General features: G+C 44.3%; 2 protein-coding genes and 1 non-coding gene across 15 annotated transcripts; 2 read left to right on the forward strand and 1 right to left on the reverse strand.

Annotated features, from left to right (window-relative positions):
- The first annotated feature begins 2,414 nt into the window (after nucleotides 1-2,414).
- On the forward strand, nucleotides 2,415-180,628 carry MAPK8IP3 (mitogen-activated protein kinase 8 interacting protein 3). 12 transcript variants are annotated; one of them, XM_077449191.1, is made up of 32 exons: nucleotides 2,415-3,806; nucleotides 48,045-48,165; nucleotides 49,693-49,763; nucleotides 51,052-51,143; nucleotides 55,465-55,488; nucleotides 59,988-60,132; nucleotides 67,005-67,239; nucleotides 71,605-71,707; nucleotides 71,804-71,922; nucleotides 80,963-80,980; nucleotides 84,316-84,373; nucleotides 85,876-86,028; nucleotides 87,752-87,806; nucleotides 98,565-98,713; nucleotides 101,892-101,948; nucleotides 106,519-106,689; nucleotides 113,554-113,713; nucleotides 117,154-117,249; nucleotides 117,359-117,517; nucleotides 120,440-120,605; nucleotides 122,717-122,785; nucleotides 123,763-123,946; nucleotides 125,919-126,038; nucleotides 127,003-127,083; nucleotides 139,382-139,449; nucleotides 139,542-139,690; nucleotides 140,805-140,976; nucleotides 141,904-142,017; nucleotides 152,941-152,979; nucleotides 161,784-161,966; nucleotides 163,956-164,102; nucleotides 175,140-180,628. In XM_077449191.1, the coding sequence occupies exons 1-32, from the start codon at nucleotides 3,498-3,500 to the stop codon at nucleotides 175,262-175,264; spliced, it is 3,912 nt and encodes a 1,303-aa protein (XP_077305317.1). In that variant the 5' UTR covers nucleotides 2,415-3,497; the 3' UTR covers nucleotides 175,265-180,628. The 12 variants fall into 12 exon arrangements, with proteins under 12 accessions (XP_077305317.1, XP_077305314.1, XP_077305309.1 ...); XM_077449188.1 differs by lacking the exon at nucleotides 80,963-80,980 and adding an exon at nucleotides 75,309-75,320 and having other exon boundaries at nucleotides 2,416-3,806; nucleotides 113,587-113,713; nucleotides 122,717-122,902; XM_077449183.1 differs by having other exon boundaries at nucleotides 2,416-3,806; nucleotides 122,717-122,902.
- Nucleotides 180,629-183,084: 2,456 nt separating this feature from the next.
- Nucleotides 183,085-195,478, reverse strand: NME3 (NME/NM23 nucleoside diphosphate kinase 3). 2 transcript variants are annotated; one of them, XM_077449196.1, is made up of 5 exons: nucleotides 195,393-195,478; nucleotides 191,766-191,896; nucleotides 190,945-191,046; nucleotides 188,695-188,807; nucleotides 183,085-186,713 (listed from the first exon to the last, which is right to left on the reverse strand). In XM_077449196.1, exons 2-5 carry the CDS (start codon nucleotides 191,778-191,780, stop codon nucleotides 186,596-186,598), a joined length of 348 nt encoding a protein of 115 aa, XP_077305322.1. In that variant the 5' UTR covers nucleotides 191,781-191,896; nucleotides 195,393-195,478; the 3' UTR covers nucleotides 183,085-186,595. The 2 variants fall into 2 exon arrangements, with proteins under 2 accessions (XP_077305322.1, XP_077305321.1); XM_077449195.1 differs by lacking the exon at nucleotides 195,393-195,478 and adding an exon at nucleotides 194,789-195,009.
- A 5,337-nt stretch (nucleotides 195,479-200,815) lies between these two features.
- On the forward strand, nucleotides 200,816-200,887 carry TRNAR-UCU (transfer RNA arginine (anticodon UCU)). Its single transcript has one exon. It is a non-coding gene; the product is annotated as a tRNA-Arg (tRNA).
- The last annotated feature ends 20,731 nt before the right edge of the window (nucleotides 200,888-221,618 follow it).

Below are 221,618 nucleotides of genomic sequence, written 5' to 3' on the forward strand. Positions count from 1 at the left end.
CTGTGCCGCCTATCCATGCCCACCTGTGCCGCCCATCCGTGCCGCCCATCCGTGCCGCCCATCCGTGCCAGCTATCAGTGCCAATTTGTGCCACCTATCAGTGTCCGTCCGTGTCGCCCATCCGTGTCGCCCATCCGTGTCGCCCATCAGTGCCGCCTATCAGTGCCACTTCATTGGTGCCACATTGGTGCCCATCAGTGCCGCCTTATCAGTGCCCATCAGTGTAGCCCCATCAGTGCCCATCAGTGAAGGAGAAAATGTACTTATTTACAAAGTTTTGAAACTGAAACAAAAAAAAACATTTTTTTTTTCAAAATTTTCGGTATTTTTTTATTTGTAGCGCAAAAAATAAAAACCGTAGAGGTGATCAAATACCACCAAAAGAAAGCTCTATTTGTGGGAAAAAAATGATAAAAATTTCATTTGGGTACAGTGTAGCATGACCGCGCAATTGTCATTCAAAGTGCGACAGCGCTGAAAGCTCAAAATTGGTCTGGGCAGGAAGGTGTTTAAGTGCCCTGTATTGAAGTGGTTAATCGAATAAAATAATGCTGCACTAGGATTTGCCTGGGGATTCTCTTACATTTTTGCCTTCCTTTTTTCCATAGGGTTTGGGTCCCCAAGCCCGCGCCTGAAGCAGCCTCACTTCCTTTGCAGCATTTGTTTCAGAGACTCGTGCCCCCTACACACAATCGAAAATTCCGTCAGAAAAAACTTGGATGTTTTTTACGACGGAATTCCACTCAAGCTTGCTTTGCATATACAAGGTCACACAAAAGTTCTCTGAACTTTCGACCATCAAGAACGCAGTGACATACAAGATACAACACTACGACGAACCGAGAAAATTAAGTTCAATGCTTACGAGCATGCGTCGAATTGTTTCCGAGCATGCGTATGAATTTTGTGCGTCGGAATTTGTACAGATGATCAGAAATTTCCGAACTGAACTTTTTCCAACCCAAAAATAGAGAACCTGCTCTCAATCTTTTGCTGGCCAGCAAAAGTCCGATGGAGCATACACACAGTCGCATTTTTCGAACCAAAAGCTCTAATCGGTCTTTTGCTGGCCGAATTTCCGATTGTGTGTACGGGGCATCAGAGTTGACAGGGACGCAACCCCTAGAACTCTATGTTCAACTTGTTTATTTCAGAGCTTTGACCGATCGATTTTTTACAAAAAACTTTTTTTTTTATTTTTTTATTAAATTTTTACCTCTTCAATATATTTTTATTGTTGCTATTGATGAACCAGCATACTTATGCATGTCCTCCCACTATTTTTCAAAATTAGGTGTTTCAGCACTGAGCGTTACACCAGTGCTTTATGTGTGTGTGTTTTTTCAAATGTCTATATGCAAAAAAGAAAACGGACAATCATTCATCTGATAATCTCATCGTGTGTACCAGGCATTACATGCCTTTTTTTTTTAAGTTGTGCAAGAAACTAGTGATAGACGAGAAAAGTAAAAAATGCTAAACAGACATAAGCGGATCGGAAATAAATGGAATTAATTTATTTACATCTGTCTGTGTCCAGAAAAATAGAGAAGGGCGCAAACCTTTTCCATTTTTAGTTTTTACTTTCGTATTTTTTTAGTTGTACAAGAAACTAGTGATAGATGAGAAAAGTAAAAAAAATGCTAAACAGACATAAGCGGATCGGAAGTAAATGGATGTAATTTATTTACATCTGCCTGTGTCCAGAAAAATAGAAAAAGACGCAAACCTTTCCCATTTTTAGTTTTTACTTTCGTTTTTTTTTAGTTGTACAAGAAACTAGTGATAGGAGAAAAGTAAAAAATTGCTAAACAGACATAAGCGGATCGGAAATAAATGGATGTCATTTATTTACATCTGTGACCACAAAAATAGAAAAGGACGCAAACCTTTTCCATTTTTTTTCTGTGGCCAGAAACTGATATATGTCCGTTTACATTATCCCGCCAATAGACATAAATGGCGGTTCAGCCTAGATCCATCAGATGGGTTCAGATCGTGTGAAAGGGCCTTACGGAGAATGGAGTTACAGAAACCTATTTCAAAGCCAACGTCCTATGAGCAAACAGTGATCTGGAAACTGCCAGGGATGTACGGTCATCAAGGAGGGATGAGTCTTCTGTTTAACACTTTGAATATTATTTTAAATTTTGGCCACTTAATTATTATTATTATTTTTTTACAAGATGCAGTTTCATGCATTCTTCATTAGTGGCACTTGCATAGCTAATGATGCATGTGATGGTATCTGAGGCTGCACAGGGAGGATCTGGTTAGGTACCAGCAGCCAGCCTCCCCCCTCCCTCCTGTCCCTGGCCTCCAATAGTAAACAGGCAATGGCTTTGCAGTGCGAGAGATGCTGGGAGTGAATCAGCTGTATTCTTTACCCATAATGCAGACAAGCCTGACGTCAGATCAGCAGCCTTGTCAGAGGAAGGAGGGGAGAGCCTGCCTCCTATCCCTACACACAGCAGAGCTGGGAGGTGCCTCTGTTTGCTGGGACCACCATCACCTCTATAATGAGATGGAGGGGTCCCTGTGACACCTAGGCAGCAACATCATCATCATCATCAGCAGGATCAGCCCTGGGACCGCTGCAGGTGTGTTCTATCCATTTTTTTACAGGCAGACATTTGCATCCAGGGTGGGGGAGGGAGAGGAATCAGGTGCACGGATCCTATACCAGAAAAGGAAGATGCATCTATTTCAGGGCTCTGCCTTGGCGACCATCCATACCATGGACGTAACCTCTGTATAAACAATTACCTTAATTACCAGCAGGGATGGACTGTTAGGATCTGCCGTCAATCAAGTACTTGTACGTAGGCAAGGATGCCCTAACCCCCTGCTGATTCATAAATTCTTGCATGTTCTTGGTGGGTAAATGATTGCACTGACTGTATTTGCAGGAAATTGGTGTTCTCGCACGTCATCTTGGCTTGTTGTTGCTGCTGCCGGGCCCATCGAAAAGACAGCTATGATTGTAAAGGGTGCTGAAGAAGAGGAACGATAAGAGATTTGCACAGATTTGGGGGCAGCGAAGTCAGATGGAGAGCGGTGCTGCAATACCTTGGCGCAGATATAAACCCTTATAGCAATAGCAGGCCACGTCAAGGTTGCTTGTATATACTGTACATGGAGACCCGCATGTAGCATTTGATGTAGACATTCGCCTAAAGTATCACCTTAAGTGAAGATAAGTGGACTGTCCTTTCAAGAATTTAACCTTTTATTTATTTTTTATCTTATATATTGCACTAATAACAAGAAGAAAAAAAAAGAACAAGGACACCCCAATTCATTGATAGACAGTCAACTCTGTACTGATTCCATATTGTCTTAAAAAAAACAAATCAATGCACCTGATTCTTTTTTAAGGAAAGGCTAGAAATATCTAAAAAGGGATTTATTTCCCTAGAAATCAAAGGGATAGATCTAAAAGGTGGTACACTTCTTTTATTGGGTGCTATACTTGGAGTACCAGACCAGCTGCCAAGATGATGGAGATACAGATAGATGATGGGGTGGTGTACCAAGATGACTACTGTTCGGGGTCGGTTATGTCAGAACGGGTGTCGGGGCTGGCCAATAGCATCTACAGGGAGTTCGAGCGTCTGATCCAGTGTTATGACGAAGAGGTGGTCAAAGAACTGATGCCCCTGGTGGTCAACGTGTTGGAGAACCTGGATGCTGTCTTGACTGAGAACCAAGAACATGAGGTGGAATCAGAGCTTCTGAAGGAGGATAACGAGCAGTTATTGACGCAGTATGAACGGGAGAAGGCCCTCAGGAAGCAGGCGGAAGAGGTGGGTGCAGATCTTCTAAATGGCCAATGTTGTATCATGACTGCTGAGTCACTGGTCTACACAGCTTACACTCTACTGTGCTTGTCAGAGCTCTCTTCCCTTTGTTGTAAGTTTCGTGATTCATACTATGACTCATCTTTTGACACTCAGAATAACTTTGTTAATGGATAAGTAACTTTTTGAGTTCTTGGTTGTGTCAGATTTCAGGATTTTGGGAAAATCCTGTACAATGATGTTGAATCGTAGCTATATATATGATTGTATAACTCAATATAGAGCAACCATTCTCAACCAGGGTTCAATGGAACCCTAGAGTTCCTCCTGAGGAGCCTTTCTCAACCTTTCTACCCCAAAGGAACCAATTAAATTATTTTCGGGTCTTGGGAACCCCTTCTAAAACTAAATTTGGGTTCAATGGGAAAATTGTCCCTTGGTGACTAGTGGTCAGAATGCCACCCTTATAGACAGCTATTGGTTTCATGTAGTTGGCTCTGCCAAGGAAAGTTGGCCCTAGAGCTATGCAGGCACCATCAAATGGGAGGTTTTACAGCTACAATACAAGGAACCCCTATCAACCTCAGGATGAACCTTAGGGTTCCATGAAATCCTGGGTAAGATTGGCTTCTCCCAAGGTTGCTAAGGGTTCCTTGAGCTGTAGGCCTCACACTTGAGGATCCCTGCATATTTCTGGGGCCAACACCAGCTGGCACAGCGAAGCATGACACCAATGAACTACTAGGGCTTGAATGGTCACCTTTCATGACATACAAAGATTCTGATTGTATAATCATTCTGGTTGCCATAGAGAACATTCTATAAAACTCAGCCCTTCTGATCTATTATAATCCTCATTCAGTTAACTTATAGCTTCATCAAATTTTATGATTGACCTGGTATGTTGTGTGTGAAACCCACACACGTAAAGATTTCTGTAGAAGTCTAAACATATCGCGGTGTACAATGAACTCATAACACTATTGTACTCATTTGGTTTTACTTATTGACCTCTGATGTTCAGATTTACATAAATTCAACTTACATAGGAAATTATAGTCTGAGTGCATCGTTTACGGCATTTAGGTCAAAGTGTGCGAAATCTGTGAGCACACAAATTATATAAGTCAATTGGAGATATGCAATCGTATTCTGTAAAAAAAAAACGATTCCATGACTTGGAATCTTTGAATTTTGTTTGATACAGCCATAATGCAATGTGTGTGTGTAGTTGTAGAACTTTATAAATAGATCCCTGTAATACTCAGCATACACATTACAATCTGGCTGTAAAATATCTGTAAAATCTCATTTGATTTACCAAAACTGTAATATAAAGACCTATCTAGACTAGCCAATCAATGTATATCCAATCAGCCAGGCTCTTTCATTGGTAGATTAAGACTCTGTTTACATTTGTGTGATGCAGGTGCTGCTAATTCGTGATGAGACCCCAACACAACTAGCTAACATGCGAGAGAAATCACGCATCAAAGTACGTGTGTTTGGTCCATTTAAAAAAAATTCTCACTTCTGTGCGATTTTGCCTATAGGGAAGCCCGCAAAAACATGCGCATGTGCACTGTCACACCTGCATAGGTGTGCACACAGCCTTAACCTGGCCATAGATGGTTTGAATCTCGGCTGGTTGAGCTGGGACTGGCCAAGATTTGATCCATCTATGGGCAAGTAGATTGTGCCTGAATCAATCCATCGATCAGCTTGGATACAGCCAGCATGTTGGATTTTCTAGCATACAATTATTGCTAGCGGCTTTAACCCCCAGCAATAATCATCGTGTTCTCCCGGCAGGGGTGGCTCCCTGCCACACTCCACCCCTGCCGGGAGAACACAATAGCTCAGTGGGAGGGATTGTAGGAAAGAAACAGACAGTGTTGATGAGGGAATCAAGTTATTTTCTTTCCTGCAACCCGTGGTTGCAGGAAGAAAAATCGCATAATCTATGACCAGCTTTAAGGGGATTGTACAAACGAATTGTAACTTGTGTGTTGAGGCTCCTTTCACATAGACGCTCCAATCGGGTCTGCCTGCAAAACGAAGTTTTGACCCAATCAGAACCTCCATTCTTCTCTATGGAGCGACACCCGTCAGCATCAGATCCAATCCTGTCTGGTAAAAAAAACAATTGATGGGGGATACATTCCCCATCTGTCTCGTAGATCAGATGACAGATGGATAGAAATGGACAGGCGGTCCATTTCTATCCGACCACCCCATAGAGAACAGTGGTCTGTGTCCGTGCCCACTCTGCATCAGTGGAGTGGACACGGACCTGTCATCCGCCTGCTCAGCGGAGAGATCCTCTGCTGAGCGGGGGGGGGGGGGGGAGGAATCTCCTGCCGGCATCCAACCAATGAAAAAGGGGCCTTACAGGGACAAGGTTTGTACAATCACAATTTGTGTGTGTATGGGGAAATGTTTTGCTCTTCAGATAATCCTTTTAAATGATTATCACTCTTTCTTTATTCTCTCTGGAGGATTAGGCATACAAATGAAATATAGACATATGCATGTATTATTATTTTATGTGCGTACCTATGACTGAAAAATGGAACTAGCATTAAAGGAAACTTGTAGGCAGCTATTGCTGGGCTCCTGAAAATGCTAGCTGCCTGGCTGTCTCTACAAGTTAAAGACTGCAATACTTTTGGTCAATGACAGACCCAGCATGCAGATAAGATGATCAGACTTCACTTGCTGCATTGCTGGTTCCAGGTCTGTGTCTCAGAATGTACTAAAGCCACAGACAGCCAGGTATCTAGCATTTTCAGAAGAAGGTTAGCAGTGAGGTTTTGTTTATTTCCTTTAGGACAGGTTTTTGCTTTAAAGATATTGATGGCCTCCAGCTTTATAGCTGTCTTAGAACCACAGGTTCCAATATGATCTGCTGGTGACCCTACACAGTATAATTTGGGCATAGATTTCCATTAAATGACAGATCACTAGCAGTTGGGTGGGTTGGGGGTGTTAAAACCCAGCGGTTGAGCTGCAATTTTACTGCCTCCTTCTTCCCCTTTTCAGATGCAGCATATGACGTGGACCTGAGGCTGTGTTTTGTGGTTGCAGTAGGAATTATACCCCCCCGCTGCTTTGGGTTGATCCGGTATCCAGATATCCAGTGAATAGGGCAACTGAGCAAGCAGTGCAGTGTGCTAGTGCAAGGTTCAGGTGGTAATGCAGGAGCTGATGAGGCGATACAACACCTCTTCACTGCCTGTCAAACACCTCTTAAGAGCGATCTGAGCGTGGATCCCTTTTCAGGGTAGGGGCAAGTGTGAACAAGCCCATATGGATTTGCAGATTTTTGAAATCCAACTTGATGCAAACTTGATATTTCGGTTTTGTGTGGATGCCGGCAGAGCTATTTTCAATATGCATTTCACCTTTAAGATCATACTACATGTTACACCAATATTTAGAGTGTAACATGAAACACGGTTCCACTTCCTAACCACCCCTCCCCCCCCCCCCCCCCGACTTACCTGAATCATGTGATATCACTGTACTTTCAAGCTGGCCATAGATGGATCAAAATTCGGCTGGTTCAGCAGGGAGGATTCCTCCATCCAGGGCCGGGACAAGGGGTGGGCAGGAGGGACCGCTGCTCTGGGCACTGTGGTATCATGTGAGGTGGGGGGGGCACAACTGGGAGATTGGGGGGGATTCATGTTAGAACTGGGATTTTGGGGGGTGGCAGGGGGTAAGTATTGCTCTAGGGGGGGTGTTACGAGTGGTGATCTAGGGGGATTTGTGTTTGGGAGGGGGGATGGTGGGAGGACGATTTGTGCTAGGAGGGGGAATATGGGGGAAATTTGTACTTATTTAAAGCATGTGGGGGGGATGTGTACTAGGAGGGAAAATTTTAGGGGCAGAGGATTTGTGCTGGGAGTTTTTTCAGGGTGGGGGGGTCATTTTGAGCTAGAGGGGATTTGGGGTATGGGGGGGCAAAGATTTATGCTGAGGAGGGATTTCAGCAGGGGGAGAATTTGTACTGGGAGGAGGGGAAATTTATGCTTAAGGGATAAGCATGCAGATTAGTAGTCAGTGTTTTTGTGTGTGTGTGTGGGGGTGGGGGGATTTTTCTGACACCACGCTCATACAGTACATATTGGGGGGGGGGGGGGTTGCCATGTTTTCCCTGGGCTCTACATGATCCTGACACTGCCTCCATCCACTTTGCTTGTGTGGATAGAGGTATCCGTTGTTTGTTTTTCGATCAGCCTGCTGGCGAATCAAAAAGAAAAAGAGTTGTCTATGACTAGCCTTGGTCCATTATTTATTTCCTCCTGCCTTTCACACTAAGGCGCTTTTCAGGCACTTTCACGGTAAAAAAACACCTGAAAAGTCACGAAAACCTATTTCCATTAAGGCCCCTTTCACACTGGAGTGGTTGGTCCGTTGGCGGTAAAGCGCCACAATTTTTAGCAGAGCTTTACCGTCTTATTTGCGCAGGTATTCGGCTGCTAGCGGGGCACTTTTAACCCCAGCTAATGCCCAAAAAAGGGTTAAAACCTCCTCCTTCACCGCTCCAAAGATGCTGCTAGCAGGACTTTTTTTTACCATCCTGCCAGCGCACCGCTCCAGTGTGAAAGCCCTTGGCCTTTCACACTGGAGTGAATGGAGTGGCTCTTTCAGGGAGCTTTGCATGCGCTATTTTTAGCCCTGTAGTGCCTGCAAACCGTCCCAGTGTGAAAGAGGTCTTAAATCAATGAATGCTTTCACACTGGGGCAGTGCGCTAGGCAGGGCGGTGAAAAAACGCCCCTCTCCATTGAAATGAATGGAAAGCTCTTCAAAAGCGCCTGAAAAGCTCTTCAAAAGCAGTTTAGAGGCACCTCAGTGTGAAAGGGACCTTAAGGCCCCTTTCTCACTGGAGCGCTTTGCAGGCGCTACAGCACTAGAAATAGCGCTTGCAAAGTGCCCTGAAACAGCTGTATACCGCTCCTCCACCGCTCCTGCCCATTGAAATCAATGGCTGCAGAGGCGGTTTGCAGCGGTTTTCAACTCGTTCTTGGCCACTAGTGGGGGGTAAAACTGCCCCCGCTTGCGTCCAAATAGCGCCCAAATCCGACAGTAAAGCGTTGGTAAAAATAGCGGCGCTTTACCGCCAACTCACCTCCCGCCCCAGTGTGAAAGGGGCCTTAGGGCCCATTCACAGAGGCATAAAAAAATGCTGCATTTAGAGACTTTTTTTTTCATGAAAGAAAGGTTCTTACTGGCTGAGCTACAAGATCTTGCGTAAATTATATGCCTAAAGTAATCTCGTTTATGTGCATTTAAACACCTATAAGCGTGTTTATACACATATGTGCGTAAAATCTGCAGCTGAGTTCTACATTTTCTGTGCACCACTAAACGCAGTCCATTTTTTTTCATATGTAGATGCAACTGTTTGCCCGGGCCTGTTGATTACTATAGTGCTGCTTTTAGGCTGGTGTGATGTGGGAAACCCTGCGATTCCCGCATCGCACCTGACTCCTGTATCCCAGGCGGTTCACACTGACATCTGCGTGTCAATGTAAAGTTAAACAGGAAGTAAACCCTGATGGGTTTACTTCCTCTTTCATTCCCTGCAAAGGCAAAGCATAATGGACTACTATGCATCGCATAGTAGTCCATTATGTGTCACTTACCTGACACAGGAGCCAGCGCAGTCACCGCTGTCCCCTGTAGTCCAGCGCATCCATCTTCTCGGGGGGTCTCGCTGCTCCGCCGCTGTCGTTCAGCGAACGACACGCGCGGCATCTTCGTGGTTGACGATGCCGCTCTCAGTGCGCCTGCGCGCCGCTGTCTACGGCGTCTGTCTTCCGGCAAATATCTCCTAAATCGTGTAGGTTTAGGAGATATTTCTTGGACCTACAGGTAAGCCTTAATCTAGGCTTACCTTTAGGTCAAAGTGTGTTGTAAGGGCTTTCAACCACTTTAATGACATCCCCAAATCGGTTCGCAGATTGCAGTGCGACCTGTAAAATGGTACAGGAATCGGATTGCATGGGTATGAACACACGATCCGATTCCAGTATGGACCAAAAAGAGGGTCCTGCACCATTTTGGTGCAAATCTGATGCGTTTTCAGCCATACATTTTGTAAGGCTGAATTTACATCGCACAGACACCGCATGTTATCTGCACAGCAATGCGGTGGGAATCACATGAGATGTCTGGCATCGCACTAGTGTGAACCTAGCTTTAGATGCATACAAAACAATCTGCTGTACGCATCTAAACGCATTGTTTTTTTCTTCCCATGTGAATGAGCCTGCAGTAGATGCAGCTGTGTGTATGGGCTCATGGATTACTATAGTGCTGTTTTTAGATGTGTACAAAACTATCTTCTATGCGCATCTAAACAAAACACTTTGTGTGCCCGTGTGAATGAGCCCCTTATAACTGAAGGTATGTACATCCATACAGACCTGGGGCTAGGGTAAAAAGTCTGCAGCAGCCCCTGCATTGTAACCCAGGACACACTGATCAGGGTTGCAATGCTCTGCAGGCCTCATAAATGTAATAAATGCAAGTTTTTTTATTTTATTAATGTGGGTACATTTATTACATTTGTGCTAATGGATCTTTTTACTTACACTTTTGGGGATTGTGAAGGTGCAGTCCCTGTCTCTGCTACCCCACCATGTCCAGTAAGTAATTGAGTGTCATGCTGCACCTCCTGGGTCTTCTAAGGCTTCAAACGAGTGACTACATGGAAAATGCTGTGGCCCGAGAGTGACACCATTGTTGTGCCTCTGCAGTGACCAGGGCTTTTTTCAGGTGGAACGCGGGGCTTTCACACTGGAGTATGAGGAGCGACTCTTTCAGGGCACTTTGAAGGCGCTATTTTTAGAGCTGAAGCACCTGCAAAGTGCCCCAGTGTGAAAGGGGTCTAAAGTCAGTCTGTATATACAGTAAAGCATGCTTGTTATACTTATTGTGGAACCTAACCACACCTCCCAACAGTTTGAGATGGGAATGAGAGACACCTACTAGAAAATGTATGTAGGCATAGGACATGCCCCCCTGGCACGCCCCTTAAAGGGGACATAGCAAAGAAGGGACACAAAGAGAGCTGGAAAGGTGCTGCTCACCCCAAAAGTACAAAAAAAAAAAAAAAGAAGGAAAGATTTCCCCAAAGTGGGGTTTTTAGGCAGCAAAGTAGAATAATTGATGCAATGTTAAATGAAAAAATTAATTATTTATTTATAGTATCAAAAAACATGACATGATCGTTAAAACAACATGAGCTCCAGTAGGAAATAAAAACGAAACCGAAAGTACACTCGCAGACAAAGAATTTTTCATAGCAACATCAGTTATAAAAATGTTGACAATTTAGAAAAATGATGCTGACGCGTTTCAACCCAGAATGCAGGGGTCTTCTTCAGAGGCTTAGTCTGCCAATCGTGTATATTTCACCGGAAGAGTACTTCCTACATGGAGATCCTTTAAAAACCTTTTCTCTCCTCGGGTAGCTCCAAGACACTCCACATCCGCACAGACCAGACCGGGATAGTAATCAGGCAATATGACTTACAAGAAGTCACACTCAAGATAACCCCCCTGAAAGACGGATCGAGCGGCGATCGAGTGGGGGGCAAATCACACCTTGGATATTATTAAGGACATGGACATGGACAACACAAAAAAAAAAAAGTTAAATCAATCCACAAGTGCTTTTTTTAACCACTATTATTCCTTTATATTGGCTTTTAAAATTTACAAATGCAGCAATTTAGAAATCAGATGAAAGGTTTAGCACTGTGTATTTTATATACAACTATATAGATCAGACCAAAATGAGGGACAAATTAGGAGGAAAGGGGGACAGAGGGACATTGCTCCAAATCAGGGACAATCCCTGGAAATCAGGGACAGTTGGGAGCTATGCCTAAGGGGTTAATCCTGTGCATTGTGTAAAAAAGATGTTTAATCCTGTCTTCTCTGATCCTCCCCTTCTTCCATGTCCCCTATTCATTTCCTGATAGTACAGAGTCGTGGACTCACTCTGCACATGCTCAGTTTGGTGTTTATTGCTAGAGAGTTTTTTTATTTATTTGGGAGGCTGCATGTGATCAGCACAGGGCCAATTAGCACTGTCCAGACAGAGGGCCAGGGGTCCCGCAGCCTCATAGGACAGTCAAAGAAAAAAAATCTTTAACCAAACTCTGATAGCAGTCACAAGACTGTTATATACTGCTGGTGAGAAAAGGTATTTAGCAGCTTATATTTACTAAAATAATTGCATTTCCATGTTCTATGGGAGACCAGATATAGTAAATGCAGGGTCCTGAGTTTAGTAAAACTTTAAAGAGGAACTGTAGTCTGCTCACATAATTTGTAATAAAAGCATCTTTGGTATTCCGAAGCTTCCCTCCAACCACTTTGCATATTATTTTATATATACTGTGATTCTCTTCTTGGCAAATATGCTGCAGAAATCTCCCTCCACTGAGTCTGGCTGCAACCATTTTAACTGTGGGCAGCTAAAGCTGCTGCCTGTTCACTTCCTGGATTTACACAGACACACAGAGGCACCCCTCCAGCTCTGCAGCTCTCATTGGCCCTCTTATGACTTATCATCCTCCCTTCCTGGCAAAATCTCACAAGAGTGAGAGAGAGATCTGTGCATGATGTCATAGGCCTAGGCTTTTTACCAGACAAGAAACAAGTGGGCTGTATAAGGTTTTTACTTGCAAAAAATATATAAAAAATGTTTTACTATCCAAAGTTAAAACAATAAGGGAAGAAGATTTAATAGATGGAAAGTTGAAAAAAATCACTGAAGTTCTGCTTTAATGATTTCAAAGTCCGAAGTAGGGGAAGGCACCCTTGGCACACAAATCGATTATTTTAACTGGAAAAATAAATATTAGAGCTCCAGCCAAAAGGAAGGGTTAGAGCCACTGGCAGGTTTTTATTGTCATCCATGCCTTCGTCTATTGGGGAGATTTCTTCTCACTTCCTATTAGGACAGGAAATGATGGGAAGACTCTGCAGTGGGAACACATGAAAAGAAAAAAAAGATATGTATCCCATTACACCGCATACAGAATTTTAAAGAGGAGTTTGAAAAAATGTGATCATGCTGATAGGATTGAAAAATACACATGAAAATAATAGGGCCAAAAAAGTACTTGTTCCAGGAGACGATGCTCCATAGATAGTGGGATGATGTGGTCATAGTTCAGGATGGTAGTATAAGCCTGGTCACATAGGAGAGCATGGATGGATGGATGGATGGATGGATGGATGGATGGAACGATCAGAGAATTCTGCGGCTCAGGCACGTCAGATCTAGGAAGGATCCTCGGAAGCATATGAAAAACACACGGTAGCAGAAGTGCAGGAACTATTAAAACATAGTATTATTTATTGAAACAATGTATCCAAACTTACCTTAACCACTTTCTGACTAGGCGTTTTCTGGCACTTCTTATTTATATCAGCAGTTTTTCGAGAAAATACTTAGAACCCCCTAAACATTATGCATTTTTTTAGCAGAGACCCTAGGGAATAAAATGGCGATTGTTGCAATTTTTTTATGTCACACGGCATTTGCGCAGAGGTTTTGTAAATGCAGTTTTTTGGGAAAAAATACATTTTAATGAATTTAAACGAAACAAATTTAATTTCGCAATTTTTTGTGAAAGATGATTTTACGCTAAGTGAATAGATACCTAACATGTCACACTTTAAAACTGCGCATGCTCGTGCAATGGCAACAAACGACGGTACATAAAAATCTCCATAGGCGACACTTTAATGCCTTTACAGGTTACCTGTTTAGAGTTACAGAGGAGGTCTAGTACTAAAATCCTTGCTCGGACACTAAAGTTCAGAGCAAGGATTTTAGTACTAGACCTCCTCTGTATGTGATGCGAACACCGCTTATACATGACTTATGTATGCATTCGCTTCTGTGTGTGAGCATGGAGGGATGGGGGTGCTTTCATTTTTTTTATTTTTTTATTTTACTTTTTATTTTTACACAGTCCCTTTTAATTTTTTTTATCACTTTTATTCCTATTACAAGGAATGTAATCATCCCTTGTAATACAAATAAGGATGACAGGTCCACTTTATGATTTGCCCCAAATCACTTCTATACCTTTAAAAGCAAAAAATCAACAAAAATAATAACATTTTTCAATCTTTTGCTTTATCCACTTAATTACCAAGCCTCTTTCTGAGATTTGGTGTTTACAAGTTGAAAACATTTTTTTTGCTAGAAAATTACTTAGAACCTCCATACATGATATATATATATATAATTTTTCTAACACCCTAGAGAATAAAATGCCGGTTGTTGCAATACTTTCTGTCACACCGTATTTGCGCAGCGCTCTTACAAGTGCACTTTAAAAAAAAAAATACACTTTTTTGAATTAAAAAATAAGACAACAGTAAAGTTAGCCAGATTTTTTTATATTGTGAAAGATGATGTTACATCGAGTAAATTGATACCCATGTCACACTTCAAAATTGCGCCCGCTCGTGGAATGGTGACAAACTTTTACCCTTAAAAATCTCCATAGGCGATGTTTAAAACATTCTAATCTACAGGTTGCATGTTTTGAGTTACAGAGGAGATCTGGGGCTAGAATTATTGCTCTCGCTCTACTGATCCTGGTGATACCTCACATGTGTGGTTTGAACACCGTTTGCGTTTGCGTCTGCACACGAGTTCGGCGGGACGGGGCGTGTTTAAAAAAAAAAAAAATTCTTATTAATTTTACCTTTTATTTTAGATTTTTACACTGTTTTAAAAAAAAAAAAAAAAAGTGTCACTTTTATTCCTATTACAAGGAATGTAAACATCCCTTGTAATAGAAAAAAAGCATGACAGGACCTCTTAAATATGAGATCTGGGGTCAAAAAGACTCTCATATTTACAATAAAAATAAATAAATACAAGTTTTGTCATTTGAAAAAAAAATGTCACTTTAAGGCAGAAGTGACGTTTTGACGTCACTTCCGCCCTGCAATAACATGAGATGGGTGGGGGCCATCTTCTCCTCACTCCTCTCCATACCAAGCCAGCCAGCTACTGACGGCCCCGGTAAGTGGCGGAGGGCACCGGAGCGCAGCGGGAGGGGGGCCCCTCCCCCGCCACCAAAAGAAAAAGTGATCTAGCAGTGAATATGCAGCAGCGACCACTTTTATCTGAAAGCTGACCGCCCGCTGAAGAAGAGGATACCAGGGTTATGGTAACTAGCTGCCATAACAATGATATTCCTCTTCAAAGTAGCGGCGTAAAATGACGGCGGGCGGTCCATAAGTGGTTAAAAATAATAATCATTTCAGCTTGGACTGGAAGGAACGTCATGATGTCGCTACGGTCCTCCAAGGCCATTCATATCTACTCTTTGATTGCCTATGGGAGTAGCCAGCCTCCCCGTCAAATAATTTGTAGGACCAAACGGAAACAGTAAGGAGCATCCCCTCCCTCCGCTTCAGAAAGCATTCTAGTTGCTCACGAGCCGCTCAAAATCCTTTAATGAGAAAAACAGCCGCCAGCTGCAAGAAACGGTACCAGGGTTATGCATAGCTCCCAATTGTCCCTGATTTCGAGGGACTGTCCCTGATTTCGAGGGATTGTCCCTTATTCCTCCTCATTTGTCCCTCATTTTGGTCTGATCTATATAGATGTATATAAAATGCACTTTTTATCTATCAGTGTTTGCCTAAACCTTTCACCTGATTTCTAAATTAGGGTGACCAGACATCCCTGGTTTCCGGGGACAGTCTCCAGATTAAGGACGCTGTCAAAGACAGTCAGTGCAGAATTAAAAAAACAAAATCTGAATTACACCCCCCTCCCCCCCCCCCCCCCCCCCCGCTCTGACACTCCTACTAGCTTAGGGGGTGGGGGTGTATTTTTTTCATTATCTGTGCCCCTTTCTGATGATTATGTGCTGGTCGGAGCAGAGAGAATATTTCTTCAGTTTCGGGTGCATGCCCGTTCCACTAATGCACGCATGTTCTTCTGCCTTGGCTCAAGTCCTGGCCAGCCACCTGCCCATCTCCTTGCCTTCCCTGGTGGAGTGATCTTCCTCCGGTCCCCACCCAGTAGTAGCCGGGCCCAGAGAGTAAGACTTGACAGGCTGTGAGGTGACGGGCAGAGAGTCGCTAATTGCCGCCAATACTAGTAAAAAAAATATGTCCACGGATTTCATTTAAAAAATCTGGTCACCTTATTCGAAATTGCTGCATTTGTAAATTGCAAACGCCAATATAAAATAAAAATAAAATAGTAGTGGTAAAAAAAAAAAAAACACTTGTGGGTTTAACCAATCTTATTTTTTTGTACAATTCTCCTTTGAGGGGGCGTGGCAAGGGGTATGTCCTATGCCCGCATACTTTTGCTGATAGGTGTCCCTCATTCCCATCTCAAACATTTGGGAGGTATGGTTATGGTCACTAGACATAAGTTTGTAACTTCAAGCTTTCACTCTCTCAATAAACATTTACTATTTTAATTCTTCTGCTGCTACCAATAGTGAATAGATAGGAGATTATATTATATTTACTCACTTAAAACCTTTTTTTAAGATGTTTTCTCAGTTACTTCCTGGCCTAGGTAAATTATATTGTAGATCCCAGGAGTCTTCAGGAGGGCAGGAGGGGCTTTCTCTTGCTTTCTAAACTAAGCACACCCTCCTGCCTGTGTTCTATCAGATCAGCGAATTGAAGTGACGTTCGGTCAGCTACGCATGCGCTCCACAGGTTCATTAATCTGATTAGAACAGGGGCATAGGACATCCTACTACACCCAGTTACGGCTTGCATTTCTGAGTAAATTTAGCAATAAAGTGAGTGTATATAAATAAATATATTTTATATTGACATCTGTGATGCAGTTTCATTTTGAAGGTCTAAAGTTTTAGCGCAAAGTAATGTGGGGTGTACCAACATGACCTCCACCACCTTCCTACTGCTGGCGTCTAGCTTCTTTCAAAAAGTAACATCAAAACAGCATCACAGATGCCAATATACTATATTTATTTATATAGGCTCCGTTTATTGCTAAAATTACTCTGAAATTCAAGGCGTAGCTGGGTGTAGTAAGATGTCCTCTGCTGCCTTCTGACTGCAGGTGTTCTGTCAGATTAGCAAACCTGGTAGCGGTGGAACGCATGCGCAGCTGACGGAACGTCACTTCCGTTCACTGACCTGATGGGTTTGCTAATCTGATACAAATTAAAGTATCTGCATGCCTGAGCTAAGGGCAGATGGATTCCAGGAAGTAAGTGCTACTGTATATGCATCCGTCCTTACTCAAGATGGCCATGGCCAGAAAAGCTGACAACAGGCCTCAACCCACTGTCTGCTTAAAACGGGTCTGAGTTTTGGCTGTGATTCTCCTTTAAGTAACTGCTGAATTTTATGGGCCTTCCTAAAGTTTCCATTGGTGACTTTCCTCAAAAACTCACTGACCCACCAACCTACAGCAGACTTCCTTCTCTATCCAAAATAAAAAGGGTTTGGCTATACATTTAACTGTCATCAGCCAACAGCTGCACCAACTTACTTTTCCTTCACTATTCCGCCAATCTGCTAAGCCTACCTAGTATTTGTAGCTTTGGAGACTAAAGACTACAGTGACTAATGCTGATAGAATGGCATCAGGGCAACTCTCTGCACTATTACACATTGTGAATGCAGGGTGGCGTGGTGGGGCCCGCTCGGGAAGAGGGTTCATGATGCCCTGCACTTGCAATGTGCTCTCAGGAAAACTGAGGACATCTTGTGGTTAAAAAATATTACTGCGGGGACAACTCCAGATTGAAGGTGAGTATTAGAGCCAGAGCTGATTTTGTTTTCACCTACTTCAGAAAACAAAAAATTACAATAGAGTTGGGATTGAAAGTTACTGGTAGTCATTAGGAGTCATGTGTGTCTGTACACACACCCAATGGCATCTTTGAAATGCTGAGAAATTGAAACATCCACTCAGAATATCTTACTGGCTTAGAAAACTCGGACTTAATAAGCAGAAATAATCAACAGCATTTATTTGTTGAAGAGAGAGACGTTTTTTTCCGTTAATGATGTTAAGGATCTGTGGCAGTTTGGATGCAGAAAGAGCTTAGCCATTTGTTTTCTGTCTCCTGTTCCTGGCATTGCCACCTTTTCGCACCAGGGTTGGCTACTTATCGGCTAGAGGCAGATAAGGTCGACAGCAGCAAAGAATTTCCATGTGATCAAAAATCTGGCAACCCGAAAGCTTCTTCATTATGGAACTTTATTTGAGCACTTACAACAATTGCAACATCAATAAAATGCTAATGTGTTTCAGCCGAAGGCTTCGGCCGAAACGCGTTAGTATTTTAATGATGTTGCAATTGCTGTCAGTGCTCAAATAAAGTATCATAATGAAGACGTTTTTGGGTTGCCGGCTTTTTGATCTCATGGATTTGCATTGGACGTTATAGTCTGAGCACCGACACTCCACTCATATATCTTCTAACACGGCGGTAGAGCTTGGGTGAGTTTTCTTTGTATTTCCAGGCTTAGGTTCGCAGTACCAGGGCCTTGGGAAGATAATAGTAGTCTTAACGTTTCAACAACTTTATTTTCCTACAACAGAATAAAAAATAGGATTTTCCTTTCCAGGAAACTGTGAACTGAAATCAATAAAATGTCCTTCTGTGGGCATGTGACATTGATGAAATAGCAATATACATAATGTAAGACAATTGCTTTACACTGTTATATTGCCTAGATATATCTGCAATGGTAAATGAGGCTGTCTAGTCATATAGTGTCTTGTCAATGCTTTATTAAAGTGTATGTTAAAGCCCAAAAATATATATTTTTTAGTGTTGGATAGAGTAAAAAATGGTTAAAACTCATGTTTTTTTTTTTTTTTTTTTAAGCTGTCTGTGTACAGGGGGGTGATTTCATTAACTTTCTGTCCTAAAGATACAGCAAGAAGTAAGGAAAAATCTTTCCAAAGCAAGAGGATACGGTATATACGCTTAGTTGTCACCAAAACAAGTGCCCCTGAAAGAAAAAGGTCTCTTGTTCTTGTGGCATGCAGCAAGTGAAGTCAGCATCAACATACTTTTTTTTTTTTATAATCTCTTTTTATTAAAGATATTTTAATACAATAGAGTAAAAAACAGTACAAAGAATGGAAGTAGAAGATGCGTGTCTATCATTCCAATCACCATTTCTCTTATGCCCCGTACACACGAGTGGATTTTCCGGCGGAAAAAACTTGGATGGTTTTTCCGACGGAATTCCGCTCAAGCTTGGCTTGTATACACACGGTCACACAAAAGTTCTTTGAACTTTTGACCGTCAAGGACGCGGTGACGTACAACGCTGCGACGAGCTTCAATGCTTCCGAGCATGCGTTGAATTGTTTCCGAGCATTTGTAGGAATTTTGCGTGTCAGAATTTGTACAGACGATCGGAATTTCTGATCGGAACTTTTTCCGACAGAAAAAGAGAGAACCTGCTCTCAATCTTTTGCTGGCAGCAAAAGTCCGATGGAGCATACACGCGGTCAGAATTTCGGACCAAAAGCTCACATCCAACGTTTGCTGGCAGAATTTATGATCGTGTGTATGGGGCTTAACACTCTACAACTGTCTGTAACATGTAAAGACATGCAGATTCATTACAAAAGAAACAAAACAAAAATCTACCCCTCACATTTTTGTAAATATTTTATTATATCTTCTCATGTGACAACACTGAGCAAATTACACTTTAAAGTAGTGAGTGTACAGCTTGTGTAACAGTGTAAATTTGCTGTCCCCTCAAAAGAACTCAACACACAGTCGTAATGTCTAAACCGCCGGCAACAAAAGTGAGTACACCCCTAAGTGAAAATGTCCAAATTGGTCCCAATTAGCAATTTTTCCTTCCCGGTGTCATGTGACTTGTTAGTTTTACAAGGTTTCAGGTGTGAATGGGGAGCAGGTGTGTTAAATTTGGTGTTATCGCTCTCACTCCCTTATATTGGTCACTGGAAGCTCAACATGGCACCTCATGGCAAAGAATTCTCTGAGGATCTGAAAAAAAAGAATTGTTGCTCTACATAAAGATGGCCTAGGCCAGGGGTAGGGAACCTTGGCTCTCCAGCTGTTTTGAAACTACAAGTCCCATGAGACATTGCAAGACCCTAACAATCACATTCATGACTCCTAGAGGCAGAGGCATGATGGGATTTGTAGTTTCAAAACAGCTGGAGAGCCGAGGTTCCCTACCCCTGGCCTAGGCTATAAGAAGATTGCCAAGACCCTGAAAATGAGCGGCAGCACGGTGGCCAAGACCATACAGCGGTTTAATTCAGAACAGGCCGCACCATGGTCTACCAAAAAATTGAGTGCATGTGTGCAGCGTCATATGCAGAGGTTGTTTTTGGGAAATAGACGAAATAGTGCTGCCAGCATTGCTGCAGAGGTTTTTGTGAGATACTGTATTACAGACTTCAGAGTGGTAATTCTAAACACAGCAATACAGAAGAAGAAAAAAAAACAAAGACAAAAAAAAGAAATACAGTAGATATCCCACAGAAAAGGGAGTCAACAACAGAAGTCAAGGGGTCAAGAAGTCAAGGGGTGAAAGTCACTGTAAGGATAAGTAATACCATTGAATTAATATGAGATACATATTAATGACCTAAGGCCCATACACAGTCAGGTATAAGTGACAAAGGGCCGCATCCCTGTGTACAAAGCCTTAGTTTTCTGTGGAGGAACTCAAGTGTCCTGCACAAAGCCCTGACTTCAACCCTACTGAACACCTTTTTGATGAACTGAAACACTGATTGAGAGCAGGGTCTTTTTGTTCTTTATGAGTACTTGATCTCACAAATGCTCTTTTGATTGAACGGGTAATAATTCCCACAGACACAATCACAATCTTGTGGAAAGCCTTTATGAAAGAGTATAGACTACTGTAACCATAATGATGGAGTCAACCCCATGCTATGGTCTGTGTCCCAGTTAGGTAGATTTACTCTTTCAATGTGTTCTGGCCCTGATCACTGTTACTTGATGGATTGCCTTTCACCCAGCATGGGTTCTTCCGTCAAGATACAGCTTCCTCCACTCTGAAACTTGGAACCAGGTATTATAGCTGAGAATTGCACCCAAGAACTAGACAACACTAGCTGGGACCGACTTTATTGTAAATTCACAAAAATGTAAAATATTCAAAATCAGGTAGGAGCTTCATAACATTACTCTAAACAATGCAAACTGTAAACAGTAATATCATCAGTACATCAAAAAGTACATCTAATAAACAGTTTACATAAACAGTAATCTAATTAAACAGTAAGCTAATTACCAACTAGTCACCTAGACAAGCCTAGGTGATTCAGGTCAATGTCCACCCATACAATTTGCCACCAGTTGCCCAGAAAGAAGACCCAGGGCTGTCCAAATCTGATTAACCAGCTTTCACTTGTGTAATCTGTCCACTAGACAAGTCATCATAAGACAAAACTCATACAAAGTTCCAGCAGTCTGAAAAAGTGGAATTAATCTATCTTCATAGATTTCTTTAGGGATATTGTCTTTATTGCCTTTATTCAGAGAATGAATCCAAGCCTCATTCTCTGTGTTCATCGCATTGTTGTCCATCATTAGAGAATGATCTGGTCTCTCCATGGGATCAGAGGCCAAACTGAGCTCTTTTCCATGCTCTGACTGGGAGAAGCAGAAAAAATCCCCAGTCTCCTACATGGGCCATAATAGGTGGGTAGAGGTCTAGCCCCTAGTCCCCGCCAAAAGCCCCTGTCCTGGATGAGTTTGTCATAGTCACCATGATCGATGTGAGGGAAAATCCAACATTTTTAGTTGCCACCAGAACGGCAATAGAGAGGACACCTTATAATGAGGAAAAGTGTTCTGGTGATAACTGTCTAAGAGGGAAGTTTCCTCACTTTGGAGAAATTTCCTTCCACTTCCTGTTCTGCCTACAGGACAGGGAGTGAGTGAAAGTCTCCAAAATTGGACAAAGTTGGTAAAATCTCTAAAAGAGGTTTTAAATATTTCCTATTCTATCTAAAATAAGGGGGGGGGGGGGGGGGGAGGGGCTGGCTTTAGATATACTCCAGATTTGCATATAACAAAAAGTATAGCTATAGATAGAGACACTACCACCTTGTCAATTCAAGGGCATGGTAACAGTGCAAAAAAAAAAAAATATATATATACATTTTTATATTTGATAATTATTTATATTATTCAAACATTTTGATGAGAAAAATGATTGAGGTATGAAATAATGAGCCTGGTTAAAGCAGCCTTCTGCTCTAGGTACCCGGGAGACTATTCCTATTCTTTTGCTCTTAGCCTGGGTTTTGTGTGTCAGAAATTGTATTGACTTTTCCCACAGGATTCTGCATTTAAATATTCATCGGCTGGGTAATAATAAGTAAATACGTGGCAGTGCTTGTATTTGGATTAATCCCCATCCCTGTCATTGTGGATTACTGAAGCATAGGCAGATCTAACTATATTGGGCAATTGCCAAATCCTAGGCAGGTGATGGGGGGATTTAGCTTTCTGATGATCCTTGTATGTGACCAGGGTAAAGCCTGTGTCAGGCCATGGGGTAGTCTGTGTCCTCTTACTATTTGCTTTACTGATCATCGTCACCAGAATTGATACAGAGTAAAAAAAAATGAGTTGACACCAGAACAAATAATAGAGTAGTGGTCAATTTATGAGCCAAAGGGGGCCTCAAACGTGCCCCCCGACATCACTAAAGGGGTGCACATAATGTTTGGTATATGTAATGTTTGCAGGGACTGTCAGAAACGGCAGACCTAAGAGAGGAAATGAGGGTCAGAGAGTGTGGACATGCTTCATTTTCATTTTTGGCTGGGGATATGCTGCATAAAATATTACGAGGCTAGTAGAGATCAATGCTATTATCATAATTAGTATTCCCACTACAGAATACTGCACATCATATACAGTACCAAGGGATTTTTAAATACTTATATGAGAGCTGTTTTACCTCCCAAATTATTTGTATTTCTGTCCATCCAGTCGTGATATTTACACAGCTCTACCACATAGCTTAGTCCTGTCTTCCAGGGCAGGAAGAACTGATGTTATTCTGTTGCAGTTATGTTATGCCCTGTACACACAGTCGGACTTCCCGATGGAAAATGTGCAATTGGATCGTGTTGTCGGAAAATTCGATCATGTGTGGGCTAGATCAGACTTTTTCTATCTGAATTTCTGACACACAAACTTTGAGAGCTGGATCTAAAGTTTTCCGACAACAAAATCCATTCCTTTAAATTCTGATTGTGTGTAGACAATCCGACTGACAAAGTGCCACGCATGCTCAAAATAAATTACAAGACGAAAGCTATTGGGTATTGGCCTCTTTATAGTTCCGTGGTTTACGTCACCGCGTTCTGAACGATCGGATTTTCCAACAACTTTGTGTTTGTATACAAGACAAGTTTGGAGCAAAATCCGTCGGAAAAAATCTTTGTGTACAGGGCATAACACTTACAGGTCTTATCCCTCCCCCCGTCTGTGACTGGACAGTGAAAGGAGAAGCAGCAGACTGATGAGCTTTCTCATCACTCTGCTCTCTCTTCCTGTCAGAATATCCCTTGTTAGCACATGATCACTGCATCACAACTTATTGGCTCTTAGTGCCACTTCTCTTGCATTTACAAGAATACATTTAATTAATGTATTTATCGCCTAAAAACAGGGGGAAAATCCTGTGCGCATGTTATATGTTGATATTGTATCTGGCTGCCTCGGAGGGGCAGGGTGGGGGGGCAGCATACTCGTTGCGTACTCGGCGTTCGCAGTCACACACAGTCCTGGACCGGCTCTTAGGATAGACGTCACATATCCTGGCATATCCTGACATTGGACCAGTGTTCTGTCTATCATAAGAGCTGACCAAGGATGCGGGACTGCGAGTGCCGAGTACACAGGAGGTCCCTTTGTGTAATCTGGCACAGATCAGGCGGAAATAATGGACAATGGTGAGGCTGCATATGGGCACAGATCTGGCTGCAATGATGGGCAATGGCAAGGCTGCATATGGGCACACATCAGGCTGCAATGATGGGCAATAGAGAGGCTGCATATGGGCACAGATCAGGCTGCAATGATGGGCAATGGTGAGGCTGCATAGGGGCACAGATCAGGCTGCATTGATTGGCAACGGTGGGGCTGCATATGGGCACAGATCAGGCTGCATTGATGGGCACTGGTGGGGCTGCATTGATGGGCACTGGTGAGGCTGCAGATGGGCACACATCCGGCTGCAATGATGGGCAATAGAGAAGCTGCATATGGGCACAGATCAGGCTGCAATGATGGGCAATGGTGAGGCTGCATATGGGCACAGATCAGGCTGCGTTGATGGGCAATGGTGGGGCTTCATATGTGCAATGGTGAGGCTGAAATGATGGGTACTGGTGAGGCTGCAGATGGGTACTTATAAGGCTGCATTGATGGTCTTCAAAGTCATTTATATAAAATGTACGTTTTTTCCTGAAACTTCCCTCATAAAATTAAGGTGCGTGTTATATGCCGATAATTACAGTATTTGTGAATATAGAGTTGTATTTTGTGTCTTTAATATTTGCCTGGAGTTCAGTTTGAATATTCACATTATTTTTCCATTTTTTACCCCTTTTATTTTCTGTCATTAAGCTTAGGTCAACCCTGTTTCTGGTTAAGAGTGCTGACAGGTGTCATTTGGCAGTAAAAAGTCCAGAAAATGTTAACTGATGGATGTGAAGGGTTTAAGTGCTGTTTGAGTGATTTTCACCAAAAGTCGATTTGTCTGAGGAAAATTAGCTCTGTGGTTTCATTAAAAGAAAGCTGGACTGAGCAGACTGTATAGGCTGCCATTTCTCTGAATGACAGTTGTGGTCATTGTTTGTCTATATTTTCAATCTTCTTCATATTTTTAGCTCGCCAGTCCTTAGATGTGCTGGCTGCTTTAGTTCTTTCAGCCTTTTATTCTTTATTTTTATCTGGTGATCCTGCCAGTAACACACTTCCAGTCCTAAGACAGGATTGTGTTTTATGACTACTGAACAACTCCTCCTTTTCTCTTTCTCCATTACATGGGTGGCATTCTGTAGTCCACCAAGATAGCTGAGAACAAGGTTAAAATACACTTACTGTATTTATCGGCGTATAACACGCACTTTTTCCCCCTTAAAATCGGGGGAAAGTCGTGGGTGCGTGTTATACGCCGATCCCCACTGTCTGTGAGGCAAAAAGACCGAGCGCCGCTGAAAAATACCGAGCGGCGCCGAAAAAGACCGAGCTGTCTGCTCGGCTCCGCTCGTAGTCCCGCCTCCCTGCTGTTTCTGGAGCGAGCGCTGCCGAAAAAGACAGAGCCGACTCTACTGTGTATTCGGCTTGGCTCGGCTCGCAGTCCCGCCCAGTATGGGTGGGACTGCAAGCCGAGCCGAGCCGAGTTTAGGATGGAACATGTTAGTAACATGGTCCCACTCCTGTAGCCACTCCCCTATCCACTGCATCTAGTGACAGCAAGCAGATGATCTTGTCCCTGAACTCGCTGTCACTATATATAAAAAAATGCATCCACGCCTGCGTCATTCATTCATGTAAAAGGGAGAACTACAACCACATACAGCATTTGCAGCTGTCGGCTTGTAGTTCTCAGTGAACTACCGGGGCACTGTTGAGCACTCTAGGTAGTTCATTGTCTCTTCCTGTCAATGTGTAACTGCCTGCCCGTACGAGGTACATATTTAGGGGACAATTTAAAACATAGCCCAGAGTTCGGCTATAATTGCAAACATACCTTGCTTTTTAATGTGAGTGCTAAAACATGGGGGTGGGGTTTGAGCGTGCTGTAATCACATGATCAATCTCAGAGTTCTAATAAGGTCTTATTCACTATTCTGACTCCGATTGTTGTGAAGCGATCTATCCCTTGTGAGACCTCTATGCCTGGTCTGTATAAGCAGATATAATCACTGAGGACAATCCTCATCAGATAGCTTGAACTCACCAATACCAATTTCCATCCACAAGATGCTTTTATTCTGAACATCAGATTACAGCAGATGACAGGATACAAACAGATGAACAGGTTGTGGTATTGTGCGGTCAAAAGATGATATTGTCTGTAGCTTACAATGTAGAATACATGTGCTCTGCTACATGAGGCCTGTTACTCCATTGATGACACAGGAATTACAAAACACAGGAAGAAGGGTGGAGCATTACATACAAAGGAAGTATGTCATAATATAATGGAAATAAACTTGAGAACACAAATACATTACCACAAAGGGTCACTAGATAGCAGCATGTGAACTAAACTTAAACATCCATAGAAAAATGGTTAGGAAATATATATATATATATAAATTCTATGCCCCGTTGGGGCAGCACATTCACACAGGTGTAACGATTTGTATCCCATCCAAGCATGGCGTTCGCAGGTCACCTTTTTTGACGCATATTAGACCTAATCAGGTGCTTTAAAAACGACCCCACCGCTGTAATTCAGGCACCCGGCGCCCAAAAAGGGGCCGGGCGCTTGAATAGGGGGTGGCAGCGGCGGCCATGGATAGATTCGTGCAATGCATGAATCTATTCATTGGTCATATCTGGGTGGCTGGAGAGAGGGGGCAGCGCCTGTGCGCCTTATGGATGCACCGCCACTGATGTGGACATTGGCTCAGTGCGTCCCTCCTAAATGCAAGTTACAGAGAAGGTGTACATTGACATGGGGACCTGAGAGTTACAGTGCCTTGAAAAAGTATTTATACCCCTTTACACTTTCCACATTTTGTCATGTTACAACCAAAAATATAAATATACATAACCCTGCTTTAAACTTCTTCACAACTTTATCCCTGGCCTGTCTGATATGTTCCTTGGCCTTTATGATGCTGTTTGTTCACTAATGTTCTCTAACAAACCTCTGAGGGCTTTACAGAACAGCTGTAATTATACTGAGATTAAATTACACTAATTAGGTGACTTCTGAGGTCAATTGGTCCCACTGGATTTTAGTTAGGGGTATCAGAGTAAAGGGGGCTGAATACAAATATATGCCAAACTTTTCAGATATTTATTTGTAAAACATTTTGAAAACCATTTAGCATTTTCCTTATGTGCCACTTTGTGTTGGTCTATCACATAAAATCCCAATAAAATACATTTAAGTTTTTAATTGTAACATGACAAAATGTGGAAAATTTCAAGGGGTGTGAATACTTTTTCAAGGCACTGTATGCTGGCGATACACTATATGGAAAATTGTTCAAATTAATTTTCAAATAATGAACATGCAGCCATGAGAGCAAACGATAGTGTCATCATGTAATGACCAAATTTTGATTGATAAATCATTCAATGAACATAAAGGAATCCGTTTTTGTTACATATTCGCAGTGCAAACAGTTCTATTTTTAATGGGTGAAAACTACATTAAGCTTTCAATTTATCGTTCGTTCAGCAGAATTTTCCAACCTGTTCCTTAGATTTTTTGGCTTTTTTGAACAGTTAAAAATGATTTTCTATTTGTGCCCATTGACTGGACAAAAAAAAAATGAATGGTCCACATTACAGATTTTTGAACCATTTTTCGGCTAGTGTATGGCCAGCATTAAAGTGCTTGTAAAGGTTTGGTTTTTATTTTCTAAATAGGTTCCTTTAAGCTAGTGCATTGTTGGTTCACTTACCTTTTCCTTCGATTTCCCTTCTAAATGTTTTTTTTCTTTGTTTTCTTTGTCTGTTTTTCTCACTTCCTGTTCCTCCTCAGTAAGCTCTTCAGTAAGCTGGTCTGGCTGACTAAACACCGCTCGGATGATGGTGTGAAGTTTACTGAGCAGAAACAGGAATTGAGAAATTCAGACAAAGAAAAAAAACATTTAGAAGGGAAATCGAAGGAAAAGGTAAGTAAACCAACAATACACTAGCTTAAAGGAACCTATTTAGAAAATAAAAAACAAAGTTTTACAACCCCTTTAACTGGAGAGCAGTTGCAGTGCAAGTGTACACGGTGTACTCTAAGAGTAGAGGCCCACCTTAAAGGGGTTGTAAAGGCAGAAGGTGTTTTATCTTAATGCATTTCTATGCATTAAGATAAAAAGCCTTCTGTGTGCAGTTGCCCACCTCCGTCTCCTTAACACTTACCTGAGGTCCCTCTCTGTCCAGAGATGTCCATGAGTGTCTCAGCCATTCCAGATTATCCTTCCTGATAGGCTGAGACACAGCAGTGGTGCCATTGGCTGCCGCTGCTGTCAATCAAAGTCAGCTAGCCAAACAGAGAAAGGGGCAGTCTCGGGTGCCCCCATAGCAAGCTGCTTGCACTAAACAGAAGGGAGTGGACAGGAGCACAGAAGAGGGACCAGAGAAGAGGAGGATATGGGCTGTTGTTCAAGGCACAAAGCAAAGGTACCCCATGTGTATATCAGTGACCCTGTACAAAGTGCCTAGCAAGGTCAGATAAACCCACCCTGGGGGAAGGCTTCTCATGTGACACTTGCTTGGTGCCCAATGAGGAGGGAAATAAGAGGAGGGAAACATGGAGGAAGTGATGACCACCCTGTCACCCTACATTTCTTATTCACATTGCATATGTTCCTGGAATAAGCTCTTAGGCTGCTGGGTGCTGTAGTGATCACCAGCTGGATACTGAAACCCATACGATATGTCGATATTCACCAGCACACCAAGGATCATCAATTTCGTCCAATGGTTTTTTTATTCCAGAAAGATTGCATCACAAAGCAGTGTAGTGCAATGTCTCAGAGCCACACAGGGCCCCTTAATCAGGCATGCGATGATCACAAAGCAGTGTAGTGCAACTTTTCAGAGCCATGCAGGAACCCTTCGTCGGGCATGTGATGATCACAAAGCAGTGTAGTGCAATGTTTTATAGCCACACAGGATCCCTTCGTCAGGAATGTGATTATCACAAAGCAGTGTAGTGCAATGTTTCGGAGCCACACAGGAACCCTTCGTCAGGCATACAATGATCACAAAGCAGTGTAGTGCAATGTTTTCGGAGCCACACAGGAACCCTTCGTCGGGCATGTGATGATCACAAAGCAGTGTAGTGCAATGTTTTGGAGCCACACAGGATCCCTTCGTCAGGAATGTATTGATCACAAATCAGTGTAGTGCAATGTTTCGGAGCCACACAGGACCCCTCTGTCGGGCATGTAATGATCACAAAGCAGTGTAGTGCAATGTTTTGGAGCCACACAGGAACCCTGCGTCAGGCATGTGATGGTCACAAGCAGTGTAGTGCAATGTTTCAGAGCCACGCAGGAACCCTTCGTTGGGCATGTGATGATCACAAAGCAGTGTAGTGCAATGTTTTGGAACCACACAGTATCCCTTCGTCAGGAATGTGATGATCACAAAGCAGTGTAGTGCAATGTTTCAGAGCCACACAGGACCCCTTTGTCAGGCATGTGATGATCAGAAAGCAGTGTAGTGCAACGTTTCGGAGCCAAGCAGGAACCCTTTGTCAGGCAAAAACTTTCCACTACACTGCTTTGTCATGTGATCTTTCTTGAATACAAAAACACTTGGTTGAAATTGCTGATCCTTGGGGTACTGGCAAATATCTACACACCCTGTGACCCTGACCCCTACCCACAGCTTCAAAACAGTAAGGCTCAGTTCACATATGCGTGACTTGGATGTGTTTTTAACTGCATAACATAAAAAACTGACTGTCTTTCAATGGAGCCTGTTCACACATGTCCGGGGCGGTCGCAGTGCTTTTCTGAAAAGGGTCTTGTGTGATTTTGGGTCAAGTTTAGGTGCAAATTCAAGTACAAATTCGCACCTAAATTGCACCTGAGCCGCAGCCGAACAAGTGTGAACCTAGGCTAACCCTAAACAGCATTCCTGGGGGTGCCTGTAATTATCTCTGTGGAGAAGCAGCAAAACAATCACAGTGAATTTCTGGGCCATTCTGTCATCAAACAGTACAAAAAAAGAGAAAGTCAGATTTTTTGATTTTTTTTGACTGTAATATAAAATCATACGTAGCTACAGAATGAAAATGAAAAGGTAATTTTTTTAAATATTATTGAATAACGAAATGGAATATATACATCATATATATTGTGTATTTAAAAAAAAAAAACATATTGTATAATAAGACATAATGAGCTATTTGTTTCTATAATTATCCTTCTTTTGGGTTTCCTTCCTGCCTGCTGTGTGGATGGTCTCTGTGTCAGCAGGTCTGGTTATTGTACATTGTATAGATTTGTTTTGAAGCAGCAGTCAGCGGTGCGCCACCTGCTGCAGAGCATTCTGGGAGTGAAAGGGTTGCAGAGAGCAGTAATATGATACGATGGGAATAATGCATGAAGGTCGATGCATCAGTCCCTGGAGACACTCTGGGCTGGGTCTGTCCATTAATCCACTTTAGAGCAGATTTCCAGTGTATCAGGCCTCAAGCCATTGTGTTGGACAAAGTAATATCCGGATACGGTTTTGTTCATATGGATGTTTCTCAGTTAGGTTTAATTGCCAAATATTGAGGTTAGAGTGGAATGAATTATATGTAAACACAATCACTAAAATCCTCATATAAGAAGCTTTAACATGCTAAAGTCATTCAAAAGTCATTGTTCATTCGTAAAATAGCAGCTTTCATTGAAATAATACCTGGTGATCCTGCCATGAAGGTCCTTGCTCATGCACTTTTTTGTGACAGCGATCGTTTTACTGTTTTCCAATTGTGCTCTCACGTGTCTCATACCTGGAGACCACAAGTGGCTTCTCTAACACAGAAAACACAGCTATGTTTCATTATTTATATCATACAGAAACCCGCCCTATGAAATGACATGCAAACATACCAACCTGCAAAAACTCATTTCAGGGAGGTCACGCTCCGTGCCGACAACCCCCCCCCCCCCTTCATAATAAAATACTATACTAAAATAATACTAAAGATAATAATATAATGTCATAATAATATAATACTTTAAAACAGCGGTCATAAACCCTGTCCTCAGGGCCCACTAACAGGCCAGGTTTTATGTATTACCTTGGGAAGATGCAGACTAGAAAACTGCAATCACTGAGCAGCAAATTATATCACCTGTGATGTATTTCAGTTATCTTGCAAACCTGGCCTGTTAGTGGGCCCTGAGGACAGGGTTGATGACCACTGGTTTAAAACGTAATGTTGGATCACACTCGCCAACAATGCACCTTCACTGTGCTCATTTTCAGCCTCATCAGTGCCAACAATGTAGCCTCACTGTGCCAACAATACAGCCTCACTGTGCCCATCTGTATCCTCATCAGTGCCTATCTGCAGCCTCACTGTGCCCATCTGTATCCTTATCAGTGCCCATCTGCAGCCTTACTGTGCCCATCTGCAGCCTCACTGTGCCCATCTATATCCTCATCAGTGACCATCTGCAGCCTCACTGTGACCATCTACAGCCTCACTGTGCCCATCTGTATCCTCATCAGTGCCCATCTGCAGCCTCACTGTGCCCATCTGTATCCTCATCAGTGCCCATCTACAGCCTCACTTTGCCAACAATGCAGCCTCACTGTGCCCATCTGCAGCCTCACTGTGCCCATCTGTATCCTCATCAGTGCCCAGCTGCAGCCTCACTGTGCCCATCTGTATCCTCATCAGTGCCCATCTACGGCCTCACTGTGCCAACAATGCAGCCTCACTGTGCCCATCTGTATCCTCATCAGTGCCCATCTGCAGCCTCACTGTGCCCATCTGTATCCTCATGAGTGCCCATCTACAGCCTTACTGTGCCCATCTGTATCCTCATCAGTGTCCATCTGCAGCCTTACTGTGCCCATCTGAAGCCTCACTGTGCCCATTATATCCTCATCAGTGCCCATCTGCAGTCTCACTGTGCCCATCTGTATCCTCATCAGTGCCCATCTGTATCCTCATCAGTGCCCATCTGTAGCCTCATCAGTGCCCATCTGCAGCCTCACTTTGCCAACAATGCTGCCTCACTGCGCCCATCTGTATCCTCATCAGTGCCCATCTGCAGCCTCACTGTGCCCATCTGCAGCCTCACTGTGCCAACCATGCAGCCTCACAGTGTCCATCTGTATCCTCATTAGTGCCCATCTGCAGCCTCACCAGTACCTTGATTTTACGCTTCGGGTTTGTCCCACTGCATCATGCAGCTGCAGTCTTAACTGTTCGGTGGCCGTCCACTGTAACAAAGCCCCGCCTCCTCATCCATGATAGACGGTGAACTGAACACTGATACAATGCTGGGAAATTGAATCAGTGTTCCGTCTATCATGGATGAGGAGGCGGGGCTTAGTTACAGTGGACGGCCATTTGTGATTACTCCAGGCTGAGCCACAATGCATGATCAGCCGGGAGATCTTGCTGTACTCACAGGTGTCCGTGAGCCCGTCGTCAAATGCCGGAGTATCTTTAATGCTTAATCCCTTCCTGCCCACCCTGGCATTACTTTAAAGCCCCGTACACATGGGCCGAATGTCTTGAGACATTGGCTGGTTCAAAAAAAAAACTTTCAACATTCAGCCCATGTGTATGCCACTCTGTCTGACAGAAGCCGGCTGTTTGGCCAGCTTCTGTCAGACGAGCATGCTGGAAAAGCAGCCTTTTGACTCCCAATTAGCGCTCTCAGCCAATGGTGAGGCCAAAGGACCGTCCCCCTCTCAGAACACAACAGTTCAGCAGATGAGATTGCTATACTAAATTTGTATAATTGGTATAGGCGCTCTGACCAGAGCTGATGGGTTTGAATGAAAAAAAAACTCATAGTGTGTGCCAGGCTTTAATGGTTTGGATGGCCCAGGGGGGCAGGAAGGATCTGCGATCATGTGACTACTGTGACAATGGTCACATAATCAATACTTGATCCCACTGGCTACTGATCTCTAGTCTGAACCGAGAGATGTCTTTGACAGCGTGGTCTTTGTGCGGGGAGCGCACAGGTATGCATATGTGCATTAAAGCCCACCCTTCTGCTACCACACATATGTGTTGGGTGCATATGTGTTGGGTGGTTGTAAAGGACCCCCAAGGAGCTGCTGTGTTGATCAGGTCTTCTGTCCTACACCAATAATGACCCACGTAGAACTGACCCAAGACTCACTGACGCACTTCATGGGTTTCAATAGGTTTTATTAATACATAAAATCCTGCAAGAAGAAGTTTGGTTAGAGTAATAACAATGGTATAATAGCCCAACATATAGCAATGTAAATTAAAGGGAAAACACAATATACTGTTATACGGCTGACTAAAGAAGACAAAGTCCCTGATTACCTTACTGGCCAGTAGTGCTGAAACCAAGTCCTGTTGGCATTAAGGCCAAAAGCCCTTGGTAGGTGCTCTATATTAAACTATTTCTGTAATCCTAAATGGGGGAGGGGGTTGCCAAAGAAAATGGGTCTAAGGTAATCCCTGAGAAGGGGCAACACTATTCCACAGGGAGCAGAGAAATTTAGTGGCCAAGAGGCCTGTCACTACTGTAATTGGTCCCTTGGTCCCATGCAATCCCACGATGGCCAGTGAAAGGACCCACCCCCTCCCAGGACCTCCCTCTCAAGCGTTACTAAACCCACAACAGTAAAATAAGTCTGTATATGCAGTAAAGCATGCTTGTTATACTCACTGTGGAACCTAGGGGGTTAATCTGTTAGATCCTCCCCTTCTATCACTGTCCCCAATCCATCTCCTGATAAGACAAAGCCTTTGGGGTCACTCTGCACATGCTCAGTTTGGTGTGTATTGCTAGAGATTTTTTTTTTCTTTGGAGGGTGCATTTGATCGGCACAGGGCCAATCAGCACTGTCCAGATAGAGGGTCAGGGGTCCTGCAGCCTCATGAAAACTCTGGTGTAGAATTAAAACTTCTCCTACAAGCTTTAACCAGACATTTACATGTTCTGTGTACTGTGAGAGGCCAGATATAGTGAATGCAGGCTCCTGGGTTTAGTTAACAGCAACCGCAAGCAGTCCTCTCATTGATTCAGACATGCCACAGATTTTCCAAGGTATCATACTACTGTGCGATTTCGTGTGTTGTGACACACTTCAACCAATGTGTCTTGCCTTAGTGCATTGAGGTGCTGTTAAAAATTATTATCACAACAATGCATGTAACACTAGTGGTGAATTGCCCCTGATGCCGCGTACACACGATCGGAATTCCGGCCAGAAAAAGACAGATGAGAGCTTTTCATCGGAAAATGCGACCGTGTGTATGCTCCATCGGAATTTAGCTGTCCGAATTTCCACCAGCCAAAAATTGATAGCATATTCTCAATTTTCTTGACGGAAAAACTTTCTATCGGTAATTCCGATCGTGTGTATGCAATTCTGACACGCCAAAAATCACGCATGCTCAGATTCAACTACGAGACAGAAGCTATTGGCTACTGGCTATTGAACTTCCTTTTTCTAGTCACGTCGTACGTGTTGCACGTCACCGCGTTATAAATGATCGGAATTTGATGTGACCGTGTGTAGGCAAGACAGCTTGAGCTGAATTCTGTCGGAATTCCGTCGGGAAAACCATCAGAGCTTTTTCTGACGAGAATTCCGATCGTGTGTACGCGGCATTAGAGGTTATGTCTAATTTAATAGTAGTGGTAATTATTTTGGCTGTTTATTTTTCTTTAGTAATAGAGTGTTGTACTTTTTTTTTTTTTTTTGCTGATTTAAATCTTATTGCAGCACAATCCAACTGCTTACAATGTTATTTGGTAGAGAAATATAGTTAAACACGTACATTGTTATTGTTCCTCCCTTGCTTCTTTACTTAAAGCAGAGGTCCACCCTAAAGTGGACCTTCCGCTCATTGGAACCCTCCCCCCCTCCGGCGCCACAATTGGCACCTTTCAGGGGTCGGGGGGTGCAGGTACCTGTACAGTACAGGTATCTGCACCCACTTCCAGCGTAGATTCTGCAGAAGGTACGCCCCTTTCCGCAGAATCTACGCCCCTTTCCGAAGGTCCCCCGCTGCCTGCTGGGAAACACACAGATCCCAGAGACAGAGGGGACCATCCTTATTGCGCAGCGCGACTCGCATATGCGCAGTAGGGAACCGGGAAATTAATCCACTTCCTGATTCCCATACTCAAGATGGCGACGGCAGCACCCGAGAGACGATCGAGAGATCGGCTTCGGGTGCCGACATCGCGGGCGCGCTGGGTGGGTAAGTGTCATTATTTTAAAAGTAGGCAGCTGCAGTATTTGTAGCTGCTGGCTTTTAAAAAAAAAAAACGGCGGACTCCCACTTTAAAGCATGACGCTAAACATTTTTATTCTTTGTTTTGGATAGAGTGGGTAAGAGTTAAAATATCTTTCAGAGCCGGTTCACACAGGGGCAGCACAACTTGCAGCGCGAATGCCTCAGGCGACCTGCACACGACTTCAGCAGCGGCTTGCAAAATGACTTCTATATCGAAGTCAATGCAAGTTGCCTGAAGACATCCCAAAAGTAGTACAGGAACGTTCTTCTTGAGTCGCTCCTATTAGAACAGTTCCATAGTACAGAACAGAACATGACTAAGTCACCTGACAAGTCGCCCCTGTGTGAATCGGCTCCCAGGGTTTTAGACACCAGTCTGTGACCCCTTGTGAGATTTTCCTTATAATGTGATGATCATGTAATGTTTGAATTGGTCTAAAGTGCCACTCTCTTCTTCTGCATACCAAGTCTGTGAAGGTAACTTGTGATGAGAGGTGTGGCTGTTACTCATCTCTGCCAACACAGGGCACTGCAGAGTGGGCAAAAAGCAGTATTTCCACTGAAATCACAAAACGTAGGGGCTCAGAACTATAGGGTTATAAAAAAACATTCATTTTTTAATTTGTCTTTTAAAAAACACAGGCAGAACTTGTAGCTTTAAGCGGGATGTGCTGCAAGAATTGCTTCTGAACAATAATGCCGCATACACACGATCAGATTTTCCGACAACAAATGTTTCAATGGGAGCTTGTTGTCGGAAATTCCGGCCGTGTGTAGGCTCCATCGGACATTTTTTGTCGAAATTTCCGACAACAAAAATTTGAGAGCTGGTTCTCAAATTTTCCGACAACAAAATCCATTGTCGGAAATTCAGATCATGTGTACACAACTCCGACGCACAAAATTCCACGCATGCTTGGAATCAAGCAAAAGAGCCGGACTGGCTATTAAACTTCATTTTTCTCGGCTCGTCGTACGTGTTGTACGTCACCACGTTCCAGATGAATGAAATTTCCGACAACATTTGTGCGACTGTGTGTATGCAAGACAAGTTTGAGCCAACATTCATCGGAAATAAAGCCCACGATTTTGTTGTCGGAATGTCCGATCGTGTGTACGCGGCATAAAAGTGCATCTGGATAAAGCGTAGAAAAAATATTGCTCCCTGTAAACGATTTGACAATTTGATGGAAACTGGTTTCCTTATTGCTAGTGATGCTTGAATCAGTCACATCATGTACGACCTGACTAAATCAATAATGAAGTGTAAAAAAAATCATTAAAAATGACCTTTCTGGAGGTAAAAAGGTTATTCTATCTAGCAATTAGTAGCAGGCTGTGGGACTCACTGTAAAGCCTCATACACACGATCGGATTTTCTGAAGGGAAATGTGTGATGACAGGCTGTTAGCGGAAAATCCAACTGTGGGTATGCTCCATTGGACAATTGTTGTCATATTTTCCGTGGACAAATGTTGGATAGCAGGTTTTAAAATTTTCCTTGGACAAATGTGTGTTGTCGGATTTTCTGAGTGTGTGTACACAAGTCCGTCGGACAAAAGTCCAAAATACAAGCACTCATGCTCGGAAGCAAGGATGAGCCAGAAGCGGTCGGTCTTGTAAACTAGCGTTCGTAATGGAGAATTAACATTTGTGATGTGGCAAATTATGAAATCTCGAAATGCAGCGCACAATTCTCTTCTTCTTTAATGGGATAATAATGAAGCTGCTTTGCTGGTGATACCGATGGAGTTATTGCAAATTAATTTTCAAATACTTTTTTCTCTTGTGCTATCAAGAATAATATTATTATGCTTTTTTTTTTTTTTTTTGGGGGGGGCAAGTTACCACAACACCATTATCCCGTAGTTTTTAAGATCAAACATACAACTATATTGGTGCCCCTTGTCAATTTTACATTGTATTTTTTAAAATGTACCTGCCTACTCCTAAACTGTCATTTGAAGTAAAACACATAGCCAAGTATTATTCTCCACAACTTTTTATTGTGTATTAAAAAAAGAAAACAAATACAATTAGACATGTTATCTGCCAATAGAACTTAACTAAAAAGTGCATTCTATGCATCCAAAAATATAGAAAATATAACAAATCAAATCATTATTCAACCAAAAAAATTATGTCAAAGCAATAACTCTCAGGCCAATAATAAATAACACGTTATCTCATCCGATTCCGCAACATGTCTTGTTGACGAACGGCCGTTCAGAAATTAACTGAAAAGCGCAAACTGAAAATCGCAAAATTAAAAGTGCAAACTGGAAAGTGCGAAATGAAAAGTGTGAAAGGAAAAGTGAGAATCAACACTCACCAAACTTCTGCTGTCACAAAATTAGAAGAAGCAGCCCAAAGGGTGGCGCTAAAGTGCTGAAAAACAACGTAGCACGTGACTACGTTCGTGTTTGTTGGCCGACAATTCCTTGCCGTTTGTATGCAAGACAAGTTTGGGCCAACGCACTTCAGACAAAAGTCCATGGTTTTGTTAGCCAACAATCTGATCGCGTGTACAAGGTTTATAGTCTTTATTTTTTTTTTATTTCATGTAGCGAGAGTCCACCCAAAACTGATATTCCAGCTACACTACTAATTTTCCCTTTATTTAGAGGGTGTTTTTTTCTGGATGGGTGGGGAGGTTGTATTTAAAGCGGGAGTCCACCGGGACTCCGCGTTTTTTTTTTTTTTTAAAAGCCAGCAGCTACAAATACTGCAGCTGCTGACTTTTAAAATAGTGACACTTACCTGTCCAGCGCGCCCGCGATGTCGGCACCCGAAGCCGATCTCTAGGTCGCCCGTCGGGTCCTGCCGCCGCCATCTTGGGTATGGGAATCAGGAAATGGAGCCTTTCGGCTTCATTTCCCAGTTCCCTACTGCACATGCACGAATCGCGCTGCGCAATAAGGACGCTCCCCGCTGCCTCTGGGATCTGTGTGTTTCCCAGCAGGCAGCGGGGCACTTGCGGGAAGGGGCGGGCACTTGCGGAAAGGGGCGTACGTTACGCCCCTTTCCGCAGAGAGCTATCCCGGAAGTGGGTGCAGTTACCTGGATTATCCAGGTAACTGCACCCCCCTCCCCCCTGAAAGGTGCCGATTGTGGCACCGGAGGGGGGGAGGGTTCCGATGAGCGGAAGGTCCACTTTAGGGTGGACCTCCGCTTTAAGGTAGTTACATTTATTTTATGTTTGATTGTTTTGTGTAATTTCAAATTATTTGATTTTTTTTTTTACATTTACTTCTGTTATCCTGTCTTTCTTCCTGGGAAAAAAAACCCATAAAATAATAAATTTAATTAATTATGAGGCTAACAAAGGGGTGGGGGGAGTTACTACAAGTACTGGTACTGGCTAGTAAAGAGGACCTCTCTTAATTTGCCTTCTCTCCTAAAGTGGTTCTAAAGCCTAAAGATTTTTTACCTTGATGCATTTCACCCCCCCCCCCCATTTACTTACCTGAGCCCTCATTCAATCCAGCCCTGTGCAGGTTTGCAGCTCTTCTCTCCTCTCACTTCTGGGTCTTGCTGACTTTGGTGGGGCATCGAGATCCATTGGCTCTCAGTGTTATCAATCAAAGCCAGTGATGAGGGTGCGGGGGGATGGGCAGAGTCTTGCTGTCTGTATCAATGGACGCAGCAGCGGGGCTCGGGAGCAAGCATGCATGAGTGGACAGAGAGCAGGAGCGCCGGCGGGAGACCCGAGAAGAGAAGGTTCGCGGCCATTCTATGCAATTCCATTGCACAGAGCAGTCAAGTATAGACATGTTTGTTATTATTATTTTTTGTATTACTAACTTTAAGATCACTTTTAAGTCTAATGCACTTTGCTAAAATGGTGACATGTTGCCAAAATCTTCCTATGTTTACCAACATTTTTTTTTTTAATTCCTATGTTTGCCAAGAGCTAAAAACTCCCTATTTTGCTCTATTCTACACGGCAGTTGGGTGAGGACCATTACCATAATATCATAGGGAAATTTTTTGTTGATCTGTGCATATGGCAGACGTTTCAGTAAGAGAGATATAGGACATAGATAATCATGTGAAAAAAGTATGTATACCCCATAGAAATGGCTATATATATACTTTGTGATCTAAATGAACAAAAATGCAGATTTGTCATATTGAAAAAGTTAATACACCCCTACATTTACCACCGCATCAAATTGACAAAAGCAGGGATATACAGACAACCACTATAGTCATCTCAGAATATACAAGTTTACATATAAAATAATAAAAATATCAAATTGCAAGCAAGTAAAAATGGGAATGTCACCAAAAATTAAATAAAGTCCAACTTACCAATGCTGATAAATATATTATTTTATTATAAAATGGGAAATGGGTTTTAAGCATTTAAAATGTGCCTTTCTGGAAAGCTCAATTTAAGTGGAAGTGTAATGTCAACCTGTCCCCACCCATTAGACACTACTGATACTCAGTAAAGCAAGTAAGGTCAAACATGCCTTATGGGGCCCCATTACTCCATGTTTCCATTTATCACCCTCCAGTCCACTTCTATTCAGTCCCCAGCCCTCAGCATTGCCAGAAATTCAATTTGTAGTTTGGCCATTACAGAATTTTAGTAAGCAGCTTTCGTACATGGGGAGCAATGAGAAGCGATGTACGGGGGTCAGTTTGATGATAAGGGGAAACAAGTACAACAGCAGACCCTCCATCATCCTATAATGAACAGCTGCATTTCATGTTGCAGTAGCTTCAGGCTACATATCGAAAATGAGTGATGGTCCTGGAGTGACTCACTAACTGCAAAGCCTAAGGAGGGCTTTTAACAGGCCTCAATTACAGGAGCCCTATGGAATGGCAATTCTTTTATAAAGAGCACCTGTCAGCAACATAATGGTTGCGCTAAAATTTGGGTTAAAAAAAGTAATTGTACTGTTGTTTTCCTTGTTTGTCTAGCCCAGTAGTTGACCAGCTATATAGTAGAGTAGGTAGCAAATGAATACACACACTTCTTCACTATACTCCACTTTCTGTCCATAGTAACATAAACAGAACTTCAACAATTTTGTAAGACCTTGTAAGACCTCCGGCAAATAAAACAGATTACTTATATGATTAAATGAACTCTGTAAGCTCTGCCCAAAAAAATGTGGGTAGAGTACAAAAGACTAGTCACCAATATGTGGTCTCATTGCAGCTGTTTTTCCCCCTTTACCCATTTACCATGTTTAGTTCTGCAAGGTATCTCTGTGCGGAAGTGGATTTTGAAACTTGTATAGGAATGTAAAACCCATCTGAAGCATTGATACATGTTCTAAAGATGACAAAATCTCAATTTGGGACTCCCAGTGCCCCACATAGACCTCAGGACTATTGCATTTTATTCTTGTGCATGTACAGGCGTATCCAAATGAGCCCCTTTCCTTCCTGGCAGGTCAATAGCAGAGACTCCTTCTGCACACAAATGGTGACATTCTCGCAGATTCAGTGTAATGGCATCATTGTTTAACAATCATCATTATACCAGCCATGTATCTAAGACCACAGGCAGTGTGTAATTGACATAACCGTCTTTGCATCGATAGATCAAATCCCACCCTGTCAGCTTCAGGGATCTGACTCATCACTTGCTGGCATTAGAAAAGGCTAGTAATGAAAAAACAAATTACAGGAAGTATGAATAAAATAATGTTCCCTTATGCTTTAATTCTTCCTACGTCTTTTTGTTCAGCGACCGTCCTGGATCAAAGTCATTACACAATAATTGAATTTTGCCCAAAGCCAAACAAGATCCCTTCCTGACTCTCACTAGTGATGGGAAATAGCTGAGCCAGCAGATGGTAATAGACAAAAAAGCGGAGAAGATAATAGTGGCACCCAGTGACGGAGCAGTGAAAGTGCAGTCATTTATCTGTTCTGGATAAACAGCCTGGAGGAAGCACTTGTGATACTTATTCCCGCTGTAAATTATTAATTGCCAGCAGTTCATATTACCTCACTGTGCTTATCCATCATGTTGAGAAATCTGGGCTCTACTGCTGTCTTATACACGTTGTCTGCTAGATATGGATATTGATATCTAGACCTTCAACTCCCAGAGGCTTTGTCCACAAAGATGGATTAGTACCTAGACTGAAATTTAAAGGAAAATGCCTTATGCCCCATACACACGGTCGGAAATTCTGACAGAAAAAGTCTGATCGGATTATCTGACTTTTTCTGTCGGAATTTCCGACGGAAAAAGTTTGAGAGCTGAATCTAAAAATTTTCCGACAACAAAATCCGATTGGATTTTTTGCTATCGCGTGTAGAGAATTCTGGTGCCACGCATGCTCGAAAAAATTTTGGAGATGAAAGCTATTGGCTACTGGCCTCTACGTAGTCCCGTCATACTTGTTTTACATCACCTCGTTCCGAACGATTGGATTTTCCGTCAACATTGTGCGACTATGTGTATGCGAGACAAGTTTCGGCCAAAATCCGTCAGAAAAAATCCAACGGATTTTGGGGTCGGAATGTCCGACCGTGTGTATGGGGCATTATACTAGTTCAACTTCAGACACACCTAGTGTTTTCCTCTTTCCCTGTTACTGGGCCTTGATTTTTTCTTTCTGTCATCATAAACTCAACATGGTCATTTTTAATGGTACCCAAAGACCTAGAATGACTGTAGATTGATCTGGCCAGTTGGCCTCTGCTGGGGGAGCAAAGAAATGAGCATGGTAGAAAGCCTTTCCTTATCACTGTTGTTCCTCTCTTATAAGGCAGTGTCTTTCTGGAGTTTCCCCCCTCTCTTCTTGGTTCATACAGACACAAATGTGCACCATCTGTAACAGCATATTTAATTAGCTTGCCTGCATTTATTAAAGAAGTTAGGATGTGCAAGAAAAATGGTCAACCAACCCAAACCTGATATTTGTTGCACAGGAGAAGCTACTGACATATTCTTCTAGCTCTCATTGACTTTATTGGTGAGATTCTTATACTCAAATTCCTCAGTCTGCTGTCACTGTTGTTAAGAGTCTCAGTCCCCCTGTTAAATTATTAATTTGTTTTATATTATGAAAAATGCAACAGGAGGAGCAAGAAAAAAAAGGCAAAATGGGCCTGCACACCCGGGACTCCCAGTCAAATAGGAACTAAATTGGGAATTATGGCAGGCACGTGCCGCAGGTGAAGTAATCAGGATGTGTAAGAGCCCAGGGGCAACCCTTGGGCTCTTTCTATAACTAATGCATCCTTTATCAAATCTTTTAATATGATGGAACCCTTCAAAAACTCCCAGGCCTTAGGGAACCCCTGATAATAATTACTATATCTACAACTAATGGTACATTAGCATGGTGATCAGTGGGAAGATTGCTCGGTACTTTGGTGGTCAGTGGGAAGAATGCCCTCCTTACGGATATCTAAAAACATTATTGGCATCAGTGGCTACTAATCTGAGAGGCAGAAATTGCTTATTACTCAGGAAATCACTAGCAACCCCTAGAGGAACCCTAGGATTCCACAGATTCCTGGTTGAGAAAGGCTGAACTACAGCATCGCTTTGGATGGACTGACCTGTCTTGGGTTATGCAGGCATTTTTTAATCACAGGGTCTGAAAAGAATTGGTGTTAAAGTCACTCACTTGCGCTACTGTGCTACTGGAGGAGATGGTTGGGTAATTTTTAAGGCATTGGTATCATGAGATTAACTTCATTAACTTGAATGGGAAAAATCACTCAAAATCCTTAGAACTTAAAAACTGTTAAGCGATCAGTATCTTACCTATGGATGTGATTAGTCGTCGTTACCCCCCCCCCCCCCCCCCCACCATTAAAACGTCCCCACCTTTATAAAAAAATCTTGTTACCTGGAGTTGTGCTTTCATTTCTTTTTAGAAAAGAAATTGGACTTAAAAAGGATATATTCATTCTGTATGTCACTGGTAAGATCCACATGTTCTGAATACGTTTCTAGACAGTGACGTGATTTGTGAGTAATTTTGGGCTTTATAAATCAACATTCTGTAGGTGCATGAGCAAGAATAGATTATTGTAGATCATTAATGTGGACCTTGCACTAATGTAATTGGCCATCTCAGGCCTCTGACCCCAACTCAAATTGCCCCATGTTAGTGTAGCACTGACCCCCGAAGAAGCTGCTGGTTTGATTTGGGCTTACTGTTACCTCACCTGCTTGCTTCTCCGTCTTGGGGATCCCGTGATAAATGGCCCAAAGAATATTGAAAATGACACTGAATCATCTTTTGGGTTATTTATTTAGAAAAAAAACAAAGTCTCTTAATGGAGGGTAGAGGGTTAGGGGTGAGTTTAGGCACTTAAATTGCAAGGTGAAAGTATTAAGAGAATCCAGAGAATAAAACTGTTCCACAACTGGATTCAACTACCCCCGGATAGACCTCTCTCACTAGGCCTAGCAGCTGGTGGGATGCTCGGTAAAGTCTCTGCCACAGACTTGTGATATACACTTGAGCGTTACTGAGGGATGTGGATAAATTTAAAGAACTGACATACGGTACCAGTTTCAGCCGATCCGGCGATACCATATGAGTGTTTATCCAGGTTGTGTCCTTCAACTAAGTCTCCAGGCTCCTTCAGAGAAACCAGCCTTGCGCACGGTCTTCTCCTGAAAGAGTCCTCCCCTGGGGTTCTTCAGTTGCTGGGCCTCTCCCTTCTGATGAGACGGCACCGGACCATCCCTGGATCAGTAGGCCCCGAAGTTCACTCGGGCCTATCCCTTCAGTTGTGTCGCCTTGGGCCAGCCGGCCCAGAGACACAGGATGCATAGTTCCGCACCCCAGGCCAGGAGGGCCATGGGGCTGGGTCAGGAGGACCACCAGAACCAAACGGACATAAAGTAATCCCTCACCAATGTGGCGTCGGTACCTTAAATACCATCCCCCAGAATGCACAGCAAGAAAACACTCCCACTGGGCTGGTTCCGAGAGATAAGTGGCATTCAATGCATCCAGCTAGACTGTGTTTCTACTCTTGACGGCGGTGACAGTGACACCTGCGGTCAAGGAGAACCCAGTGTAACCCAGCTGGACTGATACTGAAACCAGAAATTTTGAGAAATAATCCCGAAGCCCAACTGTGGCTTCAGGCAACTTAACTTTACAAAAAAAATAGCGCCTGCTCGCCAGGAGCCAGCGCTACATTAGCATGCAAAATAAACTTAAAATACAAGACTTGTATACACCTTCCACCTGGATTCTGCCCATTGTGCCTAGGTGAGAGTGAAATTACAATCCTAGTGAGATGCTTGGAATTCACAAGAAGATGCCCCTGCAATGTGTGTGGGAGTAAATGTCTACCTTAAAGTGAAACTGTGAGGGCCCTAAAAGTTTCTCAGCTAAGAATATTGTTAACGTGCCAGCAACTTCCTGTGCCTTCAAGATCTTACATTGAACTGCAGATGAATTTCCCAGTCCTTGTGGTACTCCAGGCTGTAAAAAGGGTGTCTACTTTTGCCCAATAACAGGCTAAGCCCCTCCATTCAGCAGTCCATTGCCATGGTCGCTACTTCGTATCTACATTCTGGTTTTGGATTGGTAAATGACAGGGGGCAAAGAATTGCGTTAGAAGAGGGTAGGGCTTAATGCTGATTTTGATAGAAGTGGTGGTGTGTACCACTGAGACCATTGTTCCTGGTTCTCCACAAGGGCAGAAAAATAAGTTTGAGGATTATGCATGTAAATGCAGACTTTTACTGAAAAACATGTACATAGCACCCTATCACCAACCTAAAAAAATGCAGGTAAAATCATAGAGCAATAAAGTTACACCCAAGATGGTGGTACCCAGCAGTAGTTTCAGGAAGGCTTTTACAAGTAAATACCATTTACAAAATATGTTAAATACATATATAATCTTATGGGAAGATTTTTTGTTGAAATTGTTGGTCTGGTGACATGGCCTCTTTAAAGTCTATTTAATACAAGTCTGAAGTGCATCCAGCCCAGCTGTCACCAATGTACTTTATTTTCCATGTATGTTCCTCTACACAAAACATGTGGGGAATTGCTGAGGTATTGGTTAGTCCTAGAACCATTATGAAATTATATACTTTTCTGTATGTTTTTGTTTAATAAATGTAAATTGCACGTTATCCTTTGCCTGTGGACTGGGCATTTTATACTATTTGATAGGTATCTGTAAGTGAGGTAAACATTTTCCTTCATTGTGAGGGTCAGATTCAGCTGTGCATCTGAAGTCCCCCTCATTCATTTGCATTGCGTTTATATTATTAACACTGTATTGTATTCACATAGATTTTTATTGCCTTATTAGATGGAGGGAAACGGTGTTTCTGAGACTATACAGACTCTGTTTCTGATGAGCAGTAAATAATTATGGTCCTGGCAAAGCAATGAAAGTGCTGTGGAAGGTTTTATGGCTTTGAAATCTATCATTGCGTTGCTGTGAATACATTTCATGCTACTTACCTTGCTATCATGAGTGGTCTGGTATTGAAGAGATGCAGCTGGCTGTAACTTGAGTTACGATAATTGAGTACATTTTTAGCAGCTTTTTATTGGAGTGAATGAAAGTCTCTCCCACACCCTCCAATAATCAGTAATATTTAAAACGGTCTAAGCTGTGGAAATCTAAGGCCTATTTGACCATATGCTTCCACCCATTCTATTTTTGTTGGAGAAGATCGTAAATACCCTGGCTCTTTTGGGTGCCACGCCTTTTCATTAAAACAGAGACTATAGATAGGCCTAATGTCATTTAGCAGAGCCCAGTTCTGACCATATTTTATATTATTAAACTTCTTCAAATCTCTTCATAAACTCTCCTTCACTTCATATCCAGCTAAATTCTTGTTCATAAATTTAGGAGTAGGGATGAGCTCCTGCGTGTTCGCACACTCCACGTGCAGAGCCCGCCAGGAAGTCGGCACGGTGCTGCGCTAATCACAGGCAATGAGGCACTTTCCCGATGTGCAGCTGCAGAGATCTGGAAATGTCTCATTGCCTGTAATAAGCGCAGCGCTGTGCGTACTTCCTGGCGGGCTCTGCACGTGGAGTGTGCGAACACGCCGGAGCTCCTCCCTATTTAGGAGTAACAGTGAGGCATATGCAATATTGCATAAGAAAGTTGCTGCTTTTGTGTCCATTTTGTGTTTGATGATAAGTTTCCAAGTCACATACTATCTGTTTGGGGTTTATGGATTGTACTTTGGTTGATCTATTGTGGTAGTGGTAGCCTTGTATGTCCTTTTCCTTCTATTCTGCAAGTAGGCTACGTCTTCAGTGAAGAAGTCAAGGTTGGTTTTCATAGTTAAACCTGAGAGTTGAATATGCAATGAAACAAAAAAACACGCTGGGCAATAAATCTAAATTATAATCTGAATAACTAGATTTAATAATGACATTTTAAATGATAGGGTGATAGGGTTGGAGGTGTAACAAGTGCCTGGAAGTGAGTCAGTCTGTGTGCAGCTCATACCCGTGGTTTGTCGGACACCAGGGTGAAAAGAGTAGGTAGAAGGGAGTGCAGGCACCTTTAGGTGAACTCTGCTGAGCAGAGTATTTCCACTTGAATAGATAATATTACATACAGTATTTATTTGAAAATAATAAAGCAGCTCTTTTTGTGGAAATTCACTTACTGTTAACAGGATACCAGTTTCTCTAATAAGTAGGTGAACATAGAGAAGGTTAAAGAATGTTACCGTATTACTCTCTTTACTCCTCAATAGCTACTAAGTACCAATCATGTACAAGATCTTAAGAAGATAACATAAAATGCCAATAGTCCTTTGTAAAACGTATCCTGAAATAACCCACTTATGTTGAAGATGCAGCGTGGTCAAGGGCACAATTCTTTACATACTTTGGTCATGCAGTAACCTAAGCAATTTCTGGATAAAAGTAGGAGAGTTAATTAAAAATCTGACCAACATTGATCTTGGAAGTAGCATGGCGGCATGTCTCCTCCACCTTTTGAACCCTTCCGCCCTACCCTTGTCCCATCCCCACACTGACCCTATTCCTTTTTCTATTTGTTCCTTCTTTTCTCATAAGACTTATTTACGTTTCTCACTAGAGCTATTTTTGAATAATTTGTTGAACACCAAAGGTGTGTACTATAGACTGACATTTATATTGCTGTTCTGTATATAAGGACTTTCTTGTGACTTTATTGTACATCTCCTTTGAGACCCACAGACAGTCAACCAATGCCTTATTCTACAAACTATTATTATTCAGGATTTATATAGCGCCAACAGTTTGCGCAGCGCTTTACAATATGAGGGTAGACAGTACACTTACAATACAAATCAATACAGGAGGGATCAGAGGACCCTGCTTGTTAGAGCTTACAATCTAGAAGATGGTTCAGGCCATGAAGGAGCGACACAGTATGAACAGATAAATGTTCTGTTTGTTCTGTTGGGGATCCTGTGACTAATGAGTTGACACCAGTGGTAGTATCACTAGTGTGACATAACCCTAAGGCCTGAAGAGGGCTACTAACCTGAGATGTTTGCTATGTGTAGCCAAAGGTAGGTCAGCAAACTATTTCTGTTTCAAGTTTGGAATCATTTCTATAATCTAGATCAGAGTCTCAAACCGGGGGCCCAGCCTTTGCCTGTGGGAGTCATGCTTGTAATGGTCAGCCTTGCAATGCCTTGTAGTTTTGCAGGAGCTGGAGGGCCGCAAGTTTGAGAGCCTTGATTTAGATGGAGCAATGAGCAAAGAGGGAGATAGCATTGTTCTGGTAATAGCAGGTAAGGCACAATGCTGTGTGGTATACGCTATGTCCAATAGGCAGGTCAGGTAAATATTTTTACTTCAAGTTTGCTTTAAAGAAAATCTGTCATGAAAGATTCTGAAAATGTTGGTTGCCTGGTTTTCAGGCTAATCCACTTGCTTTATGACTGACAACAAATGTGCAGATAAGGCCTTCAGACTTCTCTCTGACTTTCCTGACCCACATAGTTATTTTTAAAAGTAAAGCTATTGAAATAACTTCTTTGTACTTATATAAAATGTCTTTATATACAACTTATAAAATATCTGTGTGTCTTTTTACAGAAATTTATTGAATTTGAAGATGCTCTTGAACAAGAGAAGAAAGACCTCCAATATCAGGTGGAAAGCTTGGAATTTCAGTCCCGGCAACAGGAGCTAAAGACCAAAAATTATGCTGACCAAAGTAGGTGACATTAAAAATTATTGGAGATTCCTTCCTAAAGATCCTAACTGCTTTTTCACAATGTTTACCTGACATTGGTTAAAACTGAAAAACTATATGTAAATCAAATATGAAAATATGTCTTAGAAACACACTATGAATATTTCTATCAGTACATAGGGTTGCAATGTACCCAGTATCTGGTTACTATGATCGTAATCCTTTTTAAAAAAAAAAAGGGAAATGTAATGGTTTGGATTCCATGAAATATATATATATATATTATTATTATTATTATTTTTTTAGGTTATTTTAGGAAGGTTATTATTATTATTATTATTAGTTTTTAGGAAGGTTATTGGGAGTTATTGGGAGACATGGGGGCAGAGGGGACAGCTAGTAGAGGGAAGGAGGAGACAACAGGCAGAAGTGACTGCAGGCATGGTACAGGAGACAGTCAGGGACTAAAGGCATGGTACAGGAGAAAGTCAGAGACTGCAGGCATGGTACAGGAGACATTCAGGGACCGCAGGCATGGTACAGGAGACAGTCAGAGACTGCAAGCATGGTACAGGAGACAGTCAGGGTCCAAAGGCATGGTATAGGAGACAGCCAGAGACTGCAGGCATGGTACAGTAGACAGTCAGGGACTGAAGGCCTGGTACAGGAGACAGTCAGAGACTGCAGGCATGGTACAGGAGGCAGTCAGAGACTGCAGGCATGGTACAGAAGACAGTCAGGGACTAAAGGCATGGTATAGGAAACAGTCAGGGAGAGAGCCCCGCTGCTCAGTACAGCAGGATACTGCCCATGCAGTGTCTTCATACAGAGCCCCCCTGTTCTCTGCCTCAGCATCCAGCCAGGGAGAGCCTGGATCCAGTGTGTGGTGGGAAGTCAGAGCTGGAGGAGGGAGGTGTGCAGCAAGGAAACAACGCTTGTGGGCTGTTAGGATGGGCGGGCCTGCACCTAGTGATGCCAATGGGAGGAGGAGGCAGGGAAGGCACTGTCCGGAGGGGAGGAGGAGGCAGGGAAGGCACTGTCCGGAGGGGGGAAGGAGGCAGGGAAGGTGCTGTCCGGAGGTAAGGAGGAGGTGGGGAAGGCACTGTCCGAAGGGGAGGAGGAGGCAGGGAAGGCACTGTCTGGAGGGGAGAAGGAGGCGGGAAGGCACTGTCTGGAGGGGAGGAGGAGGCTGTACGCTCCCAAGCGCCGTCACTTCCGGTATTGGTTTCCGGTATCGGAGCATTTTCGCAAGTACCGAAAGTACTCGCGAAAGTGGCTAGTATCAGAGCTGATACCGATACCAGTATCGGTATCGGTGCATCCCTAATTTTTTTTTTTTTTGTCAAATTCTTATTTTGTTAGTGTAATTAAGTATTTCATATACGTTTTTTAACCTGCATACCTGTAACTACAAAAAAAGAAAAATTGATAAAAACCACAATTTTTATTTATTTTATACTTAATTTTTTCCATTTGTGGTAATATGAAATGTAATGTGTTCTAAATAATAGCATAATGGTATTGATGAAAGTTTTAACTTTGTTCCAGTTTCCAGATTAGAAGAAAGGGAGTCAGAGATGAAAAAGGAATACAATGCCTTACACCAACGGCACACTGAGGTATGCAAAGTAAAAAAATGTTTTTTTAATGATAGAGAACTTTGAAGCAGTACCAAATTAAGAAACTGGTATACCGAGGGTAAAACTTTTATTTGTGGGTTCCTTTCCCTCCACAACTTTATTTTTCATATCTATGAAAAAAAAAAAAAAGCAGAAACCTTAATAACTTGAGCATGCACAGTTTACAGATTGGGTGGTCAGGAGTATGTAACATACAGTACAGTATACAAAGTAGAGCGGTCTTCAGTATGTAAAGAACAGTGCAGCATACCAAGTGAGGCAGTCCAGAGGCTGTAATGTATACCACAGTGTGTATACTTGGGTGGTCAGGCATATGTAATGTAGAACACAGTGTACAAAGTGGAGAAGTAATCTATATCAATAGTACAATGTACAAAGCAAAGAACTCAGAAGTATGGAACATGCAGTACAGGCAGCATACAGAGTCATACGGTCAGGGGAAAGTGACATACAGTACAGTGCAGAGTGGAGCAGTCCAGTGTTTGCAACATACAGTACAGTATACAGAGTGGTGGTACTTAGGAGTGTGTAGCATACAATATGTATGTGATGGACAGTACATTGTATATAGTGATAAGTTCAGTAATATACAGCACAGCACACAGAGTGATACAATCTGGAGCATGTAACATACAGTTAGGGTTGCCACTTTTTCTTCAAGCCAAACCCGAACCCTTTATTGACGCACTATAGAATTGTAACAGACCTGGGATACCTTTGAGTGCTCCAACTAGAATATTAATGCATGCATAGTGCCTCTTCACTCTCCTGTCAGGCTCTGTTCCAAGCCACATTCCTGTCTGAATAATGTCGGACAGTCTGGGTTTTGAAGCATGTGTCCAGGTTTACCCACAAATGTCTCAACATCCCCTACATCTCCTTTCCCTCCTGCCCTAGGCATTGGCCAACAGATGTCCTGCCTGGACCTTTCCGATGTACAACCTTTGGGGGAACAGAGGCCACAAAACTCTGTAGAAAAGTTGCTGTTATGGATGTGTAGCTATCCACAGGCCCTATGTATTGTACTACTTTGTACCCATACGTAATTGAGGAGTACATTCCCAATATTGTTGGAGTGGGGGCATTACAAGCAAACATGTTAAAAAGAATATCAATGCATTTTTTTCTATGGTGGCATTTGATAATATATATTTTAAGCATATAAAGTTTGAGTTTCTTTAGGCTTCTTCAGTCTTTGTTCCCTTGGTATCAGGTTTAGTAATATTTTTTGTTTGATTTAATCTGTCATTTTGTTTTCCCCTCACAGATGATCCAGACGTATATGGAACACATCGAACGTTCAAAACTGCAGCAAGTAGCTGGAAACAGTCAGTCAGAGGGTGGCGTCACAGGCAGAAGGTTGGTGTTGTTAAACTATCAATATTCAATGAATAATTCAGCTATGGGTGGATTCTTATAGCTTTAGGTATCTGCTGATTTTTGTTTTATATCACTTAGGGAGTGGGACTCCAACAGTAAGGTTTTTTGGATGGAGTTCTTAGCTGTGACTCCACTTACAATGTACTCTCGCTCTCCCACTTGCTGGGAAGCCTTTCAGTTCTTGCTGTGTTCTCTATAAAATAAACAAATTGAAATATTGAATGTCCTTCTGCCTCCTATGGTACAGTAGTGGGTTCCTTAGTGGCCCATTGTCATGCCCAAGTGTTATCACATGGGGTCAGGATGTGCCTCTTGAACCTTGAGCTGGTTTCACCTTGCAGAAAGTTGAAACTTGTAAGGCAATTTCAGAGTGCCTTGGCAGCAAATGATGGTGATCATAGTCAGATGTTCAGCTGGACCTCTAGATCAGGGAAGAGACAATGGGGTGGATTTACTAATGGCAAATTGACTGTGCACTTTGCAAGTACAAGTGCAGTTGCAGTCATTTTCCCCAGAGCTTAGTCAATTAGGTAAAGCTATGCTAATTTTCATCATCCAATTATGCCCAACCAAAAATTGGGTATTCTTTACAAAGTGAAGCTTTACCATGTTATTTATTTAAATGTTATTTATTTAATGTTGCATTTTAATGGCTTGGATGGTTTCTTACAGTATAGTTTTAATTTAGTTTTATTTGGTACTAATTGCTGTTATCAGTAATTTTATTGTGTTATTATGTCTTGTTCCATTCATTATTGCGATTTTGTGTTGTCTCTGTTGACTGTAACTGTATTTAATAATTTCCCTTTGGGATTAATAAAGTATTCTGAATCTGAAGGGGATTTACTAAGCTTTGGGGAAAATTAGAGGCGAATACCAGTGCTGTGTCTTGGCCTAGACCGCAAGGCCCAGGTCTAGGAGGGCACTTTTTTGGGTGGGGCGACAGAAAAGCCGCCTCCTCGCACGAAAGAAATCCCCCTTCTCCCGAGTGCAGCTCCCAACTCCTGCACACAGGCTGAATCTCGGAGGCCCAGTGCTACACAAGTTCTGGCACTGAGCTCCAGTAACTGGCCTGACAGGGACGCACAAGCATGGGCACCTGGGACATCTGCCACCTGGGGTCCCACACTTGGCGATCTGATCCCTTTTCTGTGGCAGCAACACCTCTCTCCCCACTGGCAGCTGCACACAGATCACTGAGGATTCTCGTCCTCAGCTCAAAAGTTCACCTGTACATAGCAGGAGGAGGAGCCACGGAGGAGGGACATGATTGCACTGCAAGAGCCGCGCTGTTGTTCTGAGGTCTGTGCATTGTTTAGAGTGGAGGGGGACACAGTAACTGGGAAGAAAGGGGGGGCAGGTAACACAGATGCACAGGAGGAGTGAGGGGAGGGAGGTAGAGCATATGTGCTGGGGGTGCTTTGGGAGGGAGGACATGTTGTGCTAGTGTGGGTATAGGACCCCCTTCCTCCACTAGCACAAGTCCTCTTCTCTCTCAAAGCCCCCCCAGCACATATCCCGTCACCCCCCATCCCCCAAATAAAAAAAATCTGCGTCCTTCTCTGTCCTCCCCCTACGGCGTCCCTCTGTTGTCCTTCCATGACGTCCCTCTGTCCTCATCCCACGGCATCCCTCTGTCTTCATTCCACACCGTCCCTCTGTCCTCATCCCATGGCGTCCCTCTGTCCTCCTCCCACGACATTCCTCTGTCCTCATCCCACGGTGTCCCTCTGTCCTCCTCCCATGGCATCTCTCTGTCCTCATCCCACGACGTCCCTCTGTCCTCATCCCACGACGTCCCTCTGTCCTCATCCCACGACGTCCCTCTGTCCTCATCCCATGATGTCCCTCTGTCCTCCTCCCATGGGGTCCCTCTGTCCTCCTCCCATGGGGTCCCTCTGTCCTCATCCCATGGGGTCCCTCTTTCCTCATCCCATGGCGTCCCTCTGTCCTCATCCCACGGGGTCCCTCTTTCCTCATCCCATTGCGGTCTCCCTGTCCTCCTCCCATTGCGTCCCTCTGTCCTCATCCCACGTCATCCCTCTGTCCTCACCCCACTGCGTCCTTCTGTCCTACTCCCACAGCGTTCCTCCGTCCTCCTCCCACGGCATCCCGCTGTCCTCATCCCACGGCACCCGTCTGTCCTCATCCCACGGCACCCGTCTGTCCTCATCCCACGGCATCCCTCTGTCCTCATCCAACGGCATTCCTCTGTCCTCATCCCACGGTGTCCCTCTGTTCTCATCTTGTGGCGTCCCTCTGTCCTCTTCCCACGTCGTCCCTCTGTCCTCCTCCCACAGGGTCCCTCTGTCCTCATCACATGGCATCCCTCTGTCCTCCTCCCATGGCCTCCCTCTGTCCTCATCACATGGCATCCCTCTATACTCCTTACATGGCATCCCTCTGTCTTCATCCTGCGGCTTCCCTCTGTCCTCATCCCACGAACATGACAGGGTGGGTCTTAAACTGGAAGGGTTGTAGCCTTGACAAGAAGGGGTGGGTCAAATTATAATTAGAGGGTTCAAGAGTCAGGCCTAGGGCAGCACAAAACTTAAATACACAATTGTACACAGCCTTTAGTAAATCCACCCCAGCAAATCCTTATCTCTGACTCTGCAGTGGGCGTTAGAGATCTCTACAGAGAAACCGCTGCTTCCACACAAAGACAAATAATTTTTCTTTACTGTGCACTAGAAGATCACAGTTTTCTGCTCAGGCTATGGCTGCTTTCTGAAAAAAATAAGATTTGATAGCCCTTTTGTTTTAATGCACCTGGATTACATTTTGATGATTTCATCTGAAAGTTTAATTGTGCTTTAAGGAAGAGGGTTTTATTCCTTCATATGCAGATATGGGTTTGAGATATATTTGCTTTACGCCTGTTATTATCATATATGCCATTTTATTGCTTCTTGATTAAACATTTATACTTACAATATTAGTTTTTATGCTAGTATAACATAGAGATCACAATCCCAATCCAATTTTGCAGTGTAACGTTTTCCCATACCTTATGGTAGAAGCTGCAGGGAACTGGATAATTTTAGTCAATTTAGCATTTATGTGATTGTTGTCTGTTACAAGAGCTGAAGTGTTTATCTCACATTAATTTAAATGAAGAAGTAAAAGCAAAACAACACGTTATACAGCTCAAGCAACCATTAAAAGAAGCGTGCAATGCTCCATAAGATCCAGTTAAAACTTCAAACTTTGCATTCTATAACCTTTTGGGAACACAGAAGTTAAATAATCCCTAAGCCTAGGTTCACATACATGCGGAGCGATTTTGATGTCTTTTTTCAGTGCAATTTTCAAAGGGAGTTGTTAAGTGGTTCTGGTGCGATTCAGATGCAGTGGAGAGGAGGGGAGGTGTAGGAGGAGAGCAACCTTTTCAAAATCACACTGCGAGTGAACCTCATGTATGTGAATGGCCACAATAGAAAACAATGTTACTTGACATTAAAACAATCAGAAATCTCATTTAGGTGAACCGAGGCTTAAATTTTTTTGAAAACTCGCTATATGTATTCTATAAGACATTACAGATGTGTGTAAGTGTATGTGAATATGTATATGTATATATTGTGTCTGTATGCACTATTGGCTGTGATTGGCACTGTGATAATGTTGTCAGTGATACACATGCATGCTGCTAGCACTAGTTTCTGTAGCATGGTATACCTCTATCTACATAAATTAAGAATTATGTAACATTTTATTGCCATTTGTTTATAAACATAACATATGTCCATATTTGGTGAGGAAAAGGGATTTTTTTTTAGATTGATATTGATATTTGCTATTTTGATTTTAGAAGGGTTGTCTTTGCTCCCTTATGTCCTGTTGACCGAGGGTTCAAAGAGACAGGAAATAATGAAAAAGTAACTTTATTAAAGACGGAGACAGCAACAATTACATTATTTTTAGTTTAGTGATATAAAATTAAACCACTGCTGTTTTTTCAGCAATTTTATGTCGAATGTGGACAATTGGGAGGTATGGAAGAGGGGCACAGCCATTGATTTAGAACCCACAATCTGTGTCTGGAATCCTAGAAATTACACATTTGGTGCTCCAGAACCATGGCACAGTGACTGCTGGCAAAGGTGGAGATACCCTGCCAAACTAGCACAAGGACCAGCCATGACTGTGGCTCATATTGCTGTTGTGAATGCTTGTTGTATTTTATTTTTGGCACACTTTTATGCATGAACGGGCATCTAACTGCTGTTTTTCTGTCTTGCTTTTTGTGCTGTGGCCGCTGTGTTTTGGGTGTCTTGTCTGTGAATTGTCCCTTCAGTCACCGCCATACATGGAGGAAGAGGTAATTGTCGCTGCCACTGTATCAATGTAAAGAAAGGTTCATTTATCAAGACCTGATAGCCACTTGGGCTGGCCATACATTATACAGTTTTCCTTTAAATTTACCAAAACCATATAATGTGATGTCAAACCTAAACCCTTTCAATTTTTATACAATCAGGCAGGCCCTTGCACTACATAGTTGAATTAAATCTACAGGAAATTGAATAATACAATTGTATAATGTATGGCCAGCTTTAGTCCTGCCTTAAAGAAACTCTGTTGCCAGACCTACCATTTCAATAAAAATGTTCCCATAAGATTATATTATTTAGCTGTAAAAACCTTGATCATGTTGACATCAAAAATACCTAAAATCTTTTGTAAACCTTGTAAAATACTTAAAAAAGTGACACTTCTTAGTACTCACCTTCTCTCCTGTCTGACAGCTACATAATCATTTATGGAATAGAGAAACAATGGAAGCTAGCATTAAAAATGGTTTTGCATTTGTACCTGAAATGTTTTAAGCTGGTGACAAGGTTTTTTTAAAGAGTTACTCAATCGTAAAGAGTTACAATTACTCAATAGTCTTGGCCTTATGTAGTCTTGTATAATATGGTAACGTCCCTTTACTGCTTTTAAATTCCATTCTTCGAGCTAACTTAAGAGGAGTTTCCTAGAGCAAAATAAAATGGTCCATTGCCCTGTAACTCCTTTTATGCTGAGTATGCACAGCTGAACTGGACTTCGGCAGGAACTGGACTACTTTCAGCCTGCGTGTACAGCTCCTCCTCCTCCTCTGGGAAACCAGCACCCGATGTGCGAGTGCCGATCAGTGTGTTCCGGTGGGAGCACCCCCGTCAGAACACAATAGCTCATCACAAACATCAGATGTGTTAGTACGGTGGTCTGTAAGTTTTTCTTTTTGTTCAGCCTACTGGGTTGAACGAAAAAGAAACTTATAATGTGTACCCAGCTTTGGACAGTTATAACCAAATCCAGAGTCCCATTGGAAGATTGCTTCTCCACTCTTGTTCTGGTTCATTTTCTATCCTGGTGATCATTATCACAGAGGGGACCTCCGTAGTTCCCTAAGTGAGTTTGAAAAAAAGCACTGGAAGGCCTACCAAAAATACAAAAAAGTTTTTACTAGCGATAAACTTTTAAGATTATATTCCACTTTGAGTTCTGAACTGTGCAGAACATTGCCTCCCCATTTGACCACTTCAGTGGTGTGGACAGAAACCATTTGGGTGGGTCCGAGACTTGTGTTCTATTCCGGGTTGACCTGCTGCTTCTGGCTGCTTAGGATAGGTGAGTCAACAGTGGTGGGTCAGTGCCTTTCAAAAATGAATAAAGTAAGTAAAGCCATACTTGTAACCTCCAAATGCCTCGAACAACCCGGAGAGGGTATTTCATTGTAATTTGAAATTCTGCTTTAGAGGGCAACTCTAGCCAGACAAATAAAAGTCATCCTGTGCTCCAGCTGTGAATTAATTCAGGCACTATTAAATGTGTTTAATATACTGTTAGTATTGTAATTTCAATTCATTTAAAGTGTATGTATAGCCTTAGTTGAAGAGTATTGTGCAATTACACTAGAATATTTTTGTGAGAGACCTTGTTTATGGCCTGAGAAAATGTTAAATGGATGAAGCCGTTCACCCCTACTGTAGTCAAATCATTCCCTATGAAAAGTTAGGTATGGGAATAGAAAATGTCGTCTTTAATTCCACAAAATTTGAGATCCTATGGTCTAACTCTAATCTCATCATAGCCTCAGAATTGTCTACACTATTCCAAAAGTCACCAGTATTATAAAATAATGTATGTCTGCCTCTTTGTATTAATATATATATATATATATATATATATATATATATATATATATATATATAAATGCATGTACCTAACAAAGACTCACAAGACACTGTCAGTATTTGTCTCTTTATTTTATGCTGTATATCTGTATCCAGTTGACTTTGCCTCCAGGACAGAAAATTATATAAAAAAAGGCTCTTTAACAAAACCCCAGATAGCAGTAAAAAGCATACATGAGTTATATTTTTCCCCCACGCTAGCTAAAAAACATTTTGTGTCCAGAGACATGTAATTGGCCAGTGTGAATGTTGTGTGTCTAGCTTATGCTTGCTGTTGAATGGCATCCCCCTGTCGTCCTTTGTGCCCGCAGTTGTGTTGTCAGTCTGCCGAATGATCAGAATGGCTGTATACTTAAATTACATTGGGATGTTACTGCCTTTATTTATAGGCCATTGTATGCTTTCTTGAGCTTTAACCAAAAAATAATAATTTTGTTCTATTCTCTTCCAAACAATTGAAAATTCTTTTAAAATGTTAAAATAGAGCACACTACTTCCCCCTCCACCCACTGATGATATATAAAAAAAAGTCTGAAAGGCAGAGTAGGAAGCTGGGGAAACAAAGCAATGTTTTATATAAAAAACGATTTCAAAAGTTGGTGTCCTGTATTAGACCCCATATACACTATTCTATTTTCTGCAGATTTTTGTCTTCAGATTTACCAAAACCATATAATATGAGGTCAAACCTTAAGAGTTTCAATTTGTATGCAATCAGGCAGGCCCTTGCATTACATGGTTTTGGTAAATCTGCAGAAAATCGAATCTGTGTATGGGGGTCTTAGGATCAGTTCACGGTACTGTGATGCAATTTTAGGTGCGATTATTTATGCCGTGTACACACGGCCGGACTTTTCAACAGCTATGGTCTGATGGAATGAATGTCAGACAGTTCGACTGTGTGTGGGCTTCATCGGACCTTTGGTGTCGAAAAATCAGACGGACTTTAGATTTAGAACATGTTTCAAATCTTTCCGAGGGACTCGAGTCCGGTCGAAAAGTCAGTTTGTCTGTATGCTAGCCCGACGGACGAAAACCGATGCTAGGGCAGCTATTGGCTACTGGCTTCCTTATTCTAGTCCGGTCGTACATCATCACGGTCGATTGTGTGTAGACATGTCTGATTTGACGGAAGTCCGTCGAAAGTCCGTTGAAAAGTCTGACGGAATTCAGTCCGTCAAAAAGTCTGGTAATGTGTACATGGCATTAGGGTGACTTTGATTAAACTTTGGATGTGGCTAGAATAATCAATGGAGCCAAATCACATTGAAAATGCACCAAAGTAGCATAGGAACCTTTTCTAAAATTGCACCGCACATAGTTATATTGATGTATAAACAGGCACCATTGAAAATAATGTAATTTCCCTTGTCATATGATTCTGTGAGACTCAAGTCACATCAGTGAACCCACACTAACAAAGTTATTGAGTACAGACCCCATTGAAAATTGTAAAGATTGTAAAATAGTTGGGTTTATTCAGAAAACCACACAAGAAAAGTGCTGTATGTAAAGTCCAAACACCCATTTAGATTAGTTAAGTAATCAGACCAGTTAAAAATATCTTACCGTTTTCTACGTAAAAATGAGAACTTTTGAAAAGTATGATCAGCTGTGGTTTAGCAGAATATATTTTTTTTTTTTTGGAGTTTGTTTTTGAACTGAAAGTTCCATTGCAGTTAATGGAAATCCAAACAAGGCTCCAAAAAGTGTGTATTAGAAACTGCACTTGGAGCAGTCATTTGTCCCTTTCTCCCAGAAGCCTTTTGGGAATCTGAACTGCCAAAAATAAAACTGAATTTCAGATTACTCTTGGGACATCCGAATTTATGAAAATTCAGTCCAAATCTAACATCGTCCAAATTTCAGGATCAACCCTATTTCTAGGTCTTCCTACATTATACAGGACATTGTTGAAAGATTCTATTATTGATGAGCTGCATTCTTATAAGTCAAGTCCAGACAACAAAATCAAAATACTTTGGCCGCGTACACACGCGGGGACTGTTCGCTCAACTTTGTCCGTCAAACAGTTTCAGCGGACAGTCCGCTCAAAATTAGCATGGACGGACTTGCCCACACACGACGAACGAACAGTCCGCTGAAACCGTGCGCGATGACGTGAACGGCACGTATAACGGGACGAAAAATACGACGTCCTATACACTGCAATGCAAACTTCGGCGTGTAAATCCTTTCTGAGCATGCGCGGAACTTAGTTTGACGAACAAGCCTACACACGAGGGGACTGTTCGCTGAAACAGAGTTTCAGCGGACAGTTTTTCGGAATTTCCGAAAAACTTTGTTCAGCAGACTGTCCGCTGAAACTGTCCGCTGAAAGCCCACACACGAGCGGACTGTCCGCCGAAACACTGTTCAGTGGACAAAGTTGAGCGAACAGTCCCCGCGTGTGTACGCGGCCTTTGTCTCTCTGAGTGTAGACTGGTACACTAAAGTATGATGTTGAGCAAGAAATATGCTGGATCTGATTTACAAAAAATAAAATGAAAGAAACATCAGAAGACAGTGCTCTTTTTCCTTTGCTTCAATTTTCCTAAAACACTTTTAGTGTGTGGTTATTGATGCTTCAATTCTTTTATTATCACCAAAATACTAATTTGTTTTCTTTTTTTCCCAGCCGAAAGGAGCGCCCAACTTCGCTAAATGTCTTTCCACTGGCGGATGGAATGGTACGTGGACACATGGGTGGCAAGATCACCCCAAGCTCGGACCACTGGCACCTGAGTGACCTCAGCCAGCTAAAGTCCAGCTTCAGCTACAAGGTTGGCTCAGACAGTCATGGGGACCCAGTTCCCGTCATGTGTCTCCATCACTGAACCCATCTCACTCATCATGTTTATAATTCTAGCCAAACACATTTTGCCTTCATTCAGCCTTAATGTTTTTTTAATGTCAGCCTTATGTTTTTTAATAGTCTCAAGCAATCAGTAGGGTATGAATCAAAAAGACCTTTCTAGGTATCATTGAGGTGGCTTTAGTAATTTTTTCCCCTGACTGAATGCTGAACAAGAACCACCAAATTAGAAAAAAAAAGCCTAGTGTATGTGAGGTGCTCTTCATACCTGGAACTACTGGGTGGTTTACATATCTCTGTAGAGTGAATGGAGTGGTGGGGTAGTGAAAAGAAGGTGATGATAAAGAGTGGGAGCAAATAAATGAACCTGTTGGTTGGAAACATGTGGACATAGCACAGGTTTCAATAAATTACCTTAAAGGCTGTACCATCGAATTAGGGCCATTGGTGGTGACAACGCTATAGAAAGGGACTTTACTCTAAAGGCCAACTTTGGGAAGCAGCACTTGAACCATGATCATTACCTGTATCCTCATTTCATTGTTTACACTTTTCATCCTTTATACTATGTGGCTTTATTACTTACTAACAATGGATTCTATGCCTACATAGTGTAGATAATAAGGGAGCTACCCTCAATGTTATAATAGCTATTCCATGGGCACAGCTATTTTGCGTGATGAACCATTGTTTGTAATTATTGTAAAATGGCACTTTCTTTAGTGTAGAGCCAAAATAGTAATGAGGAAAAGCATCTAAGACTGGTGCTGCTTTGAAGCTTCTGGTCCTTGTATCTTGGCTGCTTATCTATAATATTGCTACAGTGCTAAAGTCTAGAGAGCCTTATAATGTACATTCAGCTCCACTGAGCATACACTTTTAGGGACTGAGTCGGCGGATTCTTGTTTCCTTTACATGGAATTTGCATTTCTCTAAAAGTCTATGAAAATGAAAAGAAAACACCTGAACTGGGTCAAATGTAGGTCAGAATGCAGGTCAAATGCACCTGTCAATAAATTCTAAATAATCTCAGAAGGGTCTAAAACCGATGTCAATTTAAATGCCATCAATACAAGCCCAAAGCCCATCAACACAAGGTAAGAGAAAGGAGTAAATGGCTTGGAATCATAGCTCAGATTATTAGATTTTCTCATCAAAAGCAAGGCTCAGCTACATCTTTACACAACACTCTTATGATTATTGGAGCCATTAAGCTAAGTTAGGAGTTAACCTAGCAACAGGAATTACTTTAGGTTAAGGGTGAACAGTGGCGGCTGGTGAAGTTTTAAGATGGGGGGGCGCTAGACCACGCCCACCCTTTTGACCCATCCCACTTCTCATAAGCCCCACCCATTATAGAATCCACCAACTCCGTCCCCTGTAGTACATCATATACAAGGCTCTACATTATACACAGGGCTCTATACTTCATATACCAGGCTCTACATTATACACAGGGCTCTGTACATCATATACCAGGCTCTACATTATACACAGGGCTCTGTACATCATATACCAGGCTCTACATTATACACCAGGTTCTAATGACACATCAATATGTCTGACAGCCCAGCCACACTCCTCGTTCACCAGAGAAAAAAAAACGGGAAACACAAAAAAGGTGCTCGGGAAACAGCAATAGGCAGAGGTCACCGCAGACAATGAAGTACAAGAAAGCCTTATAAAATAAAACAAATACAGTCATCACATTTAGTGACTGCAATATCTTACATGTTTGCCTTTGGTGGTGGGATCAGAGGGATGGTGATGATCAGAGACAGAAGGATGGAGGTGGGGTGGGGAGTTGGATCAGTGGTGGGTGGGATGGGATCAGGGACAGAGGGATGGATCAGGGACAGAGAGATGGTGGGTGGGATGGATCAGGGACAGACAGATGGTAGGTGGGATGGATCAGGGACAGAAGGACGGTGGGATGGATCAGGGACAGAGAGATGGTGGGTGGGATGGACCAGGGACAGAGAGATGATAGGTGGGATGGATCAGGGACAGAAGGACGGTGGGATGGATCAGGGACAGAGAGATGGTGGGTGGGATGGACCAGGGACAGAGAGATGGTGGGTGGGATGGACCAGGGACAGAGAGATGGTAGGTGGGATGGATCAGGGACAGAAGGATGGTGGGTGGGTGGGATGGATCAGGGATCAGGGACAGAGAGATGGTAGGTGGGATTGATCAGGGACAGAAGGATGGTGGGTGGGTGGGATGGATCAGGGATCAGGGACAGAGAGCTGGTGGGTGGGATGGATCAGGGATCAGGGACAGAGAGCTGGTGGGTGGGATGGATCAGGGATCAGGGACAGAGATGGTGGTTGGGATGAATCAGGGACAGAGGAATGGGTGGGTGGGGGGAGGCTTCATATGGGCTGTGTGTTTCACAAGAGCCTCCACTGCCTGAAACCATGGATCAAGTAAAAACCTGAGCTACATCACAACTGATTTGATGTAAATTTTATAATAACTTTAAATGTGTACTCGCTGAAAATACATTTTAGTTTCCTAAAAGCAATTATAAGTAAAATGTGACAAAATAATTCGTTTTTTAAAACGTACGTTTTTACATATAAATTTAGAGTTTTGGCATTGCTCATTTAAACAAGAACATTGTTCAATGCTAATGCCAGTAAATATTAGAAATGACAAGATTCTAAAATAAGAGTTTTACATGCAGCTTTGTATCTGCCAGAACAAACAGGAAACATTAGCTTGGATGACAAATAAAAAGTTAGGTTATTCCATTGCAGAGTAAATGTCCATTTAACCCTTCTAGAGTATAACTAGAATGAGATTTTTTCTAAAACTGCCCTCCTTATGCATATAGAGCAGGAAGGGGAGTACTACCAGACGTCACCGGATCCTGTGTATGTTATCAAATCTGGCTGAACACTCCTGACTAGAGAGTAATTGGTAAAGTTTTAGAATGCCCACAGGAAAATCATCAATTCATAGTCAATTATGATACAAAGGATGACCTCATTGGGCACAAGATGTCAGTTGGTAAATGTAAGTGAGAAAGAGAGAGAGAGAATTTAAGGACATCTGTCACTGAGATGGGGGAGGGTGCCTGGGAAGGACTGCCCCGGTTTTGCTATGTTCCTCTCCTCTGAACCTTAGCCAGCGGCAGACTGTGTCTCTCCTCCTGACACTGACACTGTCAGTTCCAGACTATTGCCGACAATCAAGAGTCTGTCATACCCTTTGAATGCAGAAGCCACCTGGAGACAGGAAGCGGGAGCAACAGCCGGGGGGAGCTAAGATGACTAGCCTCTCTGTACGGAGATTGTTTCCTACTGCTGTGCGCACCTATATAACGTGTCATCTATTGCTAGGATGCTGGCGGTCCTAGCAACCAATGATTGCAAAGAAGATTGAGGGGGCAGAAGCGCAGCATGCAGGAATGCTCTGCTGACCAGAATCCTCACTGAGTGCAGTGTGTTAGAGCACACATTGCACCCACTGATGATACTCACACTGTACACCATAGATACTCATGCTGTACACCATAACAACCACAGTATAACATAATGCAATGTGCAACATGGCCAGAATATAATATCACACAGTATTCACATATAATATAGTGCTCCAATATGAAACAACAGAATATGAGATGGTGCTCACATTGCAACATAGAGCTCCAATACAAAACATTTCCATTAATAATCCATGGTGGTCCAGTGGATAAACCCTGCTCAATCCATAGAAGTAATCCCTGATGGTCTAGTGGAGGAAAAATATTAATACAAAATAAATAGGACTACTTATTGGTTTCTGGGCTTCTTTCTTAGTGACAGTATACACTGGGCAAATGCTCACTGTGGCAACACAGCAGCCATGCAGGCATCTGGGGATTTCTAATGACAGCCTAATGACTCTAATGACTGCTACTATCCTGTCTCTGACAGTAGGCTGCCAAACCGAGACACAGCAACATCAGTGGAGATAAACAGTCAGAAGCACTGACGATCAGCACTTGACAAAACACACAGCCCGTGAAGCCTCCCCCTCCATCCATCCTGTAGCTCTGCCCCCCTCCTGTGGATTTCCAGCAATGCATCTACGCTACGGTCTACCTTGTTTCATAGTGCACTCACTGCACTGGCACCGCAGTTCTCTCCTCTGCTCCTCCGCTCGGCGCACTGATCTGACGAAGACCGGAAGTGACTAACTAGTCTGTCACTCAAGCCCATAGCAGGCGCCGGGCGGATGCAGATCGGCATTTGTACTTGCGCCACAAGGCGGGTTAAAACCCCGCAAATGAAGCGCCGCGTCTGCAATCTTGTGATTGCGTTGACGTGGCACTTCGCATATTGCACTGTGTCCAGCGCTGCACTGTGTCCGGCGCTCGTACACAGTGCACTTAAGGACTTTTTTTCATTTTTTTTTTTTTAAAGGGCCATTTCAAAAAAAAAAAATTTTTTTTTTTCAATTTTTTTTTTTTTTTTTGTGACTGCCTGGAGGGGGGGGCGGCGCCCGGGCGCCCCCTATGGACGGGCCGCCACTGAGGGTGAAATGGTTAACTTATTAGGCTTGCTGCCAAGGTTTAGGTGGCTTGTGTACAGCAAGCATACTTAAATCTACTAGATAAACGGAAGCTTCCAGGGGATTAGGTTAAGGGATAACTGTAAGGGTTAGATTAAATCTTAAGGATTAGTTTTAAAAGTTGGGTTAAGATAGGCAGGGGTTAGGTTACCAGTTACATTTTTTAAAGGAATAGGCTAAAGCAGGGATAGGTAATCTTAAAGAGGTGGAAATCTACCTGAACAACATGGGAGAAGTCAAAGATCACTGGGCACAGTGTTGCCTCCTCACACCTGATTTAAACCTATAATTGCCTTACTACAGTGTTGCAATCGTGTGCATTGCACGCCAATCATGGGTTAAAATACGTATAGCCTCCTCACCACCTGTCAAACACACTTGGATCGCTTTTCAGAGAAGCAGCAGTGCCTGCTGCACTTGTAAATGAGCCCTTACTTGCATTCAGCAGCAGTGCACTCTTAGGCTTTCTTCACATCAGTGATGTAAGTAAAAAGTTAAAATAAAATAAATGAAGTTACTTAACACAGTTACTTTAGAGGGTAACTAGTAATCTAACTGATTACTCTTCCCCTCATGGTAACGCCGTTCCCATTACTTGGGCGGCGTTACCGCAATTGCTTCTACCGCCCAGGACCAGGTAGATGGGACTAACGAGGGAAGTGAATGTCGCCGCCTCCATCAACGAGATTGATACCTCGCGAGCCCATTGCCTGGTATGGATTTGAAGGGGAACCCCTACGCCAAAAAAACGCCGTGGGGGTCCCCCAAAAATCCATAGCAGACCCTTATCCGAGCACGCAGCCCAGCTGGTTAGGAAAGGGGGTGGGGACGAGCAAGCGCCCCCCCCCCCCTCCTGAGCCATACCAGGCCGCGTGCCCTCAACGTGGGGGGGTACTTTGAGGAAAGGAGGGGCCCTGCGGCCCCCCACCCCAAAGCACCTTGTCCCCATGTTGATGACAACCCTGGCCGTTGGTTGTCGGGGTCTGCGGGTGGGGGCTTATCGGAATCTGGGAGCCCCTTTAATAAGGGGGCTCCCAGATTCCGGCCCCTTACCCTATGTGAATGAGTATGGGGTACATTGTACCCCTACCCATTCACCTGGGGAAAAAGTGTTAATAAAAAAACAACACAGGTTTTTAAAGTAATTTATTAATCAGCCCTGGGGGTCTTCTTCCGACTTCGGGGGTCTTCTTTCGACTTCTCTGCTCTGTTCGACCTTTAATATTCTATAGAATATAAAAAAAAGTCAGTTACTTTGCTGAGTAACTAATTACTTTTCCCATGTAGTAACTGAGTTACTAACGCAATTACTTTTTGGGAGAAGTAAGTTGTAACTTAACTAATTACTTTTTTAAAGTAAGATGGCCAACACTGTTTCACATGCATGTAAACTGCAGTGCATCAGTGTGAAAGCGGCCCTATAATATTATGCCCAGTGTGTTACTTCACAGTGACCTGAAGATCTCTTCTTTCCTGCTGCTGGCACCGATGAGGCTTCAATGGGCCTTTAGTGGAGCTTCGATGGGGCTTCGGTGGAGCTTCGATGGAGCTTCAGTGGAGCTTCGGTGAGGCTTCGTAGGGCTCCGATGAGGCTTCAGTGGGGCTTCAAGCGAGCTTTGCCATAGACTTCTATGGAGGCTTTGAAGACACTTTGAAGCACCACTGAAGCTACATGGGGTATAGTTTTTGAAGCAAAGTCGAAACAAAGTAAAAGCAGGTTTAAACAGGACTGTAAGCTATCCATTTTATTTAGTGACAGGAGCTTTGACTAGAGTTCAGAGAGCTTTAACAAAGCCCGTCCCAAGCCTTGTTGAAGCCTTGTTCAAACTGAAGCAAGTATAAATGAGCCCTAAAACACTGCAAGTATAGAAAAATACCAGATGATCCTGTAAAAAATCCAGTAAGCTCCTAACTTCCTGTTTGAGCTGACAAATCTACCTCTGCAGCATTGAAACCCCAGGCAGTGTTATCAGCATTAAATGTTAACGGTTAAGTATTAGGTTAAAGGTAAGTGTTTGGGATAGCTATACTGTAGGTCCAGGGCTTTTTAGCACTGACATTTTGGTGTACTCTCAAAGGAAGATTGATGTTTTCCCCCTGAAAGCAGTTTGGTGGCCGTGAGTACAAATTGTCCCCACTTTTCCCATTACCACCATTTAAGAATTCCTAGTTCATTGTAACATTCTCTCTGAAGAAGACACAAATGGGGCTCAAACAAACCAAATGTGTGTGACAGTCATCCAGCACATTATTTGTATTACTTCTTTATCCATTTAACAGGATGAGATGTCAGAATCTGGCCAGTCCTCAGTGGCAGCAACACCAAGCACCACGGGTACAAAATCCAATACCCCAACTTCATCCGTCCCATCGGCAGCCGTGACCCCGCTACATGAGAGTCTCCAGCCCCTTCAGGACTACGGCATGGCTGGAAAAAGCAAGAGGTCTCGAGAGAAACGACACAGCCATAATATGGAGGTGCAGGTGACCCAGGAGATGAGAAATGTCAGCATAGGTAATTTCAAATTGTGGTTTTTCCTGGATGAAGTGAAATAATTTTTCAGCCCCCTGATTCATTTTTGTTTGCTGATCCTCTTATATCATTGAAAGTAAATCAGATGGATCTGATTTAAAAAAAAAAACATACACCTAATGATTGATAGCTGGAGACCATGTTGTCTATGCTGCCTAGGTTAAAAGTAGGGTTGCACCGATACTACTAGTATTTGCACAAGTATCGGTACTCGTGAAAATGCACGGATACCTGAAACCAATACTTTCAGGCTCGGTTCTTTGAGCTGTCAGTGAGTCTCCCCAGTGTTAAGGAAGTCCGGTAATTGGAGCCGTAAAAAAAAAAAAAAAAAAAGCAGCCGACAATGTTTATTACCAACATTGCTCAGCCCTGAAACACTAAAATAAAAAGAAACATTGTTTCTTTTTGTATATTTCTGTTTCTTCATCTGCAGATCAAAGGAATGAACAAATGTTCCTCTGTTTAACCCCTAATAACCCTTAATTGACTCTAATCAGCCTTAATTAACTCTCTATTCTGCTCCATTTAATTATTATTTCCTGTTTTTTTTTCTTTTGTTCATGTCTATTTTATAAACGATAAACAATTAAAACTTTTTTTTGTTTGCTTTGTTAGTGAATATTTTTACACATATATATTAACATATACTTACACATTTCACATTGAAAAAGCACTAAATAACTTTTCAATGCTTTGTACCATTGCTGACAGCTGAAGTTAAAACAAAACAGTTGCGGTAGGTATCGGTAATTGGTATCGGCGAGTACTAAAAAAAAAGTATCGATACTTGTACTCGTTGTAAAAAAAATGGTAACGGTGCATCCCTAGTTAAAAGCTCTTTTTTTTTTTTATTGCAGCATAGGATACTTTTTGTACTTGAATTAATGTTCAGCACAATTTGGAAATGCCGAATTGTATCCTATTGGTTTATTTAACGTGTAAGTGATAATGAATCTAATCATCTGAATTCCTTTATTAATTTGATACTTGATTAATTTTCCAAACAATCGCTGCCAAAAGGAATCATTGATCTTTAGTTGGCAACCCATTCAATTGATATGCCACACAATGGGATTTTGGCATTTCATTCTTGGGTTTACACTTTAATTAACTCTGTAAAGGTTACAGTGAATGAGCTTGTGTAAAATTATTCTTGTTAAATTGCAAGAAATAGTTGTATGTTTTTAATTTAATGTGTAGATGCTATATGTGGCCATGCTATATCTGTTTAAAGGAAACCCATGCAGAGGCAAATGTGCAAGCTAATGTTCCTGGCTTCTCTTGAAAATACTAAATATCTGGCTCTCGTGCTGATTTAATGGCTCCGCTCAAGCATTTCCCGATATACAAAACCATATCAAGTATGCATATCAGGAGTTTTGGCTTCTCTGGTTGTATGCTTGTTTGGTTGAGTGACAAAGGCAGTATCAAGAATTGAAAATACATTTTAACCACTTGGGTACCGCGCTATTGCAAAATGACGGCAATAGCGCGGACCCACATTTTCGGGACTACGTCTATTGACGTAGTCCCGGTTACGAGCGGCCTGCGCGCCCCCTGAGGGGCGCGCGCGGCGCGCTCTGTGATCGGCGAGTCCGTGAGACTCGCCTGATCACCGATCCGTGTAAGGGGTCGATCCCGACCCCTTATCACGTGATCAGCTGTCAGCCAATGACAGCTGATCATGTGATAAAACGGAGCCGGTAATCGGCTAGTATTCCTCCTCGCGCTGACAGCGCGAGGAGAAAAAAAAAAAGCCGATCGCCGGCGGCCGTGTTCGGGACATCAGTCCCGATCACGGCCAGCAATTTAAACGGACACCTGCCCCCTGCCAGTGCCCACCTGCCACCCGCAGTGCCATCCTGAAATAAAGTAAGTGCCCCCCTGTCAGTGCCACCCAGCAGTGCCCATAGTGCCCACAGTGCCACCCAGCAGTGCCCACAGTGCCACCCAGCAGTGCCCACAGTGCCACCCACAGTGCCACCCAGCAGTGCCACCCACAGTGCCACCCAAAATCTGCCTCAAAGGTGCTGCACCCCAGTGCCGCCCATCAGTGCCCAGCAGTGCCGCCCATCAGTGCCCAGCAGTGCCGCCCATCAGTGCCCAGCAGTGCCACCTATCAGAGCCACCTATCAGTGCCACCTATCAGTGCCCATCAGTCCCATCTATCTGTGGTACCTATCAGTGCCCATCCGTGCCACCCATCCGTGCCACTTATCCGTGCCACCCATCCGTGCCATCTTATCTGTGCCCATCTTTGCCCATCAGTGCCGCCTTATCTGTGCCCATCGGTGCCGCCTTATCTGTGCCTATTAGTGCCGCCTTAACTATGCCTATCAGTGCCCACCAGTGCAGCCTATCAGTGCCCACCAATGCAGCCCATCAGTGCCCACCAATGCAGCCCATCAGTGCCCACCAATGCAGCCTATCAGTGCCGCCTAATCAGCGCACTTCAATGAAGGAGAAAAATGACCCGTTTGCAAAATTTTATAACAAACTATTAAAACATGATTTTTTTTTTTTTTTTTTTTTTTGCATCTTTTTTTGTTTGTTTAGCAAAAAATAAAACTCCGAGCTGTAACTAAATACCACCAAAAGAAAGCTCTATTTGTGGGAAAAAAATGATAAAAATTTCATTTGGGTACAGTGTTGTATGCCCGCGCAATTGTCATTCAAAGTGCATCAGCGCTGAAAGCTGAAAATTGGTCTGGGACTGAGGGGGGTTTAAGTGCCCAGTAAGCAAGTGGTTAACTAACCCTGACTAACCCTGCCAGAATAAGCATCTGGATTCCGTCGGCTGAAAATGCCCTGCATTTTCGTGACAAAGCAGAAGTATATTTATAGGCAGGCATGAAGACAGGCAGTTGTGACTTGAGTTTCAGTTTAAGTGATTTTGACACTACTGTCAAATGATTGGGATTTCCTCCACCACTGACATTAATTGCTGAGTATATTTCAGTAGATGATTAGCACCAGTGTCATTATCATCACTGCGTGGTAAAAGATTAACATATATCATTTATTATACAAGATAATGCACTAGACTATAGATTGTTTAATGTTGAGTTGAGTTGAGTCCTTATTATTCACATACAGAAGAACTTTAAACATATGATATAATAAGACATTAATCAAAATGACTTCATAAAATGTTTGCACTGGCACTTTTTCCAGGTGGCCATTCACTAATATATAAAGCTCATGAGTCTAATATATTAAGCCCATAATTTCCTTTTCTCCTGTTGACCTCTTTTTCTAAAACACCCAATAAGAGGGGTGGCAGTCTAATCATTATTAACTCCTAAGCATTGGGTTATTGATTTAGTAAACTGATGAGGACAGAATTATGGGAGCTGTTAGCAACTAATATTTTAAGTGTTATCTTCTTGTTGGCTTTATTGACCTGATAATAGTAAGTAGGATGGTATGGTAGACTCTTCAGATTTTAATGGTTGTGTACTTGTTCTAGATCAATGATTTAAGCCCCATACACACTATTAGATTTTATGCAGGTTTTTGTCTTCAGATTTACCAAAACCATGTAGTTCAAGGGCCTGCCTGATTGCATACAAGTTGAAACTCTTAAGCCCCATACACGCCTTCAGATTTTCTGCTGATTTTTGTCTTCAGATTTACCAAAACTATATAATATGAGGTCAAACCTTAGGAGTTTAAATTTGTATGCAATCAGGCAGGCCCTTGCACTACATGATTTTGGTAAATCTGAAGACAAAAATCAACAGAAAATGTGATAGCGTGTATGGGGAAAATGTTCGATGGGAGCTTGTCAGAAATTCCAACTGTGTGTAGGCTCCATCGGACATTTTCTGTTGGAATTGCCGACAACCAAAATTTGAGATCTGGATCTCAAATTTTCCATCAACAAAATCCGTTGTTGTAAATTCCATACACAATTCCGACGCACAAAATTCCACGCATGTTTAGAATCAAGCAGAAGAGCCGCTCTGGCTATTGAACTTCATTTTTCTCGGCTTGTCGAACGTTTTGTACGTCAGCACGTTCTTAAAGTTCGGAATTTCCAACAACATTTGCGTGACCGCGTGTATACAAGACAAGTTTGAGCCAACATCCGTCGGAAAAAAAACATGTATTTTGTTGTCGGAATGTGCGATCGTGTGTATGCGACATTAAGGTTTGACCTCATATTATATGGTTTTGGTAAATCTGAAGACAAAAATCTGCAGAAAATTTAATAGTGTGTATGGGGCTTAAAAGCCCGTACACACGATACGAAAATCAGGTGTTCGGCTCATTCCTACTGGTAGGAGAGTTTCTAGTTTTTGTATATTTCTAGACTCATATGATATTATGGTTCTCCACTCACAGGCATGGGAAGCAGTGATGAGTGGTCTGATGTCCAAGATATTATCGATTCCACCCCAGAACTGGACATGTGTCAGGATCCAAGACTAGAACGTACAGGAAGCAGGTGAGATCTGGAGATATGATCATTTCATTTGCAACCATTAACCAGACCATTCATGTCCCTCACCCTCTAACATGCTCTTCATTATGTATTGTCCAGTCCAACTCAAGGCATTGTAAACAAAGCTTTTGGGATCAATACTGACTCTTTGTACCATGAGTTATCCACGGCAGGGTCAGAAGTTATCGGTGATGTTGATGAAGGAGCAGATCTACTTGGTGAGTAGGTTTTATTACATTTAAACAACTGGTTAGAAATATGTTATGGGTACTGTATGTGCTTAGTATTTTTTTCTTCTGGTCTTTTAATAGTAGTGCCTTGTCCAGTAGACAGACCCTTTCATTTGACATTCTGCATGGAGGATCATTGATCTTTTTATTTAATTTGCTCTTTAATGGTTGCCTGCTTTGCCTTCTCATCTCTTTATTTGCAATCATGAAAACCCTTCATAATTCACCAGCTGAAACTTGTGCTGTTAGTTTTAATATTCACTACATATAATAGGGAGAATCATGAGAAGGAGTTTGTAACATACTAGTGGACAAATGTGTACACAATTTCAGGCACTTATTACAGCAGAATATATTTAAATAGAAGTTAAATACCTAATTACCAACATTGAAGACTTAATGTTCTGTAATGTCCAAAAACAATACTGTAGCTGTCATGTTTAAAGAGAACCACTCAGGAATGGGCAGTCGTGAGAATCTGGATCTTTACACCTTTGTTGTACCTTTTCCTGCCTTATGTCCCTGACCCAACTACTCCCACCACCATCACCAGTATTATACTCACCGGTCCTCAATCCAGGTAATAGAGACTCTTCTGACATAACCCACACAAGCTCTGTGCATCCTCCATTCATAGATGGTTTTGATAAACAGTTGAGCAACTTTAACAGTGATATGTCGCCAGATCAGGAACAGGCTAGTATAACACTGGCATGTTATACTCAGGAGCTACAAATCTTGTAGCTGCCAACTTTTACTAAAATTACACTTACCTGTCCATGGGTTACAGTTGGGATTACCACCTTATCTCTTTAAAACCGAACACATATTATTTTACACAGGTTCTGTGGCTGATTAAAGTTGTAATTAATCTCACTTGATGCCTTACCTGAATTAAATTAGCCTCAGAGCCTGTGTAATGGATATGTGTTTGGTTTAAAAGGGATGAAGTGGCAACCCTAGTTACAGCTCCATCCTCACCTGGGCTAGTTCTTCAGTAGCTTTCGGGATCCTGGTGCATGGGCGACCACGCCATACTCTGTAAATGGTCCTGTAGTCTTCTTGGACCTGTGATGTGTCCCAGAAGGCTGTAGGCAGGGAAGGAAGGGGGAGAACATCTGCTTGAATCGCCTAGGTGATCCAAGCAGAAGTGGGAGCAGGTACAGGTAAAAACTTGGTACCCAGGGGCGTAACTATAGGGGGTGCAGCAGTCGCGACCGCAACCGGGCCCTGTGATGCAGGGGGCCCATGCAGCCCCCTCTACATATGGCCGGCAGAAGCATAGGCAGCTAGGGGTACCAGTGCACCATGCACACGGGTGGCTGGAGGTGGAGGGTGACTAGCAGAGCTCCATGCTCGACTATCGCACTGGCTGCTCTTTAGTTGTGCATTCCCCCCATGACCTGTGTCCTCAGCTGGCTCCTCAGAGTACCCCTCTCCTGCTCCATGCATTGCCGCTCAGTCCGATGTCTGTTCTCCCCAGCCAGAGTCCCGCCCCCCCCCCCCCCGAGTCCGGCCCACACTGCACTGCATACTTCTCCCGGGTAAACAAACTTTAAGCACACAGATGCAGTGCAGCCCTATGAGAGCCCCCCGGAGGACACTGCAGGCTTGTCTGCCAGCCCCCCTCCTCCCCCGTCATACACAGATGATGAAAGGTCTTTCTGGGAGATATGCTGATCGCCCTTCCAGCACACTGGATGGAGCCCAGGACAACATGGATGAGTGCGCGGCCTACAGCTTGGTCATGGTAAGTGAGAGGACCCCATTCCCCCACACACCATTACATACCCCCTCCATCTCCCCCTGGGGACAGGGACCCCTTCTCACATGGGGACAGGAACCCTCACCTTCCCTGGGGACAGGGACCCCTTCTCACCTGGGGGCAGTAACTTCATCTGCCCTGGAGAAAAGGACCTCATCTCTTCTGGGGACGGGGACCCCATCCTGCCTAGGGACAGTCCCCCAATGGGGCACCTAAAAAAAAAAATAATAAAAAAAATATATACCAGTGGTGGAACTACAGGGCTCACAAAGGTCATACCTGTGACCACGCCCTGGAGTTCCACCGCTGGAATCGGAGGGAAGGGCCCTGGCTGGGGTTCAGGGGGGCCCTTCATGGTTTCTTGCATCAGGGCCCTGAAGGTTCTAGTTACGCCACTGTTGGTACCCCTCCCCCACCCACAAAAAAATTATATGCCAGATATGGCAGAACTGCGGGGGGAGGGGGAGGACTTAAAGCAGAGATTGTTGTAGAGATTCACATTCTGAGCCCTTGTACACACGGTCTGACATTCTGATGGACAATGTTCAATCGGACCATGTTGTCAGATAATCCAACAATGTGTGGGCTCCATCGGACTGTTTCCGTCGGAGTATCCGACGGACCAAGTTTTCCAGCTGGGCTATAAAATTTTCTGACAACATGATCCGATCGTCTTTGTCCGATCATGTGTAGAGAATTCCGATCGGACAAAGTGCCACGCATGCTCAGATCAAATTCCTAGACCAAAGCTATTGGCTACTAGCCTGAACGTAGTCCCGTCCTAACGAAATAACGTCATCACGTTAACTACGATCAGATTTTCTGACAACTTTGTGCGACTGTGTGTATGCAACAGTTTCAGACAAAATCCGTCGGACAAAATCCGACGGATTTGGTTGTCGGAATGTCCAACCGTGTGTACAAGGGCTTACAAATGCCAGGAATGGCAGTTCCCATATTTAAAACAAAGCACACTTATCCTTTTTGTCCCTTTCTAAAACTAAATTATCCCACCCTCAGATGCATACCTAACTCAGTCCAGTAGTTTCCACCTCCATTGTTTGTTTAGCCAAACATCTTCTGTGCATTGGCCACCTCTACGCAGTAGCTTCCCCTTAATGTTTTTGGGGCTCTCTACTGATCATCTGTGGCCTCAAGAGATAATTCTTATAGAAGTTTAAAGGTTAGTATGCATCTGGGTATGGTGGGCTAGTTTAGGAAAGGGAAAGGGGCGAAAAAGGATAAGTACATTTTAGGATTGCTAAGCATTCCTCACTTACCTTTTCACATGAACTTTTTTGGCAATTATGCATTGAAAAAAAAAGCTAAACAAATAAATGTATAAAGTGTAAAATGAATGAAATTGTGATTGCTTTGAGGTACCTGAAGCCCAAGCCTACTGATTTAATGTTCACTGGTCATAGTGATAACCTACATTTTCTATCTCTAATAGTTGTATTTCATCAGGTAGGAGTACCATAAACTTGCATGTCCTAGCTAGTATTGGTGTGACTTTTGTTGGTTAAAAGCATTGACTGACCCTATTTTTCCCTCTGTTCCCTTCTCTCCCTATACCCCCTCATGTCACATCGCTGGACGGTCTACATAGGAGAGTTCTCAGGTGTGTATCCCGCCTCTGACATCTGACCTCCTTTTCATTTTCTTGCCCTTTTTCCCAGAATCCTGCCTTACTCCTGAATGAATGGCAAGCTACCTTTCCTGGCTGGTCTGTCGCCTTTAAATAATCAGCCTGCAGGGCATACTAAATATTTGGTGCAAAAAACTCATTTAATGTTCCATCAGGCTTTATCCACTCTTTATTAGTCACATTTACACACCGTATTATTGTCAAACACGTCTAGGGTTGCTGCCTTGTCCCTCACACTGGTACGACACGACAGTCATACCACTTTGGATCTGACTTTGCCCTGTGACTTGAAGTCCGACATGCGTCTGACTTTAATGAACAGGGATCTGACTTTGATCCCGACAATACACTGTGTCTGGTATGAATCTTTAGGGGGAAATCCATGCCAAAGTTTAAACAAAATAAATGCATGGGTTCCCCCTCCAAGAGCATACCAAGCCCTTCGGTCTGGTATGGATTTTGAGGAGAACCACCACAGCAAAAAACGGCATTGAGGTCCTCCAAGATCCATACCAGACCCTTATCCGAGCACAAAGCCCGGCAGGTCAGGAAAGGGGGTGGGGACGAGTGAGCGCCCCCCCCCCCCGAACCGTACCAGGCCGCATGCCCTCAACATGGGGGGTGGGTGCTTTGGGGTGGGGGGCCCCCCATCCCAAAGCACCTTGTCCCCATGTTGATGAGGACAAGGGTCTCTTCCCGACAACCCTGAAACTGGAGAGGGGAGAAGAACCGACAGAGGCAGAAGACGTCAGCGGAGAACACAGAAGAGCCGGAGAGGGGAGAAGAAGTTGTTAGAGACGACAGAGCTGCCTTAATAAATTACTTTAAAAACCTGTGTAATGTGTTTTATTTTTGACACCTTTTTCAAGGTGAATGGGTAGGGGTACAATGTACCCCATACTCATTCAAATAGCATGGGGGGCCGGGATCTGGGGGCCCCCTTTTAAATAGGGCTTCCAGATCCCTATAAGCTACCTGCCCGCAGACCCCGGCAACCAATGGCCAGGGTTGATGGGAAGAGGCCCTTGTCCTCATCAACACGGGGACAAGGTGTTTTGGGGGGTCCACCCCCCATGTTGAGGGCATGTGGCCTGGTACGGGTTGAGGGGGGCGCTTGCTCATCCCCACCCCCTTTCCTGACCTGCCGGGTTGTGTGCTCGGATAAGGGTCTGGTATGGAATTGGGGGGACTCCCATGTCGTTATTTTGGTGTGGGGGTTCCCCTTAAAATCCATACCAGACCGAAGGGCCTGGTATGCTCTTGGAGGGGAAACCCATGTCGTGATTTTTTTTTTTATTTGGCGTGGAGTTCCCTTTCAAGATCATCAGAGCACAAGTCGCATGCCAAAGTCAGATCAGTCAAGACGGCGATCCGACTTCAGTGATATTCAATGGGCTAAGTAGGATCAAAGTCGGACCAAAGTAGTACAGGGAGCATTTTCAAAGTCGGACCGACTTGTGTCAGACCAGTTAAGACCATACACCATAGGGAAACATTGATTTTCACACGTCATGTGCCAGGAGCTCCCAATGTTGGAGCGTTTGTCGTACCGGTGTGAACGCGGCCTTAAGTACGAACTCATGTTAATTACACAGGTTCTGTGCCTGATGGTAATTAAACTCACTTGGTGCATTATCTGCATTAAATTAGCTGTGATTAAGGAACCATTGGTAATGGAGAGTGGTTATTGTTATCCGCTATACTCCTTAGGGTTATGCTCACCTCAGCCATTCATAAAATGCAGGCTACAATGTGGAGCCTGATGCCCCGTACACACGACCAGACTTTTCAACATCAAAAGTCTGACGGAATGATTCCGGCAGACTATTCGAACGTGTGTGGGCTGCAGCGGACTTTTGATTTGCAAAAGTCTGACAGACTTTAGAAATGGAACATGTTTCAAATTTTTCCGACAGAACTCTGCCTACTGAAAAATCCGCTCGTGTGTGTGCTAGTCTGACGGACTAAAACCAACGCTAGGGCAGCTATTGGCTACTGGCTATGAACTTCCTTATTCTAGTCCAGTCATACGTCATCACGTTCGAATCCGTCGGACTTTGGTGTGATTGTGTGTGGCCAAGTCCGTTCATTCGGAAAGTCCGTCAGAACTCTGTCAGAACTCCGTCGAAAGTCTGTCAGACTTAGTCCCTCGAAAAGTCTGGTCGTGTGTACGCGGCATTAGATGCCCCACGTAGATATTTCTGCCAAAGACAGCAAAGAGAGCTCTGTAATTGTGACTCACAGGTCATTTGACCAGGCCCTCCGACTTTGTTTTTTTTCCCCATTAATTTTTATTACGCTCCTCTGGCTTCAGATTCCTGAAGTCAACAAAGCACATTTATAATGCACACTGCTGTGCTTAATACATGTGCATTTTTTTTCTATAGCAGATGTAAGGCTGCTTTTTAAATTGGCCCCCTAAGACCCAGAAAGGTATACCATTTTTTTGGGCTCTATTGATACTAAACTTCTGTTGGCGCAACACCGCGATGGACTGCCTTACTGCCCAAAAGGAATGCACAGAATGCATAAAAGGGTGGGCCCTGCCTTCCTGATAGATTTTCTTTTACTTTGTGTGGTAAGGTACACTTCAATTGGTAGTCAGGTCTTCTAGGATTTAACATAAAATACTTGACATATTATTTAAAGTATTTAAACTAAACTAGTCAGAAACTTTACGAATCTGCATAAATAAATTCCTGACATGTCACAATATACATTAAAAAGGGATGAATAATAATAATTACAATAAAAAAATTATATATATATATATATATATATATATATATATATATAAATACTACATTACCAAAAGTATTGGGACACCTGCCTTTCCACGCACATGAACTTTGATGGCATCCCAGTCTTAGTTCATAGGTTTCAATATTGAGTTGGCCCACCCTTTGCAGCTATAACAGTTTCAACGCTTGGGAAGGCTGTCCACAAGGTTTAGGAGTGTGTCTATGGGAATGTTTGACCATTCTTCCAGAAGCACGTTTGTGAGGTCAGGCACTGATGTGGACAAAAAGGCCTGGCTCACAGTCTCTGCTCTAACTCATCCCAAAGGTGTTCTGTCAGGTTGAGGTCAGGACTCTCTGCAGACCAGTCAAGTTCCTCCACTCCAAACTCACTCATGCATGTCTTTATGGACCTTGCTTTGTGCACTAGGGAGCAGTCATGTTAGAACAGGATGGGGCCATCCCACAACTGTTCCCACAAAGTTGGGAGCATGAAATTGTCCAAAATGTCTTGGTATGCTGATGCCTTAAGAGTTTCCTTCACTGGAACTAAGGTGTCAAACCCAACTCCTAAAACAACCCCACACCATAATCCCCCTCCACCAAATAATTTGGAGGGGTGGCCCAATACTTTTAGTAATATAGTGTGGATGAGCGAGTTTGGGGTGGAAGAACTTGACTGGCCTGCCCTCAACCTGATAGAACACCTTTGGGATAAATTAAAGCGGAGACTGAGAGCCAGGCCTTGTCCACATCCATGCCTGACCTCACAAATGCGCTTCTGGAAGAATGGTCAAACATTCCCATAGACACACTCCTAAACCTTGTGGACAGTCTTCCTAGAAGAGGTAAAGCTTTTATAGCTGCAAAGGGTTGGTCAACTCAATATTGAACCCTATAGACCGTCAGATTATTGGTCAAATTTTTGTCAGTTTTTTTGTTGGATGCCAGTCTCAAATGGAAAGTGAAGAGGGTACTCACAATCAGAAATTTTTCTGACGGCAGAATTCAACGTCAGAAGTGACTTAATGTGTTTAATTTTGTATGTGTTCTTTTATTTCTGAGCATGCCTAGTTTTGCTCTTCAGATTTTTCTTTTTGTCAGAAAACCGTACTAATGAAAAGAAAATTGGACGTTGTGGTCACATCAGACAAAAAATTTCAAGCCTGCACATCCTGTTTTTGTCTGCCAAAAATTTGTAATCGGCTGTCAAAAGCAGCATAATAACAATCAAAATAAAATCGGCAGATCGTTCATTGGATGAAATTCATCTTCAGATTTTCATTAAGTTGATGTGCGTGTGAAGGCAGGTGTCCCAATGCTTTTGGTAATATAGTATATATATATATATATATATATATATATATATATATATATATATATATATTAATGACATAATAAAATTATAAAAATAACTGTGTCATGAAGTGATGGTAAGATGAAGTAGCACTGCGTTTTTAAAAAAAACAGTAATCATAAAATGTTCACATATTATAAGTGAATCTAGTAACTAATTTAATACTTCAGCAATATACAGCATAATTTTATAGATTTTCAGCTTCAATGACAACTCTAATGCCCATACACACGTCCAGACTTTCCAGCAGAATAAATCCGACGGAATCATTCCGTCGGATATTCCGATCGTGTGTGGGATAATCCGATAGTTTTTCTTTTAAAAATTCTGACGGACCTAGAAATTGAACGTTTCTAATCTGTTCGACGGACTCAATTTCTATCGGGAAAACCGTTCGTCTGTATGCTGGTCCGACAGACCAAATACAACGCAAGGGCCGCTATTGGCTACTGACTATTGAACTTCCTTTTCTAGTCCCGTCGTACATCATCATGTTCAAAACGAACAGACTTTCGAGCGGACTTTAGTCCATTCATGTGTGGGCAAGTCCGTTCATTTGGAAATCCGTCGGGAAGACCGCCGGACTTTTTCTGCCGGAAAGTCCGATCGTGTGTACGCGGCATTACCCTTGCTATCTATATAAACTGGACATATACAGCCTTACAACCTCACAAATTCAACTCCGCTTCAATGAGAATATTGTACAATTATTCAGGTTTATATCAATGAACCTACTTCCATTTAATGTTAACAACATGCATGAACTGTCTGTGTAAAGCGCCTAAAAAGAAACTGTTTTTGGTTCCCTTAGTAACCATTTAAAAGAGTATTTGAACCCAAAATCAGAATGTAATATATTGCAGCTTATCAGTCCCTGGATGTGGTTGTTGCATTTCTTTTCTGTTTTTCAGACTTTTTTCTTTTATTTTTACCTGGTGATCCTGCCAATAACATACTTCCTATCCTAGGGTGACAACACTCCCTCACCGCACTATGTCTGTGAAGGAGCAGTGTTGGCACCCTAGACCGCTCTTCCTGATTTGGACACCTCCCCCTCTCCTCAGCTCCAGAACATAGAGGGGAGCTGTTTTGTAGTTCTCAGGAGATAGCTGGCAGAGCTAACAACATTGTTTAATAAATCAGTCAAGTAGACAGAAAGTTACAAGGAGATTGGATTTCTGCCAGGGGTGTTTTCATTTTTCCTGAACTTGCAGTAAATATACTTAGCCTGAAAAAAAAAAGGAAAAGAAAACTTATACGGCCAACACATGTAAGACTGGTAAGCTGCAATATATATCATTTATATTCTTATTATAATGTGACCCTTGGAGGAGGTGCCATAGGTTCAGTGTACACTTTCTTCCTAAAGGTCCAGAGGGCATAGGTCACTTAAGAGTCTTAGTGCATGGCAATATTTGCTATATTGGCTGATCTCCAATCACTTCTTAACTGCTGCTGTTTTTTTTTCTACCTTTCCTCCCGCTGTCCCCTTTTCTCTCCCCATGTGGCTGCGCTCCTAGTGAGGGATGATTTCTTTGGTAAGGCTGAGGCCTACGTTCCTGTCAGCCTAGGCCTCATGTACTTTTCTTGCAGCTTCTGTAATTGTTTATTGTGCAAGGAATAAAATGACTAAGTTGGCATTCTATGATTTATTATGTGTGCAGGGCTGTCTTTAATATTGATTGGACCCTGGGCAAACATTTTCTTTGGCCCTCCTGAATCCACTTATCAACTATTTTCTGACAGTGTGGGCTCAAGGGGCAGCTGCTTTGGGCCACACAGCAATGAGTGGGCCTGGGACAGCTGCCCCTTTTGCCCTGCTTTAAAGATGGCCCTGTGTCTGTGTATCTGAATGTGTGTGTGTGTGTGTGTGTGTGTCTGTATGTGTGTAGGGGAGGGTATCATAGTTTTACATTTTGTAACATGTATCACTTGGATTTCAGGAATGCTTACTACAATCATTTCAAATATTCATATGTACATTAAAAAATAAAAATTGAACATGCAAAAATTGCCATATCTTACACAAGGGGTCTCCAGACTTTTTAAACAAAAGGCCAGTTTACTGACTTTTAGATTTCAGGGGTGCCGGACTGTAGCCAGGAGGAGTAGAAAATGCCCCAGCCTCAGTGGGAATAAACCATCCCCCAGGCTTGGTGGTGAGTGGGGAAAAAATAATTACTTAGTTCCTGTAGTTGTAGTCCATACGATAAGGAAAAGGGTCCCATCACTTGTATTAGTGGAAGGAATAGTGCCCCATTGTTGGTGGCAGTGGGAGAAATTTTGTTCAATTTTTGGTGTTAGTCAAGGAATTATGCCCCAATGTTGGTGTCAGCAGGAGGAATTATGCCCCGTTGTTGGTGTCAGCGGGAGGAATTATTATTATTTAAGGTACTTATATAGCGCTGTCAGTTACATATACATTGTACATTTACATTGGTCCCTACCCTCAAGGAGATTACAATCTAAGGTCCCTAACTCACATTTACATACTAGGGCCAATTTAGACAGAAGCCAATTAACGTACCAGCATGTCTTTGGATACAGGCACAGGGAAAACATGAAAACTTCAGGCAGGTAGTGTCGTGGTTGGGATTCAAACCAGCGACCCTTTTTACTGTGCTACCCACTACACCACTGTGCTGCCCTACAATTATGTCTCATTGTTGGTGTCAGCTGGAGAAATTATGTCAGATTGTTGGTGTCAGCGGGAGGATTTATGCCATGTCATTGGTGTCATTGGTGTGTGAGGAATAGTGACCTGCTCAGGCTTGGTGGTCAATGGGAATAAAAACACTACATAGCGCATGTGGTCAGTAGGAGGAGGAATAGTGCATCATCATTGGTATTAGTAGGAGGAATAGTGCCTCATTGTTGATATCAGATGGAGAAATAGTACCTCAATTTTGGGTCAGTGGGAGAAATAGTGCACTGTCCATTATTGGTGGTCAATGGGAATATAAAAATTACATAGCACCTGTGGTCAGTAGAAGGAGATTTAGGACCCCATCATTGGTAGTAGTGGGAGGAATAGCCCCCATTGTTGATGTCAGTGGGAAGAATTTTGCCAAATTGTTGGTGGCAGTGGGAGGAGTTATGGCCCATTGTTGGTTTCAGTGGAAAGAATTTGGCCTGATTGTTGGTGTCAGTGTAAGAAATGGTGCCCTGCAGATCAGGTAAAGGAAAGAAATGGGCTGCATCTGGCTACAAAAGAGCAGAAATGAATGATTTGCATGCCCACCTACCACTAAACAAAGACTGAGCTTCTTGTATTTGGCTTTTGTGGAGGAAGTGGGGTCGTGTAAATAGTTATAATAAGGCAATTATCCTTATAGCTCTTGAAATCTTTGTGATACGTTTATTTGTCACTTTTGTCTGTTTTTTATTTTATTTTGGCCAGTGTTTGGAAACTTTATTACCTTTGTTGGCATTTTATTGCTGTTTGTATCCCTATTTGGGAGATTGCCCCCTCACTGTTTTGTTGGTGACACTCCAATTCTGTTAAATGGATAGGGATAGGAAACTCTTCTTCAAGTGTATCTAAAGCCAAATTGTTATTTTGTTTTTAATCAAATAAGAAATGTTTAGAACCCCTTCTATTTTTTATTTTTTGTCCCTCCCTCTGCAACGTGGCTACCCAGAATATGACTCAAAATGTAAAGACTCAAAAGGAGCGCCAATCCAAATGGAGAAAGAGACCAGTCTTATGCCTGTTATTTTATGTGATAATTCATTTTAATTCAAAACACATTTTATGTTTTTATATAGTAGGAATGTGTCTTGAAACACTTCTATCATCATGTTTTTTTTTTTAAAGCCATGGCGAAGGCGAAGTTCTGTCCCCCTCCTCCTTCCCCATTCATGCGTAGTAGGGAAACTAGCTGTGAAGCCGCAAGACTTCACTGTTGGTTTCCCTTACCCAAGATGGTGGCAGCAGCAGCACCTGAGAGCCGATTGAAAAATCGTCTCAGGTGAAGACACCGCTGGATCCCTGGACAGGTGTCCTAATATTTTATGTCAGCAGCTACATTATTTTTAGCTGCTGAATTAAAATTTTTCCTGAAGGAGCCTGGAGCTTAGTTTTTAATTTATGTGTGTTTTTAAAGTGGAGCTCCAGTCAAAATTAAAAGTCAGCAATTACAAATACTGTAGCTGCTGACTTTTAATATTAGGAAACTTACCTGTCCATGGATCTGGCAATGTCGGCACCCCCGAGACGAGTCCATCAGGTTCGGGTGCAGGCGCCGGCATTGTAAGTAAGGGAAACCAGAAGTGAGAGCGAGTACCTGTCAAAACCGGGTATCCACCCCCCCCCCCAAAAGTACCAAAAGTGGCAGTGGAGGGTACAAACAAGCGGAACTTCCCCTTTTAGGGGGAGCTCCACTTTAATACCAGTTGGCCTTATATGCATGTATGTGTGTATGTATGTGAATACACAAATACACATCCTTTTTATATATATTTTGTAGCCTGATGAAGAGGAATGTTTGTTGGTTCCTGAAATGTCTTTGCAGTTCTACATGATCATATTATGAATCATTAAAGTGATTGGTTTGGCACTCTTTTTGTGCTTTTACTTTTAAACCGGACAAGGGCTGTACACTTCCCCGCTCCATTAAAAGATAGAAAAAGTTTTTGGCTTTAGATGCACTTTAACGGGGACACAGAAATATAAAATATAGTAGTTAAGGGAAATCTCTATAATAGAAACACAGATAGTAGTAAAAACCAGACAGAGCTTCTTAGCCTTCCTCATTCTGACCAAAATTATAAAAAGGTGTGCTTGGAGGAATGAAAAGTCATTTTATGAGAATGCAAGTTTAATAATCACTGCTTGAGTGTTTAGAGCACTAACTGTGGATTGATTTTTCAGGGATGGGAAAAGAAGTGGGCAACTTACTTCTAGAAAACTCCCAGCTTCTTGAAACCAAGTAAGATATTATCTTTGTTTCTGTATTTTAAAGTGCAATTTAGGGCTATTGCTAGATTTGATATGTCCTACAAGGCTCCTAACAAGTAGACTGTTGAGCAACACTGCAGACTCTGCTCTTCCTCCCTGGGATGGGGTTTACTAGGTGCCGGTGTTGTGTCCAATACTGTCCCCCGTCGGATAGTGTCCACCCTGTACTGCGCTTGCCCAGTACGGAGGACAAGGAGATGCAGAAGGTCTCCGAAGATGAACGGCACCTGTGCACTATCCAAGTGAATATAGAGTTAGAATAAAAAATTGCAGAGCAAAGTGAGGCCATGCCCGAAGCGTGGCGAGCTAATCAAGCCCGCAAGGGGCCCTGTTACTAAGTGTTACCATATGTCCACTTGCATGGTGGGGCTTGAACCTGGACTCAGGGCAGAAGGTACTAGCAAGTGCACAGGCGCCGTTCATCTTAGGAGACTTTCGGAGTCTCCTTGTCCTCCGTACTTTTCATTCAGCTAGTGGAGGGCATTGTATTCTGACAGTGGCACCCACTACTGCCAGAATACACTGATCAGCAGCTACAGTTCATTGGCTGCAGTCACCAATCAAGAAAAAAATCAAGGTATGGTAACTCTTCTTCATGATTCTGCTGCTAGCAAGGTGTTGCCAGTGGTGGAATTACTCATATGTCATGACCCTAAAAACTATTAGCTTGTTTGGAAACAGTTTAATGCTCTTCACACCTTTCCACTGCCAACCCAATTAATAATTTAAAAAAAACAAAGCCACATGTCCCTTGTCAGCACCAATTCCACTAATGGAGAACAGTGATCCAGTGCTGCAGTCTAAGCCCACCACCAGTCTCTTTGCCGCCCCTCATCTTGATATCACCACACCGCAGTTGGAGTCATCAGTATATGTGTGAACCCTGTCGAGGGACAACCAATGAGAAAATGTCCACGTCACATGGCAGTGATGTAGACACCCAAAGAAGGACTCTCCCACTCTATGGTGAGAACTTGAGACCCGATGAGTCACATGACCACAGATAAAGGCAAGTATTTGGAACACTTACTGTAAATTAGGATTTAATTGATTCACTTACCAGCTACAGAGGGTGGCGGTGTTGTTTATGGTGGAAGGTGGAACTTGCTTGGCCAGACTTTAATTTATACAGATATAAACGAAAGATAAATTGCACACCTCATCAAAATATTTCCCCATGCATTGGATACTTCACCTGGGCAGAAATAAGAAGAATATGTCTTCTACATCCACAAGTAACCTGCTCCAGTGGCTTTAGAAAGAACTGATATTGGTCCAAAATGTCACTGTATAAAAGTATGAGTTGTATTTTATTCAGCTGCTGACGTTTATGCATTAGAAGAGCTATATTATATACGTCTTTTTATTTGGAAGTGTCACAGTTACTTTCAAGTCACTTGTGGAAATGATCACTTAGCTCTTATGTTCATACGGCATGTTTTATCTGTGTTTAAATATTTTTTATTTTTTTAGGAATGCATTAAATGTGGTTAAAAATGACTTGATCGCAAAGGTGGATCAGCTATCAGGAGAACAGGAGGTTCTTAAAGGGGAGCTGGAGGCTTCTAAGCAGGCCAAGGCTAAAATGGAGGCACGCATTAAAGAGCTGGAGGAGGAACTTAAGAGGTATGTATGGAAATAAAACCTTGCTCTTTGATTGCAGGTTAAAACCAACACCAGCCAAAATGTTTTTTTTTATAATTCTTTATTCAAGTCAGATACTTCTTGCTTTCCATAGGGCAAGTGTCTCTAAATTGTATATACAAAGGGCCAGTTTACTGTTCATTGGGAGTAGAAAATGTCCTGGCATCAGTGGGACTAAACAATGCCTCATCTTTGGTGTCAGTGAGAAGAACTGTGCCCCATTGTTGGTGTCAGTGATAGCAATTGTGCCCCATCATTGGTGTTATTGAGAGGAATTATGCCCCATCATTGGTGTCATTGGGCTTCATTGTTGGTGTTACTGGGAGAAACTGTGCCTCATCATTGGTTTCATTGGGAGGAATTGTGCCCCATCATTGGTGTCATTGAGAGGAATTGTGCCCCTTCATTGGTGTCAATGGGGGAATTATGCCTTATTGTTGGTATCAGTGGATATACAGTAATAGTGCTCCAAGGGCCAGATAAAAGCAAGCAAAAGGGGCACATCCGGCCACAGTTTGAGGACCATGGCCATAGAGGATGTCAAAACAGTAAACAGCTTCAAATCACGTCCACCTTATGTGGTCCTAACATGTAAAGCGGAGAAAGAAACTAGCCTCTACTCAGTCTATACTGTTTCAAGATATTTCTAATTTTACATGACCCAGAAGGTCACTGCCCTCAATGACTTATCTATTGCGAGGGCCTTCTGGAAGTGAGGGGGTGCTGGCAGAGAGAGTCAAGAATGAGAGGGGAGCAGACAAAATGTTTTATTTATTTTTGGATAGAGTGGGGATGGGTTAGAGAAGCCTTTTTCAATCAGGGTGCCTATAGGTGTCTTCAGGGGTGACTTGGCAAAATACCTAGATATTGCCCAAAAACTGTATGCAAGTCAGTGGGTGGATCAAGCCTTCCTATTGGTTACACAAAGCCACAGGTTAGGTGTCCTAACAACCAATGGTGTCATCGGCTGATAAGGAGGATTTTGGGCACCTGCAGAGCATCCTTGTTAGACCCTCTCCTCCAGCACCATGGTCATATTATCTGAGTGAGGGAGAGAAGCCAAGGTAGAAGAGAAACATTGGAATACTAATCAGTATCAGTGTGCAAAGGTGTACTTGCTTTGGAAAAATAAATCACCTTTAATGTTGAGTGTCCTACGCATGTGGATGTTGCTACATTATGTAAAATTATTTTACATTTAGAAAGGGGTGCCTCAAGATGGTGTGGTATTTTAAAGGGTGCCTTGACTGAAAAAAGTTTGAGAAACACTGGGTTAGTGCTTTTTACGATAGTGTCTTATTGACTAGTTGACTGTTTGTCAAGACAAGAAGTAATAGGAGATCTTTTGAACAGGGACACACACACAGACAAAATCTAATTTTTATTACAGTGAGATGGGTTTAGAACATTTGACAATGTTGTTATTGCTTTCACTACTTGTAGTCTTGGTGCACCTTATATTATTTGTATGGACATCACAGGGACATGAAGTGAAAATCTCGGCACCAGTTTTAGTCACAACCAGAAATATCAACTTTACATAAACTTGAACATCTCCCTACTCCCAAAATGAAAAATGATGGCTGGATTGTACATGGCACAAGAAAAGTCAAGGAAACATTCCTATTTTTTTTGCCTTTTCATTTCTATTGTTCTGCTTTAATTAAAAGTAAAAGTAAAATAATATTTTTGCTTTACAATTAAGGGTGAGGTCGGAAGCCATTGTGGCCATGCAAGAACCCAAAGAGGAGGTGGATGAGGTAAGTGATTCTGCCGGGTGGTGAATAGTCATCAATTGTGAGAATGCAACTGCTTTTGTTCTGTATTGATGTAAAGTACATGTTTGCTAACAGTATCAGTTTTCCTATGGTTCGTATACACAGGCTTCAAACACAGATCAAATAAATTCACTATGCTTTCAGGTGTTTTGAGTGGATTTAATTTGCTCCTTCGTTATTGTTGACAAGCTTCTGAGTTATTTTGATTTGCCTTAAAGCCTCACGATCAGACTTTCCGTCTAGAAATGTTGGATGTCAGGCTGTTGGCGGAAAGTCCGACCGTGTGTATGCTCCATCGGACAATTGTTGTCGGACTTTGCACCAACAAATGTTGGCTAGCATGTCTTCAAATTTTCCACCAACAAATGTGTGTTGTCAGATTTTTCGATCGTGTGTACACAAGTCCGTCGGACAAAAATCCAAAGTACAAACATGCATGCATAGAAGGAGAAGCGAGAAATAACATCCGTGATGTAGCGAATAATGAAATCTCCAAATGCAGCGCACAATTCTCTTCTTTAATGGGATAATAGTGAAGCTGCTTTGCTGGTGATACTGATGGAGTTATTGCAAACTTTTGCAAGGCTTTTTTTTTCTAGTGATATCAAGAATAATATTATTATATTTTTTTGTTTTTTTTTATTTGGGCAAGTTACCACAACTCCATTATCATGTAGTTTTTAAGATCAAAGATACAACTATGTTGGTGTCCCTTGTCAATTTTACATTGTACTTTTTAAAATGTAACTGCCTACTCCCAAACTGTCATTTGAAGTAAAACACAGATCCAAGTATCATTCTACACAATTTTGTTATTGTGTATTAAACTAATTTAAAAAAAATAAAATTAGACATGCTATCTGCCAATAGAACTTAACCAAGAAGTGTATTCTATGCATCCAAAAATGTAGAAAATATACCAAATCAAATCATTATTCAACCAAAAAAAAAATGTCAAAGCAATAACTCCAAGGACAATAATAAATAACATGTTATGTCCTCCGATTCCGCAACATGTCTGGTTGACGAACGGCCATTCAGAAACAAACTGAAAAGAGCTAATCAACACTCACCAAACTTCTACTAACACAAAATTAGCAGAAGGAGCCCAAATGGTGGCGCTAAAGATCTGAAAAACCACGTAATAGGTCTAGTGCATCACTACATTCGTAATTGTTGGCCAACATTTGTGTGACTGTGTATATGCAAAACAAGTTTGAGTCAACACCCTTCAGACAAAAGTACACGGTTTTGTTGGCGGAAAGTCCGACCGTGTGTACGAGGCATTAGCCTCGTACACAAGATCGGATTTTCAGCAGGGAATTGAGTGATGACAGACTGTTTGCCTAAAATCCGATCGTGTGTACGAGGCTTTAGAATGCTCAAGGAGTTTATTCGATAGGTTGCAAGCTGCTTTTGCATTCACATTATTGGGAAGAAGCTCAGAAGCAAACAAAAGCCTCTGTATAGGGGACCTTAGGGGTATGGCATTATTCAAAATCAATACATTTAGAAATAATATTTGCTTTTTATAAATTTTTTATCGATCACAAAGATTCAAAATGTTTCACAGTTTTCAATGATTCAGTAAAACTGTAATTTTGCTTACCACACAGAAGAACAAAATGTCCCGTGAATCATTCATGTTGTTGTTCCTCTTTGGCCTTGAAACCATGGTCACACGTGCCATATATATTTCCATGTAATTACCACATTACTGCGTGTTTAATTTATCAAAGAAAAGTTTTAAATACTATTATTAATGAACGACTTCCAGATATTGCTGAGATCAGTTTTAAATTGTGTAGCTTTTTTTGGTCTGACACTGCTTCTATCATGTTACAAAGCCATTGCTTGACCTTAAAGTGATTTCATGATAAGAGTAGTATAGGGGCTGCTATCGTTAACCTTCTACTGAATGTGCCTTGCTGCATCTTGCTTCAATATTTTGAGTTATTGATCTGAAAAATGCATGCAATATGGTCATACAAATGGCAGCCTCCCACAGAGGTGTAGCTTGAAGCTTGCAGGCCCCGATGCAAAAGTTGACCTGGGCCCCCCCACTACTTCCAACGTGCGTACAGTTACATCCTCTTCACGCCAAGATACTCAAAGTGGCTTAGGAGTTTTGAGTTCCCAGAGTTTCTCTTTACATCAGAGGACAGGGATTACTGCTGGAGAATCAGAGGACAGGGACCTCTGGCAGGTCACTTGGCAGAGCTCCTTTCCCATCCCAGCACTGTATACAGCTCCCTCCCCCACACACTACATAGGGCTGAAATCACATTCCTTTACACACAGTCTGTCAGTCTTCACAGGGTGTATCTGGTTTTTATGTTGCCCTTCTGACCTGTGAAATCCCCTGGTCAGAATGGCAGTGTAGTTGCCGTAGGTAGATACACCCTGTACATATCATGGCTAACTGGCTGTATTGTAAAGGAATGTGATTTCAGCCCTACGGAGGAGGAACAGTATAGAGTGCAGTAATGGGAAAGGAACTCAGCACCCGGGCATAGCATGCAGGGTGGAGGGGTTGGTCAAGGGGCTTTGGGGGGGGGCTTAGATCTGGGAGGGCAAAGCCATGTCACACAAAATCTGGAACCTGCAGCCCTTCAGGGGCCCCCCGAGGAGTTGTTAAGGGATTGGTTTTAGCAATTTCTGAAGGTTTCTCTGTCAGTGTTGGCAGGTGTTGGGGGAAGGTCACCTCCCGGAGGTGTGTGTCTTTCCCCCAGTTGTGGGAAGTGGGGTAAGTAGACATCCCCAGGTGGGGGGTACAGGGAATCCCAGCTGGTGACTAGGAGACACTGAGCAGTGTCATACCTCACCAGTGACATCAGTCCCATCGTGGCTACAGGACGGCACTCTCCTCCTCTTGCCTCGCTGAGCTTGGTTACCATTCCATGTTGCCAGCACACAGCACAGACACTTCACCCTCCTGGTCTGTTCTCATCTTGTGCTCCTCTCCATTGAGGAAATGGCTCACAGCTTCTCCCCAGCCAATGGGAACAGAGGAGCGTGGACTGTGGAAGGCAAAGTAGAAAGCCAGTACTGGAGCATGGCTGTGGGGCCATAGTGCAGATCGGAGCTGGATTTTGTAGAGGATATGATAATATGACAGGGAGGTTGCAGGGGTTGCGATTGTGACCCCTGCAACCCCTTATGCTACGTCCATGGTCCCCCGATGTCTCATAACAAAGTCTCTTTAAATTGTTTTATTTGTAACTGTATGCCAGGGAGTATGTTGGTTTCACTGTCATACATTAAAGTGTTACTAAATCCAGGACCCTGCATTCACTATATCTAGTCTTCCACAGTACACAGAACATGGAAATGTAATTATTTTAGTAAATATAAACTACTAAATGCCTTTTCTCATCAGCAGTATATAAAAGTATTGTCGCTTCTATCAGAGTCTGGGTTAAAGCTTGTAGGAGAGGTTTTCATCCTCCTCTGACTGTCCTATGAAGTTGCAATACCCCTGACTAGGGATGAGCCGAACACCCCCCGGTTCGGTTCGCACCAGAACTTGCCTACGACCCCCGCGTTCGGTACGAACGTTAGAACCCCATTGAAGTCTATGGGACTCGAACGTTCGAATTGGAAAGTGCTAATTTTAACGGCTAATATGCAAGATACTGTCCTAAAAAGGGTTTGGCGACCTGCCTCCTGCCTCAGGGGACATAGGTCACTGCAAAAAAAAGTTTTAAAAACTACCGTTTTGGCGGGAGCACTGATTTTAATGACGATTAAAGTGAAAAAGAAAAAGTGAAATATTCCTTTAAATATGGTGCCTGGGGGGTGTCTGTAGTATGCCTGTGAAGTGCCACGTGTTTCCCGTGTTTAGAACAGTCCCTGCACAAAATGACATTAAACGGAAATAACACCATTTAAAACTGCTTGCGGTTTTAATGTTATATCTGGTTCCTGCAATATGGTTGAAAATCATTCAGAAAAATGGCATGGGTAGCCCTCCCTGCCCATTACCAGCCCCTTTGGGTTTCGTACGCATATTAAGGGGAACCCCGTACCCATATTAAAAAAAAGGAAATGCGTGTGGCCCCCAGGCCCTATATACTCAGAACAGCAGTATACAGGCGGTGCAAACAAGACAGGGACTGTGTAGGTTTGTTGTGTTAAGTTGAATCTGTTTGTAATTTTCAACTGGTACATTTTTAAAGTGTAGCTCCAGTCAAAAAAACTATTTTTAAGCTTTTTGGAAAACATAGGGAAGGGTTATCACCCCTGTATAATTTGTTTTGTCGTCCATCTTTTTTCATCTCACTTGCTGTTGTCTCCTTCCGTTTGCAAGTAGGAGATGTTTGTAAATTGGATGTTTGAAAGTAGGGGCCTGCCCTATATGCTCTGCAGAAATGGCGGAACAAGGTGTTGGTTTTGCAACAACATTGTAAGCCCTCAAAGTGACTCTTGGTGGGCGCTGGAGCGCCCTGCTGTGAACGATTATATCAAGAATTGTAATTACATGCCATTGTTGAACAGTAGTAGAAAAATTGACCTTTGGTGGTTGTGGTGCTGGTGCCACAACACTATAAGTCCTCACTGTTACTCTGGGTGGGCACAGGAAGGGGCCCTCCTGTGAAATATTATATCAAGAATTGTAATTACATGTCCCTGTTAAACAGGGGCAGAAAAATTGGGCCTTAGGCACTGGTGCCATCACACTGCAACCTCTGCCATATACTCTAGTTTTATTGCAGGAATTAGCCCTGCTGCAAAGCATTGCATCAAAAATTGTACTTAAACGCCCCTGTTAAACAGGGGCAGAAAAATTGGGCCTTAGGCACTGGTGCCATCACACTGCAACCTCTGCCATATACTCTAGTTTTATTGCAGGAATTAGCCCTGCTGCAAAGCATTGCATCAAAAATTGTACTTAAACGCCCCTGTTAAACAGGGGCAGAAAAATTGGGCCTTAGGCACTGGTGCCATCACACTGCAACCTCTGCCATACACTCTAGTTTTATTGCAGGAATTAGCCCTGCTGCAAAGCATTGCATCAAAAATTGTACTTAAACGCCCCTGTTAAACAGGGGCAGAAAAATTGGGCTGCTGGCATCACCCAGAACCAAAAATGTTCTTCCAACATATCAGCGGAGGAGGAAAAGGATAGACAATCAACATAACAGGACAGTCACTCAGCATCAGCATAGGCAGTCTTGAAGGGATGTGGTATTTCAAAAAAAATTATTCGGTTACATCAGCTTCAGGTGCTTGGTAGCTGTGGGTGATCCAAGACTGATTCATCTTGATGAAGGTCAGTCGATCAACTGATTCGGTGGACAGGCGCACCCTGTGATCGGTAACGAAGCCACCAGCAGCACTGAAGGTGCGTTCCGAAAGAACGCTGGATGCAGGACAGGCCAGTAGCTCAATTGCATACTGTGCAAGCTCTGGCCAGTGATCCATCCTCAAGACCCAGTAAGCCAGAGGATTTTCAGTGGGAAAGGTGTCCAAGTCTGACCTTGCCCCTAGGTATTCCTGCACCATGTAAATTAGACGCTGGCGATGGGTGCTGGAACCAATCATACCTTGGGGCTGCGGACTAAAAAATTGTCTGAAAGCATCAGTCAGACGGCCACCTTCTCCACCGCTCCTTCTGACTGTTGCCTCAGCAACACGTTGTCCAGGACCAGGAGTTTGTGACCTCCCAGTCTCTGGGAACGCGTTGCACAGAGCTTTCTGCAAGGCCTCCCGGAGATGTCTCATCCTCTGCTCCCTCTGCGATGGCAAGATAAGGTCGGCAACCTTACCCTTGTACCGTGGATCAAGGAGAGTGGCCAGCCAGTAATGGTCCCTCTCCTTGATCCGAAGAATACGAGGATCCTTCCGCAGGCTTTGCAGGATCAGGGAGGCCATGCAGCGTAGGTTAGCTGAGGCATTCGGTCCGGAGTCCTCTGGGTCACTAAGGACAACATGATCCGCAGCTACCTCCTCCCAGCCACGTACAAGTCCACGTGTTTCTTGGGACTGTAAATCATCCCTATAAGACTGCTGCTGCTGATGCTGATGCTGAGTGCCAGCCTCCACCTCCATGCTGACACAATCATCCTCCTCCTCCTCTTCCTCCTCCTCACCCTCTTCCTGTGTGATGGGTGGCACAACAGGAACACTGTCTGGATAAAGGGGGCCTTGAGAGGCAAGGAAGTCCTCCTCTTCCTGCCTCTGTTCTGCCTCAAGTGCCCTGTCCATTATTCCACGCAGCGTATGCTCCAAGAGGTGGACAAGAGGTACAGTGTCACTGATGCATGCACTGTCACTGCTCACCATCCTTGTGGCCTCCTCAAACGGTGACAGGACAGTGCATGCATCCCTGATCATGCCCCACTGGCGTGGTGAGAAAAAACCAAGCTCCCCTGACCCTGTCCTGGTGCCGTAGTCGCACAGGTACTCATTGATGGCCCTCTGCTGCGTGTGCAGCCGCTGCAGCATGGCCAATGTTGAGTTCCATCTGGTGGGCATGTCACATATAAGGCAGTTCTTGGGCAGGTTCAACTCCTTTTGGAGCTCAGCCAGCCGAGCACAGGCATTAAATGATCGGCGGAAATGCACACAGACTCTCCTGGCCTGTTTCAGGACATCCTGTAAGCCGGGGTACCTGCCCAAGAACCGCTGCACCACCAGGTTAAGGACGTGAGCTACACAGGGCACATGGGTCAGTTGTCCCTGTCGGAGGGCGGAGAGGAGGTTGGTGCCATTGTCGCAAACCACCATTCCTGGCTTAAGCTGGCGTGGCGTCAACCACCTCTCGGCCTACCCCTGCAGAGCTGACAAAACATCCGCCCCAGTGTGGCTCCTGTCCCCCAAAAAAACCAGCGCAAGCACGGCATGGCATCGTTTTGCCTGCGTACTTGCGTAGCCCCTGCAACGCCTACGGAGCACCGCTGGTTCTGAGGACAGAGCACTAAAAGAGGCCATGGAGGAAGAAGAAGAGGAGGGGGTGGAGGAGAGAGGTGTGTCACAACCAATAGTAGCATTTTGGAGGCGTGGTGGCGGAACAACCTCCAACACTACTGCACCTTGTCCTGCATCCTTCCCAGCAGCCAGAAGGGTGACCCAATGGGCCGTGAAAGACAGGTAACGTCCCTGTCCATGCCTGCTGGACCATGAGTCAGCGGTAATATGCACCTTACCGCTGACCGCCCTGTCCAGCGAGGCAAGGACATTGCCTTCCACATGCCGGTAGAGAGCCGGAATCGCCTTCCGTGAGAAAAAGTGGCGTTTGGGGACCTGCCACTGAGGAACCGCACATTGTACAAACTCACGGAAGGGGGCCGAGTCTACCAACTGAAAAGGCAGCAGTTGAAGTGCTAGCAATTTAGCCAAGCTAGCATTCAACCGCTGGGCATGTGGATGGCTGGGAGTAAACTTCTTCCGCCGGTCCAGCAGCTGGGGCAGGGACATTTGCCTGCTATAATCGTATGTGGATGTACCACTAGCAGAGTTCCCGGAAGCACTTGGCTGTGACACACCTAATTCTACACCTTCATTCCTTTTAGAGCAGGTTTCAGAGAGGACTGAAGGTCTAGTGGGGTTAGAGATGCCAGCTGATGAGGAGCAAGGAGAGGTCCGCTTTGTTCTTTGGTGTGGGTCTTTCAGGTACGCTTGCCAACGAGCTGCATGGCAGGTCAACATATGTCTGGTCAAGCATGTGGTGCCCAAGCGGCTGATGTTTTGGCCACGTGAGATACGCTTGAGACATATGTTGCAAATAGCAGCGGTGCGATCTGATGCACTCGTCTCAAAAAAGGCCCACACCAAAGAACTTTTAGAATAACGCGCAGAGGAAGCGCTCTGCGCAGGCGGAGCTCTGCGGTGTGTGATTCCGTCGGTGTGCTGCCCCTAAGCTGGCCCCCGGAGGGCATCCTGCCTCGTTGGACATGTGCCTCCTCCTCCTCCTCCTCCTCCTCCCTCCTTCCAGGCACCCACGTGGAGTCAGTGCCCTCATCATCCCCTCCCTCTTCATCGCTGTAGCAAACCTGGCAGTATGCTGCAGCTTGTGGAACATGACTGCCAGATTGCTGTGCTTCTTGAGCATCCTCTCTCTCTGCGCTCACGCTACTGCCTTCCTCTAGCTGAGTGTCATCATCAGAGCCCACCAAACACTGGGCATCCTCCTGGAGCATGTACCCAACACTGTGCTCAAAGAGTTCAGGAGACTCCTCAGGAGGACGTGGTGGGTCTAGGGAAGGAGTCACTGATGATGACATTGAGAGGAGGGACGACGATGTGTTGGCAGCTGCTTTTCTACTACCCTGAGACTGGGTGAGAGAGGATGAGGAGGATGAAGAGGGCTTGGTCATCCACTCTACCAAGTCGTTGGCATGTTGCGGTTCAACATGTCCAGCTGCAGAAAAGAAGGACAAGCATGTCCCATGGCCACGTGCTGATGACAATGCACCGCGTCCACGACCAGCACTGTTGTCTCTAGACACAGAGCCTGCTTGCCCTCTTTTATCGGCTCGCGCCTGTCTGCCTCTCCTTGCTGGCCTTCCAGACATGGTAATGGCCTGAAGGGAGTTGGGTAAAACAGTGGTTGGGTAGTTTATATTGTGCTGGAGGCACACAACACCCACTAACTCCTGCAGATGCCTTTTTTATAGAACAGCAGAGTTAAAGGGGTATATACAGATGTATACTGTGCTGTGCTGGAGGCACACACAACTTCCAATAACTCCCGCAGATGACAATCGGGCCCAAATAGAGAACAGCTATGTAGGTGGATAATAGCGGTATGTACTGGGTACAGAGCACGCACACAGCACGCACTATCTCCTGAGTGACACTACTGACTGCAAGCTCTATTGTTAAAGATGGACCACTAGCTATATAGGTGAGGTGAATATCACGGTGTATACTGCGGTCAGGGCACGCAGACAATAACCAGAAAACAGCAGAGTTAAAGGGGTATATACAGATGTATACTGTGCTGTGCTGGAGGCACACACAACTTCCAATAACTCCCGCAGATGACAATCGGGCCCAAATAGAGAACAGCTATGTAGGTGGATAATAGCGGTATGTACTGGGTACAGAGCACGCACACAGCACGCACTATCTCCTGAGTGACACTACTGACTGCAAGCTCTATTGTTAAAGATGGACCACTAGCTATATAGGTGAGGTGAATATCACGGTGTATACTGCGGTCAGGGCACGCAGACAATAACCAGAAAACAGCAGAGTTAAAGGGGTATATACAGATGTATACTGTGCTGTGCTGGAGGCACACACAACTTCCAATAACTCCCGCAGATGACAATCGGGCCCAAATAGAGAACAGCTATGTAGGTGGATAATAGCGGTATGTACTGGGTACAGAGCACGCACACAGCACACACTATCTCCTGAGTGACACTACTGACTGCAAGCTCTATTGTTAAAGATGGACCACTAGCTATATAGGTGAGGGGAATATCACGGTGTATACTGCGGTCAGGGCACGCAGACAATAACCAGAAAACAGCAGAGATAAAGGGGTATATACAGATGTATACTGTGCTGTGCTGGAAGCACAGCACAACTTCCAATAACTCCTGCAGATGGCAAGTGGGCTCAAATAGAGAACAGCTATGTAGGTGTATATAGTGGTATGTACTGGGTACAGAGCACGCAGACAGCACGCACTAACACTACTGACTGCAAGCTCTATTATTAAAGCTAGATCACTAGCTATATAGGTGAGGTGAATATAGTGGTGTATACTGCGGTCAGGGCACAGACAGTAACCACTACACAAGAGCAAAATAGTAAATCAGCCAAAAACGATTGGTGTGTAACTGTGTTGAAGGTACACAGAACACCCACTGCTTCAGATGCTAACAAACACTACACGAGGCCGCCTGAAAGGCGGCTTTATATAGTGTGGGGCGTGCACTACACAGGCTGAGCTATGATTGGCCACAGGCAGGATGCCTGTGTCCAACCATTGCTCTCCTCGCTGCTGGCGCTGCGATTGGCCAAGCATGCGGGGTCACAGTGCATGCTTGGCCAATCGTGAGACAGCAATGCATTGCGCCATCGCAGTGCATTGTGGACCACACGAATTTTGCCGCGAACGGCCCAAACGTTCGGAATTCGGCGAACGCACGAACGACCGATGTTCGAGTCGAACATGCGTTCGACTCGAACACGAAGCTCATCCCTACCCCTGACCCTCTGTCTGGACAGTTCTGATTGGCCCTGGGCTGATCACATGCACCCTCCCAAGAAATAAAAACACAAAAATGTACAGAGTGACTCCAAAAGCTCTGTACTATCAGGATATGGATTGGGGACTGTGGAAGAAGGGGAGGATCAGAGATGATAGGATCAAACAGACTTTTTACACAGTGTGGAGGATTAACCCCTTAGGTTCCACAGGGAGTATAACAAGAATGCTTTACTGCATATAGAAACTGATTTTAATGTTGTGCGTTTAGTAACACTTAACACTCTAACACAGTAAGAACATTGTCCTAAATGTGTTTGTAGCATTTCTGCAAAAATTGTGTTTTAGGAAATTTAGGGTCCCCTTTAGCTGCACATCCTTGGACCAGGAGTTAATAGTGCTGATATTACCTGCAGTGCCACTTGTTTATGCCTCCTCAGTCTAGATTTGCTTTCTGAGTATTATATAAATTACCTTTGGTAATGCAATGCCCACTTTGTCTTTTATTTCTTTTTTATTATTTCATAAATCCTCTTTAAATTGAGTTGACTTTTTCATATCTTTTTTTTTTTCAGAGCTCCTCACCGCTGCAGGATAACATCCCCATCGCTCAGCGCAGGCGCTTTACCCGTGTGGAGATGGCGCGTGTCTTGATGGAAAGGAACCAGTACAAGGAGCGTCTGATGGAACTGCAGGAGGCAGTCAGGTGGACAGAGATGATCAGGTGATGACCGTGCTGATATTTCTTTTCTTTCCAATCATATCAAGTTTGAACTTTTATGTAATATAATTTATTTATTTTCCAATTATTTTATTTATTCAAGGAACACGGTCAAAGACAGACACCTGGGCAATCACATTGTGTTATCTTACGTCACATTACATGTAAATGTTGTATACGAGAGCCTTTTATTAAATGCAAAGACAAAATGACATTTTCCTGTCTGAGACGCCTCTTTCATTTTGTGTGATGGGTGTTCAAATTTTAGCATCACAAAAAAACATAATCTCTTCAAAGCAACATACAGTTTTTTCAGTATTTTTTCTTGCTATAGGTGTAAAAGAAAAAACTTAGGCCCCTTTCACACTGGGGCGGTGCGGGCGTCGGCGGTATTGCCTCGCTGTCCCATTGATTTCAATGGGTAGGAGCGGTTTAGGAGCGGTGGATACACCGCTCCTTCACCGCTGCAAAGATGCGGCTAGCAGGACTTTTTTCACTGTCCTGCCAGCGCACCGCTCCAGTGTGAAAGCCCTCCGGCTTTCACACTGGAGTGAAAGGGGCCGGTTTTTTTCAGGTGCTACACAGGCGCTATTTTTAGCGCTGTAACGCCTGAAAACCGCCCCAGTGTGAAAGGGGCCTAAAGCATCAAGAATATTATCAATGTGTATTACTATTTTTTTTTTTTTTAGATATGTTGCTGTGTGTTGTTCATAATTGTATGTGTGCATCAAGGCATTAATATTTAAATATTGTATATGCAGACTGGTTATGCTTTACTTATTTACTTACTGAGCTACAATAACACAGCACAAGAAAATGTATAAAAATGCTATAAATTCCTTTAAAGGACTTTAAAGAGGAAGTAAACCCTGATGGGTCTCACTGCAAAGGTAATAATGGGCTACTATGCATCGCATAGTAGCCCATTATGTGTCACTTACCTGACACAGGAGCCATTGATGTCACTGCTGTCCCCTGTAGTCCGGAGCATCCATCTTCTTCCGGGTATCGCTGCTCCGGCCACTCACAGCGCCGGAGCAGCGATGATGTCACTCCCGCGCACACGCACGGGAGCCGCCACTAGCAGCATGCTGCTAACGGTGATAGTGCGCCTGCATGCCGCTGTCTACGGCACATGCAGCGTAGACAGCTGTGACTGTCCTTTAGTAAATATCTCCTAAACTATGTAGGTTTAGGAGATATTTCATGGACCTACAGGTAAGCTATAATCTGGACTTACCTGTAGGTCAAAATGGTTTGTAAGGGTTTACAACCACTTTAAGGGCACATTCACACCATCTCAGCACAAATCATCGCAGGCTCAAAGCAAGATTGAATAGAAAAGTGTGGTTATCTATGTGCCCTTTTTAACAGTAGCATGCCAATGCACATTTGCATCATACAACGCAATACTAAAACAAGAAGTATTTTGACTCTTGATGTGTTTTGCGATGTGAGCAAGTCCTAAAGGAAATCCATAGTGACAGAATGTGGAAGCAGCAATTGCTGACCTATTCTTCTGAAAATGCTGGCTGTCACTAACTTGACACCAAAATGCACTTTATCAATGCCCCTGCATTGCAGATGATGGACTTTATAGGCATAACACAGGTATAAATTAAAAATTGATTTATTACAAAAACAAAGACAATTGCATTAAAATTAATTGGCTATTTACAGAAACGCCTTGAAGCACGAACAACACACCACCTACATAACATATAAAGTAATATACTAAAAGTGGGGGACCAATCAGGCCACTCTCCAATACTTGATGAAAATAGCGTGTGAGAAATGAGGCGGTGTGTCATAATACAGTTCAGCTGTACATGTTGTGTGTATTCAACAGACACTTCTTCAGAAGCTTATGGTGTGTTCTATGAATAGGAATTTGGAATTAAATGTCTAACATTTGTTTATTTAAAACAAAAAAATCCAATTTATAGGGACGTGGCACTATATACTTAATTCTCGTATCCACAGTACCATTCCACAATCCCCCAATCATCTACAGAAGAAGTAGGGGCAAAAGCGCTTTGGCCTTACTTTTCCTTTAATTCCAGGGCAATAACTAAGACCCCTTTCACACTGGGGCGCTTTGCAGGCGCTACAGCGCTAAAAATAGTGCCTGCAAAGCGCCCCGAAAGAGCCGCTCCTCACACTCCAGTGTGAAAGACAGAGGGCTTTCACACTGGAACAGTGTGCTGGCAGGATGGTAAAAAAAGTCCTGCCAGCAGCATCTTTGGAGTGGTGAAGGAGTGGTGTATACATTGTTCCTTCACTGCTCCTGCCCATTGAAATGAATGGGGCAGCACGGCTATACCTCTGGCAAAGCGCGGCTGCAGCAGCGCTTTGCGGTAGTTTTAACCCTTTCTCGGCCGCTAGCAGGGGGGTAAAACCACCCCGCTAGTGGCCGAATACCACTGCTAAAACGATGGTAAAGCAGCGCTAAAAATAGCGGCATTTTACCGCTGATTCCCCCACCACCACAGTGTGAAAGGGGCCTTAGGAGGTACTGAGACCGGTCGGTCAACATAAAAGCGAACTAATATTTTCAGTAGGATTTCAGCAATGGAAGACTCCCTGTTTCTCTTGTGATTTTTTTTTTAAGTGTTTGTAAACCCTAACAGTGGACATTTCCTCCATTTTGGTCTGTTAAATATACCATTGAAAGTACATTATCTGCAAAATAAAAAAAATACCTGTTGATCTTTTTTGAAATTCAGAGCTGTCCTGTGTCTTCTGCACACTTCCTGTGTTATCTCAAGGACCTAATCAGACCTCCTGGTTCTTATTATGGTGCTGGAGATTAGATGCTCATGTTGTGCAGATGAAAAGAGTGGAAGGGATTCAGTAGTTTGACACAAAACACCAGGGCAGGATCTACACCATTCCTTACAATTTCAGTCCAGAAAAGGCATTTGTTGGCAGTCTACAACCGGAAATTAGGAACTGAGTGCATTTCTGGAAAATCAACATGCATTTCACTGTGCTGCAGATAGAAAACATAGAACAAATGTGCATGCACTGCGGAGCTGTTCTGCATATATTTTTTCCCAGACATACACTTTAATGTCACAACACACCGGGCTGTTTTATATTAGAGTAAAAACCTGCACATTGCCTCATTGTCAGACCCACCGTGTCGCTGTCACAGATTATAACGTTTATCTTGTTTTAGGGCCTCCCGGGAACACCCGTCCGTCCAGGAGAAAAAGAAGTCCACCATCTGGCAGTTGTAAGTAATAATGTCATGTTTTTTGACAGTCAATTAAATGTGGATACTGTGCGATTCTATCCCTCAGGAGCCGCATAGACAAGTATTGGCATCAGAATAGGACATATGATTTTTTTTCAACGTTGCTGTTTTGAAAATGCTGCTGATTACAGTGTAACGTTTTGGAGAGCTGACTTGGACATGAGTTCTGCAAGAAACCTACCCACACAGTCCAGTCTCTGCTTTTTTCACTCCCATCATCCACTGTACCACAAACTGTGGGTTGTTAGATCTCTGAAACATTGGGCTGAATTTGTGGCAACCCCGACTACGTTTTAGATTAAACATCTGCAAGGGTAAGCAAAAACACAAGACCATCAAACAGAAGGGAGAACATAATATGGTCATGCGGTATATAGCTGGATTGTTGGAAACAGAAGGATCCTTAAAGAAGAACTCCAGGAATTTTTTAATTCGTTAACGACTTCAGCCCCAGAAGGATTTGCCCCCTTAATGACCAGGCCCTTTTTTGCGATACGGCACTGCGTTGCTTTAACTGACAATTGCGTGGCCGTGTGACGCTGTACCCAAACAAAATTTATGGTTTTTTTTTCCTCACAAATAGAGCTTTCTTTTGGTGGTATTTGATCACCTCTGTGTTTTTTGGGGGGTTCTTTGCGCTATAAACAAACAAAAATTGTCAATTTTGAAAAAAAAAAACAATATTTTTTACTTTTTGCTATAATAAATAGCCCCAAAAAAAAATAAAAAATAAAATGTCTTCATCAGTTTAGGCCAATATTTCTTCTTCTACATATTTTTGGTAAAAAAAATCGCAATAAGCATATATTGATTGGTTTGCGCAAAAGTTATAGTGTCTACAAAATAGGGAATAGATTTATGACGTTTTTATTATATATATTTTTTTTTACTAGTAATGGCGGCGATCTGCGTTTTTTTTGCGGGACTGCGACATTGCGGCGGAGAGATCTGACACTTTTGACACTTTTTTGGGACCAGTGGCATTTATACAGCGATCAGAACGGAAAAATAGCCACTGATTACTGTATAAATGTCACTGGCAGGGAAAGGGTTAACACTAAGGGGCAATCAAGGGGTTAACTGTGTTCCCTCAGCATGTTCTAACTGCCGGGGTGATGGGCTACCTAGGACACGACAGAGATCCTTGTTCCCGATGATGACTGGGAACAGAAGATCTCTGACATGTCACTAGGCAGAACGGGGAATTGCCTTGTGTACATAGGCAGTTCCCTGTTCTGCCTCTGTATACCGCGATCGCGCCGAGTGCCCGCTAGCCTTCATGCACAGACCGGCGTACACCTACGGGGGTTTTCACAGGAGAGCCCACCTTGGTCAGCAAGAGGTTAATTGCTCGTTTTTGTCTAGGGGTGAGGAGAGCAGAGATATTGTCACCTAATACCCCAGTCTTTTGAGAGCAAAGCCAATCCCTGCTGCTCCTGCATCCCCTGGCATGAAAGAGGTCTTGTGCATGGACTGTTCCTGTCATCACACTCATAGACTGGCTCTGGGCATGAAGATGGCAGGAACAGCCCAACCCATGGATGTGGGGAGTGCTGTTTTCTGGAGGATCGAAGTAACAGGCAAGTATATCCTCTCTGAGTGCCCCTGGATAAAATGAGCAGTTGACCCATGCAGTGCAGGCACAACCCCACTGCATGGGATTTTTTTTTCCCCTGGAATTCTTCTTTAATAAACATTGCATTTTTGTGTACTTCAAGCCCTCAAGAATACACTGAGACAGAGGCTGGTACATTCTAAAGACTGAACACCCAAACATTAGCAAAGTGGCTTGGTATATGCAATGCAATGTAGTAAGGAATGCAAAGACGTGTACATTGGTGCGACAGGTCAACCTTTTAACAAACAAATTACCCAGCATAGGAGGGCAAATTCTACAGGCCAAGACTCAGCAGTTTTCCTACACCTTAAGGAAAAGGGCCCTTTTTTTCAAGGAAAGTGAGGTGCAGATTTAGGATAGAGAGTAGGTCTGGCAAGAAGTGGGAATGATGACATCTACATCAAGCTAGAGTAACTAAAAATTAGACGAGGTGAAGATATTGATGTCATCACCCACACCTCCTATCCTGCTCTTGGACAATCAACATCTACACCATGGATGCACAACCTGTGGCCCTCCGGCTGTTGCGGAATTACAAGTACCATGAGGCAATGCAAGGCTGACAGTTCCAAGCATGACACCCAAAGGCAGAGGCAAGATGGGGCTTGTAGCTCCGCAACAGCTGGAGGGCCACAGCTGGAGCGCCCATGATCTACACATTCCATGGTGATTGGATTAAGTTGTCAGTGTTGCCTGTGTAGATATAAATGCTGAAGTATCTTTTTGAAACTCATTAGAACTGAAGAAGTGGTAACAAAACATCTTCAACATTACATACAATTCCAATTATGTAATGTTGAATGTAGTTACTAGTGTTGAGTTAACTATTTCTAGATCATGGAAATCCTCAAAAGTGAGTTAAGAACAAAATAACTTAGATAATCTTCCATGCAAAAAGAGCAAGCCTTGCTAATGAAAAAGTAGAACTCTTTGAGAGGACCTGTAGTCCCTGGACCAAATAACTGAAAACATAATGAGGAGCAAATTCTATTGTAGGATTGACTTAAGAGTCAAAAAAGACATAGGAGGGAGGATAAGCACAGGGGAGAAGGGGCACAATGGGAAGGGGGGCTGGCAACTTATAGTTATGAAATGTTAGTGGCTCTTCTGTTTACCTCAGGGGTGTCCAACCTTTTGACTTTTTTGGGCCACATTGGAAGAAAGGGAATTGTCTTGGGCCACACATAAAAAAAACTATAAGGATAGACGATGAGCAGAAAAAGTCAGGCGCATCACAATTTACCGATCACTGATATAGATAATGTAACTTAAAGAGGAAGTAAAGGCAAATGTATTTATTTTTTTAAAACGCACCCTGTAAGGCAAAGGCATAATGAGCTAGTATGCATAGCATACTAGCTCATTATGAATAACTTACCTGAGAACGAAGCCCCCAAAGCGGTCCTCCGTCTTCCTCTTCGCGGCTGCCATGTATCCTGGAGCGACTTCCGGGTCTCGCTGCTCCGGCGATGTGATTCGCCGGGGCCACGATGACGTCACTCCCGCGCATGCGCACGGGAGCCGACACTCGCGGCATATCGCTGCGATCTGCGGCCTGCCCAGTGTGCCTGCGCGCCGCTGTCTACGGCGCATGCGTCGTAGACAGCGGAGGCTGTCTTTGGGTAAATATCTCCTAAACCATATAGGTTTAGGAGATATTTCTTGGACCTACAGGTAAGCCTTAATCTAGGCTTACCTGTAGGTCAAAGTTGGTTGTAAGGGTTTACAACCACTTTAATTCTTTTGTATTACTTTTTATTATAAAAGTAAGAGGGCAACATAAAACAAGTGACATTTGACACTGTTTTTGATAAATAATCAGTATCTGGTTGTAGCAATTTTCAATAAATTCTTCAGGTGCTTATTAGATATTTTGGTTCTAATTTTGCTCTTCATGTGCTTCGTCCTTGAAAACGATTGCTCACAAATATCAGTGCTGCCGAAAACTGATGGCATGCATAAGGCGTAATTATGAAAAGTGAGCACATTGTTACATAGTTACATAGTTAGTCAGGTTGCAAAAAGACATCCAGTTCAACCACAAAAAAATTAAAATAAATAATAATATCATACAATCCCATATACCCAATTCTATACCCACAGTTGATCCAGAGGAAGGCAAAAAACCCCATTGTCTTTGGAAAGATAAAACGTATAAAAGCCCGGAGATGCTGTCAATTCTTTCTTTGGCCTTATGTGTTCGCTAAGTGTAAACACATTTTTACACAAAATTCCCCCCCCAAAAAACAAAATTTTTAAGTACGTTTCCAATTTTGTGTTGGGCCGCATTCATAGTCATCTTGGGCTGCATGCGGCCCGTAGGTCACAGGTTGAACATCCATGGTTTACCTCTTCAAAGGTCAATTTCCTATTCCAGTCTAAGAATTCTATACATAATGGCTATCATTCTATTCTAATCTTTTTCTCTTATTCTACATTCTTGGTTACAATAACTGATGAGACTTAATAAAATACGAGCAGGTGTCCCAGGGCTTGAGTCAAGATGCACTAAACAAAACATCAATGACTGGCTCACACATGCATTTTGTTGTAATAATAATAGAGAATAATAATAGAGAATTGTACTAAATTGAAGCATTAATACCTGAATGAAAATGCAAACTGGTCTTCATAACGCATAACAAATGTATCAAATGTAATCTGTTAGATAACACTATCTTGTTTCTGCTGTAAGCATTGGTGTGCCTATGTACAGTATATTATATTATATGTACAGTATGTAAGAACTAACTTTGTAATGAAGTATTATTTCCTAAAAATAATCAAAACTATAATAAGAATTATTTTTGTCAAGGGTAAAAGAGATGCTGAACCAACGTCATAAATATTGGGGAAAATAAAAGTGCATTTATTTCCTGAAGCAAAAGACTATTCTGTGATGACATACTCTACATCTTTCTCTGTTTTCAGCTTCAGCAGACTGTTCAGTTCATCATCCAGCCCTCCTCCAGCAAAGAGGACCTACCCCCCTGTCAACATCCACTACAAGTCCCCGACACCAGCTGGGTTTAGCCAGCGTCGAAGCCACACCATGTGCCAGATATCCACAGGGGGGCGCACCATAGAGTTCTTCCCCGATGAGTAAGCACATTTTCTGTTATATTATGGTTCTGTTGTGAAGTTAGTTTTAAAGGCCATTTTTCTTTGGATGGACTGAAGAAAGGTTAGATTGGGTTTCAATCAGATATTAAAAACTTGATACCATCTTACTTTTCTCCTCTGATACTCATCTCACCAATCAAACCCGAAGTGGAGTTGTGTTTTAAACCAGAGCTTTCTGTTTAAATTAGCTAAATACATTGCAGGTGCAACATAGCAAAAGGTGTGCCAAGTCTTATGCCATGTACACACGAGGGTAATGCCCGACAGAAAAAGTCAGACGGAATCTTTTCATCGTATATTCCGATCGTGTGTATGCCTCATCTGACTTTTTTTTTTACGAAAATGCTGACGGACCTAGAAATAGAACATGTTTTAAATCTTTCCAACAGAAACAATTCCAAATCGTTTGTCTGTATGCTGTTCCGACAGACCAAAAACGACGCATGCTCTGAAGCAAGTACGAGATGGAGGCTATTGGCTACTGGCTATTGAACTTCCTTTTTCTAGTGCAGTCATAAGTGCTGTACGTCACCTCGTTCTTAACGATCAGACTTTGGTGTGATCGTGTGTACGCACAACAGTTTCAGCAGAACTCTGTCGGAACTCCGTCGGAAAAACCTTCGGAGTTTATCCCAACAGGAAAACCGGTCGTGTGTACGTGGCATTACATCAAGATTACATTTCTTTAAAAAGCAGCCCAGCCTGAGTGGAGAAGCCTGCACCCAGGGCAGGACTTAGGGTGCTGGGGGCCCCTGGGCTTGAGTCACTTTCGGGCCCTACCTTCTATATTAATTTGTCGCCATCTGGTGCCGTAACAATATAATCGATCCAATCGTTATTTGAAGTGCCAAGCTACTTTTAAAAGGTGACTGGTACCATAGACAGCGTAAAATGCTAAAAAAAAGTAATAATCGATTACCGATTGAAGCTTGAAAAGCTTTTTTCCAATAAATAAATAATGATGAAAAAAGTTCAAAGTGATCAAGTGTTTATTGCAATGCACAAATGTCTTGGTCAGAATGAGAACATAAAACACTTATTTACCTGGAAAAAATATTGAAAAACTTGAATCAACTACCTTGTAAGGTTGCAATCATAACAAATCAATTGCAAGAATATAACAAAATAACATTGAACTTATATGTGGCACTGGGGACAGATGGCACTGAGGACAGGTGGCACTTATACATGGCAGTGGCACTGGGGACAGGTGGCACTGATGACGGATGGCACTTAAACGTGGCACTGGGGACAGATGGCACTGATGACAGATGGCACTTATATGTGGCACTGGGGACAGGTGGCATTGGGGAAAGATGGCACTTATACGTGGCACTGGGGACAGGTGGCACTGATGAAAGATGGCACTTATACGTGGCACTGGGGACAGATGGCACTGATGACGGATGGCACTTATATGTGGCACTGGGGACAGGTGGCATTGGGGACAGATGGCACTTATATGTGGCACTGGGGACAGGTGGCATTGGGGACAGATGGCACTGATGACAGATGGCACTTATATGTGGCACTGGGGACAGGTGGCATTGGGGACAGATGGCACTTATACGTGGCACTGGGGACAGGTGGCACTGATGAAAGATGGCACTTATACGTGGCACTGGGGACAGGTGGCACTGATGACAGATGGCACTTATACGTGGCACTGGGGACAGGTTGCACTGATGACAGATGGCACTAAGTACAGATGGCACTTATACGTGGCACTGGGGACAGGTGGCACTGGGGACAGATGGCACTGGGGACAGGTGGCACTGGGGACAGATGGGACAGATGGGACAGGTGGCACTTATACATGGCAGTGGCACTGGGGACAGGTGGCACTGATGACAGATGGCACTAAGTACAGATGGCACTTATATGTGGCACTGGGGACAGGTGGCACTGGGGACAGATGGCACTGGGGACAGGTGGGACAGATGGCACTGGGGACAGGTGGCACTTATACATGGCAGTGGCACTGGGGACAGGTGGCACTGATGACAGATGGCACTAAGTACAGATGGCACTTATACGTGGCACTGGGGACAGGTGGCACTGGGGACAGATGGCACTGGGGACAGGTGGCACTGGGGACAGATGGGACAGATGGCACTGGGGACAGGTGGCACTTATACATGGCAGTGGCACTGGGGACAGGTGGCACTGATGACAGATGGCACTAAGTACAGATGGCACTTATATGTGGCACTGGGGACAGGTGGCACTGGGGACAGATGGCACTGGGGACAGGTGGCACTGGGGACAGGTGGCACTGGGGACAGATGGGACAGGTGGCACTGGGGACAGATGGGACAGGTGGCACTGGGGACAGATGGGACAGGTGGCACTGGGGACAGATGGGACAGGTGGCACTGGGGACAGCACTTTACACTGTTTTTTTTTATTTCTTTTACTCACAGTGAAATGCACGTCGCTCTCCCTCCTCACAGGCTGTCTCTGTGAGGGGGAGAGCCGGCGATGAGAGATGATCTCATGATATCATCTCTCATTGCCATTGGACACTCAGATCAGTGCTAAATGGCCGCTGTGATTGGCCATTTAGCATGATCTGTGATTGGCTGTTTGGCTGTGTCCAAGGGACACTGCCGAGTCGACACAGTACTTCCCCGATGCGCGCCCGCGGCACGCATCAGGGGAAGTAAACGAGAGGAGGACGTCCAGGGACGTTATAGCGCGGACGCCTCGTGTATGGGCTGGCGGGGCTCGCGGGGCCCCCTATTGGACGGGGCCCATGGGCTTGAGCCCCGTCAAGCCCTATTGAAAGTCCGGCCCTGCCTGCACCCTGCCAGCTCGCTGCAGAGGAAGAGCCTTGCTCTCTTTGTGGAAGCAGTGGTCTTTCTCCCGCGGTCTGGCACATTCCCTACTGGGTTGGAGCTCTCCAACCACTATGGGGCATGAGCTTTGCTGATTCTTGTTTGTTCATAGTATATAATCACCTGTGTAGCCCTTTTCTAATAAAGCATACAAGTCAGAGTACCAGCAAATTAATTAGTATTTTCATAAGGAAATCGGCAACAGTAAACCACATATACTGTATTTCTCATGACAAATTCCTTCATACTGCAACATATTGCATGATTAATCTATTATATGAAATCAAGTAGCCTGTAAGTCTGCATATGTTACCTTACTGGTAAAACAACTCTTTAGGGCCAGTTTACACCTGAATCGTACAGGAATGTGGACCACTATTCCTGTGCAATTCAGTGCAGTGGGATTTTAGCCTATTCATTTGAATGGGCTGAAATCCCACTGGATCATATCAAAGTAGTGCATGCACTACTTTTCAAAAACTCATTACACCTGATAGCATGGTTTCGGTGGAGACAAACGTACTGCGTTTGGGGTGTCCTTAGGAATACATTGGCACCCGCAGCAGATGTGCATACCCAGTGCATTTTAAATGCAGTGCTGGAAATGCATACAGTACATGAGTTTCCTGCACCACATTGTGGTGTGAACAAGCGCTTAAAGTACATTTCACATGCTTCAAAATAAATGCTGTATGAGTATTTTCCATGTGTAATTGTAATGATAAATCAAAAGAAATATTCATAATTGTGACCAAAGCATTATCTTTCTATTTTTCTAAGCAGTCTTCCTTCTGTATTCCCATTTAACTAACTATTCATTCCTTTTGAACCTGCAATATGTATGCTACTAACAAAAAAATGAAAAAAGTGTGCCTTAGTTTGTACGTAATATCTCTAATATAACCTAACCAGTAGGGCCACAGCTAACAAGGTTTCTGATTGGTCCATGCCACAGCCTTTGCATTTGTACCCCACTGCTTGCCAATAGCTTGAGCATACTAATCCTACTAATCTCAGTGATGTGGAGATGTATATTTTTGGGTGAACCTATTAGTTCCAGGTTCCATAGGTAATGCCTGCTGTTAGCAATATTTCTCCTGCTCTGTGCACCTTTCTAACTTAGTTTTAATTGTACTTTATTATTAGTGAGCTTCCTTTTTTAGTGTTCTGTCCCCCAGTAGACAAGGTGAAAGGTCAGACAGTGTAAAGGGTAAACTAGTGCGCTCCACCTAATATGTCCTAGGAAAATACAAAATTGATGCGCATAGGAAGCAGCCAGCATAAAAACAGTGATCTCTGCACTAAAAAATAGGTATATAGATTAATAAGAATGCGGCGCTACCTAAAAGTGCTAAAACTAATAAATGAATAATAATCCCAAAATCAATGTAAATCAAATAATATCCACTAAATGAAACATGGATATAATAAGAAAATGAATCAATATAAATAATCCAAATTAAGATACGCGTGCACGTAATAAATGTGCAACAACTAGTGAATGAAAGTCCGTGAAAAAATCAATCCAGTGATTAATAGAAATAATCTGCATAGATAATCCAAATGTAAACAAGCGTATATAAAAAATATATATATATAAAAATATATAAAAATATATAAAGTGAAAATTCGTGAAAAACAAATATAGTGATTATTTAAATAATCAATATACACACGTGATTGTCCATAAATAAAGTGCACTGATGACTGATAAAATTTGCAAAAAATATATAAATAAAGTTCATGCAAAAAAGTGTGAAGAATCAATTCCCCAGAGTGGCAAATCACTGCAAACTTCAGTGCTTAATGGGTGCACCAACTATTTTCCCCAGCCTCTCACCTCCAATAGCTGGTAAATAGGCACTGTGTAAAAGGATAACTGCTGGCTTCTTTTTCATTCAGTCACACTGCTCCACCGCTGTTTGTATGTCACTGTAAGGTTATGTATTATATGTCCTCCCAATAGCTCCAGGAAATCCAAGCCATATAGAATGGAAAAACACAGAGGGCTTTCATGTGTAGTATCTTCGCTATTTTATTGAAATAAAAGGTAAAATCCACACTTACATTCACAAATACAGCAGAGTGTGCAGCAACCGCGGACTTCCGGTTTCGGCCGTAAACCGGAAGTGATAGGTCCGACACCAAATTCCTTCCCTTCCATTAGGGAAGGAATTTGGTGTCGGACCTATCACTTCCGGTTTACGGCCGAAACCGGAAGTCCGCGGTTGCTGCACACTCTGCTGTATTTGTGAATGTAAGTGTGGATTTTACCTTTTATTTCAATAAAATAGCGAAGATACTACACATGAAAGCCCTCTGTGTTTTTCCATTCTATATGGCTTGGATTTCCTGGAGCTATTGGGAGGGCATATAATACATAACCTTACAGTGAAATACAAACAGCGGTGGAGCAGTGTGACTGAATGAAAAAGAAGCCAGCAGTTATCCTTTTACACAGTGCCTATTTACCAGCTATTGGAGGTGAGAGGCTGGGGAAAATAGTTGGTGCACCCATTAAGCACTGAAGTTTGCAGTGATTTGCCACTCTGGGGAATTGATTCTTCACACTTTTTTGCATGAACTTTATTTATATATTTTTTGCAAATTTTATCAGTCATCAGTGCACTTTATTTATGGACAATCACGTGTGTATATTGATTATTTAAATAATCACTATATTTGTTTTTCACGAATTTTCACTTTATATATTTTTATATATTTTTATATATATATATATTTTTTATATACGCTTGTTTACATTTGGATTATCTATGCAGATTATTTCTATTAATCACTGGATTGATTTTTTCACGGACTTTCATTCACTAATTGTTGCACATTTATTACGTGCACGCGTATCTTAATTTGGATTATTTATATTGATTCATTTTCTTATTATATCCATGTTTCATTTAGTGGATATTATTTGATTTACATTGATTTTGGGATTATTATTCATTTATTAGTTTTAGCACTTTTAGGTAGCGCCGCATTCCTAGAAAGGTCAGACAGGTTACCCCCACTCCTCCTGCAGTTGTCTGACATATTAGTTGGCAAGTAGAAGGCCACTCGATAACGGGCCCTTGTCCCGGCTGGAAACACTTGCTGAGAGGAATGCAGAGGAAGGGGACGTGTCAGTCTCTAGTCCCTCTGAATTTCTTTTGCTGCCACTCAGTCAAGTGCTTAGAGCCCAGGCAGTAATGCTAACCACTAAGCCACTGTACAGCCCCAATTTTAAAGTTTTTATGCCAACATGCTGCTTAAGGGTGGAATGTTATTTGGTGGAGTTGTAGCCATTAAATTATGAAAGTCAGGCCTAGTAAAAAAGTCAAACTAAATCAGAGAAGGTCACAGAAGAGCCTCTTCTGATTAAGTAAGGGTCCATGCATGTGGGGATTACAAACAAATTTTAGAGGCCTGGCAAGAATGTGGCCATGTGCAGCCATTCATTTGTATGGCAGGCTGTATGTGGCACATGATTCTTCCTGGGTCCAGAAAATTATGGCAGGCATCTAGAAAGCTTGTGTAAGCCCCATGTGCAGGAACTCTTGGGTTAGTAGTGGGCAACGACAGGCACATTATAAATGGTTTTGCATTCCCATACAAGTCTATTGGAATGCAAGAACCACTTGGAGCAGGTCAGATGCATCTATCAAATAAATCTGAATGATCTCAGAGTGATCTCCACCTAATTGACACGACTCCAAAGCCCGTCGGCACAGACACTTATGATGTCTGGTCTTAGGCAACCTGTTTTCTTTTACAAGTCTAAGACTGAGTAGAGGTCACATTAAAAAGGCTGACAGGTTTGAAAGGTTGCAGGAATAGGCAGACCAGCAATGTAGCTCCCATTGGAATAATCATTTGATTCTTCAATTTCCAGGTCACTCTGTTTACTAGGAACATTGCACATTGCCCATGCACTGCCTGTAACCCTTGCTGCTTTGCTTTCTGCTCTCCCCCTGACGCTCTGCACCCTCTCTCCCTCTTTCTTTTTTTCTAGATTGAGAAGTAACACTGTGGCTTCTCTCCTCAGCGACTGCGCGTCCTCAGCTCGCCGTGAGCAAAAACGGGAGCAGTACCGCCAAGTGCGGGAGCACGTGCGCAACGACGATGGTCGTCTGCAGGCCTGTGGGTGGAGCTTGCCTGCTAAGTATAAGCAGGTTGGTGACTGAAGTCTGCTTCACTGGTTGGGGTTTACTTTGTCTACAGGGAGTGAAGTCAGCAATTTTGTGTATTAAAGCAGTATCTAGATATCTTGGATCCTCTCGGGGAAGTAGAAAATAATTATGAGGTTCTTATTGATTTCTTATGAAATGCTATTTTGGCCTTAAAATAGCTGTCTAAAGTAATGGAGAATTGTGCAGCTGTTACACTTCCACAGACATATCAAGAATGGAAAAGAGGGGGCTTGATCTTAGTGCTGCCAGCATGGAGGTCAGACAGATAGTAATGGAGAGGCCTTGTTGATGGCTGTCTATCCACTGCTGATTTAATTGGCCCTTCCCTAAAGTGAATACAAAAAGTGTAACACTATGCAAAAACTTTTAAATTAGAATGGTGAGAAACTCTGTCTGTTTGTGTCTTAATCAGTCTCCAGAGACCCCACAGCAAGTAAGTGGAAATTTCCTCAAAATTAGGTAAAATTCCACCTTTGGCGGCTGTCATCAGAACAAGTGCCCCATTGGAAAATGTCCCCTCTATTCCCGTACCGATGACAACTGTAACCCTAGCTAAGCCTAGATCAGTGGTCTCCAAACTGCGGCCCAGGGGCCAAATGTGGCTAGGTTTTATCTGGCCCTTGGGGCACTATTTCATTCACCAATACCAACAGTTGGGCATAATTCCCCCCAATGACACACATTAAGGGACACAATCCCTCCCAATTAAACTAACAATTGGGCCCAATTACTCAAACAAAGGGGCCCAATGATGGGGCACAATTCTTCCCAATGACCAATGATGGGGCACAAATCCTCCCAGTGACACCAATGATGGGGCGCAATTCCTCCCAGTGACACCAATGATGGGGCGCAATTCCTCCCAGTGACACCAATGATGGGGCGCAATTCCTCCAAGTGACACCAATGATGGGGCACAATTCCTCCCACTGACACCAATGATTGGGCACTATTCCTCTTAATGACGGGACACAATTCCTCTCAATTACAACAAAGATGGGGCACTATTCCTTCCACTGACACCAAAGATGGGGTATTGTTTTTTCCCACTGACATCAGGACATTTTCTATGCCCAATGGCCATAGTCCAGCGCCCTTGAAGCACTGTAAACTGGCCCTTTGTTTCGAAAGTTTGGAAATCCCTGGGCTAGATGATAAACAATTAGGTTATATCTCCTTACATGGGCATGCAAACATCAACAGAGACCTAGTGTGTAGAAAAGAAAGCATCAGGAGTGTTTTTTAAAGTTTATCAGTAGATTGCATTAAAAGCCACATTTATGCAAACGCTTTTCGGGAGACTTTTGTGGTCATGATATCCAATTTTGTTAGCGTGATACTAAAACTTTCCATGGAACTGGGGTAGGAGAGGATGACAAAAGGCAGTTGGCCAAGAGGCAGGAAGTATGTGGGCCCATTTCAACTTGTGCAATCTGTTTTGGTGTGTTAACGCTCGTGTGTTAGCTTGCATTATGAAAAAATGCCTGATGAATTGGTCCTTTGAGGCTTCGAAACGTTGCTCACTGCTGTAATTATGTGATATTTATCAAAGCTCTGGGCCCATTTTTTGAGATCCCTGGTGTGCTGGTGACAATTTTTCATTTTGATTTTGATCGGTTCCAGCTGTTGGTCGTTGCAGCACCCACTCATTTGCACAGCCACTTCAACAGGAACGTGTGCGTTGGGATTAGTACGCTTAGCTTGCATTATGTTGCAGTTTAGTGTGCATTGTGTCAAGGCAGCCCATTCATTATGAATAGGCTGCCAATGCACAGCAATGGACAAAAAAACACACATCTTTTTTTTCTGACACAGCACACCACAACACACGTTATATACGTTGTGATTTGCTGCAGTGTGGGTGTTTTGTGTTAGTTTATTGGGGTACCATTCAAAATGTAATCTTGTTGTTAATCTCAGGCAAAATCCTTATCACTGTTCCTGTTAAACATTGTCTTGCTGTGCCACAAAAATGCTAAATATCTCCATAAATGTATGTATCAGCTGCTTTAAAATAGCACTGTGACAACATACAACCTGACCCTGACCACTTCTTAACTATGCATCTGCTTGGAATGAAAATCTGTCTCCTCTTCAATGATAAATCTATCACAGCTTGCTGCCCATGATTACAGGTGTACGGGTGACAAATATACAAAACGACTGCATATAGACTTTGCTACGTGAGAGAAAGACTGATTTGCGTCTAACGATGTTGTTGATTTGCTTAATAAATGTCTCACAATGTGTTTTGCCTCACATTCATCCTCAGATATGATCAATAAAAACATTTCCAAGCACTCATCTCATAGAAAATGGAACAGACATTATTGTGTATGTTGCAAGTCACTAAGCTACACTGTGCAAATTGAAGGCGCTTCTTGATAAACCAACCTAAATTCGAGTAATAGGTAGCACTGTCAGTCCCCTTCAATCCAAAATCCTTCCACTGAAAAATCAAAGGAGCCGAAAATTTTGGCTGAACCGAGTTTTCAACCAATCAGATACCGCCAATAATTGGGTATTCTGACCGCTGCCACCATCAGAATAAAATAGCCCTGCAGAGAGATTCTTCCATTCATCCTGTATAATGTGGCTAGAGGAACCTGTAGGTTGAATGAAAAAAATGTATCAATGTATAGCCAGCCTAAAGCAAACATGTTTTCTTGCAATGGGTGGGCAAAGCACAAGTTTGCTTTGAATTTTGAGAAAATAAAGAGAAATCCATCCTTGCATGGGATACCTGAATATTCAAATGCGTCCTTTCTCAACTTTTTTTTATCTCTGAGGAACCCTTGAAATATAATTTCGGGCTCCAGGAACACCTACTAAAAATAATTATACCTACAGTTTTTTAGTACATTAGTGTGATTGCTAAATTGTAGAACATTTTATATATAGGAACAAATAATATGGCATACCTAGTTTACTTTACCCCAGAAGATATTCATTTTAAACCCTCCTGCTCTGTACAACATAATTTTGAAATGTAATTATTGTTATTTTAATTATTAATAATAATAATAATAATAATAATAATAACAACATAAGAGAAACATATACAGTAAAAATTGTGGTATGCCCTAACATTAATGGTTGCTGCAAAAGTACTTCCTTGCACTGGTGGTTAGTGTAGGTAGAAGATAATTTTGCCATGCTCAGGCTTAGAAGGAACCCAAAGATTCCTCTAGAGTCTAGACCCTGGTTGAGAAAGGGTGCACTAATTTGTGTTTCAGACAAAACACACCAGAACATACAGCTGGTGCAAACCACTAGTTTCCATCTGGCTGAGCACCCCAACTGACTACTCAAGAAAAGTGCCTGTGTAAACTATAATGGTACGCTTTACACTTCAGTTACCCTTTATGCAAGTTCTGAATCCCCAAAGAATTTTTATATGTCTTGTCTTGATATTTTTTCAGCTGAGTCCAAATGGAGGCCAAGAGGATAATCGCATGAAGAATGTTCCAGTGCCTGTCTACTGCAGGCCTCTTGTGGAGAAAGACCCCACTATGAAGGTAATAGCATAACCATCTGTTTGTACCTAGTCCTAGTTACATCTGAGATATTCAATGCTATAAAACACTCTGTTTTGAGATGATAAACACTCCTTTTTGTCTCTCACAGTTGTGGTGTGCAGCTGGAGTGGATTTAACTGGTTGGAAGCCAGTTGAGGAGGAATCTGCACTTGGAGTCAAAGCAGTAACTGGTCGTGATCCTCTGACAACTGAATCAGAAGTGGAAGGGGAGAGCAAGAGCACACATACGTCACCGGAGAAGAAGAAGGTTAGAACAAAGCAAATGACTCAGTCACTTGAACTAAAATTCAATCTGTTTCAGCATTAAGAGGAACAATATTCAGCTCAAGTTCTTTCTTGGCCCATCTGACCTCTCCAGTGACTTAGCTGGCTAGTCACTCCCTTAACATGATAGATGATTCTTATCACTGTAATACTTAAAGTCATTGCCTCTTCACACAAGGAAATAGCGATGATGGCTCTTTCATGCTGTTGGACCCTCCAATTATTTTTCTTCATTATGGAGAATACATAATTTGGCTTTGTAATAGCTATAGCTTTTAGGCAGGCCATACACTGTGCAATTTTCTTTTCTTTCAAGCAAGGGTTGAAGCTGAAAACATTTGCGGGATTCACATAGTGTTGATAGGTGGATCCCTCCCGCAGCACTATTGTGTTCTGCCTGGGGAGCCTTCCCCACTGACAGAATATAATGATCACTGTTGGCAGCTATAGCTGTTGGCAGTGATTGGGCAAAAAAACTAAAAACCTTCAGTCTAGTTGTACTGAAGTACAACCAGCTTGCACATAGACGGATTAAGATTCGTCCATTTCCTGCTAAACTGTCTGAATTTCAATCCATCTCTGGTTGGCTGTAGATGGAGTGGGAATTCTAGTGCAAGACTAACGTTCCTAAAGCCGCGTACACACGTAGCCGTCTGTCCGACGTACTTAGTCTGGCGGACGTCCGCCAAACTGTCGGTCGGAATTTTCGAACGGGCTACTTGCCCACACACGGCACTTTTTCAGCGGACTAATACGGCGTACTAAGTCCGCCGTACTATCGAAATGAACGGACTCGCCCACACACGCGGAGGAAAGTCCGCTCATTTCGAGCGCGTCTCCAGGTAGGCGGGGCCCGCGAAGGAGACGTCGCTGGCCCCGCCGCCTGGTATGGACTTAAAGGGGAACCCCCAACGCCGAAAAAAATCGGCGTGGGGGTCCCCCCCAAGTCCACAACAGACCCTTGTCCGAGCATGCTACCCGGCCGGCCAGGAAAGGGGGGCGAGCGAGCGCCTCCCCCCCTCCTTAACCATACCAGGCCGCGTGCCCTCAACATGGGGGGTGCCTTGGGGAAGGGGGGGGCCGTGCGGCCCCCCCACCCCAAAGCACCTTGTCCCCATGTTGATGAGGACAAGGGCCTCTTCCCGACAACCCTGGCCGTTGGTTGTCGGGGTCTGCGGGCGGGGGGCTTATCGGAATCCGGGAGCCCCCTTTAATAAGGGGGCCCCCGGATACCAGCCCCCACCCTATGTGAATGAGTATGGAGTACAATGTACCCCTACCCATTCACCTGTAAAATAAAAGTACAAAAAAAAAACACAACACACGAGATAAAATACTTTATTGCACAGCTCCGGGGGTCTTCCGTCTTCGGGGGTCTTCTCGTCGGACTCCTCCGCTATCTTCTTGTAGCTCTTTTGCTAGCGGAGGAGTCCGGCTTTCTTCCTCGCCGCCGGTCTCTTCTCCCGACCTCGGGGGTCTTGTCCCCCTCTTCGGTTCTTCTGCCGGGCCACCGCGCCTTCTTATAGCTCTTTTACAGGCGGTGGCCGGGTCTTCTGTCACCGCTGCCGCCTTCCGTTCTTCTTCTTCTTCTTCTCCTTTTTCTCCTGGAGATGTTGACTCAACGCTCTCTCCGGCCACAATGCCAGGGACGCGCTGCGCGGCCACTTATATAGGGACAAGGGGCGGTGTCACATGGCTTTATGTCACATGGGTTGGTGTCACATGGTGACCCCGCCCCCTTACGATGTCACAGTCCCCATGTGACATCAACCCATGTGACCAACTCATGTGACATAATTATGTATTATTAAAGGGGGCTCCCCGCCCGCAGACCCTGACCCTGGCCGTTGGTGGTCGGGAAGAGGCCCTTGTCCTCATCAACATGGGGACAAGGTGCTTTGGGGTGGGGGCTAAGGACGCTCGCCCCCCTTTCCTGGCCGGCCGGGTAGCGTGCTCGGACAAGGGTCTGTTGTGGACTTTGGGGGGACCCCCCACGCCGATTTTTTTCGGCGTTGGGGTTCCCCTTTAAGTCCATACCAGGCAGCGGGGCCAGCGACGTCTCCTTCGCGGGCCCCGCCTACCTGGAGACCTGCTCGAAATGAGCGGACTTTTCTCCGGGCGGGAAAAGTCCGCTCATTTCAAAAGTACGGCGGACTGGCATGCACACGGCCGGATTGTCCGCCGAAATGCGAGTACGGCGGGCAGATTGTTGTGCAAACCGAAATTCTAAGTCCGCTGTACTGTCGGGTCAAAAAAGTATGCCGGAGGCTACACACGGGGGGATTGTTTGGCGGACTTGAGTTTGCCGGACTTTTCCACCGGATTGTTTGATCGTGTGTATGCGGCATAAGGGATAGAAGAAGCAAACATGTGAGTGAACTTCCCAGGAACCATTTAAAGCTCAAATGTCAGCTTTTAATAAAGTTGACCTCTAACATGCACATTTCCCTATAAGTACATACAACTATTACACTGACATTGTAACATTACTTTCTTATAGTTTTTTTGGGACAACTGATAATGTAAGGTAGAACAACAAAATAATGGATTTAATGAATAGTATTATCTTGTTTATCTGTGACTGTGCAAGTTTTCAAAGTATCCTTTGTGTCCATTGGCATTCTCAAATTTTACTTGCTGTAGCATGTAATAAGCAAACATTCTGTTATCACTTATAGACAGAGCTGTAAAGACCTAGACACACAGATTGTGGCACTTTGGGCATTTCAATTTAGCACAGTAAGAAACTTCATAGTCAGCACAGACTGAGTAGAAAAAAATAACTGATGAATACTATTCCCAAGGTTTGCCTTGCTTAACAGTATCATTTTTGTGACAATGGTGGTAGGGGTTGTGCTTTAAATAGTGTGTCGAGTGTCTAATGGTGGATCAATTCTATTTTCAGACTAAGGAGCTTCATGAAGCTGATGCCACTTCCAGCCGTGTATGGATCCTTACCAGCACTTTGTCTACAAGCAAAGTTGTCATCATTGATGCCAATCAGCCCGGAACCCTGGTAGATCAGTTCACAGTCTGCAACGCTCACGTGCTGTGCATCGCCAGTATTCCTGGTATGATAATGCTTCAAGAATAAAATTCATTTTCGCCTGTTTAATAACAATCAAATTTATATAAAAAATAATCCAACCTCCAAGTACACCTACATATAATACTATGATGTTCTATGTGGATGATGAGGTCAGTTTCGAGCTTGTTCACTAATGTGTCAAATAGGCCACGTGTATATTTCCCTATTGTTCAGAACAAACTAGTAAGGAGACACCTTTATTGAGGTTTTTGAAAATTTGGTTCAGAGACAGATTCCTATTTAATTGGATTCCATTTCAACAGCCTTTGGTCTTGTGGCGACGGTAGCAGTTTGAGAAGCTTCTGAATCCATTGACAGGTGCATTTCACTTGCAGTTAGCCTTTTGAGCTGCACTGACCTGCTTCAGGTGGGTTTTGCATTCTCACAAATGTTTGCAGCAAACAAAAGCCCAGAAACAAATCTTATACTTTAAGGAAAGCATTCAGCCTATGTCATGCTTGTTTTAAACAATGCTAAATTGTCAGAGCTACCTAACTGTAACATACATTCTTCACCACTTAAGCCCCGGACCATTTTGCTGGTCAAAGACCAGAGCACATTTTGCGATTCGGCACTGTATAGCTGTTTTAACTGACAAATTGGTCGTGCGACGTGGCTCCCAGACAAAATTGACATCCTTTTTTCCCACAAATAGAGCTTTCTTTTAGCGGTATTTGATCACCCCTGCGGTTTTAATTTTTTTCACTATTAACAAAAATAGAGCGACAATTTTGAAAAAAAACACATTATTTTTTACTTTTTGCTATAATAAATATCCTCACAAAATATATATATAAAAACGATTTTTTTCCTCAGTTTAGGCCGATATGTATTCTTCTACATATTTTTGGTAAAAAAAATCGCAATAAGCGTTTATTGATTGGTTTGCGCAAACTTTATAGCATCTACAAAATAGGAGTTATTTTTTGGCATTTTTATTATTAATTTTTTTTACTAGTAATGGCGGCGATTTTTATCGGGACTGCGGCATTATGGCGGACACGTCAAACAATTTTGACACGTTTTTGGGACCATTGACATTTTTACAGCGATCAGTGCTATAAAATTGCACTGATTACTGTAAAAATTAAACTGGCAGTGAAGGGGTTAACCACTAGGGGGCTAGGAAGGGGTTAAGTGTGTCCTGGGGAGTGATTCTAACTGTTAGGGGGCATGGCTACGAATGACACTTCACTGATCATAGCTCCTGGTCACAGGGAGCTACGATCAGTGACAGTGTCACTAGGCAGAACAGGGAGATGCTTGTTTACATTAGCATATCCCTGTTCTTCAGCTCCGTGAGACGATCGTGGGTATCCCCGCCGATATCGAGTCTGCGGGACCCGCAATCCTACTCATGGAGATCCCGGCAGGGTCGCACGCACACCGCTGGCGGTTAACTGATATATTCTGTAAGGTGGCAGTGCATATTTTCTTAAGGAATTTGGAGGGAGTTCATAAGAAACACATATGCGTATCCTAAAATTTGTTGTCCATAAAGTGTGTTTTATAAGTATATTAGGTACTATTACATTACACCTACCTGCTCATTTTAAAAACTTCCATACTCTTTTTGTTAAAAAACAAAACAAAAAAAAAACCTAAAACGCTCCAAGGGTTTAAAATAGTAATTACACATCAATGACCTGTTCATCATTGTTCTCTACAGCCGTGGGATTCTTTTGGTCAGTTCGGCCCAAAATTATCGCCTGTCCTCCATTCTAGCAGTATGAGATGTTCTAAAGTTACATTTACCATTGGTTAATCCCTATTCTGAAATACTTCATATCAAACTGTAATAAGCAGTGTTTCTATACTTACTTGCGTTTGAAGCTCTTATGAAGTTGGTGGAGGGAGGTCCCTGGATAGCCATAGCCCATGATGTATTGATGTATTTTTACTAACCACCAGCAAAATAAATGCGTTCTGAGATAAAGAGGGGAGTGAGTAATAGAATGAAAACCGGAATCCTCTAAAACTTTGCATCCTTATATTTTGGCACATTAGAAGTTAAAGACGACATCTGATATATCTACTAGTAGGTCTCTAAAAGTTATTTTACTTCTTGCTAACCAGTAATTTTGTGTTCTGCAGCTGCCAGTGACATTGATTACCCACCGGGCGAGATATTTCTGGAAGCAGATGTCAACCCCGAGGACTCAGGTGACACTGACGGGGTCCTGGCTGGAATCACCATTGTAGGGTGCGCCACTAGATGCAATGTGCCACGAAGCAACTGTTCCTCTCGGGGTGATACCCCAGTACTGGACAAGAGTCAGGGTTAGTGGTTCCAAAATCTCCACATCCCAGTACAAAATTACTGCCAGTTTCTCAAGAATTGATTATGGCTTTAAGGTTTGTACAGATAGCTAAGCACAAGATTCAGTATCTCATATGCTAGAAGCAGCTGAGTCTGGTGATATTTGGAACATGTCCAGGCATCGGAAAGGCCAAAGAAGTATAATAAATATCTCCACAATTATGTCTTTTTTTTGTTTTGCTACTTGAGGTTTGGGAAATGTTTTAAGTGGGAGGTGCAGAAAAAATAGAGGAAGAGGGAAGGGCAAAAAAATAAACGGGGAAGAAAAAAATGAAAATACCAAAAGGAATTAAAAGAAAAAAAGGGAAAGAAGAAGCAGGAAAATGTATGGGAAAAGAAAAGATGGAAAGGCAAAGAAAAGGAGAAAACAAAGAAACAGGAAGGGAAATGAGAGGGAAGGGAAAAAGGAAGGGAAAGAGCAAGTCATGGAAAACACAAAAGCGAGTGCCTGGGAAAATTAAGGGAAAGATAGGGGAAAAGCAAGAAAAGGAAAGCAAAAAGAATAGGGAGGGTAATTGAAAGAGAACAGGAAACAAGGAAAGAACAGAAAAAATAAAAGGTTAAAGGCAGAAAATTATTTTAAGAGTCACAGTGATCAATATTGCTACTTAATAGTGTTGTAACACTGACCAGAGATAAAAATATAGTAAGAAACTATTTTCAGAACATTCATCCCTACCGAAACATTGTTTTAGACTCGTAGTCTTAAACCATAAGGGCACTTCACTATTCATTTGTAACCTCTAGATTGTCTTTATCTGAGCCTTAAGGTTTATTCAGCAGTACTGTGATAGTAGTGGTAATGCCATCTGTCCCTCAGGGGAGGTCTCCACAACCAGTAATGGTAAACTCAACCAGCACCAATCAGCGGAGGAAGCCACAGAAGCCTTGGAGGTATCAGAAACCACTACCAGTGAAGCAGAACCGACGCAGGTCCGACCAGGAGCCCTCACAGAGCATATTTTCACTGACCCAGCACCTGTTGCCAATGGCAGGCTGTGCAGGTACAGACCATGTAAAAATGTAACATTATTTAAAGTCCATCTAAACCCTTTTGTTTTTTTTCCACTCTTAGAATGATGAATAGATCTTTTTATTGCAAGTTGGCATGTTGAGTATTCCTAAATGTTATTTAATTAAATGTCAATGGTAATTGCAGCTGGGAAAGCTGTATTTTTCCTGCACCGTGCTAGACAAAGCTGGAGTGGTAGGATGGACTGAACAGAGATTTGACATAATTTCTAAAAGCTCCAGCAGATAGAGCAATATTTGTCAGCCTAATGGGGGGGGGCAGGGGTAGGTGTGGCTAATCGTACAGCAACAGCAAGGGGGGCAATGATGCTGTGATTTTACTGCCTAAGAGGGAGGGTTGTAACCCTATCAAAGGAAGTGCCTATCTATTGGTTCTACTGGCAGGATCAAGTATGTGACTCTGTCCTGTAATCCCTGGCATAACATGTGGGGAGGTGCAGCGCGGCAGTAAATACAGTTGTAATTAACAAAACTTTTATTTTGACGGAACTGTCAAAACACACAAATAATCCAGCAGGAAGGCATTAAGCTGGAAACACTCACAGTTCTGTGCAAACTTGTAGATTGGAGCAGATTCTGATGCACTGACGAAGTCAATCTCTGAGGGCAGAATGTGGCCTGGCCAGTCTGAATTCCATTGCAGGATGGCGTGTACCCAGCATGTCCCTACTCGTCCAGAACCTTTCCCTACCACTATTCATTCTCCCTGACAGACAAGTGAACTGTCCCTACGCCAAAGCCAAGCACTTAAAAATGCTCTGCTGACCCAAGATGGCCACCAGGGTCACCTGAATGCAATGTAGACAATTGGAACGCTGCCTAGAGGACCAAGGAAATCATAGAGGAACCAGGTTTCTCTTGACTTCCTCTCCAGCTGCAGTACCACTCTGGCCAAGCACCATCTACAGTGGAGAACAGAGACTGAACCTCCCTACAAGCAGCACTCACACTGGAAGAGGAAGAGCAGCCCACTGAGCCAATCAGACTATTTTCTTAGTATACCGAAATCTGCAAACATACTTGTAAAGAGAAGAGAAGAGTGATGATGTCATTGGTGTTCTGCTGCTCCTTCGTAATTCAAAAAAAAGGCTAGGGTGGGCCCAGGACCAGGCTGTATTGTGGTTTGCCTATATTTCAGCTTACCAGTCCTTTAGGCCGCGTACACACGGGCGGACTGTCTGTCCAACTTAGTCCGCCGAAACACATTTCAGCGGACAGTCCGCTCGTGTGTGGGCTTCAGCGGACTTTTTCAGCGTGCAGTCTGGCAGACTAAGTATTTCGGAATTTCCGTAATATTGTCCGTCCAACTTTGGTTTCAGCGGACAGTCCGCTCGTGAGTAGGCTAGTTGGACGGACTAAGTATGGCGCATGCTCAGAAAGGATTTACACGGCCGAAGGTTGCATTGCAGTGTATTGGACGTCGTATTTCTAGTCCCGTCGTACGTGCTGTACACGTCATCGCGCAAGCTTTCAGCGGACTGTTTGTTCATCGTGTGTGGTCAAGTCCGTTCATTCGAAAGTAGGACGGACTGTCTGTCGGATTGTCTGACGGACTTAGTTGGCCAAACAGTCCGCCCGCGTGTACGCGGCTTTAGATGTGGTGGCTGCCTTAGTTATGTTTTTTTTTTTTTGTCACCTAGAGTGATAGAGTGATGGAGGAGCAGTGTTTTTTTCCATAGGAAAAGCCACAGAACACCTCTCTCTTTCCATTTCCCGTAATTTAAGGGGAAGTGCACACTAGTCCACAGAGATAGCTGGAAATAAGAAAATAACAAACTAGTAATAATGCAGCACAGGCAAAGAGGGAAGGAATATGGAAATATTTACTAGACCAAGAGATAGAGAATAAAATAAGTTATCCTTTACTTTCACTTGAAAGAAGAATGTGTTACAATGTTTTGTGGAAAGATGTAACTGGTTTTTGCTTTTTATCCTTATTTCTAGTGAAAATGGACATCTAAAACCAGAAGTAAACACAGCACAGCAAGAGACAGAGCCAAGCAGTGAGACCCCTGCAGTCACAAGTGCGACACCCACAATGTGGCTTGGAGCACAAAATGGCTGGTATGTCAGTGTTATTGCATTATTGTGTTACTGCATTTCATTATTATGCTTTGGATTGAAAAAAAGAAACCAATACTTTGCAAAAACCTTGGTATCTATTTATTAAGACTGTCCTGCCATTTGCATGAAGATCTGAAATTTCATATTGGCACTTCTCTGCTTAATCTGACAGCCATAATCTGCGGTCCTGAATACATCCTCCACAATGTACAGGGGTTACTGCAAGACACAAAAATTAACACATCAGCAAATAAGCAATTGCAGCACTTAGCACATCAGACAAAAGAATGCAGTTGTAAAAAAAACCTGAAAAATAAAAAGATTGAAATATAAAAATGCAGTTGTATACATTCTTTTCTATAGATGTGCAGACCCGCACTGTCTTGCAGTGTGCCATGCAGTACTTCCAACAGGTATCCTACAGAGACCAATAGTCTTTCATTGTTCTGACTTCCTACATGGGTAAAAAAAAGAAAACTGGTTTGCTGCATATCACTGTTTTTTGTGCTGTCTTGTTAATAATCCTCGAACGTGCACTGATACAAAAGTTTAAAGCCGGGTACACGCAATGAGATTATCGGACAAATGATCGTCTGTTTTTATTAATGCATGCTTTTCTCCATATTGAAAACAAATAGGTTACTAAAGTATGAAGATTCTTGTACGACAGAATAAAAATATGGAAATGATGTAATCTATCTGTATTGTATTTTCGGACGAAAACTGTACTGGTTAAACGAAAATAGTACGATCTGGTAATCTGGTATTGTACGAGAAAATGTTTTGTGTTTGTCCTTTCGGAAAATTTCAGGCAAAAGTTGTGTACTAACGATCGGAATATCGTACGATCGCTTCAAAAGCGATATTTTTTTCTACGACATTCTGATCATGTGTACCTGGCTTAACGCATGATAAGAGTTTATGGTGTATAAACCACTGATGAACAAACCCTTTTACTTTTCAGGCTGTATGTTCACTCAGCAGTTTCCAACTGGAAGAAGTGTCTGCATTCGATAAAGCTAAAGGATTCAGTATTAAGTCTTGTGTAAGTACATACTAGTCCCTTTTTTATCAGTAGGGTATTGGTGCTTATCCATGATGAACACATTGATCTGTTACTCAAGATATATTTTTCTTTCAAATACATTACATTGTATAATTTAAAGTGAATGTAAACCCTCACATATACCCAGTGGACAGCCTCAGATGATACACAAAGATGAAACAAATCTCCCTGCATAGGTTTTACATGTATATCCACTGTCGTCAGCTTCATATACTGTTTAGAAAGTGCACATTGTGTTAGAATTTTTTTTTTTTTTAATTCTTTATTTTCATAATATAGTGATACAGTTTTCCATATCTATACACTTACACACCTACATCTTATGTTTAACACCATGCCATTCATAATTTAATCGTGCTTAATTTCTTCTATTACATTACCATATTTCCTTATATTCACTATTATATATTTTTTTTTCCTTAACCTGGGATAGCCCTGGTTATTTGTCTTTAAGGAGAAAAAAAAAAAAAAAAACACATACCAAAAAAAAAAAAACATACCAAAATAGAAAGAGAGAGAGGGAAAAGGAAAAAACAAAAAAAAAAAACAATTTACTTAGTTTCTTCCTCCTCCTCCCCCATCTCCAGGGGCGTAACTATAGGGGGTGCAGCAGTCGCGACCGCAACCGGGCCCTGTGATGCAGGGGGCCCATGCAGCCCCCTCTACATATGGCCGGCAGCAGCATAGGCAGCTAGGGGTACCAGTGCACCATGCACACGGGTGGCTGGAGGTGGAGGGTGACTAGCAGAGCTCCATGCTTGACTATCGCACTGGCTGCTCTTTAGTTGTGCATTCCCCCCATGACCTGTGTCCTCAGCTGGCTCCTCAGAGTACCCCTCTCCTGCTCCATGCATTGCCGCTCAGTCCGGTGTCTGTTCTCCCCAGCCAGAGTCCCGCCCCCCCCCCCCGAGTCCGGCCCACACTGTACTGCATACTTCTCCCGGGTAAACAAACTTTAAGCACACAGATGCAGTGCAGTCCTATGAGAGGCCCCCGGAGGACACTGCAGGCTCGTCTGCCAGCCCCCCTCCTCCCCCGTCATACACAGATGATGAAAGGTCTTTCTGGGAGATATGCTGATCGCCCTTCCAGCACACTGGATGGAGCCCAGGACAACATGGATGAGTGCGCGGCCTACAGCTTGGTCATGGTGAGTGAGAGGACCCCATTCCCCCACACACCATTACATACCCCCTCCATCTCCCCCTGGGGACAGGGACCCCTTCTCACATGGGGACAGGAACCCTCACCTTCCCTGGGGACAGGGACCCCTTCTCACCTGGGGGCAGTAACTTCATCTGCCCTGGAGAAAAGGACCTCATCTCTTCTGGGGACGGGGACCCCATCCTGCCTAGGGACAGTCCCCCAATGGGGCACCTAAAAAAAAAAAAAAAAAAAAAATATATACCAGTGGTGGAACTACAGGGCTCACAAAGGTTAATACCTGTGACCACGCCCTGGAGTTCCACCGCTGGAATCGGAGGGAAGGGCCCTGGCTGGGGTTCAGGGGGGCCCTTCATGGTTTCTTGCATCGGGGCCCTGAAGGTTCTAGTTACGCCACTGCCCATCTCCCTCCTCCCCCATCCCCCCCAAAAATTACTGACCCTCCCACAGATATTTAAATACCAGAAAACATTGAGATTAATCTTTGTTTTGACCCTGTGTTATAACCCAACTAGTATATATCTCCCCTTAACCCTGTCCAGAAAAAAAACATGGAAGGATTTTCATGTCCACATTCTAGCCCAGGATCAGAATGATAAAACAAGGATATTACAGAGACAGAATGACCCCGGACCACAATGTGGACATAACAGACAGAAAGTAAAAAAAATAAATAAAAGGGAACCCCCCTAATGGTTTTGTTCCCTATATATAATATAGGGTTTCCACACTTCATGATACCTCTCCTCTTGCTCTCTCAATATCATAGTCAAATTTTCCATTTGTTGGATCTCCGATACCCTGCTCATCCATTGTGATTTGGTTGGAGCCACCGTGGTTTTCCATAAAACTGGAATGCATGCTTTTGCTGCTGTAAGCAAATGCCTTAAAAGAGACTTTGTATGTTTCTCTATGGATAACGGAACATCATGCAGTAAGAAGCTGCCGGATTTTCCCCAAGAGACACATCTGTTATTTCCTTCACTATTTCCGATACCATCTTCCAAAAATCTTTTACTCCGGGACAGTCCCAGAATATATGTCAGAGAGTTGCCCGTAGCGGACTTGTCACTGGGCGCGCTGCGGGGGCGTCGGTGCGTGCTGGTGCGCGCTGGCGCTGCTGGGCGCGCGCCTGTGCGCGTTCGCGTTCGCGCGCTGGTGCGCGTGCGCGCGCGTCGGCGCCAATCGGCCTACTTAAGTGTTCCCCCGTGGTGTGCTCGGTGCTGTCCGATCTGCAGCTTCCTGTGCCCTGTGACCTGTGACTTCGCTTGTGTTCCTGAACTCCTGTTTACCTGGCTCATCCCTTGGATTTCCCTGTCTGCTGCCTGCCTTTGACCTCGGCCTGTCTCTGACCTTGCATCTGCCTGCTCCTTGTACCACCCTGCCCGCCTGTTGCCAACCCTGCTTGTGACCCGGACTCAAACTTGCTTATCCCTTTTCTGCACTACCTGCCTGCTGTCATCTGTGCCTGTGGCTGGACCTGCTCCCACCTTCTGCTTGCATCTGCTCCTGCATCTAGCCGTGAGGGACTGTCTACCTGTCTGAACCCTGCCGTCGGATCCCTCCTTCAGCAACTAACTTGCCAGGCTCTCATACCCGTCTGCGCTCCGGTGCCTCCTGTCCATCCTATCAGGGGTCGTGAACCAGACCCGTAAGGGAGACCTTCCCCTGCTATTTCGGGCTCACCTGTCAGGTACGTGGGTCTGACAGTATCGGACAGCCATGTCTGAGCCTGAGCAGGGAGCCTCCCCCATGGAGGAATTGTGCAGACACCTGGCGGGTCTCACTCAAGCCGTGAAGAGTCTGCAAGAAGGCTACACCAGACTGGAAGGCCAAATCCAGGTACTGTCATCTCCTGCACACCAACCAGGAGCTTCCGCTGCCGGACCAGCACCCTCCGTAGTAATGCTGCCTCCCGAACCCAGGGTACCTACTCCAGAGAGATTCTCTGGTGACCGCGGTAGGTTCCGGTCCTTCCGCAATGCTTGCGAGCTTTACTTCGCTTTACAACCTCGCACCTTCTCCCTGGAAGCGACTAAAGTGGGCTTCGTGATTTCTCTTCTGTCTGGTGAACCCCAGTCCTGGGCCCATCGCCTGCTTGAGCAGAAGTCGCCCTCTCTTGACAGTCTGGATACCTTTTTCGCCACAATGTCCCAGCTCTATGAGGATCCCCAGCTGAGAGCAACTGGGGAGGCTGCCTTGCATGTCCTACAGCAGGGGCGCAGGGTGGTTGAGGACTATGTGGTGGACTTTAGACGTTGGAGTTCTGATACTGAATGGAATGACGCCGCCCTGCGCTACCAGTTCCGCATGGGTTTGTCTGACTCACTCAAGGACGAGCTGGCACGGGTCGGTGTGTCCCTCAGTCTCTGGAAGAGCTCATCAACCTCTCCATCCAAATCGATCGACGCCTTAGGGAACGTCGTTCTGAGAGGTCCTCCAGCCAGTTTCGGCCTACGTGGGTCCTCCCCAAGGTTCCTAGTGCTTCCAGCTTTTCTCGGCCGTCCACCCTAGCTCCTCCGGCTCCGGGACCTGAACCTCCTGAACCCATGCAGCTGGGTCTCATCCGTCCTTCCCTCACTCTGGAGGAACGGCAACGTTGAAGAGCCAGTAACCTGTGTATGTACTGTGGGGAAACAGGTCACTACGTGAGATCTTGTCCTAACAAGACACGTAAGTCTCTTCCGATTCCTTTCGAGCATGCTCCTAATCTGCTTCTCACCTTGCTCTCTCTGTTGTTCTACAGCTTCCCGACAAGGATATCCCAGTTCCAGTCATAATTGTTTCCGGAGCCTGTAGTTGTTTTATTGACCAGACATTTGCTGCCAATCACCGCATTCCCCTCCGACCGAAGTCCCAGAGCCTGGCGGTGCACCTTGCCGATGGCTCCATCCTAAGTTCTGGTCCTGCCACCCAGGAAACCATCCCCTTGCTGGCCACCATGGGTCCTAACCATCGTGAACTCCTTTGCTTGGACGCCATTTCTTCCCCTCTTTTTCCCATTATCTTGGGAATGCCCTGGCTACAAGCCCACAACCCCAACATCGACTGGGCCTCAGGGAGGGTCGAGTTTCTTTCCGGCTACTGCCAACAGCACTGCCTTCTTGAAGTCCCTTCCACGTCCACTCAGCTTCTCAGTCTGGACTCTGATCCTGAGTCCCCTCAAGCAATTCCTGAGCCCTATCGGGATTTTGCGGATGTGTTCAGCAAGAAAGGAGCAGAAACCTTACCCCCGCACAGATCTTACGACTGCCCGATAGAGCTTTTACCCGGAACTGAGGTCCCATTTGGAAGGATTTTTCCGCTAACTGAGCAAGAGCTGGAAACTCTGAAGGGCTATTTGGATGAAAACCTCAAGAAAGGCTTCATTCGCCCATCTACTTCCCCAGCTGGGGCCGGCATCTTTTTCGTTGAAAAAAAAGACCACTCTCTTCGACCTTGTATTGATTATCGGGAACTAAATAAAATTACCATCATAAATCGCTACCCGCTACCCTTAGTGCCTGAACTCTTCCAGAGACTGGGATGTTGTGTTCACCAAGTTAGACCTCCGTGGTGCCTACAATTTGATTCGCATTCGTGAGGGGGACGAGTGGAAGACTGCCTTCCGTACGCGGTTCGGGCACTTCGAGTACCTCGTTATGCCCTTTGGTCTGTGTAATGCACCCGCCACTTTCCAACACTTTATAAACGACGTCTTCCGTGACCTGTTAGATTTATATGTTATCGTTTACTTGGATGACATCCTAATCTTCTCTTCCTCAGTCTCTGACCATCGCAGACACGTCCGAAATGTGTTGACCCGCCTTAGGCATCATAGACTTGACGCCAAGTTGGAAAAGTGCGAATTTGAGCTCCAAAGCATACAGTTCCTTGGCCTGGTTATCTCTGTTGATGGCATCAGGATGGACCCTCGGAAAGTGTCCGCTATTCTGGATTGGCCCGCTCCTACCGATAAAAAGGGTGTCCAGCGTTTTATTGGCTTTGCCAACTTTTATCGGAAGTTCATTAGGGGCTTCTCAGCTATAATCGCCCCCATCACTGAATTAACCAAGCAAGGAAACCATTTCTGTTGGTCCCCTAAGGCCCAAGTTGCTTTTCAGAAACTGAAGGAACTTTTTACTTCTGCTTCCATCCTAAAGCACCCGGATCCTGCCCTGCCTTTTGTCCTTGAGGTGGATGCTTCGGAAATCGCGGTAGGGGCTGTACTCTCCCAGCGACAAGGTTCCAAGGCCCTTCTCTTCCCTGTGGCCTTTTACTCTCGCAAGCTTTCCGCAGCGGAGAGGAATTACGATGTGGGGGACCGGGAACTAACTGGCTATAAAGGCAGCTTTGGAGGAGTGGCGTTACTTACTGGAGGGTGCTGCACATCCAATCCTGGTCTATACCGACCATAAGAATCTGGAGTATCTGAGAACGGCTAAAAGATTGAAACCACGGCAGGCGAGGTGGGCATTGTTCTTCCCCAGATTCCACTTCCACATCACGTACAGACCCGGCTCCAAGAACATCAAGCCAGATGCCCTCTCCCGCATGTTTCATAACTCCCAGGATACCTTGCATCCAGATACCATCCTCCCTGCTGGAAATTTTCTGCTTCTTCAGGGGGATCTCCTGTCCCGGATTAGACAAGCCTCTGTGGGGTGGTCCCCGCCAGTTGAGAATGTTGTGAGGTCACAAGATGGCATGTTCCGGTACAGGGACAAAATCCTAGTCCCGGATGATGTGAGGATGGCTGTTCTGGAGCTCTGCCATGACCACAAACTTGCCGGCCACTTTGGCACGTTGAAGACGGCGGACTTGGTACAGCGTGCATTCTGGTGGCCGCAGCTAACTAGTGATTGCAGGAAGTACGTAGAGTCCTGCACCACCTGTGCCCGGAACAAGACTAGCCGGACAAGATCCTGGGGTCTACTAAGACCCTTGCCAGTTCCAGAAAGACCTTGGAAGATGATTTCAATGGATTTCATCGTGGAGTTGCCCCTGGCGGAAGGTTTCTCTACCATCTTTGTGGTGGTCGACAGACTGTCTAAGATGGCCCATTTTCTGCCCATGAAAGGCACACCTTCGGCCTTGGAAACTGCAAAGGTGTTCATTAAAGAAGTGGTGAGGTTGCATGGAGTTCCCTCAAGCATTGTATCCGACCGGGGTGTCCAATTTACCTCCAAGTTTTGGAAGGCTCTGTGCAGTTCCCTTGAGATTGAGTTAGCGTTTTCTTCTGCCTATCATCCCCAGACAAATGGGCAGACGGAGAGGACTAATCAGACCTTGGAACAATACCTCCGCTGTTTTTCTGCCTTCTCACAAGACGACTGGGTCTCTCTTCTGCCTCTAGCCGAATTTGCCTATAATAACTCATTGCATTCTGCTATCAAACAGACGCCTTTCTTTGCAAATTCTGGTTACCATCCATCCTTCTTGCCCGGTTTGGTTCCTGAGTGTGCCATTCCTGCAGTTTCAGAGACAATTGACTTTTTTATGACCAACAACAAATTGCTACAGGAGGCTATGGCCAAGACCCAGGATTATAACAAGAGGATGTTTGACAGAAAGAAGCGAGGAGAACTCATCCTTGTACCGGGCAATCAGGTCTGGCTTTCTATGGCTAATCTGAAGATGACTTGTCCCTCAAGGAAGCTGGGTCCAATCGGCCTACTTAAGTGTTCCCCCGTGGTGTGCTCGGTGCTGTCCGATCTGCAGCTTCCTGTGCCCTGTGACCTGTGACTTCGCTTGTGTTCCTGAACTCCTGTTTACCCGGCTCGTCCCTTGGATTTCCCTGTCTGCTGCCTGCCTTTGACCTCGGCCTGTCTCTGACCTTGCATCTGCCTGCTCCTTGTACCACGCTGCCCGCCTGTTGCCAACCCTGCTTGTGACCCGGACTCGAACTTGCTTATCCCTTTTCTGCACTACCTGCCTGCTGTCATCTGTGCCTGTGGCTGGACCTGCTCCCACCTTCTGCTTGCATCTGCTCCTGCATCTAGCCGTGAGGGACTGTCTACCTGTCTGAACCCTGCCGTCAGATCCCTACTTCAGCAACTAACTTTCAACTTTCAACTGTTTCAGTGGTTCACCTTTTAAGCATATCTGTTCAAACCCAGATAGTTTCCTAATCACCGGTATTCTCTGCCTACTTGATCTAAGAAAAGCATTTAACTGTGCTCGCCTGAATGGGCCCAAGTCCTCTCTAAATTCTTGTTCGATCTCTTCCTTATACATTATATGATTATCAATTGTGAAATGTATAATCCTACTGATTCCCTTTCGTCTTAGATCCCTAAAACCCTGATCTGTCAAACCTGGCTGAAAACTCGGAGTGCCCAAAATTGGTATCATAGGGCTTGGATGTTCTGATATCTTGGTTTTCTTAAATATCTTTTGGACTGTCTGTATTGTGGCCCCCACTGTCGGATGTCTACGTACCTCTTGTGGAATTTCTCCCTCTGAGAGCCACACTATTCCTTCCAGTGGTATCGGGATTATTGCTTGTTCCATATCTATCCAAGGTTTTTCTTTTTTAAGTCTACACCAGTCTACTACCCGTGCTAAATGTGATGCCTCATAATAGCCTTTGGGATCTGGGAATCCTACCCCTCCTCTCTCTTTTGGCAATATCAAAATATCCCTGCGTATTCTTGCTTTTTTACCTGCCCATATAAATTTCGTAAATCCAGATCTCAAATCTCTCAAAAATCTTACAGGGAGCTTTATTGGTAGGGTCTGAAACAAATATAGCAGCCTCGGCATTACGTTCATTTTGATTATATTGATTCTCCCAAACCATGTAAAATCAGTTTTATCCCAACGTTCAAAATCTAGCTTAATCTGTCGTATTAATGGGATAAAATTTAATTCAAACAATCTGTTCAACTTATTTGATATTTTAGTCCCTAAATAGCATTGTGTTAGAATTTTCACTTCCTCATTCAGCAGTAGCAGTGTAATGTTGGACTATACTGGGAGACAGCTGATTGGAGTGAAAGCACACACCCCCCTCCACATAGGCAGAGACTTTCAGAGCTATCCTGTGAGTAGAGCAGCTTTTTGCTAATCTATTTATAGCACCCACCCTGACACAAAATTCAGGCTGGTTTTTACGGCATGTGTTGGAGAACTTGTCAGAAGTTATCATGCTGAGAGCAGAAGAACGGAGCAGGAGAATGCCAAGGGACTTAGTGCTTTGAAGAGAGATAAGAAAACACTGCAGATATATGTGCCCAGCTCAAAATTCATGAATCGGGTTTAAAGTGGTCAACTTACTTTATATAGTGGTTTCAAGTGGCGTCTAACATTGCTAAGGAAAAAAGAAGATACTTGGGGGGGGGCACACCCTAAAAGATGCATTAAAGATGGTGCAGCCATAAGACCATACAACAGAGCAAAATAGTACAGTGCACACATGCAAAAAAGACATTTACATACAGCAAGGTTTATGTAAAACACCTAGACATTTTCAAAAAGCATTATCAAAAAATATGGGGATTTGGTCACACCATATTGCTATATGGTGCTTAAGCCCACTTGCTGCGACAAAGTACCCCATAATTAGTGGGTCCTACACTATCCATGGACTGGGAGATCCTGCTTCTCTGAACCATGGGAGAAATACACTCCTCTATATGGGCGAACTAGAGGTCTCCACCCATGGCACAGGTGGACACTAATAAGATGTACTTTCTTTTCTGAGGGCCACACAATATTTAGTCAATGCAATGCTACAAAAGCTGAGACATGCAGGAGGAGCTGGTCAGAGACTATAGACATGCTATAGGAGATGTTGGCGGCTAGATTTTGGAGACACCTTACATGAAACTGCTAGAGATTGCTGCTATTACAACTGCTTTTGCAAATCACTGCAGGGGCGTAACTATAGGGGGTGCAGCAGTCGCGACCGCAACCGGGCCCTGTGATGCAGGGGGCCCATGCAGCCCCCTCTACATATGGCCGGCAGCAGCATAGGCAGCTAGGGGTCCAAGTGCACCATGCACACGGGTGGCTGGAGGTGGAGGGTGACTAGCAGAGCTCCATGCTCGACTATCGCACTGGCTGCTCTTTAGTTGTGCATTCCCCCCATGACCTGTGTCCTCAGCTGGCTCCTCAGAGTACCCCTCTCCTGCTCCATGCATTGCCGCTCAGTCCGGTGTCTGTTCTCCCCAGCCAGAGTCCCGCCCCCCCCCCCCCCGAGTCCGGCCCACACTGCACTGCATACTTCTCCCGGGTAAACAAACTTTAAGCACACAGATGCAGTGCAGCCCTATGAGAGGCCCCCGGAGGACACTGCAGGCTTGTCTGCCACCCCCCCTCCTCCCCCGTCATACACAGATGATGAAAGGTCTTTCTGGGAGATATGCTGATCGCCCTTCCAGCACACTGGATGGAGCCCAGAACAACATGGATGAGTGCGCGGCCTACAGCTTGGTCATGGTGAGTGAGAGGACCCCATTCCCCCACACACCATTACATACCCCCTCCATCTCCCCCTGGGGACAGGGACCCCTTTTCACATGGGGACAGGAACCCTCACCTTCCCTGGGGACAGGGACCCCTTCTCACCTGGGGGCAGTAACTTCATCTGCCCTGGAGAAAAGGACCTCATCTCTTCTGGGGACGGGGACCCCATCCTGCCTAGGGACAGTCCCCCAATGGGGCACCTAAAAAAAAAAATAATAAAAAAAATATATACCAGTGGTGGAACTACAGGGCTCACAAAGGTCATACCTGTGACCACGCCCTGGAGTTCCACCGCTGGAATCGGAGGGAAGGGCCCTGGCTGGGGTTCAGGGGGGCCCTTCATGGTTTCTTGCATCGGGGCCCTGAAGGTTCTAGTTACGCCACTGAATCACTGCTTCCATATTTAGGCTTCCTACAATATTACTTGTGTCACATTTCATTAATTCACTCTATATCCATTACAGTATTAAAAAAAAAAAAAACACACAAACGAAAAAAAATAAACCATTTATTTACTGGAGCCATTCTACAGAATGCTTTTCCTTGGCTTGAGTAAGCATCTAAACAAGAACCAGGCAGATTCATGTCTGCAGGGGACCTAAGGGACTCACAGTAGGTGCCAGCACTGCTAGTTGGACACCGTAGATCCAAAATGAGTCTGAATTTCAATATATATATATATATATATATATATTTATATATATATATATATATTTATATATATATATTATTATTTTTTTATTATTTTTCAAATAACAGTTTTTATTTTATTTTAGTATGCACAGTACCACATGAATAAGCACTGTGCATTACAGGTGTAATTGAGCATTTTGTGGCTGTCTGTTCAATACTAGTGCTCTAGAGCTACTAACAACATGGTGCAATAATATTGCATAAGTAAACATAGGAGTTACTAGGGGACTCGTGTCGGAAAGGAAAGAACAAAAGGGGAGGGAAGAGAGGAAAAAAGAGAAAGAGAGAAAGAGAAAAAAAAAAGGAATAAGGAATCATCGTGTTAGCTCATCCCACCTGATTATAGTGGATCCTCCTGGAGGCGCAACAGCTCCCAGACCTTATCATGTGCCTCCTGCCTATCCTGCATTCTGGCTGTCCTTCACTCCATCATTTCTACATCCTTAATCCTGGCATAAAGAGCTTCCAGCGTGGGGGGAGAACGCCTCTTCCAATTGATCGCCACTAGGCAGCGAGCTGCCGTGAGTACGTGTCGAACTAGTTTTTTATGGGGCACTGGGATTTTCAATGATGACAGATCTAATATGAAAAATGTCAGGGCGATAGGGACCGATACTCCGAGGAGGCGGGCCAACAATTGTTGCACCGACATCCAGAAAGGAGCGATCAAAGGACAACCCCAATAAACATTAAGGAGGGTGCCCCTATCTCCTAGACATCGCCAACAGCGATCTGAGCTAGTTGGATATATGGCGTGTAGGACATCCGGGGTCATATACCAGAAATATAGGATTTTATAGATATTTTCTTTATAGAGTGTACAAAGCAAGCATTTATAGCACAAATTATAATTATTTTCTAAACTACAGGAAATGGAAATAGCTATGCTATTCATAGCAACCAACTGGATGAAAGATTTCATTCTCAAAAAGGAAAAAAACATTGAGTTGGTAGATGGGAGCATTGGCATCATTCACATGTATGCCATTCCATGGGGCTTCGCACTAAACGGAGGGTGTGTTGCCCTGAGCACCAAGGCCAGTGGTATTAAAACATAACTTTTATTCACAATTATATAAAATGTGTCTTGACTGTGTGTGCTGTATACTGCATATATTCATAAAGGGTGGATTTGTGTTTATTGATTGGCGAATGGCATAGGCAGTGATCTGGTGAAAACTATAACCAAAAGAAAAGAAAAAGGAGAAAAGGGAACCATCCTTACTGAATGTACAATATATAACTTGAGCTGATCCCAGCCCAAATAATTAGGAAAACAAGATAGTCTGGTTGTCCACTAAAACTGTTGTACCTATCCCTTATTCAGGTCTTGACAGGTGTCTGTAATCAGAACTCCTCCTGGGTATACTAAAGCCCCGTACACACGAGAGGACTTATGTCCGACAGACTTCCGAAGGAGTTCCGTCGGAGTTCTGCCGGAGTTCCGACGGACTTTTCGGCGGAGCGGACTTGGCCACACACAATCACACTAAACTCCGACGGATTCGAACGTGATGACGTACGACTGGATTCGGATACGGAAGTTCATAGCCAGTAGCCAATAGCTGCCCTAGCGTCGGTTTTAGTCCGTCGGAATAGCATACACACGAGCAGAGTTTTCGAAGGGACCGGGTCCGGCGGAGTTCCGTCGGGAAAATTTGAAGCATGTTCCATATTCTAAAGTCCTTCGGACTTTGGCGAGTCAAAAGTCCGTTGCAGCCCACACACGATCGAATAGTCTGACGGACTCAGTCCGTCGGACTTTGGATGTTGAAAAGTCCGCTCGTGTGTACGCGGCATAAGGGTAACCCTTACTGATGATAACTCTATCCTGACCAACAACTATAGTGATTGAAATCTCAAACTCATTCCATGGGGCTTGTATCCAGTAACATTGTTTTAAAACTACAAAAGGCTAATAGTAATAAAACTTTGCATGGATTTATTTAACTCACAATTTTCCTTTTCTCAGGCATGTCAAAGGGCGGGTTTTGGTGGCTCTAGCAGATGGGACATTGGCTATTTTCCACCGGGGAGAAGGTAATAGCATTTCTCTACTGTTAAATTTACACTTGTGCTCCTAATAACATTGCTGCTTGAGTATAATTTTATCTTCCTTTTATATTGAAAAGACCGACAGTGGGACCTCAGTAATTACCACTTGATGGACCTCGGACACACACATCATTCCATCCGGTGTATGGCTGTAGTATATGACAGAGTCTGGTGTGGATACAAGAACAAAATACATGTGATTCAGCCCAAAACCATGCAGATAGAGGTAACCAGAGAAGACCAATGCAACCAAAGAACCTAATAAATCATGGTGGTATATTGGGTTATTGGGTTATTCAGTCAGTCACAGAATTTTTCTTCTAATCTGGATGTATTACCTGAACATATACTGTATATAGGCTGGGATGGGGGGATTTTTTATTTTTTTATTTATTTTTATTTTTTATCAAGAAACTTATTGTAATGGAGTTTGAAGTTTAGAGGCCTATTTTATTTTTTGGCATTCTAAGCCCCCGTACACACGGTCGGACATTCTGCCAACCAAATCCGTCGGATTTTGTCCATTGGATTTTGTCCGTCGGATTGTGTCCGAAACTGTTGCATACAAACAGTCGGACAAAGTTGTCGAAAAATCCGATCTTTCAGAACGTGATGACGTAATTTCGTTACGATGGGACTACGTTCAGGCTAGTAGCCAATAGCTTTGATGTAGGAATTTGATCTGAGCATGCGTGGCACTTTGTCCGATCGGAATTCTCTACACATGATCAGAGTATGTCCTATCGGACCAGTTTGTCGGAAAATATTTCCAACAAGTTGGATTCCGATTGGAATTCTCTACAAACGATCGGAAAAAGTCAGATCGGATTTTTTTTGTCTGAAAATTTGAGATCCTGCTCAAATTTTTTCAATCTGAATTTCCGACGGAAAATCAGATAGAGCCCACACACGATCAGATTTTCCGACAATATAATCCGATCTGACCTTTTCCGTCTGAATTTACGACCGTGTGTACAAGGCATTAGCCATTAACTTAAGGCTTGGTTCACACTGCTGTGATAGAAAAGTCGTATGAATTTATGCCTGTGACTTCCTTCCGACTTGATCCGCCTTGGATGCTATTTAGGAGCTAGTACAAGGACTGAAATTGAACCCAAGTCAGACCAAAGTAGTACAGGAACAACTTGTGTAGCATCGGTTAAGATGGCTCTCAAAGGGAAACATAGATATTGACTTGTCATGCGATGGGGTACTCACAAATCGGATACCATGTCGCAGCAGTGTGAACCAAGCCTAAATGTGCTTATGTGCTTATACTTTTTCAACATATGATCAACAAATATTTATTAATGAGTCATTTTATTCTCTCTGGCTTGCAGAAGTCATTTGATGCTCATCCTCGAAGGGAGAGCCAAGTGCGACAGCTGGCCTGGATTGGGGATGGAGTGTGGGTGTCGATTCGGTTAGATTCCACACTCAGGCTGTACCATGCACACACCCACCAACACCTTCAGGATGTGGACATTGAGCCTTATGTCAGTAAAATGTTAGGTGAGTGGCCTAAGGTATGGAAGTACTTCTGACAATGATCAAAATTGATCAGCTCATGTTGCAGCTCCATAGGAAAGTCAAAGAAAATCAATCAGCACAGTGCTAATCCTACCATCTCCTACCACTGACGCATTTCACTTGCTACTGGGTCTAAATCCTAGAGCCCTATGATTAGGCCCCAGTTGCAGGTGAAACACATCAGAGGGAGGACATGGCTGGAGTGTTCTGCCACTGCTGACAGAATACCATTTTTGTATTCAAAGGGTCAGCAATGTGTGGATTTATTACTTTCATTACTTTCCCATGTAAACAGTGCAAGAAAGTGAAAGGAACATTTTTTTTTTTTAAAGAAACTGCAGGGAAATCAGTGGTGCTAGGAAGAAAGTAGGGGAACTGAAAGCACAGTGAGAGGGAAGAACCAGCTGTGTCCACTCATTATGGTTCATGTGATGTTTGCCACTGCTCCATCCATGAAAAATCTGCAGCTGCAATAATTAGGAATGTTTATTTGAATTATTGACCTATAAAATCTTCAAAGACTGAACCCTACACACTGTATGAAACACACTCATGACCCCTACACACTGTACGAAACACACTCCTGACCTCTACGCACTGTACAAATTACATTCCTGAGCCCTACACTCTGTATCTTTCACACTCCTTGACCCCCTACACTCTGTATATTACTTTTAATCCTGACCTCTACACTTTGTATGAGCATAACTGCTTTTCTAAACTAGCGGGATTGTTTTTTTTTGACTGGGTGCCTCAAGACAGAAAATACTTTTAAAGGGCGCAGTGACTGAAAAAAAGGTTGAGAAATCCTGTATATGTTGTTTAATATACAAGAAAAATAAAAAGAAAGTTGTATCCATTGTTGCTGTTTGGATTCCTCCAAGTCATTCTTTTCTCTTTCACTATCAGGAACTGGAAAATTAGGGTTCTCCTTTGTGCGAATCACAGCTCTGCTTATTGCCGGCAATCGTCTTTGGGTGGGAACAGGAAATGGAGTGGTCATCTCAATTCCCCTCACAGAGAGTAAGTTGTGAAGGATATTTCTTATGAAGCGGCAAAGTCTAATTGTATATGTTTTAGGTTAAAAGGTTAATAGAATTACATGGCAAAGGTGTATATAGACAGGGGAGGAAAATATGAAACCTTTGCAGCTAAAGTAAACCTGTATGCAATGTTAATGTGTTAAAAGCAAGAGGGCCTGCTTGGGGTTGATATCAGAAGCTATTACATTTATCAGCTGCAAAAGTATCTTCTATGTCCCTCTCTGACTAAGATTTACTTTGTGGCAAGGGCTTGACCTTCCCTGACTTTATGGCTAAGCTCTGCCAGCTGCCATTCCACTGACCATTCAGAGTTGGCTCCATGCAAGCTCCTAGAAGCTGATATTAGCATTTTTCTTTCTGCTCTTAGAAGCTGAATAGTGTTATGCCCTGTACACACGGTCGGACATTCCGACGACAAAATCTGTTGGATTTTTTTGCAACGGATTTTGACCCAAACTTGTCTTGCATACACACGGTCGCACAAAGTTAACGAGAAGTACAACGGGGCTATAAATGGGCCAGTAGCCAATACCTTTCATCTTGTAATTTATTCTGAGCATGCGTGGCACTTTGTGCATCAAATTTGTCTACACACGATCGTAATTTAAATTTGTCTACACACAATCGGATTTTGTTGTCGGAAAATTTTATGTGTCGGAAATTCCGACAGAAAAAGTCAGATGGAGCCCACACACAATTGGATTTTCCGACAACACAATCCGATCACACATTTTCAGTTGGAAAGTCTGACCCTGTGTACAGGGCATTATCCTATGTGTCCATGCACACTACTTTAGGCTATTAGCATTTTTTGAGCTTCAGCTTCTAGGAGGAGTGCCTTGGTAATCATTAACATCACACCACAATCCTTACTTTTAGGATTGGTTCACACATATGCAGTTTGCATTTGATCCGTTTCTGCAGTGCATTTTGAACACGCGTTGTTGCCCCTTTTTTGCATGTTTTTTTAATGCGTTTTGTATTCCTTATGTTTTTTTTTGCCCAATTTGTTGGGTGGATTAAAAAATTCAAAATCATGGCAAAATTGCTGCAAAAACACACTACATGCTTTTCTGCAGCTTCTCAGTTGAAGTCTAGTGAACCAAAAACACACCGTTTTGCTGTTTAAAAAAGTTCCAGGCCCTTTCGAAACACGCAGCAGCTGAAAAAAAGCATAGATGTGAACGTATCCGATAGTAAACTATGTTAAATGGACTGTAGTGTGTTTCTGCAAAAAGTATTAAAAAACGCATAGGTGTGAACCGAGCCTCAGTGTGCCTTTTACTTGTTTGTAATGCTTTTGTTATGCGCTCCAGTGCATTTTCTTTTATTTTTTCTCCACTTTTCTAAATATTTGGTTTTAAAGGGGTATGCTAGCATTTTCCTTGGGTCACTTTTGCCTCTTCCTCAGGATTCCCCAATGTTTGGTGTGTTCATTAGTGTGAAGAGTGCTAAGAATGTCTGCCCTTATATTCATGGTGCTGGCCATTGGGTTCCAATGCATTTACACACATTCTGGTGCAAAAAATGCATCCTGCTGTAATTTTTTGAATAGTTGAGGAAAGTGGAAAATTAGAGCTGGACATGTAAGGTTATCTCAACGGTAATGCTAAAAAGTATTGATGTTGATTTACGTAATTTGGTTCCCAGGCAGGCACCAGAAAAATGTCAATTAAAGCGCCACACCACAGCTACGAAGTCCATATATTACTTTAGTCCAATAAAAGTCAGGGAGACAATCCAAAGAATTATCAATGTGTTTCAGGAGCCCAAAAACTCCATTTTCATCAGGGCTAGAAAAACATAAAGACATGTCTTTATTAATGCAATATCTATAAAATATCCCCCTGACTTAAAAAAATAAATAAAAGCATATCTGGACCTTTTAACAGTGGTGTGGTGCTTCAGTGTACATTTTTGGTACTTTTTTTATCGCAGAGGAGCTAAATGCAATGGAGTGAACAAGGGTGAAAAAAAACACACATGAAAGCATCCTGTGTGAACAAGCCCTTAGGGGATGGCAGTCGATTGAACCTATCCATTAATTTATGGAATGGAAAATTGTATCAAATACTTACCATAATTTTCCTTATACATGGCAGCATACATATGATATATCCACCCACAAGACCTGTTTAGCTCTATAAAAGCTCTATAAAAGTCTGACTGAGAGCTACCTCCCCCATTCTCCGTATAAAGTACAAAGATCAGACAAGATCAGAAAATTACGGTAAGTATTTGATACAATTTTTCATTTTCCTGACGCCAAACATGGCAGCATACATATGATACATAATGAGCTTTTGAGAGGGAGGGTTTAATGCTAGAAACTTAGTCTTTATTTAACAATATTTTAAGAATTTATGATGTGATGACCAGCTAGCCTCTCTGCAGACTGCCTCCAGAGACAATCCTGGCCTTGCCGCCCAAGAAGACGACATGGCCCTGGTTGAGTGAGCCCTAACCACCTCTGAAGGATGCTTCCCAGCCTCTCTATATGCCCGGTGAATATTTTTTACTATCCAGGCCGAGATGGCTCTGGCCGAGGCCTCTTTCCCTTTAAATTTTCATGATGATGAAAAAGTCTTTCAGAACGTCTGAATGTAGAAGTAGCCTGGAGATAGGCTTTGAGGGCTTTTGGAATGTCCAACTCGTGCAGATCAGCATCTCATTCTGCTGGGGAGGCTGAAAGCACCCATGCACTGGAGAGATGAAATATCAATGCCACTTTTGGGACAAAATGATCCAATGGTCTCAGCACAACCCTGTCTGGGAAGAACATGGAATAAGGTTCTGCTGCCTCCAATTCTTGGAGTTTGACACCCTTCCCCCCTGAAGTTATGGCTAATAGGAAAGCCATTTTTAAGGCAATATCCCATAATGAACAGTCTTCTGTTGGAGTACGAGGAGGGTTTGCTAGGAAATTGAGGACTACGGCCAGGTCCCATTGACAGAACCTATTTCTCTTGGGAGGGCATAGTCTAAGTACCGCTCTCATGAAGTGCTCTACCAGCGGGTTTTCTGCCCATTTCTTTTGGGTAAAAGATGGAGATGGCTGAAATTTGCACCTTAAGCGAGGTAGAATGGGGGAGGTAGCTCTCAGTCAGACTTTTATAGAGCTAAACGGGTCCTGTGGGTGGATATAGGGGCGGAGCTATATCATATGTATGCTGCCATGTTTGGCGTCAGGAAAGTGAAACTAAACCAGGGAGGGACATAGAAGAGTTTTTTTTTTTTTTGGCTAATACAGTTAATAGCAAGCATTTTGTGGTGTCTATCTGGAGCATAGAATCATTTAAAAAAAGACATGGCGTTGAATGATTTAAAATATCTCAAATGTAAAGGTAGCCCTTTGTTTTGTTTTTTTCCACTGTACTAAAATACATGCCTGCATTACTATTAAGCAACACTGGATACCACAATGCACAAAGCATTCACATTTGCATATTGTGGTTGCACTGTAGGGCAGCTGCTTTTTAAGTTTATTTTAATTTTTTTACATTTTTTTACTGTATATGTGCATTGGGGTGCCATTTGGAATCACAACATACATTATTAACTGTGGCCATGAACTTCCCGGTAATTGCAAGCAATATTTTTATGTCCCGATAAGCTGGATGAAAAGCACAATTATCTCCTTTGTACCTACTGTAATACTAATTTTTAATCATTTACTTTTTGCAAAATTAAAAAAGCATATTTTTTTCTTACTTATGCCTTTAATTTATAAAGGAGTTTATAAAGGAAATTATACAGGTCTTGGAAAACAATATTACCAAAAGAAAACCTTATTTGTTTCAAGAAAACCAATATGGGTATAACTTCCATGTCATATGTAATTACAAAGTTAAAACCAAAGTCCTTAGCTGATCAGCTTTCCATTTGAACTTCATGGAGGCCGTTTCATGCATTCACAGTACTGTTTTGCACCAGTAATGTCATGTAATTATAACGTTTCTGGTAAATATGACCTATTATAAATTAAAGAAAACCAAAAAATGTACAGTGCAATACCCCATTGCAAACCAATCATCCTTCTTTATTCTAGCTAAATTAACTTAAAAATGTTAAAAGTTTTTAAAAGTTAACTTTAAGGCCGGGTTCACACTAGTGCGAAGTGTCACAATCTCCTGCTATTGCGAAGTGGAGGAGGAGATTGTGACCGGCTCTCTATGGAGCTGGCTCACATATCTCCGCTGCGGCTCCGGTGCTAATATGCACCGGGTCCTGTGTGTGTTTTGTTCCATTTTAGGCCAAAAAGTTTGCCTGAAATCGGACCTGAAACAGCGACCCGGGATGCACCTGCTGTGAGCCACATGCGGCTTAGATATGAATCCAGCCTAAAAGTTTGTTCATTCAAAACTTTTTTCTTAACCTGAAAAATGTGGGGGAGGGTTAGAATCCCTGTTAGTTTTTATACAGTATCTGTGTCTCTGTTAGGTTGGCCATACATTATACCATTTTCATGTACAATTTTCATTTAGATTTACCAAAACCTGAACACTTTCAATGTGTATGCAATCAGGTAGGCCCTTGTACTACATAGTTGAAGGTTAAGGTTAAAGGAAATTTAATAATAAAATTGTATAATGTATGGCCAGCTTTAGAGAGATTTCCCCCCACTCCACTTTCCCCCCTGTATCCAAAACTAGAAAAAGAGTTTTAGAATGACATGCACTTTAGAAAAAGTACAGTTTTTGGCTCTATTCCCCCCCCCCCCCCCCCAAAAAAAACACTACCATTTGCAGGATCTAGGTAATAAATGTACGTTCTATCTAAAGGTAAACCAATGAGCGTATGCAGTACTGATTATGGTAAAAATTCTAAAACATGTATATAACAAATGCACATTTGTGCACAAGAACCCTATGATATTAGTGTAATGGATCACTGCCTGTTATCATTTTTTGCAATGCAAGATATGCCTGAATGTATAAAAATCTAACACTAATAATAAGTTGATAAAAATATTAACCATTGTACTGTGAACCTGTGCTTTGCCCATGTTGGCCCCTGTTGTTTCTTTGACTCTGCATCCTCTTGCCCCCCCGTGCCATTCTGTTTGCCCAGTGAAGGGAAGTGACTCAGTACTTTGAGGAGGGGGTAAATTATTCCCTTTCTTTTCATATGACAGCGCTGGTGCTTGCCAACTGGTCACTCAGGCACCCAGTGCTGTTACAAGCACGGACAGAGAGTCCTCAGCAATATTTTCTGCAACAAAATTAACAATATTTTAGTTGACTAAAATACGACTAAAACAATTCAGATGACTAAGATACAACTAAAATTAAAATGGTATTTTAGTCAAAAGACTATGCCTAAAACTAGATTGGAAATGTGATGTCAAAATTAACACTGGCTATATATCACAACTGCTAAATCTGTGTCTGAAGTGCATGTTCAAACCTTAAAGTGGAGGTCCTGACAATTTTTATTTTTTTTAAAGTCAGCAGCTACAAATACTGCAGCTGCTGACTTTTAAAATATGGACACTCACCTGTCCAGGACGCCTGCGATGTCAGCACCCAAAGCCAATCTGTCCCTCGGATCTCGCGTGGAGGCGCCACCATCTTCGTTAAGGGAATCAGGAAGTGAAGCCTTATGACTTCACAGCCTGGTTCCCTACTGCGCATGTGCGAGTCGTGCTGCACAATCCCACGGGTCCCTGCTGTCTTCTTCCAGAAGGATATCTATGCCTAGATATCTATGTCCGGAAGTGGGAGCAAATAGCTGGATTAAACATGTATCTGCCCCCCCCCCCCCCCCCCCCCCGAAAGGTGCCAAATGGAGGATTCCGAAAAGCAGAAGTTAAATTTTTGGGTGAAACTCCACTTTAAAGCGGTGATAAACCACATAAAAAAAAAAAAAATATATATATATATATATATATATATATATATATAGGCACTGGCCAGTTTAAGTTATAGTGTGCACCGCATACTAGCACATTATGACAGGCTTACCTGAAAATGAAGCCCTCCAGTGGCATGCTGTCACCACTGAAGGCGCTTTTATCTTCACCCAGTTTTCCTTCCAGGTTCACAAACTTTGGTGATATGAATGGCCAAGCCGGCGATTACATCATTCCCACACATGCATGAGGGAGCCACTGTTGACGGCGCGGCTCTGAAGGAACCCCACGGGTATGCCGTTTCTTCAGAGCATATGTGCCAGTGACGTCACCAGCTGCATTGAAGTAAATATCTCCTAAATGGTGCACGTTTAGGAGATATTTACTCTACCTAGAGGTAACAATCATACCAGGGAGTCTACTCCCTATCATACCATAAATAATAATATGTTATTAGATTTTTACTCCAGGAGTATATAAAAAGTTTGGAAATTCTAGAGAAATGCTTAGATAATGCATTACAATTTAACTAAACCCAATAGATTTTAGTCAACTAAAATTAGTTTAGTCTACTAAAATACGACTAAAAGTTAAATAATTCAGATGACTAAAAATTAAAGAATTCAAATGAATAAAATATGACTAAAACCAAAAGGGCATTTTAGTCCATAGGCTATGACTAAAACAAAATCGAAATTTGATGTTAAAATTAACACTGGTCCTCAGCTGTAGGTGCAAACTTGTGACTGGCCATAGATGGGGTCAAATGTTGTACGATTCCTGATGAATTGGCTGAAATTCAAACTCTGATTGGCCCTGCCAGCACACACAGCTTGACAAAATCAATTTAAAAATTGACTGAGCCAGGTGGGAAATGATCAGCTGAACAGTAATTGCATCCTATTAGAGGCAGTCACTGTAAGGCTGGGTTCACACTGCTGCGATGCTGCGAATCCGCATGGCTCCCAGCGGCAGTTCACACTGCCCTATCCGAACTGCTGGGAGTGTCAGTGAAAAGTTAATGACACCCCCAGATCAGTTTGCATATCGCAGTGCGATCTGCAAACTCGGGCAGGAATCGGATTGCATGGTGTGAACACCCATGCGATACGATTCTGCTGTGGACCAAAAAAAGGGTCCTGTGCGAGTTTGGGCCGGAAGCGATGCGAATTCAGCCATACTATCTGTATGGCTGAACTCGCATCGCACAGAGATCGGATGTGATTTGCACTGCAGTGCGATTCACATCCGATCTCGTCAGCGCAGCAGTGTGAACCCAGCCTTAAAGTATTTAGGAAGCCGCAAATGCTGCGACTGCTTGATTACTATCGAAAGCAGTAGAGATTCTTCCATTCACATTCCGCAGCATGGATGGGGGATTCAATTGAATTTTTAGTCCAAAATCGAGTCATGTATGGCTATCATTTCACAGGGTTTCTTCTCCCCACTTCTCCCTACACTCATAGGAGACTGGAACAGTAGGGAAGTATGGGCAAAACCCAGGTTCACTTTCTTTATGCATAATAAACTTGCACTGGATTTATGATTCTCGAATAAGAGCTGACATCAGACACTGACCAGGGAGGGCTGGGTGTAAATTCCATGGGTGGGCACGCATTCCATGGAAGAAAGAATAGGAATAGCTATATGTGGGGCATTGCTGCCTTTTAACCCCTATAATGCTAGTTTAAAGCTGAACTCTAGACCTATATACATAAAAAGGCACAAATTAATGCAGCTCTGTAATCCCTAATACATCATTGGATTTTTTAAAAAGCAAGCAGTCTAAATTCCTGAATCTGACTTATTATCGGTCTATTGCACAGCAGAGCTCAAGGTGAAGGAGAGAGAAGCAGCATAAGAAGCTAATCAGGTGCGCTGCAGTGCAAGGAGCAATAAAATAGTAGAAGAAAGTGACAGAGAGAAATGAGCTAATTACCATGCTGCGTTTCCTTTCACACTCCAACCACAGGTCAGGGACAGAGAGGACCAGTGGTAGCCGCTCCATTTGGGGCACAGGGGCGCCGCCACCCTAATCCAAGAGCCTGGCCCTTAATCTACATGCAGGGACACATAGATTTCAATGGGTTTATTTATGAGGCTCTAATTGGCTCTAATTGGCTTCAAAAAAGGGTGGGCACGGGGCACAAAGCAATGTGCCACATGCCCACCCAGTTGTGTGACATTAGTGAATTAATACTCACTAATGTTTTCCTGCTTTTTCTCATGGACAATCAGGAAGCGGGTCCTGAGACCCGATTGGCCAGGGAGTCTTAGGACTTATTCAATGGCTGCTGTTTATTTTTGTGTATGCAAGCCTTTGTACCTATTCTCTCCTATAGTTATAATTAAGGGAACAAAGTCAGGTTTTTGTGCAGGATTGCTGTGATTACTCTCTACGGTGGGCGAGGCTATAGCAGTCTCGAATGGGCAGTTCCTTTCTAAATCCTGAGCTTTGGGTGCCTTACGTGGACTGTAACAATCACATTCAGCAGGGAAAGGGGGTGGAGAGGTCTATCAGGCACATTTAGAAAATGATGGCAAGATTATATTTCCTAGTTGGCTGGCTAGTAGTATGTAGCTGGGTAAAAAAGGTCCAAGGAAAATAGAGCAGAGAGGCGGGAGAGTCCTTATAGTCTAGTATGTATCGAAATGTAGTTATTTCCTCAATTCATTTTTATGATTAGAGAAAAACCTAAAAAGTAAAGAAAAAATGACTTGCATCTGTTGAGTTTGCGGTGACCCAGGCAGGTAGAATGAGGCAACCTTGTGGGGTTAAATCCGTTGCTTTTGATGCTGCGGGGGTCCCAATCTTGGATCCTCTATGGCAGGGATATGCAATTAGCGGACCTCCAGCTGTTGCAAAACTACAAGTTCCATCATGCCTCTGCCTCTGATGGTTGTGGCTTTCAGAGTCTTGCTATGCCTCATGGGACTTGTAGTTCTGCAACAGCTGGAGGTCCGTTAATTGCATATCCCTGATCTATAGGTTCTCAGATAGGTATTGTACGAGTAGGATGAGGGGAGATTAAAAAAAAGCTTATCGGTGAACTGAACGGCAGAGGTGACTTGTGTGGTGCATCTAAGGATGGGTCAGTCATTAAGTTTTATGAACATCAAATAGCTTTATTTCATCAAAAGAAAACTTTTTTTTTTATTCAATAACATTTTTATTTATAGTTTATTTATAGTTAATAAGTTACAAGCATAGCACACTGGGAACATGCTGGATGGCATTGATGATATAAAATAAAAAGCCTGAATCAGTAGAGAAATGCCTCACCTGAGGCCATTAAAGCGGAGGTCCACCCTAAAATGGACCTTCCGCTCATCGGATTCCTCCCCCCCTCCGGCGCCACAATTGGCACCTTTCAGGGGGGAGGGGGGTGCAGTTACCTGGATAATCCAGGTAACTGCACCCACTTCCGGGATAGCTCTCTGCGGAAAGGGGCGTACATTACGCCCCTTTCCGCAAGTGCCCGCCCCCTTCTGCAAGTGCCCCGCTGCCTGCTGGGAAACACACAGATCCCAGAGGCAGCGGGGACCGTCCTCATTGCGCAGCGCGGCTCGCGCATGCGCAGTAGGGAACCGGGAAATGAAGCCGAAAGGCTCCATTTCCTGATTCCCATACCCAAGATGGCGGCGGCAGCACTCGAGTGTCGATCTAGAGATCGGCTTCGGGTGCCGACATCGCGGGCGCGCTGGACAGGTAAGTGTCACTATTTTAAAAGTCAGCAGCTGCAGTATTTGTAGCTGCTGACTTTTAAAAAAAAAAAAAAAAAAACGTGCAGTCCCGGCGGACTCCCGCTTTAAAACAGGCAACAGAAGGCACATGTTAACATCTTATAATGCACAGCATGCAAGCATTTGAATATCAAAAAAAGGCTCGCTGTCATGACTTCAGCGCAACTTAAAAATGTTAGTGCAGAGAATCCCAAAATTGTTAACACACTATCAGATTTTCTGCTGATATTTTTCTTCAGATTTACCAAAACCATATATTAGGAGTTTCAATTTGTATGCAACCAGACAGGCCCTTGTACTACATGGTTTTGATAAATCTGAAGACAAAAATCAGCAGAAAATCTAATAGTGTGTATGGGGCTTAAGAAGAAAATAATAAGAGAAAAGAAAATGATATCCAAAGTAAGCAGGGAGAAAAGAAAGGAGAGAGGAAACCAGTGGAAAGGTAGGGGACTACCACAACATCCCAATTCTGTGATGGAGATCCAATGATCAGAAGGGGACCAAAACCAGGAGGGGACAAAAACCAGGAGGGGACAAAAACTAGGAGGGGCCCTCAGGATGGGTCTTACTTAAGATGCCACAGTTCCAAGGTGAGATTATGGGCCTTTAACTTATTCTGGATTCTAGCTATCAATGTCTCCATTAATTCTACCAAAAGACAAATTTCATGGCTATAACTTGCCACTTCCTCAGTTTACAGTGATACACAACTGTTTGACATTTCTCAGTTTACTCTTTCATGGACAAACTAGAGTGGAAGAGTAAACCAAGAGATACCAAACATTTGTGTATCACCATAAACGGAGGAAGTGGAGAGTTCTAGCCACGAAATGCGTCTTTTAGTTAAATAAAGCTATTTCATGTTTGTCAAAATTAATGACTCCAACCCATCCTTAGACAAACCACACTGGGTGGCTCTGCCATGCGGTTCACCGAAAGGCTTTTTACTCCTCTCATCCTACCAACTCACATATTTGTCTCCCGACAGGTTCTCTTTTAACAAGCTTTAAACACAGCGATGGTGGTGATATACTGTTTATTTATTATCAATAGTCATATAGGCATTTATTTTTTAGAAAACAAACTGTATCTTGCTGTATGTTGTATTCCCGATATATATTATCACTGTCGAGTAATAGAAACCTGGGAATGTTGCATCTTAATCCCAAATTGAGTTTTTACACCCTGAAAGTCCTACCAATAATTTATTTTTGTGTTCTTCATGCTTTATCCCTTTCCTTCCCCCAATTTTCCCTTTCTTCCTCTTTTCCTTCAATCTGCTCCCCACCCTTCCACCTCCACTAGCGGTAGTCCTACATCGGGGGCAGCTGCTGGGGCTGAGGGGTAAGTCCAGGACCTGTCTCTGTCTCAGCTCATCCCATCTTTCTCCATCCTCATCCATTCATTGTTGGTGTTCACAAGGCCAATGTGCCGCTTATGTCTGTGGTTTTTGGTGATGGGATGTCATTCATTAACAGCGACTGTGTTATATTACCTGTTGTCATAGTCAACATGCTTCTCAACAGTAGCAACTGACATTGCAGCACAAGGTGGCAGCACATACATTTTATTTTTCAGGCTGAGCCCCCAAAGTGCTCTGGGCATCCTCCAAGCTTCATTTACAATTTCCAAAGTAAAAGCTACCATGGGACTTTGTGGGAACCAACACAACGACAAAATCATAATATTAATATAATAAAAGATAAGGCTGGTACAACTGCTGAAAATATATCATAAAATCTTTATATTTATTAATGCTTCATTAAAAATTCATAATAAAATATATCCACATCACATTGCTACAGCATCCCCTTTAAAGACCCATCATATAATCAAATAACAGTAACATTCAATTCATATGAGCCCAGTTTCCTACATGTTAAATAATGATTGGGTCAGAGTGACACCTCAGCGTGTCTCGTGGACATAAGAAGCCACTTCTTCAGGTGATCTATAAAATGTATGAACTCTAAGCCCTTGTACACACGGTCGGGCATTCTGACAACCAAATCCGTTGGATTTTGTCCGACGGATTTTGTCCGAAACTGTTGCATACACACGGTCGGATAGTTGTCGGAAAATCCGATTGTACATAATGTGATGACGTTATTTCGTTACGACGGGACTATGTTCAGGCTAGTAGCCAATAGCTTTGATCTAGGAATTTGATCTGAGCATGCGTGGTACTTTGTCCGCCGGAGTAGGCTACACATGATCGGATTATGTCCGATCAGAGCATGTTGTCGGAAAATTTTATAGACAAGTTGGAAAACTTGGTCCGTCGGATATTCCGACCATGTGTACAAGGGCTCAGAGCAATGTATTTCCTGGATAATTTGGTGACTATAAGGCATATGCAATGAACATGGTTGTAAACATGTGTCCAGACAATGTATACATTGTTATCCCCTAAGTCTCCTGAAGAAGTGGCTTATGACCGTGAAATGCGTCAAGACATCCCCCTGATAGAAATGGGAACTCATAAATTGAATGTTATTGCTAGCTGACTATATGATGGGGGGATGCTGTAGAAATTGTCAGAAACCATCAAACAGAGAAAGAAGTACAGTTAAATCACACTTGTTTAATAATAAAATTAAATAGAACAAACATAGTCAAAACATAGCCAGAGTTCAGGAACCAGAATGGATAGTCAGACAAGCCAAACGCCAGGGAGCCGGATATGAGTGTAGTAAAACAGCAAGCAGGATCTGGAGCCAGAAGGGATGTCAGCGAAGCAAGTCTTTTAACAGGAATGTAGGAGAGCATCTCTTGGATGACTAGTCTGTGACTAAGGCAAAGGCAGAGATCCTCTGGGCTGGACAGCTTAAGTAGGCAGTACTGATGAGCAGGTTATCATGAACAGCTGGGTACCTGTGGAGAGATAGGAGCTGGGGTTGAGCCCAGCCCTGACAGAAATGTGATGTGAAAACATGTATTGCAAGCAAAGAATGCAAGCAAAGAATTTCCATGCTTCTACCCATACAAAATAATATTAATGTAGCTTACAGGTGCTTGATACACATTCATTTGTCTGAGAAGGTAATCCATAAAGATGATCCACACAACCAATTGTTGCTCTTAAAAAATCTTTGTATTCAGAAACCACAGTGTAAAAATGCAGATAGAATCAGTTGACACATTTTAGCCTACAAGCCCTCAGTCATATGACCTTGATCTTGATCCTATCTGCATTTGTACACTGGTTTCTGAATAAATATGAAGATTTTATAACAATTGTGTGGATCATCTTTATGGATGTGGATACATGTGCCAGTGTTATATTTTATTATGAGTTTTTTTATGAACTATTATTTAATATATATATTTTGTTATATATTTTCAGCAGTGGCCCTGGTACCCAGAAAGTTTGTAGTTTTCCTTGACATACTGTATAGCTATGTATAAGGGATGAAGGTATGAGGGCTGAATGCACTCTCAGCTATAAATATTAGTAGGCTTTCTTTTTAACTGGCAATTAAGTTGGGATATAGTTTTTTTTTTACTAAAGGCAAATCCACTTTGCACTACAAGTGCACTGCAAATGCACTTGAAAGTGCACTGAAAGTGCATTTGGAAGTGCAGTCACTGTAGATCTGAGGGGGACATGTAAGATAAATAAAAAACAGAATTTTAGCTTGCACATGATTGGATGATAAAAACAGCAGAGCTTCTCCACATTTCAGATCTTCCCCTCAGATCTACAGCGACTGCACTTCCAAGTGCACTTGTAGTGCAAAGTGGATTTGCCCTTAGTAAATCAACCCCATAGGCACACTAGCTTTCATGCCTCCCATATGTCTGTGTCTTTGAATAGATCACTCACTATACATCAAGTTTGGGATTGTACGAATGTGGGGTGGGGGCAGGGGCGGACTGACAACTCATGGGGCCCCCAGGCAATAGGAGAATATGGGGCCCCCGGGCAATAGGAGAAGATTATGGGGCCCCTGGGCAATAGGAGATTATGGGGCCCCCAGGCAATAGATTATGGGGCCACACAGTATACACACACACATATACAGTATACACACACAATATACACATACAGAATACACATACACACAATTAAAAGGTACTGGAGAGGCGGGGCAGCTATAATCTTGGGATTTTAAAAAAAAAACATTTTTACATACTGTCCCTGGTTTTATTGAGGCTGGCAACCCTGATGGGGCCCCTTAGTGGCATGGGGCTCTCGGGCAGTGCCCCAGTGCCCGAATGGTCAGTCCGCCCCTGGGTGGGGGAATGCCTTTGCACCAAATTGCAGGACATTTATGCCTCGCCTAGGAAGTTGGTTGAACTATTGAGCACTTTTGAGGTTCAGTTTGAAAGACAGATGACACAAGCTTGTATGTCACTGCTACTTTATACTTTTTTGTAAAGGCAGATTTGTTTTAAAGTGCACAAAACAAGCAGCCATGTTGTGCTTGTGACTTGACCACAGTATTGTAATCAAAATAAAATTCTGGCAACATTTAGGGAAAACACACCAAGGTTATAACCATATAACTGATGGGTGAAAGAAAAGTGCACCTGTCATTATGTAATAAACATAATAATGTGAAGGAGAAAGGTAGGTTGTAGTTGCTGCGGTATCCTGTAATATCTGTTGCATGGTTACTATTTTCTTTTAATTTTTTTATTTTATTTTATAGTTTCGTTCATTTTATTTATCCCATTAACTTGCTTGGGATGTCTCACTACTTGTTTAAATTCAGCCTGTCTGTGTCTGCGCTTTACCGTTTAGAACACAAAGCCAAAGGGCCTGAATAGGGCCCTCCAGGCCATTTCCTGTGGCCCTCGCACCCAGGGGGAAGTGAGATGTGAACAGCCCGTGAAAGAGAGTTGGTTCCTGCACACTGTGCATAGCAAATCCCTAAACCGTGCATGTAGAGCACTCCTCAACACTGCACTCTGTACACAGCGCACCTCTGAACTCTGTACATAGTGCATCCTTGAACTCCACACATAATGCACTCCTGGTATTTATTGCCCCTTTAAGAACCTCCCACTGTTTGCTGTAATTTGGCCGCACCCATCATTCAGTGCGGTTCGTGGTTGAGTTATTGCACCTATTCTCTGAAGAAAAAAGCCCTGTATAAATTGATATAGTCTTACAGATACAACTGGCCCTTTGAGGACCACCATAATGCTGATGCGGCCCACAATGAAATTGACTTTGACAATTCTGGTTTAGAGAGATATGTCTGCAGACCAACAATGAGAAGAAGTAAGGCAGCAGGGATCCTTGCATTTTACTTTTTGCAGTTAAGTATTTTTTTTTGTCACAAAGGATAGGGAAGGCTTACGTTAAGCTCACACAGTGGTTACTTATTTCAAACAACGTGGTCTATTTCGGGAGTGTTAGAAGTACAGTTTAGAAATCATAATTTTTGTCTCCCCGGCAGTTAAGGAAAAACACAGCCTCTCTCCCTCTCCTGTAAAGACAGCGCCATCCAGTTCTCCAGTCTGCAGGAGCCAATATGAATCTAGTGCTGGGTTTTTTATTAGAAAATCCAGCATGCTCTAAAAAGCATGAAAGTATTGTTAAGTATTTAAAAGGTTGTGTGTATGTAGGGGTGGGTGGCGCTACCTGTTACCTGAAGAGTGATTCTCTACAGTGAGTCACTCCTCCCAGGTGAATATGCAATGGGTGGGTGATAACTACTCCCTTCACCTGAAGGGCTCTCCAATAGGTCACTGTTCTCAGATGGATGGTGAGTAATTTCCCAATATATGAGGTCGATATCATAAAAGGTGTTCTTACCCTGTGACCTATATCAAATAGTGTATTCATGGTGCTCTATTAATTGTGCTGTTTACAAGCATATCAAAGTAAACTCATCAAATCTACAAAGGCAATCAAATTTCATAATAAAGAATTAATCCCAAACAATATGTAGTAAATGTGCAAAATAGTATATGATTAAAAAATATGATATAAGATTAATTATCATAGAAATAAATGAGTTTAAAGTCCAGTGAAAAAAGTCAAAAAAATTTAAAAAAAGTAAATCAATTATAAAGTTCAATCTCAAATAGTGCAAAATTTCAGGTGACTTGTGCTTGTCCAAGGTGACCCATGCCTAGGTTTAGCCACAGGTGTGCAGTTAATCAAGTGACTTCCATGCTCCCCTTTAGTTCCCCACTCACCAGATTTTGCACCCCTACAGGGGTAAACCACGTTTAGTGAGTGTACTGGCTGTACTCAGAGCAAACACCTCTTCCTTGGCTCAGCAGACACTGGGGATCCCGGATCCTTCTGCCCCTCCGGGGGGTAATTGCTTCCACTAGATGAGGTTACAGTAATCACCTCTTCCATATCGAACCTTAGGCTATCCAACTGCAATCAACAGTTGGCCTGGAGCATGACCAAAATAGAGCACCTTCTTTTTTGGTCATGCTCCAGGCCACCTGTTGATGTTTGGGATGAATTCTTTACGATTAAATTTGATTGCCTTTGTAGATTTGATGAGTTTACTTTGATATGGTTGTAAACAGCACAATTAATAGAGCACCATGAATACACTATTTGATATAGGTCACAGGATAAGAACACCTTTTATGATATCTACCTCATATATTGGGAAATTACTCGCCATCCATCTGATAACAGTGACCTATTGGAGAATTACCCTTCAGGTGACGAGAGTAGTTATCACCCATCCATTGTATATTTACCTGGGCGGAGTGAACCACGGTAGAAGATCATTCTTCAGGTGACGGGCAGCGCCACCCACCCCTACATATACACAATATTTTAACACGGGAGCTTCAATTGAAGCACTCCAGAGGAGACAGCAGTCCGGCCTACACCTAAGTGCGGAATATAACAATTTATATATTGTTAAGTATTTGTGTGCAAAATAAATGTTTATTGTAATACAAATTCTAACATATCAGTTATAATCATAAAAAAGTATAGCCATAAATCAGTGGATTCTCTCACCCACAGCAGCCACGCAACGTCATAACCATTCTGTTTTTTTTGGTGTTTGAGTAAATTTTAATCTTTTTTTTGTTACATATTAATGTGGAAGATTTTGCTCTGGTCTAAAAACTAAACTTGTGTACAAGAAATGTATTTCTCAGTACGTTTGTCTAGCGTTTTAGGTTATATGTGGAGAGGCTTTGAATTAGGTTAGGGTTAGTTAGCACACAAAGATCTTAGAGCAGTGCTAGCCCTTTCATGTTGTTAGAAGAATGCTGGAGTATTTTCTAATAGACCAAATTACTTTCCTTACCTTTTTTTGTGATTTTACTGTATCAAATGTCCTACTGTATGAACAGCAGCTTTGAATAAACTGCTATTTTTTTTTTAGAAACCATTGCTGCATTTTCCCCTGTGGAAATTCCCTTCCCTTGTTGCCAAGTGTAAGAAAGATGGGTTTTCAGTAAAGAAGCTTACATGTGATCATGCATGCCTACCCTTCCTACACCCAACCACTGTCTTAGTGGCTTGCATATAAAAACCCTTAAAGGAAAAGCTTTACCATAAACTGTTATTGATGCAGTCAATGAAAAGGTGCCTGCATTTTATACCAGCAGTTTTTTTCTTGACAGATTCTCTTTAAAGATGGAGTTTGGTGCACCTGTTGTCTTCATATATCACTGAGGGGCTCCAACGGCAAAATGCCATAGTTAATGGCTTTATTTTAATCCACTTTGAAGGTTTGGATGCTCTCAACCACTTTAAGGTGGCCTGACACATTCCAGGGCATCCTAGGAACACCATTTTGGGTGGCCTGACACTTTTGAGGGTATCCTAGGAATACGATTTTGGGTGGCTGGACACTTTCCAGGGTGTCCTGGGAACAGCATTTTGGGTGGCCTGACAATTTCCAGGGCACCCTAGGAACACTATTTTTGGTGGCCGGACACTTTCCAGGGCATCCTAGGAACACCATTTTGGGTGACCTGACACTTTTGAGGGTATCCTAAGAATACTAAGTAAAATAAATTGCGGCGCTACCAAGAAATAAAATGAAAAATGCAATATATCAAAACACATATAGTGCAAAAAATATATATAGTGCAAAAAAAGTGAATCCACCTCACTCAAATGATAGAAGTGCAATGTAGGGCAATAAACAATATAGCATCTAATAAAATGATAAATGTGCATACATAATCAAACAATCATGCATGAAGTAATGACACAATCCAAAAATACAAAAAAAGGTTGCTAAATAAAATGTGCAAACAATGCAATAATAAATAGTGCTCCACAAATAAAGTCCATGCAATTGCTTCGTGAGCATATAACAAAGTCCATGCACAAGATAAAAGGTGACTTTCAAACACGTGACTGTCCACCGACTAACTTCAGTGCAAAGCTTGTGCACCACCAGTTTCTCCCAGCCTCTCACCTCAAATTCTTAGTATACAGGCACTGTATGCAAGCAAAAGCAGATCCATCCTTATCCGTCCAGCAAATAATATGCCCCTGTACACATACGATTAATCCTTTCCCAGGTACTTCAAATAGATCCCAGTATAGCAGGCGGTACATAAAGCATGGAATAAAAGGACAGGGGGGCTCTCATGTGTAGTATTCAATAATAACACTTTAATAACGAAAATCTTCACTTACATTAAAGTAGAAAACAGCGAATAACGTAACACGATCCAAACTTCCGGTCTCCCTCGTGACCCTTTGAAAAAGTCACGAGGTCGTGACGCAACGCGTCAGGGAAGGAGCTGTGGTGTTACACTCATCACTTCCGGTCGCGGCCGAGACCGGAAGTTTGGATCGTGTTACGTTATTCGCTGTTTTCTACTTTAATGTAAGTGAAGATTTTCGTTATTAAAGTGTTATTATTGAATACTACACATGAGAGCCCCCCTGTCCTTTTATTCCATGCTTTATGTACCGCCTGCTATACTGGGATCTATTTGAAGTACCTGGGAAAGGATTAATCATATGTGTACAGGGGCATATTATTTGCTGGACGGATAAGGATGGATCTGCTTTTGCTTGCATACAGTGCCTGTATACTAAGCATTTGAGGTGAGAGGCTGAGGGAAACTGGTGGTGCACAAGCTTTGCACTGAAGTTAGTCGGTGGACAGTCACGTGTTTGAAAGTCACCTTTTATCTTGTGCATGGACTTTGTTATATGCTCACGAAGCAATTGCATGGACTTTATTTGTGGAGCACTATTTATTATTGCATTGTTTGCACATTTTATTTAGCAACCTTTTTTTGTATTTTTGGATTGTGTCATTACTTCATGCATGATTGTTTGATTATGTATGCACATTTATCATTTTATTAGATGCTATATTGTTTATTGCCCTACATTGCACTTCTATCATTTGAGTGAGGTGGATTCACTTTTTTTGCACTATATATATTTTTTGCACTATATGTGTTTTGATATATTGCATTTTTCATTTTATTTCTTGGTAGCGCCACAATTTATTTTACTTATTACTCCTTTGGTGCAGAGATCACTATTTCTTTGCTGGCTGCTTCCACACATTTATATATATTTATATATATATTTTTACTATACACATTTTTTAGTTCGTTTTTTCTACACATTCATTATTAGTGAGGTGAAGCGCATTAGTACTTTTTAATCATCCTAAGAATACTATTTTGGTTGGCCGGACACTTTCCAGGGTGTCCTGGGAACACCATTTTGGGTGGCCTGACAATTTCCAGGGTGTCCTGGGAACAACCTTTTGGGAGGCCTGACACTTTTGAGGGCATCCAAGGAACACTATTTTGGGTGGCCTAAGATTTTCCAGGGTGTCCTGGAAACACAATTTTATGTGGCCTGATGCTTCACACGGTGTCTTGGGAACACCATGTTGGGTGGCCTGACACTTTGCAGTGTGTCCTAAGAATACCATTTTGAGTGGCATCACACTTTCTAGGGTGTCCTGGGAACACCATTTTGGGTGACCTGATACATCACAAGGTATCCTGAGAATACCATTTTAGGTGGCCTGACACTTTCCAAGGTGTCCTGGGAATACTATTTTGGGTGGCCTGACACTTCAACAATAGCTTGCAGTAATTATTCCATGGTAGTTCTCTATATAGGTTGTCCTATTCTAGGAAAATTCTATTTTTAGTCAGCCGTTCCTAGTATTGGGGGACCATTTTCGGAGTAACTAATGACTAATCTGTATCCTTAGCCAACAAGACATCTCCCACTTCTTCTGGAGAGGGAGCAAGACCTGGAGGAGTAATACATGTGTACAGTGATGAAAACAGTGACAAGACTGCTGGGAGCTTCATCCCATACTGCTCCATGGCCCAGGCACAGCTCTGCTTCCATGGCCATCGTGATGCTGTCAAGTTCTTTGTATCGGTACCAGGTAAGTCCATAATAGATATCTATTCATGTGAAAATAAAGAGGTTGGTGGTGATCTTGCCAAGATAATCTATCATATTTTGGCTATATAAATATTGTGATGATGTTTTTTTCCATCTCTCATTATCCCCTATCGGCTGAAAGGGACTTGGTTGGAACATCTGGAATGGTGTATTGAGCCCCACATGGTACAAAATCAATGTCCTCGGATAAAGCACAGAGTGAACATTCTGTTGGCTTCCAACCATGCTCTTTTCTACATTTGTGGTCTCACTTCTCACAGAGCAATGCCTATAGAGAGGTTCCATGTGCTACTACAATAATGTTCTGGGATTTCCAAATTCGCTGTTTCTCTGTGACCTCAAATTCTAGAGGCGCTACTAAAAGCCAAAATAATAATTGGTCTAACCAAGTGACTACCCAGAAAATCATTCTGGGGACTCTCTTTAGCATAGAAAGCAGACTTGTTCCAGATCATTCCTTGACAGAGAATAGATTTTGATGGTTGTGTCAAGTTGTACAGTATATACCTTTACTACATTTTGGATGCAGAGATACAGTATGATACAGATAGATATACAATCATTTGAGGCTATTCACTTCACTGGGTATAGGAGAGGGTTTACAACCACTTTAATCTAGGTTTCTGAGCAACTCTTTCTAATGTTCACAAATGTCTAAAACAAATAAGCCCCTGTTGCAGCCTCTCACCCTCACAGTCTGATCAGTGGTGAAGAGGAGAGTGAGGAAATTATATTCCTGCCTGCAGTAGACCACTGACATTGTCAAAGCCAAGTCCAGGAGCTGAAGAACTGCTTTTTATTGATAAAAGGTGCAGTTTTTGTGCAAAATTTTATTTTGCTACATATTGTGACATGCCAGAAATTTATTCATGCAAATTTGTATTAGGCTAGGTTCACACATATGCAAATTGGATGCATTTTGAACTGCATCCAATTCGCATGACACGTGAAAGAACATTGCGTTCTATTGTGCCTGTTTGCATATGTCCAGTGCAGCAAGCATGCAGATTCAGTGCAAATTGAAAAAGAGTCCTGTCAGTTTGCTGAGCAGTGCGGCCTGACCCAGGCGTGAATTCAGGCTTCTATAGGAATGCTTCTGAATCGCACATGTCATTCAGTTGTGAACAGGATAAAATCCTGACCTAATCCTGATGTAAACCTGACCTGAAACTGATGCATTCCTGACTTGATCATGATCAAAAACTGACCTGAAACACTGAATTACTACTTTGTCAATTAGCTGTGAAAGCTGAGCTTCAATTCACACCGCACGTGTGAACCTAGCCTTAGCCCTAGTTCATATTTAGCTGATTTTGGCATGCGATTTGACATGTCAAATCGGTGCCTATTGCAGTAGCACCGTCCGAATTGGTGCGACACTGCCTTTGCGGCACCGCACCGATTCCCAAAAGTAGTTCCTGTACTACTTTTGGTGACTTTGATTTGAATAGACATCTGTGCAGCAACCCACACAGATGTCTGCCAAATCGCCCCCGAAGTCAGGCTGCATTGCCGGTTTGAAATCCTTTGAGTTCTGCTGATCTCGCACGATTTCTAACCTGCAGTCAGTGTGAACCTACACTAAATGAAAGGTCCCCTGTTCTGGCTGCATTGCACCACTCTTGCAACCAAGTGTTGTAGGGAATCTATCTATAATGACACATTTTAAATAAAGTGCTGAGCAATATTCAGAAATGTCAGCAATCATGGTGTCACAAAGCCCCGCTTCCTTGCATTTGCCACACACCATTTATTGAAGTATCGCAGTCTCAACATGAAAAATTAGTGACTGAAGGTGCTTCTTCCTGCTGGGCAGACTTCAGATCCATCTTCAGAACAGAAAATTGGAATGTACCAAACAGAAAATAAATGTCTGTCCTGCGTGAGCATCAACCAATTTGTATGGTAATAGAAAATCAATAAAAACTTGTATTCAAAAAATACTAACCTTCTTCTGTATGTTTCATAGGTAATGTTCTGGCCACACTGAACGGCAGCATCCTGGACAGTCCATCTGAGAACCCAGGCACCCCATCTGCAGAAACAACTGAGGAGCAAAAACTAAAGAATGTGCTAGTACTAAGCGGGGGAGAAGGATACATTGACTTCCGTATTGGTGAGTCCAAACTAATGAGTGTGAAAGAAACATTTTCTTGTGCTGAAGGCTTTTAAGTTTCTACATGACATCAGTCTGTTACCGTGAGCCCCAATCCTGTTCTGGATTCTAAACAGTTTACAGCTTATGGATATCTCTCAGGAAGCATTATAGCAGAGAAGCCTCAGATGGAAGCTACAGTTCTCCGTCTCCTCAGATGGAAGCTACAGATCTCCGTCTCCTCAGATGGAAGCTACAGTTCTCCGTCTCCTCAGATGGAAGCTACAGATCTCCGTCTCCTCAGATGGAAGCTACAGTTCTCCGTCTCCTCAGATGGAAGCTACAGTTCTCCGTCTCCTCAGATGGAAGCTACAGTTCTCCGTCTCCTCAGATGGAAGCTACAGTTCTCCGTCTCCTCAGATGGAAGCTACAGTTCTCCGTCTCCTCAGATGGAAGCTACAGTTCTCCGTCTCCTCAGATGGAAGCTACAGTTCTCCGTCTCCTCAGATGGAAGCTACAGATCTCCGTCTCCTCAGATGGAAGCTACAGATCTCCGTCTCCTCAGATGGAAGCTACAGATCTCCGTCTCCTCAGATGGAAGCTACAGTTCTCCGTCTACTCAGATGGAAGCTACAGTTCTCCATCTCCTCAGATGGAAGCTACAGTTCTCCGTCTACTCAGATGGAAGCTACAGTTCTCCGTCTACTCAGATGGAAGCTACAGTTCTCCATCTCCTCAGATGGAAGCTACAGTTCTCCGTCTCCTCAGATGGAAGCTACAGATCTCCGTCTCCTCAGATGGAAGCTACAGTTCTCCGTCTCCTCAGATGGAAGCTACAGTTCTCCGTCTCCTCAGATGGAAGCTACAGTTCTCCGTCTCCTCAGATGGAAGCTACAGTTCTCCATCTCCTCAGATGGAAGCTACAGTTCTCCGTCTCCTCAGATGGAAGCTACAGATCTCCGTCTCCTCAGATGGAAGCTACAGTTCTCCATCTCCTGGACTGCTTTCTGGTTTTGGGGCAATGGTTCTTCAGCGAAGCTGAATATATTTAGGGAATGACTACTACTATTAGGGCATTATTTCATAGGTTATTTGCTTTTTGATAGAATGCCTCTAAAACAGGTCTATACTCCATTTTCTGTTTGAATAGTGTTTATTTGGTTATTATAAGAAGGTAACATGCAAAAGTTCCGCCTGCACAGGGGCTAGCTTTAACAACTGTAACAAGCGTTCGTTTGCAACAAAAGACAAAGAAGATATTAAAAAACAAAACCCTCCTGGGAGTGGGTATAACAGCAACAGATAGGCCCAGAGGCCATAACGGCCAGAGGGTCCTAAGGAGGTTCCCAACAATAATGAGGCATCCCCTGGGCCCTGCAATATGCATATAGTGGAAAAGTATACATCTTTAAGTTCAAAAAGGAAAGGACCAAGTAGAAACCAAGGGATAGTTGGATGGGGGGTGACAAATGAAAAAAGGGTTGCGCACCCAGCGGGTGAAGAAGTAAAGAAAAGCCAGAATAGAGTAGGGGGAAGGGGAATCAAGAGGTTAGAGGCCTAGTGGGGGGGGGGGAATAAGGGCTCGGTTGATTTGAGGCTGCTCGTCATAAGCGACCTAGGCTGTCAGGGGGGAGAGTCGAGAAGGCATATAACATCCACGGTTCCCAGATCTTGAGGAACTTGCATTGGAGTCGTTGTGGATGCAGATTTTTCGTTAAGCATCAACGATATATTCCATTTATAGTACAGTTGGCCTGTCTGCTCCATTGTGATAATAAACCCTCCATTAACCACTACAGCCCCGGACCAATAAACACCTTAAGGACCAGAGGTCTTTTTCCAATTTCGCACTGCGCTGCTTTAACTGGTAATTGCGCGGTCATGCAATATTGCACCCAAACGAAATTTGCGTCCTTTTCTTCCCACAAATAGAGCTTTCTTTTGATGGTATTTGATTGCCTCTGCGATTTTTATTTTTTGCGATATAAATGGAAAAAGAGCGAAAATTTTGAAAAAAAAAGATATTTTCTTCTTTTTGTTATAAGAAAAATCGAATAAACTAAATTTTAGTCATACATTGAGGGCAAAATTTATTCAGCCACATGTCTTTAGTAAAAAAAATGTCAATAAGCGTATATTTTTTGGTTTGCGCAAAAGTTATAGCGTCTACAAACTAGAGTACATTTTCTGGAATTTACACAGCTTTTAATTTATGACTGCCTATCTCATTTCTTGAGGTGCTAAAATGGCAGGGCAGTACAAACCCCCCCCCCAAATGACCCCATTTTGGAAAGTAGACACCCCAAAGGAAATTGCTGATGGGTATGTTGAGCCCATTGAATATTTATTTATTTTTGTCCTAAGGGATTGAATAATGACAAAAAAAATAAAAATTTACAAAAAGTTGTCACTAAATGATATATTGCTCACACATGCCATGGTTATATGTGGAATTGCACCCCAAAATATATTCCGCTACTTCTCCAGAGTATGGGGATACCACATATGTGGGACTTTTTGGGAGTCTAGTCGCGCACGGCACCCCGAAAACCAATCACCACCTTCAGGATTTCTAAGGGTGCAAATTTTTCATTTTACTCCTCACTACCTATCACAGTTTCGAAGGCCATAAAATGCCAAAATAGCACAAAACCCCCCAAAATGACCCCATTTTGGAAAGTAGACACCCCAAGCTATTTACTGAGAGGCATGTTGAGTCCATGGAATATTTTATATTTTGCCACAAGTTGCGGGAATATTACAAACTTTTTTTTTTGCACAAAGTTGTCACTAAATGATATATTGCTCACACATGCTATGGGCATATGTGAAATGACACCCCAAAATACATTCTGCTGCTTCTCCTGAGTACAAGGATACCACATGTGTGGGACTTTTTGGGAGCCTAGCCGCGTACGGGACCCCGAAATCCAAGCACCGCCTTCAGGATTTCTAAGGGCATAAATTTTTTTATTTTACTCCTCACTACCTATCACAGTTTTGAAGGCCATAAAATGCCAAGATGGCACAAACCCCCCCCCCCCCCCAAATGACCCCATTTTGGAAAGTAGACACCCCAAGCTATTTGCTGAGGGCCATGTTGAGACCATTGAATATTTATTTTTTTTGTCCCAAGGGATTGAATAATGACAAAAAATAAAAATAAATTTTTTTTTTACAAAAAGTTGTCACTAAATGATATATTGCTCACACATGCCATGGTTATATGTGGAATTGCACCCCAAAATATATTCCGCTACTTCTCCCAAGTATGGGGATACCACATGTGTGGGACTTTTTGGGAGTCTAATCGCGCACGGCACCCCGAAAACCAATCACCACCTTCAGGATTTCTAAGGGTGTAAATTTTTGATTTCACTACCTCACTACCTATCACAGTTTCGAAGGCCATAAAATGCCAAAATAGCACAAAACCCCCCAAAATGACCCCATTTTGGAAAGTAGACACCCCAAGCTATTTACTGAGAGGCATGTTGAGTCCATGGAATATTTTATATTTTGCCACAAGTTGCGGGAATATTACAAACTTTTTTTTTTTTTGCACAAAGTTGCCACTAAATGATATATTGCTCACACATGCTATGGGCATAAGTCAAATTACACCCCAAAATTAATTCTGCTGCTTCTCCCGAGTATGGGGATACCACATGTGGGGGACTTTTTGGGAGCCTAGCCACGTACGGGACCCCGAAAACCAAGCACTGCCTTCCGGATTTAAATATAAAATGCTACCAAAAAACTGTTAGCGATTGCAGGGATCAGGCCTGACTCTGCGATCGCTGCAGTTATGTGTTTAGTGTTTTGTAAGTGACAGTGATCGAACGATACTGCACTTGGGTGGGCTGGGCAGAGGGGCAAAACGCAGGTGCTAGCAGGTATCTGGGCTGATCCCGCTAACAATGCGTTTTTTTGGAACCCTAAACTGCTGGGGACGCTAGTATAGATCTGATCAGATATTGATCTGTTCAGATTCTATACCACTACGGGAGGTTTATGCTTTGCGTGTGGGTGTTAGCAGTACTCGCACTAACCTAGCGCTGCCTGGGGCGACGCAGACCCTGACCCTAAAACCTAATTGATATCACCTGCCGGGTGATCAGGGGGTTAAACCTTTATTGGGTAATAAATGGTGGGTGCCCTGATGCTATAAAAAACAAACTAACCAGAGTCACCCGTAACACTTATACGGTGATCAGTGGTGAAAGGGTTAACTAGGGGCAATCAGGGAGTTCAAATTTTTATTAGGTAGTATATGGGGGTCCCTGGCGCTATATAAAAACCTGACGGGGAACCTAAATAACTAACTGGCTAACCAGCGTCACCAGTGACACTTATACTGTGATCGCTGGTGAAAGGGTTAACTAGGGGCGATCAGGGGGTTAAAACCATTATTGAGTAGTATATCGGGGTACCTAGCGCTATAAAAACCTGGCGGTGAACCTAAAAAAATAACTAGCTACCTAGCGACAGTAGCGACACTAATGCAGCGATCAGAAAAATGATCGCTTAGTGACACTGGCAAAAGGGGGTGAAAGGGTTAACTAGCAGCAATCAGGTGGTTAAAACCATTATTGGGTAGTATATCGGGGTACCTAGCGCTATAAAAACCTGGCGGTGAACCTAAAAAAATAACTAGCTACCTAGCGACAGTAGCGACACTAATGCAGCGATCAGAAAAACGATCGCTTAGTGACACTGGCAAAAGGGGGTGAAAGGGTTAACTAGCGGCAATCAGGGGGTTAAAACCATTATTGGGTTGTATACCGGGGTACCTAGCACTATAAAAACCAAACGGTGAACCTAAAAAAATAACTAGCTACCTAGCGACACTAGCGACACATGCAGCGATCAGAAAAATGATCGCTTAGTGACACTGGCAAAAGGGGGTGAAAGGGTTAACTCTAGGGGCAATCAGGGGGTTAAATCTTTATTGGGGGGTGATAGGGGGCTACCCTGGACCTAACACTAACTGTCCTGACAGTTTTTACTTTTACAACTGACACTGAATGCATTGATCAGTAAAGAAATGATCAATGCAATCAGTGACACTGTGACTGGGGGGGGGAGGGGTTTGTGTGCCTGTGTGTGCCTACATGTCAGTGTAGTGTTGGTGCACACTTACTTTGTGTCTTCTCCTCGTAGTCCGGTGTCTTGTCAATTAGGGTCCTCTATCAGATGCTGTCCTCTGCGTACTGCGCATGCGCAGTACACAGGAGCACAGATTCCGAAAATTGCCGAGGACGAACGGCGCCTGCGCCGTGAGTCCAGGTTCTATCTCCACTATCCAAGTGGACATAGAGTCAGAATAAAAAAAGAGCCGAGCGTAGCGAGGCCGAGCCCGAAGCGTGGCGAGCGAAGCTCGCCCGCAAGGGGCCCTCTAAAATTCTAAACCCTATGTCCGCTTGGATAGTGGGGCTACCTCCTCCACTCACGGCGCAGGCGCCGTTCAGCTTCGGAGATTTTCCGAAGCTTCGTCTGCTCCGTACTGCGCATGCGCAGTACGGAACGGACACATATCGATGGCCGGACTCTATTAGGCAGAACACCGGTCAAAAAGACCGCCCCGAGGAGAATGACATCACTTCCTCCTTCCTGTGTAAACAATACACAGTGGGAGGAAGTTCGTCATTGGTCAGGAGCGATCCAGAGGGGGTAGCCAGAAACCAACGGCCATCCCCTCATCACGGATTGCTCCTGGAGGGAAACGGACCGCCGTATCCAGCGGGAGGGGGTCCGATCGGACCCCCCACCCGCTGGAAGGCAGGCACGTACATGTACATGCTTGTGCCTGCCTGTGCCATTGTAATGACGTACATTGGCAATACGGCGGTCCTTAAGTGGTTAATCACTTAATGAGTGTGCACCTTTTTTTATGTTTTAAATGTTACATTTTTATCTTGCAAGCCTTGTGTATGTTCCAGTTTAACCACTTCAAATCAGGGAACTTTCACCCCCTTCCTGCCCAGGCCAATTTTCAGCTTTCGGTGTTGTCACACTTTGAATGACAATTGCATAGTCATGCAACTCTGTACCCAAATTAAATTTTTATAATTTTTTTTGAGACAGAGCATTTTTTTGGTCAGATTTATTCACCACTGGGTTTTACATTTTTTTGCTAAACAAACACAAAAAACCTGAAAATGAAAAATAAATAAAAAAATGTTTTTTTAAATAAAAAAAATATAAAAAATTAGCATAAGTAATTTTTCTCCCACACTGATGTGTACTGATGAGCAACATTGATAATCAGGACACTGATGATCAGTGCCCAAATTATCTGTGAAAATGTCCCCTGTAAGGCCCCTTTCACACATGCGGACCGTATGTCCGTATTTCATCCATCCGTTTGCGGACATACATGCATCCCTATGGGATAGCGGGTGTCTGTGGATGAACATCCGCAGACACCCGATATCATCCGCCTCCGCTATTGTTCGATTCTGCAGACGGAGGAAAATCCTATTTTTCTATCCGTCTGCAGAGCGGATCAGATGAACACAGACAGACGGTCCGTGCTCATCCGATCCCCCATAGAGGAGAGCAAAGAGCTGACAGGGCGGTCCCTGCACAGTGTGCCGGGACCGCCCTGTTATCCGCCGGCTCAGCGGGGACAACTGAGCGATCCCGCTGAGGAAGCGGATCATCACGGAGCGGATCATTACTGATCCGTCCCGTGTGAAAGGGGCCTAACAATTGCCGGTTACTGACTCTCCTCACACTATGACAGTGCGTGAGGAAAGGCATACCGATAACTGGCAAGTTTCTTTACACGTGATCAGCTGTGACTGGACACAGTTGACCACATGGTAAAGGGCCGCTTTACCTTGATCAGCTGTGTCAAAAGGATATAGCGATCCCAGGGCGAGTGGGTGGTTCTGGGAGGACATCCATGGACACCCTCCCAGAATGAGAAAGCCACGCTGTATCCATCTTTTGGCTATAGCACGGGTCTGTAGTGGTTAAGCTGTTGCCATGACCACTGCCCCAGGTTTCTTGTTTCAGGGTGGCTCTTTTCTCTTTCAGCTTCATATGGAGCCACCCTTAGATGCAAGGATTAGAGTTGTGTCTTCTTACACAGTGTGCATCAATAGAACACACAGCCCCATAGCCTGGGATAGCATAACCCTCCCCTACTCCTTCTTCCTCTCCCTTACATACTTCTCCAAGCTAAGAGGCTGAATGGAGACTACACTGTCCACTATTAAGTCTTTCCTAGTTAGTTCAGGGAAGCAGTACTTAGACAGCATGAGCCATTAGTAGTAAGAGTTATAAACTGTAAGTACTGGAGTAAGAAGTTTACCAAATAATTTATAGGGCCAGACTGGTTGGAAGCTAAACAGTGAGGCCCTTGAGTGGAGAGTGTGAGCAAGTTTTGCTTTTGACTGCTGGTGATTGCTGGGTTGCATTTTTACGTTTTTTTGGGGCTTTTCCCTGTAGCTTTTTACCACCTTTTTCTGTCACTTTTTAAACAGTTTTTTTTCTTTGCTTCCTTCAGCCTACTAATTAAGGGGAGTGGTTAATTGGTCACAGGTGCTTGAGGCCTATATAACTTTCTGTAGAACCCATTGTGAGCCTGCTCATCTTTCAGCTTGCTGGAACTTAGACCAAGCGGTGAGTTAAGAAAACAGAGTTAGTGGAACTGGACTAAGTGGTGAGTTGAAAACAAGAGGTTATAACAGGAGTCAAGTACCTGTGTAGGGTGAGTGTGTACCTGTGTATTGTAAGTATGTGAGTGCTGTGAGTGCACGTGGGCTGTATTGAGTATTAGTGTCAGGTAGTACCTGTGTATTGTGAGTACCTGAGTGTTGTCTGAGTAGTGTGTGTGGATCGTTAGTGCTTGTGTATTGTGTGTGTGTGTGTGTGTGTGTATGTTGGTCTGTGAGTGCACGTGAGTCAGCGAGTGCATGCTGGTCTGCGAGTACCTTTTGTAGTGTCTTGTTGAGTATTTGTGTAGTGTCTTGTTGAGCATTAGTGTTAGGTAATTTGGACACGGTATAATCCCCAGTCCTCATTAAATTAGTAGGCACGATGCCCGCGGGTGTGGAGATGCGACTCGGTGTACATCTTGCGGAATGTATGCGTTCCTTGATTATTCGATCAAGGGCGAATACTGCTGTGCAAAATGTAAGCACATTGTTTCCCTGGAAGCCCAGGTTCTGAATCTAGGGAAGCAACTGTCAGCACTGAGAAAACCCTTCATACTAAAGGAGAGCCGGGAACATACACGACAGGTGCCAGCAGGGGCCAGCACAGAGGTGTGTGGTGACAGTCAGGAAGGGTAGAGAGGAAAGTGCCAGGGAGGCCGATCCAGGGATGGAGCATCCGAATAAGTACGCTCCACTGAGTGACATTGGTTAAACCAGTCAGGGACCAGCACTGCTGGAGGCGAGGGACTCTCCTAGCTGCCAGGGGAAGAACTCCTCCAGTGATAGTGGGGGGGAAGAGACACTGAATTTCAAAAGAGCCAACTTCCCTAAACTACGAACTTTGCTAGAAGGCATAAATTGGGATAAAATCTTAGGAACAAAGAACATGGAGGAGAGATGAGTTTGCTTTAAGAGCATATTAAATAATGGCATTAGCCAATTACCCACTGGGTTATAAATTTAAAAGATCAAAGAAAAGTCTTGGATGGCTTAACTCCAATGTAAAAATGCATATAAAAGCAAATGAGAAGGCCTTAAAAACAATACAAGGTTGATGGATCATTATCAGCATTCAGACTTTATAAAGAATGCAACAAGAAATGTAAGCCCTTGTACACACGGTCGGACATTCCGACAACCAAATCCGTCGGATTTTGTCCGAAACTGTTGCATACACACGGTCGGACAAAGTTGTCGGAAAATCCGATCTTTCAGAACGTGATGACGTTATTTCGTTACGACGGGACTACGTTTAGGCTAATAGCCAATCGCTTTGATGTAGGAATTTGATCTGAGCATGCGTGGTACTTTGTCCAATCGGAATTCTCTACACATGATCGGAGTATGTCCGATCGGAGCATTTTGTCTGAAAATTTTACCAACAAGTTGGAAAACTTGGTCCGTTGGATACTCCGACGGAAACAGTCCGATGGAGACCACACACAGTCGGATTATCCGACAAAACGGTCAGATCGGACACATTCCGTCAGAATCTCTGACCGTGTGTACAAGGGCTAAGGGTGCAATAAGGGCGACTAAGATAGAATAGGAAAGACACATAGCGGAGGAGAGCAAAAATAAATAAATACAAGAAATTCTTTAAGTATGTAAACAGTAAAAAAGGGTGGACGGATCATATTGGCCTTGTAAAGAATGAGGACAGACATATGGTTACAAAGGATGGGGAGATGGCAAAGGTGTTGAATTTATTCCTCTCCTCAGTCTTTACGAGGAAATCGAGGGCTTCAGTAACCAAAACTGCAGTGTTTTTCCTTATGACACATCACAGGAAGCGCCTCCATGGTTAATAGAGGACAGAATTAAAATTTGACTTGGGAATCTAAAGCTACTTTCACACTGAGGCGCTTTGCAGGCACTAAAGTGCTAAAAATAGCGCCTGCAAAGCGCCCTGAAACAGTCGCTGCTGTGTCTCCAGTGTGAAAGCACTGAGTGGTGTGCTTGCAGGGCGGTCGAAAAAGTTCTTCAAGCCACATCTTTGGAGCGCTGTATTTACCAATCCTAAAGAGCCCCTTCCCTTTGAAAATAATGGGGCAGAGCTGCAAACGGCGCTTTGCAGGCGGTTTTAACCCTTTTTTGGCCGCTAGCGGGGGTTAAAACTACCCCGCTAGTGGGCGCATAGCACCGCTAAAACAACGGTAAAGCACTGCTAAATATAACGCCGCTTTACCACCAGTGCATGCCATGCCCCAGTGTGAAAGTAGCCTTAACATTAATAAATCACCGGGACCAGGTGGCTTGCATTCGAGGGTACTTAGGGAACTCAGTCAAGTAATTGCCAGACCACTATTCCGAATTTTTACTGACAGTGACTGGAATGGTGCCAGCTGATTGGAGAAAAGCCAAGGTAGCATCAATATTTAAAAAGGGCCCAAAATACATCCCTGGGAATTACAGACCAGTTAGCCTAACATCAATAGTACGCAAGCTCTTGGTGGGGATGATAAGGAACTATGTACAAGATTTTAGTAATGAGAATGGTATCATTAGCAGTAATCAGCATGGATTCATGAAGAATCGTTCTTGCCAAACCAATCTCTCTCTGGAGAAAAGACACTTGAGAGGGGATATGATTTAAATTTACAAATACCGTACTGGTGACCCCACAATAGGGATAAAACCTTTTCGCGTAAGGGAGTTTAACAAGACTCGTGGCCAATCATTAAAATTTGAAGAAAAGAGGTTTAACCTTAAACTATGTAGAGGGTTCTTTACTGTAAGAGCAGCAAGGATGTGGAATTCCCTTCCACAGTTGGTGGTTTCAGCAGGGGGCATCGAGTTTCAAAAAACTATTAGATAAGCACCTGAATGACTACAACATACAGGGATATACAATGTAATACTGACATATTATCACACACATAGGTTGGACTTGATGAACATGTGTCCTTTTTCAACCTCACCTACAATGTAACTATGTAACAGGGGAACGTTTATTCTATTGTGCTCCATGTGCTAAGCAGAAAAACAAAACAAAATACGGTTTCAATAGGGTTTAATATTACTTTAATGAGTGCTAGATGCACACTTACCTGAATAGGTCAGTTGCAACTTGCTGCCAGCTTTAGACCCTAGCAAAATAAAATTTCTTTACTCTGGTCATGCCTACTCAGTTGATCCCCATGGAAACAAGAGGAGTTTAGGAGACATCTCCATAGGGGATTATGGGGATTGACTACACAGGCAAGAGCCATGCTAGGAAAATTGCAAATTGCTACAAACAGCACCTGTCCAACTGGGGTAAGTATGTATATCTTTACCAAAACAAAAAGTTTTGACTTTAGATACATTTTAATACAAATGATTACTTATTACGTTATTACACAGGTTGGAATGAGGACATAAGAGGCAATTGTTTTTCTTTTTGTTTTAGGGGACGGGGAAGACGATGAGACAGAAGAGCACTCGGGAGATGGTAGCAACCAGAACAAACCTGTGCTTTCTAAGGCAGAGAGAAGCCACATCATTGTGTGGCAGGTGTCGTATGTCCCGGAATAAACACACCCTTCGCCTTTTTCCCAGAATGCCAAGACGCCTCCTGCTTTTCTGCACCCGCTGGAAAAAAAACTGAGACTTGGACCCAGCACTGCTGTAAACTCCCAAATCTCCTATCTCATGCTCCCAGCACCTCCCTCCATTCCAGAGCCCACTGAAGCCACCACCAAGTCCTGGAAATGCCATCTATTTCTACTCCATTCTGATTTGGATCCTGCCAGGAGATGTTTTACTCAGTGACAGACATGATACAACAACTATTCTCTGTGCAGAACTGTCCTCCCAGTCCCCCTGGGCATCTTTTGTGGCATTATATTGAAGATGGTCACCATCTGTCTTACTGCTAAAAGGATCTGGTGCGGGATGGACTTGTTTATGAGACTTTCAGCTTTGATGCCAGATCATTTCCTATACTGTGTTTTATTGATGTTCATCCCAACCTAATTCATTAGATACGAATTACCATAAAAGGCTCACCTTTTCCCATATATACACCGGAGGAGATCTGTTTATAAAGGGAAGCATTATACAGTATATACATATAAATATACTTGGCCACTATTTATTTTTTTCCCAAGTTCAGTTTTCCCCCTTTGAAAATAGTGGATTATACCAGGCTTAAATAGAGCAATCATCAAAATCAAATCAAAGCAATAGTCTCACATTAAAAAAAAAAATAAAGTGCTGCAGAGCTTAATTATAAGGGCATCTTCACCTACAGATTTCTCTAATTCCCCCTGCAAAGTCCCACAAATAACTGTTGATCCTGCTATTGATGTCATCCTAATGCAGATTCCTATGATGTTGTGGCAACAATGCTGCACTGCTCCTGAATTCAGAGTAGAGTTGCCACTCTCATAAGGCTGTACCTGCTTGCACTACAGTGGGATGAAAAAACCTATGCCAGTGATGGCGAACCTTGGCACCCCAGATGTTTTGAAACTACATTTCCCATGATGCTCCACTACACTGCAGAGTGCAGGAGCATCATGGGAAATGTAGTTCCAAAACAGCTGGAGTGCCAAGGTTCGCCATCACTGACCTAGGCTATATTTGTGTGCCTGTCTATGCACTGTCTAGTGAACCTTAAATACACATATGTGAGCTATTTACGTGCCAATTGATTTGCATTTCTGTTCATCGAATTATGACATTTACAGAGCTCTGCTACACAGGACAGTCCTTTATGGCAGGGAGGAGACCTACATTTCCTTTGCTGTACTGAAGTAACACTTACAGGTCTCGTCTCTAACCACCCCAGGCAGTGACTGGACAGCGAAAAGAGAAGCTGCAGACAGATAAGCTCATCTTTCTGTCAATCTGCTCTCTCCTCCTATCAGCATGTCTCTTGTCAACAACTTTGCATGCACCACAACTGATTGGCTCGCAGTCCTGCCCAACCCTTCGCCAGTACTGTAGTGTGATCAGTCTGTTGAGTGGTATGCAACTCTCAGCAATTCTATGGCGGTTTTCTTTGAGGAAGGTTTCCAGGTCTTTCCTCAACCCTCCCAAATTACTTTGCTTGGGACGGGCTTGCAGAATTTGATAACACTGGTGCATAGGCAACTTGTACACACATACTAGGATCAGTTTAGGCAGGGGCCAACTAAACTACCAGTATGGCTTGGAATGTGAGAGGAAACCCATGTGAACATGGGAAGAACATGCAAACTCCATGCTGCTGTTTAGGGGAATGCAAGAGCCTGATATCAAATCAAATTCAGGAACTTGTTCGGCATTTAAAAAAAAATAAAAAAATGTAAAGACGTATAAACCACTTGAAGACCGCAATACGTATATACGTCATCCTGCTATTGTTTATTCGTCTGCAGGCACCTGATTTTTTTTATAATTAGTGGTGCCTCTCCAGATTCTCCATTCTGCCGGAGAATCTGGAACTGAAGCCGGCTTTCCATAGAGTTTTTCGAGGACCGGAAGGCCCCCCCATCAGCCCCTATGGCTGGATTAGTGGACCTCCAGCTGTTGCAAATCTACAAGTCCCATCATGCCTCTGCCTTTGGGCATCATGCTTGTGGCTGTCAGAGTCTTGTTATGCCTCATGGAACTTGTAGTTCTGCAACAGCTGGAGGTCCGCTAATTGCATATCCCTGCCCTATGGTATAGGAAACTGGAGGCGACCTGTACTTTGTCACTTCCAGTTTCCGCAGATGTAAACAGCAGCATTTTTAAAATAGGAAAGCATCTGATCACACCGATCTTGGTGTGATGAAATGCTTTTAAGAGCAGAGGGGACAGACCCCAGATCTCTCTATAAAGAGTACCTGTTACTGCGTATTGCTGTCACAGGGGACGTTTACATTCCTTGTGACAGCAATAACAGTAATAACATTTTTTTTTAAAGAAATTGTAAAAAAAAAAAAAATTTAAATAATAAAAAAAATAAAAAAAAATTGGAAGCACCACTGGCCCACCGTGCTCGTGTGCAAAGACGAATGCATGCGTTGGTCCCGCATGCATTAATGGCAATCACACACGGGGTATTACCCTGTATTACCCTGTACATCAGAATGAGAGCAATAATTCTAGCACCAGGCCTCCTGTGTAACTCTCCACTGGTAACCTGTAAAGGATTTAGGCCCGTACACACGATCTGACTTTTTGACAACAAACATGCAAATTAGCTGTTTTAAGGCAACATCCGACCATGTGTACGCTCCATCGGACAAACTTTTTTGGTTTTCAATCAGACTTTTGTTGGCTGTAAGAACAGACAACCTTTTCGACAACATAAGTCCGATGGAGCAAAGTCCGATCGTGTGTACAGAAAACCATCGGACTTTACAAACACGCATGCTCAGAACCAATGCAAAAGATCAGACAATACAGAAGTTGACCAAAGCTGGCGGTAAAGAGCAGAAAAAAACCACGTGATTTGGTGAAAGTTGGCTGAAAAAGTCAGATCGTGTGTATGCAAGTTCAGGGCCAATGCCCTTTGTACAAAAGCATTCGGGAAAGTTTGTATAAAGTCCGATTGTGTGCATGAGGCTCTTTAGAGCATCGACTATGGAGATATTAATAAATACCTTAGTTTGGCGCCATTCTACAAACATGTGCAATTTTAAAGCGGTAAAGGTTAGGTATCTGTTTAATTGGCGTAACACCATCTTTTTATATTTTACCTAAATAAAATGGGCATTATATTGAGTGCATTAAAATTTATTAAGGTATATTTTTTTCCCAAAAATTTGCTTTGGAAAAACGTTGCATAAATATTGTGTTACACAAAAAAAAAAGCAAAACCAACCATTTGATTCTCTAGTGCAGTGATGGCGAACCTTTGCAGATGTTTTGGAGCTACATTTCCTAAGATGCTCATGCACTCTGCAGTATATAGTTCCAAAACATCTGGTTTGCCAAGGGCCTCTGTTTAAAAAAACAAAAAACAAAAAAAAAAAAAAAAAATTTATATTATATATATATATATATATATAAATTTGGGGGTTCTAATTTAAAAAAAAAAATTGACATTTTTACATGTAAACAAAACATGTCATAAAAGGCCTGGTGTTAAAGTGAATACACAGCTGAAATACATTGTGTCTTTTATATCTGGAGTTCTGCTTTAAGATGTCTTTGCCTGCCTACAGCTAAGGGCTTTTTCACACTGAAGACTAGGCAGGCATTCCTTAAAAGAATTGTGATAGGTTACAACAGCACGGAAAATTGGTCCTTGTGACCAGGCGTTCCTTGGCCCCACTAAGCCCGAGAAAAGCGGAGTGTCCTGTGTATCTCCCCAAAGCTTCTGCCAGGTCAGGCTCACTGAGAATGAAAATATCACATTGCACAGTTCTTAACCCTAATAAGTAATAGGTCTCTGCCCTTGTTTTACCCTCGCATCTTCCATACGATTGATGCACAATATGCAAATTTGTATCAACTGAGCATGCAGGTTTATGCAGGAAACCACAACAGGGCACCAGCACTACAGAGGATGCATTACAGGCATCTCTTCAGATGCCATGACCTCTACACATTTTCCCACACTGTAATAAAGGCATGCACTGTACAGAAAGGATCATTTTATGGTAACTGGCATTAACTCAACCACGTATGAGGGGAGGGGACATGACATCTTCTCATAGAGATGCACTTAACCTTTGAGGCTGTCAGAAGAAGGACCTACTCTGCATAACACTACCATTGAATACCCACCACCTGCTACACAGGGATGATGCAGAAATCATTGCCGAGACATTTCAGAAATAAAATAAAATCCACAGCCATTTAGATTTCCCATGTGATCCTACTCTAAGGTCCCATTACTGCTGTAGAAACAAGAGATATACGAATTGGCAAATAAAATGAGATCTGTACCATGATTGTTGATGGGACTGTTCTCGTTTTTGCCATTTTCAGACTTCAATAATCTGAACCAAAAATGCACAAGATCAATTAAGGATTAATAATCCAGCATAAATAATGGCTGACTGCCCTTTGAGTGACTAAATGCACTTTAACTTGAAAAATTACCCTCCAAAATGTACTTCTCATCGGCCAAAATCTATTTTTTCCCCAAGAAATTCCAAAGTTTGTAAACTGTCAAACAAGAACTTTAGGCATATGTGCTGAAAGGAGTATCATGCATGCTGCACTGCTAACTTTCCTTCTAAAAATGGAAGTTGCCTGGCTGTCAAGTCTATCATATGGTTTCAGTACTCGAATCAGGAGCTTGCTAATCAGATGTTGATTGCATGCTTATGCTGGTCATAAATTCAGAAACCGCTGACACCAGAGGCAGTAAAGCAACCATTATTTTAAATGGTCACGTTTTTTAAAGAGGCAAAACATGGGGGGCAGTGCAGAAGATTACTTTTTATTTTTTTTTGGGGAATCGTCACACTTTAACTTGATTTACTGAAATCAGAGCCCTAGAGCATGAAAAGTCTCATAGTAATACTTCTCTGGCTAAGGGCAGTGCTGGGACAGAACAAATTTAATCCACAAGTGCTATTTCCCTAGATGGCTTCCCTGCATGTGATCCTAGAACTCCCGCACTGCCAGACTGCTTTCAGTACCAGATGCTGCAGGTCTTTCTGGAGTTCAGGGGGGTTATATATCTGAAAAAAAAGCACATTCTGACCAGCCAGCAAAAGTATTCCAAGCTTGGCTCTAACGGCTAATTCTACCTACAGCGGTGACGTATGTAAAGAGAGTGTCACAAGGGGGCGCTCCAACGTGTCTCTTCAATAAGGCTTGTAAACTCCGCATTGTGTGTTGTCTGTCCTCTGGTTCTATTGGTGGCATTATGTAAAGACTGCTGTATCAATAATGCTCTCTGCTTTCTTGCCCCTTGTGACATGAACACCATGTAATTGTTATGTATGTAATAAATGTATTACAAAATGACATCATAGTGAACCCATGCGTGCTCCATCTCTCTCTCGTGTTGCTACGGTCTTGGGAAACCTGTATGGTTGTAACGTCTCTTTGGGCCCCAACGCACTGATGATGGCCAGAGAACCTAAACCAGCTGTATGCAGTATGAAATAAATAGCTCAATAATATTAGGCTATTTGCTCTATACACCAGCGGTTCTAGATGTGCTTCTGGCAGATGGGGTGTAATGCAATGATTTTCATGGCTCTGCCCACTGTCCTGAAATGAGGAACAATCCTGTTTTTGGGATTTGTGATAGAATGAGACACGTGAATACTCTGCCAAAATAGTACCGGCAGCGAAAGGGTTAAAACAAATATAAAAAAAAATTTTTTTTTAGGCCTGAAGATTAGGTAAACCAACCCACCACCCCCCCCCCCCCCCCCCCAGATTGGGTTTGATTTACTAAAACTGAAGAGTGAAAAATCTGGTGCAGCTGTGCATGGTAGCCAATCAGCTTCTAGCCCCTTTCGATCAGGACCCTCCAAGTCTCTTTTATGGAGCAGCGGATGTGAGCACACACATGTCCACTGACACCTGCTGCCATCCAAACTGATCCTGTCCACCAAAAACAGACCGATGAGGATCCTATTCCCCATTTGTCTGCTGGATCAGATGGAAATGGACAGGCAGCCCGCTTCCATCCGATTGCCCCATAGAGGAGGACTCTATGAGGACTGAGTCCATGTTCTGCTCTGCATAGCATTCGCCTACTCAGAGGTGATATGGATTCTGCTTAGCAGAGGCTCCCATGTGAAAGGGGCTTTAAACTTCAGCTTGTTCAGCTAAGCTTTGACAAAAAAAAAAAAAAAACTGGAAGCTGATTGGTTTTCAGAGTTGCACCAGATCTTGCACGCTCCAGTTTTAGTAAATCAACCCAATTATTTTCTGAAAGCAGACACCCTGGAAAATAAAATGGTAAAGTGGTAGTTCCAATTTTTTTGTTACAGATACTGTGAACATTTTCAGTAAAGAATACACTTAGGCTGGGTTCACACTGCAGTGCAGAGCAGCTCAGAGCAGGGGGTCCGGTGCATCCCTGTTCACCGTTTTAGGTCTTACGTTTTAGCTGAATTCGGACATGAAATGGACCAGAAGACGCACAGGGCTCCTGTGCAATTCACTCCGCAGCTGTTCCTGAGCTGTGTGAACCGGCCCCATTGAGAGAAATCTGCATCCAATTCGCAATAGCGTGAACCCAACCTTAAGGTAATTGTAGGGCACACGAACACAAAATATTACCATAAAAAAAAAAAAAAAAAAAGTTGCTCAGAGTAAACAGATGCATGTCAAACTTTAAAATTGTGAACACCCACAAGACTGACAAAATGTCAGCACCCTATATTTTCCATTGGCAATGTTTTAAAAGCCCCTACAGGTCATTACACTTTTATCAGAAAGCTGACAGTCTGCTTGTGGAGTGTACACAATGAGGTTGGTTTACTAAAGGCAAATACTGTATTACCAGTAGTCATCAACCCTGTCCTTAGGGCCCACTAACAGGCCAGATTTTATGTATTACCATGGGGAGATGCAGATTAGAATACTGCAATCACTGAGCAGCAAATGATATCACCTGTGATGTATTTCAGTTATCTTGCAAACATGGCCTGTTAGTGGGCCCTGAGGACAGGGTTTTCGACCACTGCTGTATACTGTGCACTGCAAGTGCAGTTGCTCCAGAGCTTAGTAAAAGAGTTAAGGCTTCACTTTGCAAAAAAAATACTCAGTCACATGCAAGGAAAAAAAAAAAAAAAAAAAAAAGCATTTTTTGCTTGCACATGATTGGATGGTAGAAATCAGCAGAGCTACCCCCTTGCAGGTGCAGAGTGTATTTGCCTTCAGTAAATCAACCTCATTGTGTATAAAACCCCCTTACTGTGATATACAGCAGTGGCAGTAAAAATAGTTAAAGGGGATGTAAGCCCTCACATATACCCAGTGAAGTGAACAGCCTTAGATGATACACAGAGATCAAACAAATCTCCCTACATACGTTTTACATGTATACCTGCTGTCTTCAGCTTTATATATCATTTAGAAAGTGCACATCCTGTTAGATTTTTCACTTCCTCATTCATCTGTAGGAGGGGATTATTGCTAGACCCAGACAGCAGATTGGAGGAAAGACACATCACCTCCTCCGCATACAGGCAGCGGTTGCCTGTGAATAGTTTAGTAATCTGTTAATCTATTGATAGGGGGGAATCTCTCTGCTTTCAGAATACATTACCTTAGTGGCGAGGATTCCCCCATCCACAATCCACATCGAATATATGGATGGAGAAATTGATCCAATCTGCTGCTCGATTGGGGGAGGGGGGGTGGGTAACTCATCCATGGGCTGCTTTAGTCCTTTCTTACCTGTATTGTTATACTGCATCATGGGATACAAAAAAAAAAAAAAAAGATACACAAAAGTGGAATGCTTTGTGGAACTGATTTTATTATAAAAAAGGGGCCAAATGAAAGAAAAAACAAAAACAATAATTATCCCTGTAAACAATGTAGATGTCCTTTTGTTATGTTAACCCATTCATACCCATACAATCTGTAGACATTTTTGCACAAAAGGCTGTCAATGTGAACATCAGGGCTGTACTTATTCCAGAACTGTTTGACCTGCTTTCTTTGTATGCAGCACCTCATTTTAAGCTGTGTTTGTACTGCAAGCAAAACAGTTCAAATGCAGCCTTTTCTAGTCAAACATAGCATTTTCCATTTAAATGCAGCTGCATGGGTTTGAATAGAAAATGCAGTGTTCACCTAGAATGCCCGTTGACATAAGTAAAATGACAGCATATGTCCATTTTCTTGAGACCTGTTCCGTGGTTATTAAACTTGCCACTCTAGGCATTTTCTTGAATAGAGTAAGAGGGGTTACAACCTCCATCAGGTTTCATTGATGTCCATGTCTCCGTTGGTAAGATTTCCCTTCTGTCCCTGTCTTGGCCACGTCACTGAGTGCATGAAGTGAGGAAAAAAATCTCCAACTGGGACACAGACAACAAAAAGAAGGCAAATGCTGAGTCTGGAGTTCCACTTTAAAGCAACTGTCCTTAATTACTTAAGGTCCGCTTTATAGTAGTTTTACTGCTACAGGGCAGCACCTCTGAGCTGGATCACTATATAATAGTGGGGGTGGAATTTGTGTCCTTGCAAATCAGGGAACAAATTCCATCTCTTCCCCTAGTAAAAAGCACCTCCCACAGTACACAAACAAGTTAGGCACAGATTTAACCCTTTGATTGCCCCTGATGTTAACCCCTTCCCAGCCAGCGTCATTAGCAGTGACAGTACATATTAGCTGTAACTGTAATAGCGTCACTGGTCCCCAAAAAGTGTCCACCACAGTATAGCAGTTGCCGATTGCCGCCATTACTAGTAAAAATGATTGGATATGCTCTATAGCAGAAAGTAAAATATATTGTTGGTCTATTTTTGTTTATAGCGCCCCCCCCCCAAAAAAAATAAAATAAAAAAAAATAAAAAATAAAAAACACACCATGCAGCGGTGATCCAATATCCCCAAAAGAAAGCTCTATTTGTGGTAGTGGGGGAAGGGGGACATAAAATTTAATTTCAGTACAGTGTTGTATCACCGCACAATTTTCAGTTAAAGTTACGCAGTGTCATATCGCAAAAAAACGGCACATATATTTTTTTTAGGGGAAGAAATAAATGTGCATTTATTTATTTTCCCAGAAGAGCCTGCAAAGCATTGTCCCCGTGGTAAGTGGATAGCAGGTGCAATGTCAGGCTCCTGCACCCCCACCGTCTTATAGAATATGAGTGTGGCAATCAAAACATTTGTAGTCCATTGAATCTTTCTCCAGCTTTCTACCTGAAAGTTAGAGAGATTCAATGAACTACAAGTGTGATGATTGCCACACTCATTCTATTGAGATCTACAAGTCTGTCTGCTGCAGTGGAAGAATGGACTTGTAGTTCAATCATTCACTGAATGAATGACTCGGCTGTGACAACAGCTGCAGGGGAGAGGAATCCCCACCTTCTGTCATTGGGCTTTGGGGGGGGGGGGGGGGGGGAGGGCGATATGATGGTGCTTAAGAACATGTTACACTCTAATTACAGGTGTAACATGCTTGTAAAGGTGGACTTGCTTATTAAATAAAAAATAAATAAATAAAGTGTGGACAAAAGCTGGATCTGGAAAGGAGAGTAAATTCCTCTACCACTTTCCAAGCCACTGAATACAACACCGTTGATGAGAAGTCTCCTACTGAAGCCTATGCAGAAACCGACACTTTAGGGAGTTTAGATCTACTGGGGGCAACATTCTGTGCAAGACCTGGCAGGTAACGTCAGGGCATGATTTACAGTGCAACTCCAGCCATTTTATTTTAGTTGTTAAAAGCGTGATGTAAGGTTAGAACTTCTTGTCAGGTTTTTATAGGTGTCTGTGCCCCAAATTATGAGATTTCCCCACAATTCCCTTCCTATAAACACTGTGTCTAGGAGAGATGAAGAAAAAACGTGCAGTGGGTAGGGGATCAAAAACCTGACAGAGAATCGCTTCCCAAAACTAATATAAATTGGGGTTATAAAGGGTTTTTAATAGCTTCTTGTTTATAAACTGGTCCTAACCGTTCATTGCACTACCTAAAACTTTAAAATGATAAAGAGAATGGTTCTCTTGGGACCCATCTCCAACCCGTTGATACTCAACTTTTCCACCACTTTGCTTGCCTGTTTGGAGCCTTGGTTTAAACCCCCCCCTTATTACAGTGTTCAGGCCATAGAAGTTGACTGCTGAGGCCTGAATACTGCTTCCCTACAAGAATAAGGCCAGCTATAAAAAGGATCTCTCAATCGACTTCCGTACAACCAGGATGATGGTTGTACGGATTCGCTCAACCAGTGCCATCGGCTGTAGCCGGCGGTGCCAAGAGTATTCTGATGGCTGGGAAGCTTCCCCGCTGTCAAAATATAATAGTTCCAAGGGAGAGATTCCCCCATTCACCTCCAGTGTGTGGATGGGAGAATGGATTAATTTTCTCTCATTCAACACATTGAGCAAAAAATAAAAAATAATTGTGTGGGCTGCCCTAGAAAACCCCTAATCACCAGTTATTTTCAAAGGCTCTATCAGACGACTGAAGTGATGGAGTGCACCAAAAGGTGGGTACCAGTGGCCTTTCACGGGAACCTGTCACTTAGCACTGAATGGGCATAGCGACATGTTTTCTTTAAAGGAGAGAGAAGTGTAGATGGATAGACGTGTTATTTTGCTACAAGTCTGCTTTCACAGATATAGCAGTAGCGTCATGATATTTTGGTCAATGGGACAGCACATGGACTTACAAGTCCCAGCCGGCTGGGTTATCACAAGTTTATCAGACAATAACCTCATACAAGGGTCTCAAAAGCACTTTAACAAATACATTCAAAAATGTTCAAGTTTTTAGATGTCATTACAGCACAGACATTTTAAGACCCCCAGTTTCCCTATTTAACGAAAACCAGAGTATTATGTGTAGGTCACAAAGGTTAAAGCTGTGCAGATTTTCCTTTTATTCATATTGCTAACAGGTCACTGCTGTTGGTGTAAGTGGGGGCAATCAGCAGAACTAACCCCTGTAAACTTTACTAATGCCAGTACAATAATAGTGCTATGTAGTGTGTCTTTGCACCATGTAACAATTAAAACTTTTTTTTTTTTTTTTTTTTATCTTTTACAAAAAAGGGTTAAAGCTCTGTACTATGAGAGCTGGAGGTACGATAGTGGCAATATATTCCTACCTTGGATAAATTCTGATTGGACGGAAAGATTAAGTGCTTGCAGATGTCCCTCAGGAACCAATTTACAAATTGTAACCCCCTTAGTTTGCCTTACATTCAAGTTTTTCCACTTTTTTTTTTATTTCTAATGAGAACAATCCACCGCGTACTCAAATTTCTCTGTGCCTTAATAGATTACTCATAGATCCAACTCTCAGCACTGTGATCCCAGCAGACCAGCTCGTCATCCTTAAACCACAGGGCGATCTCACGCTGAGCACTCTCTGTGGAGTCACTGCCATGTATGACATTCCTGAAAGAAGAACGAAACGAGGAAAGTAAATGCAACTGTTTTCCATAAGCAGATTCACAACTAGGCTGGTGTATCATTTCCTCTAAACAGTAAAAGAAATGTAAAAAAAAAAAAAAAAAAAAACACAACATTTAAAAAGGAGACGTTTGGGGTTTCAACAAAACTGCCAGTCACCCCTTATCTGTAGCCCGTTGGCTGATTCTGGGTCATAGGAGAGCAAAAGTGCAATCCTGGGGCCCACAACAGAAGTATGTCCAAAAAAGCTTTGGCCATACCCCTCTATTAAATGAGCACTGTACTGAAAACTTCCACTATAGACCTCTAGTTAAAGCCTAACTGAATTTTCCCTTTAATCAGCTCAGTCAGCTGAATACATTGCAGGTACTTCAAAACAAAGCCTTGTGCAAAGGCTTACAGTTTATATCTAGAAAGCAGGCAAAGCCTGAGCAGAAAAGCCTGTCCCCCAGACAGCATGCTGTAGAGAAGAATCCTTGCGGTCTGTGTGGAAGCAAAGGTCTCTATACAGATGCCCCACAATCCCCTGCTGAGTCAGAACTAGAGCACTCCAACCAGTGGGAAGCATGATATTTACAGGGTGAACAGTTCTAGGTCTGGATGCACAAATTGTGTTATAGACCTTTTACAGAGAGCACTGCATCCATACAGAGAGCCGGGATGCTTCTCTGCAGCATGCTGGCCGGGAACAGGCTTTTTTAAATCAGGCTGTAGCTGCTTTCTAAAGAAAAACAAAACAGTGTGTAAGACACTGAACAACACCCGTTTTAATGCACATGGAATGTATTTTGCAGATTTAGAATAAAAATAAAATTTTCAATGACCTCAGAAAAGTATGCAGCAAGTGAGCAGAGGAAAGTCAAAAATGTAGACAGCATGCTGCTTAGCCACTTTTGTAAAATTCCACCTTGTGTCGTGATTATTTTAGTAAAACTTAATGTTAGAAAGTGCTGTTGGTGGCAGCATACTGCCTGCTGGGTTACATTTTACCTGTACAGAGCACTACAAAAACAACAAGATGTGTCAAGGGCAAATCAACATCTCCTGCACCCTCTACACCCTAGTTTTCTCCAGAATTTAGCCACAAATGTCCAGAAGTGGGCAAAAGAGTGAAATAAATTCGGGCAAAGTCATCGCAGTTTAGAATTTGTGAGGCTTGATGCTGCCCCTATTAACCTTGCCACCCAAAGTACTGGCCCACTGATCCCTTATAGAAAACACAGCCCTGAAAACTGAGTTTCCAATGTATGCAAACTGGTGTGAAAGGAAAGAGGGGAAAAAAAAAAAAAAGGGGGGGAATCAAAAGACAACAGATGGATTTTCCAGTACTTCTGAGCCTGGAATGGAAAGCAGTGATCAGGGCAGCCAGAAATAGGTGTCCTCCACTCCAAGTATGTTTTTGGTGTCCTATCCTAAATTAGCTTTCAGTTACATCGTGAGGAAGCCATTTCTACACCATACATCCCAACATGAGTGGGATGTAATGGCAATACAATGGCTTGCAATAAATGAACACGAGTGCTGTTTGGATGGACCTGGGTACAGCCATGATTTCCATGTGTATTAATCTAGAATTTAGGAATGCTGGAAATTACACATCTGTACAACAAATAAAAGAATTCAAGATCCTCTAAGGAGAATTAAACAGAGCACTGGATTTTTTGAAAAAAAAAAAAAAAAAAAGTATAAACTCCCTATTCTGTCAAAGGCCATTCTGCATGGAGGAATTCACTGCTCCCCCCCAAACAGAAGCAGGTCTATATCCCACTGACACTTCTAGTAACAGACTGGAACCCGATTAGTGAAACAGAGTGCTTCCCATACAGAACTATTAATAATATTTCATATTATTTCATGAATGCTGTGCTGCAGCAGCCTTGAGAAAAGTGGGGAGCTGTGTACAGGCAGGAACCCCTCTGTGTGAGGGCCCTAAAAATATAGGAAGATCTCCCTTGAGATAACTTACCTGCTGACATCTATACAGAAATCCCCTCGGATGGTACCAGGCAGGGAATCAGCTGGGTTGGTCTCCCCCATCATGAGACGAGCAGTCTTCACTACATCCAGCCCCTGCCAGACCTACAGAAACCAAAATGCATTATTACACATACAAATGTAATATAAAAACTACATCATGCTTTGTATACCAACCATGTGAATTTCAAAATGGATGAAAAATTATTTCAGAAATACATGATCAGGACAGGAAGAGTCTCAAGGAACACTATAATATAATGTTATTCTAATAATACCAAGCCACTCCCATTCAGAAGCACAAGACATAATATAACAACGAGCTATTCCTTTAGAGCAGAACCAGGGCAATGCTTTGGGTCAGTAGTGGCAGCATGACAGAAGACATTTCCCTTGAGGGGATCTGTTTTCTGGTGCTGGACTCAGACAAAGTACTTGTGGGAATGAACCCCATTAAAGTGTGCATCATTACTATACTTGTAAGTAGTATTCATTTTATTTAATAAAAAATGTATTTGTTTTACTGCACAAAAAGGATGGTGGGGACTCCGGGCTAGGGGCAGAAGAACTGTTAGAGGCTCTGTGCTGAGGACAGACTAATGGCTGTGAGAGGGCTGCGACCTAAGGGTGTACAAGCTGTGGACAGAGGGTAGCGTTGTAGGAAAGGCTGCACACTGAATAGGCAGAAGGAGAAGGAGTACTACCATCACCTTTGTGGGGCCAAAACCAAGACTTGGAGCGCTAGCCAGCAGGATCTGCAAACTGGAGAACTAGCATTGAAACGCGGGTCGCACCGATATCGATACAAGTTATTTGCACAAGTGCTCATGCAAATGCTCTGACATCCAGAATGGATAGCTTTGTTGTGCGATTTGAGCCCATACAAAATGGATTGGGCTCAAATCGCATGCAATTTAAATAGTAATGCGATGCGATTCCTGTCCGAACCCCATGCGGTTTCCCCCACCCCTCCTGTGTTAAAGCGGGAGTCCACCGTTTTTTTTTTTTTTTTGTTTTTAAAAGCCAGCAGCTACAAATACTGCAGCTGCTGACTTTTAAAATAATGACACTTACCCGCCCAGCTCGCCCGCGATGTCGGCACCCGAAGCCGATCTCTCGATCGTCTCTCGGGTGCTGCCGCCGCCATTTTGGGTATGGGAATCAGCAGGAAGTGGAGCCTTGTGGCTTCATTTCCCGGTTCCTTACTGCGCATGCGCAAGTCGCGCTACGCAATAAGGATGGTCCCCGCTGTCTCTGGGATCCGTGTGTTTCCCAGCAGACAGCTGGGGACCTTCGGAAAGGGACGTACATTCTGCGGAAAGGGGTGTACCTTCTGCAGATATCTATGCCGGAAGTGGGTGCAGATACCTGCACCCCCCTCCCCCCTGAAAGGTGCCAATTGTGGCGCCGGAGGGGGGGGTTCCAATGAGCGGAAGCTCCACTTTAGGGTGGACCTCTGCTTTAACCGAGGTTTGTCATAGTGACTTCAGCCTGGGTTCACACTAAAGCAGTGCAGAAAGCCACATGCCATCGACAGAAATCACACCGCATTCCTGTTCAAATTTCATGCAATTCTTTGCCATGTGATTTGAGCCCATTCATTTTGTATTGGCTCAAATCACACCACAAAAAGGTATTGGTATTTTGTAGCGGCATGTAATTACTACACTTATAACACTATTAGGGTAACATTTAACCCCTTTAGAGACATTGGGGTTGATTTTCACTGGAAGTGCAAACACTGTAGAACTGAGGGGGACATGCAAGAAAAATAAAACAGCATTTTTGCTTTACAAATAATTGTTGAACTGCAAGAAATATACTCAGTTCCTTTTCTCTTTTTCTGAATTGAAATGGCAAGAAATTCTGTCAGCCCTGCCCAATTATCTCTTGGTAAAAACAACTAAATCTCATCCCTCTCCTCATCATACAGAGTACCTGTTTTGTAGTACACAAAAAAAAAAAAAAATATATATATATATATATATATATATATATATATATATATATATATATATATATATATATATATATATATATATATATATATATATATATATATATTTTTTTTTTTTTTTTTTTTATATGGAAAGACTCCCTAAAATAATACTGGAAAGCTCTGAATTTTTGACACAATCAACAGATTGCAAAAAATACAATCAATTTGTTCAATAAAAAGACACCAAGACGATGATAAACTGGGAGGTACAAATGTGCACTAATGGGGTTCTTCAGTTCTCACCATGGCAATCACCGGTCCAGAGCCCATATATTTTACAAGACGCTGGTAGAATGGACGGTCTCGAAGGTCGAAGTAATGCTCCTTCAACAGCGCCTCTGATGCCTGTGTAAAAATAAAAATAAAAAAAATAAATAAAAAAAAAGTCATAGATACAGCTCTAGAGTACATACAAATTATACATAGCCAGGGTTGGACAAGACCCCTGAGACGGGCAGAGAAGTCTGAAACGTTGCTGACTGCACCCAAGTTTTCGAAACCTGAACTCAAACCGGACACAAACACAGCTTTGAATTCATTAATACCTCAAGAAATGTCTAACTTTTTTTAATGCAAGCATTACATGTACCCAAATTTAAAAAAATAGTTCACCTTTCTGAACATGTTCCACAGCCAGAGATTACCTGCAGTGATCAAAGCCTTCTGCCTGCCTCCCCCACCTCCCTGTGACAGCGATGGGAGGGGGGAATCTTCTATATATTAAATAATAATAATAATAATAATAATAATACAGCACCTGCGTTTATCATCCCAGGGTCAGCCCAAATATTTTGTATAGATTTCTAATTCGTAACCTGTCTTGCTAGTTGGGTCACTAAGATTCAGCGTCTGACCAGGCATGAGGAGTACACCGATTCATCAGAAGGGGCTGCCTGCATCCATTCAAAAACTGATGTTGGTAACATCATGGCAACCCCCTCCTTACCTTTCATCATCACTCTAGCTTTGGAATTATTAAATCTGGAACCTGATTGGTTGGATGGGAACATTAAACAGTTCTTTGTGTCACTTTGATAAATGTCTCCTTTACTTCAGCGACTCACCTGCATCATCTTCATGGCCACCAGTTTGAAGCCCTTCTTTTCGAATCGCCGGATGATCTCTCCGACCAGACGCCGCTGACACCCATCTGGCTTTATGGCCAAAAATGTGCGCTCATTAATCCCCGTCCATGCTGGAGAGAGAACAGACAGGTAACAATGTGTATCTGAACCTAATTGCTGTACACGTCTTACCATTCTACAGAATTTAAAACTAAATCCATAAAAAAAAAAAAGAAGTTGAATAATAAAATGTCGCACAGCTCTCAGTGGATTGTAATCGGTTTTATATATTAAAAATCACACAGGCCTCACTTTTTTTTTTGCTATGCTTATCAGCTCTGAATAGGATTCCCCCCCCCCCCCCCCCCCCCCAGTCCTCCAGGTTTGGTGCTTTATATATCAGCTCCAACTTTTATTTCCTAGAAAAATGATTTATTACATATATGATTGTATGAAAGAGGCTCACTGTAAAAAGAGTATTAAAACCTTTAATGTCCTTTTGTGCATTAAGTCCTTATGTAGGTGCTCCAAGGTTGTTTTATTACTTGCAATGACCATTTAAGATATAGTGTATATTCACCAGCTACCCATCGTTTTGTTTTTTTCGGAAGGGGTATCTTTGATGGCCTTTCAAAACAGACTGGAAGACTTTTCTTCATTATGTAACTGTCTGCATTGTTTCCATCAGGGCGGAAACAACTAATCGATTATGAAAACAATTGTCAACCGTTTTAATAATCAATTAGTCAGCCGATTAGTTGGCCTGCATATAGAATGCATTGTTTACATATCAGGAAATACAGTGCGGCACACATACAGCTCAGTACACCATCCATACATGTCAGTAAGTGCCTAAGAACTTGTGAATGTGTGAGGAGCAATGCCTCATGGGACATGTAGTCCTGGCAGGAAGTGAGCAGGGGTTTTTTTTTTGCCCTGCTATGGGGCACTCTATACTATACATTGCAGCCTGCTATTGGGGCCCTCTGAAGGCAGGAGGAGCCAGAAGCATTGGTGGGGGACCCCAGAATAGGAGAATCAGGGCTGCTTGATGCAAAACCGTCACACAGAGTGGGTAAGTATAACATATTTATTGTTTAAAGTGATTTTTATTTTATTTTTTTGAAAGTAGGGATCGACCGATTATTGGTTAGGCCAATATTCACTTGTTTAATTTTATTTTTTAGAAGTGTCGGTATCAGACACAAAAAGGTACCTGATATTACTTCAAGGTTTTTTACAGGGGTCATGCCTGCAGCCATCACCCCGGTACGGTTCTTTAGAGCAGACAGTCGGCAATGCTTATTGATAAAGGATAAAAGGTTTTAAGCAATGCCAGTTATAAAACCTTTATCAATAAACATTGAGCTTACTAACTATGTGTGGTTTACATGAGTATTGGTCACATACAAGCCGTGGTTTCACCAATGAGCACATTCCTTCTTGAGACAACATCGTGGATCCAAGAGCTTTTAGGAATTCTTGCTGCTTGTTTTATATATCCTCCTCTCCCAGGAGCGTTTCCCAGCAGCTACAATTGATAATGGCTTATGCTCTTCATACAGCAATTTGTTGCTCTTTAGTAGGCGCCTGATTTATTTTACCATGAAGCCCAACTAGTAGCTAACAATGTTATTATTCTGGTCCCCCTCCTGAGTCTTACCGTTTAGATGTTAGGGCTCATTCACATAGGCACAGAGCTGTACAATGCCCAGGAGTGATAGGCGTTTGTGTAAATATCAGTGATAGCTGTATATAGGGATCGCACATCTGAGCGCAGTGACCGATCACTCCTGTATATAGGGACTGCACACCTGAGCGCAGTGACAGGTCACTCCTGTATATAGGGACTGCACACCTGAGCGCAGTGACAGGTCACTCCTGTATATAGGGACTGCACACCTGAGCGCAGTGACAGGTCACTCCTGTATATAGGGACTGCACACCTGAGCGCAGTGACAGGTCACTCCTGTATATAGGGACTGCACACCTGAGCGCAGTGACAGGTCACTCCTGTATATAGGGACTGCACACCTGAGCGCAGTGACAGGTCACTCCTGTATATAGGGACTGCACACCTGAGCGCAGTGACAGGTCACTCCTGTATATAGGGACTGCACACCTGAGCGCAGTGACAGGTCACTCCTGTATATAGGGACTGCACACCTGAGCGCAGTGACAGGTCACTCCTGTATATAGGGACTGCACACCTGAGCGCAGTGACAGGTCACTCCTGTATATAGGGACTGCACACCTGAGCGCAGTGACAGGTCACTCCTGTATATAGGGACTGCACACCTGAGCGCAGTGACAGGTCACTCCTGTATATAGGGACTGCACACCTGAGCGCAGTGACAGGTCACTCCTGTATATAGGGACTGCACACCTGAGCGCAGTGACAGGTCACTCCTGTATATAGGGACCGCACATCTGAGCGCAGTGACCGATCACTCCTGTACATAGGGACCTGCCGAAGGAAACGATAAATTGAAAGGTTAAAGTGCTTCCAGTCCAATCTGTCTGCAAGGTTCATGTCCACTGATCGATCGGTCATTACATGATAGCACTATCGTTTGCGCTCATGGACAAACGTTCGTTTTTAAAAAAGGGGTTTGGCCAATTATCGGTAGTGTATGGCCAGCATAAGTCTAGATGTGCAGAGGAGCCGCGTTTTTACTCCCCCTCCCTTAAAGTGGAGCTTAACCCCCCTGAACAAGGTTTGCCCCAATACATTGCCAACTCCCCACATCTACTGATCCAATCTCCAATCATTCCCTGTGCACACGTGACCCGACTGGGGGTGCGGGGGCACCCCACACCATTATCATACAAACAGGGGTCACCACACAATCATCTCCTCTTACACTTTGTATGGACTCTCCCCTATTCCTTGTCTGCATGTTCTCGGTACAATGGGCGCCACAGGCAACACCACCCAAACCTGAGAGCCACATGGGGCCCGCAGTGACTGCACACCCTGAGGAGGAGCCCAATCACCTTCCCCTCCCCCACCCCTCACCTACCTGAGGGGAAAATGTGCGCGAAGATGGTCAGCATCAGACAGATCATGGCGAGATGAGCGAGGAGGAGCAGGGGCCGCGCACGTCACCAAAACACCGGCATACTTGGGAACGCGCACGCAGCCACACCCCCTCCTCCGATATTCTATAAAAAGGCGATTAACACGTGTCTGTATGTACAGTACCTGCATGGAGGTGGATGGAGTTATTTTATTGCGCCATCTTGTGTCTAAAAAGGAAACTGCAGTGGCTAATGTCTAAACACATCCCAGCCCAATCACCCCACTTCATCCATCCTATATAAGTTCGAACATTCACGATTTTCCAGGGACAATCCCGATTTTGGGACCCTAGTACCGATCGGAGCTGCTGCCACTTAAATTACCGGGATTTTGACTTTGTCCCTGGAAATCGGGAATGTTTTAGACAAAAACCGGGCGGCGGGCTACAGAAAGATGGCCGCCGCCGCGAGTACTCTTTCCCCTTGTGTTCAGTGAGGACGGGAGGGGCGGCCAATCGGCTTCTCTCTTCAGTGTACAACTTGACAATGCTTTTGTACACTGAAGCCTATTGGCTGCACGGATATCCCAAAGGCATCTCTGCTCACACAAAAGCCCGGTGTTGTGCCGAGATCGGCTCCCCCTGCCTCTCGGCGCAGATCGGAACTCCGCCTATCCATCCCTCTGCACTACGGCTCCTCCTCCTCTATCCTCGGGAGGAGGAGGAGCCGTAGTGCAGAGGGATGGATAGGCGGAGTTCCGATCTGCGCCGAGAGGCAGGGGGAGCCGATCTCGTCACCACGCCCCGGAGGCGGCGCGAGCCAGGCTTGTCAAGCATGGAGGCGGGGCGGACAGAGATCCGACCATTCCTGTGCTCCCTCCTCAGAGGTCTCCGCCCCCTCCTCCTGGTGTACGCCCCTCATTCCATTCGTACTGAGACCAGAACAATCACCTTCCCCCACCCGGAACTGAACTTGCCTCGCTGAGGGGTAATTTTTGAAAAAAAAAAATTTGGGGGGAAAAAATAAATCCTGTTTGAAGAAAACGAAATGTGGAAATAAAAATCATTTAGAAAAAAAATAAAAAAACGTGAAAAAAAAATCGGCCAATCAGATTGAAGCGGTTGCCAGGCAACAAACGTTTTCTCACTGCTGGACACGTGACCTGTAGTCTAAAAATAGCTGCAAACGGTCAGGCACTGTGACGTCACTGTGGTCACATGACCTGCAGTTGTTAAATAGCCATGCAGAGGGGGAAATCTCTCAGTTGACTCAGATCTTCATAGTAGTAGCATCTGTACTGCAGAGCTCTCCTGACTGATTGATTTCTATTCTGTCAGATTCTCTCCAGTTATTGAAATTGTGAGTCTATTGATTGATTGGCATTAATTGCTTAATCTGTAATTTATAGTAATTATCATTTTCTGTCAGTAAAAAAAAAAAAAAAAAAATGAGAAACGGAATTGTTGCCGTTTTTCTTTTTCTGTTGGTTCCTTGGGAGCTAAACAGAAATCCCGACATCCAATCCCCAGAGGTCCCCATGGATGGGGGGGAGGGGATTGTGGAGATACAGCAGCCAGTGAAGATTCCGATGATCTTTAGAATACTCTACCCATGGGCTGTGCCCAGAGAAGTCATCAGAGGGTCCCCACAGACCCGCATGGAGGAGGGGGAGGAGAGCGCGAGGACGGAGCGGCCAGTGGAGGAAATAGTCAGAGGAGTTGGAAATGACCCTCCAGAACCCATCAGGTGGGTTTCATTCCTGACTCGTCCTCCAATCTTGCTCAGTTTGGCAGTCCTGGCGAGTTTTTTGATTCTGAAGTACATCTTGCGCCAAAATCACCTGTCCAGAACATTAGGGCGCTATTTGATGTTCATTGACATGATCAGATTAGTTAATCTTCTCATCGATATCTGGAACAGATGGGGGACATCCTTCAAGAATGTAATCCAACAACTCATCAGGTGGGTGTCATTCCTGACCCGTCCTCCATCATGGTTTAGCATGGCACTCCTGATATGTGCTCTCATTCTGAAGCACATCCTGCACCAAAATTACTTGGTCAGAATATTAGGATATTATTCAACGTTCCTGCAGCTGTGTGGATTCATGTATCTACTGATTGATATCTGGAACAGACGGGGGCCAGCCTTCGAGAACATAATCCTACCCCTGTCTATAAGTGCTGGTGATTGGTACCATAGGGTGGTCCCCAGGCTCTGGTCAGTCTTGTCCAGGGGTTGGGTGGCATTGGAGAACACAGTCCTACCCGTACTTATAGAAATTGTTACTGAGCACCGGTTAGAATGCATTCTGGGGCTTATCACTATGCTGGTGGTACTACTCCTAATATATTTCAAGCCATTCTACCGACTGCTACAACCAACAAGTAGCAATATCGCCCCACCACCAAGTGACGCCATTGTACCCGCAAGTGAGGACACCGGTGTACCAGCAGATGAAGACACCGGTGTACCAGCAGATGAGGACACCGGTGTACCAGCAGATGAGGACACCGGTGTACCAGCAGATGAGGACACCGGTGTACCAGCAGATGAGGACACCGGTGTACCAGCAGATGAGGACACCGGTGTACCAGCAGATGAGGACACCGGTGTACCAGCAGATGAGGACACCGGTGTACCAGCAGATGAGGACAACGGTGTACCAGCAGATGAGGACACCGGTGTACCAGCAGATGAGGACACCGGTGTACCAGCAGATGAGGACACCGGTGCACCAGCAGATGAGGACACCGGTGCACCAGCAGATGAGGACACCGGTGCACCAGCAGATGAGGACACCGGTGCACCAGCAGATGAGGACACCGGTGTACCAGCAGATGAGGACACCGGTGCACCAGCAGATGAGGACACCGGTGCACCAGCAGATGAGGACACCGGTGCACCAACAGATGAGGACACCGGTGCACCAACAGATGAAGACACCGGTGCACCAACAGATGAGGACACCATTGTACCAGCAGATGAGGACACCATTGTACCAGCAGATGAGGACACCGGTGTACCAACAGATGAGGACACCGGTGTACCAACAGATGAGGACACCAGTGTACCAACAGATGAGGACACCAGTGTACCAACAGATGAGGACACCGGTGTACCAACAGATGAGGACACTGGTGTACCAACAGATGAGGACACCGGTGTACCAACAGATGAGGACACCGGTGTACCAACAGATGAAGACACCAGTGTACCAGCAGATGAGGACACCAGTGTACCAGCAGATGAGGACACCAGTGTACCAACAGATGAGGACACCAGTTTACCAGCAGATGAGAACACTATTGTACCAGCAGATGAGGACACCAGTGTACCAACAGATGAGGACACCAGTGTACTAGCAGATAAGGACACCAGTGTACCAACAGATGAGGACACCAGTGTACCAGCAGATGAGAACATCAGTGTACCAACAGATGAGGACACCAGTGTACCAACAGAGGAGGACACCAGTGTACCAACAGATGAGGACACCAGTGTATCAGCAGATGAGGACACCAGTGTACCAGCAGATGAGGACACCAGTGTACCAACAGATGAAGACACCAGTGTACCAGCAGATGAGGACACCAGTGTACCAGCAGATGAGGACACCAGTGTATCAGCAGATGAGGACACCAGTGTACCAACAGATGAGGACACCAGTTTACCAGCAGATGAGAACACTATTGTACCAGCAGATGAGGACACCAGTGTACCAACAGATGAGGACACCAGTGTACCAGCAGATAAGGACACCAGTGTACCAACAGATGAGGACACCAGTGTACCAGCAGATGAGAACATCAGTGTACCAACAGATGAGGACACCAGTGTACCAACAGAGGAGGACACCAGTGTACCAACAGATGAGGACACCAGTGTATCAGCAGATGAGGACACCAGTGTACCAACAGATGAGGACACCAGTGTACCAGCAGATGAGAACACTATTGTACCAGCAGATGAGGACACCAGTGTACCAACAGATGAGGACACCAGTGTACCAGCAGATGAGAACACCAGTGTACCAACAGATGAGGACACCAGTGTACCAACAGATGAGGACACCAGTGTACCAGCAGATGAGGACACCAGTGTACCAGCAGATGAGGACACCAGTGTACCAGCAGATGAGGACACCAGTGTACCAACAGATGAGGACACCAGTGTACCAACAGATGAGGACACCAGTGTACCAACAGATGAGGACACCAGTGTACCAACAGATGAGGACATCAGTGTACCAGCAGATAAGGACACTAGTGTACCAGCAGATGAGGACACCAGTGTACCAACAGATGAGGACACCAGTGTACCAGCAGATGAGAACACTATTGTACCAGCAGATGAGGACACTAGTGTACCAACAGATGAGGACACCAGTGTACCAACAGATGAGGACACCAGTGTACCAGCAGATGAGGACACCAGTGTACCAGCAGATGAGGACACCAGTGTACCAACAGATGAGGACACCAGTGTACCAGCAGATGGGGACACTAGTGTACCAGCAGATGAGGACACCAGTGTACCAGCAGATGAGGACACCAGTGTACCAGCAGATGAGGACACCAGTGTACCAGCAGATGAGGACACCAGTGTACCAGCAGATGAGGACACCAGTGTACCAGCAGATGAGGACACTAGTGTACAAACAGATGAGGACACCAGTGTACCAACAGATGAGGACACCAGTGTACCAGCAGATGAGGACACTAGTGTACCAGCAGATGAGGACACCAGTGTACCAACAGATGAGGACACCAGTGTACCAACAGATGAGGACATCAGTGTACCAGCAGATGAGGACACTAGTGTACCAGCAGATGAGGACACCAGTATACCAGCAGATGAGGACACCAGTGTACCAGCAGATGAGGACACCATTGTACCAGCAGATGAGGACACCATTGTACCAGCAGATGAGGACACCATTGTACCAGCAGATGAGGACACCATTGTACCAGCGGGTGAAAATGCAGCGAGCACCATGGAGGAGACGGCCTTTACCATTCCTAGCTTCACACTGACCAGCAATAACATTAGGCCTGGGAGTGAGATCCTTCCAAACAAATGCATGACCCCAGCAATGGGTTCCGGCCTTAGGCCACAAAAGAGTACATTTACTGTCCACCCCAGTGTGGTATGTCATAGGAAAAATGTGAAGAGAGCTATGGAAGAGATGGACATTCCTGCTCCCAGCGTCACACGTCCTCAAGCTTCCCTTTCTGCTAGGCTAAGCCAGCGTATAAAGGAGCTCGAAGCAGAAATGGTGGCCCAGCATACAAATATCTTCCCACGAAAGAGTGACATCACCCCACCGAGTGATGTCACTCCACCACCAAGCAACAATGCAGAGAGCACCATGGAGGAGACGGCCTTTCCCGTTCGCAGCTTCACACCTACTCGAGCTTCCCTTTCTGCTAGGCTAGACCAGTATATAAAGAAGCTCAAGTCAGAAATAGAAGTGAGGGCAGAAGAGCAGGGGGGTAGAGCAGAAGGGCAGGGGGGTAGAGAAGTGGGGGCAGAAGGGCAGGGGGTAGAGAGGGCGGGGCAAAAGAGAAGGTGAGTAGAGAGGTGGGGGCAGAAGGGGGGGGGTAGAGAGGTGGGGGCAGAAGGGGGGGGGGTAGAGAGGTGGGGGCAGAAAAGCAGGTGAGTAGAGAGGTGGGGGGAGAAGAGGGGGGGGGTGAGGGGAGAAGGGGGGGGGGGGGGTAGAGAGGTGGGGGCAGAAAAGCAGGTGAGTAGAGAGGTGGGGGGAGAAGAGGGGGGGGAGGGGGGGGGAAGAGGGGGGGGGGGAGGTGAGGGGAGAAGACCCTGCTCAGCGGGGGTGGGCCTTATAGAACAGAGGCCAAATATGGGCAGCACAGAGGCTTAGTGGTGAGTCTTGCAGCACTGGGGTCCATGGTTCACATCCTGACCAGGACACTATCTGCATGGAGTTTGCATGTTCTCCCTGTGCTTGCGTGGGTTTCCTCCGGGTTCTCCGGTTTCCTCCCACACTATGAAAAACATGCCACTTTTTTGCGTTGGTGGTGCAGTGGTGAGCATAGCTGCTTTCTAAGCAGATGACCCGGGTTCGATTCCCGGCCAACGCCCTCTCCAAGATGTCTGCCCCACCTTCTCAGTGTATTGAGTCCCCAGGGGGGAAAGTGCTGTACAAATTAAGTGTTGAGTATATATGAAAAAGGAAAGAGATTGTGGGACTTTATATGAAGCACACTACTAAATGAATGAGCATAATAACCGTTTTATCACAAAGGGCATATATACATATAAATTGGTAGAGAAGGTATATATAATGTAATATAATAAAAAAGGTCTTGACAGATCATCAAAACAATTGATAGTCCTCAATTATTCCAACATGAGACACATAATAATGGACCTTTTTTTTCGTAAAAAATTACTTAGAATCCCCAAACATTATATATATATTTTTCTAACACCCTTGAGAATAAAATGGAGGTCGTTGCAATACTTTTTGTCACACCGTATTTGCGCAGCGGTCTTACAAGCGCACTTTTTTTGGAAAAAGAAACACTAGGGGAGAGGAGACCGATCTTGTGTTCATATAAAGTACGAACAGCGATCTGTCATTTCCCTTAGTAAGTCCCATCCCCCCCTTCAGTTAGAACACGCAGTAGGCAACACAGTTAACCCCTTTATCGCCCCCTTATGCCACGTACACACGATCGGACTATCCGGCAGACTTAATCCGGCGGACAAACCGCTGAACTTTGCAGCTGAGGTTCCGAACGAGTGGACCTTCCCACACCCGACCAGACTTTTCTGGCGGGCTAGGTCCGGCGGACAACCCGGCAGACTATGGCGGAATTCTGCCGGACTTTTGAAATGAACGGACTTGCCCACACGGAGTCCAGGTAGCCGGGACTAGCGAAGAAAGTGAATTTCGCCACCTAAATTGGCGAGATAGACACCTCGCTAGCCTCGTCGCCTGCTATGGATTTAAAGGGGAACCCCTACACCGAAAAAAACGTTGTGGGAGTCCCCCCAAAGACCATAACAGACCCTTATCTGAGCACACGGCCCCGGCCGGTCAGGAAAGAGGGTGGGAACGAGCGAGCACCCCGCTCCCCCCTCGTGAGCCGTACCAGGCCGTGTGCCCTCAACATGGGGGGTGCTTTGGGGAAGGGGGGCTCTGCTGCCCCCCCACCCCAAAGCACCTTGTCCCCATCTTGATCCAGGACAAGGGCTTCTTCCCGACAACCCTGGCTGTTGGTTGTCAGGGTATGTGGGCGGGAGGCTTATCGGAATCCGGGATTTCATTTAATAAGGGGCCCCCCACATACCGCCCCCCATCCTATACAAATGAGTATAACTTTTGTGCAAACCAATCAATATACGCTTATTGCGATTTTTTTTTAATCAAAAATATGTAGAATACATATCGGCCTAAACTGAGGAAAAATGTGTTTTTTTTTAAAAAAAAACTGGGATATTCATTAGAGAAAAAAGATTTTATCATCCAATCATGTGCAAGCTAAAATTTGCTGTTTTTTTATTTTCCTTGCATGCCCCCCTCGGATCTACAGCGACTGCAACTTCCAAGTGCACTTTCCACTTGTAGTTTCCACTTGTAGTGCAAAGTGGATTTGCCTTTAGTAAATAACCCCCACTGTGTTGTTTTCAAAATTTGTCGCTGTTCTTCTGTTTACAGCGCTAAAAATAAAAACCACAGAGGTAATCAAATACCACCAAAAGAAATTCTTTATCTGTGGGAAGAAAATTATAAAACTGTCACATGGTTACATTGTAGCATGACTACGTAATTGTGATTCAAAGTGCGACAGCACTGAGAGCTGAAAATGGTCCTGGGCAGGAAGGGGGTGGCAGTGCCCGGTACTGAAGGGGTTCATTTAGTAGTGCCCTTCATATAAAGCCCTTTCTCAATGTAGCAGGGATGGAGGTTCATGAACTGTCATAGTCATCGCCTCATACAAAGTCCCAACACTGGTTTTAGGTTTTCTTTTTCGTGGAGTAAATATGAACGGTGGAATAAAATTGAAACCAAAACAAATGGAGTGAATGTGTCGGATGTTTGTAGAAATTTTATTAAACATTTTTGAATAACAGATTTCTTGCAGGTGGATGTGATTGTTTTGTGTTCCCATTTTCAGCCAGTAGGTGGAGCACGCGCCTCCTTTTCAGATATTTTCTAGGCTCTCCTTCACAGCTTGACGGAAGAAAGGCTCGCTGTGTACTATATACAGGGCCGCTGTTAGAAATCATGGGGCCCCGTACAGTGTACCTGACAGGGCCCCCCTTGGCCCCGTCCACAACCCCACCTCTGGCTCCGTCCCTGACCCCATGCTGTCACGAAATCTGGGGTAATGGTGGTAGGAGCTGAAACATGTAAGATGTTCCAAATGGTGAACCTTTAAAGTGGTGTTTCCCCCCCAAAAAAATAAACATTAAAAACACATACTGCTGCTGCTGGCTTTTAATAAATGGACACTTACCTGTCCTGGAGTCCAGCGATGTTGACACTGCAGCTGATGTTTCCATCAACTGTTGGGTGTTGGCCCCGCTCCTCTCTCCTATTGGCCCGGCAGCCGGGGGAGGAGGCAGGGGCTCCCAGAAGTGGAAAAGAACACCTGATACCTTGACCCCCCACTCCCCCTCAAAAGGTGCCAATTGTGGCACCGGAGGCAGGGGAGGAATAAGATGAGCAGGAACTTCGCTTTAATAACCATTATTATTCTATATATATATATATATTTTTTTTTTTACCTGAATGGACACAAGTCAATTCATATCTGGACTCCTGTAGACCCACATGGAGCTTCCAATCCAATCACTTACTGAGGGAAGGGAGCCACATTACAATTGAATCCATCTGCCCAGGAAAGCATACAGTGAGCACAAAATACCCAGATGCAGAGCAGGGATTGTATGCCTCCATCCGAAAATGGAGAAAAAGTCCCTCTTCTTCTCTCACCTCCTGGGCCCCTCTATTAACCTGATGGGGCCAAGGTAGGTACTATATACCTTGCCAATCAAGTAGGTGCAGGTTAATCAAGTTATATAGCTAATTCGTTTTTTAGGTAGAAATCTGCTCGGGCCCCGTGTTGGTTGGGCCCCATACAACAGGGCTGGTTGTACTGCCCTATCAGCGGCCCCGACTATATAGATCATTAGATTTTAGGCCGGGTTCACATGTGTGCGGCCGCGGGTTTGTGCCCGGGGTCCGATGCATGTCTGTTCACCGGTTCAGGTGTGATTCAGGTCTGAGTTTGCAAGTGACCCAAACACGCACACACGGTATGCAATCCGCTCCGCGGCCGCCCTGAACCGGTGTGAAGCAGCTCCAATGAGCGCCGGTCACACTCGCATAGGGTTGCCCCCTGACCGGGGGGGGGGACTCACGCATACCATATGTGAACCTGGCCTAAAGCCAGGCTTGGCTTTGGGAATGCCGGATTCGGAGAGGCATGATAGGCCAGGCTTGGCTTTGGGAATGCTGGATTCGGAGAGGCATGATAGGCCAGGCTTGGCTTTGGGAATGCCGCATTCAGAGAGGCATGATAGGCCAGGCTTGGTTTTGGGAATGCCGGATTTGGAGAGGCATGATAGGCCAGGCTTGGCTTTGGGAATGCCGGATTCGAAGAGGCATGATAGGCCAGGTTCCTGCAGGTTTACAGGGACTATGGAGTCCATCATTCTAAAATCCCTGTGGCTGCCGGGCGGGTGGCCAGCACTAGGAGCAGCACTGGGCTGACTCCGGTACAAAGCTTTGGCTGGTAGTAGTCCAGGCAGCCCTGCAGTCAGCTTCATGGAGTCGGCCCGTTGGACGAGGTCGCCCTCCCCGTGTTCCACGCTACCTTCTGCTGCACCGATGGAGAGCAGAACTCGGTACCAGCTCGCGGCTGGCAGAAGGTGGTCTGGATGGAAGCTGGTTGAGCAGCTCTGGGATGCACTCCTACCTGATTCTGGACAAGGCCTGGGCTGAGGGGGGGTCGTGAGGTGTGGCAGGAGTAAGTCTCCACATGGTGGGAGAAACCCTGCGGGGTGGTCCAGGAGATTTCGGTCTTGCTAAGTGCATTGTACGTAGGGGGTTTCTGTGCCGGGAGGTTCAGGCCAGTTGGAGCCGAGGCCATCCCTACTCATTGGACCTGGAGGGAGGGAGCAGAACAGTCAGATCAACACCCTGAGGAACCCGACAGAGACCCCCCCATAGGGCCCCCCTCAAATGTTATAATTATCCTGCAACCCCTCCCCCAGCCAAATAAAATTACCCCACAATCTCCTTCCCCCATCATATATAATTACCCCGCAACACCTCCCCCACCCTGTTATAATTACCTCCAATGTATATATAACCACCCTACAATCCTCCACTCCCCCATTATAATTACCATTAAAATCCCCCACTGCACTATAATTACCCCACAGTACCTTTCCTGCCCCCCCTCCCACATTATAATTTCCCCGAAACCCGCTACCCATATTATATTTACCCCACATTATTATAATTACCCCACAGTCCCTCCCACACATTATTATAATTACCCCAAAGTACCTTTCCTGCCCCCCCTCCCACATTATAATTCCTCCGAAACCCCCTACCCATATTATATTTACCCATTATTATAATTACCCCACAGTCCCCCCCACATTATTATAATTACCCCAAAGTACCTTTCCTGCCCCCCTCCGCATTGTAATCGCCCCCCGCAATCCCCTCCACATATTATAATTACCCCAGAGTACTTCCTCTATTACAATTACATACCCCCCTCATATAATTACCCCAGAGTACTTCTCCCTGTAAATGCCCCCCCACAATTATAATTCCCCCGAACACCGGTTATAAGTGCCCAGCCCCCGATCTCACACTGCACATAATATCCCTGCCCCAGAGTATTTCCCCTATTGCCTCTCCCCCGGTGTTGTGCCGAGAATGGCATCCCCGCCGAGATCGGCTCCCCCTGCCTCTCGGCCCAGATCGGAGCTACCGCGTATCCATCCCTCTGCACTACGGCTCCTCCTCCTCTATCCCGAATGCAAATTACACTTTTACCTTCCCCGCCCCCGTGCTCGTTCCCGCGCATACAGACATAATGTAATAATATAAATATAAATACATATATATATATATATATATATATATATATATATATGTATGTGTATATATATATATATATATATATATATATATATATATATATGTGTTCGTGTGTGTATGTATATATATATATATATATATATATATATATATATATATATATATATATATATATATATGTATTAGTCCCTGCGCATACACATATAATGTAATAATATAAAAAAATATATATATATATATATATATGTGTATATATAAAATATATATATGTATTAGTCCCCGCGCATACACACATAATGTAATAATATATATATATATATATATATATATATATATATATATATATATATATATATATATATATATATATATTTTATATATGTGTGTATTTTAGTCCATCCGCACATAACACCCCGTGCTCGTCCTCGCGCATACACACATAATATAATATAATAATATAATATAAATATATATATATATGTGTATTAGTCCATCCACACATGATATAATAATGTATGTGTATATATATATATATATATATATATATATATATAAAAATTGCCCCTCCTATTATTTTATTTATTATTACACATTTTATCTACTTTATTATTACCCCTTTTTTTTGGGGGGGGGACCCGCAAACAAACTGAAAATTTTTAAAAAATAGATCATCAATTCCAGCCTCACTGTGCCATCAATTGCCGCCACTGTGCCATCAAACGAAGGCACAGTGCACATCTGTTTCTCTGACTGCTCTACTCTTTGTATAAATTATCCTCACTCTTCTTTCTTACCCCAGGCCCTTTCTGTCCAGGGGAAGCGGAATTTCATAGCAAACTGACTATTGCTGTTGGATTTGGCTCCCCCTCCCAATAAAGCTTCCACTGCATTTCTAGGGTTAAAAACACTTGTATATGGCCTCTCTGACTGCTCTAGTCTTTGTATAAAGCATCCCCACTCTTCTTTCTTACCCCAGGCCCTTTCTGTCCAGGGGAAGCGGAATTTCATAGCAAACTAACTATTGCTGTCGGATTTGGCTCCCCCTCCCAATAAAGCTTCCACTGCATTTTTAGGGTTAAAAACACTTGTATATGGCCTCTCTGACTGCTCTACTCTTTGTATAAAGCATCCCCATTCTTCTTCTCCATGGAGGTTTATAACCTCTGTAACTGGCTCACTTTTAGACATGGCAATTGCATTGTGGCTTCTCTGCATGTCACACTACACACTGTTTACTTACATACATGTACGTGAAAAGAAAATACAAAAAGCTGTGCCAACAAGGAAAATAGTCTATGCCTAACTACCCAGAGAATATACAATTTTTTTAAAGGTTATAAATAATTAACACATTCATTATACATTAAATGAAAAAAATGACAATTAATGTGATTTCTTAATTGAAGAGTTCATAAAAAGTCCATAGAAGATCCACAGTTGCGATCCTTTACGAGAACACCACGGTGATTACACACACAAGGATGCGCACAAGTGCCCGTCACCATGAAGTGAGTGCACTTACCAGATGGAAGCTTAATTAAAGCGTTGTATGCAAATCCTCAGTCTCCTCAATATACTCCTCCTTATAATGGATCAGCTAACTGTAGTGAAAAGCCGCATTCACATATATAAGTATCTCATTCAGCGATCCCAAAAAGTGCAATCAATGGCTCCAGGAAAGAAAAGGAAACCAGCATAGTATAACATCGTTTGGAAATTTTATTTGAAACATAAATAATGCACTTACATGGGCATCGGTTCAGATACAGCATGCAGAGTAAAACATAAAAAGCCGGCCGGCATTCGGGTGCTCTTGGGGCACACAGGTGTAAAGGAGGGCTCTGCTGCTGGGGGACACAGATGTAAAGGAGAGCTCCGCTCTTGGGGTACATGGATGTAAAGGAGGGCTCTGCTCTTGGGGTACACAGGTGTAAAGGAGGGGCTCTGCTGCTGGGGGACACTGATGTAAAGGAGGGCTCCGCTGCTGGGCACACTGATGTTAGGAGGGCTCTGCTGCTGAGGACACAGATGTAAGGACGGATCCTTTGTTATGAGAGCCCATTCATTCTTGTGTGTTGTGGTAATGCATGCTAAAATGCATGTTGCCACGATGCATGGCAATTCACCTACCTATTGTGCAGTGCCGTTCAATTTGAATGGCCCCTAAATGGATTCTAAAGTAGAGCCTAACAGAGGGAATTCAATGATACCCCATCCCCAAAAGGGGAAGCTCTGTTTGTTTGCCTCTCCCCCCTCCGCTGCCACATTTTGCACCTTTCGGAGGAGAGGGGGGTGCGGGTACCTTGTTTTGACAGATCCCCACTCCCACTTCCAGCTGAGTTTGCCAAGACAAACTCAATCAGAAGTTTGGACATCCCCCCCCCCATTGAGTCCATTCACAGAGCACAACGTGCTTCACGTGTGCGCAGCAGGGCTGTGTAGCCGAAAGGCCGACATGGTGGTGGCAGCACCTGAGAGTGATTGAAAAATTGGCTCGGGTAGAGACCTCTGGATTCATGGACAGGTTAGTGTCCTAATATTAAAAGTCATCAGCTACAGTATTTTTCTGATGGAGCCTAGAGCATCACTTTAAAATGGCCTCTGCCAGAGTAAAACAATGCCCTGCCACCCATTTCAGTAGCTTTACTGACCCCTGCAGCACATTCTAGTATCTGGCCTGTCGCTGGTTGTTTAGGATGTACAGCAGACAGCCTCCTAACAACCAGTGACAATGACAGTGGGCGAAGGGTGATGGAGGAAGCTGAGGGACTAGTTCCCCATAAGGTCCACTCTCTCCTTGTGATTGACAACAGGAAGATTTATTTGCTATTAGCAGTCTGTGTATTGACTATGCATCCTCCCACTGCCTGCTGTCAATCACAAGTAGAGTGGACCTGATGGGGAACTAGTGTCTTTGAATCCCTATCAGGCTCCACCCATCCAGCTACAAAAATGCCCGGCCGCTGTGCTATCCGTGCGATAGATGCAGCGGCAGGAGTGAGATCAGCTGAGCATGGAACGTTCATAGGGATTCTGGACACTCCGGCTCTTGGTGTGCACGCCGATATTTTTATTCTATAAATATAATTCATATACCACTTACCGTATATACTCGAGTATAGGCCGACCCGAATATAAGCCGAGGCCCCCAATTTACCCCCAAAAAAACTGGCAAACTTATTGACTCGTGTATAAGCCGAGGGTGAGACATGCCTGTCCATCCCTGTGTGTGTGTCCGTCCCTGTGTGTCCGTCCATCCCTGTGTGTCCGTCCATCCCTGTGTGTGTGTGTGTCCATCCATCCATCCATCCCTGTGTGTGTGTGTGTCCATCCATCCATCCATCCCTGTGTGTGTGTGTGTCCATCCATCCATCCATCCCTGTGTGTGTGTGTCTCCATCCATCCATCCATCCCTGTGTGTGTGTGTCTCCATCCATCCATCCATCCCTGTGTGTGTGTGTCTCCATCCATCCATCCATCCCTGTGTGTGTGTGTCTCCATCCATCCATCCCTGTGTGTGTGTGTGTCCGTGTGTGTGTGTGTGTGTGTGTGTGTGTGTGTGTGTGTGTGTGTGTCCAGCCTACCTGTGTCCCGAGCCTGTGTCCCGAGCCTCCGTCCCGTGCCTTGCCTCCTTGCCTCCGTCCCGTGCCGTGCCTTGCCTCCTTGCCTCCGTCCTGTGCCGTGCCTTGCCTCCTTGCCTCCGTCCCGTGTCGTGCCTTGCCTCCGTCCCGTCCCGTGCCGTGCCTTGCCTTGCCTTGCCTCCGTCCCGTGCCTTGCCAGGATCGCCGCTCTTCGTCGGCGCCTCGGCGGCCATTCTAAAATTCAAAAGCCGCGCCTCCGCCTTCGCCTGTGATAGGCGGAACACTGAATTTCCCAGCAGCCTGTGTTCCGCCTATCACGGACATCGTCTCATCCTCGTACTACGGACGAGGATGAGACGATGTCCGTGATAGGCGGAACACAGGCTGCTGGGAAATTCAGTGTTCCGCCTATCACAGGCGGAGGCGGAGGCGCGGCTTTCGAATTGTAGTATGTCCGCCGTCTGTCTGCTCGATACGCTGATCGAGCAGTCAGACGGCGATGACTCGAGTATAAGCCGAGGGGGGCACTTTCAGCCTCAAAAAAGAGGCTGAAAATCTCGGCTTATACTCGAGTATATACGGTAATGGCCCTATAATCTGCTTTTTATGAAATTGTTTCTCTGTGTTTTCTCCCTCCTTGTCCTAGTCCAACTTGGGAGAAAGAAACACTCAGTGGTACCAAGGTGATCGAACATCGCCACCCTCTAGGAGTCAGATCACAGCAGCAAAAAAAAAAAAAAAGGAATTTGAAGGAGGATGAGAGCAATAAAAGGTATGTTTTTGAGTTAAGAACACATACTTGAACAGACTTTTTTAAAACCATAGTTTTAAACCATTAAAACTATTTTTTAAAACCATTTTTTAAAACCATTTAGTTGTACCCAAACTAAATTTTTATCATTTTGTTCCCACAAATAGAGCTTTCTTTTGGTGGTATTTGATCGCCTCTGGGATTTTTATTTTCTGCTAAACAAATAAAAAAAGACTGAAAATCTTGAGAAAAAAACATGTTTTTTTTTGTTTCAGTTACAAAACTTTGTAAATAAGTAAGTTTTCTCCTTCACTGATGGACAATGACAGGGCTGCAGTGACGGGCACTGATAAGGCGGCACTGATGGGCACCGATGAGGTGGCACGGATTGTCATGGATAGGTGGCACGGATTGTCATGGATAGGTGGCACTGATAGGCAGCACGGATGGGCACTGATGGGCGGCACGGATGGGCACTGATGGGCGGCATTGTAATTTAAAGTATTGCTGGGATGGATGCCAATCAGTGCCAAACAATAATGCATGCCAATCAGTGATGCCCATTGTGGGCACTGATTGGCATCCATTATGGGCACTGATTGGCATTCATTATCGGCACTGGCTGGTATCCCTGGTGGTCTAGGGGGGCATACCTGGTTCTGGGCATCCCCTGGTGGTCTGGTGGCGTCCCTGGTGGTCCAGTGTGAGCATCCTCGAGGGGGGGGGGGGCTGTGCTGATAATCGATCAGCACAGACCCCCCCCCCCCGTCAGAGGAGCAGCCGACCAGCTCTCCTCTACTCGCGTCTGACAGACGTGAGTGAGGAAAAGCCGATCACCGGCTTTTCCTATTTACACTGTGATCAGCCGTGATTGGACACGGCTGATCACGTGGTAAAGAGTCTCCTTCGGAGACTCTTTACCGAGATCGTAGTTGCAGGGTGTCAGACTGACAACCCGCAACAACGATCGCCGTGATGTGCGCCCCCGGGGGCACGCAGAGGCTTAATATCCTGATCACGTCATCAGACGTCCGGTCAGGATATTAAAACCACTATGCCGCCGTGCTTTTGTTATAGGGCGGGCGGCAAGTGGTTAAAAAAAAAGCCTGTGAATTTGTCACATATAAAACTTCCAAACATCATCTATATTTTTTATGCAGAGGCCCTAGATAATAAAATGGTGGTTGTTGCAATTTTTTTTGTCACGCAGTATTTTAAAAATCTGTGGCTTTGTGTATCAAAAAGGAAGGTTGACCCACATGCTGTTAAACAATTTTAGGGAAAATTTTAGGCATTTTGGGCATTTTGCCAAGCCTCCCCTGAATAACTCATAAGGCACCCTGATTGAGAAAGCCTGTCTTAGACCATGAGAAAGAATGTTTGGGAGTCAGGACCCCACCCAAGACTTTCCAGAGGAAAAGACTATCTCGGTAAAGGAAATATATATGAAAAATTCAACGCAAAGTAAATTAAAATTGACAAAGTTTATTCATACAAAATATAAAAAAAAATACACAAAAAGCTAAAAGAATACACAGATGACATGGTATTTCTACTAGTTTCGCTGGTTTACCACTTCTTCAGGAAACACACCTGTGAACAAAAAATAGAGTAATATATAGAAATTTAACATAAAAAAGTTAGATTATATATATATATATATATATATATATATATATATATATATATATATATATATATATATTAGTGTGAATACTTTTGCTGTACAGTGAATGGGGAAAACCGTAAGGGAATTTTATACCAAATATATAGGGCTGCTTACCCATGCCTCAGTGCATGCAAGGCATATGACAAGGCATGCTTCACTCTCTTCCCCCCATGTCACCACCATACCTGCACCCCCCTCCCTCATGTCACAACCATACCTGAACCGCCTCCCCCGTGTCACCACCATACCTGAACCGCCCTCCCTCGTGTCACCACCATACCTGCTTCCCCCCTCACATGTCACCACCATACCTGTTCCCCCTGTGTCACCACCATACCTGTTCCCCCCCGTGTCACCACCATACCTGTTCCCCCCCCGTGTCACCACCATACCTGCTTCCTCCCTCCCCCATGTCACCCCAATAGCTGCTTCCACCCCCTTCATGTGTCAGCACCATACCTGCACTCCCCTTCCCCCATGTATGTACGCAGCATTAGGAGCAAAAGCGCTCCTCCGCCCCTACTGCCCCCATGCTTCGGCATATATGCTCTTTTTTTTTTTTAAACTGGTGCTGAAATCGCCTCCTACAGCGTTGGAGTCACGGCTATATGTATCTTGGGAGCAAACGCTGTTGCTGTCAAGATAAATAAATCCGCGCTGCAACTGAATGGTGTACCTGCTAAGCAAATTATGGTTAACATTAAAAAAACAAAGTAACATTGCAGTACAACAGTAAGACCTTATCATACCATACCTGCAAAGCAAATACCAAAAAAAAAACATAGTAAAACATAAAACATTTTTTAATGCAACCTGTGCCTAAAATATATATATGCCGAAGCATGGGGGCATCCTCCCGCAAAAAAGTTATGCCGCGTACACACGGCCAAACTTTTCCACGGGCAAGCCCTCCGTCGGAATTTCGACCATATGTATGCGGCATTAGGAGCGAAATCGCTCCTCCACCCCTGCTGCCCCCATGCTTCAGCATATATGCTTTTTTTTTTAACTGTGGTGGTGAAATCACCTCATACAGCACTGGAGTCATGGCTTTATGAAAAGCAAGCATGATAAAACATTGCAGAATAGAATACAGTAAAAAAGAGCAACAATAGAGAGAATAAAGAGAGAGAGAGAGAACAATAAAACAACTATTTTTGGTTTTTATATTTTATTTTATTACCTTTTTTATTTTTTTTTACACTTTTTTTTTTGTAACTGTAACAACTGTAACGGTTCGGGTCTCTCAGAATGCGATGGCATCTTGGGAGACCCTGTGTAAGTGTGTCCTAGCCTATGAAATGCTGTACACTACGTTGTTTCACCACCATACCTGCTTCCTGTGCCCCCCCCCCCCCCCCGTGTCACCACCATAGCTGCTTTCACCCCCTCCCTGTGTCGCCACAATACTTGCACTCCCCTCCCCCCATGTCACCACCATACCTGTTCTCCTCCCTCCCCCATGTCACCACCATACGTGAACCCCCCTCCCCCCGTGTCACCGCCATACCTGAACCTCCCCTCCCATGTCACCACCATACCTGCTCTCCCCTCCCCCTATGTCGCCACCATACCTGCACTCCCCCCTCACATGTCACCACCATACCTGCACTCCCCCCTCACATGTCACCACCATACCTGTCCTACCCCCCCCCCCTCTATGTCACCACCATACCTGCACTCCCCCCCATGTCACCACCATACATGCTTCCCCCCACTCCGCCTGTGTCACCACCATACCTACACCCCCCCTCCCCCCGTGTCACCACCATACCTGCACCCCCCCCCACGTGTCACCACCGTACCTGCTTCCCCCCTCTCCCCCATGTTACCACCATACCTGGTGCGACCTCCTCCTCCTCATATTTATCCTCCTCCTCCTTCTATTTATCCTCCTTTTTATCCTCCTCCTCCTCCTCCTATTTATCATCCTCCGGAAGCTGCAGCCACGACCTCCTCCTCCTCCTCCTCCTCCTCCGAAAGCCGCAGCTGCGAGCTCCTCCTCCGAAAGCCGCAGCTGCGAGCTCCTCCTCCGGAAGCCGCAGCCGTGACCACCTCCTTCTCCTCCTCCGGAAGCCGCAGCCGTGACCACCGCCTCCTCCTTCTCCTCCTCCAGAAGCCGCAGCCGTAACCACCGCCTCCTCCTTCTCCTCCTCCGGAAGCCGCAGCCGCGACCACCGCCTCCTCCTTCTCCTCCTCCGGAAGCCGCAGCCGCGACCACCTCCTCCTCCTTCTCCTCCTCCAGAAGCCGCAGCCGCGACCTCCTCCTCCTCCTTCTCCTCCTCCGGAAGCCGCAGCCGCGACCTCCTCCTCCTCTTTCTCCTCCTCGATAGAGAGGGAAGGCCGCAGCCGCAACCTCCTCCTCCTCCATAGAGAGGGGAGGCCGCAGCCGCGACCTCCTCCTCCATAGAGAGGGGAGGCCGCAGCCGCGACCTCCTCCTCCTCCTCCTCCTCCTCCATAGAGAGGGGAGGCCACAGCCGCGACCTCCTCCTCCTCCTCCATAGAGAGGGGAGGCCGCAGCTGCGACCTCCTCCTCCTCCTCCATAGAGAGGGGAGGCCGCAGCTGCGACCTCCTCCTCCTCCTCCATAGAGAGGGGAGGCCGCAGCCGCGACCTCCTCCTCCTCCATAGAGAGGGGAGGCCGCAGCCGCGACCTCCTCCTCCTTCATAGAGAGGGGAGGCCGCAGCCGCGACCTCCTCCTCCTCCTCCGGAAGCCGCAGCCGCGACCTCCTCCTCCTCTTTCTCCTCCTCGATAGAGAGGGAAGGCCGCAGCCGCAACCTCCTCCTCCTCCATAGAGAGGGGAGGCCGCAGCCGCGACCTCCTCCTCCTCCTCCTCCATAGAGAGGGGAGGCCACAGCCGCGACCTCCTCCTCCTCCTCCTCCATAGAGAGGGGAGGCCACAGCCGCGACCTCCTCCTCCTCCTCCTCCATAGAGAGGGGAGGCCGCAGCCGCGACCTCCTCCTCCTCCTCCATAGAGAGGGGAGGCCGCAGCCGCGACCTCCTCCTCCTCCATAGAGAGGGGAGGCCGCAGCCGCGACCTCCTCCTCCTCCTCCATAGAGAGGGGAGGCCGCAGCCGCGACCTCCTCCTCCTTCATAGAGAGGGGAGGCCGCAGCCGCGACCTCCTCCTCCTCCATAGAGAGGGGAGGCCACAGCCGCGACCTCCTCCTCCTCCATAGAAAGGGGAGGCCGCAGCCGCGACCTCCTCCTCCTCCATAGAGAGGGGAGGCCGCAAGCCGCGACCTCCTCCTCCTCCTCCTCCTCCATAGAGAGGGGAGGCCGCAGCCGCGACCTCCTCCTCCTCCATAGAGAGGGGAGGCCGCAGCCGCGACCTCCTCCTCCTCCTCCATAGAGAGGGGAGGCCGCAGCCGCGACCTCCTCCTCCTCCATAGAGAGGGGAGGCCGCAGCTGCGACCTCCTCCTCCTCCTCCTCCTCCATAGAGAGGGGAGGCCGCAGCCGCGACCTCCTCCTCCTCCATAGAGAGGGGAGGCCGCAGCCGCGACCTCCTCCTCCTCCTCCATAGAGAGGGGAGGCCGCAGCCGCGACCTCCTCCTCCTCCATAGAGAGGGGAGGCCGCAGCCGCGACCTCCTCCTCCTCCTCCTCCATAGAGAGGGGAGGCCGCAGCCGCGACCTCCTCCTCCTTCATAGAGAGGGGAGGCCGCAGCCGCGACCTCCTCCTCCTCCTCCTCCTCTTTCTCCTTCTCGATAGAGAGGGAAGGCCGCAGCCGCAGCCGCAACCTCCTCCTCCTCCATAGAGAGGGGAGGCCGCAGCCGCGACCTCCTCCTCCATAGAGAGGGGAGGCCGCAGCCGCGACCTCCTCCTCCTCCTCCTCCATAGAGGGGAGGCCACAGCCGCGACCTCCTCCTCCTCCATAGAGAGGGGAGGCCGCAGCCGCGACCTCCTCCTCCTCCTCCATAGAGAGGGGAGGCCGCAGCCGCGACCTCCTCCTCCTCCATAGAGAGGGGAGGCCGCAGCCGCGACCTCCTCCTCCTCCTCCTCCATAGAGAGGGGAGGCCGCAGCCGCGACCTCCTCCTCCTTCATAGAGAGGGGAGGCCGCAGCCGCGACCTCCTCCTCCTCCATAGAGAGGGGAGGCCGCAGCCGCGACCTCCTCCTCCTCCATAGAGAGGGGAGGCCGCAGACGCGACCTCCTCCTCCATAGAGAGGGGAGGCGGGAGGGGAGGCCGCAGCCGCGACCTCCTCCTCCTCCATAGAGAGGGGAGGCCGCAGCCGCTACCTCCTCATCCTCCATAGAGAGGGGAGGCCGCAGCCGCGACCTCCTCCTCCTCCTCCTCCATAGAGAGGGGAGGCCGCAGCCGCGACCTCCTCCTCCTCCATAGAGAGGGGAGGCTGCAGACGCGACCTCCTCCTCCTCCTCCTCCATAGAGAGGGGAGGCCGCAGCCGCGACCTCCTCCTCCTCCATAGAGAGGGGAGGCCGCAGCCGCGACCTCCTCCTCCTCCATAGAGAGGGGAGGCCGCAGCCACGACCTCCTCCTCCTCCATAGAGAGGGGAGGCCGCAGCCGCGACCTCCTCCTCCTCCTCCGGAAGCCGCAGCCGCGACCTCCTCCTCCTCTTTCTCCTCCTCGATAGAGAGGGAAGGCTGCAGCCGCAACCTCCTCCTCCTCCATAGAGAGGGGAGGCCGCAGCCGCGACCTCCTCCTCCATAGAGAGGGGAGGCCGCAGCCGCGACCTCCTCCTCCTCCATAGAGAGGGGAGGCCGCAGCCGCGACCTCCTCCTCCTCCATAGAGAGGGGAGGCCGCAGCCGCGACCTCCTCCTCCTCCTCCATAGAGAGGGGAGGCCGCAGCCGCGACCTCCTCCTCCTCCATAGAGAGGGGAGGCCGCAGCCGCGACCTCCTCCTCCTCCATAGAGAGGGGAGGCCGCAGCCGCGACCTCCTCCTCCTTCATAGAGAGGGGAGGCCGCAGCCGCGACCTCCTCCTCCTCCATAGAGAGGGGAGGCCGCAGCCGCGACCTCCTCCTCCTCCATAGAGAGGGGAGGCCGCAGCCGCGACCTCCTCCTCCTCCATAGAGAGGGGAGGCCGCAGCCGCGACCTGCTCCTCCTCCTCCATAGAGAGGGGAGGCCGCAGACGCGACCTCCTCCTCCTCCTCCTCCATAGAGAGGGGAGGCCGCAGCCGCGACCTCCTCCTCCTCCATAGAGAGGGGAGGCCGCAGCCGCGACCTCCTCCTCCTCCATAGAGAGGGGAGGCCGCAGCCGCGACCTCCTCCTCCTCCTCCATAGAGAGGGGAGGCCGCAGCCGCGACCTCCTCCTCCTCCATAGAGAGGGGAGGCCGCAGACGCGACCTCCTCCTCCTCCATAGAGAGGGGAGGCCGCAGCCGCGACCTCCTCCTCCTCCATAGAGAGGGGAGGCCGCAGCCGCAGCCGCGACCTCCTTCTCCTCCTCCATAGAGAGGGGAGGCCGCAGCCGCGACCTCCTCCTCCTCCTCCTCCTCCATAGAGAGGGGAGGCCGCAGCCGCGACCTCCTCCTCCTCCTCCATAGAGAGGGGAGGCCGCAGCCGCGACCTCCTCCTCCATAGAGAGGGGAGGCCGCAGCCGCGACCTCCTCCTCCTTCTCCTCCATAGAGAAGGGAGGCCGCAGCCGCGACCTCCTCCTCCATGTTCTTGTCCTTCCTCGTGTCACCAGCATGCCTTACCCCCCCCCCCCCATTTCACCACTATAACTGCACCCCCATGTCACCACCATACCTGTTCTCCCCCTCCTCCCCCCATGTCACCACCATACCTGTCCCCCCCCATGTCTCCACCATACCTGCACTCCCCTCCCCCTGTGACACCGCCATACCTGCTTCCTCCCTCCCCCCCATGTCACCACCATAGCTGCTTCCACCCCCTCCCCGTGTCACCACCATACCTGCACTCTCCTCCCCCCATGTCTCCTCCATGTCCTCCATGTCCTCCATATCCCCCATGTCCCCACCTCCTCCTCCTCCATAGAGAGGGGAGGCCGCAGCCGCGACCTCCTCCTCCTCCATAGAGAGGGGAGGCCGCAGCCGCGACCTCCTCCTCCTCCATAGAGAGGGGAGGCCGCAGCCGCGACCTCCTCCTCCTCCATAGAGAGGGGAGGCCGCAGCCGCGACCTCCTCCTCCTCCTCCATAGAGAGGGGAGGCCGCAGCCGCGACCTCCTCCTCCTCCATAGAGAGGGGAGGCCGCAGCCGCGACCTCCTCCTCCTCCATAGAGAGGGGAGGCCGCAGCCGCGACCTCCTCCTCCTCCATAGAGAGGGGAGGCCGCAGCCGTGACCTCCTCCTCCATAGAGAGGGGAGGCCGCAGCCGCGACCTCCTCCTCCTCCATAGAGAGGGGAGGCCGCAGCCGCGACCTCCTCCTCCTCCATAGAGAGGGGAGGCCGCAGCCGCGACCTCCTCCATAGAGAGGGGAGGCCGCAGCCGCGACCTCCTCCTCCTCCTCCATAGAGAGGGGAGGCCGCAGCCGCGACCTCCTCCTCCTCCATAGAGAGGGGAGGCCGCAGACGCGACCTCCTCCTCCTCCATAGAGAGGGGAGGCCGCGACCTCCTCCTCCTCCTCCATAGAGAGGGGAGGCCGCAGCCGCGACCTCCTCCTCCATAGAGAGGGGAGGCCGCAGCCGCGACCTCCTCCTCCTCCATAGAGAGGGGAAGCCGCGACCTCCTCCTCCTCCATAGAGAGGGGAAGCCGCAGCCGCGACCTCCTCCTCCTCCTGCTCCATAGAGAGGGGAAGCCGCAGCCGCGACCTCCTCCTCCTCCATAGAGAGGGGAAGCCGCAGCCGCGACCTCCTCCTCCTCCTGCTCCATAGAGAGGGGAAGCCGCAGCCGCGACCTCCTCCTCCTCCATAGAGAGGGGAAGCCGCAGCCGCGACCTCCTCCATAGAGAGGGGAAGCCGCAGCCGCGACCTCCTCCTCCTCCTCCTCCTCCATAGAGAGGGGAAGCCGCAGCCGTGACCACCTCCTCCTCCTCCTCCTCCTCCTCCATAGAGAGGGGAAGCCGCAGCCACGACCTCCTCCTCCTCCTCCTCCATATAGAGGGGAAGCCGCAGCCGCGACCTCCTCCTCCTCCTCCATAGAGAGGGGAAGCCGCAGCCGCGACCTCCTCTTCTCTACCTTACTGCACTCCTCCTCGGACTCCTCATATTCGGAACATGGTTATTTGCAGACCGAATATGAGAGAACTTGGATGGAGGCGACAGAAAACAATATAAATTGTTAGACATCAGATAATCCAACCAACATTATGCATTTGCAGGCTTGGATGGTGGTGGTGATGCTGGCTGGGGTTTTTTGGGAAATGGGGTAAATTTTTTATTCTCTAGACAGTGAATAAAGTGTGGCCTTAGGAGTGGCCTTAGGAGTTTTGTGTCATACTCACACTCTGGATTGTCAGGTGTCAAAAACTCGGCACGGGACGGAGGCACGGGACGACGGAGGCACGGGACACAGGTAGGCTGGACACACAAGGCTGCACGGACACACACACAGGGATGGATGGACACACACACAGGGATGGATGGACACACACACAGGGATGGATGGATGGATGGACACACACACAGGGATGGATGGATGGACACACACACAGGGATGGATGGATGGACACACACACAGGGATGGATGGATGGACACACACACACAGGGATGGACGGACACACACACAGGGATGGACGGACACACACACAGGGATGGATGGACACACAGGGATGGACGGACACACAGGGATGGACGGACACACAGGGATGGACAGGCATGTCTCAGGCCGCGTACACACGGGCGGACTGTTCGCTCAACTTTGTCCGCTGAACAGTGTTTTAGCGGACAGTCCGCTCGTGTGTGGGGCTTCAGCGGACAGTTTCAGCGGACAGTTTGACGAACAAAGTTTTTCGGAAATTCCGAAAAACTGTCCGCTGAAACTTGGTTTGAGCGGACAGTCTGCCCGTGTGTAGGCCACTTTCGAAATGAGCAAACTGTTCCCGCTCGGAGGAAAGTCTGCTCATTTCGAGCGCGTCTCCAGGTAGGCGGGGCCCGCGAAGGAGACGTCGCGGGCCCCGCCGCCTGGTATGGACTTAAAGGGGAACCCCAACGCCGAAAAAAATCGGCGTGGGGGTCCCCCCAAAGTCCACAACAGACCCTTGTCTGAGCACGCTACCCGGCCGGCCAGGAAAGGGGGGCGAGCGAGCTATATAAGTGGCCGCACAGCGCGGCTCTGGCATTCCGGCCGGAGAGAGCGACGTGTCAACATCTCCTGGAGAAGAAGAAGAAGAAGAAGAACAAGAAGAAGAACAAGAAGAAGAATGGAAGGCGACCGGAAGGCGACAGAAGACCGGGCCACCGCCTGCAAAAGAGCTATAAGAAGGCGCGGTGGCCCGGCAGAAGAACCGAAGAGGGGGACAAGACCCCCGAAGTCGGGAGAAGAGGCCGGCGGCGGAGGAGTCCGGCGAGAAGACCCCCGAAGACGGAAGACCCCCGGAGCTGTGCAATAAAATATTTTATCTCGTGTGTTGTGTTTTTTTTTTGGGTACTTTTATTTTACAGGTGAATGGGTAGGGGTACATTGTACCCCATACTCATTCACATAGGGTGGGGGGCCGGTATCCGGGGGCCCGCTTATTAAAGGGGGCTCCCGGATTCCGATAAGCCCCCCGCCCGCAGACCCCGACAACCAACGGCCAGGGTTGTCGGGAAGAGGCCCTTGTCCTCATCAACATGGGGACAAGGTGCTTTGGGGTGGGGGGGCCGCGCGGCCCCCCCTTCCCCAAGGCACCCCCCCATGTTGAGGGCACGCGGCCTGGTACGGCTCGGGAGGGGGGGCGCGCTCGCTCGCCCCCCTTTCCTGGCCGGCCGGGTAGCGTGCTCGGACAAGGGTCTGTTGTGGACTTGGGGGGGACCCCCACGCCGATCTTTTTCGGCGTTGGGGTTCCCCTTTAAGTACATTCCAGGCGGCGGAGCCCGCGACGTCTCCGTCGCGGGCCCCGCCTACCTGCACACGCGCTTGAAATGAGCGGACTGTTGCCTCGTGTGTGGGCGAGTCCGTTCATTTCAAATGTTGCGCGGACTTAGTACGACGAACAAAGTTTGCCGTATTTGTCCTCTCAAAAAGTGCCGTGTGTGGGCGTGTTCGTTCATTCAAAAGTTTGAGCGGACTGTTTGACGAACTTAGTTTCGGCAGACAGTCCCCGCGTGTGTACGCGGCCTCACCCTCGGCTTATACACGAGTCAATAAGTTTCCCAGTTTTTTGGGGGTAAATTGGGGGCCTCGGCTTATATTCGGGTCGGCCTATACTCGAGTATATACGGTATTCTAGAATTGATGTCTCAGTAGAAAAGCTGTAGCACAGCAAACAGCAAGGGAGACAGGCTGACCATTTAGAATGTCAGCCTTGTCCTTCGTACTGATTCTCAATTCTGGGATCCATAATTCAGGAGGAACCTGTGTTGTGGTCTTCTTCCTCGATGTCTGCGGCTCGCTGTCATCACATGAGGGCCTCTTCCTTGTCTTCTTTCCACCATCCGGCTGGGTGCAGCTTGTCAGAGCTAAAGAAAATACATGAACTAAAATGTTATTTTATGCATTGCTACTTTGCTATGATCTTTATATAATATAAAGTACAAGCCATACATATATATGAACCATAACTTACAGTGCAGTTAAAAAACATAATAAAAATAAATATAAACACACATATATATATATATATATATATATATATATATATATATATATATATAGTGTGACAAAAGTGT

Source organism: Lithobates pipiens, unplaced genomic scaffold, assembly GCF_037356315.1.
Source record: "Lithobates pipiens isolate NorthernLeopardFrog02 unplaced genomic scaffold, aLitPip1_a1.2 Scaffold_22, whole genome shotgun sequence".
NCBI classification, from domain to species: domain Eukaryota; kingdom Metazoa; phylum Chordata; class Amphibia; order Anura; family Ranidae; genus Lithobates; species Lithobates pipiens.

Excerpts from the sequence above, each read along its gene's own strand:
- NME3 (XM_077449195.1), bottom strand. The coding sequence starts at position 194,834 with ATGATCTGTCTGATGCTGACCATCTTCGCGCACATTTTCCCCTCAG. Across the intron at positions 191,897-194,788 it reads CGCGCACATTTTCCCCTCAG|CATGGACGGGGATTAATGAG; the intron begins GTAGGTGAGGGG and ends TTCTCTCTCCAG. Across the intron at positions 191,047-191,765 it reads TGGCCATGAAGATGATGCAG|GCATCAGAGGCGCTGTTGAA; the intron begins GTGAGTCGCTGA and ends ATTTTTACACAG.
- MAPK8IP3 (XM_077449183.1), top strand. The coding sequence starts at position 3,498 with ATGATGGAGATACAGATAGATGATGGGGTGGTGTACCAAGATGACTAC. Across the intron at positions 87,807-98,564 it reads CCAAAGAGGAGGTGGATGAG|AGCTCCTCACCGCTGCAGGA; the intron begins GTAAGTGATTCT and ends TTTTTTTTTCAG. Across the intron at positions 101,949-106,518 it reads AAGTCCACCATCTGGCAGTT|CTTCAGCAGACTGTTCAGTT; the intron begins GTAAGTAATAAT and ends CTCTGTTTTCAG.